Source organism: Asterias amurensis, chromosome 19 (genome assembly GCF_032118995.1).
Source record: "Asterias amurensis chromosome 19, ASM3211899v1".
NCBI classification, from domain to species: Eukaryota; Metazoa; Echinodermata; class Asteroidea; order Forcipulatida; family Asteriidae; genus Asterias; species Asterias amurensis.
In genome coordinates this window covers 6,079,313-6,367,670 of record NC_092666.1, presented here as the reverse complement: position 1 = coordinate 6,367,670, position 288,358 = coordinate 6,079,313, and the positions used below count along the sequence as shown (strand labels likewise).

The following is a 288,358-nucleotide window of genomic DNA, read 5'->3' as shown; positions in this document are numbered from 1 at the left end:
ATCAGTGCGGACTGGGTAAACTAGCAAAAGTTTGAGATTTATTAAGAATTTTGTGAGTTTGTGTTTTTGGTCAAAAATTTAAAAAATCTGTGATGCCGGCATGGGTAAATTTTTCAGATTTGGGGTGAACAAATTTTCGGTGAATTTTGCTTTCAAATGATACATAAGATACTACTGAAGACATTTAATCAGTGCGGACTGGGTATATAAGCAAAAGTTAGAGATTTATTACGAATTTTGTGAGTTTGTGTTTTTGGTCAAAAATCCCCAAAAAATTGTGATGCCGGCATGGGTCGATTTTTCAGATTTGGGGTGAAAAATTTTTCGGTGAATTTATGCTTTCAAATGATACAGAAGATACTACTGAAGACATTTTATCAGTGCGGACTGGGTATATAAGCAAAAGTTAGAGATTTATTAAGAATTTTGTTAGTTTGTGTTTTTGGTCAAAAATCCCCCAAAAAATTGTGATGCCGGCATGGGTCGATTTTTCAAATTTGGGGTGAACAAATTTTCGGTGAATTTATGCTTTCAAACGATACAGAAGATACTACTAAAGACATTTTATCAGTGCGGACTGGGTAAATTAGCAAAAGTTTGAGATTTATTAAGAATTTTGTGAGTTTGTGTTTTTGGTCAAAAATTTAAAAAATCTGTGATGCCGGCATGGGTAAATTTTTCAGATTGGGGGTGAACAAATTTTCGGTGAATTTATGCTTTCAAATGATACATAAGATACTACTGAAGACATTTTATCAGTGCGGACTGGGTATATAAGCAAAAGTTAGAGATTTATTACGAATTTTGTTAGTTTGTGTTTTTGGTCAAAAATCCCCAAAAAATTGTGATGCCGGCATGGGTCGATTTTTCAGATTTGGGGTGAACAAATTTTCGGTGAATTTATGCTTTCAAATGATACAGAAGATACTACTGCAGACATTTTATCAGTGCGGACTGGGTAAATTAGCAAAAGTTAGAGATTTATTAAGAATTTTGTGAGTTTGTGTTTTTGGTCAAAAATTTAAAAAATCTGTGATGCCAGCATGGGTAAATTTTTCAGATTTGGGGTGAACAAATTTTCGGTGAATTTATGCTTTCAAATGATACATAAGATACTACTGAAGACATTTTATCAGTGCGGACTGGGTATATAAGCAAAAGTTAGAGATTTATTTCGAATTTTGTGAGTTTGTGTTTTTGGTCAAAAATCCCCAAAAAATTGTGATGCCGGCATGGGTCGATTTTTCAGATTTGGGGTGAACAAATTTTCGGTGAATTTATGCTTTCAAATGATACAGAAGATACTACTGAAGACATTTTATCAGTGCGGACTGGGTAAATTAGCAAAAGTTTGAAATTATTAAGAATTTTGTGAGTTTGTGTTTTCGTCCAAAAATTTAAAAAATCTGTGATGCCGGCATGGGTAAATTTTTCAGATTTGGGGTGAACAAATTTTCGGTGAATTTATGCTTTCAAATGATACATAAGATACTACTGAAGACATTTAATAAGTGCGGACTGGGTATATAAGCAAAAGTTAGAGATTTATTACGAATTTTGTGAGTTTGTGTTTTTGGTCAAAAATCCCCAAAAAATTGTGATGCCGGCATGGGTCGATTTTTCAGATTTGGGGTGAACAAATTTTCGGTGAATTTATGCTTTCAAATGATACAGAAGATACTACTGAAGACATTTTATCAGTGCGGACTGGGTATATAAGCAAAAGTTAGAGATTTATTAAGAATTTTGTTAGTTTGTGTTTTTGGTCAAAAATCCCCCAAAAATTGTGATGCCGGCATGGGTCGATTTTTCAGATTTGGGGTGAACAAATTTTCGGTGAATTTATGCTTTCAAACGATACAGAAGATACTACTGAAGACATTTTATCAGTGCGGACTGGGTAAATTAGCAAAAGTTTGAGATTTATTAAGAATTTTGTGAGTTTGTGTTTTTGTTCAAAAATTTAAAAAATCTGTGATGCCGGCATGGGTAAATTTTTCAGATTTGGGGTGAACAAATTTTCAGTGAATTTATGCTTTCAAATGATACATAAGATACTACTGAAGACATTTAATCAGTGCGGACTGGGTATATAAGCAAAAGTTAGAGATTTATTACGAATTTTGTGAGTTTGTGTTTTTGGTCAAAAATCCCCAAAAAATTGTGATGCCGGCATGGGTCGATTTTTCAGATTTGGGGTGAAAAATTTTTCGGTGAATTTATGCTTTCAAATGATACAGAAGATACTACTGAAGACATTTTATCAGTGCGGACTGGGTATATAAGCAAAAGTTAGAGATTTATTAAGAATTTTGTTAGTTTGTGTTTTTGGTCAAAAATCCCCAAAAAATTGTGATGCCGGCATGGGTCGATTTTTCAGATTTGGGGTGAACAAATTTTCGGTGAATTTATGCTTTCAAATGATACAGAAGATACTACTGCAGACATTTTATCAGTGCGGACTGGGTAAATTAGCAAAAGTTTGAGATTTATTAAGAATTTTGTGAGTTTGTGTTTTTGGTCAAAAATTTAAAAAATCTGTGATGCCGGCATGGGTAAATTTTTCAGATTTGGGGTGAACAAATTTTCGGTGAATTTATGCTTTCAAATGATACATAAGATACTACTGAAGACATTTAATCAGTGCGGACTGGGTATATAAGCAAAAGTTAGAGATTTATTACGAATTTTGTGAGTTTGTGTTTTTGGTCAAAAATCCCAAAAAAATTGTGATGCCGGCATGGGTTGATTTTTCAGATTTGGGGTGAAAAATTTTTCGGTGAATTTATGCTTTCAAATGATACAGAAGATACTACTGAAGACATTTTATCAGTGCGGACTGGGTATATAAGCAAAAGTTAGAGATTTATTAAGAATTTTGTTAGTTTGTGTTTTTGGTCAAAAATACCCCCAAAATTGTGATGCCGGCATGGGTCGATTTTTCAGATTTGGGGTGAACAAATTTTCGGTGAATTTATGCTTTCAAACGATACAGAAGATACTACTGAAGACATTTTATCAGTGCGGACTGGGTAAATTAGCAAAAGTTTGAGATTTATTAAGAATTTTGTGAGTTTGTGTTTTTGTTCAAAAATTTAAAAAATCTGTGATGCCGGCATGGGTAAATTTTTCAGATTTGGGGTGAACAAATTTTCAGTGAATTTATGCTTTCAAATGATACATAAGATACTACTGAAGACATTTAATCAGTGCGGACTGGGTATATAAGCAAAAGTTAGAGATTTATTACGAATTTTGTGAGTTTGTGTTTTTGGTCAAAAATCCCCAAATAATTGTGATGCCGGCATGGGTCGATTTTTCAGATTTGGGGTGAAAAATTTTTCGGTAAATTTATGCTTTCAAATGATACAGAAGATACTACTGAAGACATTTTATCAGTGCGGACTGGGTATATAAGCAAAAGTTAGAGATTTATTACGAATTTTGTGAGTTTGTGTTTTTGGTCAAAAATCCCAAAAAAATTGTGATGCCGGCATGGGTCGATTTTTCAGATTTGGGGTGAAAAATTTTTCGGTGAATTTATGCTTTCAAATGATACAAAAGATACTACTGAAGACATTTTATCAGTGCGGACTGGGTATATAAGCAAAAGTTAGAGATTTATTAAGAATTTTGTTAGTTTGTGTTTTGGGTCAAAAATCCCCCAAAAATTGTGATGCCGGCATGGGTCGATTTTTCAGATTTGGGGTGAACAAATTTTCGGTGAATTTATGCTTTCAAACGATACAGAAGATACTACTGAAGACATTTTATCAGTGCGGACTGGGTAAATTAGCAAAAGTTTGAGATTTATTAAGAATTTTGTGAGTTTGTGTTTTTGTTCAAAAATTTAAAAAATCTGTGATGCCGGCATGGGTAAATTTTTCAGATTTGGGGTGAACAAATTTTCGGTGAATTTATGCTTTCAAATGATACATAAGATACTACTGAAGACATTTAATCAGTGCGGACTGGGTATATAAGCAAAAGTTAGAGATTTATTACGAATTTTGTGAGTTTGTGTTTTTGGTCAAAAATCCCCCAAAAATTGTGATGCCGGCATGGGTCGATTTTTCAGATTTGGGGTGAAAAATTTTTCGGTGAATTTATGCTTTCAAATGATACAAAAGATACTACTGAAGACATTTTATCAGTGCGGACTGGGTATATAAGCAAAAGTTAGAGATTTATTAAGAATTTTGTTAGTTTGTGTTTTGGGTCAAAAATCCCCCAAAAATTGTGATGCCGGCATGGGTCGATTTTTCAGATTTGGGGTGAACAAATTTTCGGTGAATTTATGCTTTCAAACGATACAGAAGATACTACTGAAGACATTTTATCAGTGCGGACTGGGTAAATTAGCAAAAGTTTGAGATTTATTAAGAATTTTGTGAGTTTGTGTTTTTGTTCAAAAATTTAAAAAATCTGTGATGCCGGCATGGGTAAATTTTTCAGATTTGGGGTGAACAAATTTTCGGTGAATTTATGCTTTCAAATGATACATAAGATACTACTGAAGACATTTAATCAGTGTGGACTGGGTATATAAGCAAAAGTTAGAGATTTATTACGAATTTTGTGAGTTTGTGTTTTTGGTCAAAAATCCCCAAAAAATTGTGATGCCGGCATGGGTCGATTTTTCAGATTTGGGGTGAAAAATTTTTCGGTGAATTTATGCTTTCAAATGATACAAAAGATACTACTGAAGACATTTTATCAGTGCGGACTGGGTATATAAGCAAAAGTTAGAGATTTATTACGAATTTTGTTAGTTTGTGTTTTTGGTCAAAAATCCCCCAAAAATTGTGATGCCGGCATGGGTCGATTTTTCAGATTTGGGGTGAACAAATTTTCGGTGAATTTATGCTTACAAATGACACAGAAGATACTACTGAAGACATTTTATCAGTGCGGACTGGGTAAATTAGCAAAAGTTTGAGATTTATTAAGAATTTAGTGACTTTGTGTTTTTGGTCAAAAATCAAAAAAAATCTGTGATGCCGGCATGGGTCAATTTTTCAGATTTGGGGTGAACAAATTTTAGGTGAATTTATGCTTTCAAATGATACAGAAGATACTACTGAAGACATTTTTTAAGTGCGGACTGGGTATATAAGCAAAATTTAGAGATTTATTAAGAATTTTGTGTGTTTGTGTTTTTGGTCAAAAATCCCCAAAAAATTGTGATGCCGGCATGGGTCGATTGTTCAGATTTGGGGTGAAAAATTTTTCGGTGAATTTATGCTTTCAAATGATACATAAGATACTACTGAGGACATTTTATCAGTGCGGACTGGGTAAATGAGCAAAAGTTAGAGATTTATTAAGAATTTTGTTAGTTTGTGTTTTTGGTCAAAAATCAACAAAAAATTGTGATGCCGGCATGGGTCGATTTTTCAGATTTGGGGTTAACAAATTTTCGGTGAATTTATGCTTTCAAATGATACAGAAGATACTACTGCAGCCATTTTATCAGTGCGGACTGGGTAAATTAGCAAAAGTTTGAGATTTATTAAGAATTTTGTGAGTTTGTGTTTTTGGTCAAAAATTTAAAAAATCTGTGATGCCGGCATGGGTAAATTTTTCAGATTTGGGGTGAACAAATTTTCAGTGAATTTATGCTTTCAAATGATACATAAGATACTACTGAAGACATTTTATCAGTGCGGACTGGGTATATAAGCAAAAGTTAGAGATTTATTAAGAATTTTGTTAGTTTGTGTTTTTGGTCAAAAATCCCCAAAAAATTGTGATGCCGGCATGGGTCGATTTTTCAGATTTGGGGTGAACAAATTTTCGGTGAATTTATGCTTTCAAATGATACAGAAGATACTACTGCAGACATTTTATCAGTGCGGACTGGGTAAATTAGCAAAAGTTTGAGATTTATTAAGAATTTTGTGAGTTTGTGTTTTTGGTCAAAAATTTAAAAAATCTGTGATGCCGGCATGGGTAAATTTTTCAGATTTGGGGTGAACAAATTTTCGGTGAATTTTGCTTTCAAATGATACATAAGATACTACTGAAGACATTTAATCAGTGCGGACTGGGTATATAAGCAAAAGTTAGAGATTTATTACGAATTTTGTGAGTTTGTGTTTTTGGTCAAAAATCCCCAAAAAATTGTGATGCCGGCATGGGTCGATTTTTCAGATTTGGGGTGAAAAATTTTTCGGTGAATTTATGCTTTCAAATGATACAGAAGATACTACTGAAGACATTTTATCAGTGCGGACTGGGTATATAAGCAAAAGTTAGAGATTTATTAAGAATTTTGTTAGTTTGTGTTTTTGGTCAAAAATCCCCCAAAAATTGTGATGCCGGCATGGGTCGATTTTTCAAATTTGGGGTGAACAAATTTTCGGTGAATTTATGCTTTCAAACGATACAGAAGATACTACTGCAGACATTTTATCAGTGCGGACTGGGTAAATTAGCAAAAGTTTGAGATTTATTAAGAATTTTGTGAGTTTGTGTTTTTGGTCAAAAATTTAAAAAATCTGTGATGCCGGCATGGGTAAATTTTTCAGATTGGGGGTGAACAAATTTTCGGTGAATTTATGCTTTCAAATGATACATAAGATACTACTGAAGACATTTTATCAGTGCGGACTGGGTATATAAGCAAAAGTTAGAGATTTATTACGAATTTTGTTAGTTTGTGTTTTTGGTCAAAAATCCCCAAAAAATTGTGATGCCGGCATGGGTCGATTTTTCAGATTTGGGCTGAACAAATTTTCGGTGAATTTATGCTTTCAAATGATACAGAAGATACTACTGCAGACATTTTATCAGTGCGGACTGGGTAAATTAGCAAAAGTTAGAGATTTATTAAGAATTTTGTGAGTTTGTGTTTTTGGTCAAAAATTTAAAAAATCTGTGATGCCGGCATGGGTAAATTTTTCAGATTTGGGGTGAACAAATTTCCGGTGAATTTATGCTTTCAAATGATACATAAGACACTACTGAAGACATTTTATCAGTGCGGACTGGGTATATAAGCAAAAGTTAGAGATTTATTTCGAATTTTGTGAGTTTGTGTTTTTGGTCAAAAATCCCCAAATAATTGTGATGCCGGCATGGGTCGATTTTTCAGATTTGGGGTGAAAAATTTTTCGGTGAATTTATGCTTTCAAATGATACATAAGATACTACTGAAGACATTTAATCAGTGCGGACTGGGTATATAAGCAAAAGTTAGAGATTTATTACGAATTTTGTGAGTTTGTGTTTTTGGTCAAAAATCCCCAAATTATTGTGATGCCGGCATGGGTCGATTTTTCAGATTTGGGGTGAAAAATTTTTCGGTGAATTTATGCTTTCAAATGATACAGAAGATACTACTGAAGACATTTTATCAGTGCGGACTGGGTATATAAGCAAAAGTTAGAGATTTATTAAGAATTTTGTTAGTTTGTGTTTTTGGTCAAAAATCCCCAAAAAATTGTGATGCCGGCATGGGTCGATTTTTCAGATTTGGGGTGAACAAATTTTCGGTGAATTTATGCTTTCAAATGATACAGAAGATACTACTGCAGACATTTTATCAGTGCGGACTGGGTAAATTAGCAAAAGTTTGAGATTTATTAAGAATTTTGTGAGTTTGTGTTTTTGGTCAAAAATTTAAAAAATCTGTGATGCCGGCATGGGTAAATTTTTCAGATTTGGGGTGAACAAATTTTCGGTGAATTTATGCTTTCAAATGATACATAAGATACTACTGAAGACATTTAATCAGTGCGGACTGGGTATATAAGCAAAAGTTAGAGATTTATTACGAATTTTGTGAGTTTGTGTTTTTGGTCAAAAATCCCCAAAAAATTGTGATGCCGGCATGGGTCGATTTTTCAGATTTGGGGTGAAAAAATTTTCGGTGAATTTATGCTTTCAAATGATACAGAAGATACTACTGAAGACATTTTATCAGTGCGGACTGGGTATATAAGCAAAAGTTAGAGGTTTATTAAGAATTTTGTTAGTTTGTGTTTTTGGTCAAAAATCCCCAAAAAATTGTGATGCCGGCATGGGTCGATTTTTCAGATTTGGGGTGAACAAATTTTCGGTGAATTTATGCTTTCAAATGATACAGAAGATACTACTGCAGACATTTTATCAGTGCGGACTGGGTAAATTAGCAAAAGTTTGAGATTTATTACGAATTTTGTGAGTTTGTGTTTTTGGTCAAAAATTTAAAAAATCTGTGATGCCGGCATGGGTCAATTTTTCAGATTTGGGGTGAACAAATTTTTGGTGAATTTATGCTTTCAAATGATACAGAAGATACTACTGCAGACATTTTATCTGATGGGACTGGGTAAATTAGCAAAAGTTTGAGATTTATTAAGAATTTAGTGACTTTGTGTTTTTGGTCAAAAATCCCCAAAAAATTGTGATGCCGGCATGGGTCGATTTTCAGATTTGGGGTGAACAAATTTTCGGTGAATTTATGCTTTCAAATGATACAGAAGATACTACTGCAGACATTTTATCAGTGCGGAGTGGGTAAATTAGCAAAAGTTTGAGATTTATTAAGAATTTTGTGAGTTTGTGTTTTTGGTCAAAAATTTTAAAAATCTGTGATGCCGGCATGGGTAAATTTTTCAGATTTGGGGTGAACAAATTTTCGGTGAATTTATGCTTTCAAATGATACATAAGATACTACTGAAGACATTTTATCAGTGCGGACTGGGTATATAAGCAAAAGTTAGAGATTTATTACGAATTTTGTGAGTTTGTGTTTTTGGTCAAAAATCCCCCAAAAATTGTGATGCCGGCATGGGTCGATTTTTCAGATTTGGGGTGAACAAATTTTCGGTGAATTTATGCTTTCAAATGATACAGAAGATACTACTGAAGACATTTTATCAGTGCGGACTGGGTAAATTAGCAAAAGTTTGAGGTTTATTAAGAATTTTGTGAGTTTGTGTTTTTGTTCAAAAATTTAAAAAATCTGTGCTGCCTGCATGGGTAAATTTTTCAGATTTGGGGTGAACAAATTTTCGGTGAATTTATGCTTTCAAATGATACATAAGATACTACTGAAGACATTTTATTAGTGCGGACTGGGTATATAAGCAAAAGTTAGAGATTTATTACGAATTTTGTGAGTTTGTGTTTTTGGTCAAAAATCCCCAAAAAATTGTGATGCCGGCATGGGTCGATTTTTCAGATTTGGGGTGAACAAATTTTCGGTGAATTTATGCTTTCAAATGATACAGAAGATACTACTGCAGACATTTTATCAGTGCGGACTGGGTATATAAGCAAAAGTTTGAGATTTATTAAGAATTTTGTGAGTTTGTGTTTTTGTTCAAAAATTTAAACAATCTGTGATGCCGGCATGGGTAAATTTTTCAGAAACGGGGTGAACAAATTTTCGGTGAATTTATGCTTTCAAATGATACATAAGATACTACAGAAGACATTTTATCAGTGCGGACTGCGTATATAAGCAAAAGTTAGAGATTTATTACGAATTTTGTTAGTTTGTGTTTTTGGTCAAAAATCCCCCAAAAATTGTGATGCCGGCATGGGTCGATTTTTCAGAATTGGGGTGAACAAATTTTCGGTGAATTTATGCTTTCAAACGATACAGAAGATACTACTGAAGACATTTTATCAGTGCGGACTGGGTAAATTAGCAAAAGTTTGAGATTTATTAAGAATTTTGTGAGTTTGTGTTTTTGTTCAAAAATTTAAACAATCTGTGATGCCGGCATGGGTAAATTTTTCAGATTTGGGGTGAACAAATTTTCGGTGAATTTATGCTTTCAAACGATACAGAAGATACTACTGAAGACATTTTATCAGTGCGGACTGGGTAAATTAGCAAAAGTTTGAGATTTATTAAGAATTTTGTGAGTTTGTGTTTTTGTTCAAAAATTTAAACAATCTGTGATGCCGGCATGGGTAAATTTTTCAGATTTGGGGTGAACAAATTTTCAGTGAATTTATGCTTTCAAATGATACATAAGATACTACTGAAGACATTTTATCAGTGCGGACTGGGTATACAAGCAAAAGTTAGAGATTTATTAAGAATTTTGTGAGTTTGTGTTTTTGTTCAAAAATTTAAAAAATCTGTGATGCCGGCATGGGTAAATTTTTCAGATTTGGGGTGAACAAATTTTCGGTGAATTTATGCTTTCAAATGATACATAAGATACTACTGAAGACATTTTATCAGTGCGGACTGCGTATATAAGCAAAAGTTAGAGATTTATTACGAATTTTGTGAGTTTGTGTTTTTGGTCAAAAATCCCCCAAAAATTGTGATGCCGGCATGGGTCGATTTTTCAGATTTGGGGTGAAAAATGTTTCGGTGAATTTATGCTTTCAAATGATACAGAAGATACTACTGAAGACATTTTATCAGTGCGGACTGGGTATATAAGCAAAAGTTAGAGATTTATTAAGAATTTTGTTAGTTTGTGTTTTTGGTCAAAAATCCCCCAAAAATTGTGATGCCGGCATGGGTCGATTTTTCAAATTTGGGGTGAACAAATTTTCGGTGAATTTATGCTTTCAAATGATACAGAAGATACTACTGCAGACATTTTATCAGTGCGGACTGGGTAAATTAGCAAAAGTTTGAGATTTATTAAGAATTTTGTGAGTTTGTGTTTTTGGTCAAAAATTTAAAAAATCTGTGATGCCGGCATGGGTAAATTTTTCAGATTTGGGGTGAACAAATTTTCGGTGAATTTATGCTTTCAAATGATACATAAGATACTACTGAAGACATTTAATCAGTGCGGACTGGGTATATAAGCAAAAGTTAGAGATTTATTACGAATTTTGTGAGTTTGTGTTTTTGGTCAAAAATCCCCAAAAAATTGTGATGCCGGCATGGGTCGATTTTTCAGATTTGGGGTGAAAAAATTTTCGGTGAATTTATGCTTTCAAATGATACAGAAGATACTACTGAAGACATTTTATCAGTGCGGACTGGGTATATAAGCAAAAGTTAGAGGTTTATTAAGAATTTTGTTAGTTTGTGTTTTTGGTCAAAAATCCCCAAAAAATTGTGATGCCGGCATGGGTCGATTTTTCAGATTTGGGGTGAACAAATTTTCGGTGAATTTATGCTTTCAAATGATACAGAAGATACTACTGCAGACATTTTATCAGTGCGGACTGGGTAAATTAGCAAAAGTTTGAGATTTATTACGAATTTTGTGAGTTTGTGTTTTTGGTCAAAAATTTAAAAAATCTGTGATGCCGGCATGGGTCAATTTTTCAGATTTGGGGTGAACAAATTTTTGGTGAATTTATGCTTTCAAATGATACAGAAGATACTACTGCAGACATTTTATCTGATGGGACTGGGTAAATTAGCAAAAGTTTGAGATTTATTAAGAATTTAGTGACTTTGTGTTTTTGGTCAAAAATCCCCAAAAAATTGTGATGCCGGCATGGGTCGATTTTCAGATTTGGGGTGAACAAATTTTCGGTGAATTTATGCTTTCAAATGATACAGAAGATACTACTGCAGACATTTTATCAGTGCGGAGTGGGTAAATTAGCAAAAGTTTGAGATTTATTAAGAATTTTGTGAGTTTGTGTTTTTGGTCAAAAATTTTAAAAATCTGTGATGCCGGCATGGGTAAATTTTTCAGATTTGGGGTGAACAAATTTTCGGTGAATTTATGCTTTCAAATGATACATAAGATACTACTGAAGACATTTTATCAGTGCGGACTGGGTATATAAGCAAAAGTTAGAGGTTTATTAAGAATTTTGTTAGTTTGTGTTTTTGGTCAAAAATCCCCAAAAAATTGTGATGCCGGCATGGGTCGATTTTTCAGATTTGGGGTGAACAAATTTTCGGTGAATTTATGCTTTCAAATGATACAGAAGATACTACTGAAGACATTTTATCAGTGCGGACTGGGTAAATTAGCAAAAGTTTGAGATTTATTAAGAATTTTGTGAGTTTGTGTTTTTGGTCAAAAATTTAAAAAATCTGTGATGCCGGCATGGGTCAATTTTTCAGATTTGGGGTGAACAAATTTTTGGTGAATTTATGCTTTCAAATGATACAGAAGATACTACTGCAGACATTTTATCTGATGGGACTGGGTAAATTAGCAAAAGTTTGAGATTTATTAAGAATTTAGTGACTTTGTGTTTTTGGTCAAAAATCCCCCAAAAATTGTGATGCCGGCATGGGTCGATTTTTCAGATTTGGGGTGAACAAATTTACGGTGAATTTATGCTTTCAAATGATACAGAAGATACTACTGCAGACATTTTATCAGTGCGGAGTGGGTAAATTAGCAAAAGTTTGAGATTTATTAAGAATTTTGTGAGTTTGTGTTTTTGGTCAAAAATTTTAAAAATCTGTGATGCCGGCATGGGTAAATTTTTCAGATTTGGGGTGAACAAATTTTCGGTGAATTTATGCTTTCAAATGATACATAAGATACTACTGAAGACATTTTATCAGTGCGGACTGGGTATATAAGCAAAAGTTAGAGATTTATTACGAATTTTGTGAGTTTGTGTTTTTGGTCAAAAATCCCCCAAAAATTGTGATGCCGGCATGGGTCGATTTTTCAGATTTGGGGTGAACAAATTTTCGGTGAATTTATGCTTTCAAATGATACAGAAGATACTACTGAAGACATTTTATCAGTGCGGACTGGGTAAATTAGCAAAAGTTTGAGGTTTATTAAGAATTTTGTGAGTTTGTGTTTTTGTTCAAAAATTTAAAAAATCTGTGCTGCCTGCATGGGTAAATTTTTCAGATTTGGGGTGAACAAATTTTCGGTGAATTTATGCTTTCAAATGATACATAAGATACTACTGAAGACATTTTATTAGTGCGGACTGGGTATATAAGCAAAAGTTAGAGATTTTTTACGAATTTTGTGAGTTTGTGTTTTTGGTCAAAAATCCCCAAAAAATTGTGATGCCGGCATGGGTCGATTTTTCAGATTTGGGGTGAACAAATTTTCGGTGAATTTATGCTTTCAAATGATACAGAAGATACTACTGCAGACATTTTATCAGTGCGGACTGGGTATATAAGCAAAAGTTTGAGATTTATTAAGAATTTTGTGAGTTTGTGTTTTTGTTCAAAAATTTAAACAATCTGTGATGCCGGCATGGGTAAATTTTTCAGATTTGGGGTGAACAAATTTTCAGTGAATTTATGCTTTCAAATGATACATAAGATACTACTGAAGACATTTTATCAGTGCGGACTGGGTATACAAGCAAAAGTTAGAGATTTATTAAGAATTTTGTGAGTTTGTGTTTTTGTTCAAAAATTTAAAAAATCTGTGATGCCGGCATGGGTCGATTTTTCAGATTTGGGGTGAAAAAATTTTCGGTGAATTTATGCTTTCAAACGATACAGAAGATACTACTGAAGACATTTTATCAGTGCGGACTGGGTAAATTAGCAAAAGTTTGAGATTTATTAAGAATTTTGTGAGTTTGTGTTTTTGTTCAAAAATTTAAACAATCTGTGATGCCGGCATGGGTAAATTTTTCAGATTTGGGGTGAACAAATTTTCAGTGAATTTATGCTTTCAAATGATACATAAGATACTACTGAAGACATTTTATCAGTGCGGACTGGGTATACAAGCAAAAGTTAGAGATTTATTAAGAATTTTGTGAGTTTGTGTTTTTGTTCAAAAATTTAAAAAATCTGTGATGCCGGCATGGGTCGATTTTTCAGATTTGGGGTGAAAAAATTTTCGGTGAATTTATGCTTTCAAATGATACAGAAGATACTACTGAAGACATTTTATCAGTGCGGACTGGGTATATAAGCAAAAGTTAGAGATTTGTTACGAATTTTGTGAGTTTGTGTTTTTGGTCAAAAATTCCCCCAAAAATTGTGATGCCGGCATGGGTCGATTTTTCAGATTTGGGGTGAACAAATTTTCGGTGAATTTATGCTTTCAAACGATACAGAAGATACTACTGAAGACATTTTATCAGTGCGGACTGGGTAAATTAGCAAAAGTTTGAGATTTATTAAGAATTTTGTGAGTTTGTGTTTTTGTTCAAAAATTTAAACAATCTGTGATGCCGGCATGGGTAAATTTTTCAGATTTGGGGTGAACAAATTTTCAGTGAATTTATGCTTTCAAATGATACATAAGATACTACTGAAGACATTTTATCAGTGCGGACTGGGTATACAAGCAAAAGTTAGAGATTTATTAAGAATTTTGTGAGTTTGTGTTTTTGTTCAAAAATTTAAAAAATCTGTGATGCCGGCATGGGTAAATTTTTCAGATTTGGGGTGAACAAATTTTCGGTGAATTTATGCTTTCAAATGATACATAAGATACTACTGAAGACATTTTATCAGTGCGGACTGCGTATATAAGCAAAAGTTAGAGATTTATTACGAATTTTGTGAGTTTGTGTTTTTGGTCAAAAATCCCAAAAAAATTGTGATGCCGGCATGGGTCGATTTTTCAGATTTGGGGTGAAAAATTTTTCAGTGAATTTATGCTTTCAAATGATACAGAAGATACTACTGAAGACATTTTATCAGTGCGGACTGCGTATATAAGCAAAAGTTAGAGATTTATTAAGAATTTTGTTAGTTTGTGTTTTTGGTCAAAAATCCCAAAAAAATTGTGATGCCGGCATGGGTCGATTTTTCAGATTTGGGGTGAACAAATTTTCGGTGAATTTATGCTTTCAAATGATACAGAAGATACTACTGCAGACATTTTATCAGTGCGGACTGGGTAAATTAGCAAAAGTTTGAGATTTATTAAGAATTTTGTGAGTTTGTGTTTTTGTTCAAAAATTTAAACAATCTGTGATGCCGGCATGGGTAAATTTTTCAGATTTGGGGTGAACAAATTTTCGGTGAATTTATGCTTTCAAATGATACATAAGATACTACTGAAGACATTTTATCAGTGCGGACTGCGTATATAAGCAAAAGTTAGAGATTTATTACGAATTTTGTTAGTTTGTGTTTTTGGTCAAAAATCCCCAAAAAATTGTGATGCCGGCATGGGTCGATTTTTCAGAATTGGGGTGAACAAATTTTCGGTGAATTTATGCTTTCAAACGATACAGAAGATACTACTGAAGACATTTTATCAGTGCGGACTGGGTAAATTAGCAAAAGTTTGAGATTTATTAAGAATTTTGTGAGTTTGTGTTTTTGTTCAAAAATTTAAACAATCTGTGATGCCGGCATGGGTAAATTTTTCAGATTTGGGGTGAACAAATTTTCAGTGAATTTATGCTTTCAAATGATACATAAGATACTACTGAAGACATTTTATCAGTGCGGACTGGGTATACAAGCAAAAGTTAGAGATTTATTAAGAATTTTGTGAGTTTGTGTTTTTGTTCAAAAATTTAAAAAATCTGTGATGCCGGCATGGGTAAATTTTTCAGATTTGGGGTGAACAAATTTTCGGTGAATTTATGCTTTCAAATGATACATAAGATACTACTAAAGACATTTAATCAGTGCGGACTGGGTATTTAAGCAAAAGTTAGAGATTTATTACGAATTTTGTGAGTTTGTGTTTTTGGTCAAAAATCCCCAAAAAATTGTGATGCCGGCATGGGTCGATTTTTCAGATTTGGGGTGAAAAAATTTTCGGTGAATTTATGCTTTCAAATGATACAGAAGATACTACTGAAGACATTTTATCAGTGCGGACTGGGTATATAAGCAAAAGTTAGAGGTTTATTAAGAATTTTGTTAGTTTGTGTTTTTGGTCAAAAATCCCCAAAAAATTGTGATGCCGGCATGGGTCGATTTTTCAGATTTGGGGTGAACAAATTTTCGGTGAATTTATGCTTTCAAATGATACAGAAGATACTACTGCAGACATTTTATCAGTGCGGACTGGGTAAATTAGCAAAAGTTTGAGATTTATTACGAATTTTGTGAGTTTGTGTTTTTGGTCAAAAATTTAAAAAATCTGTGATGCCGGCATGGGTCAATTTTTCAGATTTGGGGTGAACAAATTTTTGGTGAATTTATGCTTTCAAATGATACAGAAGATACTACTGCAGACATTTTATCTGATGGGACTGGGTAAATTAGCAAAAGTTTGAGATTTATTAAGAATTTAGTGACTTTGTGTTTTTGGTCAAAAATCCCCAAAAAATTGTGATGCCGACATGGGTCGATTTTTCAGATTTGGGGTGAACAAATTTTCGGTGAATTTATGCTTTCAAATGATACAGAAGATACTACTGCAGACATTTTATCAGTGCGGAGTGGGTAAATTAGCAAAAGTTTGAGATTTATTAAGAATTTTGTGAGTTTGTGTTTTTGGTCAAAAATTTTAAAAATCTGTGATGCCGGCATGGGTAAATTTTTCAGATTTGGGGTGAATAAATTTTCGGTGAATTTATGCTTTCAAATGATACATAAGATACTACTGAAGACATTTTATCAGTGCGGACTGGGTATATAAGCAAAAGTTAGAGATTTATTACGAATTTTGTGAGTTTGTGTTTTTGGTCAAAAATCCCCCAAAAATTGTGATGCCGGCATGGGTCGATTTTTCAGATTTGGGGTGAACAAATTTTCGGTGAATTTATGCTTTCAAATGATACAGAAGATACTACTGAAGACATTTAATCAGTGCGGACTGGGTAAATTAGCAAAAGTTTGAGATTTATTAAGAATTTTGTGAGTTTGTGTTTTTGTTCAAAAATCCCCCAAAAATTGTGATGCCGGCATGGGTCGATTTTTCAGATTTGGGGTGAACAAATTTTCGGTGAATTTATGCTTTCAAATGATACAGAAGATACTACTGAAGACATTTTATCAGTGCGGACTGGGTAAATTAGCAAAAGTTTGAGATTTATTAAGAATTTTGTGAGTTTGTGTTTTCGTTCAAAAATTTAAAAAATCTGTGATGCCGGCATGGGTAAATTTTTCAGATTTGGGGTGAACAAATTTTCGGTGAATTTATGCTTTCAAACGATACAGAAGATACTACTGAAGACATTTTATCAGTGCGGACTGGGTAAATTAGCAAAAGTGTGAGATTTATTAAGAATTTTGTGAGTTTGTGTTTTTGTTCAAAAATTTAAACAATCTGTGATGCCGGCATGGGTAAATTTTTCAGATTTGGGGTGAACAAATTTTCAGTGAATTTATGCTTTCAAATGATACATAAGATACTACTGAAGACATTTTATCAGTGCGGACTGGGTAAATTAGCAAAAGTTTGAGATTTATTAAGAATTTTGTGAGTTTGTGTTTTTGTTCAAAAATTTAAACAATCTGTGATGCCGGCATGGGTAAATTTTTCAGATTTGGGGTGAACAAATTTTCAGTGAATTTATGCTTTCAAATGATACATAAGATACTACTGAAGACATTTTATCAGTGCGGACTGGGTATACAAGCAAAAGTTAGAGATTTATTAAGAATTTTGTGAGTTTGTGTTTTTGTTCAAAAATTTAAAAAATCTGTGATGCCGGCATGGGTAAATTTTTCAGATTTGGGGTGAACAAATTTTCGGTGAATTTATGCTTTCAAATGATACATAAGATACTACTGAAGACATTTTATCAGTGCGGACTGCGTATATAAGCAAAAGTTAGAGATTTATTACGAATTTTGTGAGTTTGTGTTTTTGGTCAAAAATCCCAAAAAAATTGTGATGCCGGCATGGGTCGATTTTTCAGATTTGGGGTGAAAAATTTTTCAGTGAATTTATGCTTTCAAATGATACAGAAGATACTACTGAAGACATTTTATCAGTGCGGACTGCGTATATAAGCAAAAGTTAGAGATTTATTAAGAATTTTGTTAGTTTGTGTTTTTGGTCAAAAATCCCAAAAAAATTGTGATGCCGGCATGGGTCGATTTTTCAGATTTGGGGTGAACAAATTTTCGGTGAATTTATGCTTTCAAATGATACAGAAGATACTACTGCAGACATTTTATCAGTGCGGACTGGGTAAATTAGCAAAAGTTTGAGATTTATTAAGAATTTTGTGAGTTTGTGTTTTTGTTCAAAAATTTAAACAATCTGTGATGCCGGCATGGGTAAATTTTTCAGATTTGGGGTGAACAAATTTTCGGTGAATTTATGCTTTCAAATGATACATAAGATACTACTGAAGACATTTTATCAGTGCGGACTGCGTATATAAGCAAAAGTTAGAGATTTATTACGAATTTTGTTAGTTTGTGTTTTTGGTCAAAAATCCCCAAAAAATTGTGATGCCGGCATGGGTCGATTTTTCAGAATTGGGGTGAACAAATTTTCGGTGAATTTATGCTTTCAAACGATACAGAAGATACTACTGAAGACATTTTATCAGTGCGGACTGGGTAAATTAGCAAAAGTTTGAGATTTATTAAGAATTTTGTGAGTTTGTGTTTTTGTTCAAAAATTTAAACAATCTGTGATGCCGGCATGGGTAAATTTTTCAGATTTGGGGTGAACAAATTTTCAGTGAATTTATGCTTTCAAATGATACATAAGATACTACTGAAGACATTTTATCAGTGCGGACTGGGTATACAAGCAAAAGTTAGAGATTTATTAAGAATTTTGTGAGTTTGTGTTTTTGTTCAAAAATTTAAAAAATCTGTGATGCCGGCATGGGTAAATTTTTCAGATTTGGGGTGAACAAATTTTCGGTGAATTTATGCTTTCAAATGATACATAAGATACTACTAAAGACATTTAATCAGTGCGGACTGGGTATTTAAGCAAAAGTTAGAGATTTATTACGAATTTTGTGAGTTTGTGTTTTTGGTCAAAAATCCCCAAAAAATTGTGATGCCGGCATGGGTCGATTTTTCAGATTTGGGGTGAAAAAATTTTCGGTGAATTTATGCTTTCAAATGATACAGAAGATACTACTGAAGACATTTTATCAGTGCGGACTGGGTATATAAGCAAAAGTTAGAGGTTTATTAAGAATTTTGTTAGTTTGTGTTTTTGGTCAAAAATCCCCAAAAAATTGTGATGCCGGCATGGGTCGATTTTTCAGATTTGGGGTGAACAAATTTTCGGTGAATTTATGCTTTCAAATGATACAGAAGATACTACTGCAGACATTTTATCAGTGCGGACTGGGTAAATTAGCAAAAGTTTGAGATTTATTACGAATTTTGTGAGTTTGTGTTTTTGGTCAAAAATTTAAAAAATCTGTGATGCCGGCATGGGTCAATTTTTCAGATTTGGGGTGAACAAATTTTTGGTGAATTTATGCTTTCAAATGATACAGAAGATACTACTGCAGACATTTTATCTGATGGGACTGGGTAAATTAGCAAAAGTTTGAGATTTATTAAGAATTTAGTGACTTTGTGTTTTTGGTCAAAAATCCCCAAAAAATTGTGATGCCGACATGGGTCGATTTTTCAGATTTGGGGTGAACAAATTTTCGGTGAATTTATGCTTTCAAATGATACAGAAGATACTACTGCAGACATTTTATCAGTGCGGAGTGGGTAAATTAGCAAAAGTTTGAGATTTATTAAGAATTTTGTGAGTTTGTGTTTTTGGTCAAAAATTTTAAAAATCTGTGATGCCGGCATGGGTAAATTTTTCAGATTTGGGGTGAATAAATTTTCGGTGAATTTATGCTTTCAAATGATACATAAGATACTACTGAAGACATTTTATCAGTGCGGACTGGGTATATAAGCAAAAGTTAGAGATTTATTACGAATTTTGTGAGTTTGTGTTTTTGGTCAAAAATCCCCCAAAAATTGTGATGCCGGCATGGGTCGATTTTTCAGATTTGGGGTGAACAAATTTTCGGTGAATTTATGCTTTCAAATGATACAGAAGATACTACTGAAGACATTTAATCAGTGCGGACTGGGTAAATTAGCAAAAGTTTGAGATTTATTAAGAATTTTGTGAGTTTGTGTTTTTGTTCAAAAATCCCCCAAAAATTGTGATGCCGGCATGGGTCGATTTTTCAGATTTGGGGTGAACAAATTTTCGGTGAATTTATGCTTTCAAATGATACAGAAGATACTACTGAAGACATTTTATCAGTGCGGACTGGGTAAATTAGCAAAAGTTTGAGATTTATTAAGAATTTTGTGAGTTTGTGTTTTCGTTCAAAAATTTAAAAAATCTGTGATGCCGGCATGGGTAAATTTTTCAGATTTGGGGTGAACAAATTTTCGGTGAATTTATGCTTTCAAACGATACAGAAGATACTACTGAAGACATTTTATCAGTGCGGACTGGGTAAATTAGCAAAAGTGTGAGATTTATTAAGAATTTTGTGAGTTTGTGTTTTTGTTCAAAAATTTAAACAATCTGTGATGCCGGCATGGGTAAATTTTTCAGATTTGGGGTGAACAAATTTTCAGTGAATTTATGCTTTCAAATGATACATAAGATACTACTGAAGACATTTTATCAGTGCGGACTGGGTATACAAGCAAAAGTTAGAGATTTATTAAGAATTTTGTGAGTTTGTGTTTTTGTTCAAAAATTTAAAAAATCTGTGATGCCGGCATGGGTAAATTTTTCAGATTTGGGGTGAACAAATTTTCAGTGAATTTATGCTTTCAAATGATACATAAGATACTACTGAAGACATTTTATCAGTGCGGACTGGGTATACAAGCAAAAGTTAGAGATTTATTAAGAATTTTGTGAGTTTGTGTTTTTGTTCAAAAATTTAAAAAATCTGTGATGCCGGCATGGGTAAATTTTTCAGATTTGGGGTGAACAAATTTTCGGTGAATTTATGCTTTCAAATGATACATAAGATACTACTAAAGACATTTTATCAGTGCGGACTGCGTATATAAGCAAAAGTTAGAGATTTATTACGAATTTTGTGAGTTTGTGTTTTTGGTCAAAAATCCCCCAAAAATTGTGATGCCGGCATGGGTCGATTTTTCAGACTTGGGGTGAACAAATTTTCGGTGAATTTATGCTTTCAAATGATACAGAAGATACTACTGAAGACATTTTATCAGTGCGGACTGGGTATATAAGCAAAAGTTAGAGATTTATTAAGAATTTTGTTAGTTTGTGTTTTTGGTCAAAAATCCCCAAAAAATTGTGATGCCGGCATGGGTCGATTTTCAGATTCGGGGTGAACAAATTTTCGGTGAATTTATGCTTTCAAATGATACAGAAGATACTACTGCAGACATTTTATCAGTGCGGACTGGGTAAATTAGCAAAAGTTTGAGATTTATTAAGAATTTTGTGAGTTTGTGTTTTTGGTCAAAAATTTAAAAAATCTGTGATGCCGGCATGGGTAAATTTTTCAGATTTGTGGTGAACAAATTTTCGGTGAATTTATGCTTTCAAATGATACAGAAGATACTACTGCAGACATTTTATCTGTGCGGACTGGGTAAATTAGCAAAAGTTTGAGATTTATTTTAATAAAAGAATTTAGTGACTTTGTGTTTTTGGTCAAAAATCCCCAAAAAATTGTGATGCCGGCATGGGTCGATTTTTCAGATTTGGGGTGAACAAATTTTCGGTGAATTTATGCTTTCAAATGATACAGAAGATACTACTGCAGACATTTTATCAGTGCGGACTGGGTATATAAGCAAAAGTTAGAGATTTATTTCGAATTTTGTGAGTTTGTGTTTTTGGTCAAAAATCCCCCAAAAATTGTGATGCCGGCATGGGTCGATTTTTCAGATTTGGGGTGAACAAATTTTCGGTGAATTTATGCTTTCAAATGATACAGAAGATACTACTGAAGACATTTTATCAGTGCGGACTGGGTAAATTAGCAAAAGTTTGAGATTTATTAAGAATTTTGTGAGTTTGTGTTTTCGTTCAAAAATTTAAAAAATCTGTGATGCCGGCATGGGTAAATTTTTCAGATTTGGGGTGAACAAATTTTCGGTGAATTTATGCTTTCAAATGATACATAAGATACTACTGAAGACATTTAATCAGTGCGGACTGGGTATTTAAGCAAAAGTTAGAGATTTATTACGAATTTTGTGAGTTTGTGTTTTTGGTCAAAAATCCCCAAAAAATTGTGATGCCGGCATGGGTCGATTTTTCAGATTTGGGGTGAAAAAATTTTCGGTGAATTTATGCTTTCAAATGATACAGAAGATACTACTGAAGACATTTTATCAGTGCGGACTGGGTATATAAGCAAAAGTTAGAGGTTTATTAAGAATTTTGTTAGTTTGTGTTTTTGGTCAAAAATCCCCAAAAAATTGTGATGCCGGCATGGGTCGATTTTTCAGATTTGGGGTGAACAAATTTTCGGTGAATTTATGCTTTCAAATGATACAGAAGATACTACTGCAGACATTTTATCAGTGCGGACTGGGTAAATTAGCAAAAGTTTGAGATTTATTACGAATTTTGTGAGTTTGTGTTTTTGGTCAAAAATTTAAAAAATCTGTGATGCCGGCATGGGTCAATTTTTCAGATTTGGGGTGAACAAATTTTTGGTGAATTTATGCTTTCAAATGATACAGAAGATACTACTGCAGACATTTTATCTGATGGGACTGGGTAAATTAGCAAAAGTTTGAGATTTATTAAGAATTTAGTGACTTTGTGTTTTTGGTCAAAAATCCCCAAAAAATTGTGATGCCGGCATGGGTCGATTTTTCAGATTTGGGGTGAACAAATTTTCGGTGAATTTATGCTTTCAAATGATACAGAAGATACTACTGCAGACATTTTATCAGTGCGGAGTGGGTAAATTAGCAAAAGTTTGAGATTTATTAAGAATTTTGTGAGTTTGTGTTTTTGGTCAAAAATTTTAAAAATCTGTGATGCCGGCATGGGTAAATTTTTCAGATTTGGGGTGAATAAATTTTCGGTGAATTTATGCTTTCAAATGATACATAAGATACTACTGAAGACATTTTATCAGTGCGGACTGGGTATATAAGCAAAAGTTAGAGATTTATTACGAATTTTGTGAGTTTGTGTTTTTGGTCAAAAATCCCCCAAAAATTGTGATGCCGGCATGGGTCGATTTTTCAGATTTGGGGTGAACAAATTTTCGGTGAATTTATGCTTTCAAATGATACAGAAGATACTACTGAAGACATTTTATCAGTGCGGACTGGGTAAATTAGCAAAAGTTTGAGATTTATTAAGAATTTTGTGAGTTTGTGTTTTTGTTCAAAAATTTAAAAAATCTGTGATGCCTGCATGGGTAAATTTTTCAGATTTGGGGTGAACAAATTTTCGGTGAATTTATGCTTTCAAATGATACATAAGATACTACTGAAGACATTTTATTAGTGCGGACTGGGTATATAAGCAAAAGTTAGAGATTTATTACGAATTTTGTGAGTTTGTGTTTTTGGTCAAAAATCCCCAAAAAATTGTGATGCCGGCATGGGTCGATTTTTCAGATTTGGGGTGAACAAATTTTCGGTGAATTTATGCTTTCAAATGATACAGAAGATACTACTGCAGACATTTTATCAGTGCGGACTGGGTATATAAGCAAAAGTTAGAGATTTTTTACGAATTTTGTGAGTTTGTGTTTTTGGTCAAAAATCCCCCCAAAATTGTGATGCCGGCATGGGTCGATTTTTCAGATTTGGGGTGAACAAATTTTCGGTGAATTTATGCTTTCAAACGATACAGAAGATACTACTGAAGACATTTTATCAGTGCGGACTGGGTAAATTAGCAAAAGTTTGAGATTTATTAAGAATTTTGTGAGTTTGTGTTTTTGTTCAAAAATTTAAACAATCTGTGATGCCGGCATGGGTAAATTTTTCAGATTTGGGGTGAACAAATTTTCAGTGAATTTATGCTTTCAAATGATACATAAGATACTACTGAAGACATTTTATCAGTGCGGACTGGGTATACAAGCAAAAGTTAGAGATTTATTAAGAATTTTGTGAGTTTGTGTTTTTGTTCAAAAATTTAAAAAATCTGTGATGCCGGCATGGGTAAATTTTTCAGATTTGGGGTGAACAAATTTTCGGTGAATTTATGCTTTCAAATGATACATAAGATACTACTGAAGACATTTTATCAGTGCGGACTGCGTATATAAGCAAAAGTTAGAGATTTATTACGAATTTTGTGAGTTTGTGTTTTTGGTCAAAAATCCCCAAAAAATTGTGATGCCGGCATGGGTCGATTTTTCAGATTTGGGGTGAAAAATTTTTCAGTGAATTTATGCTTTCAAATGATACAGAAGATACTACTGAAGACATTTTATCAGTGCGGACTGCGTATATAAGCAAAAGTTAGAGATTTATTAAGAATTTTGTTAGTTTGTGTTTTTGGTCAAAAATCCCCCAAAAATTGTGATGCCGGCATGGGTCGATTTTTCAGATTTGGGGTGAACAAATTTTCGGTGAATTTATGCTTTCAAATGATACAGAAGATACTACTGCAGACATTTTATCAGTGCGGACTGGGTAAATTAGCAAAAGTTTGAGATTTATTAAGAATTTTGTGAGTTTGTGTTTTTGGTCAAAAATTTAAAAAATCTGTGATGCCGGCATGGGTCAATTTTTCAGATTTGGGGTGAACAAATTTTCGGTGAATTTATGCTTTCAAATGATACATAAGATACTACTGAAGACATTTTATCAGTGCGGACTGGGTATATAAGCAAAAGTTAGAGATTTATTACGAATTTTGTGAGTTTGTGTTTTTGGTCAAAAATCCCCCAAAAATTGTGATGCCGGCATGGGTCGATTTTTCAGATTTGGGGTGAACAAATTTTCGGTGAATTTATGCTTTCAAATGATACAGAAGATACTACTGAAGACATTTTATCAGTGCGGACTGGGTAAATTAGCAAAAGTTTGAGATTTATTAAGAATTTTGTGAGTTTGTGTTTTTGTTCAAAAATTTAAAAAATCTGTGATGCCTGCATGGGTAAATTTTTCAGATTTGGGGTGAACAAATTTTCGGTGAATTTATGCTTTCAAATGATACATAAGATACTACTGAAGACATTTTATTAGTGCGGACTGGGTATATAAGCAAAAGTTAGAGATTTATTACGAACTTTGTGAGTTTGTGTTTTTGGTCAAAAATCCCCAAAAAATTGTGATGCCGGCATGGGTCGATTTTTCAGATTTGGGGTGAACAAATTTTCGGTGAATTTATGCTTTCAAACGATACAGAAGATACTACTGAAGACATTTTATCAGTGCGGACTGGGTAAATTAGCAAAAGTTTGAGATTTATTAAGAATTTTGTGAGTTTGTGTTTTTGTTCAAAAATTTAAACAATCTGTGATGCCGGCATGGGTAAATTTTTCAGATTTGGGGTGAACAAATTTTCAGTGAATTTATGCTTTCAAATGATACATAAGATACTACTGAAGACATTTTATCAGTGCGGACTGGGTATACAAGCAAAAGTTAGAGATTTATTAAGAATTTTGTGAGTTTGTGTTTTTGTTCAAAAATTTAAAAAATCTGTGATGCCGGCATGGGTAAATTTTTCAGATTTGGGGTGAACAAATTTTCGGTGAATTTATGCTTTCAAATGATACATAAGATACTACTGAAGACATTTTATCAGTGCGGACTGCGTATATAAGCAAAAGTTAGAGATTTATTACGAATTTTGTGAGTTTGTGTTTTTGGTCAAAAATCCCCAAAAAATTGTGATGCCGGCATGGGTCGATTTTTCAGATTTGGGGTGAAAAATTTTTCAGTGAATTTATGCTTTCAAATGATACAGAAGATACTACTGAAGACATTTTATCAGTGCGGACTGCGTATATAAGCAAAAGTTAGAGATTTATTAAGAATTTTGTTAGTTTGTGTTTTTGGTCAAAAATCCCCAAAAAATTGTGATGCCGGCATGGGTCGATTTTTCAGATTTGGGGTGAACAAATTTTCGGTGAATTTATGCTTTCAAATGATACAGAAGATACTACTGCAGACATTTTATCAGTGCGGACTGGGTAAATTAGCAAAAGTTTGAGATTTATTAAGAATTTTGTGAGTTTGTGTTTTTGGTCAAAAATTTAAAAAATCTGTGATGCCGGCATGGGTCAATTTTTCAGATTTGGGGTGAACAAATTTTCGGTGAATTTATGCTTTCAAATGATACATAAGATACTACTGAAGACATTTTATCAGTGCGGACTGGGTATAAAAGCAAAAGTTAGAGATTTATTACGAATTTTGTGAGTTTGTGTTTTTGGTCAAAAATCCCCCAAAAATTGTGATGCCGGCATGGGTCGATTTTTCAGATTTGGGGTGAACAAATTTTCGGTGAATTTATGCTTTCAAATGATACAGAAGATACTACTGAAGACATTTTATCAGTGCGGACTGGGTAAATTAGCAAAAGTTTGAGATTTATTAAGAATTTTGTGAGTTTGTGTTTTTGTTCAAAAATTTAAAAAATCTGTGATGCCTGCATGGGTAAATTTTTCAGATTTGGGGTGAACAAATTTTCGGTGAATTTATGCTTTCAAATGATACATAAGATACTACTGAAGACATTTTATTAGTGCGGACTGGGTATATAAGCAAAAGTTAGAGATTTATTACGAATTTTGTGAGTTTGTGTTTTTGGTCAAAAATCCCCAAAAAATTGTGATGCCGGCATGGGTCGATTTTTCAGATTTGGGGTGAACAAATTTTCGGTGAATTTATGCTTTCAAATGATACAGAAGATACTACTGCAGACATTTTATCAGTGCGGACTGGGTATATAAGCAAAAGTTAGAGATTTTTTACGAATTTTGTGAGTTTGTGTTTTTGGTCAAAAATCCCCCAAAAATTGTGATGCCGGCATGGGTCGATTTTTCAGATTTGGGGTGAACAAATTTTCGGTGAATTTATGCTTTCAAACGATACAGAAGATACTACTGAAGACATTTTATCAGTGCGGACTGGGTAAATTAGCAAAAGTTTGAGATTTATTAAGAATTTTGTGAGTTTGTGTTTTTGTTCAAAAATTTAAACAATCTGTGATGCCTGCATGGGTAAATTTTTCAGATTTGGGGTGAACAAATTTTCGGTGAATTTATGCTTTCAAATGATACATAAGATACTACTGAAGACATTTTATTAGTGCGGACTGGGTATATAAGCAAAAGTTAGAGATTTATTACGAATTTTGTGAGTTTGTGTTTTTGGTCAAAAATCCCCAAAAAATTGTGATGCCGGCATGGGTCGATTTTTCAGATTTGGGGTGAAAAAATTTTCAGTGAATTTATGCTTTCAAATGATACATAAGATACTACTGCAGACATTTTATCAGTGCGGACTGGGTAAATGAGGAAAAGTTAGAGATTTATTAAGAATTTTGTTAGTTTGTGTTTTTGGTCAAAAATCCCCAAAAAATTGTGATGCCGGCATGGGTCGATTTTTCAGATTTGGGGTGAACAAATTTTCGGTGAATTTATGCTTTCAAATGATACAGAAGATACTACTGCAGACATTTTATCAGTGCGGACTGGGTAAATTAGCAAAAGTTTGAGATTTATTAAGAATTTTGTGAGTTTGTGTTTTTGTTCAAAAATTTAAACAATCTGTGATGCCGGCATGGGTAAATTTTTCAGATTTGGGGTGAACAAATTTTCAGTAAATTTATGCTTTCAAACGATACATAAGATACTACTGAAGACATTTTATCAGTGCGGACTGGGTATACAAGCAAAAGTTAGAGATTTATTAAGAATTTTGTGAGTTTGTGTTTTTGTTCAAAAATTTAAAAAATCTGTGATGCCGGCATGGGTAAATTTTTCAGATTTGGGGTGAACAAATTTTCGGTGAATTTATGCTTTCAAATGATACATAAGATACTACTGAAGACATTTTATCAGTGCGGACTGCGTATATAAGCAAAAGTTAGAGATTTATTACGAATTTTGTGAGTTTGTGTTTTTGGTCAAAAATCCCCAAAAAATTGTGATGCCGGCATGGGTCGATTTTTCAGATTTGGGGTGAAAAATTTTTCAGTGAATTTATGCTTTCAAATGATACAGAAGATACTACTGAAGACATTTTATCAGTGCGGACTGGGTATATAAGCAAAAGTTAGAGGTTTATTAAGAATTTTGTTAGTTTGTGTTTTTGGTCAAAAATCCCCAAAAAATTGTGATGCCGGCATGGGTCGATTTTTCAGATTTGGGGTGAACAAATTTTCGGTGAATTTATGCTTTCAAATGATACAGAAGATACTACTGAAGACATTTTATCAGTGCGGACTGGGTAAATTAGCAAAAGTTTGAGATTTATTAAGAATTTTGTGAGTTTGTGTTTTTGGTCAAAAATTTAAAAAATCTGTGATGCCGGCATGGGTCAATTTTTCAGATTTGGGGTGAACAAATTTTTGGTGAATTTATGCTTTCAAATGATACAGAAGATACTACTGCAGACATTTTATCTGATGGGACTGGGTAAATTAGCAAAAGTTTGAGATTTATTAAGAATTTAGTGACTTTGTGTTTTTGGTCAAAAATCCCCCAAAAATTGTGATGCCGGCATGGGTCGATTTTTCAGATTTGGGGTGAACAAATTTTCGGTGAATTTATGCTTTCAAATGATACAGAAGATACTACTGCAGACATTTTATCAGTGCGGAGTGGGTAAATTAGCAAAAGTTTGAGATTTATTAAGAATTTTGTGAGTTTGTGTTTTTGGTCAAAAATTTTAAAAATCTGTGATGCCGGCATGGGTAAATTTTTCAGATTTGGGGTGAACAAATTTTCGGTGAATTTATGCTTTCAAATGATACATAAGATACTACTGAAGACATTTTATCAGTGCGGACTGGGTATATAAGCAAAAGTTAGAGATTTATTACGCATTTTGTGAGTTTGTGTTTTTGGTCAAAAATCCCCCAAAAATTGTGATGCCGGCATGGGTCGATTTTTCAGATTTGGGGTGAACAAATTTTCGGTGAATTTATGCTTTCAAATGATACAGAAGATACTACTGAAGACATTTTATCAGTGCGGACTGGGTAAATTAGCAAAAGTTTGAGGTTTATTAAGAATTTTGTGAGTTTGTGTTTTTGTTCAAAAATTTAAAAAATCTGTGCTGCCTGCATGGGTAAATTTTTCAGATTTGGGGTGAACAAATTTTCGGTGAATTTATGCTTTCAAATGATACATAAGATACTACTGAAGACATTTTATTAGTGCGGACTGGGTATATAAGCAAAAGTTAGAGATTTTTTACGAATTTTGTGAGTTTGTGTTTTTGGTCAAAAATCCCCAAAAAATTGTGATGCCGGCATGGGTCGATTTTTCAGATTTGGGGTGAACAAATTTTCGGTGAATTTATGCTTTCAAATGATAACAGAAGATACTACTGCAGACATTTTATCAGTGCGGACTGGGTATATAAGCAAAAGTTTGAGATTTATTAAGAATTTTGTGAGTTTGTGTTTTTGTTCAAAAATTTAAACAATCTGTGATGCCGGCATGGGTAAATTTTTCAGATTTGGGGTGAACAAATTTTCGGTGAATTTATGCTTTCAAATGATACATAAGATACTACTGAAGACATTTTATCAGTGCGGACTGCGTATATAAGCAAAAGTTAGAGATTTATTACGAATTTTGTTAGTTTGTGTTTTTGGTCAAAAATCCCCAAAAAATTGTGATGCCGGCATGGGTCGATTTTTCAGAATTGGGGTGAACAAATTTTCGGTGAATTTATGCTTTCAAACGATACAGAAGATACTACTGAAGACATTTTATCAGTGCGGACTGGGTAAATTAGCAAAAGTTTGAGATTTATTAAGAATTTTGTGAGTTTGTGTTTTTGTTCAAAAATTTAAACAATCTGTGATGCCGGCATGGGTAAATTTTTCAGATTTGGGGTGAACAAATTTTCAGTGAATTTATGCTTTCAAATGATACATAAGATACTACTGAAGACATTTTATCAGTGCGGACTGGGTATACAAGCAAAAGTTAGAGATTTATTAAGAATTTTGTGAGTTTGTGTTTTTGTTCAAAAATTTAAAAAATCTGTGATGCCGGCATGGGTAAATTTTTCAGATTTGGGGTGAACAAATTTTCGGTGAATTTATGCTTTCAAATGATACATAAGATACTACTGAAGACATTTTATCAGTGCGGACTGCGTATATAAGCAAAAGTTAGAGATTTATTACGAATTTTGTGAGTTTGTGTTTTTGGTCAAAAATCCCCCAAAAATTGTGATGCCGGCATGGGTCGATTTTTCAGATTTGGGGTGAAAAAATTTTCGGTGAATTTATGCTTTCAAATGATACAGAAGATACTACTGAAGACATTTTATCAGTGCGGACTGGGTATATAAGCAAAAGTTAGAGATTTATTAAGAATTTTGTTAGTTTGTGTTTTTGGTCAAAAATCCCCAAAAAATTGTGATGCCGGCATGGGTCGATTTTCAGATTCGGGGTGAACAAATTTTCGGTGAATTTATGCTTTCAAATGATACAGAAGATACTACTGCAGACATTTTATCAGTGCGGACTGGGTAAATTAGCAAAAGTTTGAGATTTATTAAGAATTTTGTGAGTTTGTGTTTTTGGTCAAAAATTTAAAAAATCTGTGATGCCGGCATGGGTAAATTTTTCAGATTTGTGGTGAACAAATTTTCGGTGAATTTATGCTTTCAAATGATACAGAAGATACTACTGCAGACATTTTATCTGTGCGGACTGGGTAAATTAGCAAAAGTTTGAGATTTATTTTAATAAAAGAATTTAGTGACTTTGTGTTTTTGGTCAAAAATCCCCAAAAAATTGTGATGCCGGCATGGGTCGATTTTTCAGATTTGGGGTGAACAAATTTTCGGTGAATTTATGCTTTCAAATGATACAGAAGATACTACTGCAGACATTTTATCAGTGCGGACTGGGTATATAAGCAAAAGTTAGAGATTTATTTCGAATTTTGTGAGTTTGTGTTTTTGGTCAAAAATCCCCCAAAAATTGTGATGCCGGCATGGGTCGATTTTTCAGATTTGGGGTGAACAAATTTTCGGTGAATTTATGCTTTCAAATGATACAGAAGATACTACTGAAGACATTTTATCAGTGCGGACTGGGTAAATTAGCAAAAGTTTGAGATTTATTAAGAATTTTGTGAGTTTGTGTTTTCGTTCAAAAATTTAAAAAATCTGTGATGCCGGCATGGGTAAATTTTTCAGATTTGGGGTGAACAAATTTTCGGTGAATTTATGCTTTCAAATGATACATAAGATACTACTGAAGACATTTAATCAGTGCGGACTGGGTATTTAAGCAAAAGTTAGAGATTTATTACGAATTTTGTGAGTTTGTGTTTTTGGTCAAAAATCCCCAAAAAATTGTGATGCCGGCATGGGTCGATTTTTCAGATTTGGGGTGAAAAAATTTTCGGTGAATTTATGCTTTCAAATGATACAGAAGATACTACTGAAGACATTTTATCAGTGCGGACTGGGTATATAAGCAAAAGTTAGAGGTTTATTAAGAATTTTGTTAGTTTGTGTTTTTGGTCAAAAATCCCCAAAAAATTGTGATGCCGGCATGGGTCGATTTTTCAGATTTGGGGTGAACAAATTTTCGGTGAATTTATGCTTTCAAATGATACAGAAGATACTACTGCAGACATTTTATCAGTGCGGACTGGGTAAATTAGCAAAAGTTTGAGATTTATTACGAATTTTGTGAGTTTGTGTTTTTGGTCAAAAATTTAAAAAATCTGTGATGCCGGCATGGGTCAATTTTTCAGATTTGGGGTGAACAAATTTTTGGTGAATTTATGCTTTCAAATGATACAGAAGATACTACTGCAGACATTTTATCTGATGGGACTGGGTAAATTAGCAAAAGTTTGAGATTTATTAAGAATTTAGTGACTTTGTGTTTTTGGTCAAAAATCCCCAAAAAATTGTGATGCCGGCATGGGTCGATTTTTCAGATTTGGGGTGAACAAATTTTCGGTGAATTTATGCTTTCAAATGATACAGAAGATACTACTGCAGACATTTTATCAGTGCGGAGTGGGTAAATTAGCAAAAGTTTGAGATTTATTAAGAATTTTGTGAGTTTGTGTTTTTGGTCAAAAATTTTAAAAATCTGTGATGCCGGCATGGGTAAATTTTTCAGATTTGGGGTGAATAAATTTTCGGTGAATTTATGCTTTCAAATGATACATAAGATACTACTGAAGACATTTTATCAGTGCGGACTGGGTATATAAGCAAAAGTTAGAGATTTATTACGAATTTTGTGAGTTTGTGTTTTTGGTCAAAAATCCCCCAAAAATTGTGATGCCGGCATGGGTCGATTTTTCAGATTTGGGGTGAACAAATTTTCGGTGAATTTATGCTTTCAAATGATACAGAAGATACTACTGAAGACATTTTATCAGTGCGGACTGGGTAAATTAGCAAAAGTTTGAGATTTATTAAGAATTTTGTGAGTTTGTGTTTTTGTTCAAAAATTTAAAAAATCTGTGATGCCTGCATGGGTAAATTTTTCAGATTTGGGGTGAACAAATTTTCGGTGAATTTATGCTTTCAAATGATACATAAGATACTACTGAAGACATTTTATTAGTGCGGACTGGGTATATAAGCAAAAGTTAGAGATTTATTACGAATTTTGTGAGTTTGTGTTTTTGGTCAAAAATCCCCAAAAAATTGTGATGCCGGCATGGGTCGATTTTTCAGATTTGGGGTGAACAAATTTTCGGTGAATTTATGCTTTCAAATGATACAGAAGATACTACTGCAGACATTTTATCAGTGCGGACTGGGTATATAAGCAAAAGTTAGAGATTTTTTACGAATTTTGTGAGTTTGTGTTTTTGGTCAAAAATCCCCCCAAAATTGTGATGCCGGCATGGGTCGATTTTTCAGATTTGGGGTGAACAAATTTTCGGTGAATTTATGCTTTCAAACGATACAGAAGATACTACTGAAGACATTTTATCAGTGCGGACTGGGTAAATTAGCAAAAGTTTGAGATTTATTAAGAATTTTGTGAGTTTGTGTTTTTGTTCAAAAATTTAAACAATCTGTGATGCCGGCATGGGTAAATTTTTCAGATTTGGGGTGAACAAATTTTCAGTGAATTTATGCTTTCAAATGATACATAAGATACTACTGAAGACATTTTATCAGTGCGGACTGGGTATACAAGCAAAAGTTAGAGATTTATTAAGAATTTTGTGAGTTTGTGTTTTTGTTCAAAAATTTAAAAAATCTGTGATGCCGGCATGGGTAAATTTTTCAGATTTGGGGTGAACAAATTTTCGGTGAATTTATGCTTTCAAATGATACATAAGATACTACTGAAGACATTTTATCAGTGCGGACTGCGTATATAAGCAAAAGTTAGAGATTTATTACGAATTTTGTGAGTTTGTGTTTTTGGTCAAAAATCCCCAAAAAATTGTGATGCCGGCATGGGTCGATTTTTCAGATTTGGGGTGAAAAATTTTTCAGTGAATTTATGCTTTCAAATGATACAGAAGATACTACTGAAGACATTTTATCAGTGCGGACTGCGTATATAAGCAAAAGTTAGAGATTTATTAAGAATTTTGTTAGTTTGTGTTTTTGGTCAAAAATCCCCAAAAAATTGTGATGCCGGCATGGGTCGATTTTTCAGATTTGGGGTGAACAAATTTTCGGTGAATTTATGCTTTCAAATGATACAGAAGATACTACTGCAGACATTTTATCAGTGCGGACTGGGTAAATTAGCAAAAGTTTGAGATTTATTAAGAATTTTGTGAGTTTGTGTTTTTGGTCAAAAATTTAAAAAATCTGTGATGCCGGCATGGGTCAATTTTTCAGATTTGGGGTGAACAAATTTTCGGTGAATTTATGCTTTCAAATGATACATAAGATACTACTGAAGACATTTTATCAGTGCGGACTGGGTATATAAGCAAAAGTTAGAGATTTATTACGAATTTTGTGAGTATGTGTTTTTGGTCAAAAATCCCCCAAAAATTGTGATGCCGGCATGGGTCGATTTTTCAGATTTGGGGTGAACAAATTTTCGGTGAATTTATGCTTTCAAATGATACAGAAGATACTACTGAAGACATTTTATCAGTGCGGACTGGGTAAATTAGCAAAAGTTTGAGATTTATTAAGAATTTTGTGAGTTTGTGGTTTTGTTCAAAAATTTAAAAAATCTGTGATGCCTGCATGGGTAAATTTTTCAGATTTGGGGTGAACAAATTTTCGGTGAATTTGTGCTTTCAAATGATACATAAGATACTACTGAAGACATTTTATTAGTGCGGACTGGGTATATAAGCAAAAGTTAGAGATTTATTACGAATTTTGTGAGTTTGTGTTTTTGGTCAAAAATCCCCAAAAAATTGTGATGCCGGCATGGGTCGATTTTTCAGATTTGGGGTGAACAAATTTTCGGTGAATTTATGCTTTCAAATGATACAGAAGATACTACTGCAGACATTTTATCAGTGCGGACTGGGTATATAAGCAAAAGTTAGAGATTTTTTACGAATTTTGTGAGTTTGTGTTTTTGGTCAAAAATCCCCCAAAAATTGTGATGCCGGCATGGGTCGATTTTTCAGATTTGGGGTGAACAAATTTTCGGTGAATTTATGCTTTCAAACGATACAGAAGATACTACTGAAGACATTTTATCAGTGCGGACTGGGTAAATTAGCAAAAGTTTGAGATTTATTAAGAATTTTGTGAGTTTGTGTTTTTGTTCAAAAATTTAAACAATCTGTGATGCCTGCATGGGTAAATTTTTCAGATTTGGGGTGAACAAATTTTCGGTGAATTTATGCTTTCAAATGATACATAAGATACTACTGAAGACATTTTATTAGTGCGGACTGGGTATATAAGCAAAAGTTAGAGATTTATTACGAATTTTGTGAGTTTGTGTTTTTGGTCAAAAATCCCCAAAAAATTGTGATGCCGGCATGGGTCGATTTTTCAGATTTGGGGTGAAAAATTTTTCAGTGAATTTATGCTTTCAAATGATACATAAGATACTACTGCAGACATTTTATCAGTGCGGACTGGGTAAATGAGGAAAAGTTAGAGATTTATTAAGAATTTTGTTAGTTTGTGTTTTTGGTCAAAAATCAACAAAAAATTGTGATGCCGGCATGGGTCGATTTTTCAGATTTGGGGTGAACAAATTTTCGGTGAATTTATGCTTTCAAATGATACAGAAGATACTACTGCAGACATTTTATCAGTGCGGACTGGGTAAATTAGCAAAAGTTTGAGATTTATTAAGAATTTTGTGAGTTTGTGTTTTTGTTCAAAAATTTAAACAATCTGTGATGCCGGCATGGGTAAATTTTTCAGATTTGGGGTGAACAAATTTTCAGTAAATTTATGCTTTCAAATGATACATAAGATACTACTGAAGACATTTTATCAGTGCGGACTGGGTATACAAGCAAAAGTTAGAGATTTATTAAGAATTTTGTGAGTTTGTGTTTTTGTTCAAAAATTTAAAAAATCTGTGATGCCGGCATGGGTAAATTTTTCAGATTTGGGGTGAACAAATTTTCGGTGAATTTATGCTTTCAAATGATACATAAGATACTACTGAAGACATTTTATCAGTGCGGACTGCGTATATAAGCAAAAGTTAGAGATTTATTACGAATTTTGTGAGTTTGTGTTTTTGGTCAAAAATCCCCAAAAAATTGTGATGCCGGCATGGGTCGATTTTTCAGATTTGGGGTGAAAAATTTTTCAGTGAATTTATGCTTTCAAATGATACAGAAGATACTACTGAAGACATTTTATCAGTGCGGACTGCGTATATAAGCAAAAGTTAGAGATTTATTAAGAATTTTGTTAGTTTGTGTTTTTGGTCAAAAATCCCCAAAAAATTGTGATGCCGGCATGGGTCGATTTTTCAGATTTGGGGTGAACAAATTTTCGGTGAATTTATGCTTTCAAATGATACAGAAGATACTACTGCAGACATTTTATCAGTGCGGACTGGGTAAATTAGCAAAAGTTTGAGATTTATTAAGAATTTTGTGAGTTTGTGTTTTTGGTCAAAAATTTAAAAAATCTGTGATGCCGGCATGGGTCAATTTTTCAGATTTGGGGTGAACAAATTTTCGGTGAATTTATGCTTTCAAATGATACATAAGATACTACTGAAGACATTTTATCAGTACGGACTGGGTATATAAGCAAAAGTTAGAGATTTATTTCGAATTTTGTGAGTTTGTGTTTTTGGTCAAAAATCCCCCAAAAATTGTGATGCCGGCATGGGTCGATTTTTCAGATTTGGGGTGAACAAATTTTCGGTGAATTTATGCTTTCAAATGATACAGAATATACTACTGAAGACATTTTATCAGTGCGGACTGGGTAAATTAGCAAAAGTTTGAGATTTATTAAGAATTTTGTGAGTTTGTGTTTTCGTTCAAAAATTTAAACAATCTGTGATGCCGGCATGGATAAATTTTTCAGATTTGGGGTGAACAAATTTTCGGTGAATTTATGCTTTCAAATGATACATAAGATACTACTGAAGACATTTAATCAGTGCGGACTGGGTATATAAGCAAAAGTTAGAGATTTATTACGATATTTGTGAGTTTGTGTTTTTGGTCAAAAATCCCCAAAAAATTGTGATGCCGGCATGGGTCGATTTTTCAGATTTGGGGTGAAAAATTTTTCGGTGAATTTATGCTTTCAAATGATACAGAAGATACTACTGAAGACATTTTATCAGTGCGGACTGGGTAAATTAGCAAAAGTTTGAGATTTATTAAGAATTTTGTGAGTTTGTGGTTTTGTTCAAAAATTTAAAAAATCTGTGATGCCTGCATGGGTAAATTTTTCAGATTTGGGGTGAACAAATTTTCGGTGAATTTGTGCTTTCAAATGATACATAAGATACTACTGAAGACATTTTATTAGTGCGGACTGGGTATATAAGCAAAAGTTAGAGATTTATTACGAATTTTGTGAGTTTGTGTTTTTGGTCAAAAATCCCCAAAAAATTGTGATGCCGGCATGGGTCGATTTTTCAGATTTGGGGTGAACAAATTTTCGGTGAATTTATGCTTTCAAATGATACAGAAGATACTACTGCAGACATTTTATCAGTGCGGACTGGGTATATAAGCAAAAGTTAGAGATTTTTTACGAATTTTGTGAGTTTGTGTTTTTGGTCAAAAATCCCCCAAAAATTGTGATGCCGGCATGGGTCGATTTTTCAGATTTGGGGTGAACAAATTTTCGGTGAATTTATGCTTTCAAACGATACAGAAGATACTACTGAAGACATTTTATCAGTGCGGACTGGGTAAATTAGCAAAAGTTTGAGATTTATTAAGAATTTTGTGAGTTTGTGTTTTTGTTCAAAAATTTAAACAATCTGTGATGCCTGCATGGGTAAATTTTTCAGATTTGGGGTGAACAAATTTTCGGTGAATTTATGCTTTCAAATGATACATAAGATACTACTGAAGACATTTTATTAGTGCGGACTGGGTATATAAGCAAAAGTTAGAGATTTATTACGAATTTTGTGAGTTTGTGTTTTTGGTCAAAAATCCCCAAAAAATTGTGATGCCGGCATGGGTCGATTTTTCAGATTTGGGGTGAAAAATTTTTCAGTGAATTTATGCTTTCAAATGATACATAAGATACTACTGCAGACATTTTATCAGTGCGGACTGGGTAAATGAGGAAAAGTTAGAGATTTATTAAGAATTTTGTTAGTTTGTGTTTTTGGTCAAAAATCAACAAAAAATTGTGATGCCGGCATGGGTCGATTTTTCAGATTTGGGGTGAACAAATTTTCGGTAAATTTATGCTTTCAAATGATACAGAAGATACTACTGCAGACATTTTATCAGTGCGGACTGGGTAAATTAGCAAAAGTTTGAGATTTATTAAGAATTTTGTGAGTTTGTGTTTTTGTTCAAAAATTTAAACAATCTGTGATGCCGGCATGGGTAAATTTTTCAGATTTGGGGTGAACAAATTTTCAGTAAATTTATGCTTTCAAATGATACATAAGATACTACTGAAGACATTTTATCAGTGCGGACTGGGTATACAAGCAAAAGTTAGAGATTTATTAAGAATTTTGTGAGTTTGTGTTTTTGTTCAAAAATTTAAAAAATCTGTGATGCCGGCATGGGTCGATTTTTCAGATTTGGGGTGAACAAATTTTCGGTGAATTTATGCTTTCAAATGATACATAAGATACTACTGCAGACATTTTATCAGTGCGGACTGGGTAAATGAGGAAAAGTTAGAGATTTATTAAGAATTTTGTTAGTTTGTGTTTTTGGTCAAAAATCAACAAAAAATTGTGATGCCGGCATGGGTCGATTTTTCAGATTTGGGGTGAACAAATTTTCGGTAAATTTATGCTTTCAAATGATACAGAAGATACTACTGCAGACATTTTATCAGTGCGGACTGGGTAAATTAGCAAAAGTTTGAGATTTATTAAGAATTTTGTGAGTTTGTGTTTTTGTTCAAAAATTTAAACAATCTGTGATGCCGGCATGGGTAAATTTTTCAGATTTGGGGTGAACAAATTTTCAGTAAATTTATGCTTTCAAATGATACATAAGATACTACTGAAGACATTTTATCAGTGCGGACTGGGTATACAAGCAAAAGTTAGAGATTTATTAAGAATTTTGTGAGTTTGTGTTTTTGTTCAAAAATTTAAAAAATCTGTGATGCCGGCATGGGTCGATTTTTCAGATTTGGGGTGAACAAATTTTCGGTGAATTTATGCTTTCAAATGATACAGAAGATACTACTGCAGACATTTTATCAGTGCGGACTGGGTATATAAGCAAAAGTTAGAGATTTTTTACGAATTTTGTGAGTTTGTGTTTTTGGTCAAAAATCCCCCAAAAATTGTGATGCCGGCATGGGTCGATTTTTCAGATTTGGGGTGAACAAATTTTCGGTGAATTTATGCTTTCAAACGATACAGAAGATACTACTGAAGACATTTTATCAGTGCGGACTGGGTAAATTAGCAAAAGTTTGAGATTTATTAAGAATTTTGTGAGTTTGTGTTTTTGTTCAAAAATTTAAACAATCTGTGATGCCGGCATGGGTAAATTTTTCAGATTTGGGGTGAACAAATTTTCAGTGAATTTATGCTTTCAAATGATACATAAGATACTACTGAAGACATTTTATCAGTGCGGACTGGGTATACAAGCAAAAGTTAGAGATTTATTAAGAATTTTGTGAGTTTGTGTTTTTGTTCAAAAATGTAAAAAATCTGTGATGCCGGCATGGGTAAATTTTTCAGATTTGGGGTGAACAAATTTTCGGTGAATTTATGCTTTCAAATGATACATAAGATACTACTGAAGACATTTTATCAGTGCGGACTGCGTATATAAGCAAAAGTTAGAGATTTATTACAAATTTTGTGAGTTTGTGTTTTTGGTCAATAATCCCCCAAAAATTGTGATGCCGGCATGGGTCGATTTTTCAGATTTGGGGTGAAAAATTTTTCGGTGAATTTATGCTTTCAAATGATACAGAAGATACTACTGAAGACATTTTATCAGTGCGGACTGGGTATATAAGCAAAAGTTAGAGATTTATTAAGAATTTTGTTAGTTTGTGTTTTTGGTCAAAAATCCCCAAAAAATTGTGATGCCGGCATGGGTCGATTTTCAGATTCGGGGTGAACAAATTTTCGGTGAATTTATGCTTTCAAATGATACAGAAGATACTACTGCAGACATTTTATCAGTGCGGACTGGGTAAATTAGCAAAAGTTTGAGATTTATTAAGAATTTTGTGAGTTTGTGTTTTTGGTCAAAAATTTAAAAAATCTGTGATGCCGGCATGGGTAAATTTTTCAGATTTGGGGTGAACAAATTTTCGGTGAATTTATGCTTTCAAATGATACAGAAGATACTACTGCAGACATTTTATCTGTGCGGACTGGGTAAATTAGCAAAAGTTTGAGATTTATTAAGAATTTAGTGACTTTGTGTTTTTGGTCAAAAATCCCCAAAAAATTGTGATGCCGGCATGGGTCGATTTTTCAGATTTGGGGTGAACAAATTTTCGGTGAATTTATGCTTTCAAATGATACAGAAGATACTACTGCAGACATTTTATCAGTGCGGACTGGGTATATAAGCAAAAGTTAGAGATTTTTTACGAATTTTGTGAGTTTGTGTTTTTGGTCAAAAATCCCCCAAAAAATTGTGATGCCGGCATGGGTCGATTTTTCAGATTTGGGGTGAACAAATTTTCGGTGAATTTATGCTTTCAAACGATACAGAAGATACTACTGAAGACATTTTATCAGTGCGGACTGGGTAAATTAGCAAAAGTTTGAGATTTATTAAGAATTTTGTGAGTTTGTGTTTTTGTTCAAAAATTTAAACAATCTGTGATGCCTGCATGGGTAAATTTTTCAGATTTGGGGTGAACAAATTTTCGGTGAATTTATGCTTTCAAATGATACATAAGATACTACTGAAGACATTTTATTAGTGCGGACTGGGTATATAAGCAAAAGTTAGAGATTTATTACGAATTTTGTGAGTTTGTGTTTTTGGTCAAAAATCCCCAAAAAATTGTGATGCCGGCATGGGTCGATTTTTCAGATTTGGGGTGAAAAATTTTTCAGTGAATTTATGCTTTCAAATGATACATAAGATACTACTGCAGACATTTTATCAGTGCGGACTGGGTAAATGAGGAAAAGTTAGAGATTTATTAAGAATTTTGTTAGTTTGTGTTTTTGGTCAAAAATCAACAAAAAATTGTGATGCCGGCATGGGTCGATTTTTCAGATTTGGGGTGAACAAATTTTCGGTAAATTTATGCTTTCAAATGATACAGAAGATACTACTGCAGACATTTTATCAGTGCGGACTGGGTAAATTAGCAAAAGTTTGAGATTTATTAAGAATTTTGTGAGTTTGTGTTTTTGTTCAAAAATTTAAACAATCTGTGATGCCGGCATGGGTAAATTTTTCAGATTTGGGGTGAACAAATTTTCAGTAAATTTATGCTTTCAAATGATACATAAGATACTACTGAAGACATTTTATCAGTGCGGACTGGGTATACAAGCAAAAGTTAGAGATTTATTAAGAATTTTGTGAGTTTGTGTTTTTGTTCAAAAATTTAAAAAATCTGTGATGCCGGCATGGGTCGATTTTTCAGATTTGGGGTGAACAAATTTTCGGTGAATTTATGCTTTCAAATGATACATAAGATACTACTGCAGACATTTTATCAGTGCGGACTGGGTAAATGAGGAAAAGTTAGAGATTTATTAAGAATTTTGTTAGTTTGTGTTTTTGGTCAAAAATCAACAAAAAATTGTGATGCCGGCATGGGTCGATTTTTCAGATTTGGGGTGAACAAATTTTCGGTAAATTTATGCTTTCAAATGATACAGAAGATACTACTGCAGACATTTTATCAGTGCGGACTGGGTAAATTAGCAAAAGTTTGAGATTTATTAAGAATTTTGTGAGTTTGTGTTTTTGTTCAAAAATTTAAACAATCTGTGATGCCGGCATGGGTAAATTTTTCAGATTTGGGGTGAACAAATTTTCAGTAAATTTATGCTTTCAAATGATACATAAGATACTACTGAAGACATTTTATCAGTGCGGACTGGGTATACAAGCAAAAGTTAGAGATTTATTAAGAATTTTGTGAGTTTGTGTTTTTGTTCAAAAATTTAAAAAATCTGTGATGCCGGCATGGGTCGATTTTTCAGATTTGGGGTGAACAAATTTTCGGTGAATTTATGCTTTCAAATGATACAGAAGATACTACTGCAGACATTTTATCAGTGCGGACTGGGTATATAAGCAAAAGTTAGAGATTTTTTACGAATTTTGTGAGTTTGTGTTTTTGGTCAAAAATCCCCCAAAAATTGTGATGCCGGCATGGGTCGATTTTTCAGATTTGGGGTGAACAAATTTTCGGTGAATTTATGCTTTCAAACGATACAGAAGATACTACTGAAGACATTTTATCAGTGCGGACTGGGTAAATTAGCAAAAGTTTGAGATTTATTAAGAATTTTGTGAGTTTGTGTTTTTGTTCAAAAATTTAAACAATCTGTGATGCCGGCATGGGTAAATTTTTCAGATTTGGGGTGAACAAATTTTCAGTGAATTTATGCTTTCAAATGATACATAAGATACTACTGAAGACATTTTATCAGTGCGGACTGGGTATACAAGCAAAAGTTAGAGATTTATTAAGAATTTTGTGAGTTTGTGTTTTTGTTCAAAAATGTAAAAAATCTGTGATGCCGGCATGGGTAAATTTTTCAGATTTGGGGTGAACAAATTTTCGGTGAATTTATGCTTTCAAATGATACATAAGATACTACTGAAGACATTTTATCAGTGCGGACTGCGTATATAAGCAAAAGTTAGAGATTTATTACAAATTTTGTGAGTTTGTGTTTTTGGTCAAAAATCCCCAAAAAATTGTGATGCCGGCATGGGTCGATTTTCAGATTCGGGGTGAACAAATTTTCGGTGAATTTATGCTTTCAAATGATACAGAAGATACTACTGCAGACATTTTATCAGTGCGGACTGGGTAAATTAGCAAAAGTTTGAGATTTATTAAGAATTTTGTGAGTTTGTGTTTTTGGTCAAAAATTTAAAAAATCTGTGATGCCGGCATGGGTAAATTTTTCAGATTTGGGGTGAACAAATTTTCGGTGAATTTATGCTTTCAAATGATACAGAAGATACTACTGCAGACATTTTATCTGTGCGGACTGGGTAAATTAGCAAAAGTTTGAGATTTATTAAGAATTTAGTGACTTTGTGTTTTTGGTCAAAAATCCCCAAAAAATTGTGATGCCGGCATGGGTCGATTTTTCAGATTTGGGGTGAACAAATTTTCGGTGAATTTATGCTTTCAAATGATACAGAAGATACTACTGCAGACATTTTATCAGTGCGGACTGGGTATATAAGCAAAAGTTAGAGATTTATTTCGAATTTTGTGAGTTTGTGTTTTTGGTCAAAAATCCCCAAAAAATTGTGATGCCGGCATGGGTCGATTTTTCAGATTTGGGGTGAACAAATTTTCGGTGAATTTATGCTTTCAAATGATACAGAAGATACTACTGAAGACATTTTATCAGTGCGGACTGGGTAAATTAGCAAAAGTTTGAGATTTATTAAGAATTTTGTGAGTTTGTGTTTTCGTTCAAAAATTTAAAAAATCTGTGATGCCGGCATGGGTAAATTTTCAGATTTGGGGTGAACAAATCTCGGTGAATTTATGCTTTCAAATGATACATAAGATACTACTGAAGACATTTAATCAGTGCGGACTGGGTATTTAAGCAAAAGTTAGAGATTTATTACGAATTTTGTGAGTTTGTGTTTTTGGTCAAAAATCCCCAAAAAATTGTGATGCCGGCATGGGTCGATTTTTCAGATTTGGGGTGAAAAATTTTTCGGTGAATTTATGCTTTCAAATGATACAGAAGATACTACTGAAGACATTTTATCAGTGCGGACTGGGTATATAAGCAAAAGTTAGAGGTTTATTAAGAATTTTGTTAGTTTGTGTTTTTGGTCAAAAATCCCCAAAAAATTGTGATGCCGGCATTGGTCGATTTTTCAGATTTGGGGTGAACAAATTTTCGGTGAATTTATGCTTTCAAATGATACAGAAGATACTACTGCAGACATTTTATCAGTGCGGACTGGGTAAATTAGCAAAAGTTTGAGATTTATTACGAATTTTGTGAGTTTGTGTTTTTGGTCAAAAATTTAAAAAATCTGTGATGCCGGCATGGGTCAATTTTTCAGATTTGGGGTGAACAAATTTTTGGTGAATTTATGCTTTCAAATGATACAGAAGATACTACTGCAGACATTTTATCTGATGGGACTGGGTAAATTAGCAAAAGTTTGAGATTTATTAGGAATTTAGTGACTTTGTGTTTTTGGTCAAAAATCCCCAAAAAATTGTGATGCCGGCATGGGTCGATTTTTCAGATTTGGGGTGAACAAATTTTCGGTGAATTTATGCTTTCAAATGATACAGAAGATACTACTGCAGACATTTTATCAGTGCGGAGTGGGTAAATTAGCAAAAGTTTGAGATTTATTAAGAATTTTGTGAGTTTGTGTTTTTGGTCAAAAATTTTAAAAATCTGTGATGCCGGCATGAGTAAATTTTTCAGATTTGGGGTGAACAAATTTTCGGTGAATTTATGCTTTCAAATGATACATAAGATACTACTGAAGACATTTTATCAGTGCGGACTGGGTATATAAGCAAAAGTTAGAGATTTATTACGAATTTTGTGAGTTTGTGTTTTTGGTAAAAAATCCCCCAAAAATTGTGATGCCGGCATGGGTCGATTTTTCAGATTTGGGGTGAACAAATTTTCGGTGAATTTATGCTTTCAAATGATACAGAAGATACTACTGAAGACATTTTATCAGTGCGGACTGGGTAAATTAGCAAAAGTTTGAGATTTATTAAGAATTTTGTGAGTTTGTGTTTTTGTTCAAAAATTTAAAAAATCTGTGATGCCTGCATGGGTAAATTTTTCAGATTTGGGGTGAACAAATTTTCGGTGAATTTATGCTTTCAAATGATACATAAGATACTACTGAAGACATTTTATTAGTGCGGACTGGGTATATAAGCAAAAGTTAGAGATTTATTACGAATTTTGTGAGTTTGTGTTTTTGGTCAAAAATCCCCAAAAAATTGTGATGCCGGCATGGGTCGATTTTTCAGATTTGGGGTGAACAAATTTTCGGTGAATTTATGCTTTCAAATGATACAGAAGATACTACTGCAGACATTTTATCAGTGCGGACTGGGTATATAAGCAAAAGTTAGAGATTTTTTACGAATTTTGTGAGTTTGTGTTTTTGGTCAAAAATCCCCCCAAAATTGTGATGCCGGCATGGGTCGATTTTTCAGATTTGGGGTGAACAAATTTTCGGTGAATTTATGCTTTCAAACGATACAGAAGATACTACTGAAGACATTTTATCAGTGCGGACTGGGTAAATTAGCAAAAGTTTGAGATTTATTAAAAATTTTGTGAGTTTGTGTTTTTGTTCAAAAATTTAAACAATCTGTGATGCCGGCATGGGTAAATTTTTCAGATTTGGGGTGAACAAATTTTCAGTGAATTTATGCTTTCAAATGATACATAAGATACTACTGAAGACATTTTATCAGTGCGGACTGGGTATACAAGCAAAAGTTAGAGATTTATTAAGAATTTTGTGAGTTTGTGTTTTTGTTCAAAAATTTAAAAAATCTGTGATGCCGGCATGGGTAAATTTTTCAGATTTGGGGTGAACAAATTTTCGGTGAATTTATGCTTTCAAATGATACATAAGATACTACTGAAGACATTTTATCAGTGCGGACTGCGTATATAAGCAAAAGTTAGAGATTTATTACGAATTTTGTGAGTTTGTGTTTTTGGTCAAAAATCCCCAAAAAATTGTGATGCCGGCATGGGTCGATTTTTCAGATTTGGGGTGAAAAATTTTTCAGTGAATTTATGCTTTCAAATGATACAGAAGATACTACTGAAGACATTTTATCAGTGCGGACTGCGTATATAAGCAAAAGTTAGAGATTTATTAAGAATTTTGTTAGTTTGTGTTTTTGGTCAAAAATCCCCAAAAAATTGTGATGCCGGCATGGGTCGATTTTTCAGATTTGGGGTGAACAAATTTTCGGTGAATTTATGCTTTCAAATGATACAGAAGATACTACTGCAGACATTTTATCAGTGCGGACTGGGTAAATTAGCAAAAGTTTGAGATTTATTAAGAATTTTGTGAGTTTGTGTTTTTGGTCAAAAATTTAAAAAATCTGTGATGCCGGCATGGGTCAATTTTTCAGATTTGGGGTGAACAAATTTTCGGTGAATTTATGCTTTCAAATGATACATAAGATACTACTGAAGACATTTTATCAGTGCGGACTGGGTATATAAGCAAAAGTTAGAGATTTATTACGAATTTTGTGAGTATGTGTTTTTGGTCAAAAATCCCCCAAAAATTGTGATGCCGGCATGGGTCGATTTTTCAGATTTGGGGTGAACAAATTTTCGGTGAATTTATGCTTTCAAATGATACAGAAGATACTACTGAAGACATTTTATCAGTGCGGACTGGGTAAATTAGCAAAAGTTTGAGATTTATTAAGAATTTTGTGAGTTTGTGGTTTTGTTCAAAAATTTAAAAAATCTGTGATGCCTGCATGGGTAAATTTTTCAGATTTGGGGTGAACAAATTTTCGGTGAATTTGTGCTTTCAAATGATACATAAGATACTACTGAAGACATTTTATTAGTGCGGACTGGGTATATAAGCAAAAGTTAGAGATTTATTACGAATTTTGTGAGTTTGTGTTTTTGGTCAAAAATCCCCAAAAAATTGTGATGCCGGCATGGGTCGATTTTTCAGATTTGGGGTGAACAAATTTTCGGTGAATTTATGCTTTCAAATGATACAGAAGATACTACTGCAGACATTTTATCAGTGCGGACTGGGTATATAAGCAAAAGTTAGAGATTTTTTACGAATTTTGTGAGTTTGTGTTTTTGGTCAAAAATCCCCCAAAAATTGTGATGCCGGCATGGGTCGATTTTTCAGATTTGGGGTGAACAAATTTTCGGTGAATTTATGCTTTCAAACGATACAGAAGATACTACTGAAGACATTTTATCAGTGCGGACTGGGTAAATTAGCAAAAGTTTGAGATTTATTAAGAATTTTGTGAGTTTGTGTTTTTGTTCAAAAATTTAAACAATCTGTGATGCCTGCATGGGTAAATTTTTCAGATTTGGGGTGAACAAATTTTCGGTGAATTTATGCTTTCAAATGATACATAAGATACTACTGAAGACATTTTATTAGTGCGGACTGGGTATATAAGCAAAAGTTAGAGATTTATTACGAATTTTGTGAGTTTGTGTTTTTGGTCAAAAATCCCCAAAAAATTGTGATGCCGGCATGGGTCGATTTTTCAGATTTGGGGTGAAAAATTTTTCAGTGAATTTATGCTTTCAAATGATACATAAGATACTACTGCAGACATTTTATCAGTGCGGACTGGGTAAATGAGGAAAAGTTAGAGATTTATTAAGAATTTTGTTAGTTTGTGTTTTTGGTCAAAAATCAACAAAAAATTGTGATGCCGGCATGGGTCGATTTTTCAGATTTGGGGTGAACAAATTTTCGGTGAATTTATGCTTTCAAATGATACAGAAGATACTACTGCAGACATTTTATCAGTGCGGACTGGGTAAATTAGCAAAAGTTTGAGATTTATTAAGAATTTTGTGAGTTTGTGTTTTTGTTCAAAAATTTAAACAATCTGTGATGCCGGCATGGGTAAATTTTTCAGATTTGGGGTGAACAAATTTTCAGTAAATTTATGCTTTCAAATGATACATAAGATACTACTGAAGACATTTTATCAGTGCGGACTGGGTATACAAGCAAAAGTTAGAGATTTATTAAGAATTTTGTGAGTTTGTGTTTTTGTTCAAAAATTTAAAAAATCTGTGATGCCGGCATGGGTAAATTTTTCAGATTTGGGGTGAACAAATTTTCGGTGAATTTATGCTTTCAAATGATACATAAGATACTACTGAAGACATTTTATCAGTGCGGACTGCGTATATAAGCAAAAGTTAGAGATTTATTACGAATTTTGTGAGTTTGTGTTTTTGGTCAAAAATCCCCAAAAAATTGTGATGCCGGCATGGGTCGATTTTTCAGATTTGGGGTGAAAAATTTTTCAGTGAATTTATGCTTTCAAATGATACAGAAGATACTACTGAAGACATTTTATCAGTGCGGACTGCGTATATAAGCAAAAGTTAGAGATTTATTAAGAATTTTGTTAGTTTGTGTTTTTGGTCAAAAATCCCCAAAAAATTGTGATGCCGGCATGGGTCGATTTTTCAGATTTGGGGTGAACAAATTTTCGGTGAATTTATGCTTTCAAATGATACAGAAGATACTACTGCAGACATTTTATCAGTGCGGACTGGGTAAATTAGCAAAAGTTTGAGATTTATTAAGAATTTTGTGAGTTTGTGTTTTTGGTCAAAAATTTAAAAAATCTGTGATGCCGGCATGGGTCAATTTTTCAGATTTGGGGTGAACAAATTTTCGGTGAATTTATGCTTTCAAATGATACATAAGATACTACTGAAGACATTTTATCAGTACGGACTGGGTATATAAGCAAAAGTTAGAGATTTATTTCGAATTTTGTGAGTTTGTGTTTTTGGTCAAAAATCCCCCAAAAATTGTGATGCCGGCATGGGTCGATTTTTCAGATTTGGGGTGAACAAATTTTCGGTGAATTTATGCTTTCAAATGATACAGAATATACTACTGAAGACATTTTATCAGTGCGGACTGGGTAAATTAGCAAAAGTTTGAGATTTATTAAGAATTTTGTGAGTTTGTGTTTTCGTTCAAAAATTTAAACAATCTGTGATGCCGGCATGGATAAATTTTTCAGATTTGGGGTGAACAAATTTTCGGTGAATTTATGCTTTCAAATGATACATAAGATACTACTGAAGACATTTAATCAGTGCGGACTGGGTATATAAGCAAAAGTTAGAGATTTATTACGAATTTTGTGAGTTTGTGTTTTTGGTCAAAAATCCCCCCAAAATTGTGATGCCGGCATGGGTCGATTTTTCAGATTTGGGGTGAAAAATTTTTCGGTGAATTTATGCTTTCAAATGATACAGAAGATACTACTGAAGACATTTTATCAGTGCGGACTGGGTAAATTAGCAAAAGTTTGAGATTTATTAAGAATTTTGTGAGTTTGTGGTTTTGTTCAAAAATTTAAAAAATCTGTGATGCCTGCATGGGTAAATTTTTCAGATTTGGGGTGAACAAATTTTCGGTGAATTTGTGCTTTCAAATGATACATAAGATACTACTGAAGACATTTTATTAGTGCGGACTGGGTATATAAGCAAAAGTTAGAGATTTATTACGAATTTTGTGAGTTTGTGTTTTTGGTCAAAAATCCCCAAAAAATTGTGATGCCGGCATGGGTCGATTTTTCAGATTTGGGGTGAACAAATTTTCGGTGAATTTATGCTTTCAAATGATACAGAAGATACTACTGCAGACATTTTATCAGTGCGGACTGGGTATATAAGCAAAAGTTAGAGATTTTTTACGAATTTTGTGAGTTTGTGTTTTTGGTCAAAAATCCCCCAAAAATTGTGATGCCGGCATGGGTCGATTTTTCAGATTTGGGGTGAACAAATTTTCGGTGAATTTATGCTTTCAAACGATACAGAAGATACTACTGAAGACATTTTATCAGTGCGGACTGGGTAAATTAGCAAAAGTTTGAGATTTATTAAGAATTTTGTGAGTTTGTGTTTTTGTTCAAAAATTTAAACAATCTGTGATGCCTGCATGGGTAAATTTTTCAGATTTGGGGTGAACAAATTTTCGGTGAATTTATGCTTTCAAATGATACATAAGATACTACTGAAGACATTTTATTAGTGCGGACTGGGTATATAAGCAAAAGTTAGAGATTTATTACGAATTTTGTGAGTTTGTGTTTTTGGTCAAAAATCCCCAAAAAATTGTGATGCCGGCATGGGTCGATTTTTCAGATTTGGGGTGAAAAATTTTTCAGTGAATTTATGCTTTCAAATGATACATAAGATACTACTGCAGACATTTTATCAGTGCGGACTGGGTAAATGAGGAAAAGTTAGAGATTTATTAAGAATTTTGTTAGTTTGTGTTTTTGGTCAAAAATCAACAAAAAATTGTGATGCCGGCATGGGTCGATTTTTCAGATTTGGGGTGAACAAATTTTCGGTAAATTTATGCTTTCAAATGATACAGAAGATACTACTGCAGACATTTTATCAGTGCGGACTGGGTAAATTAGCAAAAGTTTGAGATTTATTAAGAATTTTGTGAGTTTGTGTTTTTGTTCAAAAATTTAAACAATCTGTGATGCCGGCATGGGTAAATTTTTCAGATTTGGGGTGAACAAATTTTCAGTAAATTTATGCTTTCAAATGATACATAAGATACTACTGAAGACATTTTATCAGTGCGGACTGGGTATACAAGCAAAAGTTAGAGATTTATTAAGAATTTTGTGAGTTTGTGTTTTTGTTCAAAAATTTAAAAAATCTGTGATGCCGGCATGGGTCGATTTTTCAGATTTGGGGTGAACAAATTTTCGGTGAATTTATGCTTTCAAATGATACATAAGATACTACTGCAGACATTTTATCAGTGCGGACTGGGTAAATGAGGAAAAGTTAGAGATTTATTAAGAATTTTGTTAGTTTGTGTTTTTGGTCAAAAATCAACAAAAAATTGTGATGCCGGCATGGGTCGATTTTTCAGATTTGGGGTGAACAAATTTTCGGTAAATTTATGCTTTCAAATGATACAGAAGATACTACTGCAGACATTTTATCAGTGCGGACTGGGTAAATTAGCAAAAGTTTGAGATTTATTAAGAATTTTGTGAGTTTGTGTTTTTGTTCAAAAATTTAAACAATCTGTGATGCCGGCATGGGTAAATTTTTCAGATTTGGGGTGAACAAATTTTCAGTAAATTTATGCTTTCAAATGATACATAAGATACTACTGAAGACATTTTATCAGTGCGGACTGGGTATACAAGCAAAAGTTAGAGATTTATTAAGAATTTTGTGAGTTTGTGTTTTTGTTCAAAAATTTAAAAAATCTGTGATGCCGGCATGGGTCGATTTTTCAGATTTGGGGTGAACAAATTTTCGGTGAATTTATGCTTTCAAATGATACAGAAGATACTACTGCAGACATTTTATCAGTGCGGACTGGGTATATAAGCAAAAGTTAGAGATTTTTTACGAATTTTGTGAGTTTGTGTTTTTGGTCAAAAATCCCCCAAAAATTGTGATGCCGGCATGGGTCGATTTTTCAGATTTGGGGTGAACAAATTTTCGGTGAATTTATGCTTTCAAACGATACAGAAGATACTACTGAAGACATTTTATCAGTGCGGACTGGGTAAATTAGCAAAAGTTTGAGATTTATTAAGAATTTTGTGAGTTTGTGTTTTTGGTCAAAAATTTAAACAATCTGTGATGCCGGCATGGGTAAATTTTTCAGATTTGGGGTGAACAAATTTTCAGTGAATTTATGCTTTCAAATGATACATAAGATACTACTGAAGACATTTTATCAGTGCGGACTGGGTATACAAGCAAAAGTTAGAGATTTATTAAGAATTTTGTGAGTTTGTGTTTTTGTTCAAAAATGTAAAAAATCTGTGATGCCGGCATGGGTAAATTTTTCAGATTTGGGGTGAACAAATTTTCGGTGAATTTATGCTTTCAAATGATACATAAGATACTACTGAAGACATTTTATCAGTGCGGACTGCGTATATAAGCAAAAGTTAGAGATTTATTACAAATTTTGTGAGTTTGTGTTTTTGGTCAAAAATCCCCCAAAAATTGTGATGCCGGCATGGGTCGATTTTTCAGATTTGGGGTGAAAAATTTTTCGGTGAATTTATGCTTTCAAATGATACAGAAGATACTACTGAAGACATTTTATCAGTGCGGACTGGGTATATAAGCAAAAGTTAGAGATTTATTAAGAATTTTGTTAGTTTGTGTTTTTGGTCAAAAATCCCCAAAAATCTGTGATGCCGGCATGGGTCGATTTTCAGATTCGGGGTGAACAAATTTTCGGTGAATTTATGCTTTCAAATGATACAGAAGATACTACTGCAGACATTTTATCAGTGCGGACTGGGTAAATTAGCAAAAGTTTGAGATTTATTAAGAATTTTGTGAGTTTGTGTTTTTGGTCAAAAATTTAAAAAATCTGTGATGCCGGCATGGGTAAATTTTTCAGATTTGGGGTGAACAAATTTTCGGTGAATTTATGCTTTCAAATGATACAGAAGATACTACTGCAGACATTTTATCTGTGCGGACTGGGTAAATTAGCAAAAGTTTGAGATTTATTAAGAATTTAGTGACTTTGTGTTTTTGGTCAAAAATCCCCAAAAAATTGTGATGCCGGCATGGGTCGATTTTTCAGATTTGGGGTGAACAAATTTTCGGTGAATTTATGCTTTCAAATGATACAGAAGATACTACTGCAGACATTTTATCAGTGCGGACTGGGTATATAAGCAAAAGTTAGAGATTTATTTCGAATTTTGTGAGTTTGTGTTTTTGGTCAAAAATCCCCAAAAAATTGTGATGCCGGCATGGGTCGATTTTTCAGATTTGGGGTGAACAAATTTTCGGTGAATTTATGCTTTCAAATGATACAGAAGATACTACTGAAGACATTTTATCAGTGCGGACTGGGTAAATTAGCAAAAGTTTGAGATTTATTAAGAATTTTGTGAGTTTGTGTTTTCGTTCAAAAATTTAAAAAATCTGTGATGCCGGCATGGGTAAATTTTCAGATTTGGGGTGAACAAATCTCGGTGAATTTATGCTTTCAAATGATACATAAGATACTACTGAAGACATTTAATCAGTGCGGACTGGGTATTTAAGCAAAAGTTAGAGATTTATTACGAATTTTGTGAGTTTGTGTTTTTGGTCAAAAATCCCCAAAAAATTGTGATGCCGGCATGGGTCGATTTTTCAGATTTGGGGTGAAAAATTTTTCGGTGAATTTATGCTTTCAAATGATACAGAAGATACTACTGAAGACATTTTATCAGTGCGGACTGGGTATATAAGCAAAAGTTAGAGGTTTATTAAGAATTTTGTTAGTTTGTGTTTTTGGTCAAAAATCCCCAAAAAATTGTGATGCCGGCATTGGTCGATTTTTCAGATTTGGGGTGAACAAATTTTCGGTGAATTTATGCTTTCAAATGATACAGAAGATACTACTGCAGACATTTTATCAGTGCGGACTGGGTAAATTAGCAAAAGTTTGAGATTTATTACGAATTTTGTGAGTTTGTGTTTTTGGTCAAAAATTTAAAAAATCTGTGATGCCGGCATGGGTCAATTTTTCAGATTTGGGGTGAACAAATTTTTGGTGAATTTATGCTTTCAAATGATACAGAAGATACTACTGCAGACATTTTATCTGATGGGACTGGGTAAATTAGCAAAAGTTTGAGATTTATTAGGAATTTAGTGACTTTGTGTTTTTGGTCAAAAATCCCCAAAAAATTGTGATGCCGGCATGGGTCGATTTTTCAGATTTGGGGTGAACAAATTTTCGGTGAATTTATGCTTTCAAATGATACAGAAGATACTACTGCAGACATTTTATCAGTGCGGAGTGGGTAAATTAGCAAAAGTTTGAGATTTATTAAGAATTTTGTGAGTTTGTGTTTTTGGTCAAAAATTTTAAAAATCTGTGATGCCGGCATGAGTAAATTTTTCAGATTTGGGGTGAACAAATTTTCGGTGAATTTATGCTTTCAAATGATACATAAGATACTACTGAAGACATTTTATCAGTGCGGACTGGGTATATAAGCAAAAGTTAGAGATTTATTACGAATTTTGTGAGTTTGTGTTTTTGGTCAAAAATCCCCCAAAAATTGTGATGCCGGCATGGGTCGATTTTTCAGATTTGGGGTGAACAAATTTTCGGTGAATTTATGCTTTCAAATGATACAGAAGATACTACTGAAGACATTTTATCAGTGCGGACTGGGTAAATTAGCAAAAGTTTGAGATTTATTAAGAATTTTGTGAGTTTGTGTTTTTGTTCAAAAATTTAAAAAATCTGTGATGCCTGCATGGGTAAATTTTTCAGATTTGGGGTGAACAAATTTTCGGTGAATTTATGCTTTCAAATGATACATAAGATACTACTGAAGACATTTTATTAGTGCGGACTGGGTATATAAGCAAAAGTTAGAGATTTATTACGAATTTTGTGAGTTTGTGTTTTTGGTCAAAAATCCCCAAAAAATTGTGATGCCGGCATGGGTCGATTTTTCAGATTTGGGGTGAACAAATTTTCGGTGAATTTATGCTTTCAAATGATACAGAAGATACTACTGCAGACATTTTATCAGTGCGGACTGGGTATATAAGCAAAAGTTAGAGATTTTTTACGAATTTTGTGAGTTTGTGTTTTTGGTCAAAAATCCCCCAAAAATTGTGATGCCGGCATGGGTCGATTTTTCAGATTTGGGGTGAACAAATTTTCGGTGAATTTATGCTTTCAAACGATACAGAAGATACTACTGAAGACATTTTATCTGTGCGGACTGGGTAAATTAGCAAAAGTTTGAGATTTATTAAGAATTTTGTGAGTTTGTGTTTTTGTTCAAAAATTTAAACAATCTGTGATGCCGGCATGGGTAAATTTTTCAGATTTGGGGTGAACAAATTTTCAGTGAATTTATGCTTTCAAATGATACATAAGATACTACTGAAGACATTTTATCAGTGCGGACTGGGTATACAAGCAAAAGTTAGAGATTTATTAAGAATTTTGTGAGTTTGTGTTTTTGTTCAAAAATTTAAAAAATCTGTGATGCCGGCATGGGTAAATTTTTCAGATTTGGGGTGAACAAATTTTCGGTGAATTTATGCTTTCAAATGATACATAAGATACTACTGAAGACATTTTATCAGTGCGGACTGCGTATATAAGCAAAAGTTAGAGATTTATTACGAATTTTGTGAGTTTGTGTTTTTGGTCAAAAATCCCCAAAAAATTGTGATGCCGGCATGGGTCGATTTTTCAGATTTGGGGTGAAAAATTTTTCAGTGAATTTATGCTTTCAAATGATACAGAAGATACTACTGAAGACATTTTATCAGTGCGGACTGCGTATATAAGCAAAAGTTAGAGATTTATTAAGAATTTTGTTAGTTTGTGTTTTTGGTCAAAAATCCCCAAAAAATTGTGATGCCGGCATGGGTCGATTTTTCAGATTTGGGGTGAACAAATTTTCGGTGAATTTATGCTTTCAAATGAAACAGAAGATACTACTGCAGACATTTTATCAGTGCGGACTGGGTAAATTAGCAAAAGTTTGAGATTTATTAAGAATTTTGTGAGTTTGTGTTTTTGGTCAAAAATTTAAAAAATCTGTGATGCCGGCATGGGTCAATTTTTCAGATTTGGGGTGAACAAATTTTCGGTGAATTTATGCTTTCAAATGATACATAAGATACTACTGAAGACATTTTATCAGTGCGGACTGGGTATATAAGCAAAAGTTAGAGATTTATTTCGAATTTTGTGAGTTTGTGTTTTTGGTCAAAAATCCCCCAAAAATTGTGATGCCGGCATGGGTCGATTTTTCAGATTTGGGGTGAACAAATTTTCGGTGAATTTATGCTTTCAAATGATACAGAATATACTACTGAAGACATTTTATCAGTGCGGACTGGGTAAATTAGCAAAAGTTTGAGATTTATTAAGAATTTTGTGAGTTTGTGTTTTCGTTCAAAAATTTAAAAAATCTGTGATGCCGGCATGGATAAATTTTTCAGATTTGGGGTGAACAAATTTTCGGTGAATTTATGCTTTCAAATGATACATAAGATACTACTGAAGACATTTAATCAGTGCGGACTGGGTATATAAGCAAAAGTTAGAGATTTATTACGAATTTTGTGAGTTTGTGTTTTTGGTCAAAAATCCCAAAAAAATTGTGATGCCGGCATGGGTCGATTTTTCAGATTTGGGGTGAAAAATTTTTCGGTGAATTTATGCTTTCAAATGATACAGAAGATACTACTGCAGACATTTTATCAGTGCGGACTGGGTATATAAGCAAAAGTTAGAGATTTATTAAGAATTTTGTTAGTTTGTGTTTTTGGTCAAAAATCCCAAAAAAATTGTGATGCCGGCATGGGTCGATTTTTCAGATTCGGGGTGAACAAATTTTCGGTGAATTTATGCTTTCAAATGATACAGAAGATACTACTGCAGACATTTTATCAGTGCGGACTGGGTAAATTAGCAAAAGTTTGAGATTTATTAAGAATTTTGTGAGTTTGTTTTTTTGTCAAAAATTTAAAAAATCTGTGATGCCGGCATGGGTAAATTTTTCAGATTTGGGGTGAACAAATTTTCGGTGAATTTATGCTTTCAAATGATACAGAAGATACTACTGCAGACATTTTATCAGTGCGGACTGGGTAAATTAGCAAAAGTTTGAGATTTATTAAGAATTTTGTGAGTTTGTTTTTTTGTCAAAAATTTAAAAAATCTGTGATGCCGGCATGGGTAAATTTTTCAGATTTGGGGTGAACAAATTTTCGGTGAATTTATGCTTTCAAATGATACAGAAGATACTACTGCAGACATTTTATCTGTGCGGACTGGGTAAATTAGCAAAAGTTTGAGATTTATTAAGAATTTAGTGACTTTGTGTTTTTGGTCAAAAATCCCCAAAAAATTGTGATGCCGGCATGGGTCGATTTTTCAGATTTGGGGTGAACAAATTTTCGGTGAATTTATGCTTTCAAATGATACAGAAGATACTACTGCAGACATTTTATCAGTGCAGAGTGGGTAAATTAGCAAAAGTTTGAGATTTATTAAGAATTTTGTGATTTTGTGTTTTTGGTCAAAAATTTTAAAAATCTGTGATGCCGGCATGGGTAAATTTTTCAGATTTGGGGTGAACAAATTTTTGGTGAATTTATGCTTTCAAATGATACATAAGATACTACTGAAGACATTTTATCAGTGCGGACTGGGTATATAAGCAAAAGTTAGAGATTTATTACAGATTTTGTGAGTTTGTGTTTTTGGTCAAAAATCCCCCAAAAATTGTGATGCCGGCATGGGTCGATTTTTCAGATTTGGGGTGAACAAATTTTCGGTGAATTTATGCTTTCAAATGATACAGAAGATACTACTGAAGACATTTTATCAGTGCGGACTGGGTAAATTAGCAAAAGTTTGAGATTCATTAAGAATTTTGTGAGTTTGTGTTTTTGTTCAAAAATTTAAAAAATCTGTGATGCCTGCATGGGTAAATTTTTCAGATTTGGGGTGAACAAATTTTCGGTGAATTTATGCTTTCAAATGATACATAAGATACTACTGAAGACATTTTATTAGTGCGGACTGAGTATATAAGCAAAAGTTAGAGATTTATTACGAATTTTGTGAGTTTGTGTTTTTGGTCAAAAGTCCCCAAAAAATTGTGATGCCGGCATGGGTCGATTTTTCAGATTTGGGCTGAAAAATTTTTCGGTGAATTTATGCTTTCAAATGATACAGAAGATACTACTGAAGACATTTTATCAGTGCGGACTGGGTATATAAGCAAAAGTTAGAGATTTATTAAGAATTTTGTTAGTTTGTGTTTTTGGTCAAAAATCCCCCAAAAAGTGTGATGCCGGCATGGGTCGATTTTTCAGATTTGGGGTGAAAAATTTTTCGGTGAATTTATGCTTTCAAATGATACAGAAGATACTACTGAAGACATTTTATCAGTGCGGACTGGGTATATAAGCAAAAGTTTGAGATTTATTAAGAATTTTGTTATTTTGTGTTTTTGGTCAAAAATCAACAAAAAATTGTGATGCCGGCATGGGTCGATTTTTCAGATTTGGGGTGAACAAATTTTCGGTGAATTTATGCTTTCAAATGATACAGAAGATACTACTGCAGACATTTTATCAGTGCGGACTGGGTAAATTAGCAAAAGTTTGAGATTTATTAAGAATTTTGTGAGTTTGTGTTTTTGGTCAAAAATTTAAAAAATCTGTGATACCGGCATGGGTAATTTTTTCAGATTTGGGGTGAACAAATTTTCGGTGAATTTATGCTTTCAAATGATACAGAAGATACTACTGAAGACATTTTATCAGTGCGGACTGGGTAAATTAGCAAAAGTTTGAGATTCATTAAGAATTTTGTGAGTTTGTGTTTTTGTTCAAAAATTTAAAAAATCTGTGATGCCTGCATGGGTAAATTTTTCAGATTTGGGGTGAACAAATTTTCGGTGAATTTATGCTTTCAAATGATACATAAGATACTACTGAAGACATTTTATTAGTGCGGACTGAGTATATAAGCAAAAGTTAGAGATTTATTACGAATTTTGTGAGTTTGTGTTTTTGGTCAAAAGTCCCCAAAAAATTGTGATGCCGGCATGGGTCGATTTTTCAGATTTGGGCTGAAAAATTTTTCGGTGAATTTATGCTTTCAAATGATACAGAAGATACTACTGAAGACATTTTATCAGTGCGGACTGGGTATATAAGCAAAAGTTAGAGATTTATTAAGAATTTTGTTAGTTTGTGTTTTTGGTCAAAAATCCCCCAAAAAGTGTGATGCCGGCATGGGTCGATTTTTCAGATTTGGGGTGAAAAATTTTTCGGTGAATTTATGCTTTCAAATGATACAGAAGATACTACTGAAGACATTTTATCAGTGCGGACTGGGTATATAAGCAAAAGTTTGAGATTTATTAAGAATTTTGTTATTTTGTGTTTTTGGTCAAAAATCAACAAAAAATTGTGATGCCGGCATGGGTCGATTTTTCAGATTTGGGGTGAACAAATTTTCGGTGAATTTATGCTTTCAAATGATACAGAAGATACTACTGCAGACATTTTATCAGTGCGGACTGGGTAAATTAGCAAAAGTTTGAGATTTATTAAGAATTTTGTGAGTTTGTGTTTTTGGTCAAAAATTTAAAAAATCTGTGATACCGGCATGGGTAATTTTTTCAGATTTGGGGTGAACAAATTTTCGGTGAATTTATGCTTTCAAATGATACATAAGATACTACTGAAGACAATTAATCAGTGCGGACTGGGTATATAAGCAAAAGTTAGAGATTTTTTACGAATTTTGTGAGTTTGTGTTTTTGGTCAAAAATCCCCCAAAAATTGTGATGCCGGCATGGGTCGATTTTTCAGATTTGGGGTGAAAAATTTTTCGGTGAATTTATGCTTTCAAATGATACAGAAGATACTACTGAAGACATTTTATCAGTGCGGACTGGGTATATAAGCAAAAGTTAGAGATTTATTAAGAATTTTGTTAGTTTGTGTTTTTGGTCAAAAATCCCCAAAAAATTGTGATGCCGGCATGGGTCGATTTTTCAGATTTTGGGTGAACAAATTTTCGGTGAATTTATGCTTTCAAATGATACAAAAGATACTACTGCAGACATTTTATCAGTGCGGACTGGGTGAATTAGCAAAAGTTTGAGATTTATTAAGAATTTTGTGAGTTTGTGTTTTTGGTCAAAAATTTTAAAAATCTGTGATGCCGGCATGGGTCAATTTTTCAGATTTGGGGTGAACAAATTTTCGGTGAATTTATGCTTTCAAATGATACAGAAGATACTACTGCAGACATTTTATCTGATGGGACTGGGTAAATTAGCAAAAGTTTGAGATTTATTAAGAATTTAGTGACTTTGTGTTTTTGGTCAAAAATCCCCAAAAAATTGTGATGCCGGCATGGGTCGATTTTTCAGATTTGGTGTGAACAAATTTTCGGTGAATTTATGCTTTCAAATGATACATAAGATACTACTGAAGACATTTTATCAGTGCGGACTGGGTATATAAGCAAAAGTTAGAGATTTATTAAGAATTTTGTGAGTTTGTGTTTTTGTTCAAAAATTTAAAAAATCTGTGATGCCGGATGGGTAAATTTTTCAGATTTGGGGTGAACAAATTTTCGGTGAATTTATGCTTTCAAATGATACAGAAGATACTACTGAAGACATTTTATCAGTGCGGACTGGGTAAATTAGCAAAAGTTTGAGATTTATTAAGAATTTTGTGAGTTTGTGTTTTTGTTCAAAAATTTAAAAAATCTGTGATGCCGGCATGGGTAAATTTTTCAGATTTGGGGTGAACAAATTTTCGGTGAATTTATGCTTTCAAATGAAACATAAGAAACTACTGAAGACATTTTATCAGTGCGGACTGCGTATATAAGCAAAAGTTAGAGATTTATTACGAATTTTGTGAGTTTGTGTTTTTGGTCAAAAATCCCCAAAAAATTGTGATGCCGGCATGGGTCGATTTTTCAGATTTGGGGTGAAAAATTTTTCAGTGAATTTATGCTTTCAAATGATACAGAAGATACTACTGAAGACATTTTATCAGTGCGGACTGGGTATATAAGCAAAAGTTAGAGATTTATTAAGAATTTTGTTAGTTTGTGTTTTTGGTCAAAAATTTAAAAAATCTGTGATACCGGCATGGGTAATTTTTTCAGATTTGGGGTGAACAAATTTTCGGTGAATTTATGCTTTCAAATGATACATAAGATACTACTGAAGACAATTAATCAGTGCGGACTGGGTATATAAGCAAAAGTTAGAGATTTTTTACGAATTTTGTGAGTTTGTGTTTTTGGTCAAAAATCCCCCAAAAATTGTGATGCCGGCATGGGTCGATTTTTCAGATTTGGGGTGAAAAATTTTTCGGTGAATTTATGCTTTCAAATGATACAGAAGATACTACTGAAGACATTTTATCAGTGCGGACTGGGTATATAAGCAAAAGTTAGAGATTTATTAAGAATTTTGTTAGTTTGTGTTTTTGGTCAAAAATCCCCAAAAAATTGTGATGCCGGCATGGGTCGATTTTTCAGATTTTGGGTGAACAAATTTTCGGTGAATTTATGCTTTCAAATGATACAAAAGATACTACTGCAGACATTTTATCAGTGCGGACTGGGTGAATTAGCAAAAGTTTGAGATTTATTAAGAATTTTGTGAGTTTGTGTTTTTGGTCAAAAATTTTAAAAATCTGTGATGCCGGCATGGGTCAATTTTTCAGATTTGGGGTGAACAAATTTTCGGTGAATTTATGCTTTCAAATGATACAGAAGATACTACTGCAGACATTTTATCTGATGGGACTGGGTAAATTAGCAAAAGTTTGAGATTTATTAAGAATTTAGTGACTTTGTGTTTTTGGTCAAAAATCCCCAAAAAATTGTGATGCCGGCATGGGTCGATTTTTCAGATTTGGTGTGAACAAATTTTCGGTGAATTTATGCTTTCAAATGATACATAAGATACTACTGAAGACATTTTATCAGTGCGGACTGGGTATATAAGCAAAAGTTAGAGATTTATTAAGAATTTTGTGAGTTTGTGTTTTTGTTCAAAAATTTAAAAAATCTGTGATGCCGGATGGGTAAATTTTTCAGATTTGGGGTGAACAAATTTTCGGTGAATTTATGCTTTCAAATGATACAGAAGATACTACTGAAGACATTTTATCAGTGCGGACTGGGTAAATTAGCAAAAGTTTGAGATTTATTAAGAATTTTGTGAGTTTGTGTTTTTGTTCAAAAATTTAAAAAATCTGTGATGCCGGCATGGGTAAATTTTTCGGATTTGGGGTGAACAAATTTTCGGTGAATTTATGCTTTCAAATGAAACATAAGAAACTACTGAAGACATTTTATCAGTGCGGACTGCGTATATAAGCAAAAGTTAGAGATTTATTACGAATTTTGTGAGTTTGTGTTTTTGGTCAAAAATCCCCAAAAAATTGTGATGCCGGCATGGGTCGATTTTTCAGATTTGGGGTGAAAAATTTTTCAGTGAATTTATGCTTTCAAATGATACAGAAGATACTACTGAAGACATTTTATCAGTGCGGACTGGGTATATAAGCAAAAGTTAGAGATTTATTAAGAATTTTGTTAGTTTGTGTTTTTGGTCAAAAATCCCCCAAAAATTGTGATGCCGGCATGGGTCGATTTTTCAGATTTGGGGTGAACAAATTTTCGGTGAATTTATGCTTTCAAATGATACAGAAGATACTACTGCAGACATTTTATCAGTGCGGACTGGGTATATAAGCAAAAGTTAGAGATTTTTTACGAATTTTGTGAGTTTGTGTTTTTAGTCAAAAATCCCCCAAAAATTGTGATGCCGGCATGGGTCGATTTTTCAGATTTGGGGTGAACAAATTTTCGGTGAATTTATGCTTTCAAACGATACAGAAGATACTACTGAAGACATTTTATCAGTGCGGACTGGGTAAATTAGCAAAAGTTTGAGATTTATTAAGAATTTTGTGAGTTTGTGTTTTTGTTCAAAAAATTAAACAATCTGTGATGCCGGCATGGGTAAATTTTTCAGATTTGGGGTGAACAAATTTTCAGTGAATTTATGCTTTCAAATGATACATAAGATACTACTGAAGACATTTTATCAGTGCGGACTGGGTATACAAGCAAAAGTTAGAGATTTATTAAGAATTTTGTGAGTTTGTGTTTTTGTTCAAAAATTTAAACAATCTGTGATGCCCGCATGGGTAAATTTTTCAGATTTGGGGTGAACAAATTTTCGGTGAATTTATGCTTTCAAACGATACAGAAGATACTACTGAAGACATTTTATCAGTGCGGACTGGGTAAATTAGCAAAAGTTTGAGATTTATTAAGAATTTTGTGAGTTTGTGTTTTTGTTCAAAAAATTAAACAATCTGTGATGCCGGCATGGGTAAATTTTTCAGATTTGGGGTGAACAAATTTTCAGTGAATTTATGCTTTCAAATGATACATAAGATACTACTGAAGACATTTTATCAGTGCGGACTGGGTATACAAGCAAAAGTTAGAGATTTATTAAGAATTTTGTGAGTTTGTGTTTTTGTTCAAAAATTTAAACAATCTGTGATGCCCGCATGGGTAAATTTTTCAGATTTGGGGTGAACAAATTTTCAGTGAATTTATGCTTTCAAATGATACATAAGATACTACTGAAGACATTTTATCAGTGCGGACTGGGTATACAAGCAAAAGTTAGAGATTTATTAAGAATTTTTGTGAGTTTGTGTTTTTGTTCAAAAATTTAAAAAATCTGTGATGCCGGCATGGGTAAATTTTTCAGATTTGGGGTGAAAAATTTTTCGGTGAATTTATGCTTTCAAATGATACAGAAGATACTACTGAAGACATTTTATCAGTGCGGACTGGGTAAATGAGCAAAAGTTAGAGATTTATTAAGAATTTTGTTAGTTTGTGTTTTTGGTCAAAAATCCCAAAAAAATTGTGATGCCGGCATGGGTCGATTTTTCAGATTTGGGGTGAACAAATTTTCGGTGAATTTATGCTTTCAAATGATACAGAAGATACTACTGCCGACATTTTATCAGTGCGGACTGGGTAAATTAGCAAAAGTTTGAGATTTATTAAGAATTTTGTGAGTTTGTGTTTTTGGTCAAAAATTTAAAAAATCTGTGATACCGGCATGGGTAAATTTTTCAGATTTGGGGTGAACAAATTTTCGGTGAATTTATGCTTTCAAATGATACAGAAGATACTACTGCAGACATTTTATCAGTGCGGACTGGGTATATAAGCAAAAGTTAGAGATTTTTTACGAATTTTGTGAGTTTGTGTTTTTAGTCAAAAATCCCCCAAAAATTGTGATGCCGGCATGGGTCGATTTTTCAGATTTGGGGTGAACAAATTTTCGGTGAATTTATGCTTTCAAACGATACAGAAGATACTACTGAAGACATTTTATCAGTGCGGACTGGGTAAATTAGCAAAAGTTTGAGATTTATTAAGAATTTTGTGAGTTTGTGTTTTTGTTCAAAAAATTAAACAATCTGTGATGCCGGCATGGGTAAATTTTTCAGATTTGGGGTGAACAAATTTTCAGTGAATTTATGCTTTCAAATGATACATAAGATACTACTGAAGACATTTTATCAGTGCGGACTGGGTATACAAGCAAAAGTTAGAGATTTATTAAGAATTTTGTGAGTTTGTGTTTTTGTTCAAAAATTTAAACAATCTGTGATGCCCGCATGGGTAAATTTTTCAGATTTGGGGTGAACAAATTTTCAGTGAATTTATGCTTTCAAATGATACATAAGATACTACTGAAGACAATTAATCAGTGCGGACTGGGTATATAAGCAAAAGTTAGAGATTTATTAAGAATTTTGTTAGTTTGTGTTTTTGGTCAAAAATCCCAAAAAAATTGTGATGCCGGCATGGGTCGATTTTTCAGATTTGGGGTGAACAAATTTTCGGTGAATTTATGCTTTCAAATGATACATAAGATACTACTGAAGACAATTAATCAGTGCGGACTGGGTATATAAGCAAAAGTTAGAGATTTATTACGAATTTTGTGAGTTTGTGTTTTTGGTCAAAAATCCCCCAAAAATTGTGATGCCGGCATGGGTCGATTTTTCAGATTTGGGGTGAAAAATTTTTCGGTGAATTTATGCTTTCAAATGATACAGAAGATACTACTGAAGACATTTTATCAGTGCGGACTGGGTATATAAGCAAAAGTTAGAGATTTATTAAGAATTTTGTTAGTTTGTGTTTTTGGTCAAAAATCCCCAAAAAATTGTGATGCCGGCATGGGTCGATTTTTCAGATTTGGGGTGAACAAATTTTCGGTGAATTTATGCTTTCAAATGATACAGAAGATACTACTGCAGACATTTTATCAGTGCGGACTGGGTGAATTAGCAAAAGTTTGAGATTTATTAAGAATTTTGTGAGTTTGTGTTTTTGGTCAAAAATTTAAAAAATCTGTGATGCCGGCATGGGTCAATTTTTCAGATTTGGGGTGAACAAATTTTCGGTGAATTTATGCTTTCAAATGATACAGAAGATACTACTGCAGACATTTTATCTGATGGGACTGGGTAAATTAGCAAAAGTTTGAGATTTATTAAGAATTTAGTGACTTTGTGTTTTTGGTCAAAAATCCCCAAAAAATTGTGATGCCGGCATGGGTCGATTTTTCAGATTTGGTGTGAACAAATTTTCGGTGAATTTATGCTTTCAAATGATACATAAGATACTACTGAAGACATTTTATCAGTGCGGACTGGGTATATAAGCAAAAGTTTGAGATTTATTAAGAATTTTGTGAGTTTGTGTTTTTGTTCAAAAATTTAAAAAATCTGTGATGCCGGCATGGGTAAATTTTTCAGATTTGGGGTGAACAAATTTTCGGTGAATTTATGCTTTCAAATGAAACATAAGAAACTACTGAAGACATTTTATCAGTGCGGACTGCGTATATAAGCAAAAGTTAGAGATTTATTACGAATTTTGTTAGTTTGTGTTTTTGGTCAAAAATCCCCAAAAAATTGTGATGCCGGCATGGGTCGATTTTTCAGATTTGGGGTGAACAAATTTTCGGTGAATTTATGCTTTCAAATGATACAGAAGATACTACTGCCGACATTTTATCAGTGCGGACTGGGTAAATTAGCAAAAGTTTGAGATTTATTAAGAATTTTGTGAGTTTGTGTTTTTGGTCAAAAATTTAAAAAATCTGTGATGCCGGCATGGGTAAATTTTTCAGATTTGGGGTTATGTATCATTTGAAAGCATGGGTCGATTTTTCAGATTTGGGGTGAAAAATTTTTCGGTGAATTTATGCTTTCAAATGATACAGAAGATACTACTGAAGACATTTTATCAGAGCGGACTGGGTAAATGAGCAAAAGTTAGAGATTTATTAAGAATTTTGTTAGTTTGTGTTTTTGGTCAAAAATCCCCCAAAAATTGTGATGCCGGCATGGGTCGATTTTTCAGATTTGGGGTGAACAAATTTTCGGTTAATTTATGCTTTCAAATGATACAGAAGATACTACTGAAGACATTTTATCAGTGCGGACTGGGTAAATTAGCAAAAGTTTGAGATTTATTAAGAATTTTGTGAGTTTGTGTTTTTGGTCAAAAATTTAAAAAATCTGTGATGCCGGCATGGGTAAATTTTTCAGATTTGGGGTGAACACATTTTCGGTGCATTTATGCTTTCAAATGATACACAAGATACTACTGAAGACATTTTATCAGTGCGGACTGGGTATATAAGCAAAAGTTAGAGATTTATTACGAATTTTGTGAGTTTGTGTTTTTGGTCAAAAATCCCCAAAAAATTGTGATGCCGGCATGGGTCGATTTTTCAGATTTGGGGTGAAAAATTTTTCGGTGAATTTATGCTTTCAAATGATACATAAGATACTACTGAAGACATTTTATCAGTGCGGACTGGGTAAATGAGCAAAAGTTAGAGATTTATTAAGAATTTTGTTAGTTTGTGTTTTTGGTCAAAAATCCCCCAAAAATTGTGATGCCGGCATGGGTCGATTTTTCAGATTTGGGGTGAACAAATTTTCGGTGAATTCATGCTTTCAAATGATACAGAAGATACTACTGCAGACATTTTATCAGTGCGGACTGGGTAAATTAGCAAAAGTTTGAGATTCATTACGAATTTTGTGAGTTTGTGTTTTTGGTCAAAAATCCCCAAAAAATTGTGATGCCGGCATGGGTCGATTTTTCAGATTTGGGGTGAAAAATTTTTCGGTGAATTTATGCTTTCAAATGATACATAAGATACTACTGAAGACATTTTATCAGAGCGGACTGGGTAAATGAGCAAAAGTTAGAGATTTATTAAGAATTTTGTTAGTTTGTGTTTTTGGTCAAAAATCCCCAAAAAATTGTGATGCCGGCATGGGTCGATTTTTCATAATTGGGGTGAACAAATTTTCGGTGAATTTATGCTTTCAAATGATACAGAAGATACTACTGCAGACATTTTATCAGTGCGGACTGGGTAAATTAGCAAAAGTTTGAGATTTATTAAGAATTTTGTGAGTTTGTGTTTTTGGTCAAAAATTTAAAAAATCTGTGATGCCGGCATGGGTAAATTTTTCAGATTTGGGGTGAACAAATTTTCGGTGAATTTATGCTTTCAAATGATACATAAGATACTACTGAAGACATTTTATCAGTGCGGACTGGGTATATAAGCAAAAGTTAGAGATTTATTACGAATTTTGTGAGTTTGTGTTTTTGGTTAAAAATCCCCAAAAAATTGTGATGCCGGCATGGGTCGATTTAACAGATTTGGGGTGAAAAATTTTTCGGTGAATTTATGCTTTCAAATGATACAGAAGATACTACTGAAGACATTTTATCAGTGCGGACTGGGTATATAAGCAAAAGTTAGAGATTTATTAAGAATTTTGTTAGTTTGTGTTTTTGGTCAAAAATCCCCCAAAAATTGTGATGCCGGCATGGGTCGATTTTTCAGATTTGGGGTGAACAAATTTTCGGTGAAATTATGCTTTCAAATGATACAGAAGATACTACTGCAGACCTTTTATCAGTGCGGACTGGGTAAATTAGCAAAAGTTTGAGATTTATTAAGAATTTTGTGAGTTTGTGTTTTTGGTCAAAAATTTAAAAAATCTGTGATGCCGGCATGGGTAAATTTTTCAGATTTGGGGTGAACACATTTTCGGTGAATTTATGCTTTCAAATGATACACAAGATACTACTGAAGACATTTGATCAGTGCGGACTGGGTATATAAGCAAAAGTTAGAGATTTATTACAAATTTTGTGAGTTTGTGTTTTTGGTCAAAAATCCCCCAAAAATTGTGATGCCGGCATGGGTCGATTTTTCAGATTTGGGGTGAAAAATTTTTCGGTGAATTTATGCTTTCAAATGATACATAAGATACTACTGAAGACATTTTATCAGTGCGGACTGGGTAAATGAGCAAAAGTTAGAGATTTATTACGAATTTTGTTAGTTTGTGTTTTTGGTCAAAAATCCCCAAAAAATTGTGATGCCGGCATGGGTCGATTTTTCAGATTTGGGGTGAACAAATTTTCGGTGAATTTATGCTTTCAAATGATACATAAGATACTACTGAAGACATTTTATCAGTGCGGACTGGGTAAATGAGCAAAAGTTAGAGATTTATTAAGAATATTGTTAGTTTGTGTTTTTGGTCAAAAATCCCCCCAAAATTGTGATGCCGGCAAGGGTCGATTTTTCAGATTTGGGGTGAACAAATTTTCGGTGAATTTATGCTTCCAAATGATACAGAAGATACTACTGCAGACATTTTATCAGTGCGGACTGGGTAAATTAGCAAAAGTTTGAGATTTATTAAGAATTTTGTGAGTTTGTGTTTTTGGTCAAATTTAAAAAATCTGTGATGCCGGCATGGGTAAATTTTTCAGATTTGGGGTGAACAAATTTTCGGTGAATTTATGCTTTCAAATGATACATAAGATACTACTGAAGACATTTTATCAGTGCGGACTGGGTATATAAGCAAAAGTTAGAGATTTATTACGAATTTTGTGAGTTTGTGTTTTTGGTCAAAAATCCCCAAAAAATTGTGATGCCGGCATGGGTCGATTTTTCAGATTTGGGGTGAAAAATTTTTCGATGAGTTTATGCTTTCAAATGATACAGAAGATACTACTGAAGACATTTTATCAGTGCGGACTGGGTATATAAGCAAAAGTTAGAGATTTATTAAGAATTTTGTTAGTTTGTGTTTTTGGTCAAAAATACCCCAAAAATTGTGATGCCGGCATGGGTCGATTTTTCAGATTTGGGGTGAACAAATTTTCGGTGAATTTATGCTTTCAAATGATACAGAAGATACTACTGCAGACCTTTTATCAGTGCGGACTGGGTAAATTAGCAAAAGTTAGAGATTTATTAAGAATTTTGTGAGTTTGTGTTTTTGGTTAAAAATTTAAAAAATCTGTGATACCGGCATGGGTCGATTTTTCAGATTTGGGGTGAACAAATTTTCGGTGAATTTATGCTTTCAAATGATACATAAGATACTACTGAAGACATTTAATCAGTGCGGACTGGGTAAATGAGCAAAAGTTAGAGATTTATTAAGAATTTTGTTAGTTTGTGCTTTTGGTCAAAAATCCCCCAAAAATTGTGATGCCGGCATGGGTCGATTTTTCAGATTTGGGGTGAACAAATTTTCGGTGAATTTATGCTTTCAAATGATACAGAAGATACTACTGCCGACATTTTATCAATGCGGACTGGGTAAATGAGCAAAAGTTAGAGATTTATTAAGAATTTTGTGAGTTTGTGTTTTTGGTCAAAAATTTAAAAAATCTGTGATGCCGGCATGGGTAAATTTTTCAGATTTGGGGTGAACAAATTTTCGGTGAATTTATGCTTTCAAATGATACATAAGATACTACTGAAGACATTTTATCAGTGCGGACTGGGTATATAACCAAAAGTTAGAGATTTATTACGAATTTTGTGAGTTTGTGTTTTTGGTCAAAAATCCCCCAAAAATTGTGATGCCGGCATGGGTCGATTTTTCAGATTTGGGGTGAACAAATTTTCGGTGAATTTATGCTTTCAAATGATACAGAAGATACTACTGAAGACATTTTATCAGTGCGGACTGGGTAAATTAGCAAAAGTTTGAGATTTATTAAGAATTTTGTGAGTTTGTGTTTTTGTTCAAAAATTTAAAAAATCTGTGATGCCGGCATGGGTAAATTTTTCAGATTTGGGGTGAACAAATTTTCGGTGAATTTATGCTTTCAAATGATACATAAGATACTACTGAAGACATTTTATCAGTGCGGACTGGGTATATAAGCAAAAGTTAGAGATTTATTACGAATTTTGTGAGTTTGTGTTTTTGGTCAAAAATCCCAAAAAAATTGTGATGCCGGCATGGGTCGAATTTTCAGTTTTGGGGTGAAAAATTTTTCGGTGAATTTATGCTTTCAAATGATACATAAGATACTACTGAAGACATTTTATCAGTGCGGACTGGGTAAATGAGCAAAAGTTAGAGATTTATTAAGAATTTTGTTAGTTTGTGTTTTTGGTCAAAAATCCCCCAAAAATTGTGATGCCGGCATGGGTCGATTTTTCAGATTTGGGGTGAACAAATTGTCGGTGAATTTATGCTTTCAAATGATACAGAAGATACTACTGAAGACATTTTATCAGTGCGGACTGGGTAAATTAGCAAAAGTTTGAGATTCATTACGAATTTTGTGAGTTTGTGTTTTTGGTCAAAAATCCCCAAAAAATTGTGATGCCGGCATGGGTCGATTTTTCAGATTTGGGGTGAACAAATTTTCGGTGAATTTATGCTTTCAAATGATACAGAAGATACTACTGAAGACATTTTATCAGTGCGGACTGGGTAAATTAGCAAAAGTTTGAGATTTATTAAGAATTTTGTGAGTTTGTGTTTTTGTTCAAAAATTTAAAAAATCTGTGATGCCGGCATGGTAAAATTTTTCAGATTTGGGGTGAACAAATTCTCGGTGAATTTATGCTTTCAAATGATACAGAAGATACTACTGCAGACATTTTATCAGTGCGGACTGGGTAAATTAGCAAAAGTTTGAGATTTATTAAGAATTTAGTGACTTTGTGTTTTTGGTCAAAAATCCCCAAAAAAATGTGATGCCGGCATGGGTCGATTTTTCAGATTTGGGGTGAACAAATTTTCGGTGAATTTATGCTTTCAAATGATACAGAAGATACTACTGCAGACATTTTATCAGTGCGGACTGGGTAAATTAGCAAAAGTTTGAGATTTATTAAGAATTTTGTGAGTTTGTGTTTTTGGTCAAAAATTTAAAAAATCTGTGATGCCGGCATGGGTAAATTTTTCAGATTTGGGGTGAACAAATTTTTGGTGAATTTATGCTTTCAAATGATACAGAAGATACTACTGCAGACATTTTATCAGTGCGGACTGGGTAAATTAGCAAAAGTTAGAGATTTATTTCGAATTTTGTGAGTTTGTGTTTTTGGTCAAAAATCCCCCAAAAATTGTGATGCCGGCATGGGTAAATTTTTCAGATTTGGGGTGAACAAATTTTCGGTGAATTTATGCTTTCAAATGATACATAAGATACTACTGAAGACATTTAATCAGTGCGGACTGGGTATATAAGCAAAAGTTAGAGATTTATTACGAATTTTGTGAGTTTGTGTTTTTGGTCAAAAATCCCCAAAAAATTGTGATGCCGGCATGGGTCGATTTTTCAGATTTGGGGTGAAAAATTTTTCGGCGAATTTATGCTTTCAAATGATACAGAAGATACTACTGAAGACATTTTATCAGTGCGGACTGGGTATATAAGCAAAAGTTAGAGATTTATTAAGAATTTTGTTAGTTTGTGTTTTTGGTCAAAAATCCCCAAAAAATTGTGATGCCGGCATGGGTCGATTTTTCAGATTTGGGGTGAACAAATTTTCAGTGAATTTATGCTTTCAAATGATACAGAAGATACTACTGCAGACATTTTATCAGTGCGGACTGGGTAAATTAGCAAAAGTTTGAGATTTATTAAGAATTTTGTGAGTTTGTTTTTTTGTCAAAAATTTAAAAAATCTGTGATGCCGGCATGGGTAAATTTTTCAGATTTGGGGTGAACAAATTTTCGGTGAATTTATGCTTTCAAATGATACAGAAGATACTACTGCAGACATTTTATCTGTGCGGACTGGGTAAATTAGCAAAAGTTTGAGATTTATTAAGAATTTAGTGACTTTGTGTTTTTGGTCAAAAATCCCAAAAAAATTGTGATGCCGGCATGGGTCGATTTTTCAGATTTGGGGTGAACAAATTTTCGGTGAATTTATGCTTTCAAATGATACAGAAGATACTACTGCAGACATTTTATCAGTGCGGAGTGGGTAAATTAGCAAAAGTTTGAGATTTATTAAGAATTTTGTGAGTTTGTGTTTTTGGTCAAAAATTTTAAAAATCTGTGATGCCGGCATGGGTAAATTTTTCAGATTTGGGGTGAACAAATTTTCGGTGAATTTATGCTTTCAAATGATACATAAGATACTACTGAAGACATTTTATCAGTGCGGACTGGGTATATAAGCAAAAGTTAGAGATTTATTACAGATTTTGTGAGTTTGTGTTTTTGGTCAAAAATCCCCCAAAAATTGTGATGCCGGCATGGGTCGATTTTTCAGATTTGGGGTGAACAAATTTTCGGTGAATTTATGCTTTCAAATGATACAGAAGATACTACTGAAGACATTTTATCAGTGCGGACTGGGTAAATTAGCAAAAGTTTGAGATTTATTAAGAATTTTGTGAGTTTGTGTTTTTGTTCAAAAATTTAAAAAATCTGTGATGCCTGCATGGGTAAATTTTTCAGATTTGGGGTGAACAAATTTTCGGTGAATTTATGCTTTCAAATGATACATAAGATACTACTGAAGACATTTTATTAGTGCGGACTGGGTATATAAGCAAAAGTTAGAGATTTATTACGAATTTTGTGAGTTTGTGTTTTTGGTCAAAAGTCCCCAAAAAATTGTGATGCCGGCATGGGTCGATTTTTCAGATTTGGGCTGAAAAATTTTTCGGTGAATTTATGCTTTCAAATGATACAGAAGATACTACTGAAGACATTTTATCAGTGCGGACTGGGTATATAAGCAAAAGTTAGAGATTTATTAAGAATTTTGTTAGTTTGTGTTTTTGGTCAAAAATCCCCCAAAAAGTGTGATGCCGGCATGGGTCAATTTTTCAGATTTGGGGTGAAAAAATTTTCGGGGAATTTATGCTTTCAAATGATACAGAAGATACTACTGAAGACATTTTATCAGTGCGGACTGGGTATATAAGCAAAAGTTAGAGATTTATTAAGAATTTTGTTATTTTGTGTTTTTGGTCAAAAATCAACAAAAAATTGTGATGCCGGCATGGGTCGATTTTTCAGATTTGGGGTGAACAAATTTTCGGTGAATTTATGCTTTCAAATGATACAGAAGATACTACTGCAGACATTTTATCAGTGCGGACTGGGTAAATTAGCAAAAGTTTGAGATTTATTAAGAATTTTGTGAGTTTGTGTTTTTGGTCAAAAATTTAAAAAATCTGTGATGCCGGCATGGGTAAATTTTTCAGATTTGGGGTGAACAAATTTTCGGTGAATTTATGCTTTCAAATGATACAGAAGATACTACTGAAGACAATTAATCAGTGCGGACTGGGTATATAAGCAAAAGTTAGAGATTTATTACGAATTTTGTGAGTTTGTGTTTTTGGTCAAAAATCCCCCAAAAATTGTGATGCCGGCATGGGTCGATTTTTCAGATTTGGGGTGAAAAATTTTTCGGTGAATTTATGCTTTCAAATGATACAGAAGATACTACTGAAGACATTTTATCGGTGCGGACTGGGTAAATGAGCAAAAGTTAGAGATTTATTAAGAATTTTGTTAGTTTGTGTTTTTGGTCAAAAATCCCCCAAAAATTGTGATGCCGGCATGGGTCGATTTTTCAGATTTGGGGTGAACAAATTTTCGGTGAATTTATGCTTTCAAATGATACAGAAGATACTACTGAAGACATTTTATCAGTGCGGACTGGGTAAATTAGCAAAAGTTTGAGATTTATTAAGAATTTTGTGAGTTTGTGTTTTTGTTCAAAAATTTAAAAAATCTGTGATGCCGGCATGGGTAAATTTTTCAGATTTGGGGTGAACAAATTTTCGGTGAATTTATGCTTTCAAATGATACATAAGATACTACTGAAGACATTTTATCAGTGCGGACTGGGTATATAAGCAAAAGTTAGAGATTTATTACGAATTTTGTGAGTTTGTGTTTTTGGTCAAAAATCCCAAAAAAATTGTGATGCCGGCATGGGTCGATTTTTCAGATTTGGGGTGAAAAATTTTTCGGTGAATTTATGCTTTCAAATGATACATAAGATACTACTGAAGACATTTTATCAGTGCGGACTGGGTAAATGAGCAAAAGTTAGAGATTTATTAAGAATTTTGTTAGTTTGTGTTTTTGGTCAAAAATCCCCCAAAAATTGTGATGCCGGCATAGTTCGATTTTTCAGATTTGGGGTGAACAAATTTTCGGTGAATTTATGCTTTCAAATGATACAGAAGATACTACTGAAGACATTTTATCAGTGCGGACTGGGTAAATTAGCAAAAGTTTGAGATTCATTACGAATTTTGTGAGTTTGTGTTTTTGGTCAAAAATCCCCCAAAAATTGTGATGCCGGCATGGGTCGATTTTTCAGATTTGGGCTGAAAAATTTTTCGGTGAATTTATGCTTTCAAATGATACAGAAGATACTACTGAAGACATTTTATCAGTGCGGACTGGGTATATAAGCAAAAGTTAGAGATTTATTAAGAATTTTGTTAGTTTGTGTTTTTGGTCAAAAATCCCCCAAAAAGTGTGATGCCGGCATGGGTCAATTTTTCAGATTTGGGGTGAAAAATTTTTCGGGGAATTTATGCTTTCAAATGATACAGAAGATACTACTGAAGACATTTTATCAGTGCGGACTGGGTATATAAGCAAAAGTTAGAGATTTATTAAGAATTTTGTTATTTTGTGTTTTTGGTCAAAAATCAACAAAAAATTGTGATGCCGGCATGGGTCGATTTTTCAGATTTGGGGTGAACAAATTTTCGGTGAATTTATGCTTTCAAATGATACAGAAGATACTACTGCAGACATTTTATCAGTGCGGACTGGGTAAATTAGCAAAAGTTTGAGATTTATTAAGAATTTTGTGAGTTTGTGTTTTTGGTCAAAAATTTAAAAAATCTGTGATGCCGGCATGGGTAAATTTTTCAGATTTGGGGTGAACAAATTTTCGGTGAATTTATGCTTTCAAATGATACAGAAGATACTACTGAAGACAATTAATCAGTGCGGACTGGGTATATAAGCAAAAGTTAGAGATTTATTACGAATTTTGTGAGTTTGTGTTTTTGGTCAAAAATCCCCCAAAAATTGTGATGCCGGCATGGGTCGATTTTTCAGATTTGGGGTGAAAAATTTTTCGGTGAATTTATGCTTTCAAATGATACAGAAGATACTACTGAAGACATTTTATCAGTGCGGACTGGGTAAATGAGCAAAAGTTAGAGATTTATTAAGAATTTTGTTAGTTTGTGTTTTTGGTCAAAAATCCCCCAAAAATTGTGATGCCGGCATGGGTCGATTTTTCAGATTTGGGGTGAACAAATTTTCGGTGAATTTATGCTTTCAAATGATACAGAAGATACTACTGAAGACATTTTATCAGTGCGGACTGGGTAAATTAGCAAAAGTTTGAGATTTATTAAGAATTTTGTGAGTTTGTGTTTTTGGTCAAAAATTTAAAAAATCTGTGATGCCGGCATGGGTAAATTTTTCAGATTTGGGGTGAACAAATTTTCGGTGAATTTATGCTTTCAAATGATACATAAGATACTACTGAAGACATTTTATCAGTGCGGACTGGGTATATAAGCAAAAGTTAGAGATTTATTACGAATTTTGTGAGTTTGTGTTTTTGGTCAAAAATCCCAAAAAAATTGTGATGCCGGCATGGGTCGATTTTTCAGATTTGGGGTTAAAAATTTTTCGGTGAATTTATGCTTTCAAATGATACATAAGATACTACTGAAGACATTTTATCAGTGCGGACTGGGTAAATGAGCAAAAGTTAGAGATTTATTAAGAATTTTGTTAGTTTGTGTTTTTGGTCAAAAATCCCCCAAAAATTGTGATGCCAGCATAGTTCGATTTTTCAGATTTGGGGTGAACAAATTTTCGGTGAATTTATGCTTTCAAATGATACAGAAGATACTACTGAAGACATTTTATCAGTGCGGACTGGGTAAATTAGCAAAAGTTTGAGATTCATTACGAATTTTGTGAGTTTGTGTTTTTGGTCAAAAATCCCCCAAAAATTGTGATGCCGGCATGGGTCGATTTTTCAGATTTGGGGTGAACAAACTTTCGGTGAATTTATGCTTTCAAATGATACAGAAGATACTACTGAAGACATTTTATCAGTGCGGACTGGGTAAATTAGCAAAAGTTTGAGATTTATTAAGAATTTTGTGAGTTTGTGTTTTTGTTCAAAAATTTAAAAAATCTGTTATGCCGGCATGGGTAAATTTTTCAGATTTGGGGTGAACAAATTTTCGGTGAATTTATGCTTTCAAATGATACATAAGATACTACTGAAGACATTTTATCAGTGCGGACTGGGTATATAAGCAAAAGTTAGAGATTTATTACGAATTTTGTGAGTTTGTGTTTTTGGTCAAAAATCCCCAAAAAATTGTGATGCCGGCATGGGTCGATTTTTCAGATTTGGGGTGAACAAATTTTCGGTGAATTTATGCTTTCAAATGATACATAAGATACTACTGAAGACATTTTATCAGTGCGGACTGGGTATATAAGCAAAAGTTAGAGATTTATTACGAATTTTGTGAGTTTGTGTTTTTGGTCAAAAATCCCCAAAAAATTGTGATGCCGGCATGGGTCGATTTTTCAGATTTGGGGTGAAAAATTTTTCGGTGAATTTTTGCTTTCAAATGATACAGAAGATACTACTGAAGACATTTTATCAGTGCGGACTGGGTATATAAGCAAAAGTTTGAGATTTATTAAGAATTTTGTTAGTTTGTGTTTTTGGTCAAAAATCCCACAAAAATTGTGATGCCGGCATGGGTCGATTTTTCAGATTTGGGGTGAACAAATTTTCGGTGAATTTATGCTTTAAAATGATACAGAAGATACTACTGCAGACATTTTATCAGTGCGGACTGGGTAAATTAGCAAAAGTTTGAGATTTATTAAGAATTTTGTGAGTTTGTGTTTTTGGTCAAAAATTTAAAAAATCTGTGATGCCGGCATGGGTAAATTTTTCAGATTTGGGGTGAACACATTTTCGGTGAATTTATGCTTTCAAATGATACAGAAGATACTACTGAAGACATTTAATCAGTGCGGACTGGGTAAATGAGCAAAAGTTAGAGATTTATTAAGAATTTTGTTAGTTTGTGTTTTTGGTCAAAAATCCCAAAAAAATTGTGATGCCGGCATGGGTCGATTTTTCAGATTTGGGGTGAACAAATTTTCGGTGAATTTATGCTTTCAAATGATACAGAAGATACTACTGAAGACATTTTATCAGTGCGGACTGGGTAAATTAGCAAAAGTTAGAGATTTATTAAGAATTTTGTTAGTTTGTGTTTTTGGTCAAAAATCCCCCAAAAATTGTGATGCCGGCATGGGTCGATTTTTCAGATTTGGGGTGAACAAATTTTCGGTGAATTTATGCTTTCAAATGATACAGAAGATACTACTGAAGACATTTTATCAGTGCGGACTGGGTAAATTAGCAAAAGTTTGAGATTCATTAATAATTTTGTGAGTTTGTGTTTTTGGTCAAAAATTTAAAAAATCTGTGATGCCGGCATGGGTAAATTTTTCAGATTTGGGGTGAACAAATTTTCGGTGAATTTATGCTTTCAAATGATACATAAGATACTACTGAAGACATTTTATCAGTGCAGACTGGGTATATAAGCAAAAGTTAGAGATTTATTACGAATTTTGTGAGTTTGTGTTTTTGGTCAAAAATCCCCCAAAAATTGTGATGCCGGCATGGGTCGATTTTTCAGATTTGGGGTGAACAAATTTTCGGTGAATTTATGCTTTCAAATGATACATAAGATACTACTGAAGACATTTTATCAGTGCGGACTGGGTAAATTAGCAAAAGTTTGAGATTTATTAAGAATTTAGTGAGTTTGTGTTTTTGGTCAAAAATTTAAAAAATCTGTGATGCCGGCATGGGTAAATTTTTCAGATTTGGGGTGAACAAATTTTCGGTGAATTTATGCTTTCAAATGATACATAAGATACTACTGCAGACATTTTATCAGTGCGGACTGGCTATATAAGCAAAAGTTAGAGATTTATTACGAATTTTGTGAGTTTGTGTTTTTAGTCAAAAATCCAAAAAAAATTGTGATGCCGGCATGGGTCGATTTTTCAGATTTGGGTTGAAAAATTTTTCAGTGAATTTATGCTTTCAAATGATACAGAAGATACTACTGAAGACATTTTATCAGTGCAGACTGGGTATATAAGCAAAAGTTAGAGATTTATTAAGAATTTTGTTAGTTTGTGTTTTTGGTCAAAAATCAACAAAAAAATTGTGATGCCGGCATGGGTCGATTTTTCAGATTTGGGGTGAACAAATTTTCGGTGAATTTATGCTTTCAAATAATACAGAAGATACTACTGCAGACATTTTATCAGTGCGGACTGGGTAAATTAGCAAAAGTTTGAGATTTATGAAGAATTTTGTGAGTTTGTGTTTTTGGTCAAAAATTTAAAAAATCTGTGATGCCGGCATGGGTAAATTTTTCAGATTTGGGGTGAACAAATTTTCGGTGAATTTATGCTTTCAAATGATACATAAGATACTACTGAAGACATTTTATCAGTGCGGACTGGGTATATAAGCAAAAGTTAGAGATTTATTACGAATTTTGTGAGTTTGTGTTTTTGGTCAAAAATCCCCCAAAAATTGTGATGCCGGCATGGGTCAATTTTTCAGATTTGGGGTGAACAAATTTTCGGTGAATTTATGCTTTCAATTGATACAGAAGATACTACTGAAGACATTTTATCAGTGCGGACTGGGTAAATTAGCAAAAGTTTGAGATTTATTAAGAATTTTGTGAGTTTGTGTTTTTGTTCAAAAATTTAAAAAATCTGTGATGCCAACATGGGTTAGTTTTTCAGATTTGGGGTGAACAAATTTTCGGTGAATTTATGCTTTCAAATGATACATAAGATACTACTGAAGACATTTTATCAGTGCGGACTGGGTATATAAGCAAAAGTTAGAGATTTATTACGAATTTTGTGAGTTTGTGTTTTTGGTCAAAAATCCCCAAAAAATTGTGATGCCGGCATGGGTCGATTTTTCAGATTTGGGGTGAAATTTTTTTTTGTGAATTTAGGCTTTCAAATGATACAGAAGATACTACTGAAGACATTTTATCAGTGCGGACTGGGTATATAAGCAAAAGTTTGAGATTTATTAAGAATTTTGTTAGTTTGTGTTTTTGGTCAAAAATCCCCAAAAAATTGTGATGCCGGCATGGGTCGATTTTTCAGATTTGGGGTGAAATTTTTTTTTGTGAATTTAGGCTTTCAAATGATACAGAAGATACTACTGAAGACATTTTATCAGTGCGGACTGGGTATATAAGCAAAAGTTGGAGATTTATTAAGAATTTAGTGAGTTTGTGTTTTTGGTCAAAAATCCAAAAAAATCTGTGATGCCGGCATGGGTCATTTTTTCAGATTTGAGATGAACAAATTTTCGGTGAATTTATGCTTTCAAATGATACAGAAGATACTACTGAAGACATTTTATCAGTGCGGACTGGGTAAATGAGCAAAAGTTATAGATTTATTACGAATTTTGTGAGTTTGTGTTTTTGGTCAAAAATCCCCAAAAAATTGTGATGCCGGCATGGGTCGATTTTTCAGATTTGGGGTGAAATTTTTTTTGTGAATTTATGCTTTCAAATGATACAGAAGATACTACTGAAGACATTTTTTCAGTGCGGACGGGGTATATAAGCAAAAGTTAGAGATTTATTAAGAATTTAGTGAGTTTGTGTTTTTGGTCAAAAATCCAAAAAAATCTGTGATGCCGGCATGGGTCGATTTTTCAGATTTGAGATGAAAAATTTTTCGGTGAATTTATGCTTTCAAATGATACAGAAGATACTACTGAAGACATTTTATCAGTGCGGACTGGGTAAATGAGCAAAAGTTTGAGATTTATTAAAAATTTAGTGAGTTTGTGTTTTTGGTCAAAAATCCAAAAAAATCTGTGATGCCGGCATGGGTCGATTTTTCAGATTTGAGGTGAACAAATTTTCGGTGAATTTATGCTTTCAAATGATACAGAAGATACTACTGAAGACATTTTATCAGTGCGGACTGGGTATATAAGCAAAAGTTAGAGATTTATTACGAATTTTGTGAGGTTGTGTTTTTGGTCAAAAATCCAAAAAAAATTGTGATGCCGGCATGGGTCGATTTTTCAGATTTGGGGTGAACAAATTTTCGGTGAATTTATGCTTTCAAATGATACAGAAGATACTACTGAAGACATTTTATCAGTGCGGACTGGGTAAATTAGCAAAAGTTTGAGATTCATTAAGAATTTTGTGAGTTTGTGTTTTTGGTCAAAAATTTAAAAAATCTGTGATGCCGGCATGGGTAAATTTTTCAGATTTGGGGTGAACACATTTTCGGTGAATTTATGCTTTCAAATGATACAGAAGATACTACTGAAGACATTTTATCAGTGCGGACTGGGTAAATGAGCAAAAGTTAGAGATTTATTAAGAATTTTGTTAGTTTGTGTTTTTGGTCAAAAATCCCCAAAAAATTGTGATGCCGGCATGGGTCGATTTTTCAGATTTGGGGTGAACAAATTTTCGGTGAATTTATGCTTTCAAATGATACAGAAGATACTACTGCCGACATTTTATCAGTGCGGACTGGGTAAATTAGCAAAAGTTTGAGATTTATTAAGAATTTTGTGAGTTTGTGTTTTTGGTCAAAAATTTAAAAAATCTGTGATGCCGGCATGGGTAAATTTTTCAGATTTGGGGTTATGTATCATTTGAAAGCATGGGTCGATTTTTCAGATTTGGGGTGAAAAATTTTTCGGTGAATTTATGCTTTCAAATGATACAGAAGATACTACTGAAGACATTTTATCAGAGCGGACTGGGTAAATGAGCAAAAGTTAGAGATTTATTAAGAATTTTGTTAGTTTGTGTTTTTGGTCAAAAATCCCCCAAAAATTGTGATGCCGGCATGGGTAAATTTTTCAGATTTGGGGTGAACAAATTTTTGGTGAATTTATGCTTTCAAATGATACAGAAGATACTACTGCAGACATTTTATCAGTGCGGACTGGGTAAATTAGCAAAAGTTAGAGATTTATTTCGAATTTTGTGAGTTTGTGTTTTTGGTCAAAAATCCCCCAAAAATTGTGATGCCGGCATGGGTAAATTTTTCAGATTTGGGGTGAACAAATTTTCGGTGAATTTATGCTTTCAAATGATACATAAGATACTACTGAAGACATTTAATCAGTGCGGACTGGGTATATAAGCAAAAGTTAGAGATTTATTAAGAATTTTGTTAGTTTGTGTTTTTGGTCAAAAATCCCCAAAAAATTGTGATGCCGGCATGGGTCGATTTTTCAGATTTGGGGTGAACAAATTTTCAGTGAATTTATGCTTTCAAATGATACAGAAGATACTACTGCAGACATTTTATCAGTGCGGACTGGGTAAATTAGCAAAAGTTAGAGATTTATTAAGAATTTTGTTAGTTTGTGTTTTTGGTCAAAAATCCCCCAAAAATTGTGATGCCGGCATGGGTCGATTTTTACAGATTTGGGGTGAACAAATTTTCGGTGAATTTATGCTTTCAAATGATACAGAAGATACTACTGCAGACATTTTATCAGTGCGGACTGGGTAAATTAGCAAAAGTTTGAGATTTATTAAGAATTTTGTGAGTTTGTGTTTTTGGTCAAAAATTTAAAAAATCTGTGATGCCGGCATGGGTAAATTTTTCAGATTTGGGGTGAACACATTTTCGGTGAATTTATGCTTTCAAATGATACAGAAGATACTACTGAAGACATTTAATCAGTGCGGACTGGGTAAATGAGCAAAAGTTAGAGATTTATTAAGAATTTTGTTAGTTTGTGTTTTTGGTCAAAAATCCCCAAAAAATTGTGATGCCGGCATGGGTCGATTTTTCAGATTTGGGGTGAACAAATTTTCGGTGAATTTATGCTTTCAAATGATACAGAAGATACTACTGAAGACATTTTATCAGTGCGGACTGGGTAAATTAGCAAAAGTTAGAGATTTATTAAGAATTTTGTTAGTTTGTGTTTTTGGTCAAAAATCCCCCAAAAATTGTGATGCCGGCATGGGTCGATTTTTCAGATTTGGGGTGAACAAATTTTCGGTGAATTTATGCTTTCAAATGATACAGAAGATACTACTGAAGACATTTTATCAGTGCGGACTGGGTAAATTAGCAAAAGTTTGAGATTCATTAAGAATTTTGTGAGTTTGTGTTTTTGGTCAAAAATTTAAAAAATCTGTGATGCCGGCATGGGTAAATTTTTCAGATTTGGGGTGAACAAATTTTCGGTGAATTTATGCTTTCAAATGATACATAAGATACTACTGAAGACATTTTATCAGTGCAGACTGGGTATATAAGCAAAAGTTAGAGATTTATTACGAATTTTGTGAGTTTGTGTTTTTGGTCAAAAATCCCCCAAAAATTGTGATGCCGGCATGGGTCGATTTTTCAGATTTGGGGTGAACAAATTTTCGGTGAATTTATGCTTTCAAATGATACAGAAGATACTACTGAAGACATTTCATCAGTGCGGACTGGGTAAATTAGCAAAAGTTTGAGATTTATTAAGAATTTAGTGAGTTTGTGTTTTTGGTCAAAAATTTAAAAAATCTGTGATGCCGGCATGGGTAAATTTTTCAGATTTGGGGTGAACAAATTTTCGGTGAATTTATGCTTTCAAATGATACATAAGATACTACTGAAGACATTTTATCAGTGCGGACTGGCTATATAAGCAAAAGTTAGAGATTTATTACGAATTTTGTGAGTTTGTGTTTTTAGTCAAAAATCCCCAAAAAATTGTGATGCCGGCATGGGTCGATTTTTCAGATTTGGGTTGAAAAATTTTTCAGTGAATTTATGCTTTCAAATGATACAGAAGATATTACTGAAGACATTTTATCAGTGCGGACTGGGTATATAAGCAAAAGTTAGAGATTTATTAAGAATTTTGTTAGTTTGTGTTTTTGGTCAAAAATCAACAAAAAAATTGTGATGCCGGCATGGGTCGATTTTTCAGATTTGGGGTGAACAAATTTTCGGTGAATTTATGCTTTCAAATAATACAGAAGATACTACTGCAGACATTTTATCAGTGCGGACTGGGTAAATTAGCAAAAGTTTGAGATTTATTAAGAATTTTGTGAGTTTGTGTTTTTGGTCAAAAATTTAAAAAATCTGTGATGCCGGCATGGGTAAATTTTTCAGATTTGGGGTGAACAAATTTTCGGTGAATTTATGCTTTCAAATGATACATAAGATACTACTGAAGACATTTTATCAGTGCGGACTGGGTATATAAGCAAAAGTTAGAGATTTATTACGAATTTTGTGAGTTTGTGTTTTTGGTCAAAAATCCCCCAAAAATTGTGATGCCGGCATGGGTCAATTTTTCAGATTTGGGGTGAACAAATTTTCGGTGAATTTATGCTTTCAATTGATACAGAAGATACTACTGAAGACATTTTATCAGTGCGGACTGGGTAAATTAGCAAAAGTTTGAGATTTATTAAGAATTTTGTGAGTTTGTGTTTTTGTTCAAAAATTTAAAAAATCTGTGATGCCAACATGGGTTAGTTTTTCAGATTTGGGGTGAACAAATTTTCGGTGAATTTATGCTTTCAAATGATACATAAGATACTACTGAAGACATTTTATCAGTGCGGACTGGGTATATAAGCAAAAGTTAGAGATTTATTACGAATTTTGTGAGTTTGTGTTTTTGGTCAAAAATCCCCAAAAAATTGTGATGCCGGCATGGGTTGATTTTTCAGATTTGGGGTGAAAAATTTTTCGGTGAATTTATGCTTTCAAATGATACAGAAGATACTACTGAAGACATTTTATCAGTGCGGACTGGGTATATAAGCAAAAGTTTGAGATTTATTAAGAATTTTGTTAGTTTGTGTTTTTGGTCAAAAATCCCCAAAAAATTGTGATGCCGGCATGGGTCGATTTTTCAGATTTGGGGTGAAATTTTTTTTTGTGAATTTAGGCTTTCAAATGATACAGAAGATACTACTGAAGACATTTTATCAGTGCGGACTGGGTATATAAGCAAAAGTTGGAGATTTATTAAGAATTTAGTGAGTTTGTGTTTTTGGTCAAAAATCCAAAAAAATCTGTGATGCCGGCATGGGTCATTTTTTCAGATTTGAGATGAACAAATTTTCGGTGAATTTATGCTTTCAAATGATACAGAAGATACTACTGAAGACATTTTATCAGTGCGGACTGGGTAAATGAGCAAAAGTTATAGATTTATTACGAATTTTGTGAGTTTGTGTTTTGGTCAAAAATCCCCCAAAAAATTGTGATGCCGGCATGGGTCGATTTTTCAGATTTGGGGTGAATTTTTTTTGTGAATTTATGCTTTTAAATGATACAGAAGATACTACTGAAGACATTTTATCAGTGCAGACTGGGTATATAAGAAAAATTTAGAGATTTATTACGAATTTTGTGAGTTTGTGTTTTTGGTCAAAAATCCCCAAAAAATTGTGATGCCGGCATGGGTCGATTTTTCAGATTTGGGGTGAAATTTTTTTTGTGAATTTATGCTTTCAAATGATACAGAAGATACTACTGAAGACATTTTTTCAGTGCGGACGGGGTATATAAGCAAAAGTTAGAGATTTATTAAGAATTTAGTGAGTTTGTGTTTTTGGTCAAAAATCAAAAAAAATCTGTGATGCCGGCATGGGTCGATTTTTCAGATTTGAGATGAAAAATTTTTCGGTGAATTTATGCTTTCAAATGATACAGAAGATACTACTGAAGACATTTTATCAGTGCGGACTGGGTAAATTAGCAAAAGTTTGAGATTTATTAAAAATTTAGTGAGTTTGTGTTTTTGGTCAAAAATCCAAAAAAATCTGTGATGCCGGCATGGGTCGATTTTTCAGATTTGAGGTGAACAAATTTTCGGTGAATTTATGCTTTCAAATGATACAGAAGATACTACTGAAGACATTTTATCAGTGCGGACTGGGTATATAAGCAAAAGTTAGAGATTTATTACGAATTTTGTGAGTTTGTGTTTTTGGTCAAAAATCCAAAAAAAATTGTGATGCCAGCATGGGTCGATTTTTCAGATTTGGGGTGAAATTTTTTTTGGTGAATTTATGCTTTCAAATGATACAGAAGATACTACTGAAGACATTTTATCAGTGCGGACTGGGTATATAAGCAAAAGTTAGAGATTTATTAAGAATTTAGTGAGTTTGTGTTTTGGTCAAAAATCCAAAAAAATCTGTGATGCCGGCATGGGTCGATTTTTCAGATTTGAGATGAACAAATTTTCGGTGATTTTATGCTTTCAAATGATACAGAAGATACTACTGAAGACATTTTATCAGTGCGGACTGGGTAAAAGAGCAAAAGTTTGAGATTTATTAAAAATTTAGTGAGTTTGTGTTTTTGGTCAAAAATCCAAAAATAATCTGTGATGCCGGCATGGGTCGATTTTTCAGATTTGAGGTGAACAAATTTTCGGTGAATTTATGCTTTCAAATGATACAGAAGATACTACTGAAGACATTTTATCAGTGCGGACTAGGTATATAAGCAAAAGTTAGAGATTTATTACGAATTTTGTGAGTTTGTGTTTTTGGTCAAAAATCCAAAAAAAATTGTGATGCCGGCATGGGTCGATTTTTCAGATTTGGGATGAACAAATTTTCGGTGAATTTATGCTTTCAAATGATACAGAAGATACTACTGAAGACATTTTATCAGTGCGGACTGGGTAAATGAGCAAAAGTTTGAGATTTATTAAGAATTTAGTGAGTTTGTGTTTTTGGTCAAAAATCCAAAAAAATCTGTGATGCCGGCATGGGTCGATTTTTCAGATTTGGGGTGAACAAATTTTCGGTGAATTTATGCTTTCAAATGATACAGAAGATACTACTGAAGACATTTTATCAGTGCGGACTGGGTATATAAGCAAAAGTTAGAGATTTATTACGAATTTTGTGAGTTTGTGTTTTTGGTCAAAAATCCAAAACAAATTGTGATGCCAGCATGGGTCGATTTTTCAGATTTGGGGTGAACAAATTTTCGGTGAATTTATGCTTTCAAATGATACAGAAGATACTACTGCAGACATTTTATCAGTGCGGACTGGGTATATGAGCAAAAGTTAGAGATTTATTACCAATTTTGTGAGTTTGTGTTTTTGGTCAAAAATCCCCAAAAAATTGTGATGCCGGCATGGGTCGATTTTTCAGATTTGGGGTGAAATTTCTTTTTGTGAATTTATGCTTTCAAATGATACAGAAGATACTACTGAAGACATTTTATCAGTGCGGACTGGGTATATAAGCAAAAGTTAGAGATTTATTACGAATTTTGTGAGTTTGTGTTTTTGGTCAAAAATCCCCAAAAAATTGTGATGCCGGCATGGGTCCATTTTTCAGATTTGGGTTGAACAAATTTTTGGTGAATTTATGCTTTCGAATGTACAGAAGATACTACTGGAGACATTTTATCAGTGCGGACTGGGTAAATTAGCAAAAGTTTGAGATTTATTAAGAATTTAGTGAGTTTGTGTTTTTGGTCAAAAATCCAAAAAAATCTGTGATGCCGGCATGGGTCGATTTTTCAGATTTGAGGTGAACAAATTTTCGGTGAATTTATGCTTTCAATTGATACAGAAGATACTACTGAAGACATTTTATCAGTGCGGACTGGGTATATAAGCAAAAGTTTTTGAGATTTGTTAAGAATTTTGTGAGTTTGTGTTTTTGGCCAAAAATCCAAACAAATCTGTGATGCCGGCATGGGTCGATTTTCCCAGAATTGGGGAGAAAAAAAATTCTGTGTTTTTTTGCTTTCGAACGATACAGAAGATACTACTGAACACATTTTATCAATGCGGAAGCGAAAGTTTTAGATTTTTAAAGAATTTTGTGAGTTTGTGTTTTCGGTCAAAAATCCAAAGAAATCTGTGATGCTGGCATGGGTCGATTTTTCAGATTTCAAATCTTTTCTGATGATTTTAAGGTTCAAAATGATACAGACATTTTTTTCACCCCCAAAATTTCGGTGATTTTCTGCTTTCAAATGATACAGAAGATACTACTGAACACATTTCATCAGTTGAGACTGGGTAAACAACCAAAATGTTTAGATTTATTGAGGATTTTGTGAGTTTGGATTTTTGGTCCAAAATGAAAAAAATCGACCATACCGGTATGGTCAAATTTTCAGATTTGGGGTTAAAAAATATCTGATGATATTATGGTTCCAAATGATACAGAACAGACTACCGGAGACATTTTATCAGTTGAGACTGGGTAAACAACCAAAATTTTAAGATTTATTGAGAATTTTGTGAGTTTGGATTTTTGGTCCAAAATGAACAAAATCGACCATACCGGTATGGTCAAATTTTAAGATTTGGGGGTCAAAAAAGTTTTGATGATTTTATTGTTCCAATTGATACAGAACGGACTACTGAAGGCATTTGATCAGTTGAGACTGGGTAAACAACAAAAATGTTTAGATTTATTGAGAATTTCGTGAGTTTTGATTTTTGGTCCAAAATGAACAAACTTGGTCGTAAAACTTTCATCTATCATCGCTGATTTTAAAAGCGTATAGCGTTTAGGAGGCCCAAAATTTTAGACCCCTTTAAGGCTCACAGGGATGCCTTTAATAGTTTCTTGAAGTAAGTCTTTGACATTTTCCAATAAGGCAATAGGGGAATTCAATAGTCCCAGTGTCCATTTCACAAAGACATGACTACGACTAGGAGACCTAACGTAAGACTAGTCCTACACCTAGGAGATACACAAAACGTGTGGCTAGTCCTAAGTTAGAATGAGTAGCTCGTCCTAACGCAAGATAAGTCTAGTCTTAACTCTTTGTGAAATCCACCAAAGGTCTTTTCAAGAAGAAATTCAAGCCTACCTTCCATCCTGGATGAGCCAACTGGGGGATCGCGTTGTCAGATCTTTGCCACATCACATTCTATCTCAAAAACCTCGTTTCTTATCCAGCATGTACATATAAAAACCATTGCACTGCTTCTTCTTCTTGTTCTTCTTCTTCGGCGGCATCTTTCTATCGAGGAAATAACACTCCACAGGCAGTACAGCAAATGTGATGAGAAAAGAAGAGAAATTTGACAACTTGTTGCAGTTCTCACACTCACATGATATACCCGGGTTGTCTACAACAGAAGTTGTTTCGTACACAAGCTGCTCATGGGGTCGAACATTTTGGATACGAAACCAAGTTGTTCTTTTGGTATTTAATGATGGAGCGTGTGGACTGTGTTAGTGCAACAACACAACAAAGAGGGCGCTATGCTAGTTAATGGTGGTAGTTTGCACTACACACAGACTTTATGATTGGTCTGTTTTAAACCAAATTAGAGCAGGTACATTGCGCGTAAGTTAATTACATAGATATATTATTTTAGTTCTGTATCTATGGTTAATAACCAAATTAGACCAGGGCCCATTTTCATAGCGCTGCTTAGCGGCCGATTTTTTGCTTACTGTACAATTTCTATTTCATAGCGCTGCCAACCGTAAGCACACGAAAGGGTATGCTAATCTTCCGGTGCTTACCGCACGAACATAAATGACATCACAATGCAAATCCACGGTAAACACGCAATAATGGCCGCCCGTTTTTTTCTGCTAACCTGTGAAATACGCTAAGGCTTAAGCAAATTTTTCTGCTACAGAAAGCACGCAAACTTGCTTACCGTTAAAAATGCTATGTCAGATTTTTGGCCGATTTGACCCAACAATATTGATATTGATTTGATGGGGGTCGAGAAAGTTACAAGCTTTCGTCCGAGCCGTGCTCGTAAAAGTCTGCCAATTATTAGTAGCAGTGATAAAGTGGTCAAAATTAGTTTTTGTCGAGATCCCGACAATATCACGTGACCAATTCTTATGTGTTTTATAAAAAACGTTTTCAATATTTGTTTGTCATGGTTCCTGACCATTAAAAGTAAAAGTTAAACTTTTTTTCGTTCCTGCGCAACCAGCCAATCAAAGTTCAAAGAAAGGAAGTTGTTCCTTTTCACTGTTTATGGAAACAGAAACTAGATGAGGACGTAGAGCTATATATATTGACTAGAGCGCTAACATTCAGCTTGTAGCTGCGATGTTTGAATGTGTTTTAATAAACCGATAATAATAACATCCCGCTAAACACGCACTAATGTTTTGAAGCCGTGTGGGCGCATAGCTTTATATAACTGACATACAGATCCTTGTCATTTGATTAGTGGAACTTACTTCACGTGACATTCACTATTACTCCATTCCGCACCGGCGATCAAAAAGACCTATTCGCCTATGGGGAATAGCATTTCCCATTCAACAGTTAGAATCATCCTTGTTCCCAATGTTTTTAAGCAGTACAGCGCCGCCGCGCCGCTGCTAAAACAAAGGAGCACCTGCGCAAAAGGTTGTGATCCGATTTGTGCATTGTTGCCGCTCCGCGGCGCTATATGAATATTGGTTGTCAGTAATTTGTGTGATTTTTCATAATGTTATACTTTAAAAAATACTTCAAATGACAAGGATCTATGTCAGTTATCTAAAACAAGTATTGAGTGGCTTTAATTCGTGGAATGGAAGGAATAATTATTACCACTCGGTAAAATTTGGACTGTTCCATTTCACTCGGCTTCGCCTCGTGAAGTGGAACAGTCCAAATTTTACCTTGCGATGTTATTCCTCCCATTCCACTCGGAGCCACTCAATATTTGTATAATTCTTTTGATGAGAACTTAGATATAGAATTAAAACATTCTATATCTATGGATGAGAATGGAGAATAATTATAGACAAATCCAGGCGTGCAAGTGCTGGGTGCCGCGCGCCACGATGCGGTGTGTCTTTGTGCCTATTTTTGTGCATAAAAAAACATGATAAAATCGTTCCTTTTCACTTTTTAGGGAAATTGAATGTCTTCCTGTAACAATCTATGCAATTTACCCTGACATGGTTTACATGATACAACGATGTACTACATTCTTGATAATTTTGTTGTTTAAATTAAGCACAAAGTAAAATACTGAAATTCTGACAAAATGTAACGCATTTTAGCGACTTTTATGCAGTTTACGTGTCTTTTTCCTCTAATTCACCCAAGACATTCACCGTTTTAAGATGATTCGGTTTCTATTTAGTTGCAAATATTGGTCAGTGGGCGCCGCGCGTCACTGCTGCGGTGAACTTGTGCCTAATATTTTGTGCACAAAGACACGATAAAATCGTTTCCCTTCTCACTTTATATGGAAATTTAACTTCCTCGACAATCTATGTGATTTCTTTGAGATGGCTGCATGTATGACGATTTAATACATTCTTGATTTTTTTTTAAATTAAGCACAGAGTAAAATACTGAAATTGTGACAAAATACTCTGCCGATGTCAACTATAATTATATGCAGTTTCCGCGTCGCTGTACCTAAGACAAGCACCGTTTTCAAGATGATTCGGTTTCTATTTAGTTGCAAATATTTGTGGTCAGTGATCTTCATTAGTATATCATGATGTCCTGGCAAGGACATTGTGTAAGGCGTTGAGGATAAAAATTTACTTCCATAAAGTGTGAAAATAAACATGATTTCCTCATATCTTTCTGCACAAAACTAGGCACATGTACACCGCAGCAGTGGCGCGCAGTGCTCAACACCAGTGCGCCGCCCGGTGCGCGCATGGATAGACCTTATGCACATGACGTCACTTCAGTAGGGCGCCCTCACCTACAGGTCAAAAGGAGGTTGTTCAATGGCCAATCCTGTGCGCCGCGCGTACAAATCTGTGCGTTTCGATTGTTTCGTCACCGTTTTTTCACCAAGGTGGCCGCTGGATGACGTCAATGCATAAGGTCCATTGTGGATTTTCGAGAATCATAGGCCGAGTTCGGGCGGTGTGTTCTTGGGTGCTCGCGAGAACAAGACGGATCGCTGTTCTTCATCCGCTCAAACGACGATGTGATAAAAGCGCCACGAAAAGAGGTTCGGTACTGGTCATGTGACAGTGACTCGTCAGTTAAATAGGATGTTCTTAACAGTTGGAAACCCGACAGTAGAAAAGAGATCACACTTTCATTATTTCCTTATATTAACTTTCAACTTATCAATATTAAATTTAACGATCTATTTGTGAGTCATTTTGCATCTAATTTATTTATTCTCTTGATGTTGTGCTGCCGCCATATTGTTAAGTGTTGTTCTCGAAACCCCCGATGAAAGGTGGTGTGTGATCTAGTGTTCCGAGTGAATCATTCTCGGGTCATATTCTCATCGTTCAGGCGTGAGAACAGCGCACTCGGGCCAAGAACACACCGCCCGAACTCAGCCATCATGTTTGGGTACACTTTTGGGGTACTTTTTTCTTTTTAACACAATCCACAATGTCTGGTTCTGGTGAGTAACTGCACAGTCTTCACATATCGGGATGTACTGAGCAGCAATGGTTTACATGAAGTGAGCCCCCCCCCCCTCCCTGATAATGTACCCATGTCCATAGCTTGAAGTTTACTCTTAAAAATGCTAAATTTAGTTGTGTCCACAGATTTACGCTAAACTTCGGCTACGCACTTTGAAGACAATGGTGCTAAAACGAATCCCTAACTTATTTATTAATATTTCTTTCTGAGGTGCTGTAGTTTTTCAGATAATGAGGAACAATGTAATGAAAACGTAGTCTATTTAAGTAGTTTTGCTAATTAAATAATAGCAACATGCTTAAGTAGTTTTCAACTCACTGAGACGAAAAGGCAGTGGACACTATTGGTAGTTACTATAAAGAAAAGTGTCAGCACAAAACCTTACTTGGTAACGAGTAATGGGGAGAGGTTGTGAGAAACGGCTCCTTCTGAAGTGGAGTAGTTTTCGGGAAAGAATTAATTTTCCACTAATTTCATTTCGGGACCTCAGATTAGAATTTGAGGTCTCGAAATCAAGAATCTGAACACACACAACTTCGTGTGACAAGGGTGTGTTTTTCTTTCATTATTATCTCGCAACTTCCGACCGATTGAGCTCAAATTTTCACAGGTTATTGATTTTATTCATATGTTGAGATACGGCAAGTGAGAAGACTGGTCTTGTGGTCTTTGACAATAACTAAAAGTGTCCACTGTCTTAACATGGGGTTAAGAATAAGAAGTAACTTTATATATGTGTTGGGCGCGATCGGTCGATCGCGCAATGACATCTTTGCGCGATTGACCGATTGCGCTACGAGTATTTTTTCCCGTTATCAGCGGATCGCGCAGGAAAGGCTTTGCGCGATCTACCGATCGTGCAGGAATGGGTTTGCGCGATCGACCGATAGCGCAGGAAAAGTTTTGCGCGATCAACCGATCGTGCAGGAAAAGTTTTGCGCGATCTACCGATCGTGCAGGAATGGGTTTGCGCGATCGACCGATCGTGCAGGAATGGTTTCGCGCGTTCTACCGATCGTGCAGGTAAACTATTCCTTGGGGCGATTTCTCAAAGCAAAGCAATAAAATTCATAGCAGGACAAATTTTCAGTATCACCATAGTGATTTATATAGTGACGTCACACTACGATTGATTTGCAGTTACAATCAATGTTACATCTTTGTGAATTCGGCCCCTGAACATCAGCCGATCGCGCAAAATCATTCCTGCACAATCAGCCGATCGCGCAAAATCATTCCTGCACAATCGGCCGATCACTCATAACCATTCCTGCACAATCGGCCGATCGCGCAAAATCTTTCCTGCACAATCGGCCGATCGCGCCGAGCCATTCCCGCACGATCGGTTGATCGCGCATGTTCGTTTCCGAATGTTGCGCGATCGACCGATTGTTGCGCGATCGACCGATTGTTGCGCGATTGACCGATTGCTGCGCGATCGACCGATTGCTGCGCGACCAATAGATATTTCAATAGCGCAGCGCGATCGGTTGATAGCGCAGCGCGATCGGTTGATCGCGCAGATTGACCGATCGCGCCCAACATATGTATATTTGGTTTGCGGTAACACGATGTGTGTATCTACTTGCCAGGTAGAGTTGTTCTTAGAGAACTGTCTGCTTTATTTTACTGCCGCGGAGTAGATAATCGGAGGTTCGGGAGACTTCTCAGTTCTGAAAAGAACTGTCCTGCTTTTAACAACCAGGGCAGATGGTATAGAATATAGACTGGACTACTACTTTAGCTTATATGATCGTAATTAACTGTACTGCCGCGGAGTCAGTTCGGAATTGGTCTCAACGTTTCGACTAGCTTGCTCTAGCCATCGTCAGGAGACTGAAGAGGTAAGAGAAGAGTGGGCTTATTTATAGGGGTTCAGAGTAAGTCAATCAATGCTCTGATTGGTTGTGTGGTTGGCGGGCTCATAACTTTATATAAATACTAAATACAACCATGTATGTCTGTTGGCGATGTGGTCTCGGATGTTTGTAACAGTTTACTCTGTTCGTCTTTAGTAGAATGGCTGAAGACAAGTAGAGTGCTCTTTTCGAAATGTCAAGACCACATCGGCTCTTTTCAGAGCCAACACTCCATCACAAGAGATACCAAACATATTTGTACTTGCAAAACTACAATAATAGGATCTAGGGTTACTTCGCATTCAAGTTTGTTTAAAAACCAGTTGCAAACTAAGTTGGTGGGGGCAGGCATGAAAATATATAAAAGTAAAAACAAAAAGGGGGAGGGTGGGGATTTGCGCCCGGCCCCTTCCGGAGGGGGGGGGGGTGGTGGGGACAGCCCCGGCCCCTTCCTACTATGGCCCCTTGCCTGCTTGCACATGCAGCGACTGTGCCACGCTCACCATTTGGTGGTCAAAATTGGTTTACTTGTAAACACCACCGCGTTGCCTAAAATGCCCACTTCACTGAATAAGCACTGTGACATTGTCCACCTGTGGCACATCCAAGGTTATTCAGAAGATGACGTCAGGACCCAATTTAGTAGAGCTGCTAAGCACAAACGTTTGCTTAGCATGAAATTTCTTCCTTCATAAAAACAAAACAAACATTCCATTTGTTGCATATTGCTTGGTACTGGTATTCAGCTGATGTTTGCTCATCCAGCCTGAAAATCATTTGGACATTTTGTTGGTAATCCTGTCTTAAATTGAGGCAGGAATTTCATGCTAAGCTATAGCAGCTCTATGAAACTGGGCCCTGGTGAGTTGGGTCAAAACGTAACCTCCACTCCTCTTTCTTTGCTTAGATAAATATTAAGAACACAAGGGTTCCAAAAATGCTTGAAAAAAATGCGTAACTCTTAATGAAATTATAAGCAAACTTAAACACACATGCATTTTTAGGATTTCCTTCAAACTTAAAATATTTAAAAATGTTGATCATTTAATGTTGTAAAGAATACCAAAATTTTAATACAGCATTTTACAGTAAAATTGAAATGAATAATAACGAGTTAAAATGTACTAAAAAAAACCATCAAGTTCTAGATGACTGATATGATATGATACATGTATATGCCAGATCAAATAATCACATAACTTTAAAGCATTGTACAATTTGCCTTTTGATATGAGATTTAATTGATATTTCAATTGGGCTAAGTTTAGATAACTTCTGTGGAGACCAACGAAAGGAAAAAACAAAACCAAAGGAAAGTTTTGGTATACAACCCTATAGGATAAGAATGTTCCGCAAGGATGCGTTTTGGAGAATGTTTGTGTGAATTTAAGACACTGGACATCCTTGGTAGGGCCTAATTACTAAAAATAATTATTAGCATAAATCCTTACTTGGTAAATGAGTAATGGGGAGAGGTTGATAGTATAAACAATGTGTAAAACGGCTCCATCTGAACTTGTAGTTTTCTAAAAAAGAAGTAATTTTTTCAGACTTCAGATTTGGAATTCGAGGTCTCGAAATCAAGCATCTGAAAGCACACAACTTCTTGTGGCCATGGTGCGGACAAGGTTCTTCGACGGCCAATTCAGCTCAAATTTTCACAGGTTTGTTATTTTATGCATATGTTGAGATACACCAACTGCGACTACTAGTCTTTGACAATTTACCAATAGTGTCCAGTGTCTTTAAAACAATAATAAGTCAAGACAGTTGGAATGTAGTCTAATCTTCCATTATTTCAAGCCAATCATCAATTTGCTGATCAATTTGATTGTTATTTGTATTCAGTGTCGACAGATTAATTAATTGTCATTATTAATTTGTCTTCTACATTGAGAATGGAGGTACGATGATTACAAATGTTTTTAGGTCTTTCTAGATTTTAAAGAAAATAAATATTAAACGAATAAAGCAAGGATTACTTCTAACCATTTAGGGGATCCCCAAATAATCCTTATCTGTTTTTTTTTTTTAAAAGACATGGTCAAAAAGAAATCTCCATCACAAACATTAAAGATTACTTTGAAGAACTATTAAAGATCGCCTATGTACAATGAGATCCTTATATCAAGTATGTAAAAGCACCACAACATTTTTTGTAAAAGTCTCTCCAAAAATAGTTTTGGTTAATTGTTTTCAGTTTACTTGTTTACAATATTTCAAAATATAGCCTGTTTATAAAGGCACATCATAACTTAGAGGTGCAGGTATAACTTAAATGTGAGTAATCTCACATTATATATATATTTATATATATATATGTTGGGCGCGATCGGTCAATCTGCGCGATCGCTTGATCGCGCTGCGCTATCGACCGATCGCGCTGCGCTATTGAAATATCTATTGGTCGCGCAGCAGTCGGTCGATCGCGCAGCAATCGGTCGATCGCGCAACAATCGGTCGATCGCGCAACAATCGGTCAATCGCGCAACAATCGGTCGATCGCGCAACAATCGGTCGATCGCGCAACAATCGGTCGATCGCGCAACAATCGGTCGATCGCGCAACATTCGGAAACGAACATGCGCGATCAACCGATCGTGCGAGAATGGCTCGGCGCGATCGGCCGATTGTGCAGGAATGATTTTGCGCGATCGGCCGATTGTGCAGGAATGGTTATGAGTGATCGGCCGATTGTGCAGGAATGGTTTTGCGCGATCGGCCGATTGTGCAGGAATGATTTTGCGCGATCGGCCGATTGTGCAGGAATGGTTATGAGTGATCGGCCGATTGTGCAGGATTGGTTTGGCGCGATCGGCTGATGTTCAGGGGCCGAATTCACGAAGATGTAACATTGATTGTACCTGCAAATCAATCGTAGTGTGACGTCACTATATAAATCACTATGGTGATACTGAAAATTTGTCCTGCTATGAATTTTATTGCTTTGAGAAATCGCCCCAAGGAATACTTTACCTGCACGATCGGTCGAACGCGCGAAACCATTCCTGCACGATCGGTCGATCGCGCAAACCCATTCCTGCACGATCGGTAGATCGCGCAAAAATTATACTAATGTATGCTTGTTCAAAAAAACATGTCGTATCTTGGCCCCTTTTTACACTTTTATCCCATTTTATGGCAACACGGCTTAAATTTGTACTTGCTTTTCTCAAAAGTGTAATGTCTACAAGGCTATCGACAACCTTGCCCCTAGTTAACTTTCTGTCATGACTCAACTCTAGAACACTGGTTCCGCTGAACACAAACCAAGACTGCGCTCCTCCACTGAGCGGACCCGGCTTGTTGTCCAAAGATCGTACAAGAAAGCTGGTGACATGACTTTCACATCTACCGCGGCTCGTCTTTGGAATGAACTTCCGAACAGTTTTCGTGAAGCGCCGTCTTTGTCTGTTTTCAAGCGGAAATTGAAAACTCATTTGTTTCTGTGATTCACTGTTTTCTTTGTTCCTCTTCTTTGTAAAGCGCTCCGTTCTTCGTGGGGCGCTATAGAAATGCTTGTTTATTATTATTATTATTAATTTTTGGAGTTAGGCTGTTTTGACATACATGTAATGGCCGCACTGAAACCCAAGGGTAGCAGAGCAGTGAATCAACAGACCTTTATCATGCTGTCTCCATCTTGGTCATGTTCCTCGTATCGAATAACAATAATGAATGCTAATAATCATTTTGCAAATAGGAACCAGACTATTTTGTACTGCCAGCCTCGGTTTGGTAACAATGATATCAAGGGGAGAAATTCAAGATGGCGGCACCATGATAAAGGTATATTAAGTAAGAATATCCATCTTCAAATCAATGCATTGTGTTTGGATGGGTTACATTTTCCTTTAGATTGGTCGCTCTGCTAAACCTCCAAGTATTATACACTGCAGTACCTATACATTTTACATGATATTGTTCAATATAAAAAGTAAAAAGTTTCATGTTAAACAGGCTCATGTGTGCACCATGATGAGGATTTAAGATCCAATCACATTAAACCACAGCTAGGAATAAATCCATTTAATTCTAAATATTACAACAAACATCCTTCAAAGACCTTTATCCTTTAACAGTTATAAGTAAGTCCCAATATACACCAGGTATACACTTCATGTATTTACACCAGGTATACACTTCATGTATTTATACTCATATGTACCCACTACATTCCCAGTGGTTCCCAATGTGAACCACATGTATGGTATATTCATTACATATATTTATACCCAGTGTCACCCAGATGTACCCACTTCATCCCCAGTGGTTCCTAGTGTCACCCAGATGTATGGTATATTCATTACATATATCTATACCCAGTGTCACCTAGATTCCCACTACATCCCCAGTGGTTCCCAATGTGAACCAGATGTATGGTATATTCATAACATATATTTATACCCAGTGTCACCTAGATGTACCCACTACATCCCCAGTGGTTCCTAGTGTCACCCAGATGTATGGTATATTCATTACATATATTTATACCCAGTGTCACCTAGATGTACCCACTACATCCCCAGTGGTTCCCAATGTCAACCAGATGTATGGTATATTCATTACATATATTTATACCCAGTGTCACCTAGATGTACCCACTACATCCCCAGTGGTTCCTAGTGTCACCCAGATGTATGGTATATTCATTACATATATTTATACCCAGTGTCACCTAGATGTACCCACTACATCCCCAGTGGTTCCCAATGTCAACCAGATGTATGGTATATTCATTACATATATTTATACCCAGTGTCACCTAGATGTACCCACTACATCCCCAGTGGTTCCTAGTGTCACCCAGATGTATGGTATATTCATTACATATATTTATACCCAGTGTCACCTAGATGTACCCACTACATCCCCAGTGGTTCCCAATGTCACCCAGATGTATGGTATATTCATTACATATATTTATACCCAGTGTCACCTAGATGTACCCACTACATCCCCAGTGGTTCCCAATGTCAACCAGATGTATGGTATATTCATTACATATATTTATACCCAGTGTCACCCAGATGTACCCACTACATCCCCAGTGGTTCCTAGTGTCACCCAGATGTATGGTATATTCATTACATATATTTATACCCAGTGTCACCTAGATGTACCCACTACATCCCCAGTGATTCCCAATGTCAACCAGATGTATGGTATATTCATTACATATATTTATACCCAGTGTCACCCAGATGTACCCACTACATCCCCAGTGGTTCCTAGTGTCACCCAGATGTATGGTATATTCATTACATATTTTTATACCCAGTGTCACCTAGATTCCCACTACATCCCCAGTGGTTCTCCCAGAGTACCCCATAGAACTTGAGCTATATACTATCACCAAACTGGTAGTTTCACAAACACACCCTGTAGTTACCTATTGATAACTTCCACTGTTTCCCAGTTGTACCTAGTGTGTGAATGCCTAAATCATTGATAACTCCCACTGTATCCCATTTATACCCAGTTGATTAATGCCTAAATCATTGATAACTCCCACTGTATCCCATTTATACCCAGTTGGTGAATGCCTAAATCATTGATAACTCCCACTGTATCCCATTTATACCCAGTTGATTAATGCCTAAATCATTGATAACTCCCACTGTATCCCATTTTTACCCAGTGGATGACTGTTGCATTCATTGTTCAGGGCAGTCACTTATACTAATACATTCAAAGTCATGTAGCACCATTCCAGCAGGGCATTTACATCCAGGTACACATTGTGATTGTACACATTCTTGAGCCTCTAGTGAATTGATTGATTGACAAGTAACTTCACATGGCGGGGTGCATTCTGCATAGTAGGCTCCTCTCGGACAAGAAATGGCTGCAGGAAAAATAAGACATTATTTAATTCTTAATAATTGCAGTCAGCAACTCAACTCAAAGCATTTCTTTTTTAAAAGACATTATCTTCGAATCTTTGTATCTTTTCCATTTTTAAGATTATATCTATATCCTTTTCTTGCGGTGTGATATTGTTCATTGACTCGCATGTGTGTATCTCATTGTTTGTATTTTGTCGGTCTTGTAAGTTGTACAGTATTTTGTAAGCTGTACATGGAGTTCAATTCAACTAATTTCTAATACTCATTTATTTCCATACGTCCATAAAAATACTGACAATAACATAGACCTATGGAGTAAAGAAAAAATAACATGAAGTTGTAGTAAGCAGTAAACAGCCCTAAAATCTTGTTACAATTATATAAAGATTTTAGGGCTGTTTTATAAGCAGAAGCTTGTAAAAAAAAATCAAAATTGAGGTCAAAAAATTTCCGCTGATTTTATTGTTCCAAATGATACAGAACGGACTACTGAGGACTTGATCAGTTGAGACTGGGTTAACAACCAACATTTTTTTGATTTATTGAGAATTTTCTATGTTTTTTAGATTTATTTGAAATGACCCGGAATTCGGGTCATTTCAGATGACCCAGAATCCAGGTCAAAACAATTTGACCCGGACTCAGGTCATCTTAAATGACCCGGAATCTGGGTCATCTTAAATGACCCAGAATCCGGGTCAAATTGTTTTGACCCGGATTCCGGGTCATCTGAAATGACCCAGAATCCGGGTCACATAAAATGACCCGGATTCCGGGTCAAATTCTTTTGACCCGGATTCCGGGTCATCTGAAATGACCCGGATTCCGAGTCATATGAAACGAGCCAGAATCCGGGTCATTTCAAATAAATCTAAGTGCACTGGGTTCTGTTACATGCGTTACACAACACATGGGACCAACGGCTTTACATCCCATCCGAAGGACGAAGCAATGGTTAAGTGTCTCACTTAAGGACACAAGTGTCACGCCTAGGGGATTTTACTCACCACAATAATTTTCTCTCTGCCAATCTAACGTGATTCCTTTTTCCCTTGCTCAGTGTGCATAAGCTGAGAGAACATCACAGAGGCATTTATCTTGCATTTGGCAGGTGCACCAATCGTACAGACATGCATTATAGAATGGCTCCGGGTCTATTAAGGCATGGGCTGGCGATGACACATCACTCTGCAGATATTAAAAGATAAACACACTTTCTTTTAGTCACCGTTTGTTTTGTACTTTATATTTTTTAAACATATAAATCGTGACAAACAACTACTAAAAAAATTGTTTTATTGTTCGTAAGCATATACTCTTATGTTTGAAAGAAAAAAAATTCTATTTCCAGGTGACTTTAAGCATCTGAAGTGTCTTATTGCTAGTTTTGATAAGCAGAAGCTTGTAAAAACAAAATCAAAATTGAGGTCAAAAAATTTCCGCTGATTTTATTGTTCCAAATGATACAGAACGGACTACTGAAGACATTTGATCAGTTGAGACTGGGTTAACAACCAACATTTTTTTGATTTATTGAGAATTTTCTAATTTTTCTAGATTTATTTGAAATTACCCGGATTCCTAGTCATTTCAGATGACCCGGAATCCGGGTCATTTCAGATGACCCGGAATCCGGGTCATTTCATATGACCCGGAATCCGGGTCTTAACAATTTGACCCGGATTCCGGGTCTTATGAAATGAACCGGAATCCGGGTCACATAAAATGACCCGGATCCGTTTTGTATCCTAAGCATCTGAAGTGTCTTATTGCTAGTTTTGTTAGCTTTAGAAAACAGCATTATGTTGATACTACAATCCTACTATGGAACAGTATTTTGTAAGATGGTCATGGAGTTCAATTCAACTATTTCTAATACTCATTTATTTCCATACGTCCATAAAAAATATTGACAATAACATAGACCTATGGAGTAAAGAAAAAATAACATTAAGTTGTAGTAAATGTAACAACAAGATTTTAGGGCTGTTTTGATGAGCAGAAGCTTGTAAAGAAAAAAATTCGGAATTATCGTCACAAATTTTTCGCTGATTTTATGGTTCCAGTTGAGACTGGGTTAACAACCAAAATTTTTAGATTTATTGAGAATTTTGTGAGTTTTGATTTTTGGTCCAAAATGAAAAAAGTCGACCATACCGGTATGGTCAAATTTTCAGATTTGGGGGTCAAAATATTTCCAATGATTTTGTTTGTTTGTTTGTTTGCTTTTTATTTCCAAATATTACAACAAATAATAATAAAACATACAAGAAAAAAGAACAAAGGGTGATAAGAGGAGGGCACCAGGAAAAAGCCTTGTACAGAGCCTGGACCCTTTATAACATAAATTAATTGGTTTTACTTTATAACAATAACAATGTTAATTTTGGTTTTTACCCATACACCGATGTGTGTTAGTACTGTCTAGTTGGTAAGACACTGCTCTAGAATTGCAAGGGTCGTGGGTTCGAATCCCGACCGAGTAACATGCCTGTGATATTTTTTCACAGGACTCGGGAAGTACTGAGTATACAGTACTAACACACATCGGTGTATGGGTAAAAACCAAAATTAATATTCTTTATCCCCGATGCAAATTTAACATCTATTATAATAACAATATTGATTGATGAAATAAAAGTACAGTGAAAAGTATAATGCATACAGCAAAAAATAACACAAAACAATGTTTGTAATTAAACTGTTTTACACAATTTGTTTGCTATGCAGCCTTAAATACATATTGAGAGTTGATAACAAAAACGAATATTAACAGGAACATAATTACTAAAGAAATTACAAACTAGATAAATTGGAATGGATAATCATGGTACGCGTGTAGCTACAGGTGGTGTCATTTTAAACGATACTAGTTATAAGTAGAATTTTGTGAGTTTGTGTTTTTGGTCAAAAATCCAAAAAGATCTGTGATGCCGGCATAGCTTGATTTTTCAGATTTGGGGTGAACAAATTTTCGGTGAATTTATGCTTTCAAATGATACATAAGATACTACTGAAGACATTTAATCAGGGCGGACTGGGTATATAAGCAAAAGTTAAAGATTTATTACGAATTTTGTGAGTTTGTGTTTTTGGTCAAAAATCCCCAAAAAATTGTGATGCCGGCATGGGTCGATTTTTCAGATTTGGGGTGAAAAATTTTTCGGTGAATTTATGCTTTCAAATGATACAGAAGATACTACTGCAGACATTTTATCATTGCGGACTGGGTAAATTAGCAAAAGTTTGAGATTTATTAAGAATTTTGTGAGTTTGTGTTTTTGGTCAAAAATTTAAAAAATCTGTGATGCCGGCATGGGTCAATTTTTCAGATTTGGGGTGAACAATTTTTCGGTGAATTTATGCTTTCAAATGATACAGAAGATACTACTGCAGACATTTTATCTGTGCGGACTGGGTAAAATAGCAAAAGTTTGAGATTTATTAAGAATTTAGTGACTTTGTGTTTTTGGTCAAAAATCCCCAAAAAATTGTGATGCCGGCATGGGTCGATTTTTCAGATTTGGGGTGAACAAATTTTCGGTGAATTTATGCTTTCAAATGATACAGAAGATACTACTGCAGACATTTTATCAGTGCGGACTGGGTAAATTAGCAAAAGTTTGAGATTTATTAAGAATTTTGTGAGTTTGTGTTTTTGGTCAAAAATTTTAAAAATCTGTGATGCCGGCATGGGTAAATTTTTCAGATTTGGGGTGAACAAATTTTCGGTGAATTTATGCTTTCAAATGATACATAAGATACTACTGAAGACATTTTATCAGTGCGGACTGGGTATATAAGCAAAAGTTAGAGATTTATTACGAATTTTGTGAGTTTGTGTTTTTGGTCAAAAATCCGCCAAAAATTGTGATGCCGGCATGGGTCGATTTTTCAGATTTGGGGTGAAAAATTTTTCGGTGAATTTATGCTTTCAAATGATACAGAAGATACTACTGCAGACATTTTATCATTGCGGACTGGGTAAATTAGCAAAAGTTTGAGATTTATTAAGAATTTTGTGAGTTTGTGTTTTTGGTCAAAAATTTTAAAAATCTGTGATGCCGGCATGGGTCAATTTTTCAGATTTGGGGTGAACAATTTTTCGGTGAATTTATGCTTTCAAATGATACAGAAGATACTACTGCAGACATTTTATCTGTGCGGACTGGGTAAAATAGCAAAAGTTTGAGATTTATTAAGAATTTAGTGACTTTGTGTTTTTGGTCAAAAATCCCCAAAAAATTGTGATGCCGGCATGGGTCGATTTTTCAGATTTGGGGTGAAAAATTTTTCGGTGAATTTATGCTTTCAAATGATACAGAAGATACTACTGAAGACATTTTATCAGTGCGGACTGGGTATATAAGCAAAAGTTAGAGATTTATTAAGAATTTTGTTAGTTTGTGTTTTTGGTCAAAAATCCCCAAAAAATTGTGATGCCGGCATGGGTCGATTTTTCAGATTTGGGGTGAACAAATTTTCGGTGAATTTATGCTTTCAAATGATACAGAAGATACTACTGCAGACATTTTATCAGTGCGGACTGGGTAAATTAGCAAAAGTTTGAGATTTATTAAGAATTTTGTGAATTTGTGTTTTTGGTCAAAAATTTAAAAAATCTGTGATGCCGGCATGGGTCAATTTTTCAGATTTGGGGTGAACAAATTTTCGGTGAATTTATGCTTTCAAATGATACAGAAGATACTACCGCAGACATTTTATCTGTGCGGACTGGGTAAAATAGCAAAAGTTTGAGATTTATTAAGAATTTAGTGACTTTGTGTTTTTGGTCAAAAATCCCCAAAAAATTGTGATGCCGGCATAGGTCGATTTTTCAGATTTGGGGTGAACAAATTTTCGGTGAATTTATGCTTTCAAATGATACATAAGATACTACTGCAGACATTTTATCAGTGCGGACTGGGTAAATTAGCAAAAGTTAGAGATTTATTAAGAATTTTGTGAGTTTGTGTTTTTGGTCAAAAATTTAAAAAATCTGTGATGCCGGCATGGGTAAATTTTTCAGATTTGGGGTGAACAAATTTTCGGTGAATTTATGCTTTCAAATGATACATAAGATACTACTGAAGACATTTTATCAGTGCGGACTGGGTATATAAGCAAAAGTTAGAGATTTATTACGAATTTTGTGAGTTTGTGTTTTTGGTCAAAAATCCCCAAAAAATTGTGATGCCGGCATGGGTCGATTTTTCAGATTTGGGGTGAAAAATTTTTCGGTGAATTTATGCTTTCAAATGATACATAAGATACTACTGAAGACATTTTATCAGTGCGGACTGGGTAAATGAGCAAAAGTTAGAGATTTATTAAGAATTTTGTTAGTTTGTGTTTTTGGTCAAAAATCAACAAAAAATTGTGATGCCGGCATGGGTCGATTTTTCAGATTTGGGGTGAACAAATTTTCGGTGAATTTATGCTTTCAAATGATACAGAAGATACTACTGAAGACATTTTATCAGTGCGGACTGGGTAAATTAGCAAAAGTTTGAGATTTATTAAGAATTTTGTGAGTTTGTGTTTTTGGTCAAAAATTTAAAAAATCTGTGATGCCGGCATGGGTAAATTTTTCAGATTTGGGGTGAACAAATTTTCGGTGAATTTATGCTTTCAAATGATACATAAGATACTACTGAAGACATTTTATCAGTGCGGACTGGGTATATAAGCAAAAGATAGAGATTTATTACGAATTTTGTGAGTTTGTGTTTTTGGTCAAAAATCCCCCAAAAATTGTGATGCCGGCATGGGTCGATTTTTCAGATTTGGGGTGAACAAATTTTCGGTGAATTTATGCTTTCAAATGATACAGAAGATACTACTGAAGACATTTTATCAGTGCGGACTGGGTAAATTGGCAAAAGTTTGAGATTTATTAAGAATTTTGTGAGTTTGTGTTTTCGTTCAAAAATTTTAAAAATCTGTGATGCCGGCATGGGTAAATTTTTCAGATTTGGGGTGAACACATTTTAGGTGAATTTATGCTTTCAAATGATACATAAGATACTACTGAAGACATTTTATCAGTGCGGACTGGGTATATAAGCAAAAGTTAGAGATTTATTACGAATTTTGTGAGTTTGTGTTTTTGGTCAAAAATCCCCCAAAAATTGTGATCTCGGCATGGGTCGATTTTTCAGATTTGGGGTGAACAAATTTTCGGTGAATTTATGCTTTCAAATGATACAGAAGATACTACTGAAGACATTTTATCAGTGCGGACTGGGTATATAAGCAAAAGTTAGAGATTTATTAAGAATTTTGTGAGTTTGTGTTTTTGTTCAAAAATTTAAAAAATCTGTGATGCCGGCATGGGTAAATTTTTCAGATTTGGGGTGAACAAATTTTCGGTGAATTTATGCTTTCAAATGATACAGAAGATACTACTGAAGACATTTTATCAGTGCGGACTGGATAAATTAGCAAAAGTTTGAGATTTATTAAGAATTTTGTGAGTTTGTGTTTTTGTTCAAAAATTAAAAAAATCTGTGATGCCGGCATGGGTAAATTTTTCAGATTTGGGGTGAACAAATTTTCGGTGAATTTATGCTTTCAAATGATACATAAGATACTACTGAAGACATTTTATTAGTGCGGACTGGGTATATAAGCAAAAGTTAGAGATTTATTACGAATTTTGTGAGTTTGTGTTTTTGGTCAAAAATCCCCAAAAAATTGTGATGCCGGCATGGGTCGATTTTTCAGATTTGGGGTGAAAAATTTTTCGGTGAATTTATGCTTTCAAATGATACAGAAGATACTACTGAAGACATTTTATCAGTGCGGACTGGGTATATAAGCAAAAGTTAGAGATTTATTAAGATTTTTGTTAGTTTGTGTTTTTGGTCAAAAATCCCCCAAAAATTGTGATGCCGGCATGGGTCGATTTTTCAGATTTGGGGTGAACAAATTTTCGGTGAATTTATGCTTTCAAATGATACAGAAGATACTACTGCAGACATTATATCAGTGCGGACTGGGTAAATTAGCATAAGTTTGAGATTTATTAAGAATTTTGTGAGTTTGTGTTTTTGGTCAAAAATTTAAAAAATCTGTGATGCCGGCATGGGTAAATTTTTCAGATTTGGGGTGAAGACATTTTCGGTGAATTTATGCTTTCAAATGATACACAAGATACTACTGAAGACATTTTATCAGTGCGGACTGGGTATATAAGCAAAAGTTGGAGATTTATTACGAATTTTGTGAGTTTGTGTTTTTGGTCAAAAATCAACAAAAAATTGTGATGCCGGCATGGGTCGATTTTTCAGATTTGGGGTGAACAAATTTTCGGTGAATTTATGCTTTCAAATGATACAGAAGATACTACTGCAGACATTTTATCAGTGCGGACTGGGTAAATTAGCAAAAGTTTGAGATTTATTAAGAATTTTGTGAGTTTGTGTTTTTGGTCAAAAATTTAAAAAATCTGTGATGCCGGCATGGGTAAATTTTTCAGATTTGGGGTGAACAAATTTTCGGTGAATTTATGCTTTCAAATGATACATAAGATACTACTGAAGACATTTTATCAGTGCGGACTGGGTATATAAGCAAAAGATAGAGATTTATTACGAATTTTGTGAGTTTGTGTTTTTGGTCAAAAATCCCCCAAAAATTGTGATGCCGGCATGGGTCGATTTTTCAGATTTGGGGTGAACAAATTTTCGGTGAATTTATGCTTTCAAATGATACAGAAGATACTACTGAAGACATTTTATCAGTGCGGACTGGGTAAATTGGCAAAAGTTTGAGATTTATTAAGAATTTTGTGAGTTTGTGTTTTCGTTCAAAGATTTTAAAAATCTGTGATGCCGGCATGGGTAAATTTTTCAGATTTGGGGTGAACACATTTTCGGTGAATTTATGCTTTCAAATGATACATAAGATACTACTGAAGACATTTTATCAGTGCTGACTGGGTATAAAAGCAAAAGTTAGAGATTTATTACGAATTTTGTGAGTTTGTGTTTTTGGTCAAAAATCCCCCAAAAATTGTGATCTCGGCATGGGTCGATTTTTCAGATTTGGGGTGAACAAATTTTCGGTGAATTTATGCTTTCAAATGATACAGAAGATACTACTGAAGACATTTTATCAGTGCGGACTGGGTATATAAGCAAAAGTTAGAGATTTATTAAGAATTTTGTGAGTTTGTGTTTTTGTTCAAAAATTTAAAAAATCTGTGATGCCGGCATGGGTAAATTTTTCAGATTTGGGGTGAACAAATTTTCGGTGAATTTATGCTTTCAAATGATACACAAGATACTACTGAAGACATTTTATCAGTGTGGACTGGGTATATAAGCAAAAGTTAGAGATTTATTACGAATTTTGTGAGTTTGTGTTTTTGGTCAAAAATCCCCAAAAAATTGTGATGCCGGCATGGGTCGATTTTTCAGATTTGGGGTGAAAAATTTTTCGGTGAATTTATGCTTTCAAATGATACATAAGATACTACTGAAGACATTTTATCAGTGCGGACTGGGTAAATGAGCAAAAGTTAGAGATTTATTAAGAATTTTGTTAGTTTGTGTTTTTGGTCAAAAATCAACAAAAAATTGTGATGCCGGCATGGGTCGATTTTTCAGATTTGGGGTGAACAAATTTTCGGTGAATTTATGCTTTCAAATGATACAGAAGATACTACTGCAGACATTTTATCAGTGCGGACTGGTTAAATTAGCAAAAGTTTGAGATTTATTAAGAATTTTGTGAGTTTGTGTTTTTGGTCAAAAATTTAAAAAATCTGTGATGCCGGCATGGGTAAATTTTTCAGATTTGGGGTGAACAAATTTTCGGTGAATTTATGCTTTCAAATGATACATAAGATACTACTGAAGACATTTTATCAGTGCGGACTGGGTATATAAGCAAAAGTTAGAGATTTATTACGAAGTTTGTGAGTTTGTGTTTTTGGTCAAAAATCCCCAAAAAATTGTGATGCCGGCATGGGACGATTTTTCAGATTTGGGGTGAACAAATTTTCGGTGAATTTATGCTTTCAAATGATACAGAAGATACTACTGCAGACATTTTATCAGTGCGGACTGGGTAAATTAGCAAAAGTTTGAGATTTATTAAGAATTTTGTGAGTTTGTGTTTTTGGTCAAAAATTTAATAAATCTGTGATGCCGGCATGGGTAAATTTTTCAGATTTGGGGTGAAAAAATTTTCGGTGAATTTATGCTTTCAAATGATACATAAGATACTACTGAAGACATTTTATCAGTGCGGACTGGGTAAATGAGCAAAAGTTAGAGATTTATTAAGAATTTTGTTAGTTTGTGTTTTTGGTCAAAAATCAACAAAAAATTGTGATGCCGGCATGGGTCGATTTTTCAGATTTGGGGTGAACAAATTTTCGGTGAATTTATGCTTTCAAATGATACAGAAGATACTACTGCAGACATTTTATCAGTGCGGACTGGGTAAATTAGCAAAAGTTTGAGATTTATTAAGAATTTTGTGAGTTTGTGTTTTTGGTCAAAAATTTAAAAAATCTGTGATGCCGGCATGGGTAAATTTTTCAGATTTGGGGTGAACAAATTTTCGGTGAATTTATGCTTTCAAATGATACATAAGATACTACTGAAGACATTTTATCAGTGCGGACTGGGTATATAAGCAAAAGTTAGAGATTTATTACGAATTTTGTGAGTTTGTGTTTTTGGTCAAAAATCCCCCAAAAATTGTGATGCCGGCATGGGTCGATTTTTCAGATTTGGGGTGAAAAATTTTTCGGTGAATTTATGCTTTCAAATGATACAGAAGATACTACTGAAGACATTTTATCAGTGCGGACTGGGTATATAAGCAAAAGATAGAGATTTATTAAGAATTTTGTTAGTTTGTGTTTTTGGTCAAAAATCAACAAAAAATTGTGATGCCGGCATGGGTCGATTTTTCAGATTTGGGGTGAACAAATTTTCGGTGAATTTATGCTTTCAAATGATACAGAAGATACTACTGCAGACATTTTATCAGTGCGGACTGGGTAAATTAGCAAAAGTTTGAGATTTATTAAGAATTTTGTGAGTTTGTGTTTTTGGTCAAAAATTTAAAAAATCTGTGATGCCGGCATGGGTAAATTTTTCAGATTTGGGGTGAACAAATTTTCGGTGAATTTATGCTTTCAAATGATACATAAGATACTACTGAAGACATTTTATCAGTGCGGACTGGGTATATAAGCAAAAGTTAGAGATTTATTACGAATTTTGTGAGTTTGTGTTTTTGGTCAAAAATCCCCCAAAAATTGTGATGCCGGCATGGGTCGATTTTTCAGATTTGGGGTGAAAAATTTTTCGGTGAATTTATGCTTTCAAATGATACAGAAGATACTACTGAAGACATTTTATCAGTGCGGACTGGGTATATAAGCAAAAGATAGAGATTTATTAAGAATTTTGTTAGTTTGTGTTTTTGGTCAAAAATCCCCCAAAAATTGTGATGCCGGCATGGGTCGATTTTTCAGATTTGGGGTGAACAAATTTTCGGTGAATTTATGCTTTCAAATGATACAGAAGATACTACTGCAGACATTTTATCAGTGCGGACTGGGTAAATTAGCAAAAGTTTGAGATTTATTAAGAATTTTGTGAGTTTGTGTTTTTGGTCAAAAATTTAATAAATCTGTGATGCCGGCATGGGTAAATTTTTCAGATTTGGGGTGAACACATTTTCGGTGAATTTATGCTTTCAAATGATACACAAGATACTACTGAAGACATTTTATCAGTGCGGACTGGGTATATAAGCAAAAGTTAGAGATTTATTACGAATTTTGTGAGTTTGTGTTTTTGGTCAAAAATCCCCAAAAAATTGTGATGCCGGCATGGGTCGATTTTTCAGATTTGGGGTGAAAAATTTTTCGGTGAATTTATGCTTTCAAATGATACATAAGATACTACTGAAGACATTTTATCAGTGCGGACTGGGTAAATGAGCAAAAGTTAGAATTTATTAAGAATTTTGTTAGTTTGTGTTTTTGGTCAAAAATCAACAAAAAATTGTGATGCCGGCATGGGTCGATTTTTCAGATTTGGGGTGAACAAATTTTCGGTGAATTTATGCTTTCAAATGATACAGAAGATACTACTGCAGACATTTTATCAGTGCGGACTGGGTAAATTAGCAAAAGTTTGAGATTTATTAAGAATTTTGTGAGTTTGTGTTTTTGGTCAAAAATTTAAAAAATCTGTGATGCCGGCATGGGTAAATTTTTCAGATTTGGGGTGAACAAATTTTCGGTGAATTTATGCTTTCAAATGATACATAAGATACTACTGAAGACATTTTATCAGTGCGGACTGGGTATATAAGCAAAAGTTAGAGATTTATTACGAATTTTGTGAGTTTGTGTTTTTGGTCAAAAATCCCCAAAAAAATGTGATGCCGGCATGGGTCGATTTTTCAGATTTGGGGTGAAAAATTTTTCGGTGAATTTATGCTTTCAAATGATACAGAAGATACTACTGAAGACATTTTATCAGTGCGGACTGGGTATATAAGCAAAAGATAGAGATTTATTACGAATTTTGTGAGTTTGTGTTTTTGGTCAAAAATCCCCAAAAAATTGTGATGCCGGCATGGGTCGATTTTTCAGATTTGGGGTGAACAAATTTTCGGTGAATTTATGCTTTCAAATGATACAGAAGATACTACTGCAGACATTTTATCAGTGCGGACTGGGTAAATTAGCAAAAGTTTGAGATTTATTAAGAATTTTGTGAGTTTGTGTTTTTGGTCAAAAATTTAATAAATCTGTGATGCCGGCATGGGTAAATTTTTCAGATTTGGGGTGAAAAATTTTTCGGTGAATTTATGCTTTCAAATGATACATAAGATACTACTGAAGACATTTTATCAGTGCGGACTGGGTAAATGAGCAAAAGTTTGAGATTTATTAAGAATTTTGTGAGTTTGTGTTTTTGGTCAAAAATCAACAAAAAATTGTGATGCCGGCATGGGTCGATTTTTCAGATTTGGGGTGAACAAATTTTCGGTGAATTTATGCTTTCAAATGATACAGAAGATACTACTGCAGACATTTCATCAGTGCGGACTGGGTAAATTAGCAAAAGTTTGAGATTTATTAAGAATTTTGTGAGTTTGTGTTTTTGGTCAAAAATTTAAAAAATCTGTGATGCCGGCATGGGTAAATTTTTCAGATTTGGGGTGAACAAATTTTCGGTGAATTTATGCTTTCAAATGATACATAAGATACTACTGAAGACATTTTATCAGTGCGGACTGGGTATATAAGCAAAAGTTAGAGATTTATTACGAATTTTGTGAGTTTGTGTTTTTGGTCAAAAATCCCCCAAAAATTGTGATGCCGGCATGGGTCGATTTTTCAGATTTGGGGTGAAAAATTTTTCGGTGAATTTATGCTTTCAAATGATACAGAAGATACTACTGAAGACATTTTATCAGTGCGGACTGGGTATATAAGCAAAAGATAGAGATTTATTAAGAATTTTGTTAGTTTGTGTTTTTGGTCAAAAATCCCCCAAAAATTGTGATGCCGGCATGGGTCGATTTTTCAGATTTGGGGTGAACAAATTTTCGGTGAATTTATGCTTTCAAATGATACAGAAGATACTACTGCAGACATTTTATCAGTGCGGACTGGGTAAATTAGCAAAAGTTTGAGATTTATTAAGAATTTTGTGAGTTTGTGTTTTTGGTCAAAAATTTAATAAATCTGTGATGCCGGCATGGGTAAATTTTTCAGATTTGGGGTGAACACATTTTCGGTGAATTTATGCTTTCAAATGATACACAAGATACTACTGAAGACATTTTATCAGTGCGGACTGGGTATATAAGCAAAAGTTAGAGATTTATTACGAATTTTGTGAGTTTGTGTTTTTGGTCAAAAATCCCCAAAAAATTGTGATGCCGGCATGGGTCGATTTTTCAGATTTGGGGTGAAAAATTTTTCGGTGAATTTATGCTTTCAAATGATACATAAGATACTACTGAAGACATTTTATCAGTGCGGACTGGGTAAATGAGCAAAAGTTAGAGATTTATTAAGAATTTTGTTAGTTTGTGTTTTTGGTCAAAAATCAACAAAAAATTGTGATGCCGGCATGGGTCGATTTTTCAGATTTGGGGTGAACAAATTTTCGGTGAATTTATGCTTTCAAATGATACAGAAGATACTACTGCAGACATTTTATCAGTGCGGACTGGGTAAATTAGCAAAAGTTTGAGATTTATTAAGAATTTTGTGAGTTTGTGTTTTTGGTCAAAAATTTAAAAAATCTGTGATGCCGGCATGGGTAAATTTTTCAGATTTGGGGTGAACAAATTTTCGGTGAATTTATGCTTTCAAATGATACATAAGATACTACTGAAGACATTTTATCAGTGCGGACTGGGTATATAAGCAAAAGTTAGAGATTTATTACGAATTTTGTGAGTTTGTGTTTTTGGTCAAAAATCCCCAAAAAAATGTGATGCCGGCATGGGTCGATTTTTCAGATTTGGGGTGAAAAATTTTTCGGTGAATTTATGCTTTCAAATGATACAGAAGATACTACTGAAGACATTTTATCAGTGCGGACTGGGTATATAAGCAAAAGATAGAGATTTATTAAGAATTTTGTTAGTTTGTGTTTTTGGTCAAAAATCCCCCAAAAATTGTGATGCCGGCATGGGTCGATTTTTCAGATTTGGGGTGAACAAATTTTCGGTGAATTTATGCTTTCAAATGATACAGAAGATACTACTGCAGACATTTTATCAGTGCGGACTGGGTAAATTAGCAAAAGTTTGAGATTTATTAAGAATTTTGTGAGTTTGTGTTTTTGGTCAAAAATTTAATAAATCTGTGATGCCGGCATGGGTAAATTTTTCAGATTTGGCGTGAACACATTTTCGGTGAATTTATGCTTTCAAATGATACACAAGATACTACTGAAGACATTTTATCAGTGCGGACTGGGTATATAAGCAAAAGTTAGAGATTTATTACGAATTTTGTGAGTTTGTGTTTTTGGTCAAAAATCCGCAAAAAATTGTGATGCCGGCATGGGTCGATTTTTCAGATTTGGGGTGAAAAATTTTTCGGTGAATTTATGCTTTCAAATGATACATAAGATACTACTGAAGACATTTTATCAGTGTAGACTGGGTAAATGAGCAAAAGTTAGAGATTTATTAAGAATTTTGTTAGTTTGTGTTTTTGGTCAAAAATCAACAAAAAATTGTGATGCCGGCATGGGTCGATTTTTCAGATTTGGGGTGAACAAATTTTCGGTGAATTTATGCTTTCAAATGATACAGAAGATACTACCCGCAGACATTTTATCAGTGCGGACTGGGTAAATTAGCAAAAGTTTGAGATTTATTAAGAATTTTGTGAGTTTGTGTTTTTGGTCAAAAATTTAAAAAATCTGTGATGCCGGCATGGGTAAATTTTTCAGATTTGGGGTGAACAAATTTTCGGTGAATTTATGCTTTCAAATGATACATAAGATACTACTGAAGACATTTTATCAGTGCGGACTGGGTATATAAGCAAAAGTTAGAGATTTATTAAGAATTTTGTGAGTTTGTGTTTTTGTTCAAAAATTTAAAAAATCTGTGATGCTGGATGGGTAAATTTTTCAGATTTTGGGTGAATAAATTTTCGGTGAATTTATGCTTTCAAATGATACAGAAGATACTACTGAAGACATTTTATCAGTGCGGACTGGGTAAATTAGCAAAAGTTTGAGATTTATTAAGAATTTTGTGAGTTTGTGTTTTTGTTCAAAAATTTAAAAAATCTGTGATGCCGGCATGGGTAAATTTTTCAGATTTGGGGTGAACAAATTTTCGGTGAATTTATGCTTTCAAATGATACATAAGATACTACTGAAGACATTTTATCAGTGCGGACTGGGTATAAAAGCAAAAGTTTGAGATTTATTATTATGGATTTTGTGAGTTTGTGTTTTTGGTCAAAAATCCCCAAAAAATTGTGATGCCGGCATGGGTCGATTTTTCAGATTTGGGGTGAAAAATTTTTCGGTGAATTTATGCTTTCAAATGATACATAAGATACTACTGAAGACATTTTATCAGTGCGGACTGGGTATATAAGCAAAAGTTAGAGATTTATTAAGAATTTTGTTAGTTTGTGTTTTTGGTCAAAAATCCCCCAAAAATTGTGATGCCGGCATGGGTCGATTTTTCAGATTTGGGGTGAACAAATTTTCGGTGAATTTATGCTTTCAAATGATACAGAAGATACTACTGCAGACATTTTATCAGTGCGGACTGGGTAAATTAGCAAAAGTTTGAGATTTATTAAGAATTTTGTGAGTTTGTGTTTTTGGTCAAAAATTTAAAAAATCTGTGATGCCGGCATGGGTAAATTTTTCAGATTGGGGGTGAACAAATTTTCGGTGAATTTATGCTTTCAAATGATACAGAAGATACTACTGAAGACATTTTATCAGTGCGGACTGGGTATATAAGCAAAAGTTAGAGATTTATTACAAATTTTGTGAGTTTGTGTTTTTGGTCAAAAATCCCCAAAAAATTGTGATGCCGGCATGGGTCGATTTTTCAGATTTGGGGTGAAAAATTTTTCAGTGAATTTATGCTTTCAAATGATACATAAGATACTACTGCAGACATTTTATCAGTGCGGACTGGGTAAATGAGGAAAAGTTAGAGATTTATTAAGAATTTTGTTAGTTTGTGTTTTTGGTCAAAAATCCCCAAAAAATTGTGATGCCGGCATGGGTCGATTTTTCAGATTTGGGGTGAACAAATTTTCGGTGAATTTATGCTTTCAAATGATACAGAAGATACTACTGAAGACATTTTATCAGTGCGGACTGGGTATATAAGCAAAAGTTAAAGATTTATTAAGAATTTTGTTAGTTTGTGTTTTTGGTCAAAAATCCCCAAAAAATTGTGATGCCGGCATGGGTCGATTTTTCAGATTTGGGGTGAACAAATTTTCGGTGAATTTATGCTTTCAAATGATACAGAAGATACTACTGCAGACATTTTATCAGTGCGGACGGGGTAAATTAGCAAAAGTTTGAGATTTATTAAGAATTTTGTGAGTTTGTGTTTTTGTTCAAAAATTTAAAAAATCTGTGATGCTGGATGGGTAAATTTTTCAGATTTTGGGTGAATAAATTTTCGGTGAATTTATGCTTTCAAATGATACAGAAGATACTACTGAAGACATTTTATCAGTGCGGACTGGGTAAATTAGCAAAAGTTTGAGATTTATTAAGAATTTTGTGAGTTTGTGTTTTTGTTCAAAAATTTAAAAAATCTGTGATGCCGGCATGGGTAAATTTTTCAGATTTGGGGTGAACAAATTTTCGGTGAATTTATGCTTTCAAATGATACAGAAGATACTACTGAAGACATTTTATCAGTGCGGACTGGGTATATAAGCAAAAATTTGAGATTTATTAAGAATTTTGTGAGTTTGTGTTTTTGGTCAAAAATCCCCAAAAAATTGTGATGCCGGCATGGGTCGATTTTTCAGATTTGGGGTGAACAAATTTTCGGTGAATTTATGCTTTCAAATGATACAGAAGATACTACTGCAGACATTTTATCAGTGCGGACTGGGTAAATGAGCAAAAGTTTGAGATTTATTAAGAATTTAGTGAGTTTGTGTTTTTGGTCAAAAATTCAAAAAAATCTGTGATGCCGGCATGGGTCGATTTTTCAGATTTGGGGTGAACAAATTTTCGGTGAATTTATGCTTTCAAATGATACAGAAGATACTACTGCAGACATTTTATCAGTGCGGACTGGGTAAATGAGGAAAAGTTAGAGATTTATTAAGAATTTTGTTAGTTTGTGTTTTTGGTCAAAAATCCCCAAAAAATTGTGATGCCGGCATGGGTCGATTTTTCAGATTTGGGGTGAACAAATTTTCGGTGAATTTATGCTTTCAAATGATACAGAAGATACTACTGCAGACATTTTATCAGTGCGGACTGGGTAAATTAGCAAAAGTTTGAGATTTATTAAGAATTTTGTGAGTTTGTGTTTTTGTTCAAAAATTTAAAAAATCTGTGATGCCGGCATGGGTAAATTTTTCAGATTTGGGGTGAACAAATTTTCGGTGAATTTATGCTTTCAAATGATACATAAGATACTACTGAAGACATTTTATCAGTGCGGACTGGGTATATAAGCAAAAGTTAGAGATTTATTAAGAATTTTGTGAGTTTGTGTTTTTGTTCAAAAATTTAAAAAATCTGTGATGCCGGATGGGTAAATTTTTCAGATTTGGGGTGAACAAATTTTCGGTGAATTTATGCTTTCAAATGATACAGAAGATACTACTGCAGACATTTTATCAGTGCGGACTGGGTAAATTAGCAAAAGTTTGAGATTTATTAAGAATTTTGTGAGTTTGTATTTTTGGTCAAAAATTTAATAAATCTGTGATGCCGGCATGGGTCGATTTTTCAGATTTGGGGTGAACACATTTTCGGTGAATTTATGCTTTCAAATGATACACAAGATACTACTGAAGACATTTTATCAGTGCGGACTGGGTATATAAGCAAAAGTTAGAGATTTATTACGAATTTTGTGAGTTTGTGTTTTTGGTCAAAAATCCCCAAAAAATTGTGATGCCGGCATGGGTCGATTTTTCAGATTTGGGGTGAAAATTTTTTTGGTGAATTTATGCTTTCAAATGATACATAAGATACTACTGAAGACATTTTATCAGTGCGGACTGGGTAAATGAGCAAAAGTTAGAGATTAATTAAGAATTTTGTTAGTTTGTGTTTTTGGTCAAAAATCCCCAAAAAATTGTGATGCCGGCATGGGTCGATTTTTCAGATTTGGGGTGAACAAATTTTCGGTGAATTTATGCTTTCAAATGATACAGAAGATACTACTGCAGACATTTTATCAGTGCGGACTGGGTAAATTAGCAAAAGTTTGAGATTTATTAAGAATTTTGTGAGTTTGTGTTTTTGTTCAAAAATTTAAAAAATCTGTGATGCCGGCATGGGTAAATTTTTCAGATTTGGGGTGAACAAATTTTCGGTGAATTTATGCTTTCAAATGATACATAAGATACTACTGAAGACATTTTATCAGTGCGGACTGGGTATATAAGCAAAAATTTGAGATTTATTAAGAATTTTGTGAGTTTGTGTTTTTGGTCAAAAATCCCAAAAAAATTGTGATGCCGGCATGGGTCGATTTTTCAGATTTGGGGTGAAAAAATTTTCGGTGAATTTATGCTTTCAAATGATACAGAAGATACTACTGCAGACATTTTATCAGTGCGGACTGGGTAAATTAGCAAAAGTTTGAGATTTATTAAGAATTTTGTGAGTTTGTGTTTTTGGTCAAAAATTTAAAAAATCTGTGATGCCGGCATGGGTAAATTTTTCAGATTTGGGGTGAACAAGTTTTCGGTGAATTTATGCTTTCAAATGATACATAAGATACTACTGCAGACATTTTATCAGTGCGGACTGGGTAAATTAGCAAAAGTTTGAGATTTATTAAGAATTTTGTGAGTTTGTGTTTTTGGTCAAAAATTTAATAAATCTGTGATGCCGGCATGGGTCGATTTTTCAGATTTGGGGTGAACACATTTTCGGTGAATTTATGCTTTCAAATGATACACAAGATACTACTGAAGACATTTTATCAGTGCGGACTGGGTATATAAGCAAAAGTTAGAGATTTATTACGAATTTTGTGAGTTTGTGTTTTTGGTCAAAAATCCCCAAAAAATTGTGATGCCGGCATGGGTCGATTTTTCAGATTTGGGGTGAAAAATTTTTTGGTGAATTTATGCTTTCAAATGATACATAAGATACTACTGAAGACATTTTATCAGTGCGGACTGGGTAAATGAGCAAAAGTTAGAGATTAATTAAGAATTTTGTTAGTTTGTGTTTTTGGTCAAAAATCCCCAAAAAATTGTGATGCCGGCATGGGTCGATTTTTCAGATTTGGGGTGAACAAATTTTCGGTGAATTTATGCTTTCAAATGATACAGAAGATACTACTGCAGACATTTTATCAGTGCGGACTGGGTAAATTAGCAAAAGTTTGAGATTTATTAAGAATTTTGTGAGTTTGTGTTTTTGTTCAAAAATTTAAAAAATCTGTGATGCCGGCATGGGTAAATTTTTCAGATTTGGGGTGAACAAATTTTCGGTGAATTTATGCTTTCAAATGATACATAAGATACTACTGAAGACATTTTATCAGTGCGGACTGGGTATATAAGCAAAAATTTGAGATTTATTAAGAATTTTGTGAGTTTGTGTTTTTGGTCAAAAATCCCCAAAAAATTGTGATGCCGGCATGGGTCGATTTTTCAGATTTGGGGTGAAAAAATTTTCGGTGAATTTATGCTTTCAAATGATACAGAAGATACTACTGAAGACATTTTATCAGTGCGGACTGGGTATATAAGCAAAAGTTAAAGATTTATTAAGAATTTTGTTAGTTTGTGTTTTTGGTCAAAAATCCCCAAAAAATTGTGATGCCGGCATGGGTCGATTTTTCAGATTTGGGGTGAACAAATTTTCGGTGAATTTATGCTTTCAAATGATACAGAAGATACTACTGCAGACATTTTATCAGTGCGGACGGGGTAAATTAGCAAAAGTTTGAGATTTATTAAGAATTTTGTGAGTTTGTGTTTTTGGTCAAAAATTTAAAAAATCTGTAATGCCGGCATGGGTAAATTTTTCAGATTGGGGGTGAACAAATTTTCGGTGAATTTATGCTTTCAAATGATACAGAAGATACTACTGAAGACATTTTATCAGTGCGGACTGGGTATATAAGCAAAAGTTAGAGATTTATTAAGAATTTTGTTAGTTTGTGTTTTTGGTCAAAAATCCCCCAAAAATTGTGATGCCGGCATGGGTCGATTTTTCAGATTTGGGGTGAACAAATTTTCGGTGAATTTATGCTTTCAAATGATACAGAAGATACTACTGCAGACATTTTATCAGTGCGGACTGGGTAAATTAGCAAAAGTTTGAGATTTATTAAGAATTTTGTGAGTTTGTGTTTTTGGTCAAAAATTTTAAAAATCTGTGATGCCGGCATGGGTAAATTTTTCAGATTTGGGGTGAACAAGTTTTCGGTGAATTTATGCTTTCAAATGATACATAAGATACTACTGAAGACATTTTATCAGTGCGGACTGGGTATATAGGCAAAAGTTAGAGATTTATTACGAATTTTGTGAGTTTGTGTTTTTGGTCAAAAATCCCCAAAAAAATTGTGATGCCGGCATGGGTCGATTTTTCAGATTTGGGGTGAAAAATTTTTCAGTGAATTTATGCTTTCAAATGATACATAAGATACTACTGAAGACATTTTATCAGTGCGGACTGGGTAAATGAGCAAAAGTTAGAGTCTTATTAAGAATTTTGTTAGTTTGTGTTTTTGGTCAAAAATCAACAAAAAATTGTGATGCCGGCATGGGTCGATTTTTCAGATTTATGCTTTCAATACAGAAGATACTACTGCAGACATTTTATCAGTGCGGACTGGGTAAATTAGCAAAAGTTTGAGATTTATTAAGAATTTTGTGAGTTTGTGTTTTTGGTCAAAAATTTCAAAAATCTGTGATGCCGGCATGGGTAAATTTTTCAGATTTGGGGTGAACAAGTTTTCGGTGAATTTATGCTTTCAAATGATACATAAGATACTACTGCAGACATTTTATCAGTGCGGACTGGGTAAATTAGCAAAAGTTTGAGATTTATTAAGAATTTTGTGAGTTTGTGTTTTTGGTCAAAAATTTAATAATTCTGTGATGCCGGCATGGGTCGATTTTTCAGATTTGGGGTGAACACATTTTCGGTGAATTTATGCTTTCAAATGATACACAAGATACTACTGAAGACATTTTATCAGTGCGGACTGGGTATATAAGCAAAAGTTAGAGATTTATTACGAATTTTGTGAGTTTGTGTTTTTGGTCAAAAATCCCCAAAAAATTGTGATGCCGGCATGGGTCGATTTTTCAGATTTGGGGTGAAAAATTTTTTGGTGAATTTATGCTTTCAAATGATACATAAGATACTACTGAAGACATTTTATCAGTGCGGACTGGGTAAATGAGCAAAAGTTAGAGATTAATTAAGAATTTTGTTAGTTTGTGTTTTTGGTCAAAAATCCCCAAAAAATTGTGATGCCGGCATGGGTCGATTTTTCAGATTTGGGGTGAACAAATTTTCGGTGAATTTATGCTTTCAAATGATACAGAAGATACTACTGCAGACATTTTATCAGTGCGGACTGGGTAAATTAGCAAAAGTTTGAGATTTATTAAGAATTTTGTGAGTTTGTGTTTTTGTTCAAAAATTTAAAAAATCTGTGATGCCGGCATGGGTAAATTTTTCAGATTTGGGGTGAACAAATTTTCGGTGAATTTATGCTTTCAAATGATACATAAGATACTACTGAAGACATTTTATCAGTGCGGACTGGGTATATAAGCAAAAATTTGAGATTTATTAAGAATTTTGTGAGTTTGTGTTTTTGGTCAAAAATCCCCAAAAAATTGTGATGCCGGCATGGGTCGATTTTTCAGATTTGGGGTGAAAAAATTTTCGGTGAATTTATGCTTTCAAATGATACAGAAGATACTACTGAAGACATTTTATCAGTGCGGACTGGGTATATAAGCAAAAGTTAAAGATTTATTAAGAATTTTGTTAGTTTGTGTTTTTGGTCAAAAATCCCCAAAAAATTGTGATGCCGGCATGGGTCGATTTTTCAGATTTGGGGTGAACAAATTTTCGGTGAATTTATGCTTTCAAATGATACAGAAGATACTACTGCAGACATTTTATCAGTGCGGACGGGGTAAATTAGCAAAAGTTTGAGATTTATTAAGAATTTTGTGAGTTTGTGTTTTTGGTCAAAAATTTCAAAAATCTGTGATGCCGGCATGGGTAAATTTTTCAGATTTGGGGTGAACAAGTTTTCGGTGAATTTATGCTTTCAAATGATACATAAGATACTACTGCAGACATTTTATCAGTGCGGACTGGGTAAATTAGCAAAAGTTTGAGATTTATTAAGAATTTTGTGAGTTTGTGTTTTTGGTCAAAAATTTAATAATTCTGTGATGCCGGCATGGGTCGATTTTTCAGATTTGGGGTGAACACATTTTCGGTGAATTTATGCTTTCAAATGATACACAAGATACTACTGAAGACATTTTATCAGTGCGGACTGGGTATATAAGCAAAAGTTAGAGATTTATTACGAATTTTGTGAGTTTGTGTTTTTGGTCAAAAATCCCCAAAAAATTGTGATGCCGGCATGGGTCGATTTTTCAGATTTGGGGTGAAAAATTTTTTGGTGAATTTATGCTTTCAAATGATACATAAGATACTACTGAAGACATTTTATCAGTGCGGACTGGGTAAATGAGCAAAAGTTAGAGATTAATTAAGAATTTTGTTAGTTTGTGTTTTTGGTCAAAAATCCCCAAAAAATTGTGATGCCGGCATGGGTCGATTTTTCAGATTTGGGGTGAACAAATTTTCGGTGAATTTATGCTTTCAAATGATACAGAAGATACTACTGCAGACATTTTATCAGTGCGGACTGGGTAAATTAGCAAAAGTTTGAGATTTATTAAGAATTTTGTGAGTTTGTGTTTTTGTTCAAAAATTTAAAAAATCTGTGATGCCGGCATGGGTAAATTTTTCAGATTTGGGGTGAACAAATTTTCGGTGAATTTATGCTTTCAAATGATACATAAGATACTACTGAAGACATTTTATCAGTGCGGACTGGGTATATAAGCAAAAATTTGAGATTTATTAAGAATTTTGTGAGTTTGTGTTTTTGGTCAAAAATCCCCAAAAAATTGTGATGCCGGCATGGGTCGATTTTTCAGATTTGGGGTGAAAAAATTTTCGGTGAATTTATGCTTTCAAATGATACAGAAGATACTACTGAAGACATTTTATCAGTGCGGACTGGGTATATAAGCAAAAGTTAAAGATTTATTAAGAATTTTGTTAGTTTGTGTTTTTGGTCAAAAATCCCCAAAAAATTGTGATGCCGGCATGGGTCGATTTTTCAGATTTGGGGTGAACAAATTTTCGGTGAATTTATGCTTTCAAATGATACAGAAGATACTACTGCAGACATTTTATCAGTGCGGACGGGGTAAATTAGCAAAAGTTTGAGATTTATTAAGAATTTTGTGAGTTTGTGTTTTTGGTCAAAAATTTAAAAAATCTGTAATGCCGGCATGGGTAAATTTTTCAGATTGGGGGTGAACAAATTTTCGGTGAATTTATGCTTTCAAATGATACAGAAGATACTACTGAAGACATTTTATCAGTGCGGACTGGGTATATAAGCAAAAGTTAGAGATTTATTAAGAATTTTGTTAGTTTGTGTTTTTGGTCAAAAATCCCCCAAAAATTGTGATGCCGGCATGGGTCGATTTTTCAGATTTGGGGTGAAAAATTTTTTGGTGAATTTATGCTTTCAAATGATACATAAGATACTACTGAAGACATTTTATCAGTGCGGACTGGGTAAATGAGCAAAAGTTAGAGATTAATTAAGAATTTTGTTAGTTTGTGTTTTTGGTCAAAAATCCCCAAAAAATTGTGATGCCGGCATGGGTCGATTTTTCAGATTTGGGGTGAACAAATTTTCGGTGAATTTATGCTTTCAAATGATACAGAAGATACTACTGCAGACATTTTATCAGTGCGGACTGGGTAAATTAGCAAAAGTTTGAGATTTATTAAGAATTTTGTGAGTTTGTGTTTTTGTTCAAAAATTTAAATAATCTGTGATGCCGGCATGGGTAAATTTTTCAGATTTGGGGTGAACAAATTTTCGGTGAATTTATGCTTTCAAATGATACAGAAGATACTACTGAAGACATTTTATCAGTGCGGACTGGGTATATAAGCAAAAGTTAGAGATTTATTAAGAATTTTGTTAGTTTGTGTTTTTGGTCAAAAATCCCCAAAAAATTGTGATGCCGGCATGGGTCGATTTTTCAGATTTGGGGTGAACAAATTTTCGGTGAATTTATGCTTTCAAATGATACAGAAGATACTACTGCAGACATTTTATCAGTGCGGACTGGGTAAATTAGCAAAAGTTTGAGATTTATTAAGAATTTTGTGAGTTTGTGTTTTTGGTCAAAAATTTTAAAAATCTGTGATGCCGGCATGGGTAAATTTTTCAGATTTGGGGTGAACAAGTTTTCGGTGAATTTATGCTTTCAAATGATACATAAGATACTACTGAAGACATTTTATCAGTGCGGACTGGGTAAATGAGCAAAAGTTAGAGTCTTATTAAGAATTTTGTGAGTTTGTGTTTTTGGTCAAAAATCCCCAAAAAAATTGTGATGCCGGCATGGGTCGATTTTTCAGATTTGGGGTGAAAAATTTTTCAGTGAATTTATGCTTTCAAATGATACATAAGATACTACTGAAGACATTTTATCAGTGCGGACTGGGTAAATGAGCAAAAGTTAGAGTCTTATTAAGAATTTTGTTAGTTTGTGTTTTTGGTCAAAAATCAACAAAAAATTGTGATGCCGGCATGGGTCGATTTTTCAGATTTATGCTTTCAATACAGAAGATACTACTGCAGACATTTTATCAGTGCGGACTGGGTAAATTAGCAAAAGTTTGAGATTTATTAAGAATTTTGTGAGTTTGTGTTTTTGGTCAAAAATTTCAAAAATCTGTGATGCCGGCATGGGTAAATTTTTCAGATTTGGGGTGAACAAATTTTTGGTGAATTTATGCTTTCAAATGATACATAAGATACTACTGAAGACATTTTATCAGTGCGGACTGGGTATATAAGCAAAAGTTAGAGATTTATTAAGAATTTGGTGAGCTTGTGTTTTTGTTCAAAAATTTAAAAAATCTGTGATGCCGGATTGGTAAATTTTTCAGATTTTGGGTGAACAAATTTTCGGTGAATTTATGCTTTCAAATGATACAGAAGATACTACTGAAGACATTTTATCAGTGCGGACTGGGTAAATTAGCAAAAGTTTGAGATTTATTAAGAATTTTGTGAGTTTGTGTTTTTGTTCAAAAAATTTAAAATATCTGTGATGCCGGCATGGGTAAATTTTTCAGATTTGGGGTGAACACATTTTCGGTGAATTTATGCTTTCAAATGATACACAAGATACTACTGAAGACATTTTATCAGTGCGGACTGGGTATATAAGCAAAAGTTTGAGATTTATTACGAATTTTGTGAGTTTGTGTTTTTGGTCAAAAATCCCCAAAAAATTGTGATGCCGGCATGGGTCGATTTTTCAGATTTGGGGTGAAAAATTTTTCGGTGAATTTATGTTTTCAAATGATACAGAAGATACTACTGAAGACATTTTATCAGTGCGGACTGGGTATATAAGCAAAAGTTAGAGATTTATTAAGAATTTTGTTAGTTTGTGTTTTTGGTCAAAAATCCCCCCAAAATTGTGATGCCGGCATGGGTCGATTTTTCAGATTTGGGGTGAACAAATTTTCGGTGAATTTATGCTTTCAAATGATACAGAAGATACTACTGAAGACATTTTATCAGTGCGGACTGGGTATATAAGCAAAAGTTAAAGATTTATTAAGAATTTTGTTAGTTTGTGTTTTTGGTCAAAAATCCAAAAAAATCTGTGATGCCGGCATGGGTCAATTTTTCAGATTTGGGGTGAACAAATTTTCGGTGAATTTATGCTTTCAAATGATACAGAAGATACTACTGAAGACATTTTATCAGTGCAGACTGGGTAAATGAGCAAAAGTTTGAGATTTATTAAGAATTTAGTGAGTTTGTGTTTTTGGTCAAAAATTAATAAATCTGTGATGCCGGCATGGGCAAATTTTTCAGATTTGGGGTGAACAAATTTTTGGTGAATTTATGCTTTCAAATGATACATAAGATACTACTGAAGACATTTTATCAGTGCGGACTGGGTATATAAGCAAAAGTTGGAGATTTATTACGAATTTTGTGAGTTTGTGTTTTTGGTCAAAAATTAAAAAAATCTGTGATGCCGGCATGGGTAAATTTTTCAGATTTGGGGTGAACAAATTTTCGGTGAATTTATGCTTTCAAATGATACATAAGATACTACTGAAGACATTTTATCAGTGCGGACTGGGTATATAAGCAAAATTTAGAGATTTATTACGAATTTTGTTAGTTTGTGTTTTTGGTCAAAAATCCCCAAAAAATTGTGATGCCGGCATGGGTCGATTTTTCAGATTTGGGGTGAAAAATTTTTCGGTGATTTTTTGCTTTCAAATGATACAGAAGATACTACTGCAAACATTTTATCAGTGCGGACTGGGTAAATTAGCAAAAGTTTGAGATTTATTAAGAATTTAGTGACTTTGTGTTTTTGGTCAAAAATAAAAAAAAATCTGTGATGCCGGCATGGGTCGATTTTTCAGATTTGGGGTGAACAAATTTTCGGTGAATTTATGCTTTCAAATGATACAGAAGATACTACTGAAGACATTTTATCAGTGCGGACTGGGTAAATGAGCAAAAGTTAGAGATTTATTAAGAATTTTGTGAGTTTGTGTTTTTGGTCAAAAATTTTAAAAATCTGTGATGCCGGCATGGGTAAATTTTTCAGATTTGGGGTGAACAAATTTTCGGTGAATTTATGCTTTCAAATGATACATAAGATACTACTGAAGACATTTTATCAGTGCGGACTGGGTATATAAGCAAAAGTTAGAGATTTATTACGAATTTTGTGAGTTTGTGTTTTTGGTCAAAAATCCCCCAAAAATTGTGATGCCGGCATGGGTCAATTTTTCAGATTTGGGGTGAACAAATTTTCGGTGAATTTATGCTTTCAAATAATACATAAGATACTACTGAAAACATTTTGTCAGTGCGGACTGGGTAAATTAGCAAAAGTTTGAGATTTATTAAGAATTTAGTGACTTTGTGTTTTTGGCCAAAAATTAAAAAAAATCTGTGATGCCGGCATGGGTCGATTTTTCAGATTTGGGGTGAACAAATTTTCTGTGAATTTATGCTTTCAAATGATACAGAAGATACTACTGAAGACATTTTATCAGTGCGGACTGGGTAAATGAGCAAAAGTTTGAGATTTATTAAGAATTTAGTGAGTTTCTGTTTTGGTCAAAAATTCAAAAAAATCTGTGATGCCGGAATGGGTAAATTTTTCAGATTGGGGGTGAACAAATTTTCGGTGAATTTATGCTTTCAAATGATACAGAAGATACTACTGCAGACATTTTATCAGTGCGGACTGGGTAAATGAGCAAAACTTAGAGATTTATTATGAATTTTGTGAGTTTGTGTTTTTGTTCAAAAATCCCAAAAAATCTGTGATGCCGGCATGGGTAAATTTTTCAGATTTGGGGTGAACAAATTTTCGGTGAATTTATGCTTTCAAATGATACAGAAGATACTACTGCAGACATTTTATCAGTGCGGACTGGGTAAATTAGCAAAAGTTTGAGATTTATTAAGAATTTTGTGAGTTTGTGTTTTTGTTCAAAAATTTAAAAAATCTGTGATGCCGGATGGGTAAATTTTTCAGATTTGGGGTGAACAAATTTTCGGTGAATTTATGCTTTCAAATGATACAGAAGATACTACTGCAGACATTTTATCAGTGCGGACTGGGTAAATTAGCAAAAGTTTGAGATTTATTAAGAATTTTGTGAGTTTGTGTTTTTGGTCAAAAATTTAATAAATCTGTGATGCCGGCATGGGTCGATTTTTCAGATTTGGGGTGAACACATTTTCGGTGAATTTATTCTTTCAAATGATACACAAGATACTACTGAAGACATTTTATCAGTGCGGACTGGGTATATAAGCAAAAGTTAGAGATTTATTACGAATTTTGTGAGTTTGTGTTTTTGTTCAAAAATTTAAAAAATCTGTGATGCCGGCATGGGTAAATTTTTCAGATTTGGGGTGAACACATTTTTGGTGAATTTATGCTTTCAAATGATACATAAGATACTACTGAAGACATTTTATCAGTGCGGACTGGGTAAATGAGCAAAAGTTAGAGATTAATTAAGAATTTTGTTAGTTTGTGTTTTTGGTCAAAAATCCCCCAAAAATTGTGATGCCGGCATGGGTCGATTTTTCAGATTTGGGGTGAAAAAATTTTCAGTGAATTTATGCTTTCAAATGATACAGAAGATACTACTGCAGACATTTTATCAGTGCGGACTGGGTAAATTAGCAAAAGTTTGAGATTTATTAAGAATTTTGTGAGTTTGTGTTTTTGTTCAAAAATTTAAAAAATCTGTGATGCCGGCATGGGTAAATTTTTCAGATTTGGGGTGAACAAATTTTCGGTGAATTTATGCTTTCAAATGATACATAAGATACTACTGAAGACATTTTATCAGTGCGGACTGGGTATATAAGCAAAAATTTGAGATTTATTAAGAATTTTGTGAGTTTGTGTTTTTGGTCAAAAATCCCAAAAAATTGTGATGCCGGCATGGGTCGATTTTTCAGATTTGGGGTGAAAAAATTTTCGGTGAATTTATGCTTTCAAATGATACAGAAGATACTACTGAAGACATTTTATCAGTGCGGACTGGGTATATAAGCAAAAGTTAAAGATTTATTAAGAATTTTGTTAGTTTGTGTTTTTGGTCAAAAATCCCCAAAAAATTGTGATGCCGGCATGGGTCGATTTTTCAGATTTGGGGTGAACAAATTTTCGGTGAATTTATGCTTTCAAATGATACAGAAGATACTACTGCAGACATTTTATCAGTGCGGACGGGGTAAATTAGCAAAAGTTTGAGATTTATTAAGAATTTTGTGAGTTTGTGTTTTTGGTCAAAAATTTAAAAAATCTGTAATGCCGGCATGGGTAAATTTTTCAGATTGGGGGTGAACAAATTTTCGGTGAATTTATGCTTTCAAATGATACAGAAGATACTTCTGAAGACATTTTATCAGTGCGGACTGGGTATATAAGCAAAAGTTAGAGATTTATTAAGAATTTTGTTAGTTTGTGTTTTTGGTCAAAAATCCCCAAAAAATTGTGATGCCGGCATGGGTCAATTTTTCAGATTTGGGGTGAACAAATTTTCGGTGAATTTATGCTTTCAAATGATACAGAAGATACTACTGCAGACATTTTATCAGTGCGGACTGGGTAAATTAGCAAAAGTTTGAGATTTATTAAGAATTTTGTGAGTTTGTGTTTTTGGTCAAAAATTTTAAAAATCTGTGATGCCGGCATGGGTCGATTTTTCAGATTTGGGGTGAAAAATTTTTCAGTGAATTTATGCTTTCAAATGATACATAAGATACTACTGAAGACATTTTATCAGTGCGGACTGGGTAAATGAGCAAAAGTTAGAGTCTTATTAAGAATTTTGTTAGTTTGTGTTTTTGGTCAAAAATCAACAAAAAATTGTGATGCCGGCATGGGTCGATTTTTCAGATTTATGCTTTCAATACAGAAGATACTACTGCAGACATTTTATCAGTGCGGACTGGGTAAATTAGCAAAAGTTTGAGATTTATTAAGAATTTTGTGAGTTTGTGTTTTTGGTCAAAAATTTCAAAAATCTGTGATGCCGGCATGGGTAAATTTTTCAGATTTGGGGTGAACAAATTTTCGGTGAATTTATGCTTTCAAATGATACATAAGATACTACTGAAGACATTTTATCAGTGCGAACTGGGTATATAAGCAAAAGTTAGAGATTTATTAAGAATTTTGTGAGCTTGTGTTTTTGTTCAAAAATTTAAAAAATCTGTGATGCCGGATTGGTAAATTTTTCAGATTTGGGGTGAACAAATTTTCGGTGAATTTATGCTTTCAAATGATACAGAAGATACTACTGAAGACATTTTATCAGTGCGGACTGGGTAAATTAGCAAAAGTTTGAGATTTATTAAGAATTTTGTGAGTTTGTGTTTTTGTTCAAAAATTTAAAAAATCTGTGATGCCGGCATGGGTAAATTTTTCAGATTTGGGGTGAACACATTTTCGGTGAATTTATGCTTTCAAATGATACAGAAGATACTACTGAAGACATTTTATCAGTGCGGACTGGGTATATAAGCAAAAGTTTGAGATTTATTACGAATTTTGTGAGTTTGTTTTTTTGGTCAAAAATCCCCAAAAAATTGTGATGCCGGCATGGGTCGATTTTTCAGATTTGGGGTGAAAAATTTTTCGGTGAATTTATGCTTTCAAATGATACAGAAGATACTACTGAAGACATTTTATCAGTGCGGACTGGGTATATAAGCAAAAGTTAGAGATTTATTAAGAATTTTGTTAGTTTGTGTTTTTGGTCAAAAATCCCCCCAAAATTGTGATGCCGGCATGGGTCGATTTTTCAGATTTGGGGTGAACAAATTTTCGGTGAATTTATGCTTTCAAATGATACAGAAGATACTACTGAAGACATTTTATCAGTGCGGACTGGGTATATAAGCAAAAGTTAAAGATTTATTAAGAATTTTGTTAGTTTGTGTTTTTGGTCAAAAATCCAAAAAAATCTGTGATGCCGGCATGGGTCAATTTTTCAGATTTGGGGTGAACAAATTTTCGGTGAATTTATGCTTTCAAATGATACAGAAGATACTACTGAAGACATTTTATCAGTGCAGACTGGGTAAATGAGCAAAAGTTTGAGATTTATTAAGAATTTAGTGAGTTTGTGTTTTTGGTCAAAAATTAATAAAATCTGTGATGCCGGCATGGGCAAATTTTTCAGATTTGGGGTGAACAAATTTTTGGTGAATTTATGCTTTCAAATGATACATAAGATACTACTGAAGACATTTTATCAGTGCGGACTGGGTATATAAGCAAAAGTTGGAGATTTATTACGAATTTTGTGAGTTTGTGTTTTTGGTCAAAAATTAAAAAAATCTGTGATGCCGGCATGGGTAAATTTTTCAGATTTGGGGTGAACAAATTTTCGGTGAATTTATGCTTTCAAATGATACATAAGATACTACTGAAGACATTTTATCAGTGCGGACTGGGTATATAAGCAAAATTTAGAGATTTATTACGAATTTTGTTAGTTTGTGTTTTTGGTCAAAAATCCCCAAAAAATTGTGATGCCGGCATGGGTCGATTTTTCAGATTTGGGGTGAAAAATTTTTCGGTGATTTTTTGCTTTCAAATGATACAGAAGATACTACTGCAAACATTTTATCAGTGCGGACTGGGTAAATTAGCAAAAGTTTGAGATTTATTAAGAATTTAGTGACTTTATGTTTTTGGTCAAAAATAAAAAAAAATCTGTGATGCCGGCATGGGTCGATTTTTCAGATTTGGGGTGAACAAATTTTCGGTGAATTTATGCTTTCAAATGATACAGAAGATACTACTGAAGACATTTTATCAGTGCGGACTGGGTAAATGAGCAAAAGTTAGAGATTTATTAAGAATTTTGTGAGTTTGTGTTTTTGGTCAAAAATTTTAAAAATCTGTGATGCCGGCATGGGTAAATTTTTCAGATTTGGGGTGAACAAATTTTCGGTGAATTTATGCTTTCAAATGATACATAAGATACTACTGAAGACATTTTATCAGTGCGGACTGGGTATATAAGCAAAAGTTAGAGATTTATTACGAATTTTGTGAGTTTGTGTTTTTGGTCAAAAATCCCCCAAAAATTGTGATGCCGGCATGGGTCAATTTTTCAGATTTGGGGTGAACAAATTTTCGGTGAATTTATGCTTTCAAATAATACATAAGATACTACTGAAAACATTTTGTCAGTGCGGACTGGGTAAATTAGCAAAAGTTTGAGATTTATTAAGAATTTAGTGACTTTGTGTTTTTGGCCAAAAATTAAAAAAAATCTGTGATGCCGGCATGGGTCGATTTTTCAGATTTGGGGTGAACAAATTTTCTGTGAATTTATGCTTTCAAATGATACAGAAGATACTACTGAAGACATTTTATCAGTGCGGACTGGGTAAATGAGCAAAAGTTTGAGATTTATTAAGAATTTAGTGAGTTTCTGTTTTGGTCAAAAATTCAAAAAAATCTGTGATGCCGGAATGGGTAAATTTTTCAGATTGGGGGTGAACAAATTTTCGGTGAATTTATGCTTTCAAATGATACAGAAGATACTACTGCAGACATTTTATCAGTGCGGACTGGGTAAATGAGCAAAACTTAGAGATTTATTATGAATTTTGTGAGTTTGTGTTTTTGTTCAAAAATCCCAAAAAATCTGTGATGCCGGCATGGGTAAATTTTTCAGATTTGGGGTGAACAAATTTTCGGTGAATTTATGCTTTCAAATGATACAGAAGATACTACTGCAGACATTTTATCAGTGCGGACTGGGTAAATTAGCAAAAGTTTGAGATTTATTAAGAATTTTGTGAGTTTGTGTTTTTGTTCAAAAATTTAAAAAATCTGTGATGCCGGATGGGTAAATTTTTCAGATTTGGGGTGAACAAATTTTCGGTGAATTTATGCTTTCAAATGATACAGAAGATACTACTGCAGACATTTTATCAGTGCGGACTGGGTAAATTAGCAAAAGTTTGAGATTTATTAAGAATTTTGTGAGTTTGTGTTTTTGGTCAAAAATTTAATAAATCTGTGATGCCGGCATGGGTCGATTTTTCAGATTTGGGGTGAACACATTTTCGGTGAATTTATTCTTTCAAATGATACACAAGATACTACTGAAGACATTTTATCAGTGCGGACTGGGTATATAAGCAAAAGTTAGAGATTTATTACGAATTTTGTGAGTTTGTGTTTTTGTTCAAAAATTTAAAAAATCTGTGATGCCGGCATGGGTAAATTTTTCAGATTTGGGGTGAACACATTTTTGGTGAATTTATGCTTTCAAATGATACATAAGATACTACTGAAGACATTTTATCAGTGCGGACTGGGTAAATGAGCAAAAGTTAGAGATTAATTAAGAATTTTGTTAGTTTGTGTTTTTGGTCAAAAATCCCCCAAAAATTGTGATGCCGGCATGGGTCGATTTTTCAGATTTGGGGTGAAAAAATTTTCAGTGAATTTATGCTTTCAAATGATACAGAAGATACTACTGCAGACATTTTATCAGTGCGGACTGGGTAAATTAGCAAAAGTTTGAGATTTATTAAGAATTTTGTGAGTTTGTGTTTTTGTTCAAAAATTTAAAAAATCTGTGATGCCGGCATGGGTAAATTTTTCAGATTTGGGGTGAACAAATTTTCGGTGAATTTATGCTTTCAAATGATACATAAGATACTACTGAAGACATTTTATCAGTGCGGACTGGGTATATAAGCAAAAATTTGAGATTTATTAAGAATTTTGTGAGTTTGTGTTTTTGGTCAAAAATCCCAAAAAATTGTGATGCCGGCATGGGTCGATTTTTCAGATTTGGGGTGAAAAAATTTTCGGTGAATTTATGCTTTCAAATGATACAGAAGATACTACTGAAGACATTTTATCAGTGCGGACTGGGTATATAAGCAAAAGTTAAAGATTTATTAAGAATTTTGTTAGTTTGTGTTTTTGGTCAAAAATCCCCAAAAAATTGTGATGCCGGCATGGGTCGATTTTTCAGATTTGGGGTGAACAAATTTTCGGTGAATTTATGCTTTCAAATGATACAGAAGATACTACTGCAGACATTTTATCAGTGCGGACGGGGTAAATTAGCAAAAGTTTGAGATTTATTAAGAATTTTGTGAGTTTGTGTTTTTGGTCAAAAATTTAAAAAATCTGTAATGCCGGCATGGGTAAATTTTTCAGATTGGGGGTGAACAAATTTTCGGTGAATTTATGCTTTCAAATGATACAGAAGATACTACTGAAGACATTTTATCAGTGCGGACTGGGTATATAAGCAAAAGTTAGAGATTTATTAAGAATTTTGTTAGTTTGTGTTTTTGGTCAAAAATCCCCAAAAAATTGTGATGCCGGCATGGGTCAATTTTTCAGATTTGGGGTGAACAAATTTTCGGTGAATTTATGCTTTCAAATGATACAGAAGATACTACTGCAGACATTTTATCAGTGCGGACTGGGTAAATTAGCAAAAGTTTGAGATTTATTAAGAATTTTGTGAGTTTGTGTTTTTGGTCAAAAATTTTAAAAATCTGTGATGCCGGCATGGGTCGATTTTTCAGATTTGGGGTGAAAAATTTTTCAGTGAATTTATGCTTTCAAATGATACATAAGATACTACTGAAGACATTTTATCAGTGCGGACTGGGTAAATGAGCAAAAGTTAGAGTCTTATTAAGAATTTTGTTAGTTTGTGTTTTTGGTCAAAAATCAACAAAAAATTGTGATGCCGGCATGGGTCGATTTTTCAGATTTATGCTTTCAATACAGAAGATACTACTGCAGACATTTTATCAGTGCGGACTGGGTAAATTAGCAAAAGTTTGAGATTTATTAAGAATTTTGTGAGTTTGTGTTTTTGGTCAAAAATTTCAAAAATCTGTGATGCCGGCATGGGTAAATTTTTCAGATTTGGGGTGAACAAATTTTCGGTGAATTTATGCTTTCAAATGATACATAAGATACTACTGAAGACATTTTATCAGTGCGAACTGGGTATATAAGCAAAAGTTAGAGATTTATTAAGAATTTTGTGAGCTTGTGTTTTTGTTCAAAAATTTAAAAAATCTGTGATGCCGGATTGGTAAATTTTTCAGATTTGGGGTGAACAAATTTTCGGTGAATTTATGCTTTCAAATGATACAGAAGATACTACTGAAGACATTTTATCAGTGCGGACTGGGTAAATTAGCAAAAGTTTGAGATTTATTAAGAATTTTGTGAGTTTGTGTTTTTGTTCAAAAATTTAAAAAATCTGTGATGCCGGCATGGGTAAATTTTTCAGATTTGGGGTGAACACATTTTCGGTGAATTTATGCTTTCAAATGATACAGAAGATACTACTGAAGACATTTTATCAGTGCGGACTGGGTATATAAGCAAAAGTTTGAGATTTATTACGAATTTTGTGAGTTTGTTTTTTTGGTCAAAAATCCCCAAAAAATTGTGATGCCGGCATGGGTCGATTTTTCAGATTTGGGGTGAAAAATTTTTCGGTGAATTTATGCTTTCAAATGATACAGAAGATACTACTGAAGACATTTTATCAGTGCGGACTGGGTATATAAGCAAAAGTTAGAGATTTATTAAGAATTTTGTTAGTTTGTGTTTTTGGTCAAAAATCCCCCCAAAATTGTGATGCCGGCATGGGTCGATTTTTCAGATTTGGGGTGAACAAATTTTCGGTGAATTTATGCTTTCAAATGATACAGAAGATACTACTGAAGACATTTTATCAGTGCGGACTGGGTATATAAGCAAAAGTTAAAGATTTATTAAGAATTTTGTTAGTTTGTGTTTTTGGTCAAAAATCCAAAAAAATCTGTGATGCCGGCATGGGTCAATTTTTCAGATTTGGGGTGAACAAATTTTCGGTGAATTTATGCTTTCAAATGATACAGAAGATACTACTGAAGACATTTTATCAGTGCAGACTGGGTAAATGAGCAAAAGTTTGAGATTTATTAAGAATTTTGTGAGTTTGTGTTTTTGTTCAAAAATTTAAAAAATCTGTGATGCCGGCATGGGTAAATTTTTCAGATTTGGGGTGAACAAATTTTCGGTGAATTTATGCTTTCAAATGATACATAAGATACTACTGAAGACATTTTATCAGTGCGGACTGGGTATATAAGCAAAAGTTGGAGATTTATTACAAATTTTGTGAGTTTGTGTTTTTGGTCAAAAATTAAAAAAATCTGTGATGCCGGCATGGGTAAATTTTTCAGATTTGGGGTGAACAAATTTTCGGTGAATTTATGCTTTCAAATGATACATAAGATACTACTGAAGACATTTTATCAGTGCGGACTGGGTATATAAGCAAAATTTAGAGATTTATTACGAATTTTGTGAGTTTGTGTTTTTGGTCAAAAATCCCCCAAAAATTGTGATGCCGGCATGGGTCAATTTTTCAGATTTGGGGTGAACAAATTTTCGGTGAATTTATGCTTTCAAATGATACATAAGATACTACTGAAAACATTTTGTCAGTGCGAACTGGGTAAATTAGCAAAAGTTTGAGATTTATTAAGAATTTAGTGACTTTGTGTTTTTGGCCAAAAATTAAAAAAAATCTGTGATGCCGGCATGGGTCGATTTTTCAGATTTGGGGTGAACAAATTTTCTGTGAATTTATGCTTTCAAATGATACAGAAGATACTACTGAAGACATTTTATCAGTGCGGACTGGGTAAATGAGCAAAAGTTTGAGATTTATTAAGAATTTAGTGAGTTTGTGTTTTTGGTCAAAAATTCAAAAAAATCTGTGATGCCGGCATGGGTCGATTTTTCAGATTTGGGGTGAACAAATTTTCGGTGAATTTATGCTTTCAAATGATACAGAAGATACTACTGCAGACATTTTATCAGTGCGGACTGGGTAAATGAGCAAAACTTAGAGATTTATTATGAATTTTGTGAGTTTGTGTTTTTGTTCAAAAATCCCAAAAAATCTGTGATGCCGGCATGGGTAAATTTTTCAGATTTGGGGTGAACAAATTTTCGGTGAATTTATGCTTTCAAATGATACATAAGATACTACTGAAGACATTTTATCAGTGCGGACTGGGTATATAAGCAAAAGTTAGAGATTTATTAAGAATTTTGTTAGTTTGTGTTTTTGGTCAAAAATCCCCAAAAAATTGTGATGCCGGCATGGGTCGATTTTTCAGATTTGGGGTGAACAAATTTTCGGTGAATTTATGCTTTCAAATGATACAGAAGATACTACTGAAGACATTTTATCAGTGCGGACTGGGTATATAAGCTAAAGATAAAGATTTATTAAGAATTTTGTTAGTTTGTGTTTTTGGTCAAAAATCCAAAAAAATCTGTGATGCCGGCATGGGTCAATTTTTCAGATTTGGGGTGAACAAATTTTCGGTGAATTTATGCTTTCAAATGATACAGAAGATACTACTGAAGACATTTTATCAGTGCAGACTGGGTAAATGAGCAAAAGTTTGAGATTTATTAAGAATTTAGTGAGTTTGTGTTTTTGGGCAAAAATTAATAAAATCTGTGATGCCGGCATGGGCAAATTTTTCAGATTTGGGGTGAACAAATTTTTGGTGAATTTATGCTTTCAAATGATACATAAGATACTACTGAAGACATTTTATCAGTGCGGACTGGGTAAATTAGCAAAAGTTTGAGATTTATTAAGAATTTAGTGACTTTGTGTTTTTGGCCAAAAATTAAAAAAAATCTGTGATGCCGGCATGGGTCGATTTTTCAGATTTGGGGTGAACAAATTTTCTGTGAATTTATGCTTTCAAATGATACAGAAGATACTACTGAAGACATTTTATCAGTGCGGACTGGGTAAATGAGCAAAAGTTTGAGATTTATTAAGAATTTAGTGAGTTTGTGTTTTTGGTCAAAAATTCAAAAAAATCTGTGATGCCGGCATGGGTCGATTTTTCAGATTTGGGGTGAACAAATTTTCGGTGAATTTATGCTTTCAAATGATACAGAAGATACTACTGCAGACATTTTATCAGTGCGGACTGGGTAAATGAGCAAAACTTAGAGATTTATTATGAATTTTGTGAGTTTGTGTTTTTGTTCAAAAATCCCAAAAAATCTGTGATGCCGGCATGGGTAAATTTTTCAGATTTGGGGTGAACAAATTTTCGGTGAATTTATGCTTTCAAATGATACATAAGATACTACTGAAGACATTTTATCAGTGCGGACTGGGTATATAAGCAAAAGTTAGAGATTTATTAAGAATTTTGTTAGTTTGTGTTTTTGGTCAAAAATCCCCAAAAAATTGTGATGCCGGCATGGGTCGATTTTTCAGATTTGGGGTGAACAAATTTTCGGTGAATTTATGCTTTCAAATGATACAGAAGATACTACTGAAGACATTTTATCAGTGCGGACTGGGTATATAAGCTAAAGATAAAGATTTATTAAGAATTTTGTTAGTTTGTGTTTTTGGTCAAAAATCCAAAAAAATCTGTGATGCCGGCATGGGTCAATTTTTCAGATTTGGGGTGAACAAATTTTCGGTGAATTTATGCTTTCAAATGATACAGAAGATACTACTGAAGACATTTTATCAGTGCAGACTGGGTAAATGAGCAAAAGTTTGAGATTTATTAAGAATTTAGTGAGTTTGTGTTTTTGGGCAAAAATTAATAAAATCTGTGATGCCGGCATGGGCAAATTTTTCAGATTTGGGGTGAACAAATTTTTGGTGAATTTATGCTTTCAAATGATACATAAGATACTACTGAAGACATTTTATCAGTGCGGACTGGGTATATAAGCAAAAGTTGGAGATTTATTACGAATTTTGTGAGTTTGTGTTTTTGGTCAAAAATTAAAAAAATCTGTGATGCCGGCATGGGTAAATTTTTCAGATTTGGGGTGAACAAATTTTCGGTGAATTTATGCTTTCAAATGATACAGAAGATACTACTGCAAACATTTTATCAGTGCGGACTGGGTAAATTAGCAAAAGTTTGAGATTTATTAAGAATTTAGTGACTTTGTGTTTTTGGTCAAAAATAAAAAAAAATCTGTGATGCCGGCATGGGTCGATTTTCCAGATTTGGGGTGAACAAATTTTCGGTGAATTTATGCTTTCAAATGATACAGAAGATACTACTGAAGACATTTTATCAGTGCGGACTGGGTAAATGAGCAAAAGTTAGAGATTTATTAAGAATTTTGTGAGTTTGTGTTTTTGGTCAAAAATTTAAAAAATCTGTGATGCCGGCATGGGTAAATTTTTCAGATTTGGGGTGAACAAATTTTCGGTGAATTTATGCTTTCAAATGATACATAAGATACTACTGAAGACATTTTATCAGTGCGGACTGGGTATATAAGCAAAAGTTAGAGATTTATTACGAATTTTGTGAGTTTGTGTTTTTGGTCAAAAATCCCCAAAAAATTGTGATGCCGGCATGGGTCAATTTTTCAGATTTGGGGTGAAAAAATTTTCAGTGAATTTATGCTTTCAAATGATACAGAAGATACTACTGCAGACATTTTATCAGTGCGGACTGGGTAAATTAGCAAAAGTTTGAGATTTATTAAGAATTTTGTGAGTTTGTGTTTTTGTTCAAAAATCCCAAAAAATCTGTGATGCCGGCATGGGTCGATTTTTCAGATTTGGGGTGAACACATTTTCGGTGAATTTATTCTTTCAAATGATACACAAGATACTACTGAAGACATTTTATCAGTGCGGACTGGGTATATAAGCAAAAGTTAGAGATTTATTACGAATTTTGTGAGTTTGTGTTTTTGTTCAAAAATTTAAAAAATCTGTGATGCCGGCATGGGTAAATTTTTCAGATTTGGGGTGAACACATTTTTGGTGAATTTATGCTTTCAAATGATACATAAGATACTACTGAAGACATTTTATCAGTGCGGACTGGGTAAATGAGCAAAAGTTAGAGATTAATTAAGAATTTTGTTAGTTTGTGTTTTTGGTCAAAAATCCCCCAAAAATTGTGATGCCGGCATGGGTCGATTTTTCAGATTTGGGGTGAAAAAATTTTCAGTGAATTTATGCTTTCAAATGATACAGAAGATACTACTGCAGACATTTTATCAGTGCGGACTGGGTAAATTAGCAAAAGTTTGAGATTTATTAAGAATTTTGTGAGTTTGTGTTTTTGTTCAAAAATTTAAAAAATCTGTGATGCCGGCATGGGTAAATTTTTCAGATTTGGGGTGAACAAGTTTTCGGTGAATTTATGCTTTCAAATGATACATAAGATACTACTGAAGACATTTTATCAGTGCGGACTGGGTATATAGGCAAAAGTTAGAGATTTATTACGAATTTTGTGAGTTTGTGTTTTTGGTCAAAAATCCCCAAAAAAATTGTGATGCCGGCATGGGTCGATTTTTCAGATTTGGGGTGAAAAATTTTTCAGTGAATTTATGCTTTCAAATGATACAGAAGATACTACTGAAGACATTTTATCAGTGCGGACTGGGTAAATGAGCAAAAGTTAGAGTCTTATTAAGAATTTTGTTAGTTTGTGTTTTTGGTCAAAAATCAACAAAAAATTGTGATGCCGGCATGGGTCGATTTTTCAGATTTATGCTTTCAATACAGAAGATACTACTGCAGACATTTTATCAGTGCGGACTGGGTAAATTAGCAAAAGTTTGAGATTTATTAAGAATTTTGTGAGTTTGTGTTTTTGGTCAAAAATTTCAAAAATCTGTGATGCCGGCATGGGTAAATTTTTCAGATTTGGGGTGAACAAATTTTCGGTGAATTTATGCTTTCAAATGATACATAAGATACTACTGAAGACATTTTATCAGTGCGAACTGGGTATATAAGCAAAAGTTAGAGATTTATTAAGAATTTTGTGAGCTTGTGTTTTTGTTCAAAAATTTAAAAAATCTGTGATGCCGGATTGGTAAATTTTTCAGATTTGGGGTGAACAAATTTTCGGTGAATTTATGCTTTCAAATGATACAGAAGATACTACTGAAGACATTTTATCAGTGCGGACTGGGTAAATTAGCAAAAGTTTGAGATTTATTAAGAATTTTGTGAGTTTGTGTTTTTGTTCAAAAATTTAAAAAATCTGTGATGCCGGCATGGGTAAATTTTTCAGATTTGGGGTGAACACATTTTCGGTGAATTTATGCTTTCAAATGATACACAAGATACTACTGAAGACATTTTATCAGTGCGGACTGGGTATATAAGCAAAAGTTTGAGATTTATTACGAATTTTGTGAGTTTGTTTTTTTGGTCAAAAATCCCCAAAAAATTGTGATGCCGGCATGGGTCGATTTTTCAGATTTGGGGTGAAAAATTTTTCGGTGAATTTATGCTTTCAAATGATACAGAAGATACTACTGAAGACATTTTATCAGTGCGGACTGGGTATATAAGCAAAAGTTAGAGATTTATTAAGAATTTTGTTAGTTTGTGTTTTTGGTCAAAAATCCCCTCAAAATTGTGATGCCGGCATGGGTCGATTTTTCAGATTTGGGGTGAACAAATTTTCGGTGAATTTATGCTTTCAAATGATACAGAAGATACTACTGAAGACATTTTATCAGTGCGGACTGGGTATATAAGCAAAAGTTAAAGATTTATTAAGAATTTTGTTAGTTTGTGTTTTTGGTCAAAAATCCAAAAAAATCTGTGATGCCGGCATGGGTCAATTTTTCAGATTTGGGGTGAACAAATTTTCGGTGAATTTATGCTTTCAAATGATACAGAAGATACTACTGAAGACATTTTATCAGTGCAGACTGGGTAAATGAGCAAAAGTTTGAGATTTATTAAGAATTTTGTGAGTTTGTGTTTTTGTTCAAAAATTTAAAAAATCTGTGATGCCGGCATGGGTAAATTTTTCAGATTTGGGGTGAACAAATTTTCGGTGAATTTATGCTTTCAAATGATACATAAGATACTACTGAAGACATTTTATCAGTGCGGACTGGGTATATAAGCAAAAGTTGGAGATTTATTACGAATTTTGTGAGTTTGTGTTTTTGGTCAAAAATTAAAAAAATCTGTGATGCCGGCATGGGTAAATTTTTCAGATTTGGGGTGAACAAATTTTCGGTGAATTTATGCTTTCAAATGATACATAAGATACTACTGAAGACATTTTATCAGTGCGGACTGGGTATATAAGCAAAATTTAGAGATTTATTACGAATTTTGTGAGTTTGTGTTTTTGGTCAAAAATCCCCCAAAAATTGTGATGCCGGCATGGGTCAATTTTTCAGATTTGGGGTGAACAAATTTTCGGTGAATTTATGCTTTCAAATGATACATAAGATACTACTGAAAACATTTTGTCAGTGCGAACTGGGTAAATTAGCAAAAGTTTGAGATTTATTAAGAATTTAGTGACTTTGTGTTTTTGGCCAAAAATTAAAAAAAATCTGTGATGCCGGCATGGGTCGATTTTTCAGATTTGGGGTGAACAAATTTTCTGTGAATTTATGCTTTCAAATGATACAGAAGATACTACTGAAGACATTTTATCAGTGCGGACTGGGTAAATGAGCAAAAGTTTGAGATTTATTAAGAATTTAGTGAGTTTGTGTTTTTGGTCAAAAATTCAAAAAAATCTGTGATGCCGGCATGGGTCGATTTTTCAGATTTGGGGTGAACAAATTTTCGGTGAATTTATGCTTTCAAATGATACAGAAGATACTACTGCAGACATTTTATCAGTGCGGACTGGGTAAATGAGCAAAACTTAGAGATTTATTATGAATTTTGTGAGTTTGTGTTTTTGTTCAAAAATCCCAAAAAATCTGTGATGCCGGCATGGGTAAATTTTTCAGATTTGGGGTGAACAAATTTTCGGTGAATTTATGCTTTCAAATGATACATAAGATACTACTGAAGACATTTTATCAGTGCGGACTGGGTATATAAGCAAAAGTTAGAGATTTATTAAGAATTTTGTTAGTTTGTGTTTTTGGTCAAAAATCCCCAAAAAATTGTGATGCCGGCATGGGTCGATTTTTCAGATTTGGGGTGAACAAATTTTCGGTGAATTTATGCTTTCAAATGATACAGAAGATACTACTGAAGACATTTTATCAGTGCGGACTGGGTATATAAGCTAAAGATAAAGATTTATTAAGAATTTTGTTAGTTTGTGTTTTTGGTCAAAAATCCAAAAAAATCTGTGATGCCGGCATGGGTCAATTTTTCAGATTTGGGGTGAACAAATTTTCGGTGAATTTATGCTTTCAAATGATACAGAAGATACTACTGAAGACATTTTATCAGTGCAGACTGGGTAAATGAGCAAAAGTTTGAGATTTATTAAGAATTTAGTGAGTTTGTGTTTTTGGGCAAAAATTAATAAAATCTGTGATGCCGGCATGGGCAAATTTTTCAGATTTGGGGTGAACAAATTTTTGGTGAATTTATGCTTTCAAATGATACATAAGATACTACTGAAGACATTTTATCAGTGCGGACTGGGTATATAAGCAAAAGTTGGAGATTTATTACGAATTTTGTGAGTTTGTGTTTTTGGTCAAAAATTAAAAAAATCTGTGATGCCGGCATGGGTAAATTTTTCAGATTTGGGTTGAACAAATTTTCGGTGAATTTATGCTTTCAAATGATACAGAAGATACTACTGCAAACATTTTATCAGTGCGGACTGGGTAAATTAGCAAAAGTTTGAGATTTATTAAGAATTTAGTGACTTTGTGTTTTTGGTCAAAAATAAAAAAAAATCTGTGATGCCGGCATGGGTCGATTTTCCAGATTTGGGGTGAACAAATTTTCGGTGAATTTATGCTTTCAAATGATACAGAAGATACTACTGAAGACATTTTATCAGTGCGGACTGGGTAAATGAGCAAAAGTTAGAGATTTATTAAGAATTTTGTGAGTTTGTGTTTTTGGTCAAAAATTTAAAAAATCTGTGATGCCGGCATGGGTAAATTTTTCAGATTTGGGGTGAACAAATTTTCGGTGAATTTATGCTTTCAAATGATACATAAGATACTACTGAAGACATTTTATCAGTGCGGACTGGGTATATAAGCAAAAGTTAGAGATTTATTACGAATTTTGTGAGTTTGTGTTTTTGGTCAAAAATCCCCAAAAAATTGTGATGCCGGCATGGGTCAATTTTTCAGATTTGGGGTGAACAAATTTTCGGTGAATTTATGCTTTCAAATAATACATAAGATACTACTGAAAACATTTTGTCAGTGCGAACTGGGTAAATTAGCAAAAGTTTGAGATTTATTAAGAATTTAGTGACTTTGTGTTTTTGGCCAAAAATTGAAAAAAAATCTGTGATGCCGGCATGGGTCGATTTTTCAGATTTGGGGTGAACAAATTTTCTGTGAATTTATGCTTTTAAATGATACAGAAGATACTACTGAAGACATTTTATCAGTGCGGACTGGGTAAATGAGCAAAAGTTTGAGATTTATTAAGAATTTAGTGAGTTTGTGTTTTTGGTCAAAAATTCAAAAAAATCTGTGATGCCGGCATGGGTCGATTTTTCAGATTTGGGGTGAACAAATTTTCGCTGAATTTATGCTTTCAAATGATACAGAAGATACTACTGAAAACATTTTGTCAGTGCGGACTGGGTAAATTAGCAAAAGTTTGAGATTTATTATGAATTTTGTGAGTTTGTGTTTTTGTTCAAAAATCCCCAAAAATCTGTGATGCCGGCATGGGTAAATTTTTCAGATTTGGGGTGAACAAATTTTCGGTGAATTTATGCTTTCAAATGATACATAAGATACTACTGAAGACATTTTATCAGTGCGGACTGGGTATATAAGCAAAAGTTAGAGATTTATTACGAATTTTGTAAGTTTGTGTTTTTGGTCAAAAATCCCCAAAAAAATGTGATGCCGGCATGGGTCGATTTTTCAGATTTGGGGTGAACAAATTTTCGGTGAATTTATGCTTTCAAATAATACATAAGATACTACTGAAGACATTTTGTCAGTGCGAACTGGGTAAATTAGCAAAAGTTTGAGATTTATTAAGAATTTAGTGAGTTTGTGTTTTTGGTCAAAAATTAAAAAAATCTGTGATGCCGGCATGGGTCGATTTTTCAGATTTGGGGAGAACAAATTTTCTGTGAATTTATGCTTTCAAATGATACAGAAGATACTACTGAAGACATTTTATCAGTGCGGACTGGGTAAATGAGCTTAAGTTTGAGATTTATTAAGAATTTAGTGAGTTTGTGTTTTTGGTCAAAAATTCAAAAATATCTGTGATGCCGGCATGGGTCGATTTTTCAGATTTGGGGTGAAAAATTTTTCGGTGAATTTATGCTTTCAAATAATACATCAGACACTACTGAAGACATTTTGTCAGTGCGGACTGGGTAAATTAGCAAAAGTTTGAGATTTATTAAGAATTTTGTGAGTTTGTGTTTTTGTTCAAAAATTTAAAAAATCTGTGATGCCGGCATGGGTAAATTTTTCAGATTTGGGGTGAACAAATTTTCGGTGAATTTATGCTTTCAAATGATACATAAGATACTACTGAAGACATTTTATTAGTGCGGACTGGGTATATAAGCAAAAGTTAGAGATTTATTACGAATTTTGTGAGTTTGTGTTTTTGGTCAAAAATCCCCAAAAAATTGTGATGCCGGCATGGGTCGATTTTTCAGATTTGGGGTGAAAAATTTTTCGGTGAATTTATGCTTTCAAATGATACAGAAGATACTACTGAAGACATTTTATCAGTGCGGACTGGGTATATAAGCAAAAGTTAGAGATTTATTAAGATTTTTGTTAGTTTGTGTTTTTGGTCAAAAATCCCCCAAAAATTGTGATGCCGGCATGGGTCGATTTTTCAGATTTGGGGTGAACAAATTTTCGGTGAATTTATACTTTCAAATGATACAGAAGATACTACTGCAGACATTTTATCAGTGCGGACTGGGTAAATTACCAAAAGTTTGAGATTTATTAAGAATTTTGTGAGTTTGTGTTTTTGGTCAAAAATTTAAAAAATCTGTGATGCCGGCATGGGTAAATTTTTCAGATTTCGGGTGAACAAATTTTCGGTGAATTTATGCTTTCAAATGATACACAAGATACTACTGAAGACATTTTATCAGTGTGGACTGGGTATATAAGCAAAAGTTAGAGATTTATTACGAATTTTGTGAGTTTGTGTTTTTGGTCAAAAATCCCCAAAAAATTGTGATGCCGGCATGGGTCGATTTTTCAGATTTGGGGTGAAAAATTTTTCGGTGAATTTATGCTTTCAAATGATACATAAGATACTACTGAAGACATTTTATCAGTGCGGACTGGGTAAATGAGCAAAAGTTAGAGATTTATTAAGAATTTTGTTAGTTTGTGTTTTTGGTCAAAAATCAACAAAAAATTGTGATGCCGGCATGGGTCGATTTTTCAGATTTGGGGTGAACAAATTTTCGGTGAATTTATGCTTTCAAATGATACAGAAGATACTACTGCAGACATTTTATCAGTGCGGACTGGTTAAATTAGCAAAAGTTTGAGATTTATTAAGAATTTTGTGAGTTTGTGTTTTTGGTCAAAAATTTAAAAAATCTGTGATGCCGGCATGGGTAAATTTTTCAGATTTGGGGTGAACAAATTTTCGGTGAATTTATGCTTTCAAATGATACATAAGATACTACTGAAGACATTTTATCAGTGCGGACTGGGTATATAAGCAAAAGTTAGAGATTTATTACGAAGTTTGTGAGTTTGTGTTTTTGGTCAAAAATCCCCAAAAAATTGTGATGCCGGCATGGGACGATTTTTCAGATTTGGGGTGAAAAATTTTTCGGTGAATTTATGCTTTCAAATGATACAGAAGATACTACTGAAGACATTTTATCAGTGCGGACTGGGTATATAAGCAAAAGATAGAGATTTATTAAGAATTTTGTTAGTTTGTGTTTTTGGTCAAAAATCCCCCAAAAATTGTGATGCCGGCATGGGTCGATTTTTCAGATTTGGGGTGAACAAATTTTCGGTGAATTTATGCTTTCAAATGATACAGAAGATACTACTGCAGACATTTTATCAGTGCGGACTGGGTAAATTAGCAAAAGTTTGAGATTTATTAAGAATTTTGTGAGTTTGTGTTTTTGGTCAAAAATTTAATAAATCTGTGATGCCGGCATGGGTAAATTTTTCAGATTTGAGGTGAAAAATTTTTCGGTGAATTTATGCTTTCAAATGATACATAAGATACTACTGAAGACATTTTATCAGTGCGGACTGGGTAAATGAGCAAAAGTTAGAGATTTATTAAGAATTTTGTTAGTTTGTGTTTTTGGTCAAAAATCAACAAAAAATTGTGATGCCGGCATGGGTCGATTTTTCAGATTTGGGGTGAACAAATTTTCGGTGAATTTATGCTTTCAAATGATACAGAAGATACTACTGCAGACATTTTATCAGTGCGGACTGGGTAAATTAGCAAAAGTTTGAGATTTATTAAGAATTTTGTGAGTTTGTGTTTTTGGTCAAAAATTAAAAAAATCTGTGATGCCGGCATGGGTAAATTTTTCAGATTTGGGGTGAACAAATTTTCGGTGAATTTATGCTTTCAAATGATACATAAGATACTACTGAAGACATTTTATCAGTGCGGACTGGGTATATAAGCAAAAGTTAGAGATTTATTACGAATTTTGTGAGTTTGTGTTTTTGGTCAAAAATCCCCCAAAAATTGTGATGCCGGCATGGGTCGATTTTTCAGATTTGGGGTGAAAAATTTTTCGATGAATTTATGCTTTCAAATGATACAGAAGATACTACTGAAGACATTTTATCAGTGCGGACTGGGTATATAAGCAAAAGATAGAGATTTATTAAGAATTTTGTTAGTTTGTGTTTTTGGTCAAAAATCCCCCAAAAATTGTGATGCCGGCATGGGTCGATTTTTCAGATTTGGGTTGAACAAATTTTCGGTGAATTTATGCTTTCAAATGATACAGAAGATACTACTGCAGACATTTTATCAGTGCGGACTGGGTAAATTAGCAAAAGTTTGAGATTTATTAAGAATTTTGTGAGTTTGTGTTTTTGGTCAAAAATTTAATAAATCTGTGATGCCGGCATGGGTAAATTTTTCAGATTTGGGGTGAACACATTTTCGGTGAATTTATGCTTTCAAATGATACACAAGATACTACTGAAGACATTTTATCAGTGCGGACTGGGTATATAAGCAAAAGTTAGAGATTTATTACGAATTTTGTGAGTTTGTGTTTTTGGTCAAAAATCCCCAAAAAATTGTGATGCCGGCATGGGTCGATTTTTCAGATTTGGGGTGAAAAAATTTTCGGTGAATTTATGCTTTCAAATGATACATAAGATACTACTGAAGACATTTTATCAGTGCGGACTGGGTAAATGAGCAAAAGTTAGAGATTTATTAAGAATTTTGTTAGTTTGTGTTTTTGGTCAAAAATCAACAAAAAATTGTGATGCCGGCATGGGTCGATTTTTCAGATTTGGGGTGAACAAATTTTCGGTGAATTTATGCTTTCAAATGATACAGAAGATACTACTGCAGACATTTTATCAGTGCGGACTGGGTAAATTAGCAAAAGTTTGAGATTTATTAAGAATTTTGTGAGTTTGTGTTTTTGGTCAAAAATTTAAAAAATCTGTGATGCCGGCATGGGTAAATTTTTCAGATTTGGGGTGAACAAATTTTCGGTGAATTTATGCTTTCAAATGATACATAAGATACTACTGAAGACATTTTATCAGTGCGGACTGGGTATATAAGCAAAAGTTAGAGATTTATTACGAATTTTGTGAGTTTGTGTTTTTGGTCAAAAATCCCCAAAAAATTGTGATGCCGGCATGGGTCGATTTTTCAGATTTGGGGTGAAAAATTTTTCGGTGAATTTATGCTTTCAAATGATACAGAAGATACTACTGAAGACATTTTATCAGTGCGGACTGGGTATATAAGCAAAAGATAGAGATTTATTAAGAATTTTGTTAGTTTGTGTTTTTGGTCAAAAATCCCCCCAAAATTGTGATGCCGGCATGGGTCGAATTTTCAGATTTGGGGTGAACAAATTTTCGGTGAATTTATGCTTTCAAATGATACAGAAGATACTACTGCAGACATTTTATCAGTGCGAACTGGGTAAATTAGCAAAAGTTTGAGATTTATTAAGAATTTTGTGAGTTTGTGTTTTTGGTCAAATATTTAATAAATCTGTGATGCCGGCATGGGTAAATTTTTCAGATTTGGGGTGAACACATTTTCGGTGAATTTATGCTTTCAAATGATACACAAGATACTACTGAAGACATTTTATCAGTGCGGACTGGGTATATAAGCAAAAGTTAGAGATTTATTACGAATTTTGTGAGTTTGTGTTTTTGGTCAAAAATCCCCAAAAAATTGTGATGCCGGCATGGGTCGATTTTTCAGATTTGGGGTGAAAAATTTTTCGGTGAATTTATGCTTTCAAATGATACAGAAGATACTACTGAAGACATTTTATCAGTGCGGACTGGGTAAATGAGCAAAAGTTAGAGATTTATTAAGAATTTTGTTAGTTTGTGTTTTTGGTCAAAAATCAACAAAAAATTGTGATGCCGGCATGGGTCGATTTTTCAGATTTGGGGTGAACAAATTTTCGGTGAATTTATGCTTTCAAATGATACAGAAGATACTACTGCAGACATTTTATCAGTGCGGACTGGGTAAATTAGCAAAAGTTTGAGATTTATTAAGAATTTTGTGAGTTTGTGTTTTTGGTCAAAAATTTAAAAAATCTGTGATGCCGGCATGGGTAAAATTTTCAGATTTGGGGTGAACAAATTTTCGGTGAATTTATGCTTTCAAATGATACATAAGATACTACTGAAGACATTTTATCAGTGCGGACTGGGTATATAAGCAAAAGTTAGAGATTTATTAAGAATTTTGTGAGTTTGTGTTTTTGTTCAAAAATTTAAAAAATCTGTGATGCTGGATGGGTAAATTTTTCAGATTTTGGGTGAACAAATTTTCGGTGAATTTATGCTTTCAAATGATACAGAAGATACTACTGAAGACATTTTATCAGTGCGGACTGGGTAAATTAGCAAAAGTTTGAGATTTATTAAGAATTTTGTGAGTTTGTGTTTTTGTTCAAAAATTTAAAAAATCTGTGATGCCGGCCTGGGTAAATTTTTCAGATTTGGGGTGAACAAATTTTCGGTGAATTTATGCTTTCAAATGATACATAAGATACTACTGAAGACATTTTATCAGTGCGGACTGGGTATAAAAGCAAAAGTTTGAGATTTATTATTATGGATTTTGTGAGTTTGTGTTTTTGGTCAAAAATCCCCAAAAAATTGTGATGCCGGCATGGGTCGATTTTTCAGATTTGGGGTGAAAAATTTTTCGGTGAATTTATGCTTTCAAATGATACATAAGATACTACTGAAGACATTTTATCAGTGCGGACTGGGTATATAAGCAAAAGTTAGAGATTTATTAAGAATTTTGTTAGTTTGTGTTTTTGGTCAAAAATCCCCAAAAAATTGTGATGCCGGCATGGGTCGATTTTTCAGATTTGGGGTGAACAAATTTTCGGTGAATTTATGCTTTCAAATGATACAGAAGATACTACTGCAGACATTTTATCAGTGCGGACTGGGTAAATTAGCAAAAGTTTGAGATTTATTAAGAATTTTGTGAGTTTGTGTTTTTGGTCAAAAATTAAAAAAATCTGTGATGCCGGCATGGGTAAATTTTTCAGATTGGGGGTGAACAAATTTTCGGTGAATTTATGCTTTCAAATGATACAGGAGATACTACTGAAGACATTTTATCAGTGCGGACTGGGTATATAAGCAAAAGTTAGAGATTTATTACAAATTTTGTGAGTTTGTGTTTTTGGTCAAAAATCCCCAAAAAATTGTGATGCCGGCATGGGTCGATTTTTCAGATTTGGGGTGAAAAATTTTTCAGTGAATTTATGCTTTCAAATGATACATAAGATACTACTGCAGACATTTTATCAGTGCGGACTGGGTAAATGAGGAAAAGTTAGAGATTTATTAAGAATTTTGTTAGTTTGTGTTTTTGGTCAAAAATCCCCAAAAAATTGTGATGCCGGCATGGGTCGATTTTTCAGATTTGGGGTGAACAAATTTTCGGTGAATTTATGCTTTCAAATGATACAGAAGATACTACTGCAGACATTTTATCAGTGCGGACTGGGTAAATTAGCAAAAGTTTGAGATTTATTAAGAATTTTGTGAGTTTGTGTTTTTGTTCAAAAATTTAAAAAATCTGTGATGCCGGCATGGGTAAATTTTTCAGATTTGGGGTGAACAAATTTTCGGTGAATTTATGCTTTCAAATGATACATAAGATACTACTGAAGACATTTTATCAGTGCGGACTGGGTATATAAGCAAAAGTTAGAGATTTATTAAGAATTTTGTGAGTTTGTGTTTTTGTTCAAAAATTTAAAAAATCTGTGATGCCGGATGGGTAAATTTTTCAGATTTGGGGTGAACAAATTTTCGGTGAATTTATGCTTTCAAATGATACAGAAGATACTACTGCAGACATTTTATCAGTGCGGACTGGGTAAATTAGCAAAAGTTTGAGATTTATTAAGAATTTTGTGAGTTTGTGTTTTTGGTCAAAAATTTAATAAATCTGTGATGCCGGCATGGGTAAATTTTTCAGATTTGGGGTGAACACATTTTCGGTGAATTTATGCTTTCAAATGATACACAAGATACTACTGAAGACATTTTATCAGTGCGGACTGGGTATATAAGCAAAAGTTAGAGATTTATTACGAATTTTGTGAGTTTGTGTTTTTGGTCAAAAATCCCCAAAAAATTGTGATGCCGGCATGGGTCGATTTTTCAGATTTGGGGTGAAAAATTTTTTGGTGAATTTATGCTTTCAAATGATACATAAGATACTACTGAAGACATTTTATCAGTGCGGACTGGGTAAATGAGCAAAAGTTAGAGATTAATTAAGAATTTTGTTAGTTTGTGTTTTTGGTCAAAAATCCCCAAAAAATTGTGATGCCGGCATGGGTCGATTTTTCAGATTTGGGGTGAACAAATTTTCGGTGAATTTATGCTTTCAAATGATACAGAAGATACTACTGCAGACATTTTATCAGTGCGGACTGGGTAAATTAGCAAAAGTTTGAGATTTATTAAGAATTTTGTGAGTTTGTGTTTTTGGTCAAAAATTTAAAAAATCTGTGATGCCGGCATGGTTAAATTTTTCAGATTTGGGGTGAACAAGTTTTCGGTGAATTTATGCTTTCAAATGATACATAAGATACTACTGAAGACATTTTATCAGTGCGGACTGGGTATATAAGCAAAAGTTAGAGATTTATTACGAATTTTGTTAGTTTGTGTTTTTGGTCAAAAATCCCCCAAAAATTGTGATGCCGGCATGGGTCGATTTTTCAGATTTGGGGTGAACACATTTTCGGTGAATTTATGCTTTCAAATGATACACAAGATACTACTGAAGACATTTTATCAGTGCGGACTGGGTATATAAGCAAAAGTTAGAGATTTATTACGAATTTTGTGAGTTTGTGTTTTTGGTCAAAAATCCCCAAAAAATTGTGATGCCGGCATGGGTCGATTTTTCAGATTTGGGGTGAAAAATTTTTTGGTGAATTTATGCTTTCAAATGATACATAAGATACTACTGAAGACATTTTATCAGTGCGGACTGGGTAAATGAGCAAAAGTTAGAGATTAATTAAGAATTTTGTTAGTTTGTGTTTTTGGTCAAAAATCCCCAAAATATTGTGATGCCGGCATGGGTCGATTTTTCAGATTTGGGGTGAACAAATTTTCGGTGAATTTATACTTTCAAATGATACAGAAGATACTACTGCAGACATTTTATCAGTGCGGACTGGGTAAATTAGCAAAAGTTTGAGATTTATTAAGAATTTTGTGAGTTTGTGTTTTTGTTCAAAAATTTAAAAAATCTGTGATGCCGGCATGGGTAAATTTTTCAGATTTGGGGTGAACAAATTTTCGGTGAATTTATGCTTTCAAATGATACATAAGATACTACTGAAGACATTTTATCAGTGCGGACTGGGTATATAAGCAAAAATTTGAGATTTATTAAGAATTTTGTGAGTTTGTGTTTTTGGTCAAAAATCCCCAAAAAATTGTGATGCCGGCATGGGTCGATTTTTCAGATTTGGGGTGAAAAAATTTTCGGTGAATTTATGCTTTCAAATGATACAGAAGATACTACTGAAGACATTTTATCAGTGCGGACTGGGTATATAAGCAAAAGTTAAAGATTTATTAAGAATTTTGTTAGTTTGTGTTTTTGGTCAAAAATCCCAAAAAAATTGTGATGCCGGCATGGGTCGATTTTTCAGATTTGGGGTGAACAAATTTTCGGTGAATTTATGCTTTCAAATGATACAGAAGATACTACTGCAGACATTTTATCAGTGCGGACGGGGTAAATTAGCAAAAGTTTGAGATTTATTACGAATTTTGTGAGTTTGTGTTTTTGGTCAAAAATTTAAAAAATCTGTAATGCCGGCATGGGTAAATTTTTCAGATTGGGGGTGAACAAATTTTCGGTGAATTTATGCTTTCAAATGATACAGAAGATACTACTGAAGACATTTTATCAGTGCGGACTGGGTATATAAGCAAAAGTTAGAGATTTATTAAGAATTTTGTTAGTTTGTGTTTTTGGTCAAAAATCCCAAAAAAATTGTGATGCCGGCATGGGTCGATTTTTCAGATTTGGGGTGAACAAATTTTCGGTGAATTTATGCTTTCAAATGATACAGAAGATACTACTGCAGACATTTTATCAGTGCGGACTGGGTAAATTAGCAAAAGTTTGAGATTTATTAAGAATTTTGTGAGTTTGTGTTTTTGGTCAAAAATTTTAAAAATCTGTGATGCCGGCATGGGTAAATTTTTCAGATTTGGGGTGAACAAGTTTTCGGTGAATTTATGCTTTCAAATGATACATAAGATACTACTGAAGACATTTTATCAGTGCGGACTGGGTATATAGGCAAAAGTTAGAGATTTATTACGAATTTTGTGAGTTTGTGTTTTTGGTCAAAAATCCCCCAAAAAATTGTGATGCCGGCATGGGTCGATTTTTCAGATTTGGGGTGAAAAATTTTTCAGTGAATTTATGCTTTCAAATGATACATAAGATACTACTGAAGACATTTTATCAGTGCGGACTGGGTAAATGAGCAAAAGTTAGAGTCTTATTAAGAATTTTGTTAGTTTGTGTTTTTGGTCAAAAATCAACAAAAACATTTGATGCCGGCATGGGTCGATTTTTCAGATTTATGCTTTCAATACAGAAGATACTACTGCAGACATTTTATCAGTGCGGACTGGGTAAATTAGCAAAAGTTTGAGATTTATTAAGAATTTTGTGAGTTTGTGTTTTTGGTCAAAAATTTCAAAAATCTGTGATGCCGGCATGGGTAAATTTTTCAGATTTGGGGTGAACAAGTTTTCGGTGAATTTATGCTTTCAAATGATACATAAGATACTACTGCAGACATTTTATCAGTGCGGACTGGGTAAATTAGCAAAAGTTTGAGATTTATTAAGAATTTTGTGAGTTTGTGTTTTTGGTCAAAAATTTAATAAATCTGTGATGCCGGCATGGGTCGATTTTTCAGATTTGGGGTGAACACATTTTCGGTGAATTTATGCTTTCAAATGATACACAAGATACTACTGAAGACATTTTATCAGTGCGGACTGGGTATATAAGCAAAAGTTAGAGATTTATTACGAATTTTGTGAGTTTGTGTTTTTGGTCAAAAATCCCCAAAAAATTGTGATGCCGGCATGGGTCGATTTTTCAGATTTGGGGTGAAAAATTTTTTGGTGAATTTATGCTTTCAAATGATACATAAGATACTACTGAAGACATTTTATCAGTGCGGACTGGGTAAATGAGCAAAAGTTAGAGATTTATTAAGAATTTTGTTAGTTTGTGTTTTTGGTCAAAAATCCCCAAAAAATTGTGATGCCGGCATGGGTCGATTTTTCAGATTTGGGGTGAACAAATTTTCGGTGAATTTATGCTTTCAAATGATACAGAAGATACTACTGCAGACATTTTATCAGTGCGGACTGGGTAAATTAGCAAAAGTTTGAGATTTATTAAGAATTTTGTGAGTTTGTGTTTTTGTTCAAAAATTTAAAAAATCTGTGATGCCGGCATGGGTAAATTTTTCAGATTTGGGGTGAACAAATTTTCGGTGAATTTATGCTTTCAAATGATACATAAGATACTACTGAAGACATTTTATCAGTGCGGACTGGGTATATAAGCAAAAATTTGAGATTTATTAAGAATTTTGTGAGTTTGTGTTTTTGGTCAAAAATCCCAAAAAAATTGTGATGCCGGCATGGGTCGATTTTTCAGATTTGGGGTGAAAAAATTTTCGGTGAATTTATGCTTTCAAATGATACAGAAGATACTACTGAAGACATTTTATCAGTGCGGACTGGGTATATAAGCAAAAGTTAAAGATTTATTAAGAATTTTGTTAGTTTGTGTTTTTGGTCAAAAATCCCCAAAAAATTGTGATGCCGGCATGGGTCGATTTTTCAGATTTGGGGTGAACAAATTTTCGGTGAATTTATGCTTTCAAATGATACAGAAGATACTACTGCAGACATTTTATCAGTGCGGACGGGGTAAATTAGCAAAAGTTTGAGATTTATTAAGAATTTTGTGAGTTTGTGTTTTTGGTCAAAAATTTAAAAAATCTGTAATGCCGGCATGGGTAAATTTTTCAGATTGGGGGTGAACAAATTTTCGGTGAATTTATGCTTTCAAATGATACAGAAGATACTACTGAACACATTTCATCAGTTGAGACTGGGTAAACAACCAAAATGTTTAGATTTATTGAGGATTTTGTGAGTTTGGATTTTTGGTCCAAAATGAAAAAAATCGACCATACCTGTATGGTCAAATTTTCAGATTTGGGGTTAAAAAATATCCGATGATATTATGGTTCCAAATGATACAGAACAGACTACCGGAGACATTTTATCAGTTGAGACTGGGTAAAAACCCAAAATTTTAAGATTTATTGAGAATTTTGTGAGTTTGGATTTTTGGTCCAAAATGAACAAAATCGACCATACCGGTATGGTCAAATTTTCAGATTTGGGGGTCAAAAAAGTTTTGATGATTTTATTGTTCCAATTGATACAGAACGGACTACTGAAGACATTTGATCAGTTGAGACTGGGTAAACAACAAAAATGTTTAGATTTATTGAGAATTTTGTGAGTTTTGATTTTTGGTCCAAAGTGAACAAACTTGGTCGTAAAACTTTCATCTATCATCGCTGATTTTAAAAGCGTATAGCGTTTAGGAGGCCCAAAATTGTAGACCCCTTTAAGGCTCACAGGGACGCCTTTAATAGTTTATTGAAGTCTTTGACATTTACCAATAAGGCAATAGGAGAATTCAATAGTCAGTGTCGATGTCACAAAGACATGACTACGACTACGAGTCCTAACGTAAGACTAGTCCTACACCTAGGAGATACACAAAACGTGTGGCTAGTCCTAAGTTAGAATGAGTAGCTCGTCCTAACGCAAGATAAGTCTAGTCTTAACTCCTTGTGAAATCCACCAAAGGTCTTTTCAAGAAGAAATTCAAGCCTACCTTCCATCCTGGATGAGCCAACTGGGGGATCGCGTTGTCAGATCTTTGCCACATCACATTCTATCTCAAAAACCTCGTTTCTTATCCAGCATGTACATATAAAAACCATTGGACTGCTTCTTCTTCTTGTTCTTCTTCTTCGGCGGCATCTTTCTATCGAGGAAATAACACTCCACAGGCAGTACAGCAAATGTGATGAGAAAAGAAGAGAAAATTGACAACTAGTTGCAGTTCTCACACTCACATGATATACCCGGGTTGTCTACAACGGAAGTTGTTTCGTACACAAGCTGCTCATGGGGTCGAACATTTTGGATACGAAACCAAGTTGTTCTTTTGGTATTTAATGATGGCGCGTGTGGACTGTGTTAGTGCAACAACACAACAAAGAGGGCGCTATGCTAGTTAATGGTGGTAGTTTGCACTACACACAGACTTTATAATTGGTCTGTTTTAAACCAAATTAGAGCAGGTACATTGCGCGTAAGTTAATAACATAGATATATTATTTTAGTTCTGTATCTATAGTTAATAACCAAATTAGACCAGGGCCCATTTTCATAGCGCTGCTTAGCGGTCGATTTTTTGCTTACTGTGCAATTTCTATTTCATAGCGCTGCCAACCGTAAGCACACGAAAGGGTATGCTAATCTTCCGGTGCTTACCGCACGAACATAAATGACATCACAATGCAAATCCACGGAAAACACGCAATAATGGCCGCCCGTTTTTTTCTGCTAAAATAACCTGTGAAATACGCTAAGGCTTAAGCAAATTTTTCTGCTACAGAAAGCACGCAAACTTGCTTACCGTTAAAAATGCTATGTCAGTTTTTTGGCCGATTTGACAAAACAATATTGATTTAAAATTCAATTTTAAGGTATTTTGGTGGGGGTCGAGAAAGTTACAAGCTTTCGTCCGAGCCGTGCTCGTAAAAGTCCGCCAATTATTAGTAGCAGTGATAAAGTCGTCAAAATTAGTTTTTGTCGAGATCCCAACAATATCACGTGACCAATTCTTATGTGTTTTATAAAAAACGTTTTCAATATTTGTTTGTCATGGTTCCTGACCATTAAAAGTAAAAGTTAAACTTTTTTTCGTTCCTGCGCAGCCAGCCATTCAAAGTTCAAAGACAGGAACACAATCCACAATGTCTGGTTCTGGTGTGAGTAACTGCACAGTCTTCACATATCGGGATGTACTGAGCAGCAATGGTTTACATGAAGTGAGCCCCCCTCCCTGATAATGTACCCATGTCCATAGCTTGAAGTTTACTCTTAAAAATGCTAAATTTAGTTGTGTCCACAGATTTACGCTAAACTTCGGCTACGCACTTTGAAGACAATGGTGCTAAAACGAATCCCTAACTTATTTATTAATATTTCTTGTTGAGGTGCTGTAGTTTTTCAGATAATGAGGAACAATGTAATGAAAACGTAGTCTATTTAAGTAGTTTTGCTAATTAAATAATAGCAACATGCTTAAGTAGTTTTCAACTCACTGAGACGAAAAGGCAGTGGACACTATTGGTAGTTACTTTAAAGAAAAGTGTCAGCATAAAACCTTACTTGGTAACGAGTAATGGGGAGAGGTTGTGAGAAACGGCTCCTTCTGAAGTGGAGTAGTTTTCGGGAAAGAATTAATTTTCCACTAATTTGATTTCGGGACCTCAGATTAGAATTTGAGGTCTCGAAATCAAGAATCTGAACACACACAACTTCGTGTGACAAGGGTGTGTTTTTCTTTCATTATTATCTCGCAACTTCCGACCGATTGAGCTCAAATTTTCACAGGTTATTGATTTTAATCATATGTTGAGATACGGCAAGTGAGAAGACTGGTCTTGTGGTCTTTGACAATAACTAAAAGTGTCCACTGTCTTAACATGGGGTTAAGAATAAGAAGTAACTTTATATATGTGTTGGGCGCGATCGGTCAATCTGCGCGATCAACCGATCGCGCTGCGCTATTGAACGATCAAATTAAGATCCATTGGTCGCGCAGCAATCGGTCGATCGCGCAACAATCGGTCGATCGCGCAACAATCGGTCGATCGCGCAATGACATCTTTGCGCGATTGACCGATTGCGCTACGAGTATTTTTTTCCCGTTATCAGCGGATCGCGCAGGAAAGGCTTTGCGCGATCTACCGATCGTGCAGGAATGGGTTTGCGCGATCGACCGATAGCGCAGGAAAAGTTTTGCGCGATCAACCGATCGTGCAGGAAAAGTTTTGCGCGATCTACCGATCGTGCAGGAATGGGTTTGCGCGATCGACCGATCGTGCAGGAATGGTTTCGCGCGTTCTACCGATCGTGCAGGTAAACTATTCCTTGGGGCGATTTCTCAAAGCAAAGCAATAAAATTCATAGCAGGACAAATTTTCAGTATCACCATAGTGATTTATATAGAGACGTCACACTACGATTGATTTGCAGTTACAATCAATGTTACATCTTTGTGAATTCGGCCCCTGAACATCAGCCGATCGCGCAAAATCGTTCCTGCACAATCGGCCGATCGCGCAAAATCATTCCTGCACAATCGGCCGATCACTCATAACCATTCCTGCACAATCGGCCGATCGCGCAAAATCTTTCCTGCACAATCGGCCGATCGCGCCGAGCCATTCCCGCACGATCGGTTGATCGCGCATGTTCGTTTCCAAATGTTGCGCGATCGACCGATTGTTGCGCGATCGACCGATTGTTGCGCGATCGACCGATTGCTGCGCGATCGACCGATTGTTGCGCGATCGACCGATTGCTGCGCGATCGACCGATTGCTGCGCGACCAATAGATATTTCAATAGCGCAGCGCGATCGGTTGATAGCGCAGCGCGATCGGTCGATAGCGCAGCGCGATCGGTTGATCGCGCAGATTGACCGATCGCGCCCAACATATGTATATTTGGTTTGCGGTAACACGATGTGTGTATCTACTTGCCAGGTAGAGTTGTTCTTAGAGAACTGTCTGCTTTATTTTACTGCCGCGGAGTAGATAATCGGAGGTTCGGGAGACTTCTCAGTTCTGAAAAGAACTGTCCTGCTTTTAACTACCAGGGCAGATGGTATAGAATATAGACTGGACTATTACTTTAGCTTATATGATCGTAATTAACTGTACTGCCGCGGAGTCAGTTCGGAATTGGTCTCAACGTTTCGACTAGCTTGCTCTAGCCATCGTCAGGAGACTGAAGAGGTAAGAGAAGAGTGGGCTTATTTATAGGGGTTCAGAGGATCCAGTGTAAGTCAATCAATGCTCTGATTGGTTGTGTGGTTGGCGGGCTCATAACTTTATATAAATACTAAATAATATCGTACCCTTGCGGGTACAACTATGTATGTCTGTTGGCGATGTGGTCTCGGATGTTTGTAACAGTTTACTCTGTTCGTCTTTAGTAGAATGGCTGAAGACAAGTAGAGTGCTCTTTTCGAAATGTCAAGACCACATCGGCTCTTTTCAGAGCCAACACTTCATCACAAGAGATACCAAACATATTTGTACTTGCAAAACTACAATAATAGGATCTAGGGTTACTTCGCATTCAAGTTTGTTTAAAAACCAGTCGCAAACTAAGTTGGTGGGGGCAGGCATGAAAATATATAAAAGTAAAAACAAAAAGGGGGAGGGTGGGGATTTGCGCCCGGCCCCTTCCGGAGGGGGGGGGGGGGGGGTGGTGGGGACAGCCCCGGCCCCTTCCTACTATGGCCCCTTGCCTGCTTGCACATGCAGCGACTGTGCCACGCTCACCATTTGGTGGTCAAAATTGGTTTACTTGTAAACACCGCCGCGTTGCCTAAAATGCCCACTTCACTGAATAAGCACTGTGACATTGTCCACCTGTGGCACACCAAGGTTATTCAGAAGATGACGTCAGGACCCAATTTAGTAGAGCTACTAAGCACAAACGTTTGCTTAGCATGAAATTTCTTCCTTTATAAAACAAAACAAACATTTCATTTGTTGCATATTGCTTGGTACTGGTATTCAGCTGATGTTTGCTCATCCAGCCTGAAAATCATTTGGACATTTTGTTGGTAATCCTGTCTTAAATTGAGGCAGGAATTTCATGCTAAGCTATAGCAGCTCTATGAAACTGGGCCCTGGTGAGTTGGGTCGAAACGTAACCTCCACTCCTCTTTCTTTGCTTAGAGAAATATGTAAGAACACAAGGGTTCCAAAAATGCTTGACAAAAATGCGTAACTCTTAATGAAATTATAAGCAAACTTTAACACACAAGCATTTTTAGGATTTCCTTCAAACTTAAAATATTTAAAAATGTTGATCATTTAATGTTGTAAAGAATACCAAAATTTTAATACAGCATTTTACAGTAAAATTGAAATGAATAATAACGAGTTAAAATGTACTAAAAAAAACCCAACAAGTTCTAGATGACTGATATGATATGATACATGTATATGCCAGATCAAATAATCACATAACTTTAAAGCATTGTACAATTTGCCTTTTGATATGAGATTTAATTGATATTTCAATTGGGCTAAGTTTAGATAACTTCTGTGGAGACCAACGAAAGGAAAAAACAAAACCAAAGGAAAGTTTTTGTATACAACGCTATAGGATAAGAATGTTCCGCAAGGATGCGTTTTGGAGAATGTTTGTGTGAATTTAAGACACTGGACATTATTGGTAGGGCCTAATTACTAAAAATAATTATTAGCATAAATCCTTACTTGGTAAATGAGTAATGGGGAGAGGTTGATAGTATAAACAATGTGTAAAACGGCTCCATCTGAACTTGTAGTTTTCTAAAAAAGAAGTAATTTTTTCAGACCTCAGATTTGGAATTCGAGGTCTCGAAATCAAGCATCTGAAAGCACACAACTTCTTGTGGCCATGGTGCGGACAAGGTTCTTCGACGGCCAATTCAGCTCAAATTTTCACAGGTTTGTTATTTTATGCATATGTTGAGATACACCATGTGCGACTACTAGTCTTTGACAATTTACCAATAGTGTCCAGTGTCTTTAAAACAATAATAAGTCAAGACAGTTGGAATGTAGTCTAATCTTCCATTATTTCAAGCCAATCATCAATTTGCTGATCAATTTGATTGTTATTTGTATTCAGTGTCGACAGATTAATTAATTGTCTTTATTAATTTGTCTTCTACATTGGGAATGGAGGTACGATGATTACAAATGATTTTAGGTCTTTCTAGATTTTAAAGAAAATAAATATTAAACGAATAAAGCAAGGATTACTTCTAACCATTTAGGGGATCCCCAAATAATCCTTATCTGTTTTTTTTTTTTTTTAAAAGACATGGTCAAAAAGAAATCTCCATCACAAACATTAAAGATTACTTTGAAGAACTATTAAAGATCGCCTATGTACAATGAGATCCTTATATCAAGTATGTAAAAGCACCACAACATTTTTTGTAAAAGTCTCTCCAAAAATAGTTTTGGTTAATTGTTTTCAGTTTACTTGTTTACAATATTTCAAAATATAGCCTGTTTATAAAGGCACATCATAACTTAGAGGTGCAGGTATAACTTAAATGTGAGTAATCTCACATTATATATATATTTATATATATATGTTGGGCGCGATCGGTCAATCTGCGCGATCGGTTGATCGCGCTGCGCTATCGACCGATCGCGCTGCGCTATTGAAATATCTATTGGTCGCGCAGCAGTCGGTCGATCGCGCAGCAATCGGTCGATCGCGCAACAATCGGTCGATCGCGCAACAATCGGTCAATCGCGCAACAATCGGTCGATCGCGCAACAATCGGTCGATCGCGCAACAATCGGTCGATCGCGCAACATTCGGAAACGAACATGCGCGATCAACCGATCGTGCGAGAATGGCTCGGCGCGATCGGCCGATTGTGCAGGAATGATTTTGCGCGATCGGCCGATTGTGCAGGAATGGTTATGAGTGATCGGCCGATTGTGCAGGAATGGTTTTGCGCGATCGGCCGATTGTGCAGGAATGATTTTGCGCGATCGGCCGATTGTGCAGGAATGGTTATGAGTGATCGGCCGATTGTGCAGGATTGGTTTGGCGCGATCGGCTGATGTTCAGGGGCCGAATTCACGAAGATGTAACATTGATTGTACCTGCAAATCAATCGTAGTGTGACGTCACTATATAAATCACTATGGTGATACTGAAAATTTGTCCTGCTATGAATTTTATTGCTTTGAGAAATCGCCCCAAGGAATACTTTACCTGCACGATCGGTCGAACGCGCGAAACCATTCCTGCACGATCGGTCGATCGCGCAAACCCATTCCTGCACGATCGGTAGATCGCGCAAAACTTTTCCTGCACGATCGGTTGAGCGCGCAAAACTTTTCCTGCACTATCGGTCGATCGCGCAAACCCATTCCTGCACGATCGGTAGATCGCGCAAAGCCTTTCCTGCGCGATCCACTGATAACGGGAAAAAATACTCGTAGCGCAATCGGTCAATCGCGCAAAGATGTCATTGCGCGATCGACCGATTGTTGCGCGATCGACCGATTGTTGCGCGATCGACCGATTGCTGCGCGACCAATTGATCTTAATTTGATCGTTCAATAGCGCAGCGCGATCGGTTGATCGCGCAGATTGACCGATCGCGCCCAACATATATATATATGCAGCACCATCGTGTGGAAGACAGCCGGGAATCAAACCCTTAACAACGTTTGTTTAATAATAGCACACATATCACCATGACAACACCTGGATAGAGGATAAGAACAAAATACTGATTATTAGCCAGTGTTATGTATTGCTCCTTTAAACTGAGGGAGGGTTTTTCAAAAATAAAATAATTACAACTGACAAACACTGCCAGGTAGTTAATTCATGGTTGTGCAACATTAAAGCATTCTTACAAGTTTAATCTTGTGTCAAATATTATAAACCAGAAGGGAGATCGCCAACATAGGGCTAGACAGCTCAGTTGGTAGAGCACCGACACGTTAATCCAGAGGTCGTTGGTTTGAGTCACACTCTAGTCATTTTTTCTTTGATTAATATAGCCCTAAATCAAGTTTACATAGAGTAAGTTTTTTTTAAATACATAAACCCTTACAATCACATTATAATGATTCATTGTTCCTGCCCAGCATAATGTTCACATGAATGATTCTAACCACACAAAAAATAATTTACAGCATGTTATCGACTTGGCCCTTTCGTGGCAGAACAGCCCAATCCAAAAATGTTTGTTTCTTATATAAGATCATTTCTGGGTAAATTGAGAGTGTATTTTCATTTCAAAGTTTCCCGGGCATATAATTATACTAATGTATGCTTGTTCAAAAAACAACATGTCGTATCTTGGCCCCTTTTTACACTTTTATCCCATTTTATGGCAACACAGCTTATCTTTGTACTTGCTTTTCTCAAAAGTGTAATGTCTACAAGGCTATCGACAACCTTGCCCCTAGTTATCTTTCTGCCATGACTCAACTCTAGAACACTGGTTCCGCTGAACACAGACCAAGTCTGCGCTCCTCCACTGATCGGACCCGGCTTGTTGTCCAAAGATCGTACAAGAAAGCTGGTGACATGACTTTCACATCTACCGCGGCTCGTCTTTGGAATGAACTTCCGATCAGTTTTTGTGAAGCGCCGTCTTTGTCTGTTTTCAAGCGGAAATTGAAAACTCATTTGTTTCTGTGATTCACTGTTTTCTTTGTTCCTCTTCTTTGTAAAGCGCTCCGTTCTTCGTGGGGCGCTATAGAAATGCTTGTTTATTATTATTATTATTATTATTAATTTTTGGAGTTAGGCTGTTTTGACATACATGTAATGGCCGCACTGAAACCCAAGGGTAACAGAGCAGTGAATCAACAGACCTTTATCATGCTGTCTCCATCTTGGTCATGTTCCTCGTATCGAATAACAATAATGAATGCTAATAATCATTTTGCAAATAGGAACCAGACTATTTTGTTCTTCCAGCCTCGGTTTGGTAACAATGATATCAAGGGGAGAAATTCAAGATGGCGGCACCATGATAAAGGTATATTAAGTAAGAATATCCATCTTCAAATCAATGCATTGTGTTTGGATGGGTTACATTTTCCTTTAGATTGGTCGCTCTGCTAAACCTCCAAGTATTATACACTGCAGTACCTATACATTTTACATGATATTGTTCAATATAAAAAATAAAGTGTTTTTTGTTAAACAGGCTCATGTGTGCACCATGATGAGGATTTAAGATCCAATCAAATTAAACCACAGCTAGGAATAAATCCATTTAATTCTAAATATTACAACAAACATCCTTCAAAGACCTTTATCCTCCAACAGCTATAAGTAAGTCCCAATATACACCAGGTATACACTTCATGTATTTATACCCATATGTACCCACTACATTCCCAGTGGTTCCCAATGTGAACCAGATGTATGGTATATTCATTACATATAATTATACCCAGTGTCACCTAGATGTACCCACTACATCCCCAGTGGTTCCTAGTGTCACCCAGATGTATGGTATATTCATTACATATATTTATACCCAGTGTCACCTAGATGTACCCACTACATTCCCAGTGGTTCTCCCAGAGTACCCCATGGAACTTGAGCTATATACTATCACCAAACTGGTAGTTTCACAAACACACCCTGTAGTTACCTATTGATAACTCCCACTGCTTCCCAGTTGTACCCAGTTGGTGAATGCCTAAATCATTGATAACTCCCACTGTATCCCATTTATACCCAATTGATTAATGCCTAAATCATTGATAACTCCCACTGTATCCCATTTATACCCAATTGTATGGTTAATGTCTAAATCATTGATAACTCCCACTGTATCCCATTTATACCCAATTGTATGGTTAATGTCTAAATCATTGATAACTGCACTGTATCCCATTTATACCCAATTGTATGGTTAATGTCTAAATCATTGAAAACTCCCACTGTATCCCATTTATACCCAATTGTATGGTTAATGTCTAAATCATTGATAACTGCACTGTATCCCATTTATACCCAATTGTATGGTTAATGTCTAAATCATTGATAACTGCACTGTATCCCATTTTTACCCAATTGGTAAATGCCTAAATCATTAAAGGCAGGGGAAACTATTGGTAATTACTCAAAAATGTTATCATCATAAAACTATTCTTGATTACAAGTAATGGGGAGAGGTTGATAGTACAAAACATTGTGAGAAACAGCTCCCTCTGAAGTGATGTAGTTCTCGAGAAAGAAGTAATTTTCCACGAATTTGATTTTGAGACTTCAAGTTTAGAATTTGAGGTCTCGAAATCGAGCATCAGAAAGCACACAACTTCGTGTGACAAGGGTGTTTTTTCTTTCATAATTTTCTCGTAACTTCGATGACCAATTGAGCCCAAATTTTCACAGGCTTGTTATTTTATGCTTATGATGGGATACACCAAGTGAGAACACTGGTCTTTGACAATTACCAAATGTGTACAGTGCCTTTAATAACTCCCACTGTATCCCATTTATACCCAGTTGGTGAATGCCTAAATCATTGATAACTCCCACTGTATCCCATTTATACCCAGTTGATTAATGCCTAAATCATTGATAACTCCCACTGTATCCCATTTTTACCCAGTGGATGACTGTTGCATTCATTGTTCAGGGCAGTCACTTATAATACATTCAAAGTCATGTAGCACCATTCCAGCAGGGCATTTACATCCAGGTACACATTGTGATTGTACACATTCTCGAGCCTCTAGTGAATTGATTGATTGACAAGTAACTTCACATGGTGGGGTGCATTCTGCATAGTAGGCTCCTCTCGGACAAGAAATGGCTGCAGGAAAAATAAGACATTATTTAATTCTTAATAATTGCAATCAGCAACTCAACTCAAAGCATTTCTTTTTTAAAAGACATTATCTTCGAATCTTTGTATCTTTTCAATTTTTAAGATTATATCTATATCCTTTTCTTGCGGTGTGATATTGTTCATTGACTCGCATGTGTGTGTATCTCATTGTTGTATTTTGTCGGTCTTATTGTAAATTGTACAGTATTTTGTAAGCTGTACATGGAGTTCAATTCAACTAATTTCTAATACTCATTTATTTCCATACGTCCATAAAAATATTGACAATAACATAGACCTATGGAGTAAAGAAAAAATAACATGAAGTTGTAGAAAGCAGTAAACAGCCCTAAAATCTTGTTGTTACAATTATATAAAGATTTTAGGGCTGTTTTATGAGCAGAAGCTTGTAAAAAAAAAATCAAAATTGAGGTCAAAAAATTTCCGCTGATTTTATTGTTCCAAATGATACAGAACGGACTACTGAGGACTTGATCAGTTGAGACTGGGTTAACAACCAACATTTTTTTGATTTATTGAGAATTTTCTATGTTTTTTAGATTTATTTGAAATGAACCGGATTCCGGGTCATCTGAAATGACCCAGATTCCGAGTCATATGAAATGACCCGGCTTCCAGGTCAAATTGTTTTGACCCGGAAGCCGGGTCATCTGAAATGACCCGGATTCCGCGTAATCTGAAACGAGCCAGAATCCGGGTCATTTCAAATAAATCTAAGTGCACTGGGTTCTGTTACATGCGTTACACAACACATGGGACCAACGGCTTTACATCCCATCCGAAGGACGAAGCAATGGTTAAGTGTCTCGCTTAAGGATACAAGTGTCACGCCTAGGGGATTTTACTCACCACAATAATTTTCTCTCTGCCAATTTAACGTGATTCCTTTTTCCCTTGCTCTGTGTGCATAAGCTGAGAGAACATCACAGAGGCATTTATCTTGCATTTGGCAGGTGCACCAATCGTACAGACATGCATTATAGAATGGCTCCGGGTCTATTAAGGCATGGGCTGGCGATGACACATCACTCTGCAGATATTAAAAGATAAACACACTTTCTTTTAGTCACCGTTTGTTTTGTACTTTTTATATTTTTTAAACACATAAATCGTGACAAACAATTACTAAAAAAATTGTTTTATTGTTCGTAAGCATATACTCTTATGTTTGAAAGAAAAAAAATTCTATTTCCAGGTGACTTTAAGCATCTGAAGTGTCTTATTGCTAGTTTTGATAAGCAGAAGCTTGTAAAAACAAAATCAAAATTGAGGTCAAAAAATTCCGCTGATTTTTTTGTTCCAAATGATACAGAACGGACTACTGAAGACATTTGATCAGTTGAGACTGGGTTAACAACCAACATATTTTTGATTTATTGAGAATTTTCTAATTTTTCTAGATTTATTTGAAATTACCCGGATTCCTGGTAATTTCAGATGACCCGGAATCCGGGTCATTTCATATGACCCGGAATCCGGGTCAAAACAATTTGACCCGGATTCCGGGTCATATGAAATGAACCGGAATCCGGGTCACATAAAATGACCCGGATCCGTTTTGTATCCTAAGCATCTGAAGTGTCTTATTGCTAGTTTTGTTAGCTTTAGAAAACAGCATTATGTTGATACTACAATCCTACTATGGAACAGTATTTTGTAAGATGGTCATGGAGTTCAATTCAACTATTTCTAAAACTCATTTATTTCCATACGTCCATAAAAAATATTGACAATAACATAGACCTATGGAGTAAAGAAAAAATAACATTAAGTTGTAGTAAATGTAACAAAAAGATTTTAGGGCTGTTTTGATGATTAGAAGCTTGTAAAGAAAAAAATTCGGAATTGTCGTCACAAATTTTTCGCTGGTTTTATGGTTCCAGTTGAGACTGGGTTAACAGCCAAAATTTTTAGATTTATTGAGAATTTTGTGAGTTTTGATTTTTGGTCCAAAATGAAAAAAGTCGACCATACCGGTATGGTCAAATTTTCAGATTTGGGGGTCAAAATATTTCCAATGATTTTGTTTGTTTGTTTGTTTGCTTTTTATTTCCAAATATTACAACAAATAATAATACAACATACAAGAAAAAAGAACAAAGGGTGATAAGAGGAGGGCACCAGGAAAAAGCCTTGTACAGAGCCTGGACCCTTTATAACATAAATTAATTGGTTTTACTTTATAACAATAACAATGTTGATTGATGAAATAAAAGTACAGTAAAAGGTATAATGCATACAACAAAAAAAAACACAAAAAAATGTTTGTTTGTAATTAAACTGTTTTACACAATTTGTTTGCTATACAGCCTTAAATACATATTGAGAGTTGATAACAAAAAGGAAAATTAACAGCAACATAATTACTAAAGAAAGTACAAACTAGATAAATTGGAATGGATAATCATGGTACGCGTCTAGCTACAGGTGGTGTCATTTTAAACGATACTAGTTATAAGTAGAATTTTGTGAGTTTGTGTTTTTGGTCAATAATCCAAAAAAATCTGTGATGCCGGCATGGGTCGATTTTTCAGATTTGGGGTGAACAAAATTTCTGTGAATTTATGCTTTCAAATGATACAGAAGATACTACTGAAAACATTTTATCAGTGCGGACAGGGTATATAAGCGAAAGTTTGATATTTATTAAAAATTTTGTGAGTTTGTGTTTTTGGTCAAAAATCCCCAAAAATCTGTGATGCCGGCATGGGTGGATTTTTCAGATTTGGGGTGAACAAAATTTCTGTGAATTTATTTTTTCAAATGATACAGAAGATACTACTGAAGACATTTTATCAGTGCGGACTGGGTATATAAGCGAAAGTTTGAGATTTTTAAAGAATTTTGTGAGTTTGTGTTTTTGGCCAAAAATCCAAAACAATCTGTGATGCCGGCATGGGTCGATTTTTCAGATTTGGGGTGAACAACTTTTCGGTGATTTTATGCTTTCAAATGATACAGAAGATACTACTGAAGACATTTTATCAGTGCGGACTGGGTAAATGAGCAAAAGTTTGAGATTTATTAAGAATTTTGTGAGTTTGTGTTTTTGGTCAAAAATTAAAAAAATCTGTGATGCCGGCATGGGTAAATTTTTCAGATTTGGGGTGAACAAATTTTCGGTGAATTTATGCTTTCAAATGATACAGAATATACTACTGAAGACATTTTATCAGTGCGGACTGGGTAAATGAGCAAAAGTTAGAGATTTATTAAGAATCTTGTGAGTTTGTGTTTTTGGTCAAAAATCCCAACAAAAAATTGTGATGCCGGCATGGGTCGATTTTTCAGATTTGGGGTGAAAAAATTTTCGGTGAATTTATGCTTTCAAATGATACAGAAGATACTACTGCAGACATTTTATCAGTGCGGACTGGGTAAATTAGCAAAAGTTTGAGATTTATTAAGAATTTAGTGAGTCTGTGTTTTTGGTCAAAAATCCAAAACAATCTGTGATGCCGGCATGGGTAAATTTTTCAGATTTGGGGTGAACAAATTTTCGGTGAATTTATGCTTTCAAATGATACAGAAGATACTACTGAAGACATTTTATCAGTGCGGACTGGGTACATGAGCAAAAGTTTGAGATTTATTAAGAATTTAGTGAGTTTGTGTTTTTGGTCAAAAATTAAAAAAATCTGTGATGCCGGCATGGGTAAATTTTTCAGATTTGGGGTGAACAAATTTTCGGTGAATTTATGCTTTCAAATGATACAGAAGATACTACTGAAGACATTTTATCAGTGCGGACTGGGTAAATGAGCAAAAGTTTCAGATTTATTAAGAATTTTGTTAGTTTGTGTTTTTGGTCAAAAATCTCCAAAAAATTGTGATGCCGGCATTGGTCGATTTTTCAGATTTGGGGTGAAAAATTTTTCGGTGAATTTATGCTTTCAAATGATACATAAGATACTACTGAAGACATTTTATCAGTGCGGACTGGGTATATAAGCAAAAGTTAGAGATTTATTACGAATTTTGTGAGTTTGTGTTTTTGGTCAAAAATCCCCCAAAAATTGTGATGCCGGCATGGGTAAATTTTTCAGAATGGGGTGAACAAATTTTCGGTGAATTTATGCTTTCAAATGATACAGAAGATACTACTGAAGACATTTTATCAGTGCGGACTGGGTAAATTAGCAAAAGTTAGAGATTTATTAAGAATTTTGTTAGTTTGTGTTTTTGGTCAAAAATCCCCAAAAAATTGTGATGCCGGAATGGGTCGATTTTTCAGATTTGGGGTGAAAAAATTTTCGGTGAATTTATGCTTTCAAATGATACAGAAGATACTACTGCAGACATTTTATCAGTGCGGACTGGGTAAAATAGCAAAAGTTTGAGATTTATTAAGAATTTTGTGAGTTTGTGTTTTTGGTCAAAAATTTAAAAAATCTGTGATGCCGGCATGGGTAAATTTTTCAGATTTGGGGTGAACAAATTTTCGGTGAATTCATGCTTTCAAATGATACATAAGATACTACTGAAGACATTTTATCAGTCCGGACTGGGTAGATAAGCAAAAGTTAGAGATTTATTATGAATTTTGTGAGTTTGTGTTTTTGTTCAAAAATCCAAAAAAATCTGTGATGCCGGCATGGGTCGATTTTTCAGATTTGGGGTGAACAAATTTTCCGTGAATTTATGCTTTCAAATGATACATAAGATACTACTGAAGACATTTTATCAGTGCAGACTGGGTATATAAGCAAAAGTTAGGGATTCCTTATGAATTTTGTGAGTTTGTGTTTTTGGTCAAAAATTAAAAAAATCTGTGATGCCGGCATGGGTCGATTTTTCAGATTTGGGGTGAACAAATTTTCGGTGAATTTATTCATGCTTTCAAATGATACAGAAGATACTACTGAAGACATTTTATCAGTGCGGACTGGGTACATGAGCAAAAGTTTGAGATTTATTAAGAATTTAGTGAGTTTGTGTTTCTGGTCAAAAATTTAAAAAATCTGTGATGCCGGCATGGGTAAATTTTTCAGATTTGGGGTGAACAAATTTTCGGTGAATTTATGCTTTCAAATGATACATAAGATACTACTGAAGACATTTTATCAGTGCGGACTGGGTATATAAGCAAAAGTTAGAGATTTATTACTAATTTTGTGAGTTTGTGTTTTTGGTCAAAAATCCCAAAAAATTGTGAAACCGGCATGGGTCGATTTTTCAGATTTGGGGTGAAAAATTTTGCGGTGAATTTATGCTTTCAAATGATACATAAGATACTACTGAAGACATTTTATCAGTGCGGACTGGGTACATAAGCAAAAGTTAGAGATTTATTACGAATTTTGTGAGTTTGTGTTTTTGGTCAAAAATCCCCCCCAAATTGTGATGCCGGCATGGGTCGATTTTTCAGATTTGGGGTGAAAAATTTTTCGGTGAATTTATGCTTTCAAATGATACATAAGATACTACTGAAGACATTTTATCAGTGCGGACTGGGTATATAAGCAAAAGTTAGAGATTTATTACAAATTTTGTGAGTTTGTGTTTTTAGCCAAAAATCCCCAAAAAATTGTGATGCCGGCATGGGTCGATTTTTCAGATTTGGGGTGAAAAAATTTTCGGTGAATTTATGCTTTCAAATGATACAGAAGATACTACTGCAGACATTTTATCAGTGCGGACTGGGTAAATTAGCAAAAGTTAGAGATTTATTAAGAATTTTGTGAGTTTGTGTTTTTGGTCAAAAATAAAAAAAATCTGTGATGCCGGCATGGGTCAATTTTTCAGATTTGGGGTGAACAAATTTTCTGTGAATTTATGCTTTCAAATGATACATAAGATACTACTGAAGAAATTTTATCAGTGCGGACTGGGTAAATGAGCAAAAGTTAGAGATTTATTAAGAATTTTGTTAGTTTGTGTTTTTGGTCAAAAATCCCCAAAAAATTGTGATGCCGGTATGGGTCGATTTTTCAGATTTGGGGTGAAAAAATTTTCGGTGAATTTATGCTTTCAAATGATACAGAAGATACTACTGCAGACATTTTATCAGTGCGGACTGGGTAAATTAGCAAAAGTTTGAGATTTATTAAGAATTTTGTGAGTTTGTGTTTTTGGTCAAAAATTTAAAAAATCTGTGATGCCGGCATGGGTCGATTTTTCAGATTTGGGGTGAACAAATTTTCGGTGAATTTATGCTTTCAAATGATACATAAGATACTACTGAAGACATTTTATCAGTGCGGACTGGGTATATAAGCAAAAGTTAGAGATTTATTACTAATTTTGTGAGTTTGTGTTTTTGGTCAAAAATCCCAAAAAATTGTGAAACCGGCATGGGTCGATTTTTCAGATTTGGGGTGAAAAATTTTGCGGTGAATTTATGCTTTCAAATGATACATAAGATACTACTGAAGACATTTTATCAGTGCGGACTGGGTACATAAGCAAAAGTTAGAGATTTATTACGAATTTTGTGAGTTTGTGTTTTTGGTCAAAAATCCCCCCCAAATTGTGATGCCGGCATGGGTCGATTTTTCAGATTTGGGGTGAAAAATTTTTCGGTGAATTTATGCTTTCAAATGATACATAAGATACTACTGAAGACATTTTATCAGTGCGGACTGGGTATATAAGCAAAAGTTAGAGATTTATTACAAATTTTGTGAGTTTGTGTTTTTAGCCAAAAATCCCCAAAAAATTGTGATGCCGGCATGGGTCGATTTTTCAGATTTGGGGTGAAAAAATTTTCGGTGAATTTATGCTTTCAAATGATACAGAAGATACTACTGCAGACATTTTATCAGTGCGGACTGGGTAAATTAGCAAAAGTTAGAGATTTATTAAGAATTTTGTGAGTTTGTGTTTTTGGTCAAAAATAAAAAAAATCTGTGATGCCGGCATGGGTCAATTTTTCAGATTTGGGGTGAACAAATTTTCTGTGAATTTATGCTTTCAAATGATACATAAGATACTACTGAAGACATTTTATCAGTGCGGACTGGGTAAATGAGCAAAAGTTAGAGATTTATTAAGAATTTTGTTAGTTTGTGTTTTTGGTCAAAAATCCCCAAAAAATTGTGATGCCGGTATGGGTCGATTTTTCAGATTTGGGGTGAAAAAATTTTCGGTGAATTTATGCTTTCAAATGATACAGAAGATACTACTGCAGACATTTTATCAGTGCGGACTGGGTAAATTAGCAAAAGTTTGAGATTTATTAAGAATTTTGTGAGTTTGTGTTTTTGGTCAAAAATTTAAAAAATCTGTGATGCCGGCATGGGTAAATTTTTCAGATTTGGGGTGAACAAATTTTCGGTGAAATCATGCTTTCAAATGATACAGAAGATACTACTGCAGACATTTTATCAGTGCGGACTGGGTAAATTAGCAAAAGTTTGAGATTTATTAAGAATTTTGTGAGTTTGTGTTTTTGGTCAAAAATCCCCCAAAAATTGTGATGCCGGCATGGGTCGATTTTTCAGATTTGGGGTGAAAAATTTTTCGGTGAATTTATGCTTTCAAATGATACATAAGATACTACTGAAGACATTTTATCAGTGCGGACTGGGTATATAAGCAAAAGTTAGAGATTTATTATGAATTTTGTGAGTTTGTGTTTTTGTTCAAAAATCCCAAAAAATCTGTGATGCCGGCATGGGTCGATTTTTCAGATTTGGGGTGAACAAATTTTCCGTGAATTTATGCTTTCAAATGATACATAAGATACTACTGAAGACATTTTATCAGTGCAGACTGGGTATATAAGCAAAAGTTAGGGATTCATTATGAATTTTGTGAGTTTGTGTTTTTGGTCAAAAATTAAAAAAATCTGTGATGCCGGCATGGGTAAATTTTTCAGATTTGGGGTGAACAAATTTTCGGTGAATTTATGCTTTCAAATGATACAGAAGATACTACTGAAGACATTTTATCAGTGCGGACTGGGTAAATGAGCAAAAGTTTCAGATTTATTAAGAATTTTGTTAGTTTGTGTTTTTGGTCAAAAATCTCCAAAAAATTGTGATGCCGGCATGGGTCGGTTTTTCAGATTTGGGGTGAAAAATTTTTCGGTGAATTTATGCTTTCAAATGATACATAAGATACTACTGAAGACATTTTATCAGTGCGGACTGGGTATATAAGCAAAAGTTATAGATTTATTACGAATTTTGTGAGTTTGTGTTTTTGGTCAAAAATCCCCCAAAAATTGTGATGCCGGCATGGGTCGATTTTTCAGATTTGGGGTGAACAAATTTTCGGTGAATTTATGCTTTCAAATGATACAGAAGATACTACTGCAGACATTTTATCAGTGCGGACTGGGTAAATTAGCAAAAGTTTGAGATTTATTAAGAATTTTGTGAGTTTGTGTTTTTGGTCAAAAATCCCCAAAAAATTGTAATGCCGGCATGGGTCGATTTTTCAGATTTGGGGTGAAAAATTTTTCGGTGAATTTATGCTTTCAAATGATACATAAGATAGTACTGAAGACATTTTATCAGTGCGGACTGGGTATATAAGCAAAAGTTAGAGATTTATTAAGAATTTTGTGAGTTTGTGTTTTTGGTCAAAAATCCCCAAAAAATTGTGATGCCGGCATGGGTCGATTTTTCAGATTTGGGGTGAACAAATTTTCGGTGAATTTATGCTTTCAAATGATACAGAAGATACTACTGAAGACATTTTATCAGTGCGGACTGGGTAAAATAGCAAAAGTTTGAGATTTATTAAGAATTTTGTGAGTTTGTGTTTTTGGTCAAAAATTTAAAAAATCTGTGATGCCGGCATGGGTAAATTTTTCAGATTTGGGGTGAAAAATTTTTCAGTGAATTCATGCTTTCAAATGATACATAAGATACTACTGAAGACATTTTATCAGTCCGGACTGGGTATATAAGCAAAAGTTTTAGATTTATTAAGAATTTAGTGAGTTTGTGTTTTTGGTCAAAAATCAAAAAAAAATCTGTGATGCTGGCATGGGTCAATTTTTCAGATTTGGGGTGAACAAATTTTCGGTGAATTTATGCTTTCAAATGATACAGAAGATACTACTGAAGACATTTTATCAGTGCGGACTGGGTATATAAGCAAAAGTTAGAGATTTATTATGAATTTTGTGAGTTTGTGTTTTTGTTCAAAAATCCCAAAAAATCTGTGATGCCGGCATGGGTCGATTTTTCAGATTTGGGGTGAACAAATTTTCGGTGAATTTATGCTTTCAAATGATACATAAGATACTACTGAAGACATTTTATCAGTGCAGACTGGGTATATAAGCAAAAGTTAGGGATTCCTCATGAATTTTGTGAGTTTGTGTTTTTGGTCAAAAATCCAAAGAAATCTGTGATGCCGGCATGGGTCGATTTTTCAGATTTGGGGTGAACAAATTTTCTGTGAATTTATGCTTTCAAATGATACAGAAGATACTACTGCAGACATTTTATCAGTGCGGACTGGGTAAATTAGCAAAAGTTTGAGATTTATTAAGAATTTAGTGACTTTGTGTTTTTGGTCAAAAATCCCCAAAAAATTGTGATGCCGGCATGGGTCGATTTTTCAGATTTGGGGTGAACAAATTTTCGGTGAATTTATGCTTTCAAATGATACAGAAGATACTACTGCAGACATTTTATCAGTGCGGACTGGGTAAATTAGCAAAAGTTTGAGATTTATTAAGAATTTTGTGAGTTTGTGTTTTTGGTCAAAAATTTTAAAAATCTGTGATGCCGGCATGGGTAAATTTTTCAGATTTGGGGTGAACAAATTTTCGGTGAATTTATGCTTTCAAATGATACATAAGATACTACTGAAGACATTTTATCAGTGCGGACTGGGTATATAAGCAAAAGTTAGAGATTTATTACGAATTTTGTGACTTTGTGTTTTTGGTCAAAAATCCCCCAAAAATTGTAATGCCGGCATGGGTAAATTTTTCAGATTTGGGGTGAAAAATTTTTCGGTGAATTTATGCTTTCAAATGATACACAAGATACTACTGAAGACATTTTATCAGTGCGGACTGGGTATATAAGCAAAAGTTAGAGATTTATTAAGAATTTTGTTAGTTTGTGTTTTTGGTCAAAAATCCCCCAAAAATTGTGATGCCGGCATGGGTCGATTTTTCAGATTTGGGGTGAACAAATTTTCGGTGAACTTATGCTTTCAAATGATACAGAAGATACTACTGCAGACATTTTATCAGTGCGGACTGGGTAAATTAGCAAAAGTTTGAGATTTATTAAGAATTTTGTGAGTTTGTGTTTTTGGTCAAAAATTTTAAAAATCTGTGATGCCGGCATGGGTAAATTTTTCAGATTTGGGGTGAACAAATTTTCTGTGAATTTATGCTTTCAAATGATACATAAGATACTACTGAAGACATTTTATCAGTGCGGACTGGGTATATAAGCAAAAGTTAGGGATTCATTATGAATTTTGTGAGTTTGTGTTTTTAGTCAAAAATCCAAAAAAATCTGTGATGCCGGCATGGGTCGATTTTTCAGATTTGGGGTGAACAAATTTTCGGTGAATTTATGCTTTCAAATGATACAGAAGATACTACTGAAGACATTTTATCAGTGCGGACTGGGTATATAAGCAAAAGTTTGAGATTTATTACAAATTTTGTGAGTTTGTGTTTTTGGTCAAAAATCCCCAAAAAGTTGTGATCCCGGCATGGGTCGATTTTTCAGATTTGGGGTGAACAAATTTTCGGTGAATTAATGCTTTCAAATGATACAGAAGATACTACTACAGACATTTTATCAGTGCGGACTGGGTAAATTAGCAAAAGTTTGAGATTTATTAAGAATTTTGTGAGTTTGTGTTTTTGGTCAAAAATTTTAAAAATCTGTGATGCCGGCATGGGTAAATATTTCAGATTTGGGGTGAACAAATTTTTGGTGAATTTATGCTTTCAAATGATACAGAAGATACTACTCAAGACATTTTATCAGTGCGGACTGGGTAAATGAGCAAAAGTTTGAGATTTATTAAGAATTTTGTGAGTTTGTGTTTTTGGTCAAAAATAAAAAAAAAATCTGTGATGCCGGCATGGGTCAATTTTTCAGATTTGGGGTGAACAAATTTTCGGTGAATTTATGCTTTCAAATGATACAGAAGATACTACTGCAGACATTTTATCAGTGCGGACTGGGTATATAAGCAAAAGTTAGAGATTTATTAAGAATTTTGTTAGTTTGTGTTTTTGGTCAAAAATCCCCAAAAAATTGTGATGCCGGCATGGGTCGATTTTTCAGATTTGGGGTGAACAAATTTTCGGTGAATTTATGCTTTCAAATGATACAGAAGATACTACTGCAGACATTTTATCTGTGCGGACTGGGTAAATTAGCAAAAGTTTGAGATTTATTAAGAATTTAGTGACTTTGTGTTTTTGGTCAAAAATCAAAAAAAATCTGTGATGCCGGCATGGGTCGATTTTTCAGATTTGGGGTGAACAAATTTTCGGTGAATTTATGCTTTCAAATGATACAGAAGATACTACTGCAAACATTTTATCTGTGCGGACTGGGTAAATTAGCAAAAGTTTGAGATTTATTAAGAATTTAGTGACTTTGTGTTTTTGGTCAAAAATCCCCAACAAATTGTGATGCCGGCATGGGTCGATTTTTCAGATTTGGGGTGAACAAATTTTCGGTGAATTTATGCTTTCAAATGATACAGAAGATACTACTGAAGACATTTTATCAGTGCGGACTGGGTAAATTAGCAAAAGTTTGAGATTTATTAAGAATTTTGTGAGTTTGTGTTTTTGGTCAAAAATTTTAAAAATCTGTGATGCCGGCATGGGTAAATTTTTCAGATTTGGGGTGAACAAATTTTCGGTGAATTTATGCTTTCAAATGATACATAAGATACTACTGAAGACATTTTATCAGTGCGGACTGGGTATATAAGCAAAAGTTAGAGATTTATTACGAATTTTGTGAGTTTGTGTTTTTGGTCAAAAATCCCCCAAAAATTGTGATGCCTGCATGGGTCGATTTTTCAGATTTGGGGTGAACAAATTTTCGGTGAATTTATGCTTTCAAATGATACAGAAGATACTACTGAAGACATTTTATCAGTGCCGACTGGGTATATAAGCAAAAGTTAGAGATTTATTAAGAATTTTGTTAGTTTGTGTTTTTGGTCAAAAATTCCCCAAAAAATTGTGATGCCGGCATGGGTCGATTTTTCAGATTTGGGGTGAACAAATTTTCGGTGAATTTATGCTTTCAAATGATACAGAAGATACTACTGCAAACATTTTATCTGTGCGGACTGGGTAAATTAGCAAAAGTTTGAGATTTATTAAGAATTTAGTGACTTTGTGTTTTTGGTCAAAAATCCCCAAGAAATTGTGATGCCGGCATGGGTCGATTTTTCAGATTTGGGGTGAACAAATTTTCGGTGAATTTATGCTTTCAAATGATACAGAAGATACTACTGCAAACATTTTATCTGTGCGGACTGGGTAAATTAGCAAAAGTTTGAGATTTATTAAGAATTTAGTGACTTTGTGTTTTTGGTCAAAAATCCCCAACAAATTGTGATGCCGGCATGGGTCGATTTTTCAGATTTGGGGTGAACAAGTTTTCGGTGAATTTATGCTTTCAAATGATACAGAAGATACTACTGCAGACATTTTATCAGTGCGGACTGGGTAAATTAGCAAAAGTTTGAGATTTATTAAGAATTTAGTGACTTTGTGTTTTTGGTCAAAAATCCCCAAAAAATTGTGATGCCGGCATGGGTCGATTTTTCAGATTTGGGGTGAACAAATTTTCGGTGAATTTATGCTTTCAAATGATACAGAAGATACTACTGCAGACATTTTATCAGTGCGGACTGGGTAAATTAGCAAAAGTTTGAGATTTATTAAGAATTTTGTGAGTTTGTGTTTTTGGTCAAAAATTTTAAAAATCTGTGATGCCGGCATGGGTAAATTTTTCAGATTTGGGGTGAACAAATTTTCGGTGAACTTATGCTTTCAAATGATACATAAGATACTACTGAAGACATTTTATCAGTGCGGACTGGGTATATAAGCAAAAGTTAGAGATTTATTACGAATTTTCTGAGTTTGTGTTTTTGGTCAAAAATCCCCCAAAAATTGTGATGCCGGCATGGGTCGATTTTTCAGATTTGGGGTGAACAAATTTTCGGTGAATTTATGCTTTCAAATGATACAGAAGATACTACTGCAGACATTTTATCAGTGCGGACTGGGTAAATTAGCAAAAGTTTGAGATTTATTAAGAATTTTGTGAGTTTGTGTTTTTGGTCAAAAATTTAAAAAATCTGTGATGCCGGCATGGGTAAATTTTTCAGATTGGGGGTGAACAAATTTTCTGTGAATTTATGCTTTCAAATGATACATAAGATACTACTGAAGACATTTTATCAGTGCGGACTGGGTATATAAGCAAAAGTTAGAGATTTATTACGAATTTTGTGAGTTTGTGTTTTTGGTCAAAAATCCCCAAAAAATTGTGATGCTGGCATGGGTCGATTTTCAGATTTGGGGTGAAAAATTTTTCGGTGAATTTATGCTTTCAAATGATACATAAGATACTACTGAAGACATTTTATCAGTGCGGACTGGGTAAATGAGCAAAAGTTAAAGATTTATTAAGAATTTTGTTAGTTTGTGTTTTTGGTCAAAAATCCCCCAAAAATTGTGATGCCGGCATGGGTCGATTTTTCAGATTTGGGGTGAACAAATTTTCGGTGAATTTATGCTTTCAAATGATACAGAAGATACTACTGCAGACATTTTATCAGTGCGGACTGGGTAAATTAGCAAAAGTTTGAGATTTATTAAGAATTTTGTGAGTTTGTGTTTTTGGTCAAAAATTTAATAAATCTGTGATGCCGGCATGGGTAAATTTTTCAGATTTGGGGTGAAAAATTTTTCGGTGAATTTATGCTTTCAAATGATACATGAGATACTACTGAAGACATTTTATCAGTGCGGACTGGGTAAATGAGCAAAAGTTAGAGATTTATTAAGAATTTTGTTAGTTTGTGTTTTTGGTCAAAAATCAACAAAAAATTGTGATGCCGGCATGGGTCGATTTTTCAGATTTGGGGTGAACAAATTTTCGGTGAATTTATGCTTTCAAATGATACAGAAGATACTACTGCAGACATTTTATCAGTGCGGACTGGGTATATAAGCAAAAGTTAGAGATTTATTACGAATTTTGTGAGTTTGTGTTTTTGGTCAAAAATCCCCAAAAAATTGTGATGCCGGCATGGGTCGATTTTTCAGATTTGGGGTGAAAAATTTTTCAGTGAATTTATGCTTTCAAATGATACAGAAGATACTACTGAAGACATTTTATCAGTGCGGACTGGGTATATAAGCAAAAGATAGAGATTTATTAAGAATTTTGTTAGTTTGTGTTTTTGGTCAAAAATCCCCCAAAAATTGTGATGCCGGCATGGGTCGATTTTTCAGATTTGGGGTGAACAAATTTTCGGTGAATTTATGCTTTCAAATGATACAGAAGATACTACTGCAGACATTTTATCAGTGCGGACTGGGTAAATTAGCAAAAGTTTGAGATTTATTAAGAATTTTGTGAGTTTGTGTTTTTGGTCAAAAATTTAATAAATCTGTGATGCCGGCATGGGTAAATTTTTCAGATTTGGGGTGAAAAAATTTTCGGTGAATTTATGCTTTCAAATGATACATAAGATACTACTGAAGACATTTTATCAGTGCGGACTGGGTAAATGAGCAAAACTTAGAGATTTATTAAGAATTTTGTTAGTTTGTGTTTTTGGTCAAAAATCCCCAAAAAATTGTGATGCCGGCATGGGTCGATTTTTCAGATTGGGGGTGAACAAATTTTCGGTGAATTTATGCTTTCAAGTGATACATAAGATACTACTGAAGACATTTTATCAGTGCGGACTGGGTATATAAGCAAAAGTTAGAGATTTATTACGAAGTTTGTGAGTTTGTGTTTTTGGTTAAAAATCCCCCAAAAATTGTGATGCCGGCATGGGTCGATTTTTCAGATTTGGGGTGAAAAATTTTTCGGTGAATTTATGCTTTCAAATGATACAGAAGATACTACTGAAGACATTTTATCAATGCGGACTGGGTATATAAGCAAAAGATAGAGATTTATTAAGAATTTTGTTAGTTTGTGTTTTTGGTCAAAAATCCCCCAAAAATTGTGATGCCGGCATGGGTCGATTTTTCAGATTTGGGGTGAACAAATTTTCGGTGAATTTATGCTTTCAAATGATACAGAAGATACTACTGAAGACATTTTATCAGTGCGGACTGGGTAAATTAGCAAAAGTTTGAGATTTATTAAGAATTTTGTGAGTTTGTGTTTTTGGTCAAAAATTTTAAAAATCTGTGATGCCGGCATGGGTAAATTTTTCAGATTTGGGGTGAACAAATTTTCGGTGAATTTATGCTTTCAAATGATACATAAGATACTACTGAAGACATTTTATCAGTGCGGACTGGGTATATAAGCAAAAGTTAGAGATTTATTACGAATTTTGTGAGTTTGTGTTTTTGGTCAAAAATCCCCCAAAAATTGTGATGCCTGCATGGGTCGATTTTTCAGATTTGGGGTGAACAAATTTTCGGTGAATTTATGCTTTCAAATGATACAGAAGATACTACTGAAGACATTTTATCAGTGCCGACTGGGTATATAAGCAAAAGTTAGAGATTTATTAAGAATTTTGTTAGTTTGTGTTTTTGGTCAAAAATTCCCCAAAAAATTGTGATGCCGGCATGGGTCGATTTTTCAGATTTGGGGTGAACAAATTTTCGGTGAATTTATGCTTTCAAATGATACAGAAGATACTACTGCAAACATTTTATCTGTGCGGACTGGGTAAATTAGCAAAAGTTTGAGATTTATTAAGAATTTAGTGACTTTGTGTTTTTGGTCAAAAATCCCCAAGAAATTGTGATGCCGGCATGGGTCGATTTTTCAGATTTGGGGTGAACAAATTTTCGGTGAATTTATGCTTTCAAATGATACAGAAGATACTACTGCAAACATTTTATCTGTGCGGACTGGGTAAATTAGCAAAAGTTTGAGATTTATTAAGAATTTAGTGACTTTGTGTTTTTGGTCAAAAATCCCCAACAAATTGTGATGCCGGCATGGGTCGATTTTTCAGATTTGGGGTGAACAAATTTTCGGTGAATTTATGCTTTCAAATGATACAGAAGATACTACTGCAGACATTTTATCAGTGCGGACTGGGTAAATTAGCAAAAGTTTGAGATTTATTAAGAATTTAGTGACTTTGTGTTTTTGGTCAAAAATCCCCAAAAAATTGTGATGCCGGCATGGGTCGATTTTTCAGATTTGGGGTAAACAAATTTTCGGTGAATTTATGCTTTCAAATGATACAGAAGATACTACTGCAGACATTTTATCAGTGCGGACTGGGTAAATTAGCAAAAGTTTGAGATTTATTAAGAATTTTGTGAGTTTGTGTTTTTGGTCAAAAATTTTAAAAATCTGTGATGCCGGCATGGGTAAATTTTTCAGATTTGGGGTGAACAAATTTTCGGTGAATTTATGCTTTCAAATGATACATAAGATACTACTGAAGACATTTTATCAGTGCGGACTGGGTATATAAGCAAAAGTTAGAGATTTATTACGAATTTTCTGAGTTTGTGTTTTTGGTCAAAAATCCCCCAAAAATTGTAATGCCGGCATGGGTCGATTTTTCAGATTTGGGGTGAAAAATTTTTCGGTGAATTTATGCTTTCAAATGATACACAAGATACTACTGAAGACATTTTATCAGTGCGGACTGGGTATATAAGCAAAAGTTAGATATTTATTAAGAATTTTGTTAGTTTGTGTTTTTGGTCAAAAATCCCCCAAAAATTGTGATGCCGGCATGGGTCGATTTTTCAGATTTGGGGTGAACAAATTTTCGGTGAATTTATGCTTTCAAATGATACAGAAGATACTACTGCAGACATTTTATCAGTGCGGACTGGGTAAATTAGCAAAAGTTTGAGATTTATTAAGAATTTTGTGAGTTTGTGTTTTTGGTCAAAAATTTAAAAAATCTGTGATGCCGGCATGGGTAAATTTTTCAGATTTGGGGTGAACAAATTTTCTGTGAATTTATGCTTTCAAATGATACATAAGATACTACTGAAGACATTTTATCAGTGCGGACTGGGTATATAAGCAAAAGTTAGAGATTTATTACGAATTTTGTGAGTTTGTGTTTTTGGTCAAAAATCCCCAAAAAATTGTGATGCTGGCATGGGTCGATTTTCAGATTTGGGGTGAAAAATTTTTCGGTGAATTTATGCTTTCAAATGATACATAAGATACTACTGAAGACATTTTATCAGTGCGGACTGGGTAAATGAGCAAAAGTTAAAGATTTATTAAGAATTTTGTTAGTTTGTGTTTTTGGTCAAAAATCCCCCAAAAATTGTGATGCCGGCATGGGTCGATTTTTCAGATTTGGGGTGAACAAATTTTCGGTGAATTTATGCTTTCAAATGATACAGAAGATACTACTGCAGACATTTTATCAGTGCGGACTGGGTAAATTAGCAAAAGTTTGAGATTTATTAAGAATTTTGTGAGTTTGTGTTTTTGGTCAAAAATTTAATAAATCTGTGATGCCGGCATGGGTAAATTTTTCAGATTTGGGGTGAAAAATTTTTCGGTGAATTTATGCTTTCAAATGATACATGAGATACTACTGAAGACATTTTATCAGTGCGGACTGGGTAAATGAGCAAAAGTTAGAGATTTATTAAGAATTTTGTTAGTTTGTGTTTTTGGTCAAAAATCAACAAAAAATTGTGATGCCGGCATGGGTCGATTTTTCAGATTTGGGGTGAACAAATTTTCGGTGAATTTATGCTTTCAAATGATACAGAAGATACTACTGCAGACATTTTATCAGTGCGGACTGGGTATATAAGCAAAAGTTAGAGATTTATTACGAATTTTGTGAGTTTGTGTTTTTGGTCAAAAATCCCCAAAAAATTGTGATGCCGGCATGGGTCGATTTTTCAGATTTGGGGTGAAAAATTTTTCAGTGAATTTATGCTTTCAAATGATACAGAAGATACTACTGAAGACATTTTATCAGTGCGGACTGGGTATATAAGCAAAAGATAGAGATTTATTAAGAATTTTGTTAGTTTGTGTTTTTGGTCAAAAATCCCCCAAAAATTGTGATGCCGGCATGGGTCGATTTTTCAGATTTGGGGTGAACAAATTTTCGGTGAATTTATGCTTTCAAATGATACAGAAGATACTACTGCAGACATTTTATCAGTGCGGACTGGGTAAATTAGCAAAAGTTTGAGATTTATTAAGAATTTTGTGAGTTTGTGTTTTTGGTCAAAAATTTAATAAATCTGTGATGCCGGCATGGGTAAATTTTTCAGATTTGGGGTGAAAAAATTTTCGGTGAATTTATGCTTTCAAATGATACATAAGATACTACTGAAGACATTTTATCAGTGCGGACTGGGTAAATGAGCAAAACTTAGAGATTTATTAAGAATTTTGTTAGTTTGTGTTTTTGGTCAAAAATCAACAAAAAATTGTGATGCCGGCATGGGTCGATTTTTCAGATTTGGGGTGAACAAATTTTCGGTGAATTTATGCTTTCAAGTGATACATAAGATACTACTGAAGACATTTTATCAGTGCGGACTGGGTATATAAGCAAAAGTTAGAGATTTATTACGAAGTTTGTGAGTTTGTGTTTTTGGTTAAAAATCCCCCAAAAATTGTGATGCCGGCATGGGTCGATTTTTCAGATTTGGGGTGAAAAATTTTTCGGTGAATTTATGCTTTCAAATGATACAGAAGATACTACTGAAGACATTTTATCAATGCGGACTGGGTATATAAGCAAAAGATAGAGATTTATTAAGAATTTTGTTAGTTTGTGTTTTTGGTCAAAAATCCCCCAAAAATTGTGATGCCGGCATGGGTCGATTTTTCAGATTTGGGGTGAACAAATTTTCGGTGAATTTATGCTTTCAAATGATACAGAAGATACTACTGCAGACATTTTATCAGTGCGGACTGGGTAAATTAGCAAAAGTTTGAGATTTATTAAGAATTTTGTGAGTTTGTGTTTTTGGTCAAAAATTTAATAAATCTGTGATGCCGGCATGGGTAAATTTTTCAGATTTGGGGTGAAAAATTTTTCGGTGAATTTATGCTTTCAAATGATACATAAGATACTACTGAAGACATTTTATCAGTGCGGACTGGGTAAATGAGCAAAAGTTAGAGATTTATTAAGAATTTTGTTAGTTTGTGTTTTTGGTCAAAAATCAACAAAAAATTGTGATGCCGGCATGGGTCGATTTTTCAGATTTGGGGTGAACAAATTTTCGGTGAATTTATGCTTTCAAATGATACAGAAGATACTACTGCAGACATTTTATCAGTGCGGACTGGGTAAATTAGCAAACGTTTGAGATTTATTAAGAATTTTGTGAGTTTGTGTTTTTGGTCAAAAATTTAAAAAATCTGTGATGCCGGCATGGGTAAATTTTTCAGATTTGGGTTGAACAAATTTTCGGTGAATTTATGCTTTCAAATGATACATAAAATACTACTGAAGACATTTTATCAGTGCGGACTGGGTATATAAGCAAAAGTTAGAGATTTATTAAGAATTTTGTTAGTTTGTGTTTTTGGTCAAAAATCCCCAAAAAATTGTGATGCCGGTATGGGTCGATTTTTCAGATTTGGGGTGAACAAATTTTCGGTGAACTTATGCTTTCAAATGATACAGAAGATACTACTGCAGACATTTTATCAGTGCGGACTGGGTAAATTAGCAAAAGTTTGAGATTTATTAAGAATTTTGTGAGTTTGTGTTTTTGGTCAAAAATTTAAAAAATCTGTGATGCCGGCATGGGTAAATTTTTCAGATTGGGGGTGAACAAATTTTCGGTGAATTTATGCTTTCAAATGATACATCAGATACTACTGAAGACATTTTATCAGTGCGGACTGGGTATATAAGCAAAAGTTAGAGATTTATTACAAATTTTGTGAGTTTGTGTTTTTGGTCAAAAATCCCCAAAAAATTGTGATGCCAGCATGGGTCGATTTTTCAGATTTGGGGTGAAAAATTTTTCAGTGAATATATGCTTTCAAATGATACATAAGATACTACTGCAGACATTTTATCAGTGCGGACTGGGTAAATTAGCAAAAGTTTGAGATTTATTAAGAATTTTGTGAGTTTGTGTTTTTGTTCAAAAATTTAAAAAATCTGTGATGCCGGCATGGGTAAATTTTTCAGATTTGGGGTGAACAAATTTTCGGTGAATTTATGCTTTCAAATGATACATAAGATACTACTGAAGACATTTTATCAGTGCGGACTGGGTATATAAGCAAAAGTTAGAGATTTATTACAAATTTTGTGAGTTTGTGTTTTTGGTCAAAAATCCCCCAAAAATTGTGATGCCGGCATGGGTCGATTTTTCAGATTTGGGGTGAACAAATTTTCGGTGAATTTATGCTTTCAAATGATACAGAAGATACTACTGAAGACATTTTATCAGTGCGGACTGGGTATATAAGCAAAAGTTAAAGATTTATTAAGAATTTTGTTAGTTTGTGTTTTTGGTCAAAAATCCCCCAAAAATTGTGATGCCGGCATGGGTCGATTTTTCGGATTTGGGGTGAACAAATTTTCGGTGAATTTATGCTTTCAAATGATACAGAAGATACTACTGAAGACATTTTATCAGTGCGGACTGGGTATATAAGCAAAAGTTAGAGATTTATTAAGAATTTTGTTAGTTTGTGTTTTTGGTCAAAAATCCCCAAAAAACTGTGATGCCGGCATGGGTCGATTTTTCAGATTTGGGGTGAACAAATTTTCGGTGAATTTATGCTTTCAAATGATACAGAAGATACTACTGCAGACATTTTATCAGTGCGGACTGGGTAAATTAGCAAAAGTTTGAGATTTATTAAGAATTTTGTGAGTTTGTGTTTTTGGTCAAAATTTTAAAAATCTGTGATGCCGGCATGGGTAAATTTTTCAGATTTGGGGTGAACAAGTTTTCGGTGAATTTATGCTTTCAAATGATACATAAGATACTACTGAAGACATTTTATCAGTGCGGACTGGGTATATAAGCAAAAGTTAGAGATTTATTACGAATTTTGTGAGTTTGTGTTTTTGGTCAAAAATCCCCCAAAAATTGTGATGCCGGCATGGGTCGATTTTTCAGATTTGGGGTGAAAAATTTTTCAGTGAATTTATGCTTTCAAATGATACATAAGATACTACTGAAGACATTTTATCAGTGCGGACTGGGTAAATGAGCAAAAGTTAGAGATTTATTAAGAATTTTGTTAGTTTGTGTTTTTGGTCAAAAATCCCCCAAAAATTGTGATGCCGGCATGGGTCGATTTTTCAGATTTGGGTTGAACAAATTTTCGGTGAATTTATGCTTTCAAATGATACAGAAGATACTACTGCAGACATTTTATCAGTGCGGACTGGGTATATAAGCAAAAGTTAGAGATTTATTAAGAATTTTGTGAGTTTGTGTTTTTGGTCAAAAATCCCCAAAAAATTGTGATGCCGGCATGGGTCGATTTTTCAGATTTGGGGTGAAAAAATTTTCGGTAAATTTATGCTTTCAAATGATACAGAAGATACTACTGAAGACATTTTATCAGTGCGGACTGGGTATATAAGCAAAAGTTTGAGATTTATTAAGAATTTTGTTAGTTTGTGTTTTTGGTCAAAAATCCCCAAAAAATTGTGATGCCGGCATGGGTCGATTTTTCAGATTTGGGGTGAACAAATTTTCGGTGAATTTATGCTTTCAAATGATACAGAAGATACTACTGCAGACATTTTATCAGTGCGGACTGGGTAAATTAGCAAAAGTTTGAGATTTATTAAGAATTTTGTGAGTTTGTGTTTTTGGTCAAAAATTTAATAAATCTGTGATGCCGGCATGGGTAAATTTTTCAGATTTGGGGTGAAAAAATTTTCGGTGAATTTATGCTTTCAAATGATACATAAGATACTACTGAAGACATTTTATCAGTGCGGACTGGGTAAATGAGCAAAACTTAGAGATTTATTAAGAATTTTGTTAGTTTGTGTTTTTGGTCAAAAATCAACAAAAAATTGTGATGCCGGCATGGGTCGATTTTTCAGATTTGGGGTGAACAAATTTTCGGTGAATTTATGCTTTCAAATGATACATAAGATACTACTGAAGACATTTTATCAGTGCGGACTGGGTATATAAGCAAAAGTTAGAGATTTATTACGAAGTTTGTGAGTTTGTGTTTTTGGTCAAAAATCCCCCAAAAATTGTGATGCCGGCATGGGACGATTTTTCAGATTTGGGGTGAAAAATTTTTCGGTGAATTTATGCTTTCAAATGATACAGAAGATACTACTGAAGACATTTTATCAATGCGGACTGGGTATATAAGCAAAAGATAGAGATTTATTAAGAATTTTGTTAGTTTGTGTTTTTGGTCAAAAATCCCCCAAAAATTGTGATGCCGGCATGGGTCGATTTTTCAGATTTGGGGTGAACAAATTTTCGGTGAATTTATGCTTTCAAATGATACAGAAGATACTACTGCAGACATTTTATCAGTGCGGACTGGGTAAATTAGCAAAAGTTTGAGATTTATTAAGAATTTTGTGAGTTTGTGTTTTTGGTCAAAAATTTAATAAATCTGTGATGCCGGCATGGGTAAATTTTTCAGATTTGGGGTGAAAACTTTTTCGGTGAATTTATGCTTTCAAATGATACATAAGATACTACTGAAGACATTTTATCAGTGCGGACTGGGTAAATGAGCAAAAGTTAGAGATTTATTAAGAATTTTGTTAGTTTGTGTTTTTGGTCAAAAATCAACAAAAAATTGTGATGCCGGCATGGGTCGATTTTTCAGATTTGGGGTGAACAAATTTTCGGTGAATTTATGCTTTCAAATGATACAGAAGATACTACTGCAGACATTTTATCAGTGCGGACTGGGTAAATTAGCAAACGTTTGAGATTTATTAAGAATTTTGTGAGTTTGTGTTTTTGGTCAAAAATTTAAAAAATCAGTGATGCCGGCATGGGTAAATTTTTCAGATTTGGGGTGAACAAATTTTCGGTGAATTTATGCTTTCAAATGATACATAAAATACTACTGAAGACATTTTATCAGTGCGGACTGGGTATATAAGCAAAAGTTAGAGATTTATTAAGAATTTTGTGAGTTTGTGTTTTTGGTCAAAAATTTAATAAATCTGTGATGCCGGCATGGGTAAATTTTTCAGATTTGGGGTGAAAAAATTTTCGGTGAATTTATGCTTTCAAATGATACATAAGATACTACTGAAGACATTTTATCAGTGCGGACTGGGTAAATGAGCAAAACTTAGAGATTTATTAAGAATTTTGTTAGTTTGTGTTTTTGGTCAAAAATCAACAAAAAATTGTGATGCCGGCATGGGTCGATTTTTCAGATTTGGGGTGAACAAATTTTCGGTGAATTTATGCTTTCAAATGATACATAAGATACTACTGAAGACATTTTATCAGTGCGGACTGGGTATATAAGCAAAAGTTAGAGATTTATTACGAAGTTTGTGAGTTTGTGTTTTTGGTCAAAAATCCCCCAAAAATTGTGATGCCGGCATGGGACGATTTTTCAGATTTGGGGTGAAAAATTTTTCGGTGAATTTATGCTTTCAAATGATACAGAAGATACTACTGAAGACATTTTATCAATGCGGACTGGGTATATAAGCAAAAGATAGAGATTTATTAAGAATTTTGTTAGTTTGTGTTTTTGGTCAAAAATCCCCCAAAAATTGTGATGCCGGCATGGGTCGATTTTTCAGATTTGGGGTGAACAAATTTTCGGTGAATTTATGCTTTCAAATGATACAGAAGATACTACTGCAGACATTTTATCAGTGCGGACTGGGTAAATTAGCAAAAGTTTGAGATTTATTAAGAATTTTGTGAGTTTGTGTTTTTGGTCAAAAATTTAATAAATCTGTGATGCCGGCATGGGTAAATTTTTCAGATTTGGGGTGAAAAATTTTTCGGTGAATTTATGCTTTCAAATGATACATAAGATACTACTGAAGACATTTTATCAGTGCGGACTGGGTAAATGAGCAAAAGTTAGAGATTTATTAAGAATTTTGTTAGTTTGTGTTTTTGGTCAAAAATCAACAAAAAATTGTGATGCCGGCATGGGTCGATTTTTCAGATTTGGGGTGAACAAATTTTCGGTGAATTTATGCTTTCAAATGATACAGAAGATACTACTGCAGACATTTTATCAGTGCGGACTGGGTAAATTAGCAAACGTTTGAGATTTATTAAGAATTTTGTGAGTTTGTGTTTTTGGTCAAAAATTTAAAAAATCAGTGATGCCGGCATGGGTAAATTTTTCAGATTTGGGGTGAACAAATTTTCGGTGAATTTATGCTTTCAAATGATACATAAAATACTACTGAAGACATTTTATCAGTGCGGACTGGGTATATAAGCAAAAGTTAGAGATTTATTAAGAATTTTGTTAGTTTGTGTTTTTGGTCAAAAATCCCCAAAAAATTGTGATGCCGGTATGGGTCGATTTTGCAGATTTGGGGTGAACAAATTTTCGGTGAACTTATGCTTTCAAATGATACAGAAGATACTACTGCAGACATTTTATCAGTGCGGACTGGGTAAATAAGCAAAAGTTTGAGATTTATTAAGAATTTTGTGAGTTTGTGTTTTTGGTCAAAAATTTAAAAAATCTGTGATGCCGGCATGGGTAAATTTTTCAGATTGGGGGTGAACAAATTTTTGGTGAATTTATGCTTTCAAATGATACAGAAGATACTACTGAAGACATTTTATCAGTGCGGACTGGGTATATAAGCAAAAGTTAGAGATTTATTACAAATTTTGTGAGTTTGTGTTTTTGGTCAAAAATCCCCCAAAAATTGTGATGCCGGCATGGGTCGATTTTTCAGATTTGGGGTGAAAAATTTTTCAGTGAATATATGCTTTCAAATGATACATAAGATACTACTGCAGACATTTTATCAGTGCGGACTGGGTAAATTAGCAAAAGTTTGAGATTTATTAAGAATTTTGTGAGTTTGTGTTTTTGTTCAAAAATTTAAAAAATCTGTGATGCCGGCATGGGTAAATTTTTCAGATTTGGGGTGAACAAATTTTCGGTGAATTTATGCTTTCAAATGATACATAAGATACTACTGAAGACATTTTATCAGTGCGGACTGGGTATATAAGCAAAAGTTAGAGATTTATTACAAATTTTGTGAGTTTGTGTTTTTGGTCAAAAATCCCCCAAAAATTGTGATGCCGGCATGGGTCGATTTTTCAGATTTGGGGTGAACAAATTTTCGGTGAATTTATGCTTTCAAATGATACAGAAGATACTACTGAAGACATTTTATCAGTGCGGACTGGGTATATAAGCAAAAGTTAAAGATTTATTAAGAATTTTGTTAGTTTGTGTTTTTGGTCAAAAATCCCCCAAAAATTGTGATGCCGGCATGGGTCGATTTTTCGGATTTGGGGTGAACAAATTTTCGGTGAATTTATGCTTTCAAATGATACAGAAGATACTACTGAAGACATTTTATCAGTGCGGACTGGGTATATAAGCAAAAGTTAGAGATTTATTAAGAATTTTGTTAGTTTGTGTTTTTGGTCAAAAATCAACAAAAAACTGTGATGCCGGCATGGGTCGATTTTTCAGATTTGGGGTGAACAAATTTTCGGTGAATTTATGCTTTCAAATGATACAGAAGATACTACTGCAGACATTTTATCAGTGCGGACTGGGTAAATTAGCAAAAGTTTGAGATTTATTAAGAATTTTGTGAGTTTGTGTTTTTGGTCAAAATTTTAAAAATCTGTGATGCCGGCATGGGTCGATTTTTCAGATTTGGGGTGAACAAATTTTCGGTGAATTTATGCTTTCAAATGATACATAAGATACTACTGAAGACATTTTATCAGTGCGGACTGGGTATATAAGCAAAAGTTAGAGATTTATTACGAATTTTGTGAGTTTGTGTTTTTGGTCAAAATTTTAAAAATCTGTGATGCCGGCATGGGTAAATTTTTCAGATTTGGGGTGAACAAGTTTTCGGTGAATTTATGCTTTCAAATGATACATAAGATACTACTGAAGACATTTTATCAGTGCGGACTGGGTATATAAGCAAAAGTTAGAGATTTATTACGAATTTTGTGAGTTTGTGTTTTTGGTCAAAAATCCCCCAAAAATTGTGATGCCGGCATGGGTCGATTTTTCAGATTTGGGGTGAAAAATTTTTCAGTGAATTTATGCTTTCAAATGATACATAAGATACTACTGAAGACATTTTATCAGTGCGGACTGGGTAAATGAGCAAAAGTTAGAGATTTATTAAGAATTTTGTTAGTTTGTGTTTTTGGTCAAAAATCCCCCAAAAATTGTGATGCCGGCATGGGTCGATTTTTCAGATTTGGGTTGAACAAATTTTCGGTGAATTTATGCTTTCAAATGATACAGAAGATACTACTGCAGACATTTTATCAGTGCGGACTGGGTAAATTAGCAAAAGTTTGAGATTTATTAAGAATTTTGTGAGTTTGTGTTTTTGGTCAAAAATTTAAAAAATCTGTGATGCCGGCACGGGTAAATTTTTCAGATTTGGGGTGAACACATTTTCGGTGAATTTAGTCTTTCAAATAATATATAAGATACTACTGAAGACATTTTATCAGTGCGGACTGGGTATATAAGCAAAAGTTAGAGATTTATTACGAATTTTGTGAGTTTGTGTTTTTGGTCAAAAATCCCCCAAAAATTGTGATGCCGGCATGGGTCGATTTTTCAGATTTGGGGTGAAAAATTTTTCAGTGAATTTATGCTTTCAAATGATACATAAGATACTACTGCAGACATTTTATCAGTGCGGACTGGGTATATAAGCAAAAGTTAGAGATTTATTAAGAATTTTGTGAGTTTGTGTTTTTGGTCAAAAATCCCCAAAAAATTGTGATGCCGGCATGGGTCGATTTTTCAGATTCGGGGTGAAAAATTTTTCGGTAAATTTATGCTTTCAAATGATACAGAAGATACTACTGAAGACATTTTATCAGTGCGGACTGGGTATATAAGCAAAAGTTTGAGATTTATTAAGAATTTTGTTAGTTTGTGTTTTTGGTCAAAAATCCCCAAAAAATTGTGATGCCGGCATGGGTCGATTTTTCAGATTTGGGGTGAACAAATTTTCGGTGAATTTATGCTTTCAAATGATACAGAAGATACTACTGCAGACATTTTATCTGTGCGGACTGGGTAAATTAGCAAAAGTTTGAGATTTATTAAGAATTTTGTGAGTTTGTGTTTTTGGTCAAAAATTTAAAAAATCTGTGATGCCGCCATGGGTAAATTTTTCAGATTGGGGGTGAACAAATTTTCGGTGAATTTATGCTTTCAAATGATACAGAAGATACTACTGAAGACATTTTATCAGTGCGGACTGGGTATATAAGCAAAACTTAGAGATTTATTAAGAATTTTGTTAGTTTGTGTTTTTGGTCAAAAATCCCCAAAAAATTGTGATGCCGGCATGGGTCGATTTTTCAGATTTGGGGTGAACAAATTTTCGGTGAACTTATGCTTTCAAATGATACAGAAGATACTACTGCAGACATTTTATCAGTGTGGACTGGGTAAATTAGCAAAAGTTTGAGATTTATTAAGAATTTTGTGAGTTTGTGTTTTTGGTCAAAAATTTTAAAAATCTGTGATGCCGGCATGGGTAAATTTTTCAGATTTGGGGTGAACAAGTTTTCGGTGAATTTATGCTTTCAAATGATACATAAGATACTACTGAAGACATTTTATCAGTGCGGACTGGGTATATAAGCAAAAGTTAGAGATTTATTACGAATTTTGTGAGTTTGTGTTTTTGGTCAAAAATCCCCCAAAAATTGTGATGCCGGCATGGGTCGATTTTTCAGATTTGGGGTGAAAAATTTTTCAGTGAATTTATGCTTTCAAATGATACATAAGATACTACTGAAGACATTTTATCAGTGCGGACTGGGTAAATGAGCAAAAGTTAGAGATTTATTAAGAATTTTGTTAGTTTGTGTTTTTGGTCAAAAATCCCCCAAAAATTGTGATGCCGGCATGGGTCGATTTTTCAGATTTGGGTTGAACAAATTTTCGGTGAATTTATGCTTTCAAATGATACAGAAGATACTACTGCAGACATTTTATCAGTGCGGACTGGGTAAATTAGCAAAAGTTTGAGATTTATTAAGAATTTTGTGAGTTTGTGTTTTTGGTCAAAAATTTAAAAAATCTGTGATGCCGGCATGGGTAAATTTTTCAGATTTGGGGTGAACACATTTTCGGTGAATTTAGTCTTTCAAATAATATATAAGATACTACTGAAGACATTTTATCAGTGCGGACTGGGTATATAAGCAAAAGTTAGAGATTTATTACGAATTTTGTGAGTTTGTGTTTTTGGTCAAAAATCCCCCAAAAATTGTGATGCCGGCATGGGTCGATTTTTCAGATTTGGGGTGAAAAATTTTTCAGTGAATTTATGCTTTCAAATGATACATAAGATACTACTGCAGACATTTTATCAGTGCGGACTGGGTATATAAGCAAAAGTTAGAGATTTATTAAGAATTTTGTGAGTTTGTGTTTTTGGTCAAAAATCCCCAAAAAATTGTGATGCCGGCATGGGTCGATTTTTCAGATTTGGGGTGAAAAATTTTTCGGTAAATTTGTGCTTTCAAATGATACAGAAGATACTACTGAAGACATTTTATCAGTGCGGACTGGGTATATAAGCAAAAGTTTGAGATTTATTAAGAATTTTGTTAGTTTGTGTTTTTGGTCAAAAATCCCCAAAAAATTGTGATGCCGGCATGGGTCGATTTTTCAGATTTGGGGTGAACAAATTTTCGGTGAATTTATGCTTTCAAATGATACAGAAGATACTACTGAAGACATTTTATCAGTGCGGACTGGGTATATAAGCAAAAGTTAGAGATTTATTACGAAGTTTGTGAGTTTGTGTTTTTGGTCAAAAATCCCCCAAAAATTGTGATGCCGGCATGGGACGATTTTTCAGATTTGGGGTGAAAAATTTTTCGGTGAATTTATGCTTTCAAATGATACAGAAGATACTACTGAAGACATTTTATCAATGCGGACTGGGTATATAAGCAAAAGATAGAGATTTATTAAGAATTTTGTTAGTTTGTGTTTTTGGTCAAAAATCCCCCAAAAATTGTGATGCCGGCATGGGTCGATTTTTCAGATTTGGGGTGAACAAATTTTCGGTGAATTTATGCTTTCAAATGATACAGAAGATACTACTGCAGACATTTTATCAGTGCGGACTGGGTAAATTAGCAAAAGTTTGAGATTTATTAAGAATTTTGTGAGTTTGTGTTTTTGGTCAAAAATTTAATAAATCTGTGATGCCGGCATGGGTAAATTTTTCAGATTTGGGGTGAAAAATTTTTCGGTGAATTTATGCTTTCAAATGATACATAAGATACTACTGAAGACATTTTATCAGTGCTGACTGGGTAAATGAGCAAAAGTTAGAGATTTATTAAGAATTTTGTTAGTTTGTGTTTTTGGTCAAAAATCAACAAAAAATTGTGATGCCGGCATGGGTCGATTTTTCAGATTTGGGGTGAACAAATTTTCGGTGAATTTATGCTTTCAAATGATACAGAAGATACTACTGCAGACATTTTATCAGTGCGGACTGGGTAAATTAGCAAACGTTTGAGATTTATTAAGAATTTTGTGAGTTTGTGTTTTTGGTCAAAAATTTAAAAAATCTGTGATGCCGGCAGGGGTAAATTTTTCAGATTTGGGGTGAACAAATTTTCGGTGAATTTATGCTTTCAAATGATACATAAAATACTACTGAAGACATTTTATCAGTGCGGACTGGGTATATAAGCAAAAGTTAGAGATTTATTAAGAATTTTGTTAGTTTGTGATTTTGGTCAAAAATCCCTAAAAAATTGTGATGCCGGTATGGGTCGATTTTTCAGATTTGGGGTGAACAAATTTTCGGTGAACTTATGCTTTCAAATGATACAGAAGATACTACTGCAGACATTTTATCAGTGTGGACTGGGTAAATTAGCAAAAGTTTGAGATTTATTAAGAATTTTGTGAGTTTGTGTTTTTGGTCAAAAATTTAAAAAATCTGTGATGCCGGCATGGGTAAATTTTTCAGATTGGGGGTGAACAAATTTTCGGTGAATTTATGCTTTCAAATGATACAGAAGATACTACTGAAGACATTTTATCAGTGCGGACTGGGTATATAAGCAAAAGTTAGAGATTTATTACAAATTTTGTGAGTTTGTGTTTTTGGTCAAAAATCCCCAAAAAATTGTGATGCCGGCATGGGTCGATTTTTCAGATTTGGGGTGAAAAATTTTTCAGTGAATATATGCTTTCAAATGATACATAAGATACTACTGCAGACATTTTATCAGTGCGGACTGGGTAAATTAGCAAAAGTTTGAGATTTATTAAGAATTTTGTGAGTTTGTGTTTTTGTTCAAAAATTTAAAAAATCTGTGATGCCGGCATGGGTAAATTTTTCAGATTTGGGGTGAACAAATTTTCGGTGAATTTATGCTTTCAAATGATACATAAGATACTACTGAAGACATTTTATCAGTGCGGACTGGGTATATAAGCAAAAGTTAGAGATTTATTACAAATTTTGTGAGTTTGTGTTTTTGGTCAAAAATCCCCCAAAAATTGTGATGCCGGCATGGGTCGATTTTTCAGATTTGGGGTGAACAAATTTTCGGTGAATTTATGCTTTCAAATGATACAGAAGATACTACTGAAGACATTTTATCAGTGCGGACTGGGTATATAAGCAAAAGTTAAAGATTTATTAAGAATTTTGTTAGTTTGTGTTTTTGGTCAAAAATCCCCCCAAAATTGTGATGCCGGCATGGGTCGATTTTTCGGATTTGGGGTGAACAAATTTTCGGTGAATTTATGCTTTCAAATGATACAGAAGATACTACTGCAGACATTTTATCAGTGCGGACTGGGTAAATTAGCATAAGTTTGAGATTTATTAAGAATTTTGTGAGTTTGTGTTTTTGGTCAAAAATTTAAAAAATCTGTAATGCCGGCATGGGTAAATTTTTCAGATTGGGGGTGAACAAATTTTCGGTGAATTTATGCTTTCAAATGATACAGAAGATACTACTGAAGACATTTTATCAGTGCGGACTGGGTATATAAGCAAAAGTTAGAGATTTATTAAGAATTTTGTTAGTTTGTGTTTTTGGTCAAAAATCCCCAAAAAACTGTGATGCCGGCATGGGTCGATTTTTCAGATTTGGGGTGAACAAATTTTCGGTGAATTTATGCTTTCAAATGATACAGAAGATACTACTGCAGACATTTTATCAGTGCGGACTGGGTAAATTAGCAAAAGTTTGAGATTTATTAAGAATTTTGTGAGTTTGTGTTTTTGGTCAAAATTTTAAAAATCTGTGATGCCGGCATGGGTAAATTTTTCAGATTTGGGGTGAACAAGTTTTCGGTGAATTTATGCTTTCAAATGATACATAAGATACTACTGAAGACATTTTATCAGTGCGGACTGGGTAAATGAGCAAAAGTTAGAGATTTATTAAGAATTTTGTTAGTTTGTGTTTTTGGTCAAAAATCCCCCAAAAATTGTGATGCCGGCATAGGTCGATTTTTCAGATTTGGGTTGAACAAATTTTCGGTGAATTTATGCTTTCAAATGATACAGAAGATACTACTGCAGACATTTTATCAGTGCGGACTGGGTAAATTAGCAAAAGTTTGAGATTTATTAAGAATTTTGTGAGTTTGTGTTTTTGGTCAAAAATTTAAAAAATCTGTGATGCCGGCATGGGTAAATTTTTCAGATTTGGGGTGAACAAATTTTCGGTGAATTTAGTCTTTCAAACAATATATAAGATACTACTGAAGACATTTTATCAGTGCGGACTGGGTATATAAGCAAAAGTTAGAGATTTATTAAGAATTTTGTTAGTTTGTGTTTTTGGTCAAAAATCCCCAAAAAATTGTGATGCCGGTATGGGTCGATTTTTCAGATTTGGGGTGAACAAATTTTCGGTGAACTTATGCTTTCAAATGATACAGAAGATACTACTGCAGACATTTTATCAGTGCGGACTGGGTAAATAAGCAAAAGTTTGAGATTTATTAAGAATTTTGTGAGTTTGTGTTTTTGGTCAAAAATTTAAAAAATCTGTGATGCCGGCATGGGTCGATTTTTCAGATTTGGGGTGAACAAATTTTCGGTGAATTTATGCTTTCAAATGATACAGAAGATACTACTGAAGACATTTTATCAGTGCGGACTGGGTATATAAGCAAAAGTTAAAGATTTATTAAGAATTTTGTTAGTTTGTGTTTTTGGTCAAAAATCCCCCAAAAATTGTGATGCCGGCATGGGTCGATTTTTCAGATTTGGGGTGAACAAATTTTCGGTGAATTTATGCTTTCAAATGATACAGAAGATACTACTGAAGACATTTTATCAGTGCGGACTGGGTATATAAGCAAAAGTTAAAGATTTATTAAGAATTTTGTTAGTTTGTGTTTTTGGTCAAAAATCCCCCAAAAATTGTGATGCCGGCATGGGTCGATTTTTCGGATTTGGGGTGAACAAATTTTCGGTGAATTTATGCTTTCAAATGATACAGAAGATACTACTGAAGACATTTTATCAGTGCGGACTGGGTATATAAGCAAAAGTTAGAGATTTATTAAGAATTTTGTGAGTTTGTGTTTTTGGTCAAAAATCCCCCAAAAATTGTGATGCCGGCATGGGTCGATTTTTCAGATTTGGGGTGAAAAATTTTTCAGTGAATTTATGCTTTCAAATGATACATAAGATACTACTGAAGACATTTTATCAGTGCGGACTGGGTAAATGAGCAAAAGTTAGAGATTTATTAAGAATTTTGTTAGTTTGTGTTTTTGGTCAAAAATCCCCCAAAAATTGTGATGCCGGCATAGGTCGATTTTTCAGATTTGGGTTGAACAAATTTTCGGTGAATTTATGCTTTCAAATGATACAGAAGATACTACTGCAGACATTTTATCAGTGCGGACTGGGTAAATTAGCAAAAGTTTGAGATTTATTAAGAATTTTGTGAGTTTGTGTTTTTGGTCAAAAATTTAAAAAATCTGTGATGCCGGCATGGGTAAATTTTTCAGATTTGGGGTGAACACATTTTCGGTGAATTTAGTCTTTCAAACAATATATAAGATACTACTGAAGACATTTTATCAGTGCGGACTGGGTATATAAGCAAAAGTTAGAGATTTATTAAGAATTTTGTTAGTTTGTGTTTTTGGTCAAAAATCCCCAAAAAATTGTGATGCCGGTATGGGTCGATTTTTCAGATTTGGGGTGAACAAATTTTCGGTGAACTTATGCTTTCAAATGATACAGAAGATACTACTGCAGACATTTTATCAGTGCGGACTGGGTAAATAAGCAAAAGTTTGAGATTTATTAAGAATTTTGTGAGTTTGTGTTTTTGGTCAAAAATTTAAAAAATCTGTGATGCCGGCATGGGTCGATTTTTCAGATTTGGGGTGAACAAATTTTCGGTGAATTTATGCTTTCAAATGATACAGAAGATACTACTGAAGACATTTTATCAGTGCGGACTGGGTATATAAGCAAAAGTTAAAGATTTATTAAGAATTTTGTTAGTTTGTGTTTTTGGTCAAAAATCCCCCAAAAATTGTGATGCCGGCATGGGTCGATTTTTCAGATTTGGGGTGAACAAATTTTCGGTGAATTTATGCTTTCAAATGATACAGAAGATACTACTGAAGACATTTTATCAGTGCGGACTGGGTATATAAGCAAAAGTTAAAGATTTATTAAGAATTTTGTTAGTTTGTGTTTTTGGTCAAAAATCCCCCAAAAATTGTGATGCCGGCATGGGTCGATTTTTCGGATTTGGGGTGAACAAATTTTCGGTGAATTTATGCTTTCAAATGATACAGAAGATACTACTGAAGACATTTTATCAGTGCGGACTGGGTATATAAGCAAAAGTTAGAGATTTATTAAGAATTTTGTTAGTTTGTGTTTTTGGTCAAAAATCAACAAAAAACTGTGATGCCGGCATGGGTCGATTTTTCAGATTTGGGGTGAACAAATTTTCGGTGAATTTATGCTTTCAAATGATACAGAAGATACTACTGCAGACATTTTATCAGTGCGGACTGGGTAAATTAGCAAAAGTTTGAGATTTATTAAGAATTTTGTGAGTTTGTGTTTTTGGTCAAAATTTTAAAAATCTGTGATGCCGGCATGGGTCGATTTTTCAGATTTGGGGTGAACAAATTTTCGGTGAATTTATGCTTTCAAATGATACATAAGATACTACTGAAGACATTTTATCAGTGCGGACTGGGTATATAAGCAAAAGTTAGAGATTTATTACGAATTTTGTGAGTTTGTGTTTTTGGTCAAAATTTTAAAAATCTGTGATGCCGGCATGGGTAAATTTTTCAGATTTGGGGTGAACAAGTTTTCGGTGAATTTATGCTTTCAAATGATACATAAGATACTACTGAAGACATTTTATCAGTGCGGACTGGGTATATAAGCAAAAGTTAGAGATTTATTACGAATTTTGTGAGTTTGTGTTTTTGGTCAAAAATCCCCCAAAAATTGTGATGCCGGCATGGGTCGATTTTTCAGATTTGGGGTGAAAAATTTTTCAGTGAATTTATGCTTTCAAATGATACATAAGATACTACTGAAGACATTTTATCAGTGCGGACTGGGTAAATGAGCAAAAGTTAGAGATTTATTAAGAATTTTGTTAGTTTGTGTTTTTGGTCAAAAATCCCCCAAAAATTGTGATGCCGGCATGGGTCGATTTTTCAGATTTGGGTTGAACAAATTTTCGGTGAATTTATGCTTTCAAATGATACAGAAGATACTACTGCAGACATTTTATCAGTGCGGACTGGGTAAATTAGCAAAAGTTTGAGATTTATTAAGAATTTTGTGAGTTTGTGTTTTTGGTCAAAAATTTAAAAAATCTGTGATGCCGGCACGGGTAAATTTTTCAGATTTGGGGTGAACACATTTTCGGTGAATTTAGTCTTTCAAATAATATATAAGATACTACTGAAGACATTTTATCAGTGCGGACTGGGTATATAAGCAAAAGTTAGAGATTTATTACGAATTTTGTGAGTTTGTGTTTTTGGTCAAAAATCCCCCAAAAATTGTGATGCCGGCATGGGTCGATTTTTCAGATTTGGGGTGAAAAATTTTTCAGTGAATTTATGCTTTCAAATGATACATAAGATACTACTGCAGACATTTTATCAGTGCGGACTGGGTATATAAGCAAAAGTTAGAGATTTATTAAGAATTTTGTGAGTTTGTGTTTTTGGTCAAAATCCCCAAAAAATTGTGATGCCGGCATGGGTCGATTTTTCAGATTCGGGGTGAAAAATTTTTCGGTAAATTTATGCTTTCAAATGATACAGAAGATACTACTGAAGACATTTTATCAGTGCGGACTGGGTATATAAGCAAAAGTTTGAGATTTATTAAGAATTTTGTTAGTTTGTGTTTTTGGTCAAAAATCCCCAAAAAATTGTGATGCCGGCATGGGTCGATTTTTCAGATTTGGGGTGAACAAATTTTCGGTGAATTTATGCTTTCAAATGATACAGAAGATACTACTGCAGACATTTTATCTGTGCGGACTGGGTAAATTAGCAAAAGTTTGAGATTTATTAAGAATTTTGTGAGTTTGTGTTTTTGGTCAAAAATTTAAAAAATCTGTGATGCCGCCATGGGTAAATTTTTCAGATTGGGGGTGAACAAATTTTCGGTGAATTTATGCTTTCAAATGATACAGAAGATACTACTGAAGACATTTTATCAGTGCGGACTGGGTATATAAGCAAAAGTTAAAGATTTATTAAGAATTTTGTTAGTTTGTGTTTTTGGTCAAAAATCCCCCAAAAATTGTGATGCCGGCATGGGTCGATTTTTCGGATTTGGGGTGAACAAATTTTCGGTGAATTTATGCTTTCAAATGATACAGAAGATACTACTGAAGACATTTTATCAGTGCGGACTGGGTATATAAGCAAAAGTTAGAGATTTATTAAGAATTTTGTTAGTTTGTGTTTTTGGTCAAAAATCCCCAAAAAACTGTGATGCCGGCATGGGTCGATTTTTCAGATTTGGGGTGAACAAATTTTCGGTGAATTTATGCTTTCAAATGATACAGAAGATACTACTGCAGACATTTTATCAGTGCGGACTGGGTAAATTAGCAAAAGTTTGAGATTTATTAAGAATTTTGTGAGTTTGTGTTTTTGGTCAAAATTTTAAAAATCTGTGATGCCGGCATGGGTAAATTTTTCAGATTTGGGGTGAACAAGTTTTCGGTGAATTTATGCTTTCAAATGATACATAAGATACTACTGAAGACATTTTATCAGTGCGGACTGGGTATATAAGCAAAAGTTAGAGATTTATTACGAATTTTGTGAGTTTGTGTTTTTGGTCAAAAATCCCCCAAAAATTGTGATGCCGGCATGGGTCGATTTTTCAGATTTGGGGTGAAAAATTTTTCAGTGAATTTATGCTTTCAAATGATACATAAGATACTACTGAAGACATTTTATCAGTGCGGACTGGGTAAATGAGCAAAAGTTAGAGATTTATTAAGAATTTTGTTAGTTTGTGTTTTTGGTCAAAAATCCCCCAAAAATTGTGATGCCGGCATGGGTCGATTTTTCAGATTTGGGTTGAACAAATTTTCGGTGAATTTATGCTTTCAAATGATACAGAAGATACTACTGCAGACATTTTATCAGTGCGGACTGGGTATATAAGCAAAAGTTAGAGATTTATTAAGAATTTTGTGAGTTTGTGTTTTTGGTCAAAAATCCCCAAAAAATTGTGATGCCGGCATGGGTCGATTTTTCAGATTTGGGGTGAAAAAATTTTCGGTAAATTTATGCTTTCAAATGATACAGAAGATACTACTGAAGACATTTTATCAGTGCGGACTGGGTATATAAGCAAAAGTTTGAGATTTATTAAGAATTGTGTTAGTTTGTGTTTTTGGTCAAAAATCCCCAAAAAATTGTGATGCCGGCATGGGTCGATTTTTCAGATTTGGGGTGAACAAATTTTCGGTGAATTTATGCTTTCAAATGATACAGAAGATACTACTGCAGACATTTTATCAGTGCGGACTGGGTAAATTAGCAAAAGTTTGAGATTTATTAAGAATTTTGTGAGTTTGTGTTTTTGGTCAAAAATTTAATAAATCTGTGATGCCGGCATGGGTAAATTTTTCAGATTTGGGGTGAAAAAATTTTCGGTGAATTTATGCTTTCAAATGATACATAAGATACTACTGAAGACATTTTATCAGTGCGGACTGGGTAAATGAGCAAAACTTAGAGATTTATTAAGAATTTTGTTAGTTTGTGTTTTTGGTCAAAAATCAACAAAAAATTGTGATGCCGGCATGGGTCGATTTTTCAGATTTGGGGTGAACAAATTTTCGGTGAATTTATGCTTTCAAATGATACATAAGATACTACTGAAGACATTTTATCAGTGCGGACTGGGTATATAAGCAAAAGTTAGAGATTTATTACGAAGTTTGTGAGTTTGTGTTTTTGGTCAAAAATCCCCCAAAAATTGTGATGCCGGCATGGGACGATTTTTCAGATTTGGGGTGAAAAATTTTTCGGTGAATTTATGCTTTCAAATGATACAGAAGATACTACTGAAGACATTTTATCAATGCGGACTGGGTATATAAGCAAAAGATAGAGATTTATTAAGAATTTTGTTAGTTTGTGTTTTTGGTCAAAAATCCCCCAAAAATTGTGATGCCGGCATGGGTCGATTTTTCAGATTTGGGGTGAACAAATTTTCGGTGAATTTATGCTTTCAAATGATACAGAAGATACTACTGCAGACATTTTATCAGTGCGGACTGGGTAAATTAGCAAAAGTTTGAGATTTATTAAGAATTTTGTGAGTTTGTGTTTTTGGTCAAAAATTTAATAAATCTGTGATGCCGGCATGGGTAAATTTTTCAGATTTGGGGTGAAAAATTTTTCGGTGAATTTATGCTTTCAAATGATACATAAGATACTACTGAAGACATTTTATCAGTGCGGACTGGGTAAATGAGCAAAAGTTAGAGATTTATTAAGAATTTTGTTAGTTTGTGTTTTTGGTCAAAAATCAACAAAAAATTGTGATGCCGGCATGGGTCGATTTTTCAGATTTGGGGTGAACAAATTTTCGGTGAATTTATGCTTTCAAATGATACAGAAGATACTACTGCAGACATTTTATCAGTGCGGACTGGGTAAATTAGCAAACGTTTGAGATTTATTAAGAATTTTGTGAGTTTGTGTTTTTGGTCAAAAATTTAAAAAATCTGTGATGCCGGCATGGGTAAATTTTTCAGATTTGGGGTGAACAAATTTTCGGTGAATTTATGCTTTCAAATGATACATAAAATACTACTGAAGACATTTTATCAGTGCGGACTGGGTATATAAGCAAAAGTTAGAGATTTATTAAGAATTTTGTTAGTTTGTGTTTTTGGTCAAAAATCCCCAAAAAATTGTGATGCCGGTATGGGTCGATTTTTCAGATTTGGGGTGAACAAATTTTCGGTGAACTTATGCTTTCAAATGATACAGAAGATACTACTGCAGACATTTTATCAGTGCGGACTGGGTAAATAAGCAAAAGTTTGAGATTTATTAAGAATTTTGTGAGTTTGTGTTTTTGGTCAAAAATTTAAAAAATCTGTGATGCCGGCATGGGTAAATTTTTCAGATTGGGGGTGAACAAATTTTTGGTGAATTTATGCTTTCAAATGATACAGAAGATACTACTGAAGACATTTTATCAGTGCGGACTGGGTATATAAGCAAAAGTTAGAGATTTATTACAAATTTTGTGAGTTTGTGTTTTTGGTCAAAAATCCCCCAAAAATTGTGATGCCGGCATGGGTCGATTTTTCAGATTTGGGGTGAAAAATTTTTCAGTGAATATATGCTTTCAAATGATACATAAGATACTACTGCAGACATTTTATCAGTGCGGACTGGGTAAATTAGCAAAAGTTTGAGATTTATTAAGAATTTTGTGAGTTTGTGTTTTTGTTCAAAAATTTAAAAAATCTGTGATGCCGGCATGGGTAAATTTTTCAGATTTGGGGTGAACAAATTTTCGGTGAATTTATGCTTTCAAATGATACATAAGATACTACTGAAGACATTTTATCAGTGCGGACTGGGTATATAAGCAAAAGTTAGAGATTTATTACAAATTTTGTGAGTTTGTGTTTTTGGTCAAAAATCCCCCAAAAATTGTGATGCCGGCATGGGTCGATTTTTCAGATTTGGGGTGAACAAATTTTCGGTGAATTTATGCTTTCAAATGATACAGAAGATACTACTGAAGACATTTTATCAGTGCGGACTGGGTATATAAGCAAAAGTTAAAGATTTATTAAGAATTTTGTTAGTTTGTGTTTTTGGTCAAAAATCCCCCAAAAATTGTGATGCCGGCATGGGTCGATTTTTCGGATTTGGGGTGAACAAATTTTCGGTGAATTTATGCTTTCAAATGATACAGAAGATACTACTGAAGACATTTTATCAGTGCGGACTGGGTATATAAGCAAAAGTTAGAGATTTATTAAGAATTTTGTTAGTTTGTGTTTTTGGTCAAAAATCAACAAAAAACTGTGATGCCGGCATGGGTCGATTTTTCAGATTTGGGGTGAACAAATTTTCGGTGAATTTATGCTTTCAAATGATACAGAAGATACTACTGCAGACATTTTATCAGTGCGGACTGGGTAAATTAGCAAAAGTTTGAGATTTATTAAGAATTTTGTGAGTTTGTGTTTTTGGTCAAAATTTTAAAAATCTGTGATGCCGGCATGGGTCGATTTTTCAGATTTGGGGTGAACAAATTTTCGGTGAATTTATGCTTTCAAATGATACATAAGATACTACTGAAGACATTTTATCAGTGCGGACTGGGTATATAAGCAAAAGTTAAAGATTTATTACGAATTTTGTGAGTTTGTGTTTTTGGTCAAAATTTTAAAAATCTGTGATGCCGGCATGGGTAAATTTTTCAGATTTGGGGTGAACAAGTTTTCGGTGAATTTATGCTTTCAAATGATACATAAGATACTACTGAAGACATTTTATCAGTGCGGACTGGGTATATAAGCAAAAGTTAGAGATTTATTACGAATTTTGTGAGTTTGTGTTTTTGGTCAAAAATCCCCCAAAAATTGTGATGCCGGCATGGGTCGATTTTTCAGATTTGGGGTGAAAAATTTTTCAGTGAATTTATGCTTTCAAATGATACATAAGATACTACTGAAGACATTTTATCAGTGCGGACTGGGTAAATGAGCAAAAGTTAGAGATTTATTAAGAATTTTGTTAGTTTGTGTTTTTGGTCAAAAATCCCCCAAAAATTGTGATGCCGGCATGGGTCGATTTTTCAGATTTGGGTTGAACAAATTTTCGGTGAATTTATGCTTTCAAATGATACAGAAGATACTACTGCAGACATTTTATCAGTGCGGACTGGGTAAATTAGCAAAAGTTTGAGATTTATTAAGAATTTTGTGAGTTTGTGTTTTTGGTCAAAAATTTAAAAAATCTGTGATGCCGGCACGGGTAAATTTTTCAGATTTGGGGTGAACACATTTTCGGTGAATTTAGTCTTTCAAATAATATATAAGATACTACTGAAGACATTTTATCAGTGCGGACTGGGTATATAAGCAAAAGTTAGAGATTTATTACGAATTTTGTGAGTTTGTGTTTTTGGTCAAAAATCCCCCAAAAATTGTGATGCCGGCATGGGTCGATTTTTCAGATTTGGGGTGAAAAATTTTTCAGTGAATTTATGCTTTCAAATGATACATAAGATACTACTGCAGACATTTTATCAGTGCGGACTGGGTATATAAGCAAAAGTTAGAGATTTATTAAGAATTTTGTGAGTTTGTGTTTTTGGTCAAAAATCCCCAAAAAATTGTGATGCCGGCATGGGTCGATTTTTCAGATTCGGGGTGAAAAATTTTTCGGTAAATTTATGCTTTCAAATGATACAGAAGATACTACTGAAGACATTTTATCAGTGCGGACTGGGTATATAAGCAAAAGTTTGAGATTTATTAAGAATTTTGTTAGTTTGTGTTTTTGGTCAAAAATCCCCAAAAAATTGTGATGCCGGCATGGGTCGATTTTTCAGATTTGGGGTGAACAAATTTTCGGTGAATTTATGCTTTCAAATGATACAGAAGATACTACTGCAGACATTTTATCTGTGCGGACTGGGTAAATTAGCAAAAGTTTGAGATTTATTAAGAATTTTGTGAGTTTGTGTTTTTGGTCAAAAATTTAAAAAATCTGTGATGCCGCCATGGGTAAATTTTTCAGATTGGGGGTGAACAAATTTTCGGTGAATTTATGCTTTCAAATGATACAGAAGATACTACTGAAGACATTTTATCAGTGCGGACTGGGTATATAAGCAAAAGTTAAAGATTTATTAAGAATTTTGTTAGTTTGTGTTTTTGGTCAAAAATCCCCCAAAAATTGTGATGCCGGCATGGGTCGATTTTTCGGATTTGGGGTGAACAAATTTTCGGTGAATTTATGCTTTCAAATGATACAGAAGATACTACTGAAGACATTTTATCAGTGCGGACTGGGTATATAAGCAAAAGTTATAGATTTATTAAGAATTTTGTTAGTTTGTGTTTTTGGTCAAAAATCCCCAAAAAACTGTGATGCCGGCATGGGTCGATTTTTCAGATTTGGGGTGAACAAATTTTCGGTGAATTTATGCTTTCAAATGATACAGAAGATACTACTGCAGACATTTTATCAGTGCGGACTGGGTAAATTAGCAAAAGTTTGAGATTTATTAAGAATTTTGTGAGTTTGTGTTTTTGGTCAAAATTTTAAAAATCTGTGATGCCGGCATGGGTAAATTTTTCAGATTTGGGGTGAACAAGTTTTCGGTGAATTTATGCTTTCAAATGATACATAAGATACTACTGAAGACATTTTATCAGTGCGGACTGGGTATATAAGCAAAAGTTAGAGATTTATTACGAATTTTGTGAGTTTGTGTTTTTGGTCAAAAATCCCCCAAAAATTGTGATGCCGGCATGGGTCGATTTTTCAGATTTGGGGTGAAAAATTTTTCAGTGAATTTATGCTTTCAAATGATACATAAGATACTACTGAAGACATTTTATCAGTGCGGACTGGGTAAATGAGCAAAAGTTAGAGATTTATTAAGAATTTTGTTAGTTTGTGTTTTTGGTCAAAAATCCCCCAAAAATTGTGATGCCGGCATGGGTCGATTTTTCAGATTTGGGTTAAACAAATTTTCGGTGAATTTATGCTTTCAAATGATACAGAAGATACTACTGCAGACATTTTATCAGTGCGGACTGGGTATATAAGCAAAAGTTAGAGATTTATTAAGAATTTTGTGAGTTTGTGTTTTTGGTCAAAAATCCCCAAAAAATTGTGATGCCGGCATGGGTCGATTTTTCAGATTTGGGGTGAAAAAATTTTCGGTAAATTTATGCTTTCAAATGATACAGAAGATACTACTGAAGACATTTTATCAGTGCGGACTGGGTATATAAGCAAAAGTTTGAGATTTATTAAGAATTTTGTTAGTTTGTGTTTTTGGTCAAAAATCCCCAAAAAATTGTGATGCCGGCATGGGTCGATTTTTCAGATTTGGGGTGAACAAATTTTCGGTGAATTTATGCTTTCAAATGATACAGAAGATACTACTGAAGACATTTTATCAGTGCGGACTGGGTATATAAGCAAAAGTTAAAGATTTATTAAGAATTTTGTTAGTTTGTGTTTTTGGTCAAAAATCCCCCAAAAATTGTGATGCCGGCATGGGTCGATTTTTCAGATTTGGGGTGAAAAATTTTTCAGTGAATTTATGCTTTCAAATGATACAGAAGATACTACTGAAGACATTTTATCAGTGCGGACTGGGTAAATTAGCAAAAGTTTGAGATTTATTAAGAATTTTGTGAGTTTGTGTTTTTGTTCAAAAATTTAAAAAATCTGTGATGCCGGCATGGGTAAATTTTTCAGATTTGGGGTGAACAAATTTTCGGTGAATTTATGCTTTCAAATGATACATAAGATACTACTGAAGACATTTTATCAGTGCGGACTGGGTATATAAGCAAAAGTTAGAGATTTATTACAAATTTTGTGAGTTTGTGTTTTTGGTCAAAAATCCCCCAAAAATTGTGATGCCGGCATGGGTCGATTTTTCAGATTTGGGGTGAACAAATTTTCGGTGAATTTATGCTTTCAAATGATACAGAAGATACTACTGCAGACATTTTATCAGTGCGGACTGGGTAAATTAGCAAAAGTTTGAGATTTATTAAGAATTTTGTGAGTTTGTGTTTTTGGTCAAAAATTTAAAAAATCTGTGATGCCGGCATGGGTAAATTTTTCAGATTTGGGGTGAACACATTTTCGGTGAATTTATGCTTTCAAATGATACATAAGATACTAATGAAGACATTTTATCAGTGCGGACTGGGTATATAAGCAAAAGTTAGAGATTTATTACGAATTTTGTGAGTTTGTGTTTTTGGTCAAAAATCCCCAAAAAATTGTGATGTCGGCATGGGTCGATTTTTCAGATTTGGGGTGAAAAATTTTTCAGTGAATTTATGCTTTCAAATGATACATAAGATACTACTGAAGACATTTTATCATTGCGGACTGGGTATATAAGCAAAAGTTAGAGATTTATTAAGAATTTTGTTAGTTTGTGTTTTTGGTCAAAAATCCCACAAAAATTGTGATGCCGGCATGGGTCGATTTTTCAGATTTGGGGTGAACAAATTTTCGGTGAATTTATGCTTTCAAATGATACAGAAGATACTACTGCAGACATTTTATCAGTGCGGACTGGGTAAATAAGCAAAAGTTTGAGATTTATTAAGAATTTTGTGAGTTTGTGTTTTTGGTCAAAAATTTAAAAAATCTGTGATGCCGGCATGGGTAAATTTTTCAGATTTGGGGTGAACAAATTTTTCGGTGAATTTATGCTTTCAAATGATACAGAAGATACTACTGAAGACATTTTATCAGTGCGGACTGGGTATATAAGCAAAAGATAGAGATTTATTAAGAATTTTGTTAGTTTGTGTTTTTGGTCAAAAATCCCCCAAAAATTGTGATGCCGGCATGGGTCGATTTTTCAGATTTGGGGTGAAAAATTTTTCAGTGAATTTATGCTTTCAAATGATACATAAGATACTACTGAAGACATTTTATCAGTGCGGACTGGGTATATAAGCAAAAGTTAGAGATTTATTAAGAATTTTGTTAGTTTGTGTTTTTGGTCAAACTCCCACAAAAATTGTGATGCCGGCATGGGTCGATTTTTCAGATTTGGGGTGAACAAATTTTCGGTGAATTTATGCTTTCAAATGATACAGAAGATACTACTGCAGACATTTTAAAAGTGCCGACTGGGTAAATTAGCAAAAGTTTGAGATTTATTAAGAATTTTGTGAGTTTGTGTTTTTGGTCAAAAATTTAAAAAATCTGTGATGCCGGCATGGGTAAATTTTTCAGATTTGGGGTGAACAAATTTTCGGTGAATTTATGCTTTCAAATGATACATAAGATACTACTGAAGACATTTTATCAGTGCGGACTGGGTATATAAGCAAAAGTTAGAGATTTATTAAGAATTTTGTTAGTTTGTGTTTTTGTTCAAAAATTTAAAAAATCTGTGATGCCGGATGGGTAAATTTTTCAGATTTGGGGTGAACAAATTTTCGGTGAATTTATGCTTTCAAATGATACAGAAGATACTACTGAAGACATTTTATCAGTGCGGACTGGGTATATAAGCAAAAGTTAGAGATTTATTAAGAATTTTGTGAGTTTGTGTTTTTGGTCAAAAATTTAAAAAATCTGTGATGCCGGCATGGGTAAATTTTTCAGATTGGGGGTGAACAAACTTTCGGTGAATTTATGCTTTCAAATGATACATAAGATACTACTGAAGACATTTTATCAGTGCGGACTGGGTATATAAGCAAAAGTTAGAGATTTATTACGAATTTTGTGAGTTTGTGTTTTTGGTCAAAAATCCCCAAAAAATTGTGATGCCGGCATGGGTCGATTTTCAGATTTGGGGTGAAAAATTTTTTGGTGAATTTATGCTTTCAAATGATACATAAGATACTACTGAAGACATTTTATCAGTGCGGACTGGGTAAATGAGTAAAAGTTAGAGATTTATTAAGAATTTTGTTAGTTTGTGTTTTTGGTCAAAAATCCCCAAAAAATTGTGATGCCGGCATGGGTCGATTTTTCAGATTTGGGGTGAACAAATTTTCGGTGAATTTATGCTTTCAAATGATACAGAAGATACTAATGCAGACATTTTATCTGTGCGGACTGGGTAAATTAGCAAAAGTTTGAGATTTATTAAGAATTTAGTGACTTTGTGTTTTTGGTCAAAAATCAAAAAAAATCTGTGATGCCGGCATGGGTCGATTTTTCAGATTTGGGGTGAACAAATTTTCGGTGAATTTATGCTTTCAAATGATACATAAGATACTACTGAAGACATTTTATCAGTGCGGACTGGGTATATAAGCAAAAGTTAGAGATTTATTACGAATTTTGTGAGTTTGTGTTTTTGGTCAAAAATCCCCAAAAAATTGTGATGCTGGCATGGGTCGATTTTTCAGATTTGGGGTGAAAAACTTTTCGGTGAATTTATGCTTTCAAATGATACAGAAGATACTACTGAAGACATTTTATCAGTGCGGACTGGGTATATAAGCAAAAGTTAGAGATTTATTAAGAATTTTGTTAGTTTGTGTTTTTGGTCAAAAATCCCCAAAAAATTGTGATGCCGGCATGGGTCGATTTTTCAGATTTGGGGTGAACAAATTTTCGGTGAATTTATGCTTTCAAATGATACAGAAGATACTACTGCAGACATTTTATCTGTGCGGACTGGGTAAATTAGCAAAAGTTTGAGATTTATTAAGAATTTAGTGACTTTGTGTTTTTGGTCAAAAATCAAAAAAAATCTGTGATGCCGGCATGGGTCGATTTTTCAGATTTGGGGTGAACAAATTTTCGGTGAATTTATGCTTTCAAATGATACATAAGATACTACTGAAGACATTTTATCAGTGCGGACTGGGTATATAAGCAAAAGTTAGAGATTTATTACGAATTTTGTGAGTTTGTGTTTTTGGTCAAAAATCCCCAAAAAATTGTGATGCTGGCATGGGTCGATTTTTCAGATTTGGGGTGAAAAACTTTTCGGTGAATTTATGCTTTCAAATGATACAGAAGATACTACTGAAGACATTTTATCAGTGCGGACTGGGTATATAAGCAAAAGTTAGAGATTTATTAAGAATTTTGTTAGTTTGTGTTTTTGGTCAAAAATCCCCAAAAAATTGTGATGCCGGCATGGGTCGATTTTTCAGATTTGGGGTGAAAAATTTTCGGTGAATTTATGCTTTCAAATGATACAGAAGATACTACTGAAGACATTTTATCAGTGCGGACTGGGTATATAAGCAAAAGTTTGAGATTTATTAAGAATTTTGTGAGTTCGTGTTTTTGGTCAAAAATTTAAAAAATCTGTGATGCCGGCATGGGTAAATTTTTCAGATTTGGGGTGAACAAATTTTCGGTGAATTTATGCTTTCAAATGATACATAAGATACTACTGAAGACATTTTATCAGTGCGGACTGGGTATATAAGCAAAAGTTAGAGATTTATTAAGAATTTTGTTAGTTTGTGTTTTTGTTCAAAAATTTAAAAAATCTGTGATGCCGGCATGGGTAAATTTTTCAGATTGGGGGTGAACAAACTTTCTGTGAATTTTTGCTTTCAAATGATACATAAGATACTACTGAAGACATTTTATCAGTGCGGACTGGGTATATAAGCAAAAGTTAGAGATTTATTACGAATTTTGTGAGTTTGTGTTTTTGGTCAAAAATCCCCAAAAAATTGTGATGCCGGCATGGGTCGATTTTCAGATTTGGGGTGAAAAATTTTTTGGTGAATTTATGCTTTCAAATGATACATAAGCTACTACTGAAGACATTTTATCAGTGCGGACTGGGTAAATGAGTAAAAGTTAGAGATTTATTAAGAATTTTGTTAGTTTGTGTTTTTGGTCAAAAATCCCCAAAAAATTGTGATGCCGGCATGGGTCGATTTTTCAGATTTGGGGTGAACAAATTTTCGGTGAATTTATGCTTTCAAATGATACAGAAGATACTACTGCAGACATTTTATCTGTGCGGACTGGGTAAATTAGCAAAAGTTTGAGATTTATTAAGAATTTAGTGACTTTGTGTTTTTGGTCAAAAATCAAAAAAAAATCTGTGATGCCGGCATGGGTCGATTTTTCAGATTTGGGGTGAACAAATTTTCGGTGAATTTATGCTTTCAAATGATACATAAGATACTACTGAAGACATTTTATCAGTGCGGACTGGGTATATAAGCAAAAGTTAGAGATTTATTAAGAATTTTGTTAGTTTGTGTTTTTGTTCAAAAATTTTAAAAATCTGTGATGCCGGCATGGGTAAATTTTTCAGATTTGGGGTGAACAAATTTTCGGTGAATTTATGCTTTCAAATGATACAGAAGATACTACTGCAGACATTTTATCAGTGCGGACTGGGTAAATTAGAAAAAGTTTGAGATTTATTAAGAATTTAGTGAGTTTGTGTTTTTGGTCAAAAATCCAAAAAAATCTGTGATGCCGGCATGGGTCGATTTTTCAGATTTGGGGTGAACAAATTTTCGGTGAACTTATGCTTTCAAATGATGCAGAAGATACTACTGAAGACATTTTATCAGAGCGGACTGGGTAAATTAGCAAAAGTTTGAGATTTATTAAGAATTTTGTTAGTTTGTGTTTTTGGTCAAAAATCCCCACAAAATCTGTGATGCCGGCATGGGTAAATTTTTCAGATTTGGGGTGAACAAATTTTCGGTGAATTTATGCTTTCAAATGATACAGAAGATACTACTGCAGACATTTTATCAGTGCGGTCTGGGTAAATTAGCAAAAGTTTGAGATTTATTAAGAATTTTGTGAGTTTGTGTTTTTGGTCAAAAGTTTAAAAAATCTGTGATGCCGGCATGGGTCGATTTTTCAGATTTGGGGTGAACAAATTTTCGGTGAATTTATGCTTTCAAATGATACAGAAGATACTACTGAAGACATTTTATCAGTGCGGACTGGGTAAATTAGCAAAAGTTTGAGATTTATTAAGAATTTTGTTAGTTTGTGTTTTTGGTCAAAAATCCCCACAAAATCTGTGATGCCGGCATGGGTCGATTTTTCAGATTTGGGGTGAACAATTTTTCGGTGAATTTATGCTTTCAAATGATACAGAAGATACTACTGCAGACATTTTATCAGTGCGGACTGGGTAAATTAGCAAAAGTTTGAGATTTATTAAGAATTTTGTGAGTTTGTGTTTTTGGACAAAAATTTAAAAAATCTGTGATGCCGGCATGGGTAAATTTTTCAGATTTGGGGTGAACAAATTTTCGGTGAATTTATGCTTTCAAATGATACATAAGATACTACTGAAGACATTTTATCAGTGCGGACTGGGTATATAAGCAAAAGTTAGAGATTTATTACGAATTTCGTGAGTTTGTGTTTTTGGTCAAAAATCCCCCAAAAATTGTGATGCCGGCATGGGTAAATTTTTCAGATTTGGGGTGAACAAATTTTCGGTGAATTTATGCTTTCAAATGATACATAAGATACTACTGAAGACATTTTATCAGTGCGGACTGGGTATGTAAGCAAAAGTTAGAGATTTATTACGAATTTTGTGAGTTTGTGTTTTTGGTCAAAAATCCCCCAAAAATTTAGTCTTGGTCCCAAGACCATTGGTGTTGCGCGGTCACACACAACCAACGTTCCGATTATGCACGGCAAAAACTGTCCACGCTTGTAATGAACGAACGCTAGCGGGCGCTCTGTTTCTCTGATTTAGATCTCACCATGGTCTTGAATATTTGCAACGACGGGTCTTAACTTTTTTATTGTTTTTCGGCAAATCTCCCCCGACTTTCCGGTGGAGCCAATCAGAGGCTGCGTTGCGGTTGGCTCATGAATAATTCATCAGTGTTGTGCATGTAGTGTACAATGCATGCAGTAATTCCATTGCATGACTTTTGCTTTACTCTGTGTGTGGGTATATATGTTTTTATCGGAGTATAATAATGTCCAGATCAGTAGGATTTGAAACTTTGACACAGGGTGGAAATACGATAAAGAAAGGTTTGTGGTACCAGCACAAACATTTCTGTGTATAATGTCCAGATCCAGACACCTGCATTGCCATGATATGCAGCTTGAAATGCGATCGTGGCGTTATGCTCCCGACGTGCCAGGGCCCACACTGATGAAGCCTGTATTGGCTAAACAATTTGCTTATAGTTAGCACAAAATAGTATTGCTTAGCAGAAACTGGTTGCCAGCCCATTTTTAATTAAATTTGAAATTTTGTAGTGCCCAAGTAAATTTTTGGATAGTAAAGAAATTGTGTACAGTATTTTCTGCCAAACAGATATTAACTGGTGGGCCCTGTAGTGTTATTCACAGTGAAAGTTTTTTAATCTTGGGGGAAGGAAATCTTGATGGATTCAAAAGCATCTTTGTGAGAACGTATTTTGAAACGTAACCGTAGCTGCATATCTTGGAACGTAAGCGTAGCTTGACTTGGGATTGAAAGCGTACTTTTTGATATTGTAGCGTAACCTATTAGTATCTTGGAGTGTATAAGCGTAGCTGAGTAGCTGCGTAGCTTGGAACATAACAGTATCTTTTGGTGGAGCGTAAGCATATCTTGGAACATAATTCATAGCTGCGTATCTTGGAACGTAAGTGTAACTTGACATGGGATTGAAAGCGTACCTTTTGATATTATGGCGTAACTTGAAGGAACGTAAGCAGATCTGTAAGCGCAGCTGAGTAGCTGTGTAGCTTGGAACTTTGACATCTTTTGGAACGTAAGCATATCTTGGACTGAAGCGTAGCATCTTGGAACATAAACGCAGCTGCGTATCTTTGAACGTAGGCATAGCTTGACTCGGGCTTGGAAGCGTACTTTTTGATATTATTGTGTAACTTGAAGGAACGTAGACCTAAGCGTATCTTGGAACGTAAACGTAGCTGCGTATCTTGGAATGTAAGCGTAGCTTGACTCGGGCTTGAAAACATACCTTTTGATATTATAGTGTAACTTGAAGGAACGTAGACCTAAGCGTATCTTGGAACGTAAACGTAGCCGAGTAGCTGCGTAGCTTGGAACGTAACCAAATAACATTTTTTGGGAATGTAGTCGTAACAATATCTTTTGGAATAACTCATGAGAAATTTCGAGTTTTGATTGCTTGTCCAGCGGCGACTACTGCTATTCAACTCCCAGTTATTTGAGGCGAATAGTCGGGTCATTAAATTCCACTAGTTGCCCAGTTTAATCATTACCTCAAAAATAACTCTTCATTCACAGAATTAAAAAAATAATACTTTGTTTGACAAAATTATGCTTTGAGGGAATTTTGTTTTAGCATTATTTTTATTTAAACCTTTTATAAAAAATTCTCATAATTTTTTTAAGCTACTCACACAATAACACTGTCAATATAACAATATGCGATATTCCTAGGTTTTTACATCATCAAAATTACCTGAAAACTCATAACAAAAAGAAATTAGGGGCCATGAATTAAAATGGAGCATATTGGAACGTTGCGATCATAAGAAACAACGGATTCGACACCCGCAAGCTGGGAGTTCATAGCGCCTGGGATTTAACACCTTCAACCCCACGAGACACGGCATGGGCGGTACGTGATATTCCACAAGGCTTATTTCACGTTCCGATTGCTCCACGCCGTAGGTCCATACAGCGTCCGATACACGGACTCTCTGAATGCTAATTTTACGTTCGATTTTTGACCATTATTTACGATTTCAAATCGTCACGTATCCATAATCTGAATAGGTACCTATACTTAAAATTTCACTGTTTTCCTTTTAATAGGCCTATAATGACCACGGAATCACTCTTTGAGCAAAGATTATTAAAAAAAGACCGCCGATCATATTGACCTTTGACTCGATCTAGTTTGAATAGTCATCTTCAATTCGTCACGTGATATGAATATTGCATACATTAAAAGTAATTTACATAGTCTGGCCACGCCTTCAATTTGCAAATATCCAAGACCATGGTGAGCACAGGACATGGTGAGATCCGTAAATCAGAGAAACAGCGCCCGCTAGCGTTCGTTCATTACAAGCGTGGACAGTTTTTGCCGTGCATAATCGGAACGTTGGTTGTGTGTGACCGCGCAACACCAATGGTCTTGGAACCAAGACTACCAAAAATTGTGATGCCGGCATGGGTCGATTTTTCAGATTTGGGGTGAACAAATTTTCGGTGAATTTATGCTTTCAAATGATACAGAAGATACTACTGAAGACATTTTATCAGTGCGGACTGGGTAAATTAGCAAAAGTTTGAGATTTATTAAGAATTTTGTGAGTTTGTGTTTTTGGTCAAAAATCCGCCAAAAATCTGTGATGCCAGCATGGGTAAATTTTTCAGATTTGGGGTGAACACATTTTCGGTGAATTTATGCTTTCAAATGATACAGAAGATACTACTGCAGACATTTTATCAGTGCGGACTGGGTAAATTAGCAAAAGTTTGAGATTTATTAAGAATTTTGTGAGTTTGTGTTTTTGGTCAAAAATTTAAAAAATCTGTGATGCCGGCATGGGTAAATTTTTCAGATTTGGGGTGAACACATTTTCGGTGAATTTATGCTTTCAAATGATACAGAAGATACTACTGAAGACATTTTATCAGTGCGGACTGGGTAAATTGGCAAAAGTTTGAGATTTATTAAGAATTTTGTGAGTTTGTGTTTTCGTTCAAAAATTTAAAAAATCTGTGATGCCGGCATGGGTACATTTTTCAGATTTGGGGTGAACAAATTTTCGGTGAATTTATGCTTTCAAATGATACATAAGATACTACTGAAGACATTTAATCAGTGCGGACTGGGTATATAAGCAAAAGTTTGAGATTTATTAAGAATTTTGTGAGTTTGTGTTTTTGGTCACAAATTTAAAAAATCTGTGATGCCGGCATGGGTAAATTTTTCAGATTTGGGGTGAACAAATTTTCGGTGAATTTATGCTTTCAAATGATACATAAGATACTACTGAAGACATTTTATCAGTGCGGACTGGGTATGTGAGCAAAAGTTAGAGATTTATTACGAATTTTGTGAGTTTGTGTTTTTGGTCAAAAATCCCCAAAAAATTGTGATGCCGGCATGGGTCGATTTTTCAGATTTGGGGTGAAAAAGTTTTCGGTGAATTTATGCTTTCAAATGATACATAAGATACAACTGAAGACATTTTATCAGTGCGGACTGGGTATATAAGCAAAAGTTAGAGATTTATTACAAATTTTGTGAGTTTGTGTTTTTGGTCAAAAATCCCCAAAAAATTGTGATGCCGGCATGGGTCGATTTTTCAGATTTGGGGTGAACAAATTTTCGGTGAATTTATGCTTTCAAATGATACATAAGATACTACTGAAGACATTTTATCAGTGCGGACTGGGTATGTAAGCAAAAGTTAGAGATTTATTACGAATTTTGTGAGTTTGTGTTTTTGGTCAAAAATCCGCCAAAAATCTGTGATGCCAGCATGGGTCAATTTTTCAGACTTGGGGTGAACACATTTTCGGTGAATTTATGCTTTCAAATGATACAGAAGATACTACTGCAGACATTTTATCAGTGCGGACTGGGTAAATTAGCAAAAGTTTGAGATTTATTAAGAATTTTGTGAGTTTGTGTTTTTGGTCAAAAATTTAAAAAATCTGTGATGCCGGCATGGGTAAATTTTTCAGATTTGGGGTGAACACATTTTCGGTGAATTTATGCTTTCAAATGATACAGAAGATACTACTGAAGACATTTTATCAGTGCGGACTGGGTAAATTGGCAAAAGTTTGAGATTTATTAAGAATTTTGTGAGTTTGTGTTTTCGTTCAAAAATTTAAAAAATCTGTGATGCCGGCATGGGTACATTTTTCAGATTTGGGGTGAACAAATTTTCGGTGAATTTATGCTTTCAAATGATACATAAGATACTACTGAAGACATTTAATCAGTGCGGACTGGGTATATAAGCAAAAGTTTGAGATTTATTAAGAATTTTGTGAGTTTGTGTTTTTGGTCACAAATTTAAAAAATCTGTGATGCCGGCATGGGTAAATTTTTCAGATTTGGGGTGAACAAATTTTCGGTGAATTTATGCTTTCAAATGATACATAAGATACTACTGAAGACATTTTATCAGTGCGGACTGGGTATGTGAGCAAAAGTTAGAGATTTATTACGAATTTTGTGAGTTTGTGTTTTTGGTCAAAAATCCCCAAAAAATTGTGATGCCGGCATGGGTCGATTTTTCAGATTTGGGGTGAAAAATTTTTCGGTGAATTTATGCTTTCAAATGATACATAAGATACAACTGAAGACATTTTATCAGTGCGGACTGGGTATATAAGCAAAAGTTAGAGATTTATTACAAATTTTGTGAGTTTGTGTTTTTGGTCAAAAATCCCCAAAAAATTGTGATGCCGGCATGGGTCGATTTTTCAGATTTGGGGTGAACAAATTTTCGGTGAATTTATGCTTTCAAATGATACAGAAGATACTACTGCAGACATTTTATCAGTGCGGACTGGGTAAATTAGAAAAAGTTTGAGATTTATTAAGAATTTAGTGACTTTGTGTTTTTGGTCAAAAATCAAAAAAAATCTGTGATGCCGGCATGGGTCAATTTTTCAGACTTGGGGTGAACAAATTTTCGGTGAATTTATGCTTTCAAATGATACAGAAGATACTACTGAAGACATTTTATCAGTGCGGACTGGGTATATAAGCACAAGTTAGAGATTTATTATGAATTTTGTGAGTTTGTGTTTTTGTTCAAAAATCCCAAAAAATCTGTGATGCCGGCATGGGTCGATTTTTCAGATTTGGGGTGAACAAATTTTCGGTGAATTTATGCTTTCAAATGATACATAAGATACTACTGAAGACATTTAATCAGTGCGGACTGGGTATATAAGCAAAAGTTTGAGATTTATTAAGAATTTTGTGAGTTTGTGTTTTTGGTCACAAATTTAAAAAATCTGTGATGCCGGCATGGGTAAATTTTTCAGATTTGGGGTGAACAAATTTTCGGTGAATTTATGCTTTCAAATGATACATAAGATACTACTGAAGACATTTTATCAGTGCGGACTGGGTATGTGAGCAAAAGTTAGAGATTTATTACGAATTTTGTGAGTTTGTGTTTTTGGTCAAAAATCCCCAAAAAATTGTGATGCCGGCATGGGTCGATTTTTCAGATTTGGGGTGAAAAATTTTTCGGTGAATTTATGCTTTCAAATGATACATAAGATACAACTGAAGACATTTTATCAGTGCGGACTGGGTATATAAGCAAAAGTTAGAGATTTATTACAAATTTTGTGAGTTTGTGTTTTTGGTCAAAAATCCCCAAAAAATTGTGATGCCGGCATGGGTCGATTTTTCAGATTTGGGGTGAACAAATTTTCGGTGAATTTATGCTTTCAAATGATACATAAGATACTACTGAAGACATTTTATCAGTGCGGACTGGGTATGTAAGCAAAAGTTAGAGATTTATTACGAATTTTGTGAGTTTGTGTTTTTGGTCAAAAATCCGCCAAAAATCTGTGATGCCAGCATGGGTCAATTTTTCAGACTTGGGGTGAACACATTTTCGGTGAATTTATGCTTTCAAATGATACAGAAGATACTACTGCAGACATTTTATCAGTGCGGACTGGGTAAATTAGCAAAAGTTTGAGATTTATTAAGAATTTTGTGAGTTTGTGTTTTTGGTCAAAAATTTAAAAAATCTGTGATGCCGGCATGGGTAAATTTTTCAGATTTGGGGTGAACACATTTTCGGTGAATTTATGCTTTCAAATGATACAGAAGATACTACTGAAGACATTTTATCAGTGCGGACTGGGTAAATTGGCAAAAGTTTGAGATTTATTAAGAATTTTGTGAGTTTGTGTTTTCGTTCAAAAATTTAAAAAATCTGTGATGCCGGCATGGGTACATTTTTCAGATTTGGGGTGAACAAATTTTCGGTGAATTTATGCTTTCAAATGATACATAAGATACTACTGAAGACATTTAATCAGTGCGGACTGGGTATATAAGCAAAAGTTTGAGATTTATTAAGAATTTTGTGAGTTTGTGTTTTTGGTCACAAATTTAAAAAATCTGTGATGCCGGCATGGGTAAATTTTTCAGATTTGGGGTGAACAAATTTTCGGTGAATTTATGCTTTCAAATGATACATAAGATACTACTGAAGACATTTTATCAGTGCGGACTGGGTATGTGAGCAAAAGTTAGAGATTTATTACGAATTTTGTGAGTTTGTGTTTTTGGTCAAAAATCCCCAAAAAATTGTGATGCCGGCATGGGTCGATTTTTCAGATTTGGGGTGAAAAATTTTTCGGTGAATTTATGCTTTCAAATGATACATAAGATACAACTGAAGACATTTTATCAGTGCGGACTGGGTATATAAGCAAAAGTTAGAGATTTATTACAAATTTTGTGAGTTTGTGTTTTTGGTCAAAAATCCCCAAAAAATTGTGATGCCGGCATGGGTCGATTTTTCAGATTTGGGGTGAACAAATTTTCGGTGAATTTATGCTTTCAAATGATACAGAAGATACTACTGCAGACATTTTATCAGTGCGGACTGGGTAAATTAGAAAAAGTTTGAGATTTATTAAGAATTTAGTGACTTTGTGTTTTTGGTCAAAAATCAAAAAAAATCTGTGATGCCGGCATGGGTCAATTTTTCAGACTTGGGGTGAACAAATTTTCGGTGAATTTATGCTTTCAAATGATACAGAAGATACTACTGAAGACATTTTATCAGTGCGGACTGGGTATATAAGCACAAGTTAGAGATTTATTATGAATTTTGTGAGTTTGTGTTTTTGTTCAAAAATCCCAAAAAATCTGTGATGCCGGCATGGGTCGATTTTTCAGATTTGGGGTGAACAAATTTTCGGTGAATTTATGCTTTCAAATGATACAGAAGATACTACTGAAGACATTTTATCAGTGCGGACTGGGTAAATGAGCAAAAGTTAGAGATTTATTAAGAATTTTGTTAGTTTGTGTTTTTGGTCAAAAATCCAAAAAAATTGTGATGCCGGCATGGGTCGATTTTTCAGAGTTGGGGTGAACAAATTTTCGGTGACTTTATGCTTTCAAATGATACAGAAGATACTACTGCAGACATTTTATCAGTGCGGACTGGGTAAATTAGCAAAAGTTTGAGATTTATTAAGAATTTTGTTAGTTTGTGTTTTTGGTCAAAAATTTAAAAAATCTGTGATGCCGGCATGGGTAAATTTTTCAGATTTGGGGTGAACAAATTTTCGGTGAATTTATGCTTTCAAATGATACAGAAGATACTACTGAAGACATTTTATCAGTGCGGACTGGGTAAATGAGCAAAAGTTTGAGATTTATTAAGAATTTAGTGAGTTTGTGTTTTTGGTCAAAAATCCAAAAAAATCTGTGATGCCGGCATGGGTCGATTTTTCAGATTTGGGGTGAACAAATTTTCGGTGAACTTATGCTTTCAAATGATGCAGAAGATACTACTGAAGACATTTTATCAGTGCGGACTGGGTAAATTAGCAAAAGTTTGAGATTTATTAAGAATTTTGTTAGTTTGTGTTTTTGGTCAAAAATCCCCACAAAATCTGTGATGCCGGCATGGGTCGATTTTTCAGATTTGGGGTGAACAAATTTTCGGTGAATTTATGCTTTCAAATGATACAGAAGATACTACTGCAGACATTTTATCAGTGCGGTCTGGGTAAATTAGCAAAAGTTTGAGATTTATTAAGAATTTTGTGAGTTTGTGTTTTTGGTCAAAAGTTTAAAAAATCTGTGATGCCGGCATGGGTCGATTTTTCAGATTTGGGGTGAACAAATTTTCGGTGAATTTATGCTTTCAAATGATACAGAAGATACTACTGAAGACATTTTATCAGTGCGGACTGGGTAAATTAGCAAAAGTTTGAGATTTATTACGAATTTCGTGAGTTTGTGTTTTTGGTCAAAAATCCCCACAAAATCTGTGATGCCGGAATGGGTCGATTTTTCAGATTTGGGGTGAACAATTTTTCGGTGAATTTATGCTTTCAAATGATACAGAAGATACTACTGCAGACATTTTATCAGTGCGGACTGGGTAAATTAGCAAAAGTTTGAGATTTATTAAGAATTTTGTGAGTTTGTGTTTTTGGACAAAATTTAAAAAATCTGTGATGCCGGCATGGGTAAATTTTTCAGATTTGGGGTGAACAAATTTTCGGTGAATTTATGCTTTCAAATGATACATAAGATACTACTGAAGACATTTTATCAGTGCGGACTGGGTATATAAGCAAAAGTTAGAGATTTATTACGAATTTCGTGAGTTTGTGTTTTTGGTCAAAAATCCCCCAAAAATTGTGATGCCGGCATGGGTAAATTTTTCAGATTTGGGGTGAACAAATTTTCGGTGAATTTATGCTTTCAAATGATACATAAGATACTACTGAAGACATTTTATCAGTGCGGACTGGGTATGTAAGCAAAAGTTAGAGATTTATTACGAATTTTGTGAGTTTGTGTTTTTGGTAAAAAATCCCCCAAAAATTGTGATGCCGGCATGGGTCGATTTTTCAGATTTGGGGTGAACAAATTTTCGGTGAATTTATGCTTTCAAATGATACAGAAGATACTACTGAAGACATTTTATCAGTGCGGACTGGGTAAATTAGCAAAAGTTTGAGATTTATTAAGAATTTTGTGAGTTTGTGTTTTTGGTCAAAAATCCGCCAAAAATCTGTGATGCCGGCATGGGTAAATTTTTCAGATTTGGGGTGAACACATTTTCGGTGAATTTATGCTTTCAAATGATACAGAAGATACTACTGCAGACATTTTATCAGTGCGGACTGGGTAAATTAGCAAAAGTTTGAGATTTATTAAGAATTTTGTGAGTTTGTGTTTTTGGTCAAAAATTTAAAAAATCTGTGATGCCGGCATGGGTAAATTTTTCAGATTTGGGGTGAACACATTTTCGGTGAATTTATGCTTTCAAATGATACAGAAGATACTACTGAAGACATTTTATCAGTGCGGACTGGGTAAATTGGCAAAAGTTTGAGATTTATTAAGAATTTTGTGAGTTTGTGTTTTCGTTCAAAAATTTAAAAAATCTGTGATGCCGGCATGGGTAAATTTTTCAGATTTGGGGTGAACAAATTTTCGGTGAATTTATGCTTTCAAATGATACATAAGATACTACTGAAGACATTTAATCAGTGCGGACTGGGTATATAAGCAAAAGTTAGAGATTTATTACAAATTTTGTGAGTTTGTGTTTTTGGTCAAAAATCCCCAAAAAATTGTGATGCCGGCATGGGTCGATTTTTCAGATTTGGGGTGAACAAATTTTCGGTGAATTTATGCTTTCAAATGATACAGAAGATACTACTGCAGACATTTTATCAGTGCGGACTGGGTAAATTAGAAAAAGTTTGAGATTTATTAAGAATTTAGTGACTTTGTGTTTTTGGTCAAAAATCAAACAAAATCTGTGATGCCGGCATGGGTCAATTTTTCAGACTTGGGGTGAACAAATTTTCGGTGAATTTATGCTTTCAAATGATACAGAAGATTTTACTGAAGACATTTTATCAGTGCGGACTGGGTATATAAGCACAAGTTAGAGATTTATTATGAATTTTGTGAGTTTGTGTTTTTGTTCAAAAATCCCAAAAAATCTGTGATGCCGGCATGGGTCGATTTTTCAGATTTGGGGTGAACAAATTTTCGGTGAATTTATGCTTTCAAATGATACAGAAGATACTACTGAAGACATTTTATCAGTGCGGACTGGGTAAATGAGCAAAAGTTAGAGATTTATTAAGAATTTTGTTAGTTTGTGTTTTTGGTCAAAAATCCCAAAAAAATTGTGATGCCGGCATGGGTCGATTTTTCAGAGTTGGGGTGAAAAAATTTTCAGTGACTTTATGCTTTCAAATGATACAGAAGATACTACTGCAGACATTTTATCAGTGCGGACTGGGTAAATTAGCAAAAGTTTGAGATTTATTAAGAATTTTGTGAGTTTGTGTTTTTGGTCAAAAATTTAAAAAATCTGTGATGCCGGCATGGGTAAATTTTTCAGATTTGGGGTGAACAAATTTTCGGTGAATTTATGCTTTCAAATGATACAGAAGATACTACTGAAGACATTTTATCAGTGCGGACTGGGTAAATTAGCAAAAGTTTGAGATTTATTAAGAATTTTGTTAGTTTGTGTTTTTGGTCAAAAATCCCCACAAAATCTGTGATGCCGGCATGGGTCGATTTTTCAGATTTGGGGTGAACAATTTTTCGGTGAATTTATGCTTTCAAATGATACAGAAGATACTACTGCAGACATTTTATCAGTGCGGACTGGGTAAATTAGCAAAAGTTTGAGATTTATTAAGAATTTTGTGAGTTTGTGTTTTTGGACAAAAATTTAAAAAATCTGTGATGCCGGCATGGGTAAATTTTTCAGATTTGGGGTGAACAAATTTTCGGTGAATTTATGCTTTCAAATGATACATAAGATACTACTGAAGACATTTTATCAGTGCGGACTGGGTATATAAGCAAAAGTTAGAGATTTATTACGAATTTCGTGAGTTTGTGTTTTTGGTCAAAAATCCCCCAAAAATTGTGATGCCGGCATGGGTAAATTTTTCAGATTTGGGGTGAACAAATTTTCGGTGAATTTATGCTTTCAAATGATACATAAGATACTACTGAAGACATTTTATCAGTGCGGACTGGGTATGTAAGCAAAAGTTAGAGATTTATTACGAATTTTGTGAGTTTGTGTTTTTGGTCAAAAATCCCCCAAAAATTGAGATGCCGGCATGGGTCGATTTTTCAGATTTGGGGTGAACAAATTTTCGGTGAATTTATGCTTTCAAATGATACAGAAGATACTACTGAAGACATTTTATCAGTGCGGACTGGGTAAATTAGCAAAAGTTTGAGATTTATTAAGAATTTTGTGAGTTTGTGTTTTTGGTCAAAAATCCGCCAAAAATCTGTGATGCCGGCATGGGTAAATTTTTCAGATTTGGGGTGAACACATTTTCGGTGAATTTATGCTTTCAAATGATACAGAAGATACTACTGCAGACATTTTATCAGTGCGGACTGGGTAAATTAGCAAAAGTTTGAGATTTATTAAGAATTTTGTGAGTTTGTGTTTTTGGTCAAAAATTTAAAATATCTGTGATGCCGGCATGGGTAAATTTTTCAGATTTGGGGTGAACACATTTTCGGTGAATTTATGCTTTCAAATGATACAGAAGATACTACTGAAGTCATTTTATCAGTGCGGACTGGGTAAATTGGCAAAAGTTTGAGATTTATTAAGAATTTTGTGAGTTTGTGTTTTCGTTCAAAAATTTAAAAAATCTGTGATGCCGGCATGGGTAAATTTTTCAGATTTGGGGTGAACAAATTTTCGGTGAATTTATGCTTTCAAATGATACATAAGATACTACTGAAGACATTTAATCAGTGCGGACTGGGTATATAAGCAAAAGTTTGAGATTTATTAAGAATTTTGTGAATTTGTGTTTTTGGTCACAAATTTAAAAAATCTGTGATGCCGGCATGGGTAAATTTTTCAGATTTGGGGTGAACAAATTTTCGGTGAATTTATGCTTTCAAATGATACATAAGATACTACTGAAGACATTTTATCAGTGCGGACTGGGTATGTGAGCAAAAGTTAGAGATTTATTACGAATTTTGTGAGTTTGTGTTTTTGGTCAAAAATCCCCAAAAAATTGTGATGCCGGCATGGGTCGATTTTTCAGATTTGGGGTGAAAAATTTTTCGGTGAATTTATGCTTTCAAATGATACATAAGATACAACTGAAGACATTTTATCAGTGCGGACTGGGTATATAAGCAAAAGTTAGAGATTTATTACAAATTTTGTGAGTTTGTGTTTTTGGTCAAAAATCCCCAAAAAATTGTGATGCCGGCATGGGTCGATTTTTCAGATTTGGGGTGAACAAATTTTCGGTGAATTTATGCTTTCAAATGATACATAAGATACTACTGAAGACATTTTATCAGTGCGGACTGGGTATATAAGCAAAAGTTAGAGATTTATTACGAATTTTGTGAGTTTGTGTTTTTGGTCAAAAATCCCAAAAAAATTGTGATGCCGGCATGGGTCGATTTTTCAGATTTGGGGTGAAAAAATTTTCGGTGAATTTATGCTTTCAAATGATACAGAAGATACTACTGAAGACATTTTATCAGTGCGGACTGGGTATATAAGCAAAAGATAGAGATTTATTAAGAATTTTGTTAGTTTGTGTTTTTGGTCAAAAATCCCCCAAAAATTGTGATGCCGGCATGGGTCGATTTTTCAGATTTGGGGTGAACAAATTTTCGGTGAATTTATGCTTTCAAATGATACAGAAGATACTACTGCAGACATTTTATCAGTGCGGACTGGGTAAATTAGCAAAAGTTTGAGATTTATTAAGAATTTTGTGAGTTTGTGTTTTTGGTCAAAAATTTAATAAATCTGTGATGCCTGCATGGGTAAATTTTTCAGATTTGGGGTGAAAAATTTTTCGGTGAATTTATGCTTTCAAATGATACATAAGATACTACTGAAGACATTTTATCAGTGCGGACTGGGTAAATGAGCAAAAGTTAGAGATTTATTAAGAATTTTGTTAGTTTGTGTTTTTGGTCAAAAATCAACAAAAAATTGTGGTGCCGGCATGGGTAAATTTTTCAGATTTGGGGTGAACAAATTTTCGGTGAAATTATGCTTTCAAATGATACAGAAGATACTACTGCAGACATTTTATCAGTGCGGACTGGTTAAATTAGCAAAAGTTTGAGATTTATTAAGAATTTTGTGAGTTTGTGTTTTTGGTCAAAAATTTAAAAAATCTGTGATGCCGGCATGGGTAAATTTTTCAGATTGGGGGTGAACAAATTTTCGGTGAATTTATGCTTTCAAATGATACATAAGATACTACTGAAAACATTTTATCAGTGCGGACTGGGTATATAAGCAAAAGATAGAGATTTATTACGAAGTTTGTTAGTTTGTGTTTTTGGTCAAAAATCCCCCAAAAATTGTGATGCCGGCATGGGTCGATTTTTCAGATTTGGGGTGAACAAATTTTCGGTGAATTTATGCTTTCAAATGATACAGAAGATACTACTGCAGACATTTTATCAGTGCGGACTGGGTAAATTAGCAAAAGTTTGAGATTTATTAAGAATTTTGTGAGTTTGTGTTTTTGGTCAAAAATTTTTATCTGTGATGCCGGCATGGGTAAATTTTTCAGATTTGGGGTGAAAAATTTTTCGGTGAATTTATGCTTTCAAATGATACATAAGATACTACTGAAGACATTTTATCAGTGCGGACTGGGTAAATGAGCAAAAGTTAGAGATTTATTAAGAATTTTGTTAGTTTGTGTTTTTGGTCAAAAATCAACAAAAAATTGTGATGCCGGCATGGGTCGATTTTTCAGATTTGGGGTGAACAAATTTTCGGTGAATTTATGCTTTCAAATGATACAGAAGATACTACTGCAGACATTTTATCAGTGCGGACTGGGTAAATTAGCAAAAATTTGAGATTTATTAAGAATTTTGTGAGTTTGTGTTTTTGGTCAAAAATTTAAAAAATCTGTGATGCCGGCATGGGTAAATTTTTCAGATTTGGGGTGAACAAATTTTCGGTGAATTTATGCTTTCAAATGATACATAAGATACTACTGAAGACATTTTATCAGTGCGGACTGGGTATATAAGCAAAAGTTAGAGATTTATTAAGAATTTTGTGAGTTTGTGTTTTTGTTCAAAAATTTAAAAAATCTGTGATGCCGGATGGGTAAATTTTTCAGATTTTGGGTGAACAAATTTTCGGTGAATTTATGCTTTCAAATGATACAGAAGATACTACTGAAGACATTTTATCAGTGCGGACTGGGTAAATTAGCAAAAGTTTGAGATTTATTAAGAATTTTGTGAGTTTGTGTTTTTGTTCAAAAATTTTAAAAATCTGTGATGCCGGCATGGGTAATATTTTCAGATTTGGGGTGAACAAATTTTCGGTGAATTTATGCTTTCAAATGATACATAAGATACTACTGAAGACATTTTATCAGTGCGGACTGGGTATAAAAGCAAAAGTTTGAGATTTATTAAGAATTTTGTGAGTTTGTGTTTTTGGTCAAAAATTTAATAAATCTGTGATGCCGGCATGGGTCGATTTTTCAGATTTGGGGTGAACACATTTTCGATGAATTTATGCTTTCAAATGATACACAAGATACTACTGAAGACATTTTATCAGTGCGGACTGGGTATATAAGCAAAAGTTAGAGATTTATTACGAATTTTGTGAGTTTGTGTTTTTGGTCAAAAATCCCCAAAAAATTGTGATGCCGGCATGGGTCGATTTTTCAGATTTGGGGTGAACAAATTTTCGGTGAATTTATGCTTTCAAATGATACAGAAGATACTACTGCAGACATTTTATCAGTGCGGACTGGGTAAATTAGCAAAAATTTGAGATTTATTAAGAATTTTGTGAGTTTGTGTTTTTGGTCAAAAATTTAAAAAATCTGTGATGCCGGCATGGGTAAATTTTTCAGATTTGGGGTGAACAAATTTTCGGTGAATTTATGCTTTCAAATGATACATAAGATACTACTGAAGACATTTTATCAGTGCGGACTGGGTAAATTAGCAAAAGTTTAAGATTTATTAAGAATTTTGTGAGTTTGTGTTTTTGTTCAAAAATTTAAAAAATCTGTGATGCCGGCATGGGTAAATTTTTCAGATTTGGGGTGAACAAATTTTCGGTGAATTTATGCTTTCAAATGATACATAAGATACTACTGAAGACATTTTATCAGTGCGGACTGGGTGTATAAGCAAAAGTTTGAGATTTATTAAGAATTTTGTGAGTTTGTGTTTTTGGTCAAAAATCCCCAAAAAATTGTGATGCCGAGATGGGTCGATTTTTCAGATTTGGGGTGAAACATTTTTCAGTGAATTTATGCTTTCAAATGATACATAAGATACTACTGCAGACATTTTATCAGTGCGGACTGGGTAAATTAGCAAAAGTTAGAGATTTATTAAGAATTTTGTTAGTTTGTGTTTTTGGTCAAAAATCAAACAAAATCTGTGATGCCGGCATGGGTCAATTTTTCAGACTTGGGGTGAACAAATTTTCGGTGAATTTATGCTTTCAAATGATACAGAAGATTTTACTGAAGACATTTTATCAGTGCGGACTGGGTATATAAGCACAAGTTAGAGATTTATTATGAATTTTGTGAGTTTGTGTTTTTGTTCAAAAATCCCAAAAAATCTGTGATGCCGGCATGGGTCGATTTTTCAGATTTGGGGTGAACAAATTTTCGGTGAATTTATGCTTTCAAATGATACAGAAGATACTACTGAAGACATTTTATCAGTGCGGACTGGGTAAATGAGCAAAAGTTAGAGATTTATTAAGAATTTTGTTAGTTTGTGTTTTTGGTCAAAAATCCCAAAAAAATTGTGATGCCGGCATGGGTCGATTTTTCAGAGTTGGGGTGAAAAAATTTTCAGTGACTTTATGCTTTCAAATGATACAGAAGATACTACTGCAGACATTTTATCAGTGCGGACTGGGTAAATTAGCAAAAGTTTGAGATTTATTAAGAATTTTGTGAGTTTGTGTTTTTGGTCAAAAATTTAAAAAATCTGTGATGCCGGCATGGGTAAATTTTTCAGATTTGGGGTGAACAAATTTTCGGTGAATTTATGCTTTCAAATGATACAGAAGATACTACTGAAGACATTTTATCAGTGCGGACTGGGTAAATTAGCAAAAGTTTGAGATTTATTAAGAATTTTGTTAGTTTGTGTTTTTGGTCAAAAATCCCCACAAAATCTGTGATGCCGGCATGGGTCGATTTTTCAGATTTGGGGTGAACAATTTTTCGGTGAATTTATGCTTTCAAATGATACAGAAGATACTACTGCAGACATTTTATCAGTGCGGACTGGGTAAATTAGCAAAAGTTTGAGATTTATTAAGAATTTTGTGAGTTTGTGTTTTTGGACAAAAATTTAAAAAATCTGTGATGCCGGCATGGGTAAATTTTTCAGATTTGGGGTGAACAAATTTTCGGTGAATTTATGCTTTCAAATGATACATAAGATACTACTGAAGACATTTTATCAGTGCGGACTGGGTATATAAGCAAAAGTTAGAGATTTATTACGAATTTCGTGAGTTTGTGTTTTTGGTCAAAAATCCCCCAAAAATTGTGATGCCGGCATGGGTAAATTTTTCAGATTTGGGGTGAACAAATTTTCGGTGAATTTATGCTTTCAAATGATACATAAGATACTACTGAAGACATTTTATCAGTGCGGACTGGGTATGTAAGCAAAAGTTAGAGATTTATTACGAATTTTGTGAGTTTGTGTTTTTGGTCAAAAATCCCCCAAAAATTGAGATGCCGGCATGGGTCGATTTTTCAGATTTGGGGTGAACAAATTTTCGGTGAATTTATGCTTTCAAATGATACAGAAGATACTACTGAAGACATTTTATCAGTGCGGACTGGGTAAATTAGCAAAAGTTTGAGATTTATTAAGAATTTTGTGAGTTTGTGTTTTTGGTCAAAAATCCGCCAAAAATCTGTGATGCCGGCATGGGTAAATTTTTCAGATTTGGGGTGAACACATTTTCGGTGAATTTATGCTTTCAAATGATACAGAAGATACTACTGCAGACATTTTATCAGTGCGGACTGGGTAAATTAGCAAAAGTTTGAGATTTATTAAGAATTTTGTGAGTTTGTGTTTTTGGTCAAAAATTTAAAATATCTGTGATGCCGGCATGGGTAAATTTTTCAGATTTGGGGTGAACACATTTTCGGTGAATTTATGCTTTCAAATGATACAGAAGATACTACTGAAGTCATTTTATCAGTGCGGACTGGGTAAATTGGCAAAAGTTTGAGATTTATTAAGAATTTTGTGAGTTTGTGTTTTCGTTCAAAAATTTAAAAAATCTGTGATGCCGGCATGGGTAAATTTTTCAGATTTGGGGTGAACAAATTTTCGGTGAATTTATGCTTTCAAATGATACATAAGATACTACTGAAGACATTTAATCAGTGCGGACTGGGTATATAAGCAAAAGTTTGAGATTTATTAAGAATTTTGTGAATTTGTGTTTTTGGTCACAAATTTAAAAAATCTGTGATGCCGGCATGGGTAAATTTTTCAGATTTGGGGTGAACAAATTTTCGGTGAATTTATGCTTTCAAATGATACATAAGATACTACTGAAGACATTTTATCAGTGCGGACTGGGTATGTGAGCAAAAGTTAGAGATTTATTACGAATTTTGTGAGTTTGTGTTTTTGGTCAAAAATCCCCAAAAAATTGTGATGCCGGCATGGGTCGATTTTTCAGATTTGGGGTGAAAAATTTTTCGGTGAATTTATGCTTTCAAATGATACATAAGATACAACTGAAGACATTTTATCAGTGCGGACTGGGTATATAAGCAAAAGTTAGAGATTTATTACAAATTTTGTGAGTTTGTGTTTTTGGTCAAAAATCCCCAAAAAATTGTGATGCCGGCATGGGTCGATTTTTCAGATTTGGGGTGAACAAATTTTCGGTGAATTTATGCTTTCAAATGATACATAAGATACTACTGAAGACATTTTATCAGTGCGGACTGGGTATATAAGCAAAAGTTAGAGATTTATTACGAATTTTGTGAGTTTGTGTTTTTGGTCAAAAATCCCAAAAAAATTGTGATGCCGGCATGGGTCGATTTTTCAGATTTGGGGTGAAAAAATTTTCGGTGAATTTATGCTTTCAAATGATACAGAAGATACTACTGAAGACATTTTATCAGTGCGGACTGGGTATATAAGCAAAAGATAGAGATTTATTAAGAATTTTGTTAGTTTGTGTTTTTGGTCAAAAATCCCCCAAAAATTGTGATGCCGGCATGGGTCGATTTTTCAGATTTGGGGTGAACAAATTTTCGGTGAATTTATGCTTTCAAATGATACAGAAGATACTACTGCAGACATTTTATCAGTGCGGACTGGGTAAATTAGCAAAAGTTTGAGATTTATTAAGAATTTTGTGAGTTTGTGTTTTTGGTCAAAAATTTAATAAATCTGTGATGCCTGCATGGGTAAATTTTTCAGATTTGGGGTGAAAAATTTTTCGGTGAATTTATGCTTTCAAATGATACATAAGATACTACTGAAGACATTTTATCAGTGCGGACTGGGTAAATGAGCAAAAGTTAGAGATTTATTAAGAATTTTGTTAGTTTGTGTTTTTGGTCAAAAATCAACAAAAAATTGTGGTGCCGGCATGGGTAAATTTTTCAGATTTGGGGTGAACAAATTTTCGGTGAAATTATGCTTTCAAATGATACAGAAGATACTACTGCAGACATTTTATCAGTGCGGACTGGTTAAATTAGCAAAAGTTTGAGATTTATTAAGAATTTTGTGAGTTTGTGTTTTTGGTCAAAAATTTAAAAAATCTGTGATGCCGGCATGGGTAAATTTTTCAGATTGGGGGTGAACAAATTTTCGGTGAATTTATGCTTTCAAATGATACATAAGATACTACTGAAAACATTTTATCAGTGCGGACTGGGTATATAAGCAAAAGATAGAGATTTATTACGAAGTTTGTTAGTTTGTGTTTTTGGTCAAAAATCCCCCAAAAATTGTGATGCCGGCATGGGTCGATTTTTCAGATTTGGGGTGAACAAATTTTCGGTGAATTTATGCTTTCAAATGATACAGAAGATACTACTGCAGACATTTTATCAGTGCGGACTGGGTAAATTAGCAAAAGTTTGAGATTTATTAAGAATTTTGTGAGTTTGTGTTTTTGGTCAAAAATTTTTATCTGTGATGCCGGCATGGGTAAATTTTTCAGATTTGGGGTGAAAAATTTTTCGGTGAATTTATGCTTTCAAATGATACATAAGATACTACTGAAGACATTTTATCAGTGCGGACTGGGTAAATGAGCAAAAGTTAGAGATTTATTAAGAATTTTGTTAGTTTGTGTTTTTGGTCAAAAATCAACAAAAAATTGTGATGCCGGCATGGGTCGATTTTTCAGATTTGGGGTGAACAAATTTTCGGTGAATTTATGCTTTCAAATGATACAGAAGATACTACTGCAGACATTTTATCAGTGCGGACTGGGTAAATTAGCAAAAATTTGAGATTTATTAAGAATTTTGTGAGTTTGTGTTTTTGGTCAAAAATTTAAAAAATCTGTGATGCCGGCATGGGTAAATTTTTCAGATTTGGGGTGAACAAATTTTCGGTGAATTTATGCTTTCAAATGATACATAAGATACTACTGAAGACATTTTATCAGTGCGGACTGGGTATATAAGCAAAAGTTAGAGATTTATTAAGAATTTTGTGAGTTTGTGTTTTTGTTCAAAAATTTAAAAAATCTGTGATGCCGGATGGGTAAATTTTTCAGATTTTGGGTGAACAAATTTTCGGTGAATTTATGCTTTCAAATGATACAGAAGATACTACTGAAGACATTTTATCAGTGCGGACTGGGTAAATTAGCAAAAGTTTGAGATTTATTAAGAATTTTGTGAGTTTGTGTTTTTGTTCAAAAATTTTAAAAATCTGTGATGCCGGCATGGGTAATATTTTCAGATTTGGGGTGAACAAATTTTCGGTGAATTTATGCTTTCAAATGATACATAAGATACTACTGAAGACATTTTATCAGTGCGGACTGGGTATAAAAGCAAAAGTTTGAGATTTATTAAGAATTTTGTGAGTTTGTGTTTTTGGTCAAAAATTTAATAAATCTGTGATGCCGGCATGGGTCGATTTTTCAGATTTGGGGTGAACACATTTTCGATGAATTTATGCTTTCAAATGATACACAAGATACTACTGAAGACATTTTATCAGTGCGGACTGGGTATATAAGCAAAAGTTAGAGATTTATTACGAATTTTGTGAGTTTGTGTTTTTGGTCAAAAATCCCCAAAAAATTGTGATGCCGGCATGGGTCGATTTTTCAGATTTGGGGTGAACAAATTTTCGGTGAATTTATGCTTTCAAATGATACAGAAGATACTACTGCAGACATTTTATCAGTGCGGACTGGGTAAATTAGCAAAAATTTGAGATTTATTAAGAATTTTGTGAGTTTGTGTTTTTGGTCAAAAATTTAAAAAATCTGTGATGCCGGCATGGGTAAATTTTTCAGATTTGGGGTGAACAAATTTTCGGTGAATTTATGCTTTCAAATGATACATAAGATACTACTGAAGACATTTTATCAGTGCGGACTGGGTAAATTAGCAAAAGTTTAAGATTTATTAAGAATTTTGTGAGTTTGTGTTTTTGTTCAAAAATTTAAAAAATCTGTGATGCCGGCATGGGTAAATTTTTCAGATTTGGGGTGAACAAATTTTCGGTGAATTTATGCTTTCAAATGATACATAAGATACTACTGAAGACATTTTATCAGTGCGGACTGGGTGTATAAGCAAAAGTTTGAGATTTATTAAGAATTTTGTGAGTTTGTGTTTTTGGTCAAAAATCCCCAAAAAATTGTGATGCCGAGATGGGTCGATTTTTCAGATTTGGGGTGAAACATTTTTCAGTGAATTTATGCTTTCAAATGATACATAAGATACTACTGCAGACATTTTATCAGTGCGGACTGGGTAAATTAGCAAAAGTTAGAGATTTATTAAGAATTTTGTTAGTTTGTGTTTTTGGTCAAAAATCCCCCAAAAATTGTGATGCCGGCATGGGTCGATTTTTCAGATTTGGGCCGAACAAATTTTCGGTGAATTTATGCTTTCAAATGATACAGAAGATACTACTGCAGACATTTTATCAATGCGGACTGGGTAAATTAGCAAAAGTTTGAGATTTATTAAGAATTTTGTGAGTTTGTGTTTTTGTTCAAAAATTTAAAAAATCTGTGATGCCGGATGGGTAAATTTTTCAGATTTGGGGTGAACAAATTTTCGGTGAATTTATGCTTTCAAATGATACATAAGATACTACTGAAGACATTTTATCAGTGCGGACTGGGTAAATGAGCAAAAGTTAGAGATTTATTAAGAATTTTGTTAGTTTGTGTTTTTGGTCAAAAATCCCCCAAAAATTGTGATGCCGGCATGGGTCGATTTTTCAGATTTGGGGTGAACAAATTTTCGGTGAATTTATGCTTTCAAATGATACAGAAGATACTACTGCAGACATTTTATCAGTGCGGACTGGGTAAATTAGCAAAAGTTTGAGATTTATTAAGAATTTTGTGAGTTTGTGTTTTTGGTCAAAAATTTAATAAATCTGTGATGCCGGCATGGGTAAATTTTTCAAATTTGGGGTGAACAAATTTTCGGTGAATTTATGCTTTCAAATGATACAGAAGATACTACTGCAGACATTTTATCAGTGCGGACTGGGTAAATAAGCAAAAGTTTGAGATTTATAAAAGAATTTTGTGAGTTTGTGTTTTTGGTCAAAAAGTTAAAAAATCTGTGATGCCGGCATGGGTAAATTTTTCAGATTTGGGGTGAACACTTTTTCGGTGAATTTATGCTTTCAAATGATACATAAGATACTACTGAAGACATTTTATCAGTGCGGACTGGGTATATAAGCAAAAGTTAGAGATTTATTACGAATTTTGTGAGTTTGTGTTTTTGGTCAAAAATCCCCAAAAAATTGTGATGCCGGCATGGGTCGATTTTTCAGATTTGGGGTGAACAAATTTTCGGTGAATTTATGCTTTCAAATGATACAGAAGATACTACTGCAGACATTTTATCAGTGCGGACTGGGTAAATTAGCAAAAGTTTGAGATTTATTAAGAATTTTGTGAGTTTGTGTTTTTGGTCAAAAATCCCAAAAAAATTGTGATGCCGGCATGGGTCGATTTTTCAGAGTTGGGGTGAAAAAAATTTCGGTGAATTTATGCTTTCAAATGATACAGAAGATACTACTGAAGACATTTTATCAGTGCGGACTGGGTATATAAGCAAAAGTTAAAGATTTATTAAGATTTTTGTTAGTTTGTGTTTTTGGTCAAAAATCCCCAAAAAATTGTGATGCCGGCATGGGTCGATTTTTCGGATTTGGGGTGAACAAATTTTCGGTGAATTTATGCTTTCAAATGATACAGAAGATACTACTGCAGACATTTTATCAGTGCGGACTGGGTAAATTAGCAAAAGTTTGAGATTTATTAAGAATTTTGTGAGTTTGTGTTTTTGGTCAAAAATTTAAAAAATCTGTAATGCCGGCATGGGTAAATTTTTCAGATTGGGGGTGAACAAATTTTCGGTGAATTTATGCTTTCAAATGATACAGAAGATACTACTGAAGACATTTTATCAGTGCGGACTGGGTATATAAGCAAAAGTTAGAGATTTATTACGAATTTTGTTAGTTTGTGTTTTTGGTCACAAATCCCAAAAAAATTGTGATGCCGGCATGGGTCGATTTTTCAGATTTGGGGTGAACAAATTTTCGGTGAATTTATGCTTTCAAATGATACAGAAGATACTACTGCAGACATTTTATCAGTGCGGACTGGGTAAATTAGCAAAAGTTTAAGATTTATTAAGAATTTTGTGAGTTTGTGTTTTTGGTCAAAAATTTTAAAAATCTGTGATGCCGGCATGGGTAAATTTTTCAGATTTGGGGTGAACAAGTTTTCGGTGAATTTATGCTTTCAAATGATACATAAGATACTACTGAAGACATTTTATCAGTGCGGACTGGGTATATAAGCAAAAGTTAGAGATTTATTACGAATTTTGTGAGTTTGTGTTTTTGGTCAAAAATCCCCCAAAAATTGTGATGCCGGCATGGGTCGATTTTTCAGATTTGGGGTGAAAAATTTTTCAGTGAATTTATGCTTTCAAATGATACATAAGATACTACTGAAGACATTTTATCAGTGCGGACTGGGTAAATGAGCAAAAGTTAGAGATTTATTAAGAATTTTGTTAGTTTGTGTTTTTGGTCAAAAATCAACAAAAAATTGTGATGCCGGCATGGATCGATTTTTCAGATTTGGGGTGAACAAATTTTCGGTGAATTTATGCTTTCAAATGATACAGAAGATACTCCTGCAGACATTTTATCAGTGCGGACTGGGTAAATTAGCAAAAGTTTGAGATTTATTAAGAATTTTGTGAGTTTGTGTTTTTGGTCAAAAATTTAAAAAATCTGTGATGCCGGCATGGGTAAATTTTTCAGATTTGGGGTGAACACATTTTCGGTGAATTTAGTCTTTCAAATGATACATAAGATACTACTGAAGACATTTTATCAGTGCGGACTGGGTATATAAGCAAAAGTTAGAGATTTATTACGAATTTTGTGAGTTTGTGTTTTTGGTCAAAAATCCCCCAAAAATTGTGATGCCGGCATGGGTCGATTTTTCAGATTTGGGGTGAAAAATTTTTCAGTGAATTTATGCTTTCAAATGATACAGAAGATACTACTGAAGACATTTTATCAGTGCGGACTGGGTATATAAGCAAAAGTTAGAGATTTATTAAGAATTTTGTTAGTTTGTGTTTTTGGTCAAAAACCAACAAAAAATTGTGATGCCGGCATGGGTCGATTTTTCAGATTTGGGGTGAACAAATTTTCGGTGAATTTATGCTTTCAAATGATACAGAAGATACTACTGAAGACATTTTATCAGTGCGGACTGGGTATAAAAGCAAAAGTTTGAGATTTATTAAGAATTTTGTGAGTTTGTGTTTTCGTTCAAAAATTTAAAAAATCTGTGATGCCGGCATGGGTAAATTTTTCAGATTTGGGTTGAACAAATTTTCGGTGAATTTATGCTTTCAAATGATACATAAGATACTACTGAAGACATTTTATCAGTGCTGACTGGGTATATAAACAAGAGTTAGAGATTTATTACGAATTTTGTGAGTTTGTGTTTTTGGTCAAAAATCCCCAAAAAATCTGTGATGCCGGCATGGGTAAATTTTTCAGATTTGGGGTGAACAAATTTTCGGTGAATTTATGCTTTCAAATGATACATAAGATACTACTGAAGACATTTTATCAGTGCGGACTGGGTATATAAGCAAAAGTTAGAGATTTATTACGAATTTTGTGAGTTTGTGTTTTTGGTCAAAAATCCCCAAAAAATTGTGATGCCGGCATGGGTCGATTTTTCAGATTTGGGGTGAAAAAATTTTCAGTGAATTTATGCTTTCAAATGATACAGAAGATACTACTGCAGACATTTTATCAGTGCGGACTAGGTAATTAGCAAAAGTTTGAGATTTATTAAGAATTTTGTGAGTTTGTGTTTTTGGTCAAAAATTTAAAAACTCTGTGATGCCGGAATGGGTAAATTTTTCAGATTTGGGGTGAACAAATTTTCGGTGAATTTATGCTTTCAAATGATACATAAGATACTACTGAAGACATTTCATCAGTGCGGACTGGGTATAAGCAAAAGTTAGAGATTTATTACGAATTTTGTGAGTTTGTGTTTTTGGTCAAAAATCCCCCAAAAATTGTGATGACGGCATGGGTCGATTTTTCAGATTTGGGGTGAAAAAATTTTCGGTGAATTTATGCTTTCAAATGATACAGAAGATACTACTGAAGACATTTTATCAGTGCGGACTGGGTATATAAGCAAAGGTTAGAGATTTATTAAGAATTTTGTTAGTTTGTGTTTTTGGTCAAAAATCCCCCAAAAATTGTGATGCCGGCATGGGTCGATTTTTCAGATTTGGGGTGAAAAAATTTTCGGTGAATTTATGCTTTCAAATGATACATAAGATACTACTGAAGACATTTTATCAGTGCGGACTGGGTAAATGAGCAAAAGTTAGAGATTTATTAAGAATTTTGTGAGTTTGTGTTTTTGGTCAAAAATTTAAAAAATCTGTGATGCCGGCATGGGTAAATTTTTCAGATTTGGGGTGAACAAATTTTCGGTGAATTTATGCTTTCAAATGATACATAAGATACTACTGAAGACATTTTATCAGTGCGGACTGGGTATATAAGCAAAAGTTAGAGATTTATTACGATTTTTGTGAGTTTGTGTTTTTGGTCAAAAATCGAAAAATAATCTGTGATGCCGGCATGGGTCGATTTTTCAGATTTGGGGTGAACACATTTTCGGTGAATTTATGCTTTCAAATGATACAGAAGATACTACTGAAGATATTTTATCAGTGCGGACTGGGTAAATTAGCAAAAGTTTGAGATTTATTAAGAATTTTGTTAGTTTGTGTTTTTGGTCAAAAATTTAAAAAATCTGTGATGCCGGCATGGGTCAATTTTTCAGATTTGCGGTGAACAAATTTTCGGTGAAGTTATGCTTTCAAATGATACAGAAGATACTACTGCAGACATTTTATCCGTGCGGACTGGGTAAATGAGCAAAAGTTTGAGATTTATTAAGAATTTAGTGACTTTGTGTTTTTGGTCAAAAATCCCCAAAAAAATTGTGATGCCGGCATGGGTAAATTTTTCAGATTTGGGGTGAACAAATTTTCGGTGAATTTATGCTTTCAAATGATACATAAGATACTACTGAAGACATTTTATCAGTGCTGACTGGGTATATAAACAAGAGTTAGAGATTTATTACGAATTTTGTGAGTTTGTGTTTTTGGTCAAAAATCCCCCAAAAATCTGTGATGCCGGCATGGGTAAATTTTTCAGATTTGGGGTGAACAAATTTTCGGTGAATTTATGCTTTCAAATGATACATAAGATACTACTGAAGACATTTTATCAGTGCGGACTGGGTATATAAGCAAAAGTTAGAGATTTATTACGAATTTTGTGAGTTTGTGTTTTTGGTCAAAAATCCCCCAAAAATTGTGATGCCGGCATGGGTCGATTTTTCAGATTTGGGGTGAACAAATTTTCGGTGAATTTATGCTTTCAAATGATACAGAAGATACTACTGAAGACATTTTATCAGTGCGGACTGGGTAAATTAGCAAAAGTTTGAGATTTATTAAGAATTTTGTGAGTTTGTGTTTTCGTTAAAAAATTTAAAAAATCTGTGATGCCGGCATGGGTAAATTTTTCAGATTTGGGGTGAACAAATTTTCGGTGAATTTATGCTTTCAAATGATACATAAGATACTACTGAAGACATTTAATCAGTGCGGACTGGGTATATAAGCAAAAGTTAGAGATTTATTACGAATTTTGTGAGTTTGTGTTTTTGGTCAAAAATCCCCAAAAAATTGTGATGCCGGCATGGGTCGATTTTTCAGATTTGGGGTGAAAAAATTTTCAGTGAATTTATGCTTTCAAATGATACAGAAGATACTACTGAAGACATTTTATCAGTGCGGACTGGGTATATAAGCAAAAGTTAGAGATTTATTAAGAATTTTGTTAGTTTGTGTTTTTGGTCACAAATCCCAAAAAAATTGTGATGCCGGCATGGGTCGATTTTTCAGATTTGGGGTGAACAAATTTTCGGTGAATTTATGCTTTCAAATGATACAGAAGATACTACTGCAGACATTTTATCAGTGCGGACTGGGTAAATTAGCAAAAGTTTAAGATTTATTAAGAATTTTGTGAGTTTGTGTTTTTGGTCAAAAATTTTAAAAATCTGTGATGCCGGCATGGGTAAATTTTTCAGATTTGGGGTGAACAAGTTTTCGGTGAATTTATGCTTTCAAATGATACATAAGATACTACTGAAGACATTTTATCAGTGCGGACTGGGTATATAAGCAAAAGTTAGAGATTTATTACGAATTTTGTGAGTTTGTGTTTTTGGTCAAAAATCCCCCAAAAATTGTGATGCCGGCATGGGTCGATTTTTCAGATTTGGGGTGAAAAATTTTTCAGTGAATTTATGCTTTCAAATGATACATAAGATACTACTGAAGACATTTTATCAGTGCGGACTGGGTAAATGAGCAAAAGTTAGAGATTTATTAAGAATTTTGTTAGTTTGTGTTTTTGGTCAAAAATCAACAAAAAATTGTGATGCCGGCATGGATCGATTTTTCAGATTTGGGGTGAACAAATTTTCGGTGAATTTATGCTTTCAAATGATACAGAAGATACTCCTGCAGACATTTTATCAGTGCGGACTGGGTAAATTAGCAAAAGTTTGAGATTTATTAAGAATTTTGTGAGTTTGTGTTTTTGGTCAAAAATTTAAAAAATCTGTGATGCCGGCATGGGTAAATTTTTCAGATTTGGGGTGAACACATTTTCGGTGAATTTAGTCTTTCAAATGATACATAAGATACTACTGAAGACATTTTATCAGTGCGGACTGGGTATATAAGCAAAAGTTAGAGATTTATTACGAATTTTGTGAGTTTGTGTTTTTGGTCAAAAATCCCCCAAAAATTGTGATGCCGGCATGGGTCGATTTTTCAGATTTGGGGTGAAAAATTTTTCAGTGAATTTATGCTTTCAAATGATACAGAAGATACTACTGAAGACATTTTATCAGTGCGGACTGGGTATATAAGCAAAAGTTAGAGATTTATTAAGAATTTTGTTAGTTTGTGTTTTTGGTCAAAAACCAACAAAAAATTGTGATGCCGGCATGGGTCGATTTTTCAGATTTGGGGTGAACAAATTTTCGGTGAATTTATGCTTTCAAATGATACAGAAGATACTACTGAAGACATTTTATCAGTGCGGACTGGGTATAAAAGCAAAAGTTTGAGATTTATTAAGAATTTTGTGAGTTTGTGTTTTCGTTCAAAAATTTAAAAAATCTGTGATGCCGGCATGGGTAAATTTTTCAGATTTGGGGTGAACAAATTTTCGGTGAATTTATGCTTTCAAATGATACATAAGATACTACTGAAGACATTTTATCAGTGCTGACTGGGTATATAAACAAGAGTTAGAGATTTATTACGAATTTTGTGAGTTTGTGTTTTTGGTCAAAAATCCCCAAAAAATCTGTGATGCCGGCATGGGTAAATTTTTCAGATTTGGGGTGAACAAATTTTCGGTGAATTTATGCTTTCAAATGATACATAAGATACTACTGAAGACATTTTATCAGTGCGGACTGGGTATATAAGCAAAAGTTAGAGATTTATTACGAATTTTGTGAGTTTGTGTTTTTGGTCAAAAATCCCCAAAAAATTGTGATGCCGGCATGGGTCGATTTTTCAGATTTGGGGTGAACAAATTTTCAGTGAATTTATGCTTTCAAATGATACAGAAGATACTACTGAAGACATTTTATCAGTGCGGACTGGGTATATAAGCAAAAGTTTGAGATTTATTAAGAATTTTGTTAGTTTGTGTTTTTGGTCAAAAATTTAAAAAATCTGTGATGCCGGCATGGGTCAGTTTTTCAGATTTGCGATGAACAAATTTTCGGTGAAGTTATGCTTTCAAATGATACAGAAGATACTACTGCAGACATTTTATCCGTGCGGACTGGGTAAATGAGCAAAAGTTTGAGATTTATTAAGAATTTAGTGACTTTGTGTTTTTGGTCAAAAATCCCCCAAAAAATTGTGATGCCGGCATGGGTCGATTTTTCAGATTTGGGGTGAACAAATTTTCGGTGAATTTATGCTTTCAAATGATACAGAAGATACTACTGCAGACATTTTATCAGTGCGGACTAGGTAATTAGCAAAAGTTTGAGATTTATTAAGAATTTTGTGAGTTTGTGTTTTTGGTCAAAAATTTAAAAACTCTGTGATGCCGGAATGGGTAAATTTTTCAGATTTGGGGTGAACAAATTTTCGGTGAATTTATGCTTTCAAATGATACATAAGATACTACTGAAGACATTTTATCAGTGCGGACTGGGTATAAGCAAAAGTTAGAGATTTATTACGAATTTTGTGAGTTTGTGTTTTTGGTCAAAAATCCCCCAAAAATTGTGATGCCGGCATGGGTCGATTTTTCAGATTTGGGGTGAACAAATTTTCGGTGAATTTATGCTTTCAAATGACACAGAAGATACTACTGAAGACATTTTATCAGCGCGGACTGGGTAAATTAGCAAAAGTTTGAGATTTATTAAGAATTTTGTGAGTTTGTGTTTTTGTTCAAAAATTTAAAAAATTTGTGATGCCGGCATGGGTAAATTTTTCAGATTTGGGGTGAACAAATTTTCGGTGAATTTATGCTTTCAAATGATACATAAGATTCTACTGAAGACATTTTATCAGTGCGGACTGGGTATACAAGCAAAAGTTAGAGATTTATTACGAATTTTGTGAGTTTGTGTTTTTGGTCAAAAATCCCCCAAAAATTGTGATGACGGCATGGGTCGATTTTTCAGATTTGGGGTGAAAAAATTTTCGGTGAATTTATGCTTTCAAATGATACAGAAGATACTACTGAAGACATTTTATCAGTGCGGACTGGGTATATAAGCAAAGGTTAGAGATTTATTAAGAATTTTGTTAGTTTGTGTTTTTGGTCAAAAATCCCCCAAAAATTGTGATGCCGGCATGGGTCGATTTTTCAGATTTGGGGTGAAAAAATTTTCGGTGAATTTATGCTTTCAAATGATACATAAGATACTACTGAAGACATTTTATCAGTGCGGACTGGGTAAATGAGCAAAAGTTAGAGATTTATTAAGAATTTTGTTAGTTTGTGTTTTTGGTCAAAAATCAACAAAAAATTGTGATGCCGGCATGGGTCGATTTTTCAGATTTGGGGTGAACAAATTTTCGGTGAGTTTATGCTTTCAAATGATACAGAAGATACTACTGCAGACATTTTATCAGTGCGGACTGGGTAAATAAGCAAAAGTTTGAGATTTATTAAGAATTTTGTGAGTTTGTGTTTTTGGTCAAAAATTTAAAAAATCTGTGATGCCGGCATGGGTAAATTTTTCAGATTTGGGGTGAACAAATTTTCGGTGAATTTATGCTTTCAAATGATACATAAGATACTACTGAAGACATTTTATCAGTGCGGACTGGGTATATAAGCAAAAGTTAGAGATTTATTACGATTTTTGTGAGTTTGTGTTTTTGGTCAAAAATCGAAAAATAATCTGTGATGCCGGCATGGGTCGATTTTTCAGATTTGGGGTGAACACATTTTCGGTGAATTTATGCTTTCAAATGATACAGAAGATACTACTGAAGATATTTTATCAGTGCGGACTGGGTAAATTAGCAAAAGTTTGAGATTTATTAAGAATTTTGTTAGTTTGTGTTTTTGGTCAAAAATTTAAAAAATCTGTGATGCCGGCATGGGTCAATTTTTCAGATTTGCGGTGAACAAATTTTCGGTGAAGTTATGCTTTCAAATGATACAGAAGATACTACTGCAGACATTTTATCCGTGCGGACTGGGTAAATGAGCAAAAGTTTGAGATTTATTAAGAATTTAGTGACTTTGTGTTTTTGGTCAAAAATCCCCAAAAAAATTGTGATGCCGGCATGGGTAAATTTTTCAGATTTGGGGTGAACAAATTTTCGGTGAATTTATGCTTTCAAATGATACATAAGATACTACTGAAGACATTTTATCAGTGCTGACTGGGTATATAAACAAGAGTTAGAGATTTATTACGAATTTTGTGAGTTTGTGTTTTTGGTCAAAAATCCCCAAAAAATCTGTGATGCCGGCATGGGTAAATTTTTCAGATTTGGGGTGAACAAATTTTCGGTGAATTTATGCTTTCAAATGATACATAAGATACTACTGAAGACATTTTATCAGTGCGGACTGGGTATATAAGCAAAAGTTAGAGATTTATTACGAATTTTGTGAGTTTGTGTTTTTGGTCAAAAATCCCCCAAAAATTGTGATGCCGGCATGGGTCGATTTTTCAGATTTGGGGTGAACAAATTTTCGGTGAATTTATGCTTTCAAATGATACAGAAGATACTACTGAAGACATTTTATCAGTGCGGACTGGGTAAATTAGCAAAAGTTTGAGATTTATTAAGAATTTTGTGAGTTTGTGTTTTCGTTCAAAAATTTAAAAAATCTGTGATGCCGGCATGGGTAAATTTTTCAGATTTGGGGTGAACAAATTTTCGGTGAATTTATGCTTTCAAATGATACATAAGATACTACTGAAGACATTTAATCAGTGCGGACTGGGTATATAAGCAAAAGTTAGAGATTTATTACGAATTTTGTGAGTTTGTGTTTTTGGTCAAAAATCCCAAAAAAATTGTGATGCCGGCATGGGTCGATTTTTCAGATTTGGGGTGAAAAAATTTTCAGTGAATTTATGCTTTCAAATGATACAGAAGATACTACTGAAGACATTTTATCAGTGCGGACTGGGTATATAAGCAAAAGTTAGAGATTTATTACGAATTTTGTTAGTTTGTGTTTTTGGTCAAAAATTTAAAAAATCTGTGATGCCGGCATGGGTCAGTTTTTCAGATTTGCGATGAACAAATTTTCGGTGAAGTTATGCTTTCAAATGATACAGAAGATACTACTGCAGACATTTTATCCGTGCGGACTGGGTAAATGAGCAAAAGTTTGAGATTTATTAAGAATTTAGTGACTTTGTGTTTTTGGTCAAAAATCCCCCAAAAAATTGTGATGCCGGCATGGGTCGATTTTTCAGATTTGGGGTGAACAAATTTTCGGTGAATTTATGCTTTCAAATGATACAGAAGATACTACTGCAGACATTTTATCAGTGCGGACTAGGTAAATTAGCAAAAGTTTGAGATTTATTAAGAATTTTGTGAGTTTGTGTTTTTGGTCAAAAATTTAAAAACTCTGTGATGCCGGAATGGGTAAATTTTTCAGATTTGGGGTGAACAAATTTTCGGTGAATTTATGCTTTCAAATGATACATAAGATACTACTGAAGACATTTTATCAGTGCGGACTGGGTATATAAGCAAAAGTTAGAGATTTATTACGAATTTTGTGAGTTTGTGTTTTTGGTCAAAAATCCCCCAAAAATTGTGATGCCGGCATGGGTCGATTTTTCAGATTTGGGGTGAACAAATTTTCGGTGAATTTATGCTTTCAAATGACACAGAAGATACTACTGAAGACATTTTATCAGCGCGGACTGGGTAAATTAGCAAAAGTTTGAGATTTATTAAGAATTTTGTGAGTTTGTGTTTTTGTTCAAAAATTTAAAAAATTTGTGATGCCGGCATGGGTAAATTTTTCAGATTTGGGGTGAACAAATTTTCGGTGAATTTATGCTTTCAAATGATACATAAGATTCTACTGAAGACATTTTATCAGTGCGGACTGGGTATACAAGCAAAAGTTAGAGATTTATTACGAATTTTGTGAGTTTGTGTTTTTGTTCAAAAATTTAAAAAATCTGTGATGCCGGCATGGGTCGATTTTTCAGATTTGGGGTGAAAAAATTTTCGGTGAATTTATGCTTTCAAATGATACATAAGATACTACTGAAGACATTTTATCAGTGCGGACTGGGTAAATGAGCAAAAGTTAGAGATTTATTAAGAATTTTGTTAGTTTGTGTTTTTGGTCAAAAATCAACAAAAAATTGTGATGCCGGCATGGGTCGATTTTTCAGAGTTGGGGTGAACAATCTTTCGGTGAGTTTATGCTTTCAAATGATACAGTAGATACTACTGCAGACATTTTATCAGTGCGGACTGGGTAAATAAGCAAAAGTTTGAGATTTATTAAGAATTTTGTGAGTTTGTGTTTTTGGTCAAAAATTTAAAAAATCTGTGATGCCGGCATGGGTAAATTTTTCAGATTTGGGGTGAACAAATTTTCGGTGAATTTATGCTTTCAAATGATACATAAGATACTACTGAAGACATTTTATCAGTGCGGACTGGGTATATAAGCAAAAGTTAGAGATTTATTACGAATTTTGTGAGTTTGTGTTTTTGGTCAAAAATCCCCCAAAAATTGTGATGCCGGCATGGGTAAATTTTTCAGATTTGGGGTGAACAAATTTTCGGTGAATTTATGCTTTCAAATGATACATAAGATACTACTGAAGACATTTTATCAGTGCGGACTGGGTATATAAGCAAAAGTTAGAGATTTATTACGATTTTTGTGAGTTTGTGTTTTTGGTCAAAAATCGAAAAATAATCTGTGATGCCGGCATGGGTCGATTTTTCAGATTTGGGGTGAACACATTTTCGGTGAATTTATGCTTTCAAATGATACAGAAGATACTACTGAAGATATTTTATCAGTGCGGACTGGGTAAATTAGCAAAAGTTTGAGATTTATTAAGAATTTTGTTAGTTTGTGTTTTTGGTCAAAAATTTAAAAAATCTGTGATGCCGGCATGGGTCAATTTTTCAGATTTGCGGTGAACAAATTTTCGGTGAAGTTATGCTTTCAAATGATACAGAAGATACTACTGCAGACATTTTATCCGTGCGGACTGGGTAAATGAGCAAAAGTTTGAGATTTATTAAGAATTTAGTGACTTTGTGTTTTTGGTCAAAAATCCCCAAAAAAATTGTGATGCCGGCATGGGTCGATTTTTCAGATTTGGGGTGAACAAATTTTCGGTGAATTTATGCTTTCAAATGATACAGAAGATACTACTGCAGACATTTTATCAGTGCGGAGTAGGTAAATTAGCAAAAGTTTGAGATTTATTAAGAATTTTGTGAGTTTGTGTTTTTGGTCAAAAATTTAAAAACTCTGTGATGCCGGCATGGGTAAATTTTTCAGATTTGGGGTGAACAAATTTTCGGTGAATTTATGCTTTCAAATGATACATAAGATACTACTGAAGACATTTTATCAGTGCAGACTGGGTATATAAGCAAAAGTTAGAGATTTATTACGAATTTTGTGAGTTTGTGTTTTTGGTCAAAAATCAACAAAAAATTGTGATGCCGGCATGGGTCGATTTTTCAGATTTGGGGTGAACAAATTTTCGGTGAATTTATGCTTTCAAATGACACAGAAGATACTACTGAAGATATTTTATCAGCAAGGACTGGGTAAATTAGCAAAAGTTTGAGATTTATTAAGAATTTTGTGAGTTTGTGTTTTTGTTCAAAAATTTAAAAAATCTGTGATGCCGGCATGGGTAAATTTTTCAGATTTGGGGTGAACAAATTTTCGGTGAATTTATGCTTTCAAATGATACATAAGATTCTACTGAAGACATTTTATCAGTGCGGACTGGGTATACAAGCAAAAGTTAGAGATTTATTACGAATTTTGTGAGTTTGTGTTTTTGGTCAAAAATCCCCCAAAAATTGTGATGACGGCATGGGTCGATTTTTCAGATTTGGGGTGAAAAAATTTTCGGTGAATTTATGCTTTCAAATGATACAGAAGATACTACTGAAGACATTTTATCAGTGCGGACTGGGTATATAAGCAAAGGTTAGAGATTTATTAAGAATTTTGTTAGTTTGTGTTTTTGGTCAAAAATCCCCCAAAAATTGTGATGCCGGCATGGGTCGATTTTTCAGATTTGGGGTGAAAAATTTTTCGGTGAATTTATGCTTTCAAATGATACATAAGATACTACTGAAGACATTTTATCAGTGCGGACTGGGTAAATGAGCAAAAGTTAGAGATTTATTAAGAATTTTGTTAGTTTGTGTTTTTGGTCAAAAATCAACAAAAAATTGTGATGCCGGCATGGGTCGATTTTTCAGATTTGGGGTGAACAAATTTTCGGTGAGTTTATGCTTTCAAATGATACAGAAGATACTACTGCAGACATTTTATCAGTGCGGACTGGGTAAATAAGCAAAAGTTTGAGATTTATTAAGAATTTTGTGAGTTTGTGTTTTTGTTCAAAAATTTAAAAAATCTGTGATGCCGGCATGGGTAAATTTTTCAGATTTGGGGTGAACAAATTTTCGGTGAATTTATGCTTTCAAATGATACAGAAGATACTCCTGCAGACATTTTATCAGTGCGGACTGGGTAAATTAGCAAAAGTTTGAGATTTATTAAGAATTTTGTGAGTTTGTGTTTTTGGTCAAAAATTTAAAAAATCTGTGATGCCGGCATGGGTAAATTTTTCAGATTTGGGGTGAACACATTTTCGGTGAATTTAGTCTTTCAAATGATACATAAGATACTACTGAAGACATTTTATCAGTGCGGACTGGGTATATAAGCAAAAGTTAGAGATTTATTACGAATTTTGTGAGTTTGTGTTTTTGGTCAAAAATCCCCCAAAAATTGTGATGCCGGCATGGGTCGATTTTTCAGATTTGGGGTGAAAAATTTTTCAGTGAATTTATGCTTTCAAATGATACAGAAGATACTACTGAAGACATTTGATCAGTGCGGACTGGGTATATAAGCAAAAGTTAGAGATTTATTAAGAATTTTGTTAGTTTGTGTTTTTGGTCAAAAATCAACAAAAAATTGTGATGCCGGCATGGGTCGATTTTTCAGATTTGGGGTGAACAAATTTTCGGTGAATTTATGCTTTCAAATGATACAGAAGATACTACTGCAGACATTTTATCAGTGCGGACTGGGTAAATTAGCAAAAGTTTGAGATTTATTAAGAATTTTGTGAGTTTGTGTTTTTGGTCAAAAATTTAAAAAATCTGTGATGCCGGCATGGGTAAATTTTTCAGATTTGGGGTGAACACATTTTCGGTGAATTTAGTCTTTCAAATGATACATAAGATACTACTGAAGACATTTTATCAGTGCGGACTGGGTATATAAGCAAAAGTTAGAGATTTATTACGAATTTTGTGAGTTTGTGTTTTTGGTCAAAAATCCCCCAAAAATTGTGATGCCGGCATGGGTCGATTTTTCAGATTTGGGGTGAAAAATTTTTCAGTGAATTTATGCTTTCAAATGATACAGAAGATACTACTGAAGACATTTGATCAGTGCGGACTGGGTATATAAGCAAAAGTTAGAGATTTATTAAGAATTTTGTTAGTTTGTGTTTTTGGTCAAAAATCAACAAAAAATTGTGATGCCGGCATGGGTCGATTTTTCAGATTTGGGGTGAACAAATTTTCGGTGAATTTATGCTTTCAAATGATACAGAAGATACTACTGCAGACATTTTATCAGTGCGGACTGGGTAAATTAGCAAAAGTTTGAGATTTATTAAGAATTTTGTGAGTTTGTGTTTTTGGTCAAAAATTTAAAAAATCTGTGATGCCGGCATGGGTAAATTTTTCAGATTGGGGGTGAACAAATTTTCGGTGAATTTATGCTTTCAAATGAGACAGAAGATACTACTGAAGACATTTTATCAGAGCGGACTGGGTATATAAGCAAAAGTTAGAGATTTATTACGAATTTTGTGAGTTTGTGTTTTTGGTCAAAATTCCCAAAACAATTGTGATGCCGGCATGGGTCGATTTTTCAGATTTGGGGTGAACAAATTTTCGGTGAATTTATGCTTTCAAATGATACAGAAGATACTACTGCAGACATTTTATCAGTGCGGACTGGGTAAATTAGCAAAAGTTTGAGATTTATTAAGAATTTTGTGAGTTTGTGTTTTTGGTCAGAAATTTAAAAAATCTGTGATGCCGGCATGGGTAAATTTTTCAGATTTGGGGTGAACAAATTTTCGGTGAATTTATGCTTTCAAATGATACATAAGATACTACTGAAGACATTTTATCAGTGCGGACTGGGTATATAAGCAAAAGTTAGAGATTTATTAAGAATTTTGGTAGTTTGTGTTTTTGGTCAAAAATCAACAAAAAATTGTGATGCCGGCATGGGTCGATTTTTCAAATTTGGGGTGAACAAATTTTCGGTGAATTTATGCTTTCAAATGATACAGAAGATACTACTGCAGACATTTTATCAGTGCGGACTGGGTAAATAAGCAAAAGTTAGAGATTTATTACGAATTTTGTGAGTTTGTGTTTTTGGTCAAAAATCCCCAAAAAATTGTGATGCCGGCATGGGTCGATTTTTCAGATTTGGGGTGAACAAATTTTCGGTGAATTTATGCTTTCAAATGATACAGAAGATACTACTGCAGACATTTAATCAGTGCGGACTGGGTAAATTAGCAAAAGTTTGAGATTTATTAAGAATTTTGTGAGTTTGTGTTTTTGGTCAAAAATTTAAAAAATCTGTGATGCCGGCATGGGTAAATTTTTCAGATTTGGGGTGAACAAATTTTCGGTGAATTTATGCTTTCAAATGATACAAAAGATACTACTGAAGACATTTTATCAGTGCGGACTGGGTATATAAGCAAAAGTTAGAGATTTATTACAAATTTTGTGAGTTTGTGTTTTTGGTCAAAAATCCCCCAAAAACTGTGATGCCGGCATGGGTCGATTTTTCAGATTTGGGGTGAACAAATTTTCAGTGAATTTATGCTTTCAAATGATACAGAAGATACTACTGAAGACATTTTATCATTGCGGACTGGGTAAATTAGCAAAAGTTTGAGATTTATTAAGAATTTTGTGAGTTTGTGTTTTCGTTCAAAAATTTAAAAAATCTGTGATGCCGGCATGGGTAAATTTTTCAGATTTGAGGTGAACAAATTTTCGGTGAATTTATGCTTTCAAATGATACATAAGATACTACTGAAGACATTTAATCAGTGCGGACTGGGTATATAAGCAAAAGTTAGAGATTTATTACGAATTTGCTGAGTTTGTATTTTTGGTCAAAAATCCCCAAAATATTGTGATGCCGGCATGGGTCGATTTTTCAGATTTGGGGTGAAAAAATTTTCGGTGAATTTATGCTTTCAAATGATACAGAAGATACTACTGAAGACATTTTATCAGTGCGGACTGGGTATATAAGCAAAAGTTAGAGGTTTATTAAGAATTTTGTTAGTTTGTGTTTTTGGTCAAAAATCCCCAAAAAATTGTGATGCCGGCATGGGTCGATTTTTCAGATTTGGGGTGAACAAATTTTCGGTGAATTTATGCTTTCAAATGATACAGAAGATACTACTGCAGACATTTTATCAGTGAGGACTGGGTAAATTAGAAAAAGTTTGAGATTTATTAAGAATTTTGTGAGTTTGTGTTTTTGGTCAAAAATTTAAAAAATCTGTGATGCCGGCATGGGTAAATTTTTCAGATTTGGGGTGAACAAATTTTCGGTGAATTTATGCTTTCAAATGATACAGAAGATACTACTGCAGACATTTTATCTGTGCGGACTGGGTATATTAGCAAAAGTTTGAGATTTATTAAGAATTTAGTGACTTTGTGTTTTTGGTAAAAAATCCCAAAAAAATTGTGATGCCAGCATGGGTCGATTTTTCAGATTTGGGGTGAACAAATTTTCGGTGAATTTATGCTTTCAAATGATACAGAAGATACTACTGAAGACATTTTATCAGTGCGGACTGGGTAAATTAACAAAAGTTTGAGATTTATTAAGAATTTTGTGAGTTTGTGTTTTCGTTCAAAAATTTAAAAAATCTGTGATGCCGGCATGGGTAAATTTTTCAGATTTGGGGTGAACAAATTTTCGGTGAATTTATGCTTTCAAATGATACATAAGATACTACTGAAGACATTTAATCAGTGCGGACTGGGTATATAAGCAAAAGTTAGAGATTTATTACGAATTTTGTTAGTTTGTGTTTTTGGTCAAAAATCCCCAAAAAATTGTGATGCCGGCATGGGTCGATTTTTCAGATTTGGGGTGAACAAATTTTCGGTGAATTTATGCTTTCAAATGATACAGAAGATACTACTGCAGACATTTTATCAGTGAGGACTGGGTAAATTAGAAAAAGTTTGAGATTTATTAAGAATTTTGTGAGTTTGTGTTTTTGGTCAAAAATTTAAAAAATCTGTGATGCCGGCATGGGTAAATTTTTCAGATTTGGGGTGAACAAATTTTCGGTGAATTTATGCTTTCAAATGACACAGAAGATACTACTGCAGACATTTTATTTGTGCGGACTGGGTAAATTAGCAAAAGTTTGAGATTTATTAAGAATTTAGTGACTTTGTGTTTTTGGTAAAAAATCCCAAAAAAATTGTGATGCCAGCATGGGTCGATTTTTCAGATTTGGGGTGAACAAATTTTCGGTGAATTTATGCTTTCAAATGATACATAAGATACTACTGAAGACATTTTATCAGTGCGGACTGGGTAAATTAGCAAAAGTTTGAGATTTATTAAGAATTTTGTGAGTTTGTGTTTTCGTTCAAAAATTTAAAAAATCTGTGATGCCGGCATGGGTAAATTTTTCAGATTTGGGGTGAACAAATTTTCGGTGAATTTATGCTTTCAAATGATACATAAGATACTACTGAAGACATTTAATCAGTGCGGACTGGGTATATAAGCAAAAGTTAGAGATTTATTACGAATTTTGTGAGTTTGTGTTTTTGGTCAAAAATCCCCAAAAAATTGTGATGCCGGCATGGGTCGATTTTTCAGATTTGGGGTGAACAAATTTTCGGTGAATTTATGCTTTCAAATGATACAGAAGATACTACTGAAGACATTTTATCAGTGCGGACTGGGTAAATTAGCAAAAGTTTGAGATTTATTAAGAATTTTGTGAGTTTGTGTTTTTGACCAAAAATCCAAAAAAAATTGTGATGCCGGCATGGGTCGATTTTTCAGATTTGGGGTGAACAAATTTTCGGTGAGTTTATGCTTTCAAATGATACAGAAGATACTACTGAAGACATTTTATCAGTGCGGACTGGGTAAATGAGCAAAAGTTTGAGATTTATTAAGAATTTAGTGAGTTTGTGTTTTTGGTCAAAAATCCAAAAAAAATTGTGATGCCGGCATGGGTCGATTTTTCAGATTTGGGGTGAAATTTTTTTTTGTGAATTTATGCTTTCAAATGATACAGAAGATACTACTGAAGACATTTTATCAGTGCGGACTGGGTATATAAGAAAAATTTAGAGATTTATTAAGAATTTTGTGAGTTTGTGTTTTTGGTCAAAAATCCAAAAAAAATTGTGATGCCGGCATGGGTCGATTTTTCAGATTTGGTGTGAACAAATTTTCGGTGAATTTATGCTTTCAAATGATACAAAAGATACTACTGAAGACATTTTATCAGTGCGGACTGGGTAAATGAGCAAAAGTTTGAGATTTATTAAGAATTTAGTGAGTTTGTGTTTTTGGTCAAAAATCCAAAAAAATCTGTGATGCCGGCATGGGTCGATTTTTCAGATTTGAGGTGAACAAATTTTCGGTGAATTTATGCTTTCAAATGATACATAAGATACTACTGAAGACATTTTATCAGTGCGGACTGGGTATATAAGCAAAAGTTAGAGATTTATTACAAATTTTGTGAGTTTGTGTTTTTGGTCAAAAATCCAAAAAAAATTGGGATGCCGGCATGGGTCGATTTTTCAGATTTGAGGTGAACAAATTTTCGGTGAATTTATGCTTTCAAATGATACAGAAGATACTACTGAAGACATTTTATCAGTGCGGACTGGGTATATAAGCAAAAGTTAGAGATTTATTACGAATTTTGTGAGTTTGTGTTTTTGACCAAAAATCAAAAAAAAATTGTGATGCCGGCATGGGTCGGTTTTTCAGATTTGGGGTGAACAAATTTTTCGGTGAATTTATGCTTTCAAATGATACAAAAGATACTACTGCAGACATTTTATCAGTGCGGACTGGGTATATAAGCAAAAATTAGAGATTTATTATGAATTTTGTGAGTTTGTGTTTTTGGTCGAAAATCCAAAAAAAAATTGTGATGCTGGCATGGGTCGATTTTTCAGATTTGGGGTGAACAAATTTTCGGTGAATTTATGCTTTCAAATGATACAGAAGATACTACTGAAGACATTTTATCAGTGCGGACTGGGTAAATGAGCAAAAGTTTGAGATTTATTAAGAATTTAGTGAGTTTGTGTTTTTGGTCAAAAATCCAAAAAAAATTGTGATGCCGGCATGGGTCGATTTTTCAGATTTGAGGTGAACAAATTTTCGGTGAATTTATGCTTTCAAATGATACAGAAGATACTACTGAAGACATTTTATTAGGTCGGACTGGGTATATAAGCAAAAGTTAGAGATTTATTACGAATTTTTGTGAGTTTGTGTTTTTGGTCAAAAATCCAAAAAAAATTGTGATGCCGGCATGGGTCGATTTTTCAGATTTGGGGTGAACAAATTTATTTATTGAGAATTTTGCGAGTTTGGATTTTTGGTCCAAAATGAACAAAATCGACCATACCGGTATGGTCAAATTTTCAGATTTGGGGGTCAAAAAAGTTTTGATGATTTTATTGTCCCAATTGATACAGAACGGACTACTGAAGACATTTGATCAGTTGAGACTGGGTAAACAACAAAAATGTTTAGATTTATTGAGAATTTTGTGAGTTTTGATTTTTGGTCCAAAGTGAACAAACTTGGTCGTAAAACTTTCATCTATCATCGCTGATTTTAAAAGCGTATAGCGTTTAGGAGGCCCAAAATTTTAGACCCCTTTAAGGCTCACAGGGATGCCTTTAATAGTTTATTGAAGTAAGTCTTTGACATTTACCAATAAGGCAACAGGGGAATTCAATAGTCCCCGTGTCCATTTCACAAAGACATGACTACGACTACGAGTCCTAACGTAAGACTAGTCCTACACCTAGGAGATACACAAAACGTGTGGCTAGTCTTAAGTTAGAATGAGTAGCTCGTCCTAACGCAAGATAAGTCTAGTCTTAACTCTTTGTGAAATCCACCAAAGGTCTTTTCAAGAAGAAATTCAAGCCTACCTTCCATCCTGGATGAGCCAACTGGGGGATCGCGTTGTCAGATCTTTGCCACATCACATTCCATCTCAAAACCTCGTTTCTTATCCATCATGTACATATAAAAACCATTGCACTGCTTCTTCTTCTTGTTCTTCTTCTTCGGTGGCATATTTCTATCGAGGAAATAACACTCCACAGGCAGTACAGCAAATGTGATGAGAAAAGAAGAGAAATTTGACAACTTGTTGCAGTTCTCACACTCACATGATATACCCGGGTTGTCTACAACAGAAGTTGTTTCGTACACAAGCTACTCATGGGGTCGAACATTTTGGATACGAAACCAAGTTGTTCTTTTGGTATTTAATGATGGAGCGTGTGGACTGTGTTAGTGCAACAACACAACAAAGAGGGCGCTATGCTAGTTAATGGTGGTAGTTTGCACTACACACAGACTTTATGATTGGTCTGTTTTAAACCAAATTAGAGCAGGTACATTGCGCGTAAGTTAATAACATAGATATATTATTTTAGTTCTGTATCTATGGTTAATAACCAAATTAGACCAGGGCCCATTTTCATAGCGCTGCTTAGCGGCCGATTTTTTGCTTACTGTGCAATTTCTATTTCATAGCGCTGCCAACCGTAAGCACACGAAAGGGTATGCTAATCTTCCGGTGCTTACCGCACGAACATAAATGACATCACAATGCAAATCCACGGTAAACACGCAATAATGGCCGCCCGTTTTTTTCTGCTAACCTGTGAAATACGCTAAGGCTTAAGCAAATTTTTCTGCTACAGAAAGCACGCAAACTTGCTTACCGTTAAAAATGCTATGTCAGATTTTTGGCCGATTTGACCCAACAATATTGATATTGATTTGATGGGGGTCGAGAAAGTTACAAGCTTTCGTCCGAGCCGTGCTCGTAAAAGTCCGCCAATTATTAGTAGCAGTGATAAAGTGGTCAAAATTAGTTTTTGTCGAGATCCCGACAATATCACGTGACCAATTCTTATGTGTTTTATAAAAAACGTTTTCAATATTTGTTTGTCATGGTTCCTGACCATTAAAAGTAAAAGTTAAACTTTTTTTCGTTCCTGCGCAACCAGCCAATCAAAGTTCAAAGAAAGGAAGTTGTTCCTTTTCACTGTTTATGGAAACAGAAACTAGATGAGGACGTAGAGCTATATATATTGACTAGAGCGCTAACATTCAGCTTGTAGCTGCGATGTTTGAATGTGTTTTAATAAACCGATAATAATAACATCCCGCTAAACACGCACTAATGTTTTGAAGCCGTGTGGGCGCATAGCTTTATATAACTGACATACAGATCCTTGTCATTTGATTGGTGGAACTTACTTCACGTGACATTCACTATTACTCCATTCCGCACCGGCGATCAAAAAGACCTATTCGCCTATGGGGAATAGCATTTCCCATTCAACAGTTAGAATCATTCTTGTTCCCAATGTTTTTAAGCAGTACAGCGCCGCCGCGCCGCTGCTAAAACAAAGGAGCACCTGCGCAAAAGGTTGTGATCCGATTTGTGCATTGTTGCCGCTCCGCGGCGCTATATGAATATTGGTTGTCAGTAATTTGTGTGATTTTTCATAATGTTATACTTTAAAAAATACTTCAAATGACAAGGATCTATGTCAGTTATCTAAAACAAATATTGAGTGGCTTTAATTCGTGGAATGGAAGGAATAATTATTACCGCTCGGTAAAATTTGGACTGTTCCATTTCACTCGGCTTCGCCTCGTGAAATGGAACAGTCCAAATTTTACCTTGCGATGTTATTCCTCCCATTCCACTCGGAGCCACTCAATATTTGTATAATTCTTTTGATGAGAACTTAGATATAGAATTAAAACATTCTATAGATATGGATGAGAATGGAGAATAATTATAGACAAATCCAGGCGTGCAAGTGCTGGGTGCCGCGCGCCACGATGCGGTGTGTCTTTGTGCCTATTTTTGTGCATAAAAAAACATGATAAAATCGTTCTTTTTCACTTTTTAGGGAAATTGAATGTCTTCCTCTAACAATCTATGCAATTTACCCTGACATGGTTTACATGATACAACGATGTACTACATTCTTGATAATTTTGTTGTTTAAATTAAGCACAAAGTAAAATACTGAAATTCTGACAAAATGTAACGCATTTTAGCGACTTTTATGCAGTTTACGTGTCTTTTTCCTCTAACTCACCCAAGACATTCACCGTTTTAAGATGATTCGGTTTCTATTTAGTTGCAAATATTGGTCAGTGGGCGCCGCGCGTCACTGCTGCGGTGAACTTGTGCCTAATATTTTGTGCACAAAGACACGAGAAAATCGTTTCCCTTCTCACTTTATATGGAAATTTAACTTCCTCGACAATCTATGTGATTTCTTTGAGATGGCTGCATGTATGACGATTTAATACATTCTTGATTTTTTTTTTAAATTAAGCACAGAGTAAAATACTGAAATTGTGACAAAATACTCTGCCGATGTCAACTATAATTATATGCAGTTTCCGCGTCGCTGTACCTAAGACAAGCACCGTTTTCAAGATGATTCGGTTTCTATTTAGTTGCAAATATTTGTGGTCAGTGATCTTCATTAGTATATCATGATGTCCTGGCAAGGACATTGTGTAAGGCGTTGAGGATAAAAATTTACTTCCATAAAGTGTGAAAACAAACATGATTTCCTCATATCTTTCTGCACAAAACTAGTCACATGTACACCGCAGCAGTGGCGCGCAGTGCTCAACACCAGTGCGCCGCCCGGTGCGCGCCTGGATAGACCTTATGCACATGACGTCACTTCAGTAGGGCGCCCTCACCTACAGGTCAAAAGGAGGTTGTTCAATGTGCAATCCTGTGCGCCGCGCGTACAAATCTGTGCGTTTCGATTGTTTCGTCACCGTTTTTTCACCAAGGTGGCCGCTGGATGACGTCAATGCATAAGGTCCATTGTGGATTTTCGAGAATCATAGGCCGAGTTCGGGCGGTGTGTTCTTGGGTGCTCGCGAGAACAAGACGGATCGCTGTTCTTGTTTCATCCGCTCAAACGACGATGTGATAAAAGCGCCACGAAAAGAGGTTCGGTACTGGTCATGTGACAATATGGTTCGTCAGTTAAATAGGATGTTGTTTAACAGTTGGAAACCCGACAGTAGAAAAGAGACCACACTTTCATTATTTTCTTTGGGATGACTATTAACTTTCAACTTTAAATTTAACAATCTATTTGAGAGTCATTTTGCATCTAATTTACTTATTCTCTTGATGTTGTGCTGCCATTTTGTAAAGTGTTGTTCCCGAAACCCCCGATGAAAGGTGGTGTGTGATCTAGTGTTCCGAGTGAATCATTCTCGGGTCATATTCTCATCGTTCAGGCGTGAGAACAGCGCACTCGGGCCAAGAACACACCGCCCGAACTCAGCCATCATGTTTGGGTACACTTTTGGGGTACTTTTTCTTTTAACACAATCCACAATGTCTGGTTCTGGTGAGTAACTGCACAGTCTTCACATATCGGGATGTACTGAGCAGCAACGGTTTACATGAAGTGAGCCCCCCTTCCCTGATAATGTTACCGATATCCATAGCTTGAAGTTTACTCTAAAAAATACTAAATAGTTGTGTCCACATGTTTACGCTAAACTTAGGCTACGCACTTTGAAGACAATGGTGCTAAAACGAATCCCTCAAAAATTTATTCATATTACTTTCTAAGGTGCTGTAGTTTTTCAGATAATGAGGAACAATGTAATGAAAACGTGGTCTATTTAAGTATGGTATAGAATATAGACTGGACTACTACTTTAGCTTATATGATCGTAATTAACTCTACTGCCGCGGAGTCAGTTCTGAAATGGTCTCAACGTTTCGACTAGCTTGCTCTAGCCATCGTCAGGAGACTGAAGAGGTAAGAGAAGAGTGGGCTTATTTATAGGGGTTCAGAGGATCCAGTGTAAGTCAATCAGTGCTCTGATTGGTTGTGTGGTTGGCGGGCTCATAACTTTATATAAATACTAAATAATATCGTACCCTTGCGGGTACAACCATGTATGTCTGTTGGCGATGTGGTCTCGGATGTTTCTAACAGTTTACTCTGTTCGTCTTTAGTAGAATGGCTGAAGACAAGAGTACTCTTTTCGAAAAGTCAAGACCACACCGGCTCTTTTCAGAGCCAACACTCCATCACAAGAGATATAACATGTTTGTATACTCGCAAAACTACTATAACAGGATTTAGGGTTACTTCGCATTCAAGTTTGTTTAAAAACCAGTGGCAAATTAAGTTGGTGGGGGCAGGCTTGAAAATATATATAAGTAAAAACAAAAAGGGGGAGGGTGGGGATGTGCGCCCGGCCCCTTCCGGAGGGGGGGGGGGGGTGGTGGGGACAGCCCCCGGCCCCTTCCTATTATGGCCCCTTGCCTGCTTGCACATGCAGCGATTGTGCCACGCTCACCATTTTGGTGGTCAAAATTGGTTTACTTGTAAACGCCGCCGCGTTGCCTAAAATGCGCACTTCACTGAATAAAGCGCTGTTACATTGTCCACCTGTGGCACATCCAAGGTTGTTCAGAAGATGACGTCAGGACTCAATTTAGTAGAGCTGCTAAGCACAAACGTTTGCTTAGCATGAAATTTCTTCCTTGATAAAAACAGGATTACCAACAAACATTCCATTTGTTGCATATTGCTTGTTACTGTATTCAGCTGATGTTTGCTCATCCAGCCTGAAAATCATTTGGAAATTTTTGTTGGTAATCCTGTCTTAAATTGAGGCAGGAATTTCATGCTAAGCTAGAGAAATATGTAAGAACACAAGGGTTCCAAAAATGCTTGAAAAAAATGCGTAACTCTTAATGAAATTATAATTGTTGGGCGCGATCGGTCAATCTGCGCGATCAACCGATCGCGCTGCGCTATCGACCGATCGCGCTGCGCTATTGAAATATCTATTGGTCGCGCAGCAATCGGTCGATCGCGCAGCAATCGGTCGATCGCGCAGCAATCGGTCGATCGCGCAACAATCGGTCGATCGCGCAACATTCGGCAACGAACATGCGCGATCAACCGATCGTGCGGGAATGGCTCGGCGCGATCGGCCGATTGTGCAGGAATGATTTTGCGCGATCGGTCGATTGTGCAGGAATGGTTATGAGTGATCGGCCGATTGTGCAGGAATGGTTTTTGCGATCGGCAGATTGTGCAGGAATTGTTTGGCGCGATGTAACATTGATTGTAACTGCAAATCAATCGTAGTGTGACGTCACTATATAAATCACTATGGTGATACTGAAAATTTGTCCTGCTATGAATTTTATTGCTTTGAGAAATCGCCCTAAGGAATAGTTTACCTGCACGATCGGTCGAACGCGCGAAACCATTCCTGCACGATCGGTCGATCGCGCAAACCCATTCCTGCATGATCGGTAGATCGCGCAAAACTTTTCCCTGCACGATCGGTTGATCGCGCAAAACTTTTCCTGCACTATCGGTCGATCGCGCAAACCCATTCCTGCACGATCGGTAGATCGCGCAAAGCCTTTCCTGCGCGATCCGCTGATAACGGGAAAAAATACTCGTAGCGCAATCGATCAATCGCGCAAAGATGTCATTGCGCGATCGACCGATTGTTGCGCGATCGGCCGATTGTGCAGGAATGGTTATGAGTGATCGGCCGATTGTGCAGGAATGGTTTTGCGCGATCGGCCGATTGTGCAGGAATTGTTTGGCGCGATCGGCTGATGTTCAGGGGCCGAATTCACAAAGATGTAACATTGATTGTAACTGCAAATCAATCGTAGTGTGACGTCACTATATAAATCACTATGGTGATACTGAAAATTTGTCCTGCTATGAATTTTATTGCTTTGAGAAATCGCCCTAAGGAAAAACTTTTCCCTGCACGATCGGTTGATCGCGCAAAACTTTTCCTGCACAACATTGATCTTAATTTGATCGTTCAATAGCGCAGCGCGATCGGTTGATCGCGCAAATTGACTGATCGCGCCCAACACAATCAAACTTTAACACACAAGCATTTTAGGACTTACGGATTTCCTTCAAACTGAAAATATTTCAAAATGTTGATCATTTAATGTTGTAAAGAATACCAAAATTTTAATACAGCATTTTACAGTAAAATTGAAATGAATAATAACGAGTTAAAATGTACTAAAAAAACCCAACAAGTTCTAGATGACTGATATGAGATGATACATGTATATGCCAGATCAAATAATCACATAACTTTAAAGCATTGTACAATTTGCCTTTTGATATGAGATTTAATTGATATTTCAATTGGGCTTAGTTTAGATAACTTCTGTGGAGACCAACGAAAGGAAAAAAACAAAACCAAAGGATAACAAAACGTTTCCACGTGGAAATTTAAAAGATCATGCAAGGAAAGTTTTTGTATACAACGCTATAGGATAAGAATGTTCCGCAAGGATGCGTTTTGGAGAATGTTTGTGTGAATTTAAGACACTGGACATTATTGGTAGGGCCTAATTACTAAAAATAATTATTAGCATAAATCCTTACTTGGTAAATGAGTAATGGGGAGAGGTTGATAGTATAAACAATGTGTAAAACGGCTCCATCTGAACTTGTAGTTTTCTAAAAAAAGAAGTAATTTTTTCAGACCTCAGATTTGGAATTCGAGGTCTCGAAATCAAGCATCTGAAAGCACACAACTTCTTGTGGCCATGGTGCGGACAAGGTTCTTCGACGGCCAATTCAGCTCAAATTTTCACAGGTTTGTTATTTTATGCATATGTTGAGATACACCAACTGCGACTACTAGTCTTTGACAATTTACCAATAGTGTCCAGTGTCTTTAAAACAATAATAAGTCAAGACAGTTGGAATGTAGTCTAATCTTCCATGATTTCAAGCCAATCATCAATTTGCTGATCAATTTGATTGTTATTTGTATTCAGTGTCGACAGATTCATTAATTGTCATTATTAATTTGTCTTCTACATTGGGAATGGAGGTACGATGATTACAAATGTTTTTAGGTCTTTCTAGATTTTAAAGAAAATAAATATTAAACGAATAAAGCAAGGATTACTTCTAACCATTTAGGGGATCCCCAAATAATCCTTATCTGTTTTTTTTTTAAAAGACATGGTCAAAAAGAAATCTCCATCACAAACATTAAAGATTACTTTGAAGAACTATTAAAGATCGCCTATGTACAATGAGATCCTTATATCAAGTATGTAAAAGCACCACAACATTTTTTGTAAAAGTCTCTCCAAAAATAGTTTTGGTTAATTGTTTTCAGTTTACTTGTTTACAATATTTCAAAATATAGCCTGTTTATAAAGGCACATCATAACTTAGAGGTGCAGGTATAACTTAAATGTGAGTAATCTCACATTATATATATATTTATATATATATGTTGGGCGCGATCGGTCAATCTGCGCGATCGATTGATCGCGCTGCGCTATCGACCGATCGCGCTGCGCTATTGAAATATCTATTGGTCGCGCAGCAGTCGGTCGATCGCGCAGCAATCGGTCGATCGCGCAACAATCGGTCGATCGCGCAACAATCGGTCAATCGCGCAACAATCGGTCGATCGCGCAACAATCGGTCGATCGCGCAACAATCGGTCGATCGCGCAACATTTCGGAAACGAACATGCGCGATCAACCGATCGTGCGAGAATGGCTCGGCGCGATCGGCCGATTGTGCAGGAATGATTTTGCGCGATCGGCCGATTGTGCAGGAATGGTTATGAGTGATCGGCCGATTGTGCAGGAATGGTTTTGCGCGATCGGCCGATTGTGCAGGAATGATTTTGCGCGATCGGCCGATTGTGCAGGAATGGTTATGAGTGATCGGCCGATTGTGCAGGATTGGTTTGGCGCGATCGGCTGATGTTCAGGGGCCGAATTCACGAAGATGTAACATTGATTGTACCTGCAAATCAATCGTAGTGTGACGTCACTATATAAATCACTATGGTGATACTGAAAATTTGTCCTGCTATGAATTTTATTGCTTTGAGAAATCGCCCCAAGGAATACTTTACCTGCACGATCGGTCGAACGCGCGAAACCATTCCTGCACGATCGGTCGATCGCGCAAACCCATTCCTGCACGATCGGTAGATCGCGCAAAACTTTTCCTGCACGATCGGTTGAGCGCGCAAAACTTTTCCTGCACTATCGGTCGATCGCGCAAACCCATTCCTGCACGATCGGTAGATCGCGCAAAGCCTTTCCTGCGCGATCCACTGATAACGGGAAAAAATACTCGTAGCGCAATCGGTCAATCGCGCAAAGATGTCATTGCGCGATCGACCGATTGTTGCGCGATCGACCGATTGTTGCGCGATCGACCGATTGCTGCGCGACCAATTGATCTTAATTTGATCGTTCAATAGCGCAGCGCGATCGGTTGATCGCGCAGATTGACCGATCGCGCCCAACATATATATATATGCAGCACCATCGTGTGGAAGACAGCCGGGAATCAAACCCTTAAAAACGTTTGTTTAATAATAGCACACATATCACCATGACAACACCTGGATAGAGGATAAGAACAAATACTGATTATTAGCCAATGTTTTGTATTGCTCCTTTAAACTGAGAGAGGGTTTTTCAAAAATAAAATAATTACAACTGACAAACACTGCCAGGTAGTTAATTCATGGTTGTGCAACATTAAAGCATTCTTACAAGTTTAATCTTGTGTCAAATATTATAAACCAGAAGGGAGATCGCCAACATAGGGCTAGACAGCTCAGTTGGTAGAGCACCGACACGTTAATCCAGAGGTCGTTGGTTTGAGTCACACTCTAGTCATTTTTTCTTTGATTAATATAGCCCCAAATCAAGTTTATATAGAGTAAGTTTTTTTTAAATACATAAACCCTTACAATCACATTATAATGATCAATTGTTCCTGCCCAGCATAATGTTCACATGAATGATTCTAACCACACAAAAAATAATTTACAGCATGTTATCGACTTGGCCCTTTCGTGGCAGAACAGCCCAATCCGAAAATGTTTGTTTCTTATATAAGACCATTTCTGGGTAAATTGAGAGTGTATTTTCATTTCAAAGTTTCACGGGCATATAATTATACTAATGTATGCTTGTTCAAAAAAACATGTCGTATCTTGGCCCCTTTTTACACTTTTATCCCATTTTATGGCAACACGGCTTAAATTTGTACTTGCTTTTCTCAAAAGTGTAATGTCTACAAGGCTATCGACAACCTTGCCCCTAGTTAACTTTCTGTCATGACTCAACTCTAGAACACTGGTTCCGCTGAACACAAACCAAGACTGCGCTCCTCCACTGAGCGGACCCGGCTTGTTGTCCAAAGATCGTACAAGAAAGCTGGTGACATGACTTTCACATCTACCGCGGCTCGTCTTTGGAATGAACTTCCGAACAGTTTTCGTGAAGCGCCGTCTTTGTCTGTTTTCAAGCGGAAATTGAAAACTCATTTGTTTCTGTGATTCACTGTTTTCTTTGTTCCTCTTCTTTGTAAAGCGCTCCGTTCTTCGTGGGGCGCTATAGAAATGCTTGTTTATTATTATTATTATTAATTTTTGGAGTTAGGCTGTTTTGACATACATGTAATGGCCGCACTGAAACCCAAGGGTAGCAGAGCAGTGAATCAACAGACCTTTATCATGCTGTCTCCATCTTGGTCATGTTCCTCGTATCGAATAACAATAATGAATGCTAATAATCATTTTGCAAATAGGAACCAGACTATTTTGTTCTTGCAGCCTCGGTTTGGTAACAATGATATCAAGGGGAGACATTCAAGATGGCGGCACCATGATAAAGGTATATTAAGTAAGAATATCCATCTTCAAATCAATGCATTGTGTTTGAATGGGTTACATTTTCCTTTAGATTGGTCGCTCTGCTAAACCTCCAAGTATTATACACTGCAGTACCTATACATTTTACATGATATTGTTCAATATAAAAAGTAAAAAGATTCGTGTTAAACAGGCTCATGTGTGCACCATGATGAGGATTTAAGATCCAATCAAATTAAACCACAGCTAGGAATAAATCCATTTAATTCTAAATATTACAACAAACATCCTTCAAAGACCTTTATCCTTTAACAGTTATAAGTAAGTCCCAATATACACCAGGTATACACTTCATGTATTTATACTCATATGTACCCACTACATCCCCAGTGGTTCCCAATGTGAACCAGATGTATGGTATATTCATTACATATATTTATACCCAGTGTCACCTAGATGTACCCACTACATCCCCAGTGGTTCCCAATGTCAACCAGATGTATGGTATATTCATTACATATATTTATACCCAGTGTCACCTAGATGTACCCACTACATCCCCAGTGGTTCCCAATGTCAACCAGATGTATGGTATATTCATTACATATATTTATACCCAGTGTCACCCAGATGTACCCACTACATCCCCAGTGGTTCCTAGTGTCACCCAGATGTATGGTATATTCATTACATATATTTATACCCAGTGTCACCTAGATGTACCCACTACATCCCCAGTGGTTCCTAGTGTCACCCAGATGTATGGTATATTCATTACATATTTTTATACCCAGTGTCACCTAGATTCCCACTACATCCCCAGTGGTTCTCCCAGAGTACCCCATGGAACTTGAGCTATATACTATCACCAAACTGGTAGTTTCACAAACACACCCTGTAGTTACCTATTGATAACTTCCACTGTTTCCCAGTTGTACCTAGTGTGTGAATGCCTAAATCATTGATAACTCCCACTGTATCCCATTTATACCCAATTGTATGGTTAATGTCTAAATCATTGATAACTGCACTGTATCCCATTTTTACCCAATTGGTAAATGCCTAAATCATTAAAGGCAGGGGACACTATTGGTAATTACTCAAAATAGTTATCATCATAAAACTATTCTTGATTACAAGTAATGGGGAGAGGTTGATAGTACAAAACATTGTGAGAAACAGCTCCCTCTGAAGTGATGTAGTTCTCGAGAAAGAAGTAATTTTCCACGAATTTGATTTTGAGACTTCAAGTTTAGAATTTGAGGTCTCGAAATCGAGCATCAGAAAGCACACAACTTCGTGTGACAAGGGTGTTTTTTCTTTCATAATTTTCTCATAACTTTGATGACCAATTGAGCCCAAATTTTCACAGGCTTGTTATTTTATGCTTATGATGGGATACACAAAGTGACAACACTGGTCTTTGACAATTTCCAAATGTGTACAGTGCCTTTAATAACTCCCACTGTATCCCATTTATACCCAGTTGGTGAATGCCTAACTCATTGATAACTCCCACTGTATCCCATTTATACCCAGTTGATTAATGCCTAAATCATTGATAACTCCCACTGTATCCCATTTATACCCAGTTGATTAATGCCTAAATCATTGATAACTCCCACTGTATCCCATTTATACCCAGTTGATTAATGCCTAAATCATTGATAACTCCCACTGTATCCCATTTATACCCAGTTGATTAATGCCTAAATCATTGATAACTCCCACTGTATCCCATTTATACCCAGTTGGTGAATGCCTAAATCATTGATAACTCCCACTGTATCCCATTTATACCCAGTTGATTAATGCCTAAATCATTGATAACTCCCACTGTATCCCATTTTTACCCAGTGGATGACTGTTGCATTCATTGTTCAGGGCAGTCACTTATACTAATACATTCAAAGTCATGTAGCACCATTCCAGCAGGGCATTTACATCCAGGTACACATTGTGATTGTACACATTCTTGAGCCTCTAGTGAATTGATTGATTGACAAGTAACTTCACATGGCGGGGTGCATTCTGCATAGTAGGCTCCTCTCGGACAAGAAATGGCTGCAGGAAAAATAAGACATTATTTAATTCTTAATAATTGCAGTCAGCAACTCAACTCAAAGCATTTCTTTTTTAAAAGACATTATCTTCGAATCTTTGTATCTTTTCCATTTTTAAGATGATATCTATATCCTTTTCTTGCGGTGTGATATTGTTCATTGACTCGCATGTGTGTATCTCATTGTTTATATTTTGTCGGTCTTGTAAATTGTACAGTATTTTGTAAGCGCTGTACATGGAGTTCAATTCAACTAATTTCTAATACTCATTTATTTCCATACATCCATAAAAATATTGACAATAACATAGACCTATGGAGTAAAGAAAAAATAACATGAAGTTGTAGTAAGCAGTAAACAGCCCTAAAATCTTGTTACAATTATATAAAGATTTTAGGGCTGTTTTATAAGCAGAAGCTTGTAAAAAAAAATCAAAATTGAGGTCAAAAAATTTCCGCTGATTTTATTGTTCCAAATGATACAGAACGGACTACTGAGGACTTGATCAGTTGAAACTGGGTTAACAACCAACATTTTTTTGATTTATTGAGAATTTTCTATGTTTTTTAGATTTATTTGAAATGACCCGGAATCCGGGTCATTTCAGATGACCCGGAATCCAGGTCAAAACAATTTGACCCGGACTCGGGTCATCTTAAATGACCCGGAATCTGGGTCATCTTAAATGACCCAGAATCCGGGTCAAATTGTTTTGACCCGGATTCCGGGTCATCTGAAATGACCCGGAATCCGGGTCACATAAAATGACCCGGATTCCGGGTCAAATTCTTTTGACCCGGATTCCGGGTCATCTGAAATGACCCGGATTCCGAGTCATATGAAACGAGCCAGAATCCGGGTCATTTCAAATAAATCTAAGTGCACTGGGTTCTGTTACATGCGTTACACAACACATGGGACCAACGGCTTGACATCCCATCCGAAGGACGAAGCAATGGTTAAGTGTCTCGCTTAAGGACACAACTGTCACGCCTAGGGGATTTTACTCACCACAATAATTTTCTCTCTGCCAATCTAACGTGATTCCTTTTTCCCTTGCTCTGTGTGCATAAGCTGAGAGAACATCACAGAGGCATTTATCTTGCATTTGGCAGGTGCACCAATCGTACAGACATGCATTATAGAATGGCTCCGGGTCTATTAAGGCATGGGCTGGCGATGACACATCACTCTGCAGATATTAAAAGATAAACACACTTTCTTTTAGTCACCGTTTGTTTTGTACTTTATATTTTTTAAACATATAAATCGTGACAAACAACTACTAAAAAAATTGTTTTATTGTTCGTAAGCATATACTCTTATGTTTGAAAGAAAAAAAATTCTATTTCCAGGTGACTTTAAGCATCTGAAGTGTCTTATTGCTAGTTTTGATAAGCAGAAGCTTGTAAAAACAAAATCAAAATTGAGGTCAAAAAATTTCCGCTGTTTTTATTGTTCCAAATGATACAGAACGGACTACTGAAGACATTTGATCAGTTGAGACTGGGTTAACAACCAACCTTTTTTTTGATTTATTGAGAATTTTCTAATTTTTCTAGATTTATTTGAAATTACCCGGATTCCTGGTAATTTCAGATGACCCGGAATCCGGGTCATTTCATATGACCCGGAATCCAGGTCAAAATAATTTGACCCGGATTCCGGGTCATATGAAATGAACCGGAATCCGGGTCACATAAAATGACCCGGATCCGTTTTGTATCCTAAGCATCTGAAGTGTCTTATTGCTAGTTTTAGGTGGTGTCATTTTAAACGATACTAGTTATAAGTAGAATTTTGTGATACTACTGAAGACGTTTAATCAGTGCGGACAGGGTATATAAGCGAAACTTTGAGATTTTAAAAGAATTTTGTGAGTTTGTGTTTTTGGTCAAAAATTCAAAAAAATCAGTGATGCCGGCATGGGTGGATTTTTCAGATATGGGGTGAATAAAATTTCTGTGAATTTATGCTTTCAAATGATACAGAAGATACTACTGAAGACATTTAATCAGTGCGGACTGGGTAAATTAGCAAAAGTTTGAGATTTATTACGAATTTTGTGAGTTTGTGTTTTTGGTCAAAAATCCCCAAAAAATTGTGATGCCGGCATTGGTCGATTTTTCAGATTTGGGGTGAAAAATTTTTCGGTGAATTTATGCTTTCAAATGATACATAAGATACTACTGAAGACATTTTATCAGTGCGGACTGGGTAAATGAGCAAAAGTTTCAGATTTATTAAGAATTTTGTTAGTTTGTGTTTTTGGTCAAAAATCAACAAAAAATTGTGATGCCGGCATGGGTCTATTTTTCAGATTTGGGGTGAACAAATTTTCGGTGAATTTATGCTTTCAAATGATACATAAGATACTACTGAAGACATTTTATCAGTGCGGACTGGGTAAATTAGCGAAACTTTGAGATTTTAAAAGAATTTTGTGAGTTTGTGTTTTTGGTCAAAAATCCAAAAAGATCTGTGATGCCGGCATAGCTTGATTTTTCAGATTTGGGGTGAACAAAATTTCTGTGAATTTATGCTTTCAAATGATACAGAAGATACTACTGAAGACGTTTAATCAGTGCGGACAGGGTATATAAGCGAAACTTTGAGATTTTAAAAGAATTTTGTGAGTTTGTGTTTTTGGTCAAAAATCCAAAACAATCTGTGATGCCGGCATGGGTCGATTTTTCAGATTTGGGGTGAACAAATTTTCGGTGAATTTATGCTTTCAAATGATACAGAAGATACTACTGAAGACATTTTATCAGTGCGGACTGGGTAAATTAGCAAAAGTTTGAGATTTATTAGGAATTTAGTGAGTTTGTGTTTTTGGTCAAAAATCCAAACAAAATCTGTGGTGCCAACATGGGTCGATTTTTCAGATTTGGGGTGAACAAATTTTCAGTGAATTTATGATTTCAAATGATACAGTAGACACTACTGAAGACATTTTATCAGTGCGGACTGGGTAACTTAGCAAAAGTTTGAGATTTATTAAGAATTTTGTGAGTTTGTGTTTTGGGCCAAAAATCCAAAAAAATCTGTGATGCCGGCATGGGTGGATTTTTCAGAATTGGGGTGAACAAATTTTCTGTGAATTTATGCTTTCAAATGATACAGAAGATACCAATGAAGACATTTATCAGTGCGGACTGGGTAAAATAGCGAAAGTTTGAGATTTATTAAGAATTTTGTGAGTTTGTGTTTTTGGTCAAAAATCAAAAAATAAAATCTGTGATGCCAGCATGGGTCGATTTTTCAGTTTTAGGGTAAACAAATTTTCGGTGAATTTATGATTTCAAATGATACAGTAGATACAACTGAAGACATTTTATCAGTGTGGACTGGGTAACTTAGCAAAAGTTTGAGATTTATTAAGAATTTAGTGAGTTTGTGTTTTTGGCCAAAAATCCAAAAAAAACTGTGATGCCGGCATGGGTCGATTTTTCAGATTTGGGGTGAACAAAATTTCTGTGATTTTATGCTTTCAAATGATACAGAAGATACTACTGAAGACTTTTTATCAGTGCGGACTGGGTAACTTAGCAAAAGTTTGAGATTTATTCAGAATTTAGTGAGTTTGTGTTTTTGGCCAAAAATCCCAGTAAATCTGTGATGCCGGCACGGGTCGATTTTTCAGATTTGGGGTGAACAAAATTTCTGTGATTTTATGCTTTCAAATGATACAGAAGATACTACTGAAGACATGTTATCAGTGCGGACTGGGTAAATTAGCAAAAGTTTGAGATTTATTAAGAATTTTGTGAGTTTGTGTTTTTGGCCAAAAATCCCAAAAAATCTGTGATGCCGGCATGGGTCGATTTTTCAGATTTGGGGTGAACAAATTTTCGGTGAATTTATGCTTTCAAATGATACAGAAGATACTACTGAAGACATTTTATCAGTGCGGACTGGGTAAATGAGCAAAAGTTTGAGATTTATTAAGAATTTAGTGAGTTTGTGTTTTTGGTCAAAAATCCAAAAAAAACTGTGATGCCGGCATGGGTCGATTTTTCAGATTTGGGGTGAACAAATTTTCGGTGAATTTATGCTTTCAAATGATGCAGAAGATACTACTGAAGACATTTTATCAGTGCGGACTGGGTAAATTAGCAAAAGTTTGAGATTTATTAAGAATTTTGTTAGTTTGTGTTTTTGGTCAAAAATCCCCACAAAATCTGTGATGCCGGCATGGGTCGATTTTTCAGATTTGGGGTGAACAAATTTTCGGTGAATTTATGCTTTCAAATGATACAGAAGATACTACTGAAGACATTTTATCAGTGCGGACTGGGTAAATGAGCAAAAGTTTGATTTATTAAGAATTTAGTGAGTTTGTGTTTTTGGTCAAAAATCCAAAAAAATCTGTGATGCCGGCATGGGTCGATTTTTCAGATTTGGGGTGAACAAATTTTCGGTGAACTTATGCTTTCAAATGATGCAGAAGATACTACTGAAGACATTTTATCAGTGCGGACTGGGTAAATTAGCAAAAGTTTGAGATTTATTAAGAATTTTGTTAGTTTGTGTTTTTGGTCAAAAATCCCCACAAAATCTGTGATGCCGGCATGGGTCGATTTTTCAGATTTGGGGTGAACAAATTTTCGGTGAATTTATGCTTTCAAATGATACAGAAGATACTACTGCAGACATTTTATCAGTGCGGACTGGGTAAATTAGCAAAAGTTTGAGATTTATTAAGAATTTTGTGAGTTTGTGTTTTTGGTCAAAAATTTAAAAAATCTGTGATGCTGGCATGGGTAAATTTTTCAGATTTGGGGTGAACAAATTTTCGGTGAATTTATGCTTTCAAATGATACAGAAGACACTACTGAAGACATTTTATCAGTGCGGACTGGGTAAATGAGCAAAAGTTTGAGATTTATTAAGAATTTAGTGAGTTTGTGTTTTTGGTCAAAAATCCAAAAAAATCTGTGATGCCGGCATGGGTCGATTTTTCAGATTTGGGGTGAACAAATTTTCGGTGAATTTATGCTTTCAAATGATGCAGAAGATACTACTGAAGACATTTTATCAGTGCGGACTGGGTAAATTAGCAAAAGTTTGAGATTTATTAAGAATTTTGTTAGTTTGTGTTTTGGGCCAAAAATCCAAAAAAATCTGTGATGCCGGCATAGGTGGATTTTTCAGAATTGGGGTGAACAAATTTTCTGTGAATTTATGCTTTCAAATGATACAGAAGATACCAATGAAGACATTTATCAGTGCGGACTGGGTAAATGAGCAAAAGTTTGAGATTTATTAAGAATTTTGTGAGTTTGTGTTTTTGGTCAAAAATTTAAAAAATCTGTGATGCCGGCATGGGTAAATTTTTCAGATTTGGGGTGAAAAATTTTTCGGTGAATTTATGCTTTCAAATGATACATAAGATACTACTGAAGACATTTTATCAGTGCGGACTGGGTAAATGAGCAAAAGTTAGAGATTTATTAAGAATTTTGTTAGTTTGTGTTTTTGGTCAAAAATCAACAAAAAATTGTGATGCCGGCACGGGTCGATTTTTCAGATTTGGGGTGAAAAATTTTTCGGTGAATTTATGCTTTCAAATGATACAGAAGATACTACTGAAGACATTTTATCAGTGCGGACTGGGTATATAAGCAAAAGATAGAGATTTATTAAGAATTTTGTTAGTTTGTGTTTTTGGTCAAAAATCCCCCAAAAATTGTGATGCCGGCATGGGTCGATTTTTCAGATTTGGGGTGAACAAATTTTCGGTGAATTTATGCTTTCAAATGATACAGAAGATACTACTGCAGACATTTTATCAGTGCGGACTGGGTAAATTAGCAAAAGTTTGAGATTTATTAAGAATTTTGTGAGTTTGTGTTTTTGGTCAAAAATTTAAAAAATCTGTGATGCCGGCATGGGTAAATTTTTCAGATTTGGGGTGAACAAATTTTCGGTGAATTTATGCTTTCAAATGATACATAAGATACTACTGAAGACATTTCATCAGTGCGGACTGGGTATATAAGCAAAAGTTAGAGATTTATTAAGAATTTTGTGAGTTTGTGTTTTTGTTCAAAAATTTAAAAATTCTGTGATGCCGGATGGGTAAATTTTTCAGATTTGGGGTGAACAAATTTTCGGTGAATTTATGCTTTCAAATGATACAGAAGATACTACTGAAGACATTTGATCAGTGCGGACTGGGTAAATTAGCAAAAGTTTGAGATTTATTAAGAATTTTGTGAGTTTGTGTTTTTGGTCAAAAATCCCCAAAAAATTGTGATGCCGGCATGGGTCGATTTTTCAGATTTGGGGTGAAAAATTTTTCGGTGAATTTATGCTTTCAAATGATACAGAAGATACTACTGAAGACATTTTATCACAGCGGACTGGGTATATAAGCAAAAGTTAGAGATTTATTAAGAATTTTGTTAGTTTGTGTTTTTGGTCAAAAATCCCCCAAAAATTGTGATGCCGGCATGGGTCGATTTTTCAGATTTGGGGTGACCAAATTTTCGGTGAATTTATGCTTTCAAATGATACAGAAGATACTACTGCAGACATTTTATCAGTGCGGACTGGGTAAATTAGCAAAAGTTTGAGATTTATTAAGAATTTTGTGAGTTTGTGTTTTTGGTCAAAAATTTAAAAAATCTGTGATGCCGGCATGGGTAAATTTTTCAGATTTGGGGTGAAGACATTTTCGGTGAATTTATGCTTTCAAATGATACACAAGATACTACTGAAGACATTTTATCAGTGCGGACTGGGTATATAAGCAAAAGTTAGAGATTTATTACGAATTTTGTGAGTTTGTGTTTTTGGTCAAAAATCCCCAAAAAATTGTGATGCCGGCATGGGTCGATTTTTCAGATTTGGGGTGAAAAATTTTTCAGTGAATTTATGCTTTCAAATGATACATAAGATACTACTGAAGACATTTTATCAGTGCGGACTGGGTATATAAGCAAAAGTTAGAGATTTATTAAGAATTTTGTGAGTTTGTGTTTTTGGTCAAAAATCCCCCAAAAATTGTGATGCCGGCATGGGTCGATTTTTCAGATTTGGGGTGAAAAATTTTTCGGTGAATTTATGCTTTCAAATGATACAGAAGATACTACTGCAGACATTTTATCAGTGCGGACTGGGTAAATTAGCAAAAGTTTGAGATTTATTAAGAATTTTGTGAGTTTGTGTTTTTGGTCAAAAATTTAAAAAAATTGTGATGCCGGCATGGGTCGATTTTTCAGATTTGGGGTGAAAAATTTTTCGGTGAATTTATGCTTTCAAATGATACATAAGATACTACTGCAGACATTTTATCAGTGCGGACTGGGTTTATAAGCAAAAGTTAGAGATTTATTACGAATTTTGTGAGTTTGTGTTTTTGGTCAAAAATCAACAAAAAATTGTGATGCCGGCATGGGTCGATTTTTTCAGATTTGGGGTGAACAAATTTTCGGTGAATTTATGCTTTCAAATGATACAGAAGATACTACTGCAGACATTTTATCAGTGCGGACTGGGTAAATTAGCAAAAGTTTGAGATTTATTAAGAATTTTGTGAGTTTGTGTTTTTGGTCAAAAATTTAAAAAATCTGTGATGCCGGCATGGGTAAATTTTTCAGATTGGGGGTGAACAAATTTTCGGTGAATTTATGCTTTCAAATGATACAGAAGATACTACTGAAGACATTTTATCAGTGCGGACTGGGTATATAAGCAAAAGTTAGAGATTTATTACAAATTTTGTGAGTTTGTGTTTTTGGTCAAAAATCCCCAAAAAATTGTGATGCCGGCATGGGTCGATTTTTCAGATTTGGGATGAAAAATTTTTCAGTGAATTTATGCTTTCAAATAATACATAAGATACTACTGCAGACATTTTATCAGTGCGGACTGGGTAAATGAGGAAAAGTTAGAGATTTATTAAGAATTTTGTTAGTTTGTGTTTTTGGTCAAAAATCCCCAAAAAATTGTGATGCCGGCATGGGTCGATTTTTCAGATTTGGGGTGAACAAATTTTCGGTGAATTTATGCTTTCAAATGATACAGAAGATACTACTGCAGACATTTTATCAGTGCGGACTGGGTAAATTAGCAAAAGTTTGAGATTTATTAAGAATTTTGTGAGTTTGTGTTTTTGGTCAAAAATTTAAAAAAACTGTGATGCCGGCATGGGTAAATTTTTCAGATTTGGGGTGAACAAATTTTCGGTGAATTTATGCTTTCAACTGATACATAAGATACTACTGAAGACATTTCATCAGTGCGGACTGGGTATATAAGCAAAAGTTAGAGATTTATTAAGAATTTTGTGAGTTTGTGTTTTTGTTCAAAAATTTAAAAATTCTGTGATGCCGGATGGGTAAATTTTTCAGATTTGGGGTGAACAAATTTTCGGTGAATTTATGCTTTCAAATGATACAGAAGATACTACTGAAGACATTTTATCAGTGCGGACTGGGTAAATTAGCAAAAGTTTGAGATTTATTAAGAATTTTGTGAGTTTGTGTTTTTGTTCAAAAATTTAAAAAATCTGTGATGCCGGCATGGGTAAATTTTTCAGATTTGGGGTGAACACATTTTCGGTGAATTTATGCTTTCAAATGATACACAAGATACTACTGAAGACATTTTATCAGTGCGGACTGGGTATATAAGCAAAAGTTTGAGATTTATTAAGAATTTTGTGAGTTTGTGTTTTTGGTCAAAAATCCCCAAAAAATTGTGATGCCGGCATGGGTCGATTTTTCAGATTTGGGGTGAAAAATTTTTCGGTGAATTTATGCTTTCAAATGATACAGAAGATACTACTGAAGACATTTTATCACAGCGGACTGGGTATATAAACAAAAGTTAGAGATTTATTAAGAATTTTGTTAGTTTGTGTTTTTGGTCAAAAATCCCCCAAAAATTGTGATGCCGGCATGGGTCGATTTTTCAGATTTGGGGTGACCAAATTTTCGGTGAATTTATGCTTTCAAATGATACAGAAGATACTACTGCAGACATTTTATCAGTGCGGACTGGGTAAATTAGCAAAAGTTTGAGATTTATTAAGAATTTTGTGAGTTTGTGTTTTTGGTCAAAAATTTAAAAAATCTGTGATGCCGGCATGGGTAAATTTTTCAGATTTGGGGTGAAGACATTTTCGGTGAATTTATGCTTTCAAATGATACACAAGATACTACTGAAGACATTTTATCAGTGCGGACTGGGTATATAAGCAAAAGTTAGAGATTTATTACGAATTTTGTGAGTTTGTGTTTTTGGTCAAAAATCCCCAAAAAATTGTGATGCCGGCATGGGTCGATTTTTCAGATTTGGGGTGAAAAATTTTTCAGTGAATTTATGCTTTCAAATGATACATAAGATACTACTGAAGACATTTTATCAGTGCGGACTGGGTATATAAGCAAAAGTTAGAGATTTATTAAGAATTTTGTGAGTTTGTGTTTTTGGTCAAAAATCCCCCAAAAATTGTGATGCCGGCATGGGTCGATTTTTCAGATTTGGGGTGAAAAATTTTTCGGTGAATTTATGCTTTCAAATGATACAGAAGATACTACTGCAGACATTTTATCAGTGCGGACTGGGTAAATTAGCAAAAGTTTGAGATTTATTAAGAATTTTGTGAGTTTGTGTTTTTGGTCAAAAATTTAAAAAAATTGTGATGCCGGCATGGGTCGATTTTTCAGATTTGGGGTGAAAAATTTTTCGGTGAATTTATGCTTTCAAATGATACATAAGATACTACTGCAGACATTTTATCAGTGCGGACTGGGTTTATAAGCAAAAGTTAGAGATTTATTACGAATTTTGTGAGTTTGTGTTTTTGGTCAAAAATCAACAAAAAATTGTGATGCCGGCATGGGTCGATTTTTTCAGATTTGGGGTGAACAAATTTTCGGTGAATTTATGCTTTCAAATGATACAGAAGATACTACTGCAGACATTTTATCAGTGCGGACTGGGTAAATTAGCAAAAGTTTGAGATTTATTAAGAATTTTGTGAGTTTGTGTTTTTGGTCAAAAATTTAAAAAATCTGTGATGCCGGCATGGGTAAATTTTTCAGATTGGGGGTGAACAAATTTTCGGTGAATTTATGCTTTCAAATGATACAGAAGATACTACTGAAGACATTTTATCAGTGCGGACTGGGTATATAAGCAAAAGTTAGAGATTTATTACAAATTTTGTGAGTTTGTGTTTTTGGTCAAAAATCCCCAAAAAATTGTGATGCCGGCATGGGTCGATTTTTCAGATTTGGGATGAAAAATTTTTCAGTGAATTTATGCTTTCAAATAATACATAAGATACTACTGCAGACATTTTATCAGTGCGGACTGGGTAAATGAGGAAAAGTTAGAGATTTATTAAGAATTTTGTTAGTTTGTGTTTTTGGTCAAAAATCCCCAAAAAATTGTGATGCCGGCATGGGTCGATTTTTCAGATTTGGGGTGAACAAATTTTCGGTGAATTTATGCTTTCAAATGATACAGAAGATACTACTGCAGACATTTTATCAGTGCGGACTGGGTAAATTAGCAAAAGTTTGAGATTTATTAAGAATTTTGTGAGTTTGTGTTTTTGGTCAAAAATCCAAAAAAAACTGTGATGCCGGCATGGGTAAATTTTTCAGATTTGGGGTGAACAAATTTTCGGTGAATTTATGCTTTCAAATGATACATAAGATACTACTGAAGACATTTCATCAGTGCGGACTGGGTATATAAGCAAAAGTTAGAGATTTATTAAGAATTTTGTGAGTTTGTGTTTTTGTTCAAAAATTTAAAAATTCTGTGATGCCGGATGGGTAAATTTTTCAGATTTGGGGTGAACAAATTTTCGGTGAATTTATGCTTTCAAATGATACAGAAGATACTACTGAAGACATTTTATCAGTGCGGACTGGGTAAATTAGCAAAAGTTTGAGATTTATTAAGAATTTTGTGAGTTTGTGTTTTTGTTCAAAAATTTAAAAAATCTGTGATGCCGGCATGGGTAAATTTTTCAGATTTGGGGTGAACACATTTTCGGTGAATTTATGCTTTCAAATGATACACAAGATACTACTGAAGACATTTTATCAGTGCGGACTGGGTATATAAGCAAAAGTTTGAGATTTATTACGAATTTTGTGAGTTTGTGTTTTTGGTCAAAAATCCCCAAAAAATTGTGATGCCGGCATGGGTCGATTTTTCAGATTTGGGGTGAAAAATTTTTCGGTGAATTTATGCTTTCAAATGATACAGAAGATACTACTGAAGACATTTTATCACAGCGGACTGGGTATATAAGCAAAAGTTAGAGATTTATTAAGAATTTTGTTAGTTTGTGTTTTTGGTCAAAAATCCCCAAAAAACTGTGATGCCGGCATGGGTAAATTTTTCAGATTTAGGGTGAAAAATTTTTCGGTGAATTTATGCTTTCAAATGATACAGAAGATACTACTGCAGACATTTTATCAGTGCGGACTGGGTAAATTAGCAAAAGTTTGAGATTTATTAAGAATTTTGTGAGTTTGTGTTTTTGGTCAAAAATTTAAAAAATCTGTGATGCCGGCATGGGTAAATTTTTCAGATTTGGGGTGAAGACATTTTTCGGTGAATTTATGCTTTCAAATGATACAGAAGATACTACTGAAGACATTTTATCAGTGCGGACTGGGTATATAAGCAAAAGTTAGAGATTTATTACGAATTTTGTGAGTTTGTGTTTTTGGTCAAAAATCCCCAAAAAACTGTGATGCCGGCATGGGTAAATTTTTCAGATTTAGGGTGAAAAATTTTTCGGTGAATTTATGCTTTCAAATGATACAGAAGATACTACTGCAGACATTTTATCAGTGCGGACTGGGTAAATTAGCAAAAGTTTGAGATTTATTAAGAATTTTGTGAGTTTGTGTTTTTGGTCAAAAATTTAAAAAATCTGTGATGCCGGCATGGGTAAATTTTTCAGATTTGGGGTGAAGACATTTTCGGTGAATTTATGCTTTCAAATGATACACAAGATACTACTGAAGACATTTTATCAGTGCGGACTGGGTATATAAGCAAAAGTTAGAGATTTATTACGAATTTTGTGAGTTTGTGTTTTTGGTCAAAAATCCCAAAAAATTGTGATGCCGGCATGGGTCGATTTTTCAGATTTGGGGTGAAACATTTTTCAGTGAATTTATGCTTTCAAATGATACATAAGATACTACTGAAGACATTTTATCAGTGCGGACTGGGTATATAAGCAAAAGTTAGAGATTTATTAAGAATTTTGTGAGTTTGTGTTTTTGGTCAAAAATCAACAAAAAATTGTGATGCCGGCATGGGTCGATTTTTCAGATTTGGGGTGAAAAATTTTTCGGTGAATTTATGCTTTTAAATGATACAGAAGATACTACTGCAGACATTTTATCAGTGCGGACTGGGTAAATTAGCAAAAGTTTGAGATTTATTAAGAATTTTGTTAGTTTGTGTTTTGGGCCAAAAATCCAAAAAAATCTGTGATGCCGGCATGGGTGGATTTTTCAGAATTGGGGTGAACAAATTTTCGGTGAATTTATGCTTTCAAATGATACAGAAGATACCAATGAAGACATTTATCAGTGCGGACTGGGTAAATGAGCAAAAGTTTGAGATTTATTAAGAATTTTGTGAGTTTGTGTTTTTGGTCAAAAATTTAAAAAATCTGTGATGCCGGCATGGGTAAATTTTTCAGATTTGGGGTGAAAAATTTTTCGGTGAATTTATGCTTTCAAATGATACATAAGATACTACTGAAGACATTTTATCAGTGCGGACTGGGTAAATGAGCAAAAGTTAGAGATTTATTAAGAATTTTGTTAGTTTGTGTTTTTGGTCAAAAATCAACAAAAAATTGTGATGCCGGCATGGGTCGATTTTTCAGATTTGGGGTGAAAAAATTTTCGGTGAATTTATGCTTTCAAATGATACATAAGATACTACTGAAGACATTTTATCAGTGCGGACTGGGTAAATGAGCAAAAGTTAGAGATTTATTAAGAATTTTGTTAGTTTGTGTTTTTGGTCAAAAATCAACAAAAAATTGTGATGCCGGCATGGGTCGATTTTTTCAGATTTGGGGTGAACAAATTTTCGGTGAATTTATGCTTTCAAATGATACAGAAGATACTACTGCAGACATTTTATCAGTGCGGACTGGGTAAATTAGCAAAAGTTTGAGATTTATTAAGAATTTTGTGAGTTTGTGTTTTTGGTCAAAAATTTAAAAAATCTGTGATGCCGGCATGGGTAAATTTTTCAGATTGGGGGTGAACAAATTTTCGGTGAATTTATGCTTTCAAATGATACAGAAGATACTACTGAAGACATTTTATCAGTGCGGACTGGGTATATAAGCAAAAGTTAGAGATTTATTACAAATTTTGTGAGTTTGTGTTTTTGGTCAAAAATCCCCAAAAAATTGTGATGCCGGCATGGGTCGATTTTTCAGATTTGGGATGAACAATTTTTCAGTGAATTTATGCTTTCAAATAATACATAAGATACTACTGCAGACATTTTATCAGTGCGGACTGGGTAAATGAGGAAAAGTTAGAGATTTATTAAGAATTTTGTTAGTTTGTGTTTTTGGTCAAAAATCCCCCAAAAATTGTGATGCCGGCACGGGTCGATTTTTCAGATTTGGGGTGAACAAATTTTCGGTGAATTTATGCTTTCAAATGATACAGAAGATACTACTGCAGACATTTTATCAGTGCGGACTGGGTAAATTAGCAAAAGTTTGAGATTTATTAAGAATTTTGTGAGTTTGTGTTTTTGGTCAAAAATTTAAAAAATCTGTGATGCCGGCATGGGTAAATTTTTCAGATTTGGGGTGAAGACATTTTCGGTGAATTTATGCTTTCAAATGATACACAAGATACTACTGAAGACATTTTATCAGTGCGGACTGGGTTTATAAGCAAAAGTTAGAGATTTATTACAAATTTTGTGAGTTTGTGTTTTTGGTCAAAAATCCCCAAAAAATTGTGATGCCGGCATGGGTCGATTATTCAGATTTGGGGTGAAAAATTTTTCGGTGAATTTATGCTTTCAAATGATACATAAGATACTACTGCAGACATTTTATCAGTGCGGACTGGGTAAATGAGCAAAAGTTAGAGATTTATTAAGAATTTTGTTAGTTTGTGTTTTTGGTCAAAAATCAACAAAAAATTGTGATGCCGGCATGGGTCGATTTTTTCAGATTTGGGGTGAACAAATTTTCGGTGAATTTATGCTTTCAAATGATACAGAAGATACTACTGCAGACATTTTATCAGTGCGGACTGGGTAAATTAGCAAAAGTTTGAGATTTATTAAGAATTTTGTGAGTTTGTGTTTTTGGTCAAAAATTTAAAAAATCTGTGATGCCGGCATGGGTAAATTTTTCAGATTGGGGGTGAACAAATTTTCGGTGAATTTATGCTTTCAAATGATACAGAAGATACTACTGAAGACATTTTATCAGTGCAGACTGGGTATATAAGCAAAAGTTAGAGATTTATTACAAATTTTGTGAGTTTGTGTTTTTGGTCAAAAATCCCCAAAAAATTGTGATGCCGGCATGGGTCGATTTTTCAGATTTGGGATGAAAAATTTTTCAGTGAATTTATGCTTTCAAATAATACATAAGATACTACTGCAGACATTTTATCAGTGCGGACTGGGTAAATGAGGAAAAGTTAGAGATTTATTAAGAATTTTGTTAGTTTGTGTTTTTGGTCAAAAATCCCCAAAAAATTGTGATGCCGGCATGGGTCGATTTTTCAGATTTGGGGTGAACAAATTTTCGGTGAATTTATGCTTTCAAATGATACACAAGATACTACTGAAGACATTTTATCAGTGCGGACTGGGTAAATTAGCAAAAGTTTGAGATTTATTAAGAATTTTGTGAGTTTGTGTTTTTGTTCAAAAATTTAAAAAATCTGTGATGCCGGCATTGGTAAATTTTTCAGATTTGGGGTGAACACATTTTCGGTGAATTTATGCTTTCAAATGATACACAAGATACTACTGAAGACATTTTATCAGTGCGGACTGGGTATATAAGCAAAAGTTTGAGATTTATTACGAATTTTGTGAGTTTGTGTTTTTGGTCAAAAATCCCCAAAAAATTGTGATGCCGGCATGGGTCGATTTTTCAGATTTGGGGTGAAAAATTTTTCGGTGAATTTATGCTTTCAAATGATACAGAAGATACTACTGAAGACATTTTATCACAGCGGACTGGGTATATAAGCAAAAGTTAGAGATTTATTAAGAATTTTGTTAGTTTGTGTTTTTGGTCAAAAATCAACAAAAAATTGTGATGCCGGCATGGGTCGATTTTTCAGATTTGGGGTGACCAAATTTTCGGTGAATTTATGCTTTCAAATGATACAGAAGATACTACTGCAGACATTTTATCAGTGCGGACTGGGTAAATTAGCAAAAGTTTGAGATTTATTAAGAATTTTGTGAGTTTGTGTTTTTGGTCAAAAATTTAAAAAATCTGTGATGCCGGCATGGGTAAATTTTTCAGATTTGGGGTGAAAAATTTTTCGGTGAATTTATGCTTTCAAATGATACAGAAGATACTACTGCAGACATTTTATCAGTGCGGACTGGGTAAATGAGCAAAAGTTAGAGATTTATTAAGAATTTTGTTAGTTTGTGTTTTTGGTCAAAAATCCCCAAAAAATTGTGATGCCGGCATGGGTCGATTTTTCAGATTTGGGGTGAACAAATTTTCGGTGAATTTATGCTTTCAAATGATACAGAAGATACTACTGCAGACATTTTATCAGTGCGGACTGGGTTTATAAGCAAAAGTTAGAGATTTATTACGAATTTTGTGAGTTTGTGTTTTTGGTCAAAAATCCCCAAAAAATTGTGATGCCGGCATGGGTCGATTTTTCAGATTTGGGGTGAAAAATTTTTCGGTGAATTTATGCTTTCAAATGATACATAAGATACTACTGCAGACATTTTATCAGTGCGGACTGGGTTTATAAGCAAAAGTTAGAGATTTATTACGAATTTTGTGAGTTTGTGTTTTTGGTCAAAAATCAACAAAAAATTGTGATGCCGGCATGGGTCGATTTTTTCAGATTTGGGGTGAACAAATTTTCGGTGAATTTATGCTTTCAAATGATACAGAAGATACTACTGCAGACATTTTATCAGTGCGGACTGGGTAAATTAGCAAAAGTTTGAGATTTATTAAGAATTTTGTGAGTTTGTGTTTTTGGTCAAAAATTTAAAAAATCTGTGATGCCGGCATGGGTAAATTTTTCAGATTGGGGGTGAACAAATTTTCGGTGAATTTATGCTTTCAAATGATACAGAAGATACTACTGAAGACATTTTATCAGTGCGGACTGGGTATATAAGCAAAAGTTAGAGATTTATTACAAATTTTGTGAGTTTGTGTTTTTGGTCAAAAATCCCCAAAAAATTGTGATGCCGGCATGGGTCGATTTTTCAGATTTGGGATGAAAAATTTTTCAGTGAATTTATGCTTTCAAATAATACATAAGATACTACTGCAGACATTTTATCAGTGCGGACTGGGTAAATGAGGAAAAGTTAGAGATTTATTAAGAATTTTGTTAGTTTGTGTTTTTGGTCAAAAATCCCCAAAAAATTGTGATGCCGGCATGGGTCGATTTTTCAGATTTGGGGTGAACAAATTTTCGGTGAATTTATGCTTTCAAATGATACAGAAGATACTACTGCAGACATTTTATCAGTGCGGACTGGGTAAATTAGCAAAAGTTTGAGATTTATTAAGAATTTTGTGAGTTTGTGTTTTTGGTCAAAAATTTAAAAAATCTGTGATGCCGGCATGGGTAAATTTTTCAGATTTGGGGTGAACAAATTTTCGGTGAATTTATGCTTTCAAATGATACATAAGATACTACTGAAGACATTTCATCAGTGCGGACTGGGTATATAAGCAAAAGTTAGAGATTTATTAAGAATTTTGTGAGTTTGTGTTTTTGTTCAAAAATTTAAAAATTCTGTGATGCCGGATGGGTAAATTTTTCAGATTTGGGGTGAACAAATTTTCGGTGAATTTATGCTTTCAAATGATACAGAAGATACTACTGAAGACATTTTATCAGTGCGGACTGGGTAAATTAGCAAAAGTTTGAGATTTATTAAGAATTTTGTGAGTTTGTGTTTTTGTTCAAAAATTTAAAAAATCTGTGATGCCGGCATGGGTAAATTTTTCAGATTTGGGGTGAACACATTTTCGGTGAATTTATGCTTTCAAATGATACACAAGATACTACTGAAGACATTTTATCAGTGCGGACTGGGTATATAAGCAAAAGTTTGAGATTTATTACGAATTTTGTGAGTTTGTGTTTTTGGTCAAAAATCAACAAAAAATTGTGATGCCGGCATGGGTCGATTTTTTCAGATTTGGGGTGAACAAATTTTCGGTGAATTTATGCTTTCAAATGATACAGAAGATACTACTGCAGACATTTTATCAGTGCGGACTGGGTAAATTAGCAAAAGTTTGAGATTTATTAAGAATTTTGTGAGTTTGTGTTTTTGGTCAAAAATTTAAAAAATCTGTGATGCCGGCATGGGTAAATTTTTCAGATTGGGGGTGAACAAATTTTCGGTGAATTTATGCTTTCAAATGATACAGAAGATACTACTGAAGACATTTTATCAGTGCGGACTGGGTATATAAGCAAAAGTTAGAGATTTATTACAAATTTTGTGAGTTTGTGTTTTTGGTCAAAAATCCCCAAAAAATTGTGATGCCGGCATGGGTCGATTTTTCAGATTTGGGATGAAAAATTTTTCAGTGAATTTATGCTTTCAAATAATACATAAGATACTACTGCAGACATTTTATCAGTGCGGACTGGGTAAATGAGGAAAAGTTAGAGATTTATTAAGAATTTTGTTAGTTTGTGTTTTTGGTCAAAAATCCCCAAAAAATTGTGATGCCGGCATGGGTCGATTTTTCAGATTTGGGGTGAACAAATTTTCGGTGAATTTATGCTTTCAAATGATACAGAAGATACTACTGCAGACATTTTATCAGTGCGGACTGGGTAAATTAGCAAAAGTTTGAGATTTATTAAGAATTTTGTGAGTTTGTGTTTTTGGTCAAAAATTTAAAAAATCTGTGATGCCGGCATGGGTAAATTTTTCAGATTTGGGGTGAACAAATTTTCGGTGAATTTATGCTTTCAAATGATACATAAGATACTACTGAAGACATTTCATCAGTGCGGACTGGGTATATAAGCAAAAGTTAGAGATTTATTAAGAATTTTGTGAGTTTGTGTTTTTGTTCAAAAATTTAAAAATTCTGTGATGCCGGATGGGTAAATTTTTCAGATTTGGGGTGAACAAATTTTCGGTGAATTTATGCTTTCAAATGATACAGAAGATACTACTGAAGACATTTTATCAGTGCGGACTGGGTAACTTAGCAAAAGTTTGAGATTTATTAAGAATTTGTGAGTTTGTGTTTTTGTTCAAAAATTTAAAAAATCTGTGATGCCGGCATGGGTAAATTTTTCAGATTTGGGGTGAACACATTTTCGGTGAATTTATGCTTTCAAATGATACACAAGATACTACTGAAGACATTTTATCAGTGCGGACTGGGTATATAAGCAAAAGTTTGAGATTTATTACGAATTTTGTGAGTTTGTGTTTTTGGTCAAAAATCCCCAAAAAATTGTGATGCCGGCATGGGTCGATTTTTCAGATTTGGGGTGAAAAATTTTTCGGTGAATTTATGCTTTCAAATGATACAGAAGATACTACTGAAGACATTTTATCACAGCGGACTGGGTATATAAGCAAAAGTTAGAGATTTATTAAGAATTTTGTTAGTTTGTGTTTTTGGTCAAAAATCCCCAAAAAACTGTGATGCCGGCATGGGTAAATTTTTCAGATTTAGGGTGAAAAATTTTTCGGTGAATTTATGCTTTCAAATGATACAGAAGATACTACTGCAGACATTTTATCAGTGCGGACTGGGTAAATTAGCAAAAGTTTGAGATTTATTAAGAATTTTGTGAGTTTGTGTTTTTGGTCAAAAATTTAAAAAATCTGTGATGCCGGCATGGGTAAATTTTTCAGATTTGGGGTGAAGACATTTTCGGTGAATTTATGCTTTCAAATGATACACAAGATACTACTGAAGACATTTTATCAGTGCGGACTGGGTATATAAGCAAAAGTTAGAGATTTATTACGAATTTTGTGAGTTTGTGTTTTTGGTCAAAAATCCCAAAAAATTGTGATGCCGGCATGGGTCGATTTTTCAGATTTGGGGTGAAAAATTTTTCAGTGAATTTATGCTTTCAAATGATACATAAGATACTACTGAAGACATTTTATCAGTGCGGACTGGGTATATAAGCAAAAGTTAGAGATTTATTAAGAATTTTGTGAGTTTGTGTTTTTGGTCAAAAATCAACAAAAAATTGTGATGCCGGCATGGGTCGATTTTTCAGATTTGGGGTGAAAAATATTTCGGTGAATTTATGCTTTTAAATGATACAGAAGATACTACTGCAGACATTTTATCAGTGCGGACTGGGTAAATTAGCAAAAGTTTGAGATTTATTAAGAATTTTGTTAGTTTGTGTTTTGGGCCAAAAATCCAAAAAAATCTGTGATGCCGGCATGGGTGGATTTTTCAGAATTGGGGTGAACAAATTTTCTGTGAATTTATGCTTTCAAATGATACAGAAGATACCAATGAAGACATTTATCAGTGCGGACTGGGTAAATGAGCAAAAGTTTGAGATTTATTAAGAATTTTGTGAGTTTGTGTTTTTGGTCAAAAATTTAAAAAATCTGTGATGCCGGCATGGGTAAATTTTTCAGATTTGGGGTGAAAAATTTTTCGGTGAATTTATGCTTTCAAATGATACATAAGATACTACTGAAGACATTTTATCAGTGCGGACTGGGTAAATGAGCAAAAGTTAGAGATTTATTAAGAATTTTGTTAGTTTGTGTTTTTGGTCAAAAATCAACAAAAAATTGTGATGCCGGCATGGGTCGATTTTTCAGATTTGGGGTGAAAAAATTTTCGGTGAATTTATGCTTTCAAATGATACATAAGATACTACTGAAGACATTTTATCAGTGCGGACTGGGTAAATGAGCAAAAGTTAGAGATTTATTAAGAATTTTGTTAGTTTGTGTTTTTGGTCAAAAATCAACAAAAAATTGTGATGCCGGCATGGGTCGATTTTTTCAGATTTGGGGTGAACAAATTTTCGGTGAATTTATGCTTTCAAATGATACAGAAGATACTACTGCAGACATTTTATCAGTGCGGACTGGGTAAATTAGCAAAAGTTTGAGATTTATTAAGAATTTTGTGAGTTTGTGTTTTTGGTCAAAAATTTAAAAAATCTGTGATGCCGGCATGGGTAAATTTTTCAGATTGGGGGTGAACAAATTTTCGGTGAATTTATGCTTTCAAATGATACAGAAGATACTACTGAAGACATTTTATCAGTGCGGACTGGGTATATAAGCAAAAGTTAGAGATTTATTACAAATTTTGTGAGTTTGTGTTTTTGGTCAAAAATCCCCAAAAAATTGTGATGCCGGCATGGGTCGATTTTTCAGATTTGGGATGAACAATTTTTCAGTGAATTTATGCTTTCAAATAATACATAAGATACTACTGCAGACATTTTATCAGTGCGGACTGGGTAAATGAGGA

At 34.2% G+C, this 288,358-nt stretch overlaps 2 protein-coding genes and 1 long non-coding RNA gene across 4 annotated transcripts in view; all 3 read right to left on the bottom strand.

Annotated features, from left to right (window-relative positions):
* Positions 1 to 98,203: 98,203 nt before the first annotated feature.
* LOC139951548 (uncharacterized) lies at positions 98,204 to 155,032 on the bottom strand. Its single transcript, XR_011787795.1, has 3 exons — positions 154,808 to 155,032; positions 99,545 to 99,725; positions 98,204 to 98,536 (listed from the first exon to the last, which is right to left on the bottom strand). It is a non-coding gene; the product is annotated as an uncharacterized lncRNA (long non-coding RNA).
* Positions 155,033 to 163,822: 8,790 nt separating this feature from the next.
* Positions 163,823 to 255,995, bottom strand: LOC139951547 (kielin/chordin-like protein). The gene is made up of 3 exons (XM_071950488.1): positions 255,772 to 255,995; positions 165,484 to 165,664; positions 163,823 to 164,598 (listed from the first exon to the last, which is right to left on the bottom strand). Exons 1-3 carry the CDS (start codon positions 255,823 to 255,825, stop codon positions 164,411 to 164,413), a joined length of 423 nt encoding a protein of 140 aa, XP_071806589.1. The 5' UTR covers positions 255,826 to 255,995; the 3' UTR covers positions 163,823 to 164,410.
* An 11,316-nt stretch (positions 255,996 to 267,311) lies between these two features.
* The window catches only part of LOC139951616 (kielin/chordin-like protein), a 213,249-nt gene continuing 192,202 nt past the window's right edge, over positions 267,312 to 288,358 (bottom strand). For both annotated transcript variants that reach the window (XM_071950586.1, XM_071950585.1), the window contains exons 2-3: positions 268,654 to 268,834; positions 267,312 to 267,643 (exon numbers count right to left, since the gene is read on the bottom strand). In XM_071950586.1, coding sequence (XP_071806687.1) covers positions 267,453 to 267,643; positions 268,654 to 268,834 — 372 coding nt within the window. In that variant the 3' untranslated portion in view covers positions 267,312 to 267,452. The remainder of the gene's footprint in view (positions 267,644 to 268,653; positions 268,835 to 288,358) is intronic.

Bases quoted from the DNA above. Each gene is read 5' to 3' on its own strand.
- LOC139951547 (XM_071950488.1), bottom strand. From the start codon at position 255,825: ATGTGGCAAAGATCTGACAACGCGATCCCCCAGTTGGCTCATCCAGGA. The intron at 165,665-255,771 runs GTAGGCTTGAAT...TAATATCTGCAG, and splicing joins TGGCTCATCCAGGATGGAAG to AGTGATGTGTCATCGCCAGC. The intron at 164,599-165,483 runs GTGAGTAAAATC...TTTTTCCTGCAG, and splicing joins GCAGAGAGAAAATTATTGTG to CCATTTCTTGTCCGAGAGGA.